This window comes from Aedes albopictus, chromosome 3 (assembly GCF_035046485.1).
Source record: "Aedes albopictus strain Foshan chromosome 3, AalbF5, whole genome shotgun sequence".
In the NCBI taxonomy this organism is placed as follows: Eukaryota; Metazoa; Arthropoda; class Insecta; order Diptera; family Culicidae; genus Aedes; species Aedes albopictus.
This window is the reverse complement of record NC_085138.1, coordinates 56,583,238-56,871,595: the sequence shown is the minus strand read 5'-3', so window position 1 is coordinate 56,871,595 and position 288,358 is coordinate 56,583,238. Positions and strand designations below refer to the sequence as shown.

The 288,358-nt window shown below is 39.3% G+C and overlaps 2 protein-coding genes across 2 annotated transcripts; one reads left to right on the top strand and one right to left on the bottom strand.

Annotated features, from left to right (window-relative positions):
- Nucleotides 1–61,845: 61,845 nt before the first annotated feature.
- LOC109411339 (uncharacterized) lies at nucleotides 61,846–257,499 on the bottom strand. The gene is made up of 4 exons (XM_062856543.1): nucleotides 256,723–257,499; nucleotides 64,588–65,112; nucleotides 64,100–64,528; nucleotides 61,846–64,041 (listed from the first exon to the last, which is right to left on the bottom strand). Exons 1-4 carry the CDS (start codon nucleotides 256,723–256,725, stop codon nucleotides 62,914–62,916), a joined length of 2,085 nt encoding a protein of 694 aa, XP_062712527.1. The 5' UTR covers nucleotides 256,726–257,499; the 3' UTR covers nucleotides 61,846–62,913.
- On the top strand, nucleotides 143,983–187,957 carry LOC134284165 (uncharacterized). The gene is made up of 3 exons (XM_062842540.1): nucleotides 143,983–146,934; nucleotides 146,978–150,664; nucleotides 187,655–187,957. Exons 1-3 carry the CDS (start codon nucleotides 144,814–144,816, stop codon nucleotides 187,955–187,957), a joined length of 6,111 nt encoding a protein of 2,036 aa, XP_062698524.1. The 5' UTR covers nucleotides 143,983–144,813.
- Nucleotides 257,500–288,358: the final 30,859 nt, after the last annotated feature.

The window sequence follows — 288,358 nt, the reverse complement described above, 5'->3', positions numbered from 1 at the left end:
AGGAATTCCTCTGGAATCCTTCCAGGAATTCCTCTGGAATCCTTCCAGGAATTCCTCTGGAATCCTTCCAGGAATTCCTCTGGAATCCTTCCAGGAATTCCTCTGGAATCCTTCCAGGAATTCCTCTGGAATCCTTCCAGGAATTCCTCTGGAATCCTTCCAGGAATTCCTCTGGAATCCTTCCAGGAATTCCTCTGGAATCCTTCCAGGAATTCCTCTGGAATCCTTCCAGGAATTCCTCTGGAATCCTTCCAGGAATTCCTCTGGAATCCTTCCAGGAATTCCTCTGGAATCCTTCCAGGAATTCCTCTGGAATCCTTCCAGGAATTCCTCTGGAATCCTTCCAGGAATTCCTCTGGAATCCTTCCAGGAATTCCTCTGGAATCCTTCCAGGAATTCCTCTGGAATCCTTCCAGGAATTCCTCTGGAATCCTTCCAGGAATTCCTCTGGAATCCTTCCAGGAATTCCTCTGGAATCCTTCCAGGAATTCCTCTGGAATCCTTCCAGGAATTCCTCTGGAATCCTTCCAGGAATTCCTCTGGAATCCTTCCAGGAATTCCTCTGGAATCCTTCCAGGAATTCCTCTGGAATCCTTCCAGGAATTCCTCTGGAATCCTTCCAGGAATTCCTCTGGAATCCTTCCAGGAATTCCTCTGGAATCCTTCCAGGAATTCCTCTGGAATCCTTCCAGGAATTCCTCTGGAATCCTTCCAGGAATTCCTCTGGAATCCTTCCAGGAATTCCTCTGGAATCCTTCCAGGAATTCCTCTGGAATCCTTCCAGGAATTCCTCTGGAATCCTTCCAGGAATTCCTCTGGAATCCTTCCAGGAATTCCTCTGGAATCCTTCCAGGAATTCCTCTGGAATCCTTCCAGGAATTCCTCTGGAATCCTTCCAGGAATTCCTCTGGAATCCTTCCAGGAATTCCTCTGGAATCCTTCCAGGAATTCCTCTGGAATCCTTCCAGGAATTCCTCTGGAATCCTTCCAGGAATTCCTCTGGAATCCTTCCAGGAATTCCTCTGGAATCCTTCCAGGAATTCCTCTGGAATCCTTCCAGGAATTCCTCTGGAATCCTTCCAGGAATTCCTCTGGAATCCTTCCAGGAATTCCTCTGGAATCCTTCCAGGAATTCCTCTGGAATCCTTCCAGGAATTCCTCTGGAATCCTTCCAGGAATTCCTCTGGAATCCTTCCAGGAATTCCTCTGGAATCCTTCCAGGAATTCCTCTGGAATCCTTCCAGGAATTCCTCTGGAATCCTTCCAGGAATTCCTCTGGAATCCTTCCAGGAATTCCTCTGGAATCCTTCCAGGAATTCCTCTGGAATCCTTCCAGGAATTCCTCTGGAATCCTTCCAGGAATTCCTCTGGAATCCTTCCAGGAATTCCTCTGGAATCCTTCCAGGAATTCCTCTGGAATCCTTCCAGGAATTCCTCTGGAATCCTTCCAGGAATTCCTCTGGAATCCTTCCAGGAATTCCTCTGGAATCCTTCCAGGAATTCCTCTGGAATCCTTCCAGGAATTCCTCTGGAATCCTTCCAGGAATTCCTCTGGAATCCTTCCAGGAATTCCTCTGGAATCCTTCCAGGAATTCCTCTGGAATCCTTCCAGGAATTCCTCTGGAATCCTTCCAGGAATTCCTCTGGAATCCTTCCAGGAATTCCTCTGGAATCCTTCCAGGAATTCCTCTGGAATCCTTCCAGGAATTCCTCTGGAATCCTTCCAGGAATTCCTCTGGAATCCTTCCAGGAATTCCTCTGGAATCCTTCCAGGAATTCCTCTGGAATCCTTCCAGGAATTCCTCTGGAATCCTTCCAGGAATTCCTCTGGAATCCTTCCAGGAATTCCTCTGGAATCCTTCCAGGAATTCCTCTGGAATCCTTCCAGGAATTCCTCTGGAATCCTTCCAGGAATTCCTCTGGAATCCTTCCAGGAATTCCTCTGGAATCCTTCCAGGAATTCCTCTGGAATCCTTCCAGGAATTCCTCTGGAATCCTTCCAGGAATTCCTCTGGAATCCTTCCAGGAATTCCTCTGGAATCCTTCCAGGAATTCCTCTGGAATCCTTCCAGGAATTCCTCTGGAATCCTTCCAGGAATTCCTCTGGAATCCTTCCAGGAATTCCTCTGGAATCCTTCCAGGAATTCCTCTGGAATCCTTCCAGGAATTCCTCTGGAATCCTTCCAGGAATTCCTCTGGAATCCTTCCAGGAATTCCTCTGGAATCCTTCCAGGAATTCCTCTGGAATCCTTCCAGGAATTCCTCTGGAATCCTTCCAGGAATTCCTCTGGAATCCTTCCAGGAATTCCTCTGGAATCCTTCCAGGAATTCCTCTGGAATCCTTCCAGGAATTCCTCTGGAATCCTTCCAGGAATTCCTCTGGAATCCTTCCAGGAATTCCTCTGGAATCCTTCCAGGAATTCCTCTGGAATCCTTCCAGGAATTCCTCTGGAATCCTTCCAGGAATTCCTCTGGAATCCTTCCAGGAATTCCTCTGGAATCCTTCCAGGAATTCCTCTGGAATCCTTCCAGGAATTCCTCTGGAATCCTTCCAGGAATTCCTCTGGAATCCTTCCAGGAATTCCTCTGGAATCCTTCCAGGAATTCCTCTGGAATCCTTCCAGGAATTCCTCTGGAATCCTTCCAGGAATTCCTCTGGAATCCTTCCAGGAATTCCTCTGGAATCCTTCCAGGAATTCCTCTGGAATCCTTCCAGGAATTCCTCTGGAATCCTTCCAGGAATTCCTCTGGAATCCTTCCAGGAATTCCTCTGGAATCCTTCCAGGAATTCCTCTGGAATCCTTCCAGGAATTCCTCTGGAATCCTTCCAGGAATTCCTCTGGAATCCTTCCAGGAATTCCTCTGGAATCCTTCCAGGAATTCCTCTGGAATCCTTCCAGGAATTCCTCTGGAATCCTTCCAGGAATTCCTCTGGAATCCTTCAGGAATTCCTCTGGAATCCTTCAGGAATTCCTCTGGAATCCTTTCAGGAATTCCTCTGGAATCCTTCAGGAATTCCTCTGGAATCCTTCCAGGAATTCCTCTGGAATCCTTCCAGGAATTCCTCTGGAATCCTTCCAGGAATTCCTCTGGAATCCTTCCAGGAATTCCTCTGGAATCCTTCCAGGAATTCCTCTGGAATCCTTCAGGAATTCCTCTGGAATCCTTCCAGGAATTCCTCTGGAATCCTTCCAGGAATTCCTCTGGAATCCTTCCAGGAATTCCTCTGGAATCCTTCCAGGAATTCCTCTGGAATCCTTCCAGGAATTCCTCTGGAATCCTTCCAGGAATTCCTCTGGAATCCTTCCAGGAATTCCTCTGGAATCCTTCCAGGAATTCCTCTGGAATCCTTCCAGGAATTCCTCTGGAATCCTTCCAGGAATTCCTCTGGAATCCTTCCAGGAATTCCTCTGGAATCCTTCCAGGAATTCCTCTGGAATCCTTCCAGGAATTCCTCTGGAATCCTTCCAGGAATTCCTCTGGAATCCTTCCAGGAATTCCTCTGGAATCCTTCCAGGAATTCCTCTGGAATCCTTCCAGGAATTCCTCTGGAATCCTTCCAGGAATTCCTCTGGAATCCTTCCAGGAATTCCTCTGGAATCCTTCCAGGAATTCCTCTGGAATCCTTCCAGGAATTCCTCTGGAATCCTTCCAGGAATTCCTCTGGAATCCTTCCAGGAATTCCTCTGGAATCCTTCCAGGAATTCCTCTGGAATCCTTCCAGGAATTCCTCTGGAATCCTTCCAGGAATTCCTCTGGAATCCTTCCAGGAATTCCTCTGGAATCCTTCCAGGAATTCCTCTGGAATCCTTCCAGGAATTCCTCTGGAATCCTTCCAGGAATTCCTCTGGAATCCTTCCAGGAATTCCTCTGGAATCCTTCCAGGAATTCCTCTGGAATCCTTCCAGGAATTCCTCTGGAATCCTTCCAGGAATTCCTCTGGAATCCTTCCAGGAATTCCTCTGGAATCCTTCCAGGAATTCCTCTGGAATCCTTCCAGGAATTCCTCTGGAATCCTTCCAGGAATTCCTCTGGAATCCTTCCAGGAATTCCTCTGGAATCCTTCCAGGAATTCCTCTGGAATCCTTCCAGGAATTCCTCTGGAATCCTTCCAGGAATTCCTCTGGAATCCTTCCAGGAATTCCTCTGGAATCCTTCCAGGAATTCCTCTGGAATCCTTCCAGGAATTCCTCTGGAATCCTTCCAGGAATTCCTCTGGAATCCTTCCAGGAATTCCTCTGGAATCCTTCCAGGAATTCCTCTGGAATCCTTCCAGGAATTCCTCTGGAATCCTTCCAGGAATTCCTCTGGAATCCTTCCAGGAATTCCTCTGGAATCCTTCCAGGAATTCCTCTGGAATCCTTCCAGGAATTCCTCTGGAATCCTTCCAGGAATTCCTCTGGAATCCTTCCAGGAATTCCTCTGGAATCCTTCCAGGAATTCCTCTGGAATCCTTCCAGGAGTTCCTCTGGAATCCTTCCAGGAATTCCTCTGGAATCCTTCCAGGAATTCCTCTGGAATCCTTCCAGGAATTCCTCTGGAATCCTTCCAGGAATTCCTCTGGAATCCTTCCAGGAATTCCTCTGGAATCCTTCCAGGAATTCCTCTGGAATCCTTCCAGGAATTCCTCTGGAATCCTTCCAGGAATTCCTCTGGAATCCTTCCAGGAATTCCTCTGGAATCCTTCCAGGAATTCCTCTGGAATCCTTCCAGGAATTCCTCTGGAATCCTTCCAGGAATTCCTCTGGAATCCTTCCAGGAATTCCTCTGGAATCCTTCCAGGAATTCCTCTGGAATCCTTCCAGGAATTCCTCTGGAATCCTTCCAGGAATTCCTCTGGAATCCTTCCAGGAATTCCTCTGGAATCCTTCCAGGAATTCCTCTGGAATCCTTCCAGGAATTGCTCTGGAATCCTTCCAGGAATTGCTGTGGAATCCTTCCAGGAATTCCTCTGGAATCCTTCCAGGAATTGCTCTGGAATCCTTCCAGGAATTCTTCTGGAATCCTTCCAGGAATTCTTCTGGAATCCTTCTAGGAATTCTTCTGGAATCCTTCCAGGAATTCCTCTGGAATCCTTCCAGGAATTCCTCTGGAATCCTTCCAGGAATTCCTCTGGAATCCTTCCAGGAATTCCTCTGGAATCCTTCCAGGAATTCCTCTTGAATGCTTCCAGGAATTCCTCTGGAATCCCTCCAAGATTTCTGCTGGATTTTTTCTGAGTATTCCGTTTGGAATCTCTCTAAGTATTCTTTTTGGAATTCCTCCAAGAATTTCTTTTTTATTTCCTCCAGAAGTTCCACTGGACTTTTTCCAGAAAATCCTCTGGAATTTTTTCAAGATATTCTCTGGAATTCTTCCATGATTTGCTCTGGAAATCTTCCAAGAGGCCGGGGCCCGTGGCGTAGTGGCTACACGTTTGCTTCATAAGCAGATGGTCATGGGTTCGATCCCAGCCCCGGCACTTTCGTCAGTTGCTCTTTCCCCCTGAGAGCAGCTGACACTGACCCTCTTCTGAGCCCATGGCTCAAATGAACCCGGATACTTGGACATCGGCAAACGGCAACTCATGATGGACCCCCCATCGGACTGGAAATAGGAACAACCAACAGCCACACATCAACATCCTCGAGCTCATCATTCTACCATGATAGGGTAGACAGTGAAAGCAGCGCAACGGCTACCAGTTCGATGCAGTACAATTAGAAATAGAATACATTTAGGCGCTGTACAAAGTGTATATACAGCTTCCAGTTAGAATCGCTCACGCATTGCCCTAGTGGACAATAGAGCTGTACATTAGGTTAAGTGATTGAAGAATAAAAAAAAAATCTTCCAAGAATTCCTCTAGTATTCTTCAAGAAATTCCTTTGGAATAATCCTGGAGGTATTTCCACATGAATTTCTAGAAGAATTCCGGAGGAATTCTTGGAGGATTTTCAGAGCAAATCACGAAAGAATTCCAGAGAATATCCTGAATGAATTTCAAAGGAATTTCTGGAAAAAATACAGAGAAACTTTGAGAATTCTTCCATGAATTACAAAAGAATAACAACGTCACTTCAACGAGAAAAAAATCATTCCTGGCATCCCTGTGTGCATCACAAGCCACAGTTTTCCAGGTCGTGTATGCACTTTGGGCGAAGTAGAGTGCCCTCAAACGTGATGCGCCGGAGGGTGTGGTAGCTCTGGAAAAGGATCAACGGTTCCGTCTAATGAACTTGGAGGTATTGCCGTTTGCAGCACGGCGGCAGCAGGAGACGAATTCTTCAAAATATGTGTACTGTGTACGTACCGAACTGATACGCAAGCAACACACGATCGTCAGCATTCCGTCAAACATCATTCCTCGCTCTACGGCGCGGCGGTGTGTGACGACGTTGCCGTTGGTTGCCGAAGGATTTTACGACCTGGGCGCTTCAGTTTGGTGCATTGTGCAATGTGCATGCGTCGTCTCAGGACGAACTCTGCTTTGGCGCCCCACAATGGAAGTTTATCGTCAGCGATACTTGACTTGAGCTTTGTTGGGTTTGGCTTGAAGTACTTTCTGTTTTTGTTGGTGATATGAAGAAAAATAAACAAGATGTCGGCGGATAGGGTTTTGAAGTGGTTAGGAACTATGAATAGGTTCCTGAAGAGCGGTGAGCGGTGAGACGTCTGACTCCTCTTATGCGTTTCTCATTCATTTTGTTCCATGAACCGTGTAATGAGGAGCACTACTTCAATTCTTGGGAGAAGATTGTCCTGATTAAGTTCGGGCCGAGGTAAAGCGTATTTGATGAGTCTGACAAGATGATGCTTGAAAATGTATTTCGCTAAAAGGAAGCTGCCTGTGTTAAAGAGTGGTTTGATAGAAGTCACGAAGGCTGTTCAATTGCACATGGAATTGTTAGGGATATTTTTTCATTTCTTTGTGTTTGTGAATTTTATCTACAGCCAATTCTTCACACTTTGCATAATGACTGTTAATATGTTTTCGAAAGATATTTGAAGCTCATTTTTAGATTTATTAAGTCCCTAAAAGCTTATTGAATAGCTATTGTTAGAATCCCTAGTGGGATCTGAAGAAATTGTCGAATTCTCCTGAATAATTTCTAGTTCAATAGCTGGAGATGTCATTAATGTAATGGCAAAATCTCTCTCTTAAAAAAAATGTGCATTTCTGGACCATTCATTGGATGTATGTATCTCTGAAAGCAAAACACAAAACAACTCCAATTTTATCTGATCTTCAAAATCGCAATCATAAAAAAGAATCCCATTGAACAAAAACTCAAGCTACATTTCTTCCAAACCCACAATTTTCTCTTACTTCCAAATGAATTGAGTTCCTTTCAACGCAGTTTCACGGTTACCGAGAAAATACAACATCCATAACATCTCCACAGGTAGGGTACCTAATCCGGTAACTCCTCACACAACCCCCACCAACCATCTTAAAAAGAAATCGAAAAACTTTTGTGCGTAAGGGCCACTTCAGTGAAATAAATGATTTAACAGCCTCCCACCCGCGCCGCGCGCTCTCCAGAAAGAACATGATTGTTATTGCCGCGTGTTTGCGGCGCCCTTTGAACCCTGACCAAGTTCACGACCCTCCCGAATCCCGATGAATGGGGCTGGGTGGTAGGGAGAAACAGCATCGAATCTGTTCGTAGGTGGAAAAACAGCCTCAGGCCAACAGGAAAACATATACCTCCCAGTTCACAAACAGAGCCGTTCCTTTGTCCTCCGGTAGAAGATTTTCTCCTTTTTACGATTATTAGCTGCGTGAGGAAACATTATTTTTAATGATGATAAAAAGAGCCGTAGAAAAGACTTCTGGAGAACTGGATGGAGGTAGAAGAGATGGTGGTTTGGACATCTAATGATAGAAGCTGTCTGCCGTGTCTGTTAGGAAGTAAAAAGGTCCAAATGAAAGCGAGCGTGAAGGATCTAAGTCGACCTTTCTGGGGCTTGGAGTTCTTTGAACGAGGGAACGTATTGTGTCGTCGTCGGGGGTGAAACCGAAGTTTGCGGTTGAATGGTTCGAATGGCATTGCAGTGTAAATGGGAAATTGATACATCAACTAATTGGACAATATGCACTGGGTGAATAAGGGGTAATAATGTTTCTATTGTTGATTGTGGTATTTAAAATCAAGCCTAGAGTCGTAAAGAATGACCATTCCCAGGTAACAATCTTTGCTATTACCTTGGCTATAACTCAGTCATTTTTCACACCAATTGACACCAAACGATCATTACAGTGCAGTGTGTTTTGAGTGTACCGAAGAAAAAACAAAGCTTAATAGGAAGATGGTGAAGTCATACCAAGCGTCATACGGTTTCATCAATAGAACAAAAAATCGATTTTTTTTATTTGTTTATCTTAAAGTATGGCTTCCTAAAAGTGTTCTATAAAATTTCATAGAGATCCAAGCAGTAAAAGCAAAGATATAGCGTTTTGCACCTCGCTCTCTTACGGGCGCGTAGTGCAAACCTGAAACTTTAAACGCGATTATTTCGGAAGTATGTTTTCCAAAAACGTCGATGCGGTGACTACGATTACGAGAACGGTTCTAGCTTCGCGAAATACTAAGGCACTGTCCATAAACTACGTAGACTCACTTTTGGCCATCTCAGAGCCCCCCTCTGTAGCATACCATTTCAACATTGTAGCAAACTACTTAGTAACGAAGCATGCTATGCTATGCCAAGACCACCCCGCTTTCTGGGAACCATGCAATCATTACCTACAGACCAAATAACCGTTAAGGCTCAAGCACTGCCCATATTCGCATAGTTGACATAAGCGCTACCGTAGTTTTCAACACACTTTTGAAATTTTAACAATAAATAATGGACATTTTATGATAATTTTCACGTTGACATCCAGCTAGTGATTAGATCTTGTGCTCTGTCGAATAAAACTAGTCACAATTATGCACATGTGATAGCTATTAGCTTGTGAATGCTGACATTGTCAATGGTGGTTACGTCAACTATGCGATCATGGGCAGAGCATTCGTCATCATTTTTCGGAAAATAAAAAACAGTTTTCTCGGTGTAAATCAAAGCATCGACCATGAAAGTATATTCACTGCATTCTATTCCGTATGTGGAGTACAGTGAATATATTTTCATAGCAAGGACTTTTGTTTTGAACGAAAGAAACTGCTTTAAAATGTTTGATGATGACGATGATTTCAATGACGAATTGTTCAACGTTATCGATAACTTTCAAAGCCATTGAACTCTTAGCCAACGACCCGAGGCATATACAGTCGAGTCTCTTACTAAACGAATTCCTATTAAACGGACTCCTATTAAGGACAGACTTGTTAGAATCCCAACATGGCCACCACAATGGCCGACTTTGGCATTTACTCACGATTTTGAGGGCACAAATCTCTTCGTAAACCAGAGGTTCCCAAACTTTTTGCTACCGCGGCGCCTTTTGAAATTTTAAAAATTGTCGCGGCGCACCAACAACTTTATACAAAGAATTTTGATAATTTCACACCTTCAGCTCTAAATTTCAAATATAAATCGTAAAAGCCTTCAATGTCATGCTTTCTTATGATAAAAAAAAGATACATTGCTTAAACGCTGAACTAAACACAAATTTTAGATTTCTGGAGGATTGCATTGCAAAGTTTTCAAATTTGTTAAATAAAGTACGTAGATTACCAAATTTTAGGTGAAAATAAATATAAAAATGGATTGTTCAGAAGTTGTCAGGACGGCTGACAGTGACTGTGAGAGATCATGATTTTGTATTCAACTCAAATCAACTCAACAACCCAAAAAAGCCGGTTTTCAGAATCATAGAGCTGGAAATCTCAATTATTGAGACAAATAAAGTTATGATAGTGATGTAAGCAAGGATCGGTATATTCGCCTCACTCCATTAATATTCACTCCTCTTTGCTGAAGCGAATCGAGAAAGATGCAGCAAACGGATAGTCGTGATCAAACACGCAAACCCATCACCAGTGGGGAGCGATGCGCAGGTTGGTTGACATGGATATTCGTTGACGTTCGTCGCAGTTTGGATCGCACGCGAATGAATGAATGGCGAATAGTGAAGAATGCTGGTGAACGATCGAAGCGGCTATTATCATAACTGGAAGAGAATTTTTGTATGTAATGCATACATTTTTAGTGTATTGTTGTTGAAATGCCAGATTAGCAAAGAAAATAATAAACATTTTTTGAAAACATCAAAACATCGTATGCACAAAATCACTCATGAATCGCATCGCCGCTCGATCGCTTGCGATGCGAATGTGGACGAATGAGTTATTTCCAAGTATGGCTTCCCACCGTTCACCGGAGTTTGCTGTCGTCGCTGACAAGCAAACACACAAAATAAAGCGACAGCCGTTCGCTGCTGACTGTCTTCGAATGTGGAAGAAGATGAAAAGTGGAAATCAGGAACCCTGGATGTAAGTAAAAATATCGTCCCGAAACGTTTGAGACAGCACGAAGACCTAGAAATTGACAGTAATTATAGATAACAGCACAGAGAACAGACATCCAAGTCCAATCTGAATTTTGTGTAAGGAGTATTTCATTGGCAACACAAGTGGCAACAGCGTGGCGCTGCAATCGGTTAGTTTCCCATACAAATGTAATTCGCCACTTAAAATATATCAATTCACCACTGACTATGGCAATATGGCGTCCACATTCAAGTAAGGATTCAAATCCTTACACAACTCCCTGAATGAAATTTGTTGTAGCCTGGGTGTATGTTCTCTGTGATGACAATATTATGGAAATATCTTCAAAAAAAATTCTTGAAATATTTACTTTGAATTATAAGCTATTGATAAAATCGACAACTAAGCATAAAATGTCCAAATAACAATTTGATAGTCTTTACAAAAAAATTCAAAATTCCGAAAATTTTAAAAAAAATGTAAAAGTCTAATGTTTCATGAGGATATTAAAAATTCAGGAAAACATTCGTCGACTTTGCAATATTTACTTTTAAGTTGAACATTTAGAAGAGAGAAAGCCCCTTTGAATGACTTTCTTTTGAAGTCTTTCTCAAAAAGTCAAGACATTGGTGTAGCATACAACAAAGGGTTTGAGGTGACACTAGTTTTACTAAACAATACAAAAACAACTAAAAATATATTCTGCCTTCATTAATAAGAGTTTGTGCTTTGTGTTTTGGCTCAAGAGCCTGCGGCGCACCTGAGAGATGTTCACGGCGCACCAGGGCGCCGCGGCGCACAGTTTGGGAAGCACTGTCGTAAACAAAACCAGCGCACCTGAGCTTCTCATTTTAAGCAAATTATAAGTGAGCAAAATCAGAATAATAAATTGCATTGTTGTTTAAAGCTTGCGTCTTGAGATTTGTGCGTCTGAAGTTCTGATGCACTGTTGAAGCGGAATTTCAAGACGTTTGTTATAGGAGACTAAGAGCTTATGGGATTTCGGCTTTTTGGGGGTGTGGCCTATTATCTCGGGTGTGTTAAGAGTTAGCGCAATACTTTCTTCGGCAAAGTTTTAGGGCTTGATAAGATCTACCATTTAGAACAGTGATCCTCAGCTTAACTGCTTTTGCGGGCCAAAATTGAATTTTGGAAAGAGACTGCGGGCCGCAAGTCATTCAAGAGTTTATTTTTAAAATTTTACACAAAATCCATTTGTTTGATGTTTTTAAAATATTGAACAAAATCAAAGTTTTTATTGCGTAATTTCTTAGGAAGTATTTGTAGCCGATTAAAAATGAATATTTCAAGAGGAATTCTCAAAAGTATTACTAGGGGCATAAAGAGCATCTTGCCCAATCTCTTAATTTTTTAGGGAAATTCCAAAAGTTTTGACATCACTTCCTTTCAAAAGAAATTGTAGGCAAAAATCCTGAAAATTTTTTTTGAAATATTTTCGTAGAATTAAACAAATTAATAATGACGAGTTCTGCCACAAGTCCAAACTCCATGGCAGAGAACCTATAAAATTTAGCCTTAACTCATTTTTTAGCGGAACACACCGTTCTTAACAACAGTTTCGAATTTTTTGGAACAAAAAAAAACAAAAGTCTTACTTCTTTTGAAAAACTCTCCATGACATTGTCAAAATTTCAGTAGTTCATATTCATTCTCATGAAAAATTTAAAATGTGGTAAAATTTCTGATTTAAATTATGGAATCTATAAGTGGGCCACTTTCTAATATATTTTAAAATCAGTTCGCGGGCCGCACAAAACCTGGTCGAGGGCCGCATGCGGCCCGCGGGCCGCAGTTTGGTGATCACTGATTTAGAACTTTGATTCATATGATTAGTTGGCAACTTGGCCGCTAGAGGGACCATCAACAATTTGATGCTAAATTGCACTACAGGAACTATACCAGGTTGTCAAGCAAACGTTACGATATGCGACAGCTCAACCTGTCTGTGCTGTGTATTGTGCATAAACCGGCGGATGCCAGCGATAAACCTGACTAAACTGAACAGCGATAAACGGAGACTGAATATTTCGCTAACGGACTCAGCCGTCGCTGGGAGCGCAACGACCTTCTTCTCTTCCAGTATAGCAGGATCGAAATCCTCTTCTGGAGCCCTGGACGGCCAGATGCTCACGTCCTGACGAAGCTACAGCGGTCCCTCGAACCACAGCCTTTCGTACTGGAGCTGTGCCGGTTTCATTTCTCGAGAGATGATGTCGGCGGGATTTTCTTCACCGGCTACGTGGTTCCATGGGCATCCTTTCGTCGTTGGATTTCCAACACACGAATCGCAACAAACATCTGCCACTGTGACGGCAGCGACGACAGCCAGCCAGTACATCACGATCGTCAAATCAGTCCAAAAGAAGGCGGTGTGATGAATTACTGTGCTGGAGACGAACTTTTCGTATAGGTGACTGAGCAACAATGCTCCGGAGAGCCGGGGAGTGGTCTGAACCCTTTTCTTCCGCTTCAAATCTTCAAGTGGGGCGACCTTGGACTTGGCTGTGATTAGGCGCACTTCTACGGAACCGCCGTAGGTAGTACTGCGGAAGTAGAGACATGCTCCATATGCCTTGTTGGAAGCATCGCAGAAGCCTTGAACCTAAACGGAAGCCAGATCCGTACTGAATGCCACCCACCGAGGAATCGATAACGACAAAAGGGCGGAGAGATTTCTCCTATACTCGATCGGTTAGTCCCAATCGCACTTCTGCTTCCACAGGTCTTGAACGAATATCTTCGCTGTGACCATTTTCGCAAAGTGATACCACCGGAGTTGCTTCTTCGAGCATGGTTAGCTGCGTAGCGGCTTCAATGTTATCGGCTTCACCGCTCAGCATATCGTCGACATAGTATTCCTCCCTTATTGCCTTCGCCGCCACAAGGGTCCACAAGGGTATCTCTCGGTATCACGTTCTGCCAGCCGTTGCAAACACTTGGTCGCCAATTATAGAGCACAAGCTGTCCCGAGTGTCCCATACGTGGTCTGTGGCTATCTGATACATGCGGATAGGTTCGTTCGGAGTATCCCTCCACAGGATGCACTGGAGCCGTTAATCTCACGGATAGATGAGGATCATCCGATACATTTTCTCCACAGCTGTGACGACGGCTATTCGATGGAGACGGAAACGCAGTTGAATCCCTAGCAGGTCATCCCAAACGACGGGTCTGACCATCAAGGCATCGTTTAACGAGACTCCTGTGGAAGTTTTGCAGGATGCGTCGAATACTACCCACAGCTTCGTCCTGATACTGTCTGGCTTCAACACTGCGTGATGCGGAAGGAAGTAGATGGGAAAGCCTGGATCTTCGCTGTCCACCTGCTTCATATGGCCAAGCTGCTCATATTCACGGATGAACTGATGGTACTGAGTTTTCAGCTCGGGGTTCCCGGGCAGAGGTCAAGTACTGACGATCAAAACGTGCTATTGGTTTGATTGATATAGGAGGTAAAAGTACTAAAAATAATAGCAAAACAATAGCAAAATTTGCTATTTGAAGATCAACCGAATAGCTCGCTGCTATTGGTTAGCTCTCAAAAGAGCTAAATTTGTTATGATGCTGTTGGTCGAGGAGTAAATTTTAGCTATTATTTCCAGTACTTTTACCTCTTATATCTAACAAACCAATATCACTTTTTGATCTCCATATCAAAATATGCTTTTGTTGATTTTTTTTTCTTCTGCTCGGGTTGGCTTCTAGTCCAATGCTAAGAAACGTTTAGTGGCAATCGTTTCACATTCGCCAAGCTGCTGCATTACAAACTCCGTCTTCGCCAACAACACCATGAATCTGCCACTGCTATCCCGAGTTGTTGTCTCGTCGAAGATGGTCTCGCACGTTGATTCTTCTACCGACTGGATGCTACTGGACTTGCAGGACTCCACCTCCCAGAAGCGTGCTAGCTGGTCCTGGATGTCCACTAGCGTGCACGAAAACTATACTGCTTGTGTTGGAGTCGTTGGCTGAGCAGGATTACGCCCTGAGACGATGCAGCCGAAGACAGTATTCTGCAGAGTTGGTCCCTCCTCGCTAATCTTTCTTCGTCATTCGGTGAGAAGATCATAGAAATACTCCACCACCGATTCGAAGGACTACAAAATGTTCTCACAGGATCATGCTTCGACCGGATCTCGGATTTCGGCACCGATGATGATGTCGATCTGCCCAGGCTCACAGAACTGTGGATCGGCCAAAACAATGTTGGCCGACGCCAACTCTTTGGACTATCAGAGTGGCTGTCAACTCCGGTAGAACGTAAAACGTCATATTCTCGTTGTAGGACGAAATATAACCAACCCGGGGAAGGATCCGAGTGTTCACTCGTCTACTGGATGCTGAATTGGAACCTTCGATTCCTTGAACAGTCAAGTGATCGGAAAATCCACGGAGTTTTAGTATTGCTGTGTGCATTCAAGATGCAAATACCAAATGCGGGAGCATCAAATGCGGTAAGATTTTCTAACAAGTAACCCGATGTCAGTGGGAGCTTTTGAATCCTAGGTTGGCGATGGTTTTGACTATGGTTGCTAAGTTACCTTTGGTAACACTGTGTTACCGCATTTGGAGCGCAGTTGGGCACCATTTGCATCTTGAACGCACACAGCAATATTTGACTGAAATTGGTGGTCATAAAACAGAACTGCGAGCACGAATCAAGCAAAGCTCTGGCTAATCGTGTCGCACCGTACTGATCCTTGACAGAGACCACGGCAGTGGCGAGAAGGACCTTTCCAATATGGTTGCTCACTGAGAGGAAAGCGGAGTTCTGGCTTGTGCATGTCTGATTCGTGGTGTGCTGTGGTTGATTTTTTGGCGAGTTAGTAGCAGGGAGAGCGCTTGTGGACGGGTAATGGTCTGAGCTGGTATGGCATGGCTACTGGTGTGTGGATGTGTTTGCTGTTGCTGCTGGTTTGACATAGGAGGTTTCTTCTGCGACGGGACGGAGGATTTGACAGGTTGGGGTGACTACTGGCTTGAATCAGTGTGCAACAGGGAATGATGTTTCTGCTGTTAGTGATGACTGAAGCCCTTCGTGCACGACTTCGCATAATGTCCGGCAGTTAAACAGTTCAGGCATAATTTACTCCGCCGAGCCACGTCGAGACGTTCTGGAACCTTAATCTTCAGAAACTTGGAGCAACGAAACGCTGAATGGAATGCTTCTCCACACAAGACGTACTTATTCCATGACTGAACTGCAGAGTTTCTCACATTAAGCTTCGACCGCTTCTCTTGAACAGGAATTGATTTGCTCGGCGCAATTGACTGGAGTACGGAACAATACTCACGAAGAAACTGGATCAAATTCGTGAACGTCGGGACCGCGTTTATGGTGTGCTTCCCATTGTCTGAGAGTGACCGGATCGAATCTGCTCCAATTCGCCATGTTCTCTCCTATCTAGTCCAGCATCAAAAGGTTCTTCTCAAAGTCATCGATCAGCTTGCTCAGTGACTCGTAGCTCTCCTTTTTCATCACTTCGACCGAGAACAGCGAATCCAAATGGGCATTGACGATCAGCTTCTTGTTTTCGTACCTGCGCTCCAATAATGCTACTCAGGCTACGTCGTAGTTCGCTTCGGTCATCTCCACCGTTAACGACGATCGCATTGCCGGGGCCCGTGGCGCAGTGGCTACACGTTCGCTTCATAAGCGGATGGTCATGGGTTCGATCTAAGCCCCGGCACTTCGTCAGTTGCTCTTCCCCCCGAGAGCGGCTAGCACTAGACCCTCTTTTGCGGTCTCATAGCTCAAACGGACCCGGATATTTGGATATCGGCGAATGGCAACCCATAATGGACGACCCCCAATCGGACTGGAAAAGGAACAACAGCCACACATCATTTCATCATCGTGCTCATCATTCTACAAAGAACAGGGTAGAAAAGTGAAAGCAGCACAAGAGCGCTGTGCAAAGTGTAAGTGCAGCTGCCAGTAGGAATCGCTCACGTAGTGCCCTAGTGGGCAAAAGAGCTGTAAAATAGGTAAAGAGGTTAAGAATAAAAAAACGACGATCGCAGGTATGGGGCTGTCCATAAACCACGTGGTCATTTTTTTGGGACTTCTCAACACCCCCCCCCCCCCCGTGTGGTCATTAGTCCATACAAAAATTTTTATTCGTCCATACAAAATGGTCATTGGCCGAACCCCCCCCCCCTCATGACCACGTGGTTTATGGACAGCCCCTATGTCAATTTGTCCATAGCTGACAACGGTTGGTTGTTGTGTATCAGACTACGGAACGACTTACGGAAGGTGACTCTCTCAGCTGTCCACCGAAGCTCGGCAGTCGGATTTCTTCGTCGCTCTTGAAACAAGTAGAGCGGCTGCTGATATGGATTGACCACCGGATACAGCAGCAACGGGGGTCGACTTGGGTGGCAATCGGGTGAGGACAGCCATGATTTTGCAGTAGACGTTCTCGATCTTCATCATGGTCTTAACGTTCGCTTCTTCCTTCGCTTGAATCACGCCGGCAATACGAGCCTTTCGCTGTTCCTTGGTTTCCTTCTGGTCCACTTCTTCTTCTTCTTCTTCTTCTTCTTCTTCTTCTTCTTCTTCTTCTTCTTCTTCTTCTTCTCCTTCTTCTTCTTCTTCTTCTTCTTCTTCGAGAAACACATCTTCAGTGAGCAGCTCTATCTTCCGACGGACAGCATGGAATTCTTGGAACACCTCCTCCAATCGCTGTAGACGGATCGCTACTTGATCCACTTGGTCAGGATCGTAGTGCTCGACGAAGTACTGCATCCCTTCCGACGTCTTCCGGATGTTGCGATCCTGCTTCTCCAGCTCACGAAGATCGTTCGTCATGGTTACTGATCACGAATTCACCACTGCACTGAATAATAAAGGAAACAAACACTACACTGCCACTGATACTGATTCACTTCCACTGTGTACTGATTTTTCGAAAACACCTACAACCGACCCACCCGGGAGGATAATTGCATTAACTGCAGGGGCTCAATCCCACTCAAAACAAACTCGCATAGGCTCAATTCGACTATATTACCATTCATTTACATTCAATCACATGCAATATTCGGTAGTGTACCATGCAAGCCACCTCAATGAGGCAGAACATGCAATTTATTCCTTCTTAAAATGTGTAGGTTGCGGTAGGACGGTCGACGGTGTGTGCGCACGGTCGAATGCGAGGTTACTGATTTTACTTACAATCTATGGAGTGCATTTACATCAGCTGTGTTCAGGCTGATAAAGAGCAAAAAGATGGATAGAGATATTCTCTCATGTGGAACGTATTCTCCCTAGGGTGTTTACAATTTATTTACGTTTAAACACCTCAGTTATTCTACAAACCTCTTATCCGTGGTCTTATTTATAAAGAATCGATAGTTATCCCGATTTATTATCGCTACTGTATTTTACTCTAATGTTTATCATATCTGTATGTATAAAACTATTTTAAAATTATTTCCATTGCTATTCTCAAATTGCGCGAAATCCGAAACCTGCTCATCAATAACTTTGCTTACACACAATTAGGGGCTGTCCATAAACCACGTGGTCATGAGGGGGGGGGGGGTTTCAGCCAATGACCATTTTGTATGGACAAATAAAAAATTTTGTATGGACCAATGACCACGCGGGGGGGGGGGGGGTGTTTAAAAGTCCAAAAAAAATGACCACGTGGTTTATGGACAGCCCCTTACCTTTCTCCACGCATTCACGGAAAAGTCAACCTACTCAACATTCCAGCCAAATGATGCGTTACTTTTTGTTCCGTTTTGCACTGACGCCATTCTCTCCTGTTGCACACTAGTGTGCGCAGTTCTTTCCCGCATTACTGTGCCAACGCCACCGTTTGTTGAGCAGAAACGGCTGAAACGCATTCAAGACAGCCGCGCACAAGCTGGACCAGTCAAAGAGTCCCCTTGGTAATCACTTTGCAATTCGCGGCACAATCAGTTATGCTCATAGGTAGGTACTTACGTAACTTACCTGAAGAGGCACTGTAGGAACGAAATTGGCTGTCCTTTTGAAGGTCTGTTTTGAATGCAATTTAAGCCCGGCGCACGGCTTCCTCCAGTGTCTCTTTTATTAAAATACCAGTCGGCAGAGTATGATCCCTACCGCGTGGCCAGAGGTATCGACAACCCAACGGGGATGCAACCACATCAGACAGAAACGAATGGAAGAGATACCTACCTTTCTTCCTACTTTTCCCCCCGTTGTTGAAGGCAACTTCTCGCAACCGTCTCGCCATCGTCGTGTCGGATGCCATAGTCCCATGTGTTGTACCGATGGCCTTTCGGCATTCAGAGGTTGAGCGAGCAAAGTTTAGCATTGGCCTTATCGAGAACTTTCACTTTCCTTGGGCCGGATCGGAATATGCACCACCGCACCGCATCGCGTCACCGGGTGGAGAGGAGCATTCGCGCGCTCCCCCGCAAAGGTTGCAATATGCATTTTTCGTCGGAGTCTTCTTCGTCAACCGGATCGCGGCGGTGCAGCGGAGGCGTCGTCGATGACGGTGCATTGCATTTTCTCGGAACTCGGATGCGGTTTCGATGATGCAACAGGTAACTGGATGTTGGATGCAGTTTTTTTTTTGTATCTCCGGTTCTCACGAAACTTTGGAGAGGAACAACTTTTAGTCAACTCTGTTTTTGTCGATGAGCAAACCAACGCGGGAGAGGTTCGTGAAAGTCGGTAACCTTTGTTGACGGTTTGGTAGTTGGGTTGTTGAGATATGTAGAAGTGCTCTCAGAGAAGGTTTATCTAGTTGATTTCTGCTTGTCTACAATAAACTTCATTCTAATAAAATGTGACTTATTCAAAATGAGCAATATGTAAAGGATCATTTTCTTCAATTTTTCATGAATCAATAGTTGATTATAACTTACAGATGAATCATTTCAAACGAGTTTATAATCATGAATTTTAGATCATCAATTAATTATGTGTAGGACTCATGGTTATGTCAGATAGAGACCTTATAGACCTTGTTGTCAAAGTAGTAATTGCACGAGTACTCAGCAAGATTATGCAAAGGATGAGAGCTTCAATTCGCGCTCCGTTAAGGAACGTTTTGTTATGGACATATCCTTGACTTTCTTGAGCATATGGTATCTTCGTGCTTGGGACACGATATACGCATGCAAAATGTTCATTGTCAGAGGAAGTTCTTAGTTAATAGCTTTGGGAATGCTCATAGAACACTGATCGGAGAAGAAGTCTTTGTCCCAGTGGGCACGTAACTCCAATAAAACGAAAAATAATAAGAAGAAAAATATTCTTCGTGTAGAAGTAGTTAATATTTAAGTCTATTTTAATGAACCAAACTTTACTTTCAGAAGCACGCTGATTTTTTTTCACTTTCCGGAGCCAAAAGTACCTACATACGTGATCCTGTGCACTGTGTAACTTATATAAAATCTAAAAACGATCATTGATTCAAATATATTGGTAGTAAATTATCTGTGGTATTCACTCCCATCCATATTGATAACCTTTTGAAATGTTTTATGTCAACCATCTGCGCCTTACTCTTCTTATCGTAATTAAACATCGGCTTTCCAAACCTTGTTTAAATCATCACTCTTCCTCTTTCCACACTCGTAACCGCATGTTTCTTGCGAATCAAAGGTCTAGTGCAGCGCATGCTTCCGTGGCCTTTCGACTTCCTTGCTTCAATCCGGTTCATCTTTCCTGCCTGTTCCTGGGAGGAGCGCGTCCAGCATCAGCAATGGAACGTGATGACGGCGAAGCTTACGTAACACACTCCCGGCGAATGCCAATCCGGTTACCCGAGTGAGAGTCTCCTTTCTTAGACTTGTCTAACGAATAACCTTTCTAGCTTTATGCTGAATGATGGGTTTGGTGTAAAACGTACTGACATATTCCAACAAAAGTTATGTTTATAATTTTCTTCAATTTGTGTTTCTAATACGACCGAATCAAGCATTTAATTTGTTTTCTATTTACATATTTTTGAAAAAAATATAATACGTCACTTATTGAAAATATTACTTTTGAAAATATTACTTTTCAATAGTGAGTATAATTTTATTTATTTGTTTTCATATATTTTTTTGATTTCCTTCAATTACCTTCAAAATTTACCATAAAGCCTTGAATGTTCAAAAGATTCTAAATATTGTTTTTTTTTCAATTTCTTATCGTAATAAGCTGTTTTACCTCAAGCAAATCTGACAGGAAATGGCCTGGCCAAGTAACAATTCAAAATAATGAATAAGCATGTCAGTTGATTAAATGTGCTACAAAGGCGCCGACAGTTGTGCAAGAGTATATGCTGAACAAAATGGCGAATACATGTTGAAGACCAAACTAACTTCTTGCAGCAGCTCCAAATATCACAGTTTTCACACTTTTAAAAACATTCTGCCTCACCTTTTACATTACACGCTCCAACGACAACAAAAACAGCAGAAAATGCAGCTTAAGTGGATCCTGGGCGGCTCTTCTTTTTGGTATTCACAATCTACTCTATCCACTTTGGTGCCACCGGCCAAACCGGGCTCAGCTTCCTTATGTTCATATCTTATAGCTGCCTGGAGATACACACAAGTTTTACAGTGTAAAATTTACTCACTCTCCTCCCGGCACAAAACAGGAGCAGTGAAAATAAATAAAGTTCACTTGTTTTGACGTTGAAATAAAAAAAAAGTTCGAAGCGATACCAATCTCACAAAACAACACCGTGAATTACTGACAGACAAGCAAAATAATTAGCGTGCATGCCTTATGATTAAACGTTGCGGTTACAATTATTCAAACATTGATCAACTTTAATGTTTATGAAGACAATCAATTGAATAAAATATTTAAACAATGTTGAGGCAACATATGTACGGTAATGTATTCGACTCAGGGATTGAATATTTACATACTGCTTTAAATCTGCCGATTCATGAAATTCGGATTGAAGCAGAGCGGATGCAGACGAGTGTGAACCCAATGGTCCAGAGCTCGAGTCTTCCCATTGATGTGATTTGTCCCATAAAATGTAATAAAATGAAGATATTGGGGGTACATAATCAGAGAGAGATATTCCAGACACAAATGCAGAAATGTAGAAAGTTAAATAATTACAATGATATTGAAGAAACGTTTAAGAATCGTTTTAGTAGCAATTATAAAACCATTTCTATAAATAGAAATAAATTTCGTAAGTTATATCACGGCTCCAGCATGTTTTGATTGTATTATGGTGGAATAAATATCGAAGAAAGCTTGTTATTATGCACTATGCTTCTAGTGCATAATAATGGTTTCTAAAACCATTATTAAATGATTGAACAAATAGAGTCATACAACATTGTTTAATAAACGATGAAGAAAAGTGTATTATGTTCGTGTAAATTTCTGATGGTTCTAACGTTGAACAAGCGGCTATATACTACACCTTAGAGTACATTCACACTCTTCCACCTGAGCACTACTTCATTTTTACCGACAGTCTAAGTTCTCTGGAGGCTGTTCGGTCAATGAAACGGATGAAGCACTCAGCGTACTTCCTGAATGGAATACGCCAAGTATTGAGTGCTTTGACCAAACGCTCATACACCATCACCATAGCTTAGGTCCCTTCACATTGCTCGATTCCGGGCAATGAGAAAGCGGACTCACTGGCTAAGGTGGGCGCTAGCGAAGGCGATATTTACGAGCGTCAAATCGCCTTCGACGAATTTTTTGCATTGGCCCGTCAGGAGACCTTGATCAGCTGGCAACAAAAATGGAGAGATGGAGAGATGGGTAGATGGTTGCACTCCATCATTCCACAGGTGTCGAAGAAGCCATGGTTCAAAGGGTTGGATTTAGGCCGCGATTTCATTCGTGTGATGTGTCGGCTGATGTCCAACCACTATTTGTTGAATGCACATACCTTCCGTATTGGGCTCTCAGAAAGCAATCTCTGTGTCTGTGGCGTGGCTTATCAGGATATCGAACATGTCGTGTGGGGATGCAATGAGTATCATGAGGTCAAATCTGAGCTGCATGAAATTCTCCGGGTCCGAGGAAAACAACATAAACCCGTTAGAGAAGTGTTGGCAGGACTTGATTTGGAATACATGAACCTGATTTACCAGTTTTTGAAATGTCTTGATGTCAGAGTTTGATGTAGTACGTTTCTTGTTTTCGTTGTCCGCCTGTAGGTTTTGTTGTTCGTCCCTGTCTGTCGTCGCCCCCTTCCGTTTGTCCTCTTCTTGTCGTTTACTACCGGTAAAGTCCTTTCTTTTTGGATGGACAATTTATCCCATCAATAATAAATTGTAAAATGTAAAATCAATGTAAAAACAAAATATTTCGGCTCAGTTATGCCCATGTGGCGCCCGAGCCTTTCAATCAAACGAATGAGCAAAAAAATAACCTGAAATTCTTTCGGCACTCTCTCCAAGACTTCTTTTGGGAAATTCCGGTGGCGATTTCTTTGCAAATTCATCCAGGAAGCATGATAGTTAGCGTTCGACCATCAATTTTGTATCGTAGTACATGCATGATTCAACAACAAACGTTTTAAAAATTTCTACACTACTTCGGGAATTATTCTAAAGATTTCTTCGAAAGATTTTTTTGATTTATTTCTCAAGAATTTCTTCAAAGAAATCCTTTGGTTGTTTATCCAAGAGTTTTCCATCCAGATATTCCTTCGGCATTTCCTAAAGGGTTTTTGATTTTTTCTTTAGAATTTATTTGGAAGTATTCCTTCGGGAATTGGTTTTGATGATCGGTAGTGTTTGTCCAATCATTTTAGCACTTCAATATTTCCAAGATTCAACTACCTTATTGGTGAACGATAACATTTCATCTCGTTCTCCCTCAAAAGATACTCTGGACGAACTCCCGGCTTTCGTGCCCTTTCAATCCGATGAAGTGAAGCGGGTATGTGTGGCATTAAAAATTCAAACATTTCCACGCCTTCATGTACTAGGTACTGCTGGCTAGGTTAGCATCATCAACAAACTAAGACGCCCGGCGACGGTAGGAATTGCTCGATTTGTACTTCTAGCTTGTTGCAACGTGTGACTGTAATGGCAGGCGAGGAAAAGTGTCGACAACAGCTACTCGGAACTCGTAAGGTTGCGCCACAGATTATTTTCCGGCAAATCCAGTTCTTCCCAGTTGTATGCCAATCTGGAAGCCACGCCCCCCTCAACAGCCATATCGGAAATTTTCGTTCTTATAAGAGTATGATTCAGTAAACGTTACATACGCGTGAAAGGAAATTTCCTTGGTTAAGCTTTCAAATCAAGGGGTGAGTACACCGTTAATCATAATTTATTCACGTTCAAATACATAAAGTAGGCTTGGGTTTGTATTCTCGAGACTTAAATCTTCATAGGTTAGGGTAAGGGAGGTATTTTGGACCGCTTTAGGAAGTGGATGAACAATTCAGCGAAAAAAGAAGGTCCCCACTTCTGAACATGGATCATTCCAGTAGGCATTATGTAGAGCAACATGTTTTCTGTCGAAAAAGGCCAAACAGAACTCAAAATTATTGTAGTAAATACAAGAAATATCAAAACTCCTGAAGGATCTCGGGCTTCTATTTTGGACCACCTGACTTTATTTTGGACCACCAAGTGCACATATTTTGGCCCACCAAATAAAACTTCAATTGATTGATGAAATGAAAGCCACCTCAGCAAAAATTTAAACATAGTTAAAACTACGTGAAGATTACATCTTTTCTATTCATTTTTTGAGGCAGGGAACGTTTAAAAATTACGTAACGGTAAAAAAAGATGCAATTTTGTTGCTATTGCCATTTTTACGCATTGTAGTATGATGTTTCATAAAAAAAATGTTACGCAAAACGTGTATTTATTAACTATTGCATGACATAAGTCACCATGTATAAATTACGTAACGCTTCATAGGAAGTGTGAAAGTCTAGATTTTGCTAAATATAAAGGCGTTCCACACATATTGTAATGAGTGGAAAGGACATCAAAAATAAAGTAATTTTAATGATACGTAATTTGTCAAACATACATTAGATAACACAGTGTCTCAGTCATCAACTAATTGCCGAGAAGGACAACTTTTCTAAACTGGATGACTGAACACCTGAAAACTTCAACTTGTCGAAAAGTTGTTAGGGCACAAATCGAATCGAAACGAAACAACTTGGCGAAAATTTGTTAGAACAAATCGAACCCACAACAATCTCATTGTGAAATAAACGTATAACAACTCAGATCACGGGAGGTCCCAACATATTCTATTCATCTGTTTTCAGAGTACGTTACATTGGCATGATTGTTTTCTCCCTTTAGAAGGAACTGGAGAGATGGATCTGGCAGGTGGTCCAAAATATGTACACATCTGATTATGTTGAACATATTTTGGCCATACCTCAAACCACCATTTAATTGAATATTATCGCTCCACCGAGGTTAAGAACAATTTATTTTGAGTTCTTACATGGCCCTAACAACATTCACATGAAATAAATATTTATTTGTGAAATTTAATACCTCTTCGAAGCCGACTACAAATTTGTCACCTCTTTTGTTTTTGGTGCTTTTCCGTGCGTTTCATTGGAAGTGAAAACATTTTCTCTATTTTTGATACTGAACAGCATATTTAACTGACATCCAAAATAAAGGTCATCACACAGTGGAATACTTTTCGTGTTCCAATACAAATTTACCAAGATTTAGTAGAGATTATGTGATAAATATCATAAAACTCCCTAGGTGGGCCAAAATACCTGCCCGGTCCAAAATACCTCCACTACCCTATTTATTATTTAAAGTGATTTTTAGTGAGATCATAAAATCATAAAACGATGAATATTAACTTTGAAATGACGTTAATATGCTCGAATGACTGGATTCTTTCGGGCTGTAAAAGTAAGGTTTTCATACGAAGGCTAAATTTTATGCGGTATTCATCAAAACCAAATTCCATAAGCGGCCCAATTCAATCTGGCATTGTTCCTTCGCCACATTTTTCATTGTTTGAAACCAATTCCCCGGCAATAGTCATGCCTATTTTTATATCGTCAAAAATGCAAAGCATTCAGCCTTACATTGTAAACTGTTTTGCATGGAATCCTGGAAATTCATCCTGTAGCCTCTGCTGTAGAACATGCAAAACTTTTCGTACCATTCTTCCACTCGATTATACGTCAAAATTCAGAATTTTACACCGCATCCCATCCGTGACTAAAGCCATTTTTCGCATCATTTTTTTCCCTAGAGTTTCATTCCCTATTACACCAGTAGGGCTTCCATCGAGCAAGAAGGATACCTCCAGAGGTAACAACACCTATTACCGCTTGCCTGTGGATCGGATAGTTTCACAATTTTACATCATACAAGCTTTGCGAGACTTCGCCGAGACTTATAAAAAAAACATTTATTCAAAAACACTAAACCTAGATTCTACAATTCACACTTAAAACTAAAGTCATTTCACTGTGCCCTAGCCTTTTTATCACTTCGTATACCTAGCGTCAGCGTTTGCCATCCGGTCCGTTGGTGCGTCGTCGGTCACGTTGTCTCCGTTTCGATTCTGCTGCGTTGACGATTGCGTATCGATCGGTGTCACTGCCGGTCGATCAGCCAAAATCCAACCTGTTGGTTGTTGCTAAGCGGTGCATGCCTATGATGATGAATGTGTGGCACCGCCTGGGTTGTACGATCGGTGCGGGTTGTTTATGTTGATGGACGAGGAGCGCCGCCTGGGTGTAAGGGGCGGTGCGGTAGCCTATGTTGGTGGAAGTGGGCGCCGTCCGGGTGTAACGTCTCCCCCCTTAGATTCAAGCGTCCTCGGTTGAAGTTTTCGGCATGCCGATCCTTGGAATTGGGATGAATTTCTGGTTCGCCTTCTCGGGTTTGCTTTCGGTTGGCCAGATGTCCTCGTGGATGTCCTTTGTTTGTATCACTGTGCGAAGCTCCGGTAAAGTTCCCAAAGCTTTATCTTCCATTCTCGATGTTGCTTTCTTGTAGAAGAAAAATAATGTAAAGAAACAAAGAATGGTTAATGCGAGGAGTGATCCTCCTCCGATGGTTAGCCGTCGCTTGAAGTTGTCCAGAGAAAGTTGAACTTCGTTAAGATCCTCGAGATTTTGAAACTGTAATCTATCATCTTCGGTGTCAATCTCTGATAAGTTTCCGTTTTGGAGAGGTTTGCTGTATATTGGGATGAGGTACTCTTTCTGGTGAGTTACGTCAGATTTTCCGTTGAATGTTAAGTTACGAATTTTGATGCTACAATTCGTGGTTTCAATTATTATAGCCTCTCTTACCATTCTGGAGTTTCCGCAGGAGTCCTTTATTTCTACGGTTTCGGTAGGGTCGATTAAAATGACTCCTTGAGTGATTTCCTTGACTGTTGTTGTTTGCTTTGTCTTCATCATTTTGCATGTGGGTGTTTGTTGTGTCAGTATGTTGTAAATGCAATCGTCCTCGATCAAGTTGCTGTTGTCGCAGATGTTGCATCTAGATTGTTGATAGTAGACTGTATTCCCGTGTTTTGCGACCAAATTGATATACGTGTCGATACGCGTATTGTTAACTCTCAGGGTGTGGAGTTCTAGGAGATCGAACGCTCTTGGGTCCAGGATTGGGGTTTTCACTAGTAGTGTTGCTTGGGTTTTGCTGATGCCAACGCTCGCTGAGGTATACTGAAATAGCTCATCCAAATAATAAAGATTCAAGTTTTGCCTCCTAAGTTTATCAAATAAAAACTGCTTTTCTTCTAAAGAGAGAATGTTTTTGTTTATAAGGCCCAATCTTGCAAATTCGATCTGTTCTTCGATATCTTCTAGTATGTGAATTATTTTATCAACGTTCCAAATGAGGTTGATGAATTCTAAATCCGCTTTCAAATCTTCTACCGTGTTATACTGTTTAGAAATCCTTGAGCTGATCATATTTAATGAATTCGAAATGTTATTAAGTTTGTTGGCGAAAAGTTCGTTGATACGGATTTGTTTCAGTTGGTTGGTTACAAGCTTATTTCCCTGCGTTTTTAGTATTCCTAAGCTACGGTGCAAGATCTCAAGGTCATTATTATCTGGGTTACCCGCGATGAATTTTATTGCTGTGCCTAATGCGTCTACTAGACCTCTTTTTGTTCTGTGTGGTATAAGGCTATAAAGTTTATCTTTAGCAATTTTGATTTTATCCCAAAGTGTTTGTTCTAGGTGTTCTATCGTCCTAAATGATGTGATAATATTCTCTATGTTTTGTAGATGGGTTTCCAAGGATGTGAGATTAATCGTATGCAGTGTCCGTTCGTATCCGATTTGGACTTTTACTGTTTGTAATTTAAATGCTACCAATCCATTGCTGTTTGGTATTTCTTTGTAGTTGGTGGCGATTACTGTTTTGATGATGATTAATCTGTAAGAAAGATGATTTGATTTATATGGCATTATTATTATTATTATTATTAATGTTTAGCGTTTTGTTTTATTTTTTTACGCGGTTTTTGTGGATTTTTATATCATTGACATCTTTGAATGTCAGTTCGTTGTTTTGTTTAACTGATGTTAATTTATATGGGTTTTTATCTTTAGTTAAACGTTGTGAAATTTTTATGTACTTAGTGTCGCCGGTTTTGAATTCTATGGGTTTTTCGTTATCTTCGTTTTGTTTCTCGTATTTACTTTTTCTTTTGTTTAGTTCGACTTTTACTGCGGATTGAAGATTTTTCGATTTTTCCGCGATTTCCTCTACGTTTGTACATCCCGAATTATTGAATACTACATTTCGCGGTTGGTTTTTAATAGCGGAGTGAAAACTGTTGTTGTAAATGTCTACCGCGACGTTAACTTGATCCGAGATTGGTAAATCATTAAATTTTGCATTATTTGTCCGAAAAATTTCGATAAGTGTGGAATGGAATCGTTCCACGATACCGTTTGAATTTGAACTACTCGCGAAATGTATTTCGATTCCTAAGTCGTTGAGAAAACCGATGAAGTCTATCGATCTGAAAGCAGGTTCTTGGTCACTCACAATAGTTTGCGGTCTTCCGAATTGTCTAATGTGTTCGGTTATCGCTTTTTTGATGTCGACTATCGTTCTACTTTCCAAAAAGATTGCGTTTGCAAACTTCGAGAACGAGTCAACTATGGTAAGCCACTTTGAACCTTTTAAGAAGAAAATATCAATATGAACTCGATCGAACGGTTTGTTTCCAAAAGTGCTTTTTCTTATCAAATTTGGTGGCTTCCTGTTATATTTGGCTTTTTTGCAAATATCGCAGGAGTCAATGAAAATTTTGATTTTTCGTTCGAGTTGGGGAAAATAATGTTTTTGTATTATTTGATTTTTGTTTTCTTTGATCCCTCTGTGTCCGTAGTTATGCGTGTTTCTAACAATTTCGTCCTGTTCCTCGTCTACGCGTACATCATCTAGAAGGATTTCTGAAATGAAAACTTTATAGGATCGATTAGAAGAGAAGTGTTTCTTGTATACTTCTTGTACCAGTTGGATAAGCGATATGGGGACTCTAAGGCAATTTACGCCTCTTGGGTTTAGAGTACGTTTGAGATATTCGACGATTTCTTCCTCGGTGTAAAGATTTTTAGTTATTGTATGCCGGTGATATTTTGGAAATATTTGTTCGTATGCTGTTAGATCAATGTTCCCGATCTTGAAAATAATCTGAGTTCTAAAAGTATTTATCGGCTTTTCGGTACAAGGGATAAAATAGTCGTCGCTTGTATCTGCTGAGTGTACTGTCATACCATCGCTTTCGTCGTCTGATGCATCATCTTCATGTTCGGAGGGTTCAACGTCAAGTGATGATTGAGAATTTGCGTTAGCATCTAGTTCTCTTACTCGAGATAAAGCGTCGGCAACTACGTTTTGCTTTCCGGGTTTATAAATTAATTCGTAATCAAATTCTTCAAGTTTCAGTTTACCCCTGATGATACGGTGATTAGCGTTGGTAAAGGAAAAAGTCAATGGTTGATGATCTGTAAACATCTTGAATTTTCTTCCGTAGAGGTACGGTCTGAAATGATTCACCGCCCAAACAATCGCAAGAAATTCTTTCTCTGTCGCTGAGTACCTTTCCTCTGTTTTACTCAATGTCCGCGAAGCGTAAGCAATTGGCCTATCTTTGCCTACAGGGCCTTGGGATAATACTGCGCCGATAGCAAAATCGCTTGCGTCGGTTGTCAAGATGAACTCTTTGGTGAAATCAGGGTATATCAACACTGGATCGAGAGTCAAAAGTTGCTTGCATTTTTGAAAGCATGCTTCGGTTTCAGGTGTAATTTCGAAATCACAATCTTGTCTTAAAAGTTTTGTCAATGGTTTCACTATTTTGGCGAAATCTTTTATAAAGCGCCTATAGTAACCCAAAAGTCCTAAAAATTGACGAATTTCTTTTTCCGAACGAGGTGTTGGCCATTGTTGAATGATTTTAATTTTGTCATTGTTTGGTCGAACCCCTTCTTCCGAAACCGTATGTCCTAAGAACTGAGTTTCCTTTCTAAAAAACTCACATTTGTCAAGTTGTATTTTCAACCTAGCATCTCGAAGTCTTTTGAGAACCTGAGCTAAGTTGTACGCGTGTTCCTGAAGTGAGCTGGAATAAATTATAATATCGTCCATGTAGACGAAGCAACACACCCCAATCAAATCTCTTAGAATGCAATCCATGACTCTTTGAAAAGTAGCCGGTGCATTTTTTAAACCGAATGGCATACGCGTGAATTCATATTTGCCACCGTTTACTGAAAACGCCGTTTTTTCCATATCGTTTTCCTCCAATTGAATCTGGTGGAACCCAGAGACTAAATCAATGGTTGAAAAATATTTGGCTTTTCCCAATTTGTCTAAAATATCCGTGATTTCCGGGATAGGATATTTGTCGTTAATTGTTTTCTCATTTAGCTTTCGGTAATCGATAACTAAACGAAATTTTTTCTTTCCTGATGCGTCCGATTTCTTCGGAACTACCCACACAGGTGAAGTGTAGGGCGAAATCGACTCCTTTACAATTCCATCTGCTAGCATTTTCCGAATTTGTTCTTGTACTTCTCTTTCATACACATAAGGGTATTTGTATGACTTGCAATGAATCGGAATGTTGTCAACAGTTCGAATGTTATGTTTGATTTTATGTGTGAACGTAAGTTTGTCCGTTTCCACATATAAAACTTCCTTGTGTTCTTTGATCACTTTCTTGAGGGCACTTTTTTCTTCCTCGTTCATGTGTTCATCTCGAAATGCATAATTTGTGAGGTCGACGTGGTTCGGTAATTCGGCCAAGTCGAACGGGTCATCTTCCATATTTTGTTTTCGCTGACTAAGCGCATCAACTCTGTTGTATGAATCGTTTCCAATTTCAATCTCGTTGGAATTAATTTCTATCGGTGCATTCGCGTGGTTATGCACTGCTATGAAAGCTGTGTTGTTTGAACTTCTATATAGGCCTGGTAACATTGTAAAACGATCATATGGTTTTTCTTCACTTATGCAAAAATCGCCGTTTAGCTGTGTTCTGATTTTCACCATTTGAAATCCTTGCTCTGTTAGATTGATTTTATGGTTCTCCGGAAATTTTTTTAGCATATGAAATGTTTTCTTGCCAATTTTCAATGAATTTTTGCTGATATCAATTTTGGCGTTCAAGTCTCTTAGGGACTCGTAACCAATTAGCCCATCAAAAAACTTGTGGAATTTGAAAATGTAGAACTTTAACTTTTTATTGATTTGGAATGGGTCGAAAGAAGCTGATTTAGATATTGTATGGGTGCCACTGATGTTTGTAACCTTAATCCCTGTTTCCGTTTTGCAATTTTGGATATTAACATGTTCCGGAGAGATATAGTTTTTATTCGCTCCAGTGTCGATTAAAAACTTCATTTCCCCTTTCGTTGTATTTATCGAAACGTACGGAATAAAATTATTATCTTTTACCTTTTTATTGCCTCTGCCGCGCCCACCAGAAAATTTAGTTCATCATCGACGAGAACGTCGTCGTCGTCCGAATCTAGTATTGCATCATTCAGCTGCCCGCGGGTGTCATGTTCCCGTTCGTTCGCCTTAGTGCAACGGCATTCTGTTTCAGGGTCGTCGTTGTGGTTATTTACCTCCGTTCTAGACTTAGCGGTACGCATTGAGACGTCGTCGTCCGCGTTTGGTTTTGAATTTCTGAATTTGCCTGAGCCGCTAGGTTTGTTGGTATATGGAGGATTGAACTTGGTTTTCTCCATCTGGTTGTTTTTAATTTCTGGATATTTGCCAGCTGAAGGGCCTTTATCCATTCTTTGCCTAAAAGCGGCGTTGGAATGCTGTATTGAAATGTCTTGCGCTTCTTCTAGTGTTTTAGGCCTGTAACTTCTCACGTACATGGAGAGTTGTTCCCCGTTCAAGCCGTCTATATAACGCGTTAAAGTCATGAGACTGATCAATTTGTTAACAGCCTCAATGGATGATTTGTAATCCGTCATCTGAGCGGCGGATGTTTTAATCGCGGTATCGATTGATTTTAGTTTATGATAATATTCGTGTAGTGTTAATTTGCCTTGGCGGATGTAAAATAGACTTTGTATGTGTGAAGTTATATCTCTTTTGTCGCCAAATGAGTTCAGTAATATTTCTTTAATGTCCTCCCACTCTTTTGGGTTGCCGGAAGCTATCAAAACTTCTCTGGCATCCCCGGTTATTTTTGATTTTATGACGCGGATGATTTGTTTCCATTTAGGGAAATCATCCTCGTATTCTAATAGGTCTTCCAAGGTTTGGTCGACATCCTCAACCCATGCGAGGGTTTCTTTCCTGTTTCCAGAAAAGGTCGGAATAATTTTGATTTGGTCAGGAATGCTGAAAGTTTCCGACCGTCTACTATTTAGAGAATTGATCGTGTCGATCAATGAATTTTGATTTTCGGTTAATTTCTTAACCTGGTATATTAGTTGCTCCTTGGTGATTTCACCTGAGACTTCACCGCTTGACTTGACGTCCGGGTTCATTTTTTAATTTAACTTTTTTTGTAATTAATTTCAGACGTTAAAATATTGCTTTTCCTAAGAGGTTTTAAAAGATATCCTCTCTTTTTAAAACTTTAGGTGTGGCGAATATTGACGACTTTAGTATTTAGACAAATGTAAAAACTTTGTCTGTTTGTGTGTGTGTGTGTTTTTTTTTTATTATTTTACCCTATTCCGAGGGTCACTTTTGTTCACTTTTTGTTCACTTTTATTCACTTGAGTGGAGAAAAAAGTTTTCTACTTACAGTAGGATATTCTGCATCCTCCTGGAGTTTAAGGTATCCTGTAGAATCCTGGGGGTTGGTTCGTCAAGTGGGTCCTTCTTCGTTCCTGATGCTCGCAACTCGGTGGTTTTCTTTCTCCGATGGTTTCCCGGGGCACCAGCTGTTCACTATGAACTTAACTCGGTTGGGTTTGATGCACTACGAATCACTTTTCGCGACACTACTTCCACTTTTTTTCCAGACTGCGCCAGCTTTGCGAGACTTCGCCGAGACTTATAAAAAAAACATTTATTCAAAAACACTAAACCTAGATTCTACAATTCACACTTAAAACTAAAGTCATTTCACTGTGCCCTAGCCTTTTTATCACTTCGTATACCTAGCGTCAGCGTTTGCCATCCGGTCCGTTGGTGCGTCGTCGGTCACGTTGTCTCCGTTTCGATTCTGCTGCGTTGACGATTGCGTATCGATCGGTGTCACTGCCGGTCGATCAGCCAAAATCCAACCTGTTGGTTGTTGCTAAGCGGTGCATGCCTATGATGATGAATGTGTGGCACCGCCTGGGTTGTACGATCGGTGCGGGTTGTTTATGTTGATGGACGAGGAGCGCCGCCTGGGTGTAAGGGGCGGTGCGGTAGCCTATGTTGGTGGAAGTGGGCGCCGTCCGGGTGTAACGTACATATGCATAAAAGTGAGCTGCTGCTGCTGTTGCTGCTGCAGCATCCATGGAGAACGACCTGGCAAAAGAACCATCCTCTGATTCTTGAACAGTTTCCAGTCTTCTGGCCCAAGCACAAGCCCGATGACGACGCCAGCAACCAACCACACGCCATGAACTATAAAGCACACGGTCTAGTGATGGTGCGATGATGCTTGATGTGATGTGCTCTCGGATGGGCATTCAACCGGTTGCTATAGTTATTGCAAGCCAGCTTCGTAGAAGAATTCTACTAGAGCCAGTCAGCCAGCCAGCCAGCCAGGTGAAGCACCGGTCTACACATACCACCACAGGAGAGGGCACTGACTGGAGGACGTCGGTAGAAGCGAATGGACTGAGTTTCGTTCGTTTATGCAAAATTTCGAAGAATATTTCAACTATTTGGATACTCTAAATTTGATTCACCGAGGCATGCTGTGGCATGGAAGCATTAAAGAGCAGCACCACACATGATGGTGTCTGGCAGTTAAAGTAAGAATGGAATGAACTCTGGCAGAATTTGAATTCGATTAAGGTGAAAATGGTAATAACTTTAATAGAGTTTATGAATACCACTTTTGGGAAACATGCAGTGACGGTAATTAGTTCCCAGTTGTTTTTGAGTACGACTTCATGGTATAGCAGTGATTGTAAGAACGAATTGCAAAAAAAATGCAGTAAGAATAGACAAGACATAGAGTACCTTTCATATGTGATTACAAGTCTCGTTGTTTTCATTTTTGGTTTGCTCCAAGTGATCTTACATTTGCTTGTAATTTTCCATATAGGACATTCTTCAGGAAACTTCCTTCCCGGGAAGAATGGACATCTGGTTATCTGGAGAGAAGTATTTCAGACGGCATCGTATGTTACACTGATGGTTCTCGAAAGTCGAGCAGGTGCTGGCGTCTACTCTCGTGAGTTAAGGCTATATCAGCCTAACTCACTTGGTAGACACTGCACCGTTTTTTTCAAAATAGAACCCCTGCCGAGATGGTTCCACTTCCCTACTCATGATGTTTCCGTTGACGTCAGCCGATGTATTCCTGATTCCTGAGAATAGGTTATTCAGAAAAACTAGAATATTTTCGAAGTCACCACTGCATTGACTGAAAATTTATTGATGGCACTTCTTCCGAAGTTAGTTTGACGTATAGACAGACCTGAGAAATATTAGACCTTTCAGTTTACTGCTAGAATACCTGCACTATCACTAGAGGCTGATCAATATCAAGACGATAATAACAAGCTGGGATATAACTTTCAGAATCGAGAACTCTTTGCGGACATCGACAAAATATTTTCTGCACACTGACTATATTGTATTATCATTGGTTGCAAGATTCGGGACACTACCGGTATAATCTGAGACTATTATTCTTACCAACCGTTCATAAGGTTATCTAAAAAAACTCTTATCTGATGTGCCGCATGCACGGTGTGTCTGGTAGAACAAAATTAATTTAAAAAAATCGGTATCGCTAAAACACCCACCAAACGAAAGCTGAAGGTCCCCTCTTTCATTTGAGACTAAAAGGAGAAAGTTCTATCGGCGGGTCTAGAACATTTTTTTTTTTTAAATATTTCTATCTTTGAGGCTTGTGTTTTTTTCTCAACCTTGATTGTAGCCAAATGGGCTTGTATGAGGTCGCCCATTAGTAACGTGTGTAGTAAAAGAGTAAACGGGTCAAATCAAAAATCAAAAATTTTCCTTACAAAATATTGCTTAGACATAAAGTGCAAAAAAAAAAAAAATTAAGGCAGTTGAATAGAATTTCAGCAGAATCTGGGCATATATACAAATAAACTTCGCCTTTTATGTGGAAGTAGTTATTGCGGCTGCAATTTTCTTATTTTTTATTGACAGTGTCCTATGATTTAACAGTTTTACGATCAAAGTAGGCCGAGTAATGTCAACAAAAATAGAACATACATCAAAGTAGCTCGGATAACGGGGCACAACATTTGGAAGGTAATCCATTTTGGAAAACTGAAAGTTTTTTGATGATGCAATTTAAATCGTTCAAATGAATAAAACGATCTAGAACTCCACACCAATTTTATCAATGTGATGGTCTGTCTTATATCCTTGTATGCCGTGGCTCGGATACAATTATCACATGCCGGTATTTGTTCAATTTGTGCACCTTTATGGTATCTAAGACTTAAACATTTTTAGTTAATTTAGACTATTGCAGTTAGGTATAGCTCCTTACTTTTAAAGAAACAACTACGACAAGAACCCCCTAAGTGACGAGGAAAAGTAAACCAAAGAGTACGTTTTGTGTTTGAAGAAGTGTTTTTCCGCCACAATAATCATCGAAAGCAGTTAATATTCACTGTTTTAGATTTGTTTAGTAAAATTGTCTAATAACGGGTAATTAGACATAAAAAATATTGGTAACAGTATATCTTTGTGAACAGGTAGCCTTACTCAGCTGACAAAAACAGAATAATTAATGCTACATGTCTAACGGTATATGTAGTAAGAACAATGTGCTAATCTGTCGGTGGTTATCAATAGTTTGATCTTTTGCTATTTTTTTTTAATCTGTATTAACGAGATTTTTAGCCCTTGGCTAGTTCATCTCGGGACCCACGCTTCACTTCCCCATCGAAGGAAGAACTCACATTTTGCGAGTTTGTCGGGAGTGGGACTCGATCCCAGGTCCTCGGCGTGATAGTCAAGTGTTCTAACCATCACACCAGGTCCGCTCCACATCTTATGCTAGCATCATGGCATTATAGATGAGTTAACAACTGTTCATTCAATTCTACAGCTTTATTGACATATACACATGTTTTACATTAAAGTACATATGTCTGAGCACATACATATTAATCAGAACAGATTGAAAATGTCTTAACTTGTTCTTGTTTCTACTTGCAGGTTGTTGATATTATGAAAACTTTTTTCTGAAAGATATCAGAGATAGTAGTTAGTACTACCCCACAAAAAAGTTCGGACTTGCTCATTTAAATTTATCTCATTCAATGATGGCGAATATACCCATTAGATTTACTCTCTATGAGCTTACATATTATTTGAAACCTTCTACATGGAATTGCGGCCCTTGTTTGTGAAATATGTAGTTCTGCAAGAACTACAACTTCTCATAAAGGGCAAACGTGGCTGATCTAGGGCTACTACCGATGACGCAGAAAGAAATTGCTCGTTGCAGTTGTGTTCTAGATGCTACAGGAAGATGATCAAAGGCAAGCAGCATGTTTGCACTAAAGCTGAAGTACATTGAAACTTGTTGAACATCATTCAGACTTCTCATAAAGTTGCTGAGGTTGCTGAATATTTGCGGGCAAAACCCAGAGATCAGGCTGATCAGATGAAGCTCTCAAATATTGATGAACTACCATCCAGATGGAAACCGGCGTCAACGAGTGACCAGAACAGTAAACCGATTTTGTTCACCGACGATTTGTTTTTGATAACGAAAAGTGCCCATAAAGCCACAGCTGCAAAGGCGTGAGTACCCAGCACAACCATGCTGAGGATGACGGGTTCGATTCCCGGTCAATCCAGGACCTTTTCGTGAAGGAAATTTCCTCGACTTAAATGAGCATGCAGTATTTTCGTGCAAGTCACACGCTATACACATGCAAAATAGTAATTGGCAAAAGAAGTTTCTAGTTAAAAACTGTGAAAGTGCTTGTAGGAGATAAAATAAGAAAATTTCAAACAAATCAAATAATTTCATTTATTCTTATAACATCTCCTACAGTGCTCATAGAACAAGCTAAGAAGCATGCTTTGTCCCTGTAGGGACGTTTCGCCAAGAAGAAGAAGAATACGGATGAAAACATGTGTCTTAAGTACCAGACGCGCATTAAAGTTGAGAAGCTGTTTGAGAAGAATATATGACGAAGTCACACCCCGAAATTTCAAGAGCACAAATCTGAAGAACCAAATGACGGTATATGCTGTAAAGGTGGTCGATTGGTGACCTGCTGGTGCCAGTCAAATACGAGACCCTAAAGACGTATACGCATATGTCATAGGATGCAAACACATTATTGGAATCTAGATTGGATTTCAAAGGAACAGCATATAACTCGATTTTATACTCACTGTACTTTCATCACACTGTCCATAAACACAAAACTGTCATCTGCTGGATTTCCCATTCACATGGGACTATTGTGCTTTTATGTCAAGAATAATAAACATAATATACAAAATATATCGTCGGAAAATCATGCTTGCAATGGAAAAACAGTGTTTTGTCATAAATGTGTTCTTCGAAAAAAATGAAAAAATATCATATTTTTTCAAAAAAAAAAAAAAATGTTCTAGACCCGCCGATAGAACTTTCTCCTTTAAGTCTCAAATGAAAGGGGGGACCCTTAGCTTTCGCTTGGTGGGTGTCTTAGCGATACCGATTTTTTTAAATTAATGTTCTCCACCAGACACACCGTGCATGTATGAGTTTTGCTCACTTTCATATGGGTTTGGTTCTCATTCATGTATGGCCAATTCTGGCGGGACACCTGGAACTGGTACCGGACCACTACCAGTTGCCTCATGTATGGTATGAAACATTTCTCTTCATAACCCTTCATTAGGTCACCTAAAGAGCTGTGATTTGATGAGTCGCATGCATGGTTCACTTTAATATTTGACCACTTGCGGTGGGACACCCGGAGCCGGTTTCGGAGCACTACAGGTACAGATATAGTCTGAGACTATTTTCCTGCTTACCGTTCAACAGGTTTTAAAAAATGCCACAGTTTGATGTGCCGCATGCATGAGTTTTGTTCAGTTTGCACCTTCCTGGGGTACCGGTCCGGAATGCCTAAATGGCCATAACTCTGGAACGACTGGACCGGTCCGATCCATTTTCAATAGGAAACAATGGGACCAGATTCTGTGTTGAATGAACCGTTGGTCATTGAAATTGGGGTTTACTGCTAAAAAGCTACGTGAGTTTATTTTTGTACACACACACACACACAGAGATATCACCTCAATTTATCGAGCTGAGTTCACACTCAGTTGAGCTTGGCTAATTTTCATTCTTTCGGATCTCGGCAGCACAGCCGAGCGCTCGGCAATCGCAATTTAACTGAGATATCAGCAAAAACTCAAGTTTATTCATAGCAGCACCCGTCGGTGCCGCTATCATCAAACATCAAACGTCGAGCGTTTAGCCAATATTTCAGCCAATGAACTTTAACCGAGATTCGCACAACCAATCTCGGCATTCTGTTTTAAGTGTGTTGATTGGTATATGTGACTTAACCCTCTGGGCCTTCCATGAAAAAGTCATTTTTGGAGTGAACATATAGCATTTCCAGTACATTTGGTGTACGAGAAAGGAAAAAAAATGTTGAAAATTTTAGAAGAGTTTCTAAAGGTATCTTAAAGTACCTGTAGAATTGAAAAAATCCTAGGGAAATTAGTAAAATTATGAGAAGTTTCCAATGGAACTGCGGTTGAAATTCCTCGGAAGCACTTCTGTGGATTTTTTTAAACCATGGAAAAATCGTTGCGGTCCTTGAAGGAAATGCTAGCGGAATTTCTGGGAAAATATAAGGATGAACACTACAAATACAAATTTCTGCAGGAATCTGTGGAGAAATTACTGTTAGAATCACTGAAAGTAATAATGCAAGAATCTATGGAGTAATTCTCGCTGGATTCTCTGGATGATTCCCTGGAGTAATAAAAAAAACTGAAAACATTCCTGCGAATATTTTGAATGAAATCCTTGAAGACACTTCCGAGGTAATATGTGGAGGACTTTGTGAAAGCTGTATGAATTTCTGAAGAAATATTTTCTGAAAAAAAAACGCTGCTGGGAGAATTTCTGAAACGATCTTTAAAAGAATGAAGAATGCAGAGATGAAATAGACTAGAGCCTAGAAAATCTCAACAATGAAGAAAAATGCATCTTCCAAAAAAAAATTTGATTTCTTCAAAAGGATTTTAGAAGAATTTCTTAAGTAACCCCAGACAAAGTTCCAGTAGAAATCATTGAAAAACTTCCAAAATGAGTTCTTGGAGAAACTTCTAAAGAAATTCTTAGTGGAATATCCGAAGGAATTCCCGAAGAAATGTTTTAAATATTCTCTGGAAGAGTTTTTGAATTCTTGGAAGATTTTATGAATGGATTCTTAGAGTAATATTTGAAGACATCCGCAGTGTTATTTCGGAAGTAATCAATAGAAGATTTTCAAAAAGAGAATTTTTTGAAGAAATCTCTGGAAGAATTTCCAAAATAATTTCTACATTTCTTGGTGAATCATGAAATAAGGGATTATCTTAGAAGTATTTCTGATATTATTTTAAAAAGAAGCTTTAAAGGATGTGCTAAAAAAATCCTTAGCGACATTTCTGACGGAATATCGAACTTTTTCTTTTCTACATAAAAGAAATTGCTGGATATTTTTTTTTTCAAAGAATCCGTGGATGTTTTTTCAAAAGAAACTCAGGATAATTTTCTAAGGAAACTCTTGGAACGCTGGAGGAATTTCTGTGGCAAACTATGGATGATTTACAAAAACCATGGAAAACTTGCTGGGTGAATCCGTGCAAGATTTTTGAAGCAAATTCCTAAATAGTTTCTAAAGAATTTCATGTAAGGATTAATCAAAGACTTCAGAGAAATTTATCAATTAATCTATGAATTTTCTCAGGAGTTCTGTAAAAATTTATTGAGGAATTTCTGAAGCAATCCTGCAATATTTTCCAAAATACACCTTTGAGATTTTTTCCAGAGGTATTTTTGGAGAAAATTTTTGGGTTTCCTGAAGGAATTCCTGGGGGAATGACTCCTCCAAGAATTCCTGGAAGAGTTCCGTGATAAATTGCTATCTGGAGGAATCCGCCCAAGTAACCAAAAGTTCCGCTTCCCATGACAAAATGCACTTTCAAGTTCCGTGAAGTACAGATAAAGTTCCAAACGGAACTTTCTGGCTGCTTAAGAGGCTAACGATGAGCCTTGCTGGAACTTCGGTCACAAGTTTCGGCAAGGCTAATTGTTAGCCTCTTAAGCAGCCAGAAAGTTCCGTTTGGAACTTTATCTGAACTTCGGAACTTTATCTGAACTTCGCGGAACTTTAAAGCTGATTAAGATGCTATGTCGGAACTTTGTCGGAACTTTCAAGTTCATAGAAGTTCAGTTCAGTAGCATTGTGTTTCAATGAAGAATAAATTTATTTCTTTTACAGAAAACAACTGTTTAAGCGTACACGAATAAAAGACAAATATGAATTTATCAAATCAATGAATACTAGGCTTGAGCAAAAAAAAAATTGCCGCCCATCGGATTCGAACCGACAGCCGCTGCGTGAGAGCCCTACGCTCTACCACAGTACTACAGCTGCGAATAAGTGGACCACAGGTAAAGTCTGACTTGAATCGATTTTCTGTCGGCAGCTAGTTTTGCACATTTGTACAGTACTTAGTGAAGTTAGCTTGACTTTGTCAAGTGTATTCAGCAGCGCAGCGGTAAGTCGGCAGACTAACACGCAGGAGGATCCAGTTCAAATCTACATAGCAGCGACATATGTGAAAATATAATCATCAGTAGCAATTTCCAGACGTGAATCACAAACCCCCACCAACAGGGTGTGATTCTGAAAAACACATTTTTGTTTCTGCATGAATTTTGACAAAGTTCTGTCAGAAGCTGCTTAGAAGGCTATTCAGCGTGCTTATGTGAACTTTCAAGTTCCAAAATTACTTAAAAATGAAGCTGCTTAGAAGGCTAATGAGCGACCTCGAACAAGCTGCTTAGCTTATAAAGTACCCTTTTGTCTGAACTTTTGGTTACTTGGGCGTGGACTATTTTTTTGAGAAATTCCTGGAAAAATTCTTTCTTAAGAAAATCCTGCAGGAATCCATGGAGGTATTCCATGGAGGAATTCTTGGAAGAGTTCCGGGAGACATTCCTTTAGAATTCTGTGGAGGAATCCTGGTGGACATTCCTAGAGGAATTCCTGGAGGTATTTCTGGGAAAATTCCTGAAGGAATTTATCGAGGAATTTATGGAGGAATTCCTGCAGGAAATAATGCAGAAATTCCTGGTGGAATTTCTGGAGGAATCCCTGGATAAATTCTTGGAGGATTTTTTGGAGAATTTCCAGCAGAAGTTTCTTTAGAAATGTTTTTAGGTTTCCCGGATGAAGAATCCTGGAGGAATTTTTGGATGATTTTTTGAGAATTTTCTGAAGAAATTCATGGATGAAAAATTCCTTGAGAATACTCTCGAGGAATCCATCGGGGAATTTCGGGGAATTCCAGGAGGATTTTCTGGAAGAATTCCGTGAGGAAATTCTTTAAAATGTTCTGGAGGATTCCTTGGAACAATTCCTGGAGGAATCCCTGGAGCAAATTATTCTGGCAGACATTCCTAGCACGCTATGTCTGAAGCAGCAGATTATAAAAAAAGTAATGTACATCGGGTTTCCTTCCACCCAACATCAGTATTCAAGCTATATTTTCATTTGCAGAAGGTTTCAAAATATTCTATCGGTGAAAATTTTTCCATACATTTAGTATGGGAGAGAATTTGCTCGAAAATAAGCATTTCATGTAAATTTGTATGGAAATCAGCTAAAAAGACAAAAAAACAAAATTTCCCCGATGAATTATTTTAAAAGTTTCTGCATCTGATAATATAGAATGAATTCTGATATTCTTTTGAAAGAAACCCGTTATACATTCAATTTTCATAATCTGCTAGTTAACACATAGAGTGTAGAGGATTTTTCTTAGAAGAAATTTCAGGAGGATTCTCTTGAAGAATTTCTGGAGGAATTTCTTGGGAAATTTCTGGAGTTTTTATTGGAGGATTTCCTGGAGGAATTATTTGGAAATTCCTGGAGAAATACTCGAGACTTTCTGGAGAAATTTCTGGAGGAATGTCTGAAACTCTTTTCTGAAGGAATTCCTAAAGCAGTTTCTGGAGGAATTTTCTGAGGAATTCTTGAAGAAATTTATTACCCAAGCAACGCACATGCTATATAAGAGTTACGGCAGCGCAAGTTTTGGTTGTTTAAAACCTGCGCTGCCGCAACTCTTATATGACATGTGTGTTGCTTGGGTAATGAAACCCTGCAGGAATTCCTGAAGAAATTCCTGGAAAAATCCTGGAGAAATCCCTGGAGGAATCCGTGGAGGATTCCCTGGAGGAATTCCAGGAAGAGTTCTGAGAGAAATTCTTATAGGATTTTCTGAAGGAATCCCTGGAGGAATTCCTGGAAGAAATTCCTGGATGCATCTTGGAGGAATTTCTGGAGGAATTCCTGAAAGAATTTCTGGGGGAATTCCTGCAGGAATTCATTCACGAATCCTTGGAGGAATCTTGGAGAACCTCTGTAGATTACAACAAAGATTTCGATCAAAATTGTATATCTAGGAATTCTGACTCAATGTATGGAGTCTCCTCTAACGCTAGCATCACTAATTGTCCAAGATTGAAATTCTATCACGACATTTTTTTTTTGAATAATTGGTAATTTTATCGATTTTTCCATTATAGGTATATGATACATTTCTTAAATTATATAAGAGTCGAGATAATGACTTTATATTGATGTTTTTCTTTGCCTTGAAATCATCACCATTCGAAGCCTTCTACAGAATCCCAATATGAAGTACTTGGCGATTCTAGCACCACAACATGTTGAAACCCCTTCTTGGGAATTCATATTGCGTGTAACTCCAGGATTCTATTTTGCACCATGATCATATGTTGTACCATCATTGTAGTGCCCCCGTAAGCAAGAACCCTGTGCACGCTAGTGCCCTCAATATCAGGATCCCGGCTCCGCTAGTGATCAAGTTCAAGAAGAAGCGAATATTGAGAAACGTATAAAATACAAAAGACTTCATTGATCATCTAATAAAAACGTCAGAAGAGGTCAGCGAGCTCTTAGGCGGTCGCAAGCACACTCGCTGCAAGCGATTGAACAAGGCCTGAGAAGCTAAAAGAACATCACCCATGACCGACGTAGAAAGAACTCTACTGTATATTCGGCACTAGAGTAAAAGTAAGCTGTAGCCATCAAGGTTTTTTATCTTTTAACAATCAATCGCGGAATCACCGAGTCGAAAACTTGAAGTACATTGACTTAGATTCTAATTTAAATAATAAAGCGATGATTTTGTTACATTATTCAAAATACATGTGATGAGCTTTAAAGTATAGGTGTAAGCGAGGCTGTTTTTAGTATCGGCAATGCAATCTTGTCAGTCACAAAATAATTTTTATTATTCAACCCGGCGTTTCGGCGCAGGTATAGCGTCTTCTTCAGGGGAAACTAAATTTATAATTATTTTCATTACAACATTTTAAGTATACCTACATACTAAACATTCTTTGCCTAAATAAAGTATTCGTTATTGGCTTGTTTTTATGGCGAACTGTAACTGTCGGGGTTTTAGAATTTTGATACATGATATTTAGTAAAAATAAATAAACAAGATAAACCGTACACCAGACTCAGAGCATCCATAGATAACTAGTTAACCTCCTGCATTTCTCCACTCCGAAATTACCTATGTGCCGCCAAGCAACAAACGAGTTCGAATTTATGGTTCCAATGTGTTGTTGAAGATGAAGCCATAACTCTCTGTTTCAATAAAGCTCACTCACAGTATCATTAAACCTTCAAGACCATCGTTACCAGTACAGTGAATAGTTGTAAACCGTGTGCTTTACGACAATTCAGCCCGAATAAATCAGCCAGCTTCATTCATTCATGGGCGAATCCGCGCATCGCTGCTGTCCAGAGCACATTTCCTATCGATAGGAGGAACCTTTGTATATGTAGGTAGGTACGTTCGTTTTGGGCAGGAAGTCGATTCCAAACCAAGCATACACAACATCCGCTCAAACAGCCAGTCAATTTTGTGCACTTCCAATGTTCTCCTCCGCAGCCGGAGGCGGGAACAAATCCAATGTGATTTGCAATTTATGAGCACCGCTGTTGCCCTCCTCTCGCGTACACAAACGCTTCTGTCTGAGTGCAAGTTCAGACCGATCGATTGATCACCGATATCGCACATCAAACTGTAATGACGACGACGACGGTGGCGGTGGTGCGATAATGCCAAACAGTAAAACGTTAATGCATAAATTAGCATAATGTCCCCCGGAGGGATTGGGGCGGAAAGCTTTGTGTTTCGACAGCTGCACTGCGTGCACTCTCTTTTTTTTTTTATCTAGTTCATTTATTTGAGGCTCAATCGCGTATAACGCTTTACGGAGCCGAAGATCTCTTTTTGCACTTAATAATATACTATGTACAAGATAATAACTTTTCAATCATGTTTGTTAGTGATGGGTGGAGGCCAGGGTACTCGTGGCAGCTCGAGGTTAGAAGGTCACATTTTGAAGGATGGACAGGGTGAGGACTGGACCAAAGGTTTCACTGCAGCTCATCCGGGTGCTAATCGCATTGTTCTAACGTGTTCGGTGTCTTGTGGTGATGGTACCAGCTTGTTGAAGGGCTTGGTCTTCCGGATGGCCAGGAGCAGCTCGGTAACACGAGGAGGACAAAACAGAGAAAAAAACTGGAGAAGAAAACACAAGCGAATTAAACTTTTATATCAGATGAGCGGAGGACAACACGAGGAGGACAAAACAGAGAAAAAAAATGGAGAAGCAAACACAAGCGAATTAAAGCGCGTGCACTCTCCTCATACAGTGTAACTGACAAGCTCTCGAAGCTCCATTATTTACTTACATACCCACCCACGCGTGATGCAGGCAGGAGGAGCAAAACGGGCGGTCGCTGTTTCGGAAGTGTTTCTACAGGAAATTTTGACACCGAGTTGTTTGTGGGCGGAGATCGAGTTGCAGTTAACTGGTGGTGGACTTTATGATTCAAGACGTTTTGAGAGGATCCAAGTTTAATAGTTTTGGTTTGCTTTGGTGTCGATGAAGCGACTTAAGTTTCATTCTTGTGTTGGAACAAGAGTAATTTCCGGGGAAATTGTGTCACCATTACACCTACTTGCCAACATTCTCTTATTTTGAGCTTTAAAACACTTCTGAAGAATAGGGTTACCATATCATTACATGTCATGACCAGAAGGAATATAGTTTTACTGAATCGTGTAAATTTCTGCGATATATCGCAGGTAGAGTTTTCAAGGGCCCGTGGCGCAGTAGTCATACGTTCGCTTTAGATGCGGATGGTCATGGTTTCGATTATCAGCCGCGGCGCTTGTAATTTACACTGCTAGACAAAATTTCACAAAATTTGGTGTTATGGGATAAGAAAAAAAAAATAACAGGGGTTTGGGACCCCAGAAGTGCCATAGTGAAAGAATTTTTGAAAAATATTGGACCGATCCTTCACAGTTCAAGACCGAAGTTTGTATGGAGAACTTGGGGTGTTCAATTGATACGCGCGTAAGAAACTATGGTGCATATATTCAGGCGTTTTCGGTATTCAGGTTTGTTTCGTTATTGTCTAACACCTAAACATATGCACAGCCCGTTCTAACGCGCATATCAATTGAACACCCCAAGTTCTCCATACAAACTTCGGTCTTAAACTGTGAAGGCCCGGTCGCAGCTTATGTCAGAGTGACTGAAAATGATTCTCTTCTAAGCCCACAGTTCTATCCAGAAAAACAAGAAAATACAGCATGGGCGAGAATGCAAAGGCTTATGAAACAAGCCGGTTTGTGCTGAGACAATCACGTGAATCTTCTCACGAACGAGCGTGAGGTGGTCTAGAGGTGGTGACAGCACTGTGATGAGCACCTCAATGGCGACGTGACGACGTTGCAAGCACCAAAAGTGACGAGGTATCTGATCTAGGATACGTGCAGAGGATGATATACTTCCGGCCCTGAACTCCAAGAGATTGAGGAGGAGGTTGTCCGGTTGAAACACAACAAAGCAACTGCAGCTGATCAACTACCAAGCGAGCTTCCTAAATACGGTGTAGGGGCACTGGTGAGAGAACTTCACTGGCCTTTACCAAGATTTGGGAGAAATGGATGGAGGGTATCGTGTGTCTCATTTACAAAAAGGATGACAAGCTGGATTGCGGGAGCTACCGTACGATCACACTACTGAGCGTTACCTACAAGGCACTCTGTGTAAGGGCAGTAGAGATTACAGTCTCGGGGCCTGACGAACCCCCAACCCCCGCTTACAAGTCAGCCACATAATCGCCGACTAAGAATAAGACCATTTATTCTTTTATTTAGTATTACATAATAAACCAAGATAAAACTGAACCAACAATATTTCTCCATAATACACGCTCCGTAGCTGCCGCTCTCTTTACTCGGTCACGCCCAATGCTCGCCAAGTCACGCTCCACCTGGTTCGCTCATCGTGCTCTCTGCGCTGCAAGTTATTGTCCGGCATTCTTGCAATATGCCCTGCCCATCGTATCCTTCCGGCTTTCACCACCTTATGGATGCTGGGTTCGCCGTAAAGTGCAGCGAGCTCGTGGTATTTATAACCTTCTCCACCACACATCGTTCTCCTGCACACCGCCGAAGATCGTCCTTAGCACGCGTCGCTCGGAAACTCCGAGTGCTTGCAGGCCCTCCTCGAGCATGGTCCATGCCTCGTGTCCGTAGAGGACCACCAATATTATTAGCGTTTTGTACATGGTACATTTGGTGCGTGGGTGAATCTTTTTCGACCGCAGTTTCTTCTGGAGGCCCGTAGTAGGCCCGACTTCCGCTGATGATGTGCCCCTGAATTTCACGGCCCACGTTGTTGTCAGCCGTGGAAAGTATCCTCTTCTATCGTTACATTACTACCCAGACGGATCCGGTCGTGTTCGGTTCCGCCTGCCAGCATGTGCTTTGTTTTTGACGCATTCACCAACAGTCCTCCCTACCTTTGCTGCTTCGCATTTCAGGCGGGTGTACACGTACAGTACAGTTCCGCCATCGTTTCAAATGTTCTGTCGATAATGTCCATGTCGTCCGCTTAGCACACAAGTTGTCCAGATTTTGTGGAAATCGAACCCCGGCTGTTGAGCCCGGCTCGTCGCATTACACCTTCCAGAGCGATGGTGAAAATTAGGCATGAGAGTCCGTCATCTTGTATTCGAATGAAGTGGATGGTTTACCTGAAGCCCTTACGCAGTTTTTCACACCGTCCTTCGTTGCTTTAATCAGTCTAATCAGCTTCCTAGGAATGCCGTTTTCGTCTATGATTTTCCATAGCTCTGTGCGGTCGACACTGTCGTATGCTGCTTTAAAGTCGATGAACTGGTGAAGTGTTGGGACCTGGTATTCAAGACATTTCTGGAGGATTTGCCGTTCGGTGAAGATCTGGTCCGTTGTGGACAGGCCGTCAATGTAGCCAGCACATTGTAGGCAGCATCCAAAATAGTGATCGCTCTGAAGTTCTCACATTCAAAATGGTCGCCTTTTTTGTGAATGGGGCAGATTACCCCTTCCTTCCACGCCTACGGTAGGTGTTCGGTATCCCAGATCCGGACAACTAACCGGTACAGACAAGTTGCCAACTTTTCTGGGCACAACTTGATGAGTTCAGCTGCGATACCATCCTTACCAGCTGCTTTGTTGGTCTTGAGCTGGTGGATGGCATCCTTAACTTCCCTCAGCGTGGGAGTAGGCTCATTTCCGTCCTCTGCTGCATTGGCCAAGTCGTTCCCTCCGTTGTCGTGTTCTCCCATGTCTACGTCCTCAACGCCACTCAAGTGCTCGTCAAAGTGCTGCTTCCACCTTACGTACACCTCACATCCGTCCGTCAAGACCCAAGTAACATTTTATAGTCAAAGAGAACTATCATAAAACCAAAATAAAAGGTACTAGGTTTTATTACGGTTGTGAAAACCTCTACAAGACTAATAGGCCATCAAAATGTTACTTAGGGAGGCATCCCTCCTTATACATGCATAGTTCGACTCGCGGAACGAAGCCTTTGCGGGATTCGTTGAGCTTCTTGTGGAATATAAGTGTTTCGTGGGAACGGCTCAGCAGTTCTATTTCATCGCACTACGCTTATTCCAGGTTGCATTTTTTTCCTCCGAAAGAGGCGGGTTTGCTGTTTCCGCTTTTATTTGTAACGTTCCACGTTTTGTCGGGTTAATTGCTGCAGAATTGCCGCCCGTGCTGCGTACTTCTCCTCTAAAATCGCTCTGCACTCCTCGTCGAACCATTCGTTTCGGCGACTCCTGTCTACGTACGGGATGGTGCTCTCGGCTGCGATGTTGATGGTTGCTTTTACTGTTCTGCAACAGTCCTCACAAATATAGGAGCAGTCGTCTCAGAACAGGACTAACTTACCTTACCGGTCAGACTGAGGCCTGAACGTCCTCTGTTGTACGTAGGAGTCGTCTCCGTGGAAGAGGAGGCAAGCGAGTGTTCGGCAATCGATAGTTAACTGAGATATCAGCAAAAAGTCAAGTTCAAGCAGAGATGCCAGATACACAGATTTTTCTGTATTATACAGATTTTTGACATTCTATGCAGACAAGATACAGAGTACAGAAGAATACAGATTTTTGAAATGTGATACAGATATCTCCAGAAAGCATAAAGTTTGAAGTAATTTTCAATAAATTCAATGGAAACTTTTTAAATTCTAGACGAACATTTGAAAAGGGCCTATCTGCTTTGCGTAAACAAACATGGTTTTGTCTCTGTGGGGCCCATTTGCATCCACCCACGCACATCAACACCCTTATCAGAAAGAGTGTTCTTCAAGCTATCTGTTAAGGGTGTTGATGTGCGTGGGTGGATGCAGATGGGCCCTACAGAGACAGAAACATGTTTGTTTACAAAAATCAGATAGGCCCTTTTCAAATGTTCATCTAGAATTGTTGCTTAAACTTGGAGTAATTTATGAAAATTTATGCATTCTCACACATGTTTTATAAAATAAATACCATTTAAAATTAAACACCGTCAAAAAGTAGAACATTTTCATTAGTTTCTATTGAAATCTAGTACACTCGGTGTCAGCTATACCCTCAAATAAGGCGATGCAGAAAAATCTGTATTTATACAGATTTTTGATAAAAATAATCTGGCATCTCTGAGTTCAAGTTCATAGCAGCACCCATGGGTGCCGCTGCCATCAAACATTAAACGTCAAACATTTTGCCGAGATTTCAGCAAATGAATTATAACCGAGATTCACATAGCCGATCTCGGAATTCTGTTCCAAGTGTGTGAAGCAATGTAAAACAGCAAGCACGGAAGACCATCACCTTGCCGTAGCCCTCTGCGAGATGCGAAGGAACTCGAGAGTGTCCCTGACACTCGAACTACGCACATCACTCGATCCACCGTCGCCTTGATCAATCGTATCAGTTTATCCGGAAATCCGTTTTCGTGTATAATCTACCATAGCTGATTTCGATCGATTGTATCATACGTCGATTTAAAATCGATGAACAAGTTGTATACGGGCACGTTGTATTCGCGGCATTTCTACAACATCTGGCTGATTGCGAACATCGTATCAGATTTTCACTGTACGGCAAATCCACTTTTTAAACCCTACAATGTCTTCCGTTAGAAAATCTTCCAGGGGTTTGTTTCAGAAAATATTCCACGGATTCCTTCAAAAATTCTCCATGGTTTTTTTTCCAGAAATGTCTCCTGAGATTTTTCAGAAAATTCTTCAAGAGATTTCTTCAATAAAATCAAATAGTTTGGATTCCGTCAAAACTTTCGCAAAGGATTTCTTTCGAACATCTTCCAAAGTTTCCTTTAAAAAATCTTTCAGGGATTTCTTAAGATAATGCTTAAAGAACGCCTTAAGATAATCTTCCAAGGACTCACACAAAAAATCATCAAAGTGTTTTAGTCATTCTTCCAAGGAATTTCTAAAAAAATCGGCAGATATTCTTTTGGAACATCTTCTTTGATATTTTTCCAAAATTGCATTATGGATATGTTCAGAAATTACACCCGGAAAGCATTCATAGCACTTTTTCTTTTGGAAGAATTCTTTCAGGGAATCTTTAACAAATTCCTCAAGATAGGCCCGTGCACAGAAAAAGCGACAAGGGAGGGGTTTTTCCTCTTTAAAAAAGGGTGGAGCCCAAGTAACAATCAGCATGCCTTGAAGGTTTATTCATGTTTTATCCTGGTTTTATACGAGCATGTCAAAAAGCTAGTTGTTCTAAATTAGTTTTATGTGGTAGGTTTTTACTTTGAACCTTTGGCGTTCCATAAAACTATCATATAACTTCTGCTATAAACATCTTCAATTAAAGACTTGCAAGTAGACATGAATTGGTTTTACCACTTATTATATACCATTTCAATAAAACTTGTATTTGCGGTTGTTGTCGGAGAGATTTTTTTGTAAACAAATACACAAAACTGTGAGGCAATGCATAAAACCAACAAAAGATTTCGTGGCCGTAACATAAACCAAAACATGCTGTGATAAAACCGCTAGTTCTATCATGAGCACAGTTATGACTACCTCAGGAGGGTTAGCCCTATTGGAGGAATCATCACGAACACAGAGTTTTATCAGAAAAATATGTCGCCTAGCCGGGATAATTCATGTAAATACAGAAAAATTATTACTCAATTTTATGATTTCACGTACAGCTTAAGATCAAATTAAACCATACTACTCGTTTCCGTCATTTTATTTTGTCAGAAAAATTACATAATGTCTTTTAAACTCCGCTGTGTTGAAACAATCTTTTTTGCACCCAATTACGCCGAGTAAATTGAATGCATTTAACTTCCAAATTATGAATAGTTTGTGTGGCGCACTTAGTTTTTGTCATTATCACAGTCATATTCACTACAAACTTTCCGTGGCATGTCTCCTGACACATCTTAAATAGGAAAACAAATCTGAATTCCATATCTGCATCTTTCCAATTGATGGCTGGATAAACAACCAAGCATAATTTATTCTGACGATCGAACATTGAGAGTGAAAAATAATCAAAACAATTATTTGACAAGTCAGAAGACGGTTTTATTTAGAAGATTGATAAAACTATGATACAACCCGAAATCCTAAGCCGGTTTGCATACGAAGTCCTGTAGACCCTAATAAGACTGGGCCAACTAGCCAGAACGTGAGCTTATTGAGGCATACAAGAACTCGAGAGCATTTTCAAGTCGGCATCAATGGTTTTATGTTTAGGATTTTTGAATCGTTAAAAAACTTTGATAAAATTAAAATTGTTACTTGGGAGGGGCGCCTAGTGTATGGAGCATCGGTAGTAGGAGGGGTTTAACCCTCAATACCCCTCCCATGTGCACAGGCTTGCCTCCAGGGCTTCCGCCAGATATACCTTCGGAAATATCTTCAGAAAATTTACCAAGAATTCGTTAAGGGTGTTTTCCATGGATTCTATTTAGAACTTCCCCTGGCATTCCTTCACATATTTTTCTTGAATGCCCTATAGAAAATCCTTCTGTGGGAATCAGAAGTTTCCCTAAGATTTTTTTTCGTTTTTCCCTGGGATCCAAAACTATCATACCTATCCGTAATAAGAAGTTTTCTATGAAGATTGATTTTTTCCAAAAATTATTCCGATAGTTCTTTTAGGAATTCGAACAGGTATTTCTGCAAGACTCCTTTCAGAGTTTTTCTCGGTAATTCATCCAGGGATTCATTTGGAAATATTTGTAGGAATGATACCAGGATTTACTTCAGTAATCCAGCAAATCTAGAAAGAACTGCTCTCGAGATTATTTGATTATTAATTAAAGTGGGTTCTAACAGGAATTCTTCCAGACAATGGTGAAATTCACACAGAGGTTCTTCCAAGAGTTCCAGTTATGTTCCTCCGTGAATTTTCATACAAAATCCTATTGCATTTCTGCCAAAGATACCTATTGGATTTATTTCCACTGATTTAGAATTTTTTCTTGGAAATTTCTTCAGTCATTCCATTGGGAACTTCTCAAATGATTGTTTCGATTCCTCCAGGATTGTTAAAGGAAGAATACCTATTGAAGGATTTCTCCAGAAGTTCTTCTAAAGCTAGTCAATACATTTTCTTGAAATTTCACCAAACGTTTCCCAAGAAGTTTCTCCTGGTTGTCTTCGGGAATTTCTATAGAAAGTCCTCCTGATATTCCTTCAGGAACTTTCGAAGAATTCCTTAAAAAAAACATCAGGGATTTCAACAGGACTCTATGAAAGTTCCCCGAATTCTATTACCCCGAATGACCCATTACCCCGAATATTTTTTTGCTAAGTCATAAATTTACTATTTCTTAAAACGAAGGAAAGTGATGCCGTTTATCCGGGAATGAACTGTCTTAGTTGTACCAACATATTTAGTGGAAAATAGAGGTTTTTTTTGCTGTGAGAATATCTAAGTATATCAAGCTCTGGGACCCTTTGAAAAAAAAAAATTTCAGTATGATTAAAAGAACGGGCAATTGTCAAAAGAAGGAAAAATCTCTATCGAACTCTCTATTGGTTTTGGAACATTTGATCGAAAAAAAATGAACTAATGCGGTCATGTCTTCCATATAACAGCATAACTAGAAAGAATAGCCTATGATTAAAAGAAGGAAAAATCTCTGATAAAAATATTAACAGTTGCGACGCCAACAAATTTCTTAAATAATAACTAGTAAGAACAGCCTTTTTTTAAGAAGAATACATATCTGATGATCATTTAAGCAGTTAAGAGTGCTAAAAAGTTCCTCAGTAGTAAGGTCAGAAAGAACAACATATGCTCAAAGAAGAAAGTTTTGGTTGAAAATGTAGTGAACTACTTGGTCCACCGTTAATTACCCAAAGCTGGTCTCCAGTTAGGCTTGTGGATAAATCTTTCGGGTTATAAGTCATTCGGGGTAATGGATCATTCGGGGAAATGGAATTCGGGGAAATGTCCTAAAGCCTTCCAACAGGCATAAGACTGAAACTTTCTTCAAAAATTCCTTCGGGAATTATTTTAGTAATTCCATGAATTCCTTCCGAATTTTTTTAAAGATTTTCTCAGAAAAATATCTCGACGACTAGGGGCGGGATAGTGCCTAATACCGTCACTAATACCGCCTAATAAATATTAGTTCCCTTATCTTTACCCTTCATCGAAACATTTTTTGCGTAGTAGGTCATGACTTCTCATACAACAACCAACTGTCACGAAAACGAGAAGTCTTAGGAAATACGGTTTGTCTGTGGGTTTCCTTTAATTTACCAATTTAAGTAAACATTTTAATTTCTGTTGGTTATTTTAGCTGCGAAAATAGAGTGATCTCAAGAGTGATCTTCAAATAGACTATCGGGCAGATGACTTTTGGAAGCATATTGCTGTGTGCGTTCAAGATGCAAACGGTGCCCAAATGCGCTTCAAACGCGGTAACACATGTTACCAAAGGCAACGTAGCAACCATAGCCAATATCACCGCCTTCCTAGGATTCGAAAGCTCCCACTGACATCGGGTTACTTGTTAGAAAATCTTACCGCATTTGGTGCTCCCGCATTTGATATTTGCATTTTGAATGCACACAGCAATATGTCGTTGAACGAAAACCACAAATCAAAAAGGTGGATGATTGGATGCAGTTTCAATACTGGTCGCAAAGGAACGCCTAGAACTGGAAAACTATGATTCCAAATACAGATATACGTATTGAATAAATATTAAAGACAAATTAAATTGAATTGTAAACTGCATAGTGAAACTTCCATTGGGCATATGAAAGTGCGTTGTTTAATGTTTGCCAATCAAGCTCACGCAAAAGATTTCCCTGAGACAGCGTGAGCCGATTAAAATCCAGAATGGAAAATAATAGGCATTAACAGACAGGGAACATATTGCACTCCAATGCCGATTTCATCTTGGATACCATTGCCAGATCGTTGGACTGTACTAGTTGAGGCTGTCCATGATTTACGTAGTCTTTTTCTGGACCGACCCCCCACCCCCCTCTCTCACTCTCTCTCGCGTGGTTCATAGGCAGATAGATCAAGAGAAAGATTCTTGATAATGCATCAGTTGGAGTGATTTGTGTGATGTAAAGATCATAGGTTCAAACTATAAAGTAGTTGCAATGCACCACAGTGTGATGCTTGTGTCCACCTGCGATATGTCCGGAATCGATGCGACGGAAGTGAGAAACACGAAAAATTAAATGATATGTAGACGAATTCCATTTATTTTGGTGACGATGCTCATTCATACAGATTAAACAACAGATCAATGAAATTACGCATTTCCTAATTTTGACATTTGGAATCAATCCAATTCATGGATTACTTCGTTCGAAAATTGATTCTCTCTGGGATTAATATTTCTAATACTGCCTAATACCGCTAATCAATATTAGAGCTGTCCCGCCCCTAGCTCGACGAACTCTTTCAGTATTTTAAAGATTTCTGAAGAAATTTCAGCAACGAATTTCTTGAAAAGATCTTCCATGGATTGTTTTCCCCTTTCAAAAATCCTGCGGAAAGGTTCATTCCGAAGCTGCTGCAGAAATTCCTATAGAAAATATGGTTGAAACTGGCCCTGCGATTCCACCAGAAATATCTCCTTGGATTGCTTGAAAGGTTCCTCCTTAAATTTTTTGTTAGCAGTTCTACCTGATTTCGCACAACAATTACTAAAGTGATTTTTGAATTCCTGAAGGTATCACAGAAAGAATTTCTGAAAAAACTCCAGCACATATCTCTGGAGCTTCCTAGTAGAAAATTTTGAATAATTTCTAGAAAGATTCCTGGACTAAAATTGCTGAAGCAATTGTTAAAGTAATCTCTGTAGGAGTTTATGGCAGGGATGCCATATATACAGATTTATCTGTATTATCTGTATTATTGAGCATCTGTTCAGATTGCGTTTATATGAAATACAGATTTTTCATTTGTATGGAATACAGATTTTTCACCTAAATTTTGTATGGGATACAGATTTTTGAATGAGTGGTTGAACGAGTGGTTATGATGCAATCCTTAGGGATTTAGGAATTCTCTGGGATATCTCTGAAGAAATTCCTTAAACAATTATTCTATTCTATTCTATTCTAGTGCTTGCACAGCCAGTATTGAAAAGCATCCTGGAAATATCAAAATTTATTTTGATATTTTCTTGTCAGCATTAATGTTTGCAGCATGTCAGAGACATGACACAAATATTAAAATGACCAGGCCCACTGTGCAGACTAATGGGTTGGAAGATAATTCAAAAAAATAAGGCAATCAGATTATTCACTTATGAATAACATGATTGACAAACCTTTTTGAATTGAATGAAGGAAGAAACGGAGACAACCGTACCAACCGTTTCGTTTTAGGGGAATGGGGTTTGAACATAAAATCGTTGGGAGTGGTGTTGCTAAGAAGGATAATTCACACTCCATTATAGTTGGCGTCTCTTCCTGGGATGGGGCACAGGCATTTCTCCATGTGTCCTGGCTTCAAAGCCTAGGCTTAAGCGCCATTACTCGCTCTCTGAAACGAGAAGAAAAGTATAATGATCCCTTCCCCGAATGTACAATAAAACCATATAGTAAGTACAAACTATAGTGTGGAAATTACTACGAATTTGCCATTCTATCAGAAAAATTGGAAATGATAGTTTAAATAAAGTCTTATCAAGTTTGCTTGAATGAATTTTATCTACAACCTATGAGGGATCTGATGATTATCGCAACGATTGCAACATAAACCCGATTTTTCGAACCAAACAATTATTATTGAATAAATATATAAAACTAGCTGTCCCGCCAAACATCGGTAAGCAATCGATGTTGTAAATATATAAAAAAAAATATTGATCCAAACACAAATTTATATTTAGAGGATCATAGTTATCAAACAATTATATGCAAAAAAACAGCCTGTCCTCGTTTAGTTTCGTGATGACCAATGCGCTCGCCAAGAAATCCCCTTCGAAACTTTTCGCAATGCCGAATGCGATCAATTGTGCTGCGAATCTCACCCAGCATAGCGATGCATTCACGGCAAGAAACAACATTATTTGAGTATTGGAGAGAACAGCGAATTGCAAATGTGCCAAAATCGGAGAACTAAAAAACATCATCCAAACTTATATCCAATTATTTTAAACTCGCATCACAGTACAGTATAAAAGCGCTTGCTGTATGCAGCAAAGCAATGCGCTATAGACTGAATTGCGTTACCTGCAGATAGAATAGCGAGATAGCCACCTCACCCACACATTCACACACTACTACTACTACTGACTACTTATCTGACTCCTAGAAAGTTGCTCCAGGGGGCACCGCACGACGGTGAAAAGCATCTAAGGATCCAGTGGTTATCAGCCAGCCCATGGACGTTGGATAATTGGTTCCGCACTGCACTCAGGAAATTCAACTCGTAGGCTCCATACAGGAAATTCAGAAGGATCACTTGCGTAATAGTATTTTCTGGACGACGCGACCGATATACGGGAAATAAAAACTGTTCTAATTTTCCAAAATTTGAGAAAAAAAACCCACAGGAAAGAAACTTGACAGCGGTGAAAATTTGCGACCGTTCTCAATCACAGGCCACTACGATCCACATTCGAAGAAATTCCTTAAACAATTATATTGAGAAACGTATTCCGAATATAACTCCAAAGAAAAAGTAACAAAGGAATTTCTAAACAAATTTTTGAAAACATTTCTGGAGTAGTTCCCGAGGAAATCCCTGCAGATATTTCCAATGGATACCCTCAATAAACAAGTACGTACCAGTATAGAGGGCGCTGAAATTTGGAAACCCCATGAGTAACCAGCTTTGTTTTAACCATGACCGCACTGCTCCTTGGATGCATTTACAGTAAGGTGGCCCACACTTATATGAAAATCAAAAATTTCGAAAAAATCCAAGTCTTACCTCCCAAATTAGTTGTTTTGGACTCTCAGAAACTACGTTTGAAATTTGAGCAAAATCGGTTGAGCCTGAGGGGGCGCTTAAATCGCTTGAAGTTTGTATGGGAAAACGTGGCCAAATGTATGCAGAAATTTGAGGTTTTCAAATTTTGCCGCTAGGTGGCGCTATAAGCATTCAATAATCAAACCCTTTGATATTATTGTAGGTTACTATATGCCAAACAACTTTGTCGAAGACTGCGAAGTGATCCAACGTCTGTGAAAAAAGTTATACCATAGGAAAGTGAGGATGAACTTTATTGTTGATTTTCCAATACATGTACCCAAGTAACAATTTTATTGCTGATTGGTTTTCTTTGATTTTTATAAGGGTTTTATTACAGCGATAATTAAAACTCACAGTTTTATGACTACTTTTATGAAAACCATTGATAAAATGTTTTATAGTATACCTGAAGATATCCATAAAGACAGATTTTAAGAGTAAACAAAACTTTCCGATATGTAAACCTTCTGGCAATCATTTTTATCACAATAAAACTGTTGAAACTCTCAACAGATGGCGATCCGTTCGATTAGTTACGACATCTGTTGATGGAAAAGCAGAACTACGACACTGCTAGGTTTATTGCGGTCATCATAAAAGTAAACTTGCTTTCGTTTTATTTTCGCTGATTATGGTTGTCGCCATATTGAAGAATTAGCTAACGTGAATGGAAAATAGTTCATTTTGCTCAAATTTGCAATGAATTGATAGTTTGCCACCATTTCCATAACATGCTCACATAAATAAACTCTCTCTGCTGAGTTTTCTTGTGATTCGACATAGTTTTACTAAATTCACAAATTGATTTTTCTCATTCCAATTATCATCTTGGAATGAGAAAAATCAATTTCTATTTTCGAAGCGCATTAATTTTATGATTCTGCAACCCCAATATTCACGGTAAATTCGAATGCGCATAAGGCTACCAGCACAATAACTACTAAAATATTGCTATGAAATAATCGCTTTACTTTACTTACGAATGATGTTTCCTCCTGAACTTTTCGTGTCATCGAAGAAGCTTCTCTGCATCTTGAGCTGTCATAGTTTTTGTTGAAAAAAAAAAACAACAACAATCAAGAATGTTTCAACTAGGTTTTAAAACTGGTTTATTGCTACTCTTAATGCGGTTTGCAAAACCTCTCCGAGAGTGGTCCACTTAGCCGGAAGATGCTCTTAAAGAGGTTATCAAGAGGTTTTGATGTATGATTCAGTTTTATTGCAAGTTTTATAAAATTGGTCATGAAGATCTCTTGTAGAGCCGAACAAAACTTAAAATGTTACTTGGGATGCCTTCTTGGCAGGGCCGTGCACAGAGAAGGCGGAAAGGGAGGGTTTTTTGGCATTTTCGGTAAAAGGCGGAGGAACGCGTAGTATACACGCCAAGATAAAGTTGCTCTGAAATGAGTTAGATTCACACAAAACTGAGCTAAACTGGAACAGCTCAAAAAATGAGTTAATTGCATTTCCAGCAATAGCGCTGGCCCAAGTGCAAAAATCCAAACAGTTTAAGCCGTATAATATTCTTCACATCAGCAAGAATGTTATACAACTTAAACTGATGAGATTTTCGACCTTGGGCGCTATCGCTGGAAATAAAATTTACTCATTTTTGAGTTGTCCCACTTTAGCTCCAAAATGAGTGAATTTTCAGACCGTGTATGAAACAAAAGTAAAAGGGAGGGGGGCGGTTAAAACGGCTTTAGGACATTTTCCCCGAATTCCATTACCCCAAATTCCATTACCCTGAATTCCATTACCCCGAATTCCATTACCCCGAATGGTCAATCATCCCGAATGATCCATTACTCCGAATGACCCATTACCCCGAATGATTTATCCGCAAGCCTATCTGGAGACCTGGTCTGGGTAATTAATGGTGCTCGAAGTTGATGGACATATTTTCAACAAAGATTTTTTTCTTTGCGCATATGTTGTTCTTTCTAGTAATACTACTGAGGAACTTTTTTTCATTCCAACTGCTAATGTGATCATATGTATCATTCTTTCAAGCATAGGCTATTCTTTCAAGTTATTCTTTCAAGGAATTTGTTGGCGTTTCAACTGGTGATACTTCTTCAGATTTTTCCTTCTTTTAATCATAGGCTTCTTTCAAGGTGTACTGTCATATCGAATAGTGACATGACCACTAGTCTAAGAATCTATTATTCTTATTATTTATCATTATTCTTCGATCATATGATATGAAACCAATAGTTAAATAATGATATTTTCCTTCTTGTGGCTTTTGGTAGTTCTTTGGTGTTCCAGGATTTGAATATAAGGAGTGTATCGGAAAGTAGTTGAAAATGTTCAGAATGCTCTATCTCGAAGCTGGGTTGGTCTTTTCATTTCGGTTCTTCTATGAAATCTTCGCAATATAGTTAAGTTTAGAATACATTGAAAAAATTTGGAAAATGTTAAGTATTATTGAAAATATGGTTAAATGAATACGCCTCACAAAATAAAAATCTGCACAAAATGCAATTTTGTTAAGATTTTTCAACATTTCAAAAATCTGTAGCGAGTAAAATTTGTACGATAAAAAATATGGAAAATATTGATGCTTGTTAACAGTTATGTACGGCTCCGTGGTCGTGCGGCTAGGGTCACCAAGCTCTTAGTCGCATCGTGCTGAGGAGCGCGGGTTCGATTCCCGCCGCAGCTGTCAGGAAAAGTTTTCGGCTGTGCCACTGGGCGTTGCATGCTAGTCCGTTGTCTAGTGTCGTGCTTCCTTAAAAGAGCGAAAAGCTCACTGGAAGCATTGAACGTGTCCGCGTCTTTTAAAAACATATCATGCAACACCGACTTTTAAAAATCATATTTTTGATAAAAAAATCTCCTATATTTACAAAATGGTCCACTCCAAAAAACGTTTATTTTGTGGTCAAACTTTGAAGTTCTGCTTTTAATATCTTAAAAGGTTATAAAATTCTATTTTTTGCTCTAACTTACTCGTCCATAAATTAAAAAACATACCCTATTTAAAAAATGCGAATTTTTCATTTAATGTATTTTTTATTTGCGTAAACATGATTTGGATGAGCATAGAAAAAAGGGGTTCCTCAAAAATGGCCTTTTTTCATTTTAAAGAATTGCGCTTAAATGCAGTCGAGATTTTTCTTTGAAAAAATAATTTGCCTATATCATGAGGATTCTGGAGCTTATTATGTTTGCACAAAAAAGTTAACAATTTTCGAACATTATCGAACTTTTTTTGCAATTTCAATTTTTTAAAAGGTGTGCAAAAATTTAAAAACATGCGTTCAGTAATCTAGGTTTAAAACCCAGTTAAAAGAACATTTTTAGAAAATCATAAAAGCCATTTCTTTTTTCAAGGATTTATACAGTATCTCCAAAAATTAAATTACTTAAAAGTTGTATTAAACTATTTTTGAGGCTATTTTAAACATTTTCAACTACTTTACGATACACTCCTTACTCTCCTCTAAGTGATTCAGCTCTCTAAAAGGCAGAATGAAATATTATCAACCAAGCCAGTTCATTCCGGGGTCAACGGCATGGCTTTCCTTCATTTCAGCAAATAGAAAATTAAAAATAGAGAAAAAAAAATATTCGGGGTAATGGGTCGTTCAGGGTAATGGAATTCGGGGAAATGTCATAGAGTTAAAACTCAAACCACCCCTCCCCCCTTGCGCAAGGGCTTGGTTCTTGGTGATCCCGGATAGACGTGGAATTTGGCGACAATGGGAATGCGTTCAGTAGGTCGGGGTGTAGCTCCGCCTACTACTTTGCCTGCAGAAGGTGGCCTTTAACCCCACACGACCTGGGCCACCCGTTCAGGTGAACTGTTTTTCCCCCATTTGCACGTATATTACATCCTTATTCCCACCCAATAGGATTGTTTGCAGCCAACATCAATTGGGTTCCTCCATTTGAGTTCCCTAAACATTGGTAATAGATGCGGGAATCGAAAACATGACGTCATCGCACCTTGGTGCCCATTTGTTAATGAAAAAATAGTGAATCTGACGTAACAGTCGGTAACTGTTAACTTAGGCACATGAAATCAGCAAAAAGATTTACAAAACCAGTTTACGTGATTTTTCACATAAATTGGACATGAAGATTATTGAAAACATACAAAGTTTGGTAACCCTACCCTATTGAAGTCACAGGTAACGAGCATGAAATCTACCTATTTACTGCTTGTTTGCAGAGTGACTGACCACTAGGATGGCTTGCAAAACGTTTCTGACCAAGTCAGAAACTGTAAGCATACAGCAGATGGCAGCAGCTGTCCAGTTGGCAGCTTTCGCAAACACAAAGGCATCCTGCAGAAAAGTGGCCCTTTTTCTGTTGGATTGTTGGTCGACATCCGTCCGGTGCTCTTACAACGCTTACCGGTGCGGTGTCTTCCAGAGCCAAAGGGAACGACCTGTTGGTGCTGTTTGGCTCAAACTACGTAGAGTTGAAATGCTTTGACTTGGTTTCAGTTTGTCGCAGCTGATGCTCACATTAGCAGGTTTGGAATTACGGTGCCAATGATGGTAATAGTGCCATTGAAAAGAGTGCTTGATCGGAAGGTCAAGGTATGGTTGACTGCGTCTTTTTCTTTTATATTCCTGTTTTCTAGCTGTACGTTTTGGGTTAAATTTCGTTGAAACTTTCAATGGTAATTATAAAAGTAAGAATACCTAGAACGAACATTGAGGGCGTCATCAAATTAAACACGCGAAGGTATTTAATAAAGTTTTTTTATTCAATTAATCTCCGAACTTTTCGTTGCTCAATTCTACACTATTCAGCAAGTACATCTATAATACACTTAAATTCGCATGCCATTCCTGGCATAAAATTACTCATTTTGCTTTCACACATTTGCATTTAAATAATAAATACCCACTTGTACGATAAACATCCATTTTCTCTCTCACAAGCATCGCATTCAAACGGCTCATGTCACTCCAATTTCAACCGTATCATGTTGCTGCTGCTGCTCCGTATTCACCTCGCGGCCTTCAAACTGCGAACGTGCTCGCCTTTGAATGAACATAAAAATACTCAATTATAACCCACTGACTGTACACTCCGCAGCATCACTAATAGGTATCCATCAAACTCATGCTCGCTCATGGTAACTCTGCACTCCCTTATGATGATGATGTTATGGTAACTTTTTCTTCATGTATCCTTTGACGCGAACGAGTCACCGCACCACCGAGTGGAACGGAACGGCGCGCGGTGGCGATGGGACGACAATCTCGACATCTTAATTCATGTCTGCGCTATAGACGATAGACAGCTTTTGCAGCACGTGGCCCGTTCGAATCTGCTCTTTTCACGTCCAAAGCATATTGCGGTAACTCCGACTGACCACCGTTCGCCGCGCGCGGTAGATGGCGACATGATAACAGTGTGCTTAATTGATAATTTGTGCCACAAGGTGTAATCCGAGGGGTGACAACTTGTTCCACGAATGCGGAAACATCCGAAATGGTTCAGCCCGGTGGACGACTCTGAGAGATGTTTTGTCCATCAAAGCGCTCACTGTTGTGCAGATCGGTTCCGCTCACATTCTCACTCACTCATTTAACAACAAACATTCACTCGCCATGCATCGGAAAAGGGAGGATAATAATAAATTAAAATTGGCGAATGCCGCTTACTCTGCGCGTCTCGCAGTACTGTGATTCTCACTACCGTACCGTACCGTACTCTACAGAAATTGTTAAAACAACTATGTACGTATTCCCGAGGATCACTCATCATACCACTCTCGGACACTCACTCGAAATGGTTGACTATTGCCCTCCGGATATGGCCACTTATCGTCGCTTGTGAATGGATTCGGAGGGTGCGCTTGGGTGGTCGGCCAAGGTTTTCTGGCCTTCGGGACTCTTCAAGAACACGGACACCTCGCTGTGGTCGATGTTCGGGTCGTACGAGGATGACTCCTGTTGGAAGTTTGATTGAGGTTGTTCGATGGCGGATAGGATAGATTGGAGGAGTCCTTCGGTGAGGATTTGTTCGTGGGGGGCTCCGCCGGATGCGCCATGGCCTACGGGGTCTGCGGCTTGAAACTGGAGCTGGTAGGATCCCAGCTGGCCTTGTACCGGGATGGTAAGGCTGTGCGATTTCTGTGCGGAGACTAGTTCGAGACCACCGAGTCCGCCGGTTAGGCCAGGCAGGCTGGATGCGGAGACGGATTCACTTCCAGACAATTGATGGGCGGTACGGAATTCACCGATAGCAGCTCCTGAAGGTGGTGGACCGTAGCTGGAGTCGATGCTATTGGATTCTTCGCTGATGTAGGCTTGAGCTCCCGATGCTCCAAAGTACGATTGGTCGTTTCCGTGTCCCGAAAGTTCTGGGCCGTGTCCCGAAAGTTCCGGACCGTGACCGCAGTCGGTGGAAGAGATTGGAAGGACGTTGAGGTCGGGATGGCGCGGTTGCTGGACCTGAGCGAGGGCTTCCGGGAACTGATGCTGCGTCAAGAAAGGCTTTGGTGGTTGTTCGGATGGGAGAGCGTGCAGTTCAAGGCTGGCGACCGGAGCAGTTGGGATGTCGCTGGTTGGCGGTGGGAGGTAAACATCTCCGGAGTAGTGAGGCTTGCTTCCGAAGTTATCCAGCTGTTCGACGGTATGTCCAATGGATTCAATGAGCCCGGATGGTACGGGTGGGCGGTAGGCGATTGGCTGACGTGGTGGGGCAATTGGTCCGGACCATGGTTTCAAGTTACCGCTGATGGATCCGTGGGAGATGGCGAGACCGTGCTGGTAAGGGGCTGGCCGGTGAGGAACTCCATAGACTGGTGATGGTGGGAACTGAAGTTTTGGTGGCGATGGTGGTGGCGGAGGAGGCAGTGGCTTCACGAACGATGGCTTGTAGGTACCTGGGGCGTACGAATCGAGCGGTGGTGCTCCATAAGAGTCAGAGATGAAGTTCGAATGAATCTGAAAACGAAAGAAAATGGTTGAAGGTTCAATTGACCCCAGAGTGTCCAACACCTACTTCAAAGCTGTTTCCCTTGTGCTGTTCTAATCCGCCGTGCAGGTTGAGCTCGCTGTTGAACGCTGGGCCCGGTTCCAAACGAGGCAGCTGAAGGCCAAGGTCACCACCGGAGATTTGCAGATGGCCGCCACCGAGGAAGTCACCGCTGGGAGGAGGTCCGTACGAGGATTCCGGAGCGTGGATTTCTACCTGGCTGGGTGGACCCTGGACAACTGGGCCGGCAATTGGTTTCCATCCGTCGCACTTGATTTCTGGTGGGGTTGGGGGAACGTGAGCCGAAGAGTGATGTCCGAAGGTCTGCTGAGCGGTGAAGATCGGTTTTGGTGGTCCGTAGACGGGTTTCGGTGCGGCGTAGATGGGCTTCGGAGGTCCATAGACTGGCTTCGGAGGGGCAGGTTGGCTGAATGTCGGAACTCCGTAGGTAGGTTTCTGTGAATTGGTAGGCAGATTATTTTTTTTGCAAATTAAACTATGATTAACTGAGATACCGGTGGTCCATAGACTGGCTTCGGTGGAGGACCATAGTGTGGCTGAGGTTGATGGTGATGGTGCTGGTGACGCTCCTCTTCGCCTCCGAATCCGAATGTCGAGAAAAGAGATTCAAGGAAGGATGACTGCTTCTTCGGTGGATGATGGGGCAGTGCGTGGTGTTGTTGTGATGGCGGTGGACCATAGACGGGTTTCGGTGGGTAATAGATGGGTTTTGGGGCTGGAGCTGGTGGTCCGTACTCGATGTTGATATTGGGCGGTCCGAAGTTTTGTACCGGTACGCCGTACTCTTTGTGCGGCACGATTGGGGGTGGGATGTCCGGTGGAGGTGCTGGATACTGTGCTACTGCTGGTGCTCCATAGACTGGAGCCGGTAGTTCCAGCGAAGAGGCACCAGAAGACGAGGGTGGCAGTCCATAGGTATCGGCGATGGGTGCCTCACGACGTTGGGCTTCGATATTGACGACTGCTTGTGTCGCCGTCGTGAGCACCAGTGCACAAATTAGTAATGCTGACGGTCGCAGCTGATCGGATGAAACGAAAAGCAAAAGAAAACAGAAATTGAACGGTTAATCTTGGCCGCTGTTGTGCTGGGTCTGATTGGGGGCTTGCGCCCGATGTGTGGTGTAGGTCGGTAATTGGAATCAGTGAAGGCCACACCTTCGCAGCAGACAGAGAGCGATTCGACACATTTATCATTCAGTTCCGTCTTGGTCTGGCTGTTTATGCTGGATGGTGGCGTCTGGCACGGATGAAAATTGTATATCGGAATGAGGATTGTTAGCGATCGTTTTGGAACAAATTGATCTTGGCAAAGAGGTTTGGCGTGTCATATTTTTAAACGCTCTTCCGGAGTGAATGGAGAAATGCGCCGTAATAGGTATGATACGTACTCAGTCTGTTTCAGCATTTGTTATGTAACCCGTATTTATGTTATTATGCCACGACATCACCCACATGCTTATACGATTGTTGGCAGTCCAGCTATTGCATTCAAAATTCATTCACGATTAGGTTTGAAAGAGTTTTTTTTTAGATTTTGATTTTGAATTCAGGAGGATCTTCTGGAGGTATTTCTCAAACTTCCCAACGAGAATTCCCTGTGGGACTCCTGGTGGAATCCCTGGAGGAACCCTTGGAGAAATGGCTCTACCCCATTTGTCATAATGCCATTTGGCATAACGACGTTTGGCATAATGCCATTTGACATAAAATCCATTTGGCATAACGGCCATTTGGCTTAATGCCGTTTGGCATAACACGAAGAACAGCCTTCTTGATAAGAATGTGCATAATATTTGTTATGCCAAACGGCATTATGCCAAATGGCGTTATGCCAAATGGAGTAGAGCCTGGAGATATTCCTGAAGTTATCACTGGAACAACCTTTAGGAAATTCCACACAAAAATCTGGAAGTATTCCCGATGTATCTCTGCAAAAAAAATCGGAGGAAATCTCTGGTGGCATTCCCAGAGGATTCCCTGAAGGAGTTCTGGGTGCAATTTCAATATGAATTGTTTGAGGAATCCCTGGAAATATTCCTGGAATCCTTGGGAATCCCTGGAGGAATTCTTGGTGGAATGTCCGAAGAAAACCCTACAGAAATTTCTGAAGCAGTTTCTCAAGGAGTTGCCAGCAGAATTTCCGGAGGAATCCTTAGAAGAAATCTCAGAAGAATTCCTGGTGAATTTGCTGTGATTCCCGGAACAAGCTCTGCAAATATCCTTGGAAAAACTTATAGATGATTCTCAGGCGCATTTCATGAAGAAATTCCTGATGGAATTCCTGGAGAATCAGAATCTGGAAGAGTTCCCAGAAAAATCCCAAGGAAAAATCCTTGAGAATTTCTAGGAAGAATTTATGGGGTAATCCCTTCGGGATTTTGTGGGGGTTCCTCAAAATTTGGAACATTCCTACTAAAAACACCATCGAATATCGTTTACAAACGGCAGCCCACGGTGCGTAGGTTGATCCAAACCGGAAGTGACACCACACCAACGAGACGAGTAAGTGAGCCTGCTACTTTGTATCATCGCTGCATCGGGTACATAATCCGTCGTCGACTAATTAATTGACAACCGAAATGAGATCATCCATCATCATTGTGTTGTCAACAACCAGCAGCAGCCAGCGACGGCCAAGGAGTCCAACCGTTGTCCCATTCAGCGCGCTACCATCGGAGTGCGTCGCCGTGTGCAATGAATCGTTCAAAACCGAGCGCTGAAATCTGTTTAATATTCAACGGGATCGGTGTGCCATTTGCATAAAACGATAATACATCATCATCGGAGGGAGGGGTCTTCCCATGGGTAACTGGAGGCGATAAAAGGCCTCCGGCAACGTCGTTCGTCCTCTGACGCTCGGGGCCTATAAAGTGCGTTTTTCGCGTCCATTGTTCGCCCTGTTAATTCTCCCCGGTCAAGAGCTGATTGGCAACCAGCAGAGACGCGGTTGCCTTTGGAAGTGTGCTTCGTCCGTACCTACTCTGGACAACACCAGCCAGCCAGCGCAGCGCCAGTGGTCAAGGGGGAAATGATTGAATCTGATGGGGAATTTGCTGATGAATGCAAAAAGGCAAACAAAAACAAATTAATTAAAATGCGAACGAGAGCGGCGACGACGACGACGACAACACTGTCGGACGCAGTAACATAAACGCAACGAGACAAGGAGAGGTTATATAACCCAATTTCTGGTAAAATCAAACAGCATCGGTAGAATTAAAATCACATCAGGTTCTGTCCATAAATCACGTGCTCGTCGTGGCCTTAGCCCGAACCTCCTCGAGATCGGAACAGGAAAAACATTCAGTTCGAAAAAAATATGGTCAACTAGCTGTAACTTTTCGAGAAGTGCATCTAAAACGCTCAAATTTAAACTATAATTTTATCAACTTTGAAAAAAAAGTGCTTTGTTTAAAGAATATCAACTTCGAATTTCGCACAGCCATAGGCGCCAACATAGGGGGGCAAGCATAGGTTTGCCACCCCCCATAGGGGAGGATTTTTTAATTTTCCCATACAAAAATCGGAAAAACAGGCTTTTCCCCCCAATAATTTGACCAAGTTGGCACGTCTGCACACAGCTATCAGCAGAAACGACCCGTGTCAAAGTTACTACTGGGTTGCTTGATGATCAAGTGATTTTTTTTCCAGATGGCTTTTTAAGAAAAAGCATTAATAAATATCACAATATCAAAGTTTTGGTGAAATAACAAAAAAAAATGTTTGAAATTTGTACGGGATTTTAAACCGCATATCTTAAAAACATCTCTTGTCAAATTCGTGGATATTATAGAATAAATATTTAAAGATTTTTTAATGACAATCAAGACGAAATGCTAGAAAATATCCCAAAAATACTTTTGAAATTGATAGTTAGTTTCAAAAAATAAAATGTATAAGTTTTGAAGACATTTTTGACAAAATTTCAAAACTTATTTTCAGATGGACTACTGCTCGCTTGAAAAATAGGACTTCTTCTGAATAATTCAAGTATTATTCATAAAAATGCATGGCACGTCTCGATAAACCAAATTTCTGCAGATATTCAACATAAAATTGCTGACAGTTTTGACAACTAGCAGTGTTTCGGAATATTTTTTTTGAATAAAATTTTAGAAAAGTTTTTTTCATTGCTAGAGAAATTTCTAAAAAAAAGGTTGAAGTTTCTTAAAAAGTATATAGAAATTTCGTGAACTTTTCCTGAAATCAGAAATTTTACTGAGTAGAATTCTAGAAAGTATTTCTAGAAAATTAATAAAATAAATTTCTAATCATACTCATTCTGTTTTTTTTTTTTTTTTTGAGAACAGTGAGAATTATTGTTGAAGAGTAAGGCAGGAAATCTCAACCACAAGATTCGAGTTACCTTGCATCACCCTGTATTTGTTATTTCTGATTCGCTCTCACCAGAATAGACCGAATCCCGCATACGTCATGAGTTTTGTGTATTTTTAGTGATTAAGTCATTCCAGATAAAATTTAATATGGGATCGGGGTAGAAAAATTCATTTTATCGATAAATTTACCAAAATGATGACAAAACTGATGGGGAACTGGTATTTCCTTTTCAAACTTCAAAATTTTCACGACATAACCTCTACTTTTAATCGCCAATTGTGATGCTAAAAGCTTTGTGTTCGTTCTTTTAATAAAAAACAATTTTAAAATGAATCAAAAGCATTTTGCAACATTTAAGAATTTTCTCAAGGGATTTTTTTCAGAAAATTCTTTACATATTCTTCCAGAAATTCCCCCAAAAATATAATTTATAAAATTTTTCCCAATTTTATTTTTCAGAAATATGTACCTTCAAAAAAATAAGAAGATTCCTTCACAAAATTTCCGAAAGATTTTTTATAAATAATGGATTTCTTCAGAAACTCCTCGTAAGTTTCTCCAATGAGTTTCCCTAGATATTCCTTTTTATTATTTTTTTTCATAAATTCCCATGAGGATATCAGAAAATCAAAGTTTCAAAATTTCTCTAAGGATTTTTTTGGAATGTCTTCTAATGATTCTTTTTGGAATTTCTCTAAAATTTCCCCGAAATTTATTCCATGAATTCATTACAAAAATGCTCTAGGATTTTATTAGAAATTCTTTCAAACCTTCCAAGGGTACGTTTGGAAGATTCCATCGGATTCATTGCTAAAAAGCTACACTATTTTTTTTTTAATTCTCCTGGATTCAGAAAAAAATCAAGGAATTCTTCAAAAAGGACTCTAACAATTCTTTCAATAACCCTCCTTTGTCATTAGAGTCATTTTTTGACCCAAACCCCGTACACTACGTCAGGGAGCTGCTGCCTACGTGATGCAAAAGGAAGGTTAAGTTCAATTATAATTCTTTTCGAAATATCTCCAGTTATTCAATCAGAAATTAATCCTGGGATTCTTTGAGGTATTCCTTCAGAAACATCTTCAAGAAATAAGAAATTCAGAAATTCCAACATACATTCCTCAAGCTAGTTTTCTAATATTTCCTTCAGAAAAACACCACGGATTCTTAGTAGGATTTGTTCTAGGGATTTCTTCAGAAATATCTTCGAAACAGCTTTCAGCAAGTTTCTTCAAGATTTCTCCAAGAATTAGAAAATCTCCTATAGCTTTCTTAAGAATTTTCTCCAAGATGCTCTCAGAAAATCTTACAGGATTTTCTTTAGATACATATATTTCTTCCAGGGTACATTCAGAAACTCCTCTAGGAATTTCTTAAATCACTTCTAGAATGATTCAATTAGAAACTCTCCTCTGACTGCTCTTTAATGATTGTTTTTCAGAAAATCTCCCAACGTTCGTTCAGAAATTCTTCTTCACATTCATCCAATGCTTGACCCAAGGATTCATTCTGCAGTTCTTTCAAAAATTTCCTAAATAATTCCTCCATGAGTTTCTTTGGGAAATTCTCCAGTGGTTCCATCAGAAATCCCTCCAAGGGCTCTTTCATAAAAAATCTTACACAATTCCCTCTAGTATTTTTTTTTATGAAACTCTTCGAAGTATCACTACATACTTTCCTCCCGAATTTTTCAGGATTTCTTTTAGAAAGCCTGTACATGGATTCCTTTTGAAACTGCTTCATGAATGCATTTTAAAAATCTGCCGAAATTCTACAGCAATTTTTCCAGATTTTTTTTAGAAAATTTCTTCAGACAAATTAATAGACTTACTCTCACCGAAATTGCCTTGGAGCTTCCTGCACATTTTTTTTTCAAGAACTCCTCTTAAAAACTTCCCAAGAAATTCCTCTGAGGATTCTCCAGGTTAATCTTCCACTGATTTCTTTAGAAAATCAGAAATGTAGAATTTATCAAGAAATATCAACGATTTCAGCAAATATTTCGAGAATTTCTTTAGAAATACTTTCAAAAGTTCTCTAACAAATTCTGCCAAGTATTCCAGAGATTCAATAAAAAACAAAACTCCTGCAAAATTTTCTTAAAAAAAATTTTCCAGGGATCCCTTAAAAAATATCTGTAGAGATTCCACAAGACATTTGCTCAAAAACTTATTTCAGAAAATCTTCCTTAGATTCATTTCACAAATTCCTAAAAGGTTCCGTTAAAAATTCCTCCAGAAGCTCTTTCAGAAAATCTTCCAGTGATTTCTACAGAAATAAATCATAGAATCCTCTAAAAACAAATCCGAAGTGTTTTCAATGGTTCCCACAGAAAATCTTCCAGAGATTCTTTTAGATAGTTTTTCGGGAAGTTCGTGTGATATTCTTCAGAGAAATTTCCTAGATGCAAGACTTCCTTTAGAATGTCTTCCATGAATTCCTTCATAAATTTCTCCAGTGGTTCCTTCATGAAATTTTCTCAAGATTACTTTAGACTTTCCTCCAAGATTCCACTAGTGGATAACTGACACTGAGGAAGATTACAAGTGGTAGTCGAAATACGCGTATCTGTCAAAGGATAAGCAACATAGGGCGGAATTAAAGGGTACGAAACTGATTATACTTTCCTCCAAGGATTCTCCTGAAACTTTTTCAATGTTTTTTTTAGGAATCCCTTCAACGTTTTTTTTTTCAGAAATTCTTCCAAGGATTCCAAGGAATTTGTACATATATTTCTTCAGGAATTTCTCCAGAAATTCTTGTAGTTAATCAACCAGGAAATGTTCTAAATGTTTATCTTGGTATTAAATTATTATTTCTGTAATTTTTGTGCGAAATTAATTCAATAATTGCTTATGTACTTATGTATACATGTTTTTTTTTTATTTTTTCATGTATTTCTTCAAACATTTTTGCAGGAATTCTCCAGAATCTGCTTTAGATTTCGCCGACTTTTTTTTCAATATGTGTCTCAGAATATTCTTCTAGGACTTTCTCCGGAGGTTTCTTAAAAGATGCAAATCTAAGAGCATTTTTTTTCACAAAGATTCGAAAAATCTCTCTGAAATTCCGTTAGGGTTTTCCATTCGATATTCAGATTTTTCCCCAGAAACTATTTAAAAAAATATTGCCAGAATTTCTCCAGAGGTTGCTTCAGGTGTTGCTCCATTGCTTGGGAATTTTCTTGGGCATTAGTTTGGGAATGCCTCTGGATACCTTCTCAAGATTTTTTTTGGATGTTCCTCCAAGGGTTCTCCAATAGTTCTATCAGGTACTCTTCCATTGCTTTGTATTTATTCATTTGATTACGATTGTTTTTTCCAAATATTCTCCCAACAATTCCAGCAAAAATTACTCCAGAATCAATTCTAGAAAACCTACAGAAGGTTCTTTTGTTCTTCTAGGTATAATATCAAAGATTCCTTCAAAAAAAAAATTTTTTTTTTCTTTTATTTTATTTCTGCAGGACTTTCTTCAAAAATATGTGCAGGTGGAAGTTTGAAGATTTTTTGTGTACAAGTTCTTTCATAAACTGTATAAGATTTTTTCTGAGAATTCTTTCAGAAAATCCTCCAGGGATCCCTACAAATTTAATTGTAATTGTAATTGTAATTTTATTAATGGATTTCTTCAATAACTCCACCAGCACCTTTGTCTGCGATTTCTACAGACATTTATCAAGAGATTCCATAAGATTTTTGCTACGGATTTTTCTAAACTCAAACATTTTCTTTTTTCTTTTTTTTTTTATTGGAATTACTTGTAGATTTTCTAAAATTGTCTCAAATGATATTTCTAGAGTTTAATAGATGTATCATAGGGTGTCTTCAGGTATTATGCTGGATATTATCCTAGTCATTGAACCGATAATTGCTTAATAACTTCAGCAATTGCTTCAGAGTTTTTTGTCCTGCTTAAAAAAATCAAGGGTGTTTCCTTGAGTTTCCAAAGATTGTTAAAGGATTTCTCGGGACAACCCTCCAAGCAGAAATTTCTCAAGGAGTTCCGCAAAATTATTCTTAGAAATATCTGTACAAATTCCACAGAGATCTCTAAAGACATCCTAGGAAATATTTCCAATTGAACCACAAGAGCAATTAAAGAAAAAATCTTGCAAGCATTAGTGTAGAAATCTTTGAAGGAATTTCTAAAAAAAATTGGAGAAATTCTGGGAAGAACTTCTTAAAAAATCCCTGCAGGATTTGTAAAAAAAAAAACATTTTAGAATAATTTCTGGAAAACTTTATAAAAGAACTTTTGAAGTAATCTTCGCTGAAGTTCCTGAAGAAATCCCTAAGGCTCTGAAGAAGTCTCTGGAGATAAAAATATCTCCCAAAGGAATTTCAGAAGAAAAACCAGCAAGATTTGTTTTGAGAGATCCTGAAGAGTTCCATGGTCTGGCAGACGGACTCTTCTCTAAGTTGTCAGCTGTTACTCACGATCTTATACATATAAGTACATGTTAGTGAACATTCGAGTAAATACAAGGATTTTTAGTAGTGAAGAAATCTTCGGTAGAATCCCTGAATAAATCTTGGAAAGTAACTTTGAGCAAATCTCTGCAAAGAAAAGAGATCCCTGGAAAATTCTTAAAGGAATTCCTGGAGGAATTTCTCAAAAAACTTCGTGGGGAACTTTTCGATAAATCCTTTGCAAAATTCCTAGAAAAAGAATGAGGAAATGATAAGGAAGCAATGAGGAATTTATAAGAAAATTCCTGTAGAAATACTTTATTCAAATTCTTGAAGGACTGCCTGAAAGTTTTCTTGGAGAAATCTGTGGATGTACTTCTGTTAAAAAAAGAGCCCTGAATACCTGGAAAAACGCATAGTTAGGCGTCTATAAAAATCCATGAGAAAAACTCTTCAGAAATTCCTAGGAAATATTTTTTATTTTTTTTTAAAGAATTTGTGGAGAAATTATTTAAATAATCCTTTAAAAAATGCTGCAAAAATTTCTAGGGAACTATCTGGAATATCTGATGGAAATCCTTAAGGAATCTCTGTATGAGCTACCTGAAGAAAACTGTTCTAGTACGGATTCCTGAAATAATCTATGGGGGATTTTTTTAAGGAAACCCATGGAAGCTTTCCTACAGCAATTTTCAGAGATGGAGGATCCTCTACTAAAAATTCAAAAGGAAACTCTAGAGAAATTCTTGAGTGATGCATAAAAAATGTTCTCTAGAACATTAAAAAAAAAAATCTGTGGAAGACTTTCCGAAAGAAATTCCCGCGGAATTTTCTAAAAAAAAATACATGGCTCAATATTAGAAATAATCCAGGAAAGGTTTTATGAAAAGTTCCTAAATTAATTTCAAGGGAAATTTCTGGAAATCTTTGGAGAAAATTCAAATGGAGAATAATTTTCTAAAGTAATCAATTAAAGAACTTCTGAATGATTTCTCAGAGAAATCTCTGAAGATATGGCAAAATTAATTTAGAAGTCGATGGGAGATTTTCTGAAGAAACTCGTTGGAGAAATTTCTGAAGAAATACTTGGAGGATTTTTGGATGAATTTCAGAAGGTATGAGAAATTGAAGAAAATTTTCTGAATGAAAATTTCATAAATTTTTTTTATGCGGCTTTAGAGGAAGTTCTGGGGTAAACATTCAATAAAGTTCTGAAAATATCCCGCGACAAATTTCTGAAAGAATATCCGAAATATTTCTTTTATGTGTATGGATTCCTGAAGAAATCCGTGGAAGAGAACTCCAAATCACAGAGTTTTTTTTGGCAGAATTCGTAAACAGTATCTTATATTTAGGAGGAGAAATTTCCAGCAAGTTTGGAGACAAATAGTGATTATATTATGTTTGGGAGGGTGGAATAAAAACTTCTTTGCGTGAAAAAGTTGTCTATCCTTTCAAATAGGGGTAGAATTTTCCGCGATACTCTCCTATAATTAACATAAAAATACCATAAATATTCTTGAAAAGTTCTGCTTCAATTTCTTTACAAGAATTATGCTTTCAACGTTTCTCCAGTTAGTCCGCCAATCAAAAGAACTCAAAAGCTACATATATGGTGGATCCAGGTGTTGTAAAAAACATTTTCGTACGTTCTACTGTTCATCACATGAAATTTTGAAGGTGATATGAACACATCATCTACGGCGGAGTGCAGATGGAAGACGGGACTTGGAGAAGGAGAATGAACAATTAACCATGCATCAGCTGCTGAGAAAGCCAACCATCGTCCACACCGCGAAAATCGGGAGGCTCCGGTGGGTGGTTTATGTCATCAGGATGTCGGATAGAACCCGACTGAAATGGTTCTCGAGAGTCATCCGACCGGTACAAGAAGACGTGGAGCGCAGCGGTGGGTCGACCAAGTGGAGGACGATATGCGGACCCTACGCAGAGTGCAGAACTGGAGACAAACAGTCATGGACCGAGTGGAATGGAGACTGCTACTATGTACAGCAGAGGCCACTCAGGCCTTAGCCGGACCGGTAAGGTAAGGTATGAACACATCATAAGATGCTCCAAGGCCAAATTTGAGCAATTTCAATGTAAGCATTTCAGAGTGCAAATCCATATTTCTGTGTCTTGAATATTGTGGATACATACAATATGCAACCATTTCGTTTCGTTTCATAAAGTGCCAAATGAATCTGTCGTTGGGGCTGAGAATGTGTCAAAAATGCATACTTCCACCCAAATTCATTGTTCAAAAACTTATGCTTATTTGCCTGAAAAATTCATTTGAAATGAATAATTGGAAATCCATGTACAAATGTTGGAATAATAATTGGAGTTCGTAAATTTTCCTTGAAGCTACAAGTGCATGAAAATTAATGGTGAGAATGGGTCAAGGGAACTGAATTTGTTCCGCATTGACAACAAAGCCAGTTGGTAAAGTTCTGGCCAACTTTATTACTATTTACTCATATTTAATTATATGATAAATATGCGTTTGAGATTCTAAAAAGTTTCAACCACCTAAAAGTGTGATGTTTCATCGAGCCTTAAAAGTGACATTTTAAGAAGGCCTTATTTTCAAGCTTTTCTAGATGATTGATCAAAAGCTCACTAATTGTTCTAGAAACCTCATTTTTTTTGACAGGAATTGTTTGCATCTACGAGGATGACACCATTAAATTTGTGATTCGATATTCGCAATATTTAAGGAGATATTTCAGACAATGTTTTGACCCAATCTCGCTCCTCTGACCCATTGTCACACCCAACGTTGAGGGTCGTTATTAGGAGGAACGAATAATACGTGTCATACGTCGTCAAAGTTAAAAACACATTTATTATTACCACAAAATTGATTCTACTACTCCTCCGTGCATTTTTAAAGGGTGTGCGTTGACAGTGCTTTCTATTGTGCATTTTGTTAAGTTTGAAACTAGTGAAATTTTAATTACTGCAGTTTGCGAGTGTTGTGTGGTCCCATTCAATTGATATCCTACTTAGAACACCCAATTGGTGGTTTGTCCAAATCAAGCATTCAAGTTGAGCTTCTCACGTAGCCATTGGGTCTAACACAATACAGAGCAGCGAACCACCATGCACGTCGATGCAGCTCGAATGCCACTACCAATCACCCTGCTTAAGCAAATTGACTTCAAGCTGCACAAACGGTCCTGGTGATTTCTGTGGTTTGCATCCAACATTCGACTGAGGTGTATCCGGGTAGGCATGAACATTTCCACCGCATAAAAACCCCAAACCTCGGAACTTCATACGCAGCAGACACATATCGAACATTATCGACCGAGTAATGAGCACTGCTCTTCAGACCGCCCGGGCCGCCACCGAAGGGGTTCGAGTGCCACCGTACGAGGAAAAACTTTAAATATTGATTTTACGACACATAACACCGGTGGCGGCGCACGTACGCACAGACCGTGCTGGTTCGATGTCGCGGGATCCTCACTGAACTCAAGTCGAAAGTGAGAAAACATGCAAATAAAATTGTTTCAGTTACGGCCATTACCCGACGCCAAGGGAGAGGAGATCCGCACGACCCAGTGTCAATTCCAGAGGGGTGGTAGGGTGAGATGTGGTACTTTGACATGGTTATCGTACAGTAGCGATCGAAAATTTAACTGTGGTCTGGTAGAGTTTTTAAATACTTTTTCTATATAAATCTTTACATTTGATATTAAACATGTTTTAGTCTCTTAATCTCAACAAGAAGATTTCCGCCTCTGTCTCTATCTGCTACCAATATCATGCATTTCCTTTAAAAATACTTGGCGATCAAACTTACCATTCATCAGTTCTTTCGGAAATCTATGACAGAAGACCGTTAAACAGAAAGACGAAATAACAGAAGGTCGAAAGGATAAAAAGCTGAAGTGTAAAATTTGGAGGGATCAACATTCAAAAACTTATTTTTAGAGAAGATCGAAATTCTATGGAGTAAATAATTCTATACATTTTGCCCTATTGGTCTTTCGTCTTTTAGATCTTTTGTAAATTATAGTAAGGAAGACCATCCTCACTTCTCTTCTCTTTTCAGCTTAACGTCCCAACTGGAGCAAATCCTGCTTCTCAGGTTAGTGTTCTTCTATAGTTCCTTTTAGTTCTGAGCTTCCTGTGCCAATGACCATTTTGCATGTGTATATTATGTACGAGGTAAGAAGATATTCTATGTCCAAGAAAGTAAAGGAGATTTTCATTGCGAAAACTTTTTGGGCCGACCGGGAATCAAACTTGTTATGACTAAGGAACCCAAAGAAGAACAAATAGATAAATGCTTAAAACGTTGTAAATTTTGTGAATTTTTTTCTGCCCTCCACTATACCAGATCACAATAAATGGTTAAAGATTCTTTTTTTTTTGCTACAATGTATATCGAATGCCTCACCATGGCCAACCGCCCCTTTAGTGCAAAATAATCGAACCCTTTCGATGCCGATCGATACGATGGACAGTCAGTAGGTAGAGGTGGTGGGTGGCCCGAAAATGATTGCAATCGGATCCGCCCCCCTGTGACCACATGGGCGTGATTCCGGTTCATTCGCCAGAGGCATAATTTTAAATGATTTTTTTATCCCATTTCATTTCTGTGCGGGTCGATCGACCGGGGAGCAGCAAACCGATTTGCTACCGGAACTCGGTTTGGGTCGGGGATGTTCAACGGCGGTAATAGTGGCTGGGATTGGTAATTTTTGGATGGAACCCGAAGGCGGTGACGGGTCGGTCTTGCTGTTTTGATTTGGAATGTCAGTGTTGTGATTTGTATCGACTTGAAATACGATACAAAATATGGAAGGTTTGTTGGCTTTGACCTTTGGCACATAGCATAGGAAAAGCCAGTTGAGGCTGGGTAACGCCGTTTAAGGGTGTTTACCTCAAAGTTATACCAAGTTATACCTATCCTGAAAGCCTTAGTCCAAGCGCCAGTGAAGAGGACTTTTAGTTCAACTGTGTACTTTAGTCCTTCGGAAACTTATGGAGCTATCCTTGAATAAAGCCTTTCCAGTACTTGAACTTCTACAGGCATTCCTGGATGAATTTCAGGAGGAACTCATGAAGACATTGCTGAAGCAATTCGTGCAGGGTGTCTACTCATAAGACAAAATAAAGTTACCTGAGTTTCCTAGGTTTTTTCCAGGGGGGGAATTGACGAACCAGCCAAGGGCTAAAAGTCTCTTTAATAAAGACAAATCAATCAATCAATCAATCAATTCCATACACAATTTTGAACAAGATTATAAGAACTTGGATAATTATGTGCTAGTGGTGTAGTAATATTGAAATTTTGAAATTCTCTCCATGATTCTTCCTTCAAATCCTTCTCTCAGAGTTTTCCCTGAAATTAGGGAAGTGGAACAATCTTGGCAGGGCTTCTTATTTGGGCACTTTTCGGTTATAACCTTGGTTATAACTAAGCCAATTTGAAATCAATTGAAAGAATTTTTGAATCACGCCACTGTAGCATTGTGTGTTTGACATAACTTGACTGCTGTCACAATGTATATCCAGAGGGTTTTACGCATTTGCTTCCATAAATAGTTCCTTCTAAGATTATTCACGATTTTAAGTTTTTCGAGGTTTATCAAGGGGTCCTTGCTAGAGTATGTATGTATACCTCCCGAACTTTCATTAAGAGTTTCTCACTGGATTCATCCCGGAGATCTTTCCAAAATTTTTCGGAGCTCTTTCAGGTATTTCTCTTAGTGGTTTCGGGATAGATTTCTAACAGTATATTTGCAGAAGTTCTAGGATTTTCTTACAGAGACAGATATGTCTCATGGATTTTCTTGCAGGATTTCTCACGTAGTTCCACCCGGTATTCCTTTTAGAGGTTTTCAGAGTTCCTTCTTAAATGTCCTAATATTTCATCCTGGGGTTAGTCCCAGAAGTTCCTTTCTGGATTTCTCCAATAAGTCTTTGCGGAGATTTTCGCAAAATTTGGGATTCTTCCAGATATTTCTCCTGGAATTTCTTACAGGAAATCTCGTAAATTATCCAAGATTTTTTTTTTGAAAAATCCTGCAATAATTCCGGGAGCATTTTTAAAAGAAATCCCAAAAAGGAGCATCCAGAATCTCGAGAGAATTTGTGGTAGTGATTGCGGGAAGAGCTCTGGGAATAATCCCGAGAAAATCTGCAAGAAAATAATCGTAGATGAGCCTCTGCAATAAATTTGATAATCAACTAAACAGAAAACCCTTAAAAATATCTGGAAAAAAATCGCGGGACGAGCTCCATGAGAAATGCCAGCAGTTGCTCCTGCACAAATCCCACTCTCCAAAAAAATTTAGGAGAAAGTCCAGGATAAATTCCGAAAAACTCTGAGGGACATCTCAGGATCAACACCGGAAGGAAACTTCTGAGAGAAGTTCCGGGAGAAACTCCAAGAGAAATTGAAAAAGAAATCCAGCGAGAACTTTTCGGAAGTATATCAGCTGACAATTCTGCAGAAATTAAAGAAGAAACTCTAGAAGAAAGCTATCGGAAATTTACAGAAGAAACTTCGGAAGAAATCCCGCAAGGAATTCCTGTAGAAAATTTGTGAAAAACTCCTTAAAACCCTTGGAGGAGCTTTTGTAGAAATCTTAGAAGTATCTCCTTTAAGAGAAACTATTAGAAATTCCGCGACAACATATGCGGTATACCATGAGAGAAACTCTCTTGGAAATGTCGGGATAAATCCTGATAGAAACCCACAGGAGCTCTAAGAGCAATATTGGGAAAACCTCTAGAGAAATTATGTATCATATGAAAATTCCAGAAAAAAATCGAAAGGAATTCCGGAAGATATTCAAGGAAGAAGGAATCCTGAAAAGAAATGTTCGAATCATAGAAAATTGCTGGTAGGAGTCCGGAAGAATCTCCGCAAGGAATTCAAAAAGGAATACCAAGACATGTCGTGAAAAATATGAAGGGAATCTTGTAAATAATCCTGGAAAGAATTTCAAGAGGTATTTCCTAAAAGATTCTAGAAAGAACGGAATTTCTTGAAAATCGTTGTAGCCAAGTTTCTAGAAGCATACACTATCGCTACATAATCGATATTTTTTTATTCATATCCACAAGGTATCAAAATCTATGGACTCTATTTCTGAGAAGATTAACAAGTAATAAAATTCCCTTCTTCTTACATACGACCCAATGTGTTGTTTTATTTTTATCGGGGCAAATTTTCCCTGAGTATTGACGGTATTCAGTTAGTATCTTAGGTTTTTCCCTGTTAAATGAAATTCCCTAAGGGTTCTTGGTTTTCCACGTTTTCTCAGGTAGAAGACACCCTGTCGTGTAGAATTTTTTGGAGAAATTTCTGGAGAGATTTCTAGAGAAATTCCTGGGGGAATTCTTGGCGGAATATTTGAAGGAATTTATGGTTGAATTTTTGGAGGAATTTTGGAAGAAAGTTCTGAAGTAACTCTTTCAGAAATTCTCTGAGGGATTTCCGCAGAAATATGTTCAGGAATTCAAAGGGGAGTTTTTACAGGAATTAATGCAAGAATCACTGGAGAAATTTCTGGTAGAATTCCTTGAAAATTCTTTGGAATAATTTTTTTTTGAACTTTTGGAGAAATGCCTGGAGAACTTCCTGGAAGAATTTATGGAGAATTTTTTAGAAAAAGTTCTTAAGGAATTCCTAAAAAATTCCTTGAGGAATATCTGTAGAATCTTTTGCCAGAATTCCTAGAAAAAAAAATATAAAGAAATTGTGGGTGGATTTTTTGCAGAAATTTGTTGAGAAATTTCTGAAGGAGTCTCCGGAGGAATTTCTGCAGTTATTTCTGAAGAAACTCCTGTAGAATTCATGGAGAAAGTTCTGAAGTAATTTCTGTAGAAAGTTCTGAAGGAGTATCTGGAGAAATTTGTAGATTAATTCCTGGAAGAATTTTTGGAGCAATTTCTACAGGAATTCCTAAAGAAATTCTAAAAATGGTTTCCTAGAATTCTTAGAAGGATTTTCTAAAGCAATTCCTGAAGGAATTTCTGAAGGAATCACTGGAAAAATTTTTGGAAGGATCCCTGGATTCTTGTGGTTCGGACAAATCGTTGAAGAACCACTTGAGAAATTCTAAGAAGAATCAATGAATGTACTCCAGGAGGATTTTTTGAAGCAATCCCTGGAGAAACTTGTGGAGGAATTTTTGGCGGATTTTTTGAGAAATTTATGGTTAAATTCCTGAGGGAGCTTCTGGAGTAATTTCTAGAACAATTCCTGAAGTTATTTCTGGAGGAATTCCTGGAAAAAAATCTTATCAATTATTGGTTAAATTTTCCAGGTGATCTTCCTGAAGGAATTCATGGATGTTTTTTGAAGGAAGACTCTGAAGTAATTTCTGGAGGAATTCCAGGAGGAATCAATGGTATTTTTTTTTGGAAAAATACTTGGAGTAGACGTGTGCGCCTCCGCGCAGCACCGCCGTCGCCGACGTTTTTTTTTTCACGCCGTTGCCGCCAGCGATGACCCAGCGCGCCACTGTTCATATTTTTCAACGCTGCCAACCAAATTTTTCCACGTTGATGAGAAAACGGCCAAGATTTTTTTGTTCGCTAGAACCTTACAGGTGGTTCTGTTCAGATCAGATAGCAATAATAGTCATAATTTCTAAATTATTTGTAGGCACGTTTTTTTGTTTGATAATTTTTGACGTATTTTCTTTAGATCCTACTTGATATTCTACTCATAAATGGTTATGGTCACTTCTTCCAAAAATATGGCCATACGTAGCACCTTTTTTCAACAAAGACTCCCTTATCGTTACACCTGGAGATCACCACAGCATACGAAATAGCAAATCGAATAAGTTCCGATTAACGGACGGCACTTCTCCGACAATATCGACGTCAGGACCTATCGTGGCGCCAACATCGACTCCGACCACTACCCAGAGATGGTCAAACTGCGCCTAAATCTCTCCGTCATCAACAATGTACGGTATCGGCGACCGCCACGGTTCAGCATACGCGCAGAATCTCGAGGCCGCGTTGACAGACAAGGGCATGCTCGATGGGGCTCCTCTAGAGGACTGCTGGAATACATTGAAAGCAGTCCTCAACGACGCAACCGAGAGCACCGTCGGGTACGTGGAACGGAATCGATGGAACGAATGGTTTGACGAAGAGAGCAGAACGGTTTTGAAGGGGGAAAACGTAACGCGGGCGGTAATACTGCGACAATGGACCCGACAGAACGTGGAACGTTATAAACAGAAGCGGAAACAGCAGACCCGCCTCTTTCAGGAGGAAAAGGGCTGCCTGGAAGAAGCGGAGTGCGAATAAATGGAACTGCTGTGCCGTTTCCCAAGAAAAACGGAAATTCTACCAGAAGCTCAATGCATCACGCAACGGCTACGTGCCACGAGTCGAAATATGCAGGGATTAGAATGGAGGCCTCTTGACGGACGGTCGTGAGATTATCGAAAGGTGGAAGCAGCACTTCGATCAGCACCCGAATGGCTTGGAGATTATATGCACGGGAGACCACGGCAACGGAGGAAATGAAGACTATTTGGGATATGAGAACTTCAGGGCAATCACTATTTTGAATGCTGCCTACAAAGTGCTATCCCAGATCATCTTCCGTCGTCTGTCACCTAAAAAGAATGATTTCGTGGGAAGTTATCAAGCCGGCTTTATTGACGGCCGGTCGACACCGTACGGCAAATCCTTTACAAACGCCGTGAAGACCAGGTCCCAACGCATATCCTGTTCATCGGCATCAAAGCGGCATACGACAGTATCGACCGCGCGGAGCTCAGGACGAAAAAGGCTTTCCGGGGAAGCTGACTAGACTGATTAAAGCAACGATGGACGGTGTGCAAAACTGCGTAAGGGTTTCGAGTGAACTATCCAGTTCATTCAAATCCCGCCTCGGACTGCGACAAGGTGATTGACTCTCATGCCTACTCTTCAACATCGCTCTGGAAGGTGTGATGCGACGAGCCGGGCTCAACAGCCGGGGAACGATTTTCACAAAATCCGGTCAATTTGTGTGCTTTGCGGACGACATGGACATTATCGCTAGAACATTTGGAACGGTGGCAGAGCAGTACACCCGCCTGAAACGCGAAGCAGCAAAGGTCGGACTGGTGGTGAATGCCTCAAAAACAAAGTACATGCTGGTAGGCTAATGGCACAAATTTCCCAAATGGAGGAGAACGTGCCTCTGGAGCCGACCTACTGATACCTGCTGATAGGCGGAATTGAACACGACCGCGTTCGTCTAGGTAGTTCTGTGGCGATATACGGGGATACCTTCGAGGTGGTGGGGGAATTCGTCTACCTCGGATCCTTACTGACGGCTGACAACAACGTGAGGACCTGCAAGCACTCGGAGTTTTCGAGCGACGCGTGCTAAGGACGATCTTCGGCAATGTGCAGGAGAAGGGTATGTGGCGAAGAAGGATGAACCACGAGCTCGCTGTACTTTACGGTGAACCCAGCATCCAGAAGGTAGCCAAAGTTGGAAGGATACGATGGGCAGGGCATGTTGCAAGAATGCCGGACAACAAACCCTGCAAAGTTGGTGTTCGCGACAGATCCGGTTGGCAGAAGAATGCGTGGAGCACAGATAGCACGATGGGCAGATCAGGTTGAGCGTGACTTTGCGAGCTTCGGGCGTGACCGAGGATGGAGAACGGCAGCCACGAAGCGTGTATTATGAAGAAATATTGTTGATTAAGTTTTATCTTGAATTTGATGTAATACGGAATAAATGAATGATGAGACTAGATATATTTTACCTAAATTACAGTGTAGCTTTTTGGATTCCAAAATTATGCATTCAGTATGTAAGATTTTGGAATTCACATCTTTGCTTTTGTGTATCGATGGGTCACAAAAGTGAACAATGAACATTCCTTCTGGCTACAAAACAAAAATGTAGACAGACAATCTTACGCAATTGTTCAAAACGTACTTTACGGTAATTTCTTCTGGCTACTTCAAAATTACCGTTGACCCCAATGAGCATGCACACCAAAATGGACTGCCTTTGACTCAAAATCATTACGCAACACTTAGTTGGTCTGTACCCTCAAGTGGAGCTCATTATTTCCTCAACTCGGTTCGCGCCGTACTAACCGTATCCCAAATTCGGATGATTACTTACGCCCAATCGACGCGGTCATCACTCAAGTCAACAGCCATTATTCGGTGTCGTAATATTGTAAACTGTATACAGAGAACTGGGTAACATTGCTCATGCTCTTTCCAATGGCCACCGTCGTCATTCGTCAAACCGAACTTTGACAGACTCGTAATTAACTGCACTCCCAGTTCCCAAAGCCCCCCACTTTTTTCGGTAACCAGTTTCACTTCGCAGAATCCTTCCCATCCTTCGTACGCACATGTCCGTCTACATATGGTACGGATGACGGTACCCAGACAAGTTTTGCTGTTACGAAATCACCACCTAGCACCGGTAGTAACAGGATTATGATCTCACCGCAGCACACACAATACAGGTCCCCGTATCCAAATTGTTTTGCATGGTTCACCTACCCACCGCATAGGTACGTGGTGTGCTATCTTGCGCACATATTACGCACGCTGGAAGTATGACAGCAGCTTACTTATTTCATCCGACCAACCGATTCGAATTCGTGTATGGCCTTTACAACAAACAACAGCTGCGCGCGCGCGTCCGCAACTTTGGGTGAAAGTGATCTCCCAGAAACGAGTCACGAAGCAGAAGCAGGAACAGGCGTAGCGATTACCTTACCGACGTGAGGCGTCATGCAGGTTGGGCGACGAGACGCGAAGCGGGGATCTCGGATCTGCCTTGTTTTGGGTGAGAGTCAAAATTCCATGCGCGCTTCACTATAATGAAGGGAAGTGGAGTAAAATGCGCTACCAACAGCGAATTTCCAATCCCAGATACGCTCAGCTTCATTTCACACCGAGTCCCCTACCGGTGGTGATCGGTGACACGAAGGCCCTCCAGGTGGTAACAATCGAATCATGAGTCGCAACACGCACACGGTGCTGGTGCTTCCGATGCACGGATCGCGGTTTGATGGGGTGCACAGTGCACCTCTCCAGCGGAGGTGATAGTAAAATGATGTCTCGAGATATGGCAATTTACGACTACGTGTCGGGTGGTGGCAGCGGGCGATGGTGATGGTGGTGGAGGCAGCGCGTAAATTTGATCGTGGGCTTCTTTGATTGCTGTTTTGTGTCTGTCGTTTTCGTGGAATTGATCTGTCGAATGAGCTTTCACGCCTTCGAACGCCTGGGTGTCGGTTGAAAGGTTGATATGGATTGATCGTTTGAATTGATTGTTGACGCTTGGAATTTGGTGCATGTTATTGGGTGATTGGTTTCGAGAAACGGATTTATTGAAGGGTTGTGATCTTTTCAAGATTAATTTAGGTTTTATTTTGGTTGGGTTACTTTTTAGAGACTTTTTACGCAAACCACCATACAGTATTTTAATATATGACAAAAGGTCGAAAGCTCTGAAAGAGTTATTGAAGGGATCCCTAAAGGAATTCATGGACGAAACGCTGGAGGAATTACTTGAAAAATTCCTGAAGGAATCCTTGGAGTGATTCTAAGAGCATTTTCTTGGTGAATTCTTGGAAGAATTTCTCAAGCAATCTCTGGAGGAATTCTTGGGGAAATCCCTCAAGAAATTCCTAGAGGAATCCCTGAGGAAATTCCCGAAGGAATCCTTGATGAAATTCCTGAAAGAAACGCTTGAAGAAATTCCTAAAGAAATCCCTAGAGGTATTTCTGAAGGAATCATTGAAGAAATACCTGTAGGTATTCCTGGAGGAATCCCTGACAGAATATATGAAGGAATCCCAAATGGAATTCCTGTATGAATCCCTTGAGAAATCATTGAAGGAATACCTGGAAGTGTTCTTGAAGGAAAAGCAGCAGGAATTCCTGAAGAAATCCGTAAAGAATTTCCTGAAGGAATACTTTGAGGAATTCCTAAAAAAAATGCTGAAAAAATTCCTGAAGGAATCACTAGAGAAATTCCTGAACGAATTCCTGGAGAAATTCCTGAAGAAATCCCTGAAGGAATCCCTGAAGATTTCCTGAAGAAGTTCCTAAAGGAATCTCTTGAGGAATTCCTGAAGGAATCTCTTGAGGAATTTCTGGAGGAATCTCTCGAGGAATTTCTGAAGGAATTTCTTGAGGAATTTCTAAAGGAATCTCTTGAGGAATTTCTGGAGGAATCTCTTGAGGAATTTCTGAAGAAATCTCTTGAGGAATCCTTGAAGGAATCTCTGGAGAAATTTCTGAAGGAATCTCTGGAGGAATTCCTGAAGGAATCTCTGAAGGAATTCTTGAAGGAATCTTTTGAGGAATTTCTGAAGGAATCTCTGGAGCAATTCCTGAAGGAATCTCTAGAAGAATTGTGAAGGAATCTCTAGAGAAATTTATGAAGGAACCTCTGGAGAAAATCCTGAAGGATTCTCTGGAGGAATTCTTGAAGGAATCTCTGGAGGAATTTCTGAAGAAATCTCGTAAGGATTTCCTGAAGAAAACCCTGGAAAAATTCCTGAGAAAATCTCTGGAGGAATTCCTGAATAAATCTCTGGAGGAATTCCTGAAGGAATCCCTGGAGGAATTACTGAAGGAATCTCTTAAGGAATTCCTGAAGGAATTTCTTGAGGAATTCCTGAAGGAATTTCTTGAGGAATTCCTGAAGGAATTTCTTGAGGAATTCCTGAAGGAATTTCTTGAGGAATTTCTGAAGGAATTTCTTGAGGAATTCCTGACGGAATTTCTTGAGAAATTTCTGGAGGAATTGCTGAAGGCATCTCTGTAGTAATTTCTGAAGGTATCCCTGGAGGAATTCTTGAAGGAATCTCTGGAGTAACACCTGAAGGAATCTGTGGCGCAATTCCTAAAGGAATCCCTGGAGGAATTCCTGAAGGAATTCCTGAAAAAAATCCTGAAATCTCTAGAGGAATTTCTAAAGGAATCTCTTGAGGAATTCCTGAAGCAATCTCTCGAGAAATTTCTAGAGAAATTTCTGGAGAAATTCCTGAAGAAATCTTTTGGAGAATTTTTGTAGGAATCTCTGGAGGAATTCCTGGAGGATTCTCTAGGGGAATTTCTGTAGGAATCTCTGGAGGAATTCCTGGAGGAATTCCTGGAGGAAGCTCTGGACGAATCTCTGAGAGAATGTCTGAAGGAATCTCTAGAGGAATCCCTGAAGGAATCTGTGGAGCAATTCCTGAAGAAATCTCTGGAGGAATTCCTGAAGGATTCTTTGGAGGAATTTGTAAAGATATCTCTAGGAGAATTCCTGAAGGAATCTATGTAGGAATAATCGAAGGAATCTCTGGAGGAATGTCTAAAGGAATCTCTAGAGGAATATCTGAAGGAATCTCTGGAGGAATTCCTGAAGTAATCCCTAGAGCGATTCCTGAAGGTATCTCTGGAAGAATTTTTGAAGGAATCTCTGGAAGAATTTCTGATAGAATCTGTGGAACAATTCCTGAAGAAATCTCTGGAAGTATTCCAAAAGGAATCTCTTGAGCAATTCTTAAAGATATCTCTTGAAGAATTTCTGAAGGAATCTCTTGAGGAATTCCTGTAGGAATCTCTGGAGGAATTCCTGATCGAATCACTGAAGAAATTATTGAAAAAAATATATAAAAGAATTCCTGAAGGAATCCCTGGAGAAATTCCAGAAGCAATCTTTCGAGGAATTCCTGCAGGATTTTTTTAGGAATTTCTGGAGGAAATGCTGAAAGAATCTCTGAAGGCATTCCTTCAAGAATCAGCGGAGCAATTCCTGAAGGAATCTCGGGAGGAATCTCTGAAGGAATTCCTGAAGGAATTCCTGAAGGAATTCCTGAAGGAATCTCTGGAGGAATTACTGAAAGAATTTATGGAGGGATTCCTGAAGGAATTTCTTAAGAAATTCCTGCAGGAATCTCGTGGAAATTTCTGGAGGAATCTCTGGAGGAATGTTTGAAGATATCCCTGGAGGAATATCTAAAGGAATTTCTGAAGGAATCTCTAAAGTAATTCTTGAAGGAATCTCGGGAGGAATTTCTGAAGAAATCTCTGGAGTAATTCCTGAACGAATCTCTGGAGGAATTTCTGAGGGAATCTCTAAAGAGATTCCTGAAGGAATCTCTGGAGGAATTCCTGAAGGTATCTCTTAAGGAATTCCTGAAGGAATCTCTAGAGGAATTCCTGAAGGTATCTCTTAAGGAATTCGTAAAGGAATCTCTTGAGGAATGTCTGATGGAATCTGTGGAGCAATTCCTGAAGAAATCTTTGCGGAAATTCCTGAAGAAATCCCTGGAGGAATTCCCGAAGGAATCTTTCGAGGAATTGCTAAAGGAATTTCTGGAGGAATGGCTGAAGAAATCTATGAAGTAATTCCCAAAGGGACCTCTGGGGGAATTCCTGAAGGAATCTCTGTAGTAATTTCTGAAGGAATCTGCGGAGCAATTCCTGGAGGAATGTCTGAAGTTATTCCTGAAGAAATCTTTGAAGCTATTCCTGAAGGATTCTTGGGAGGAATTTCTGAAGATATCTCTGGGGGAATTCCTGCAGGAATCACTGGAGGAATACTTGGAGGAATCTCTGGAGGAATGTCTGAAGGAATCTCTAGAGGATTCTTTGAAGGAATCTCTGGAGGAATTCCTGGAGGAATCTCTGTAGGAGTTTCTGAGGGAAGCTCTGGAGGAATTCCTGATGGAATCCATGGAGCAATTCCTGAAGAAATCTCTGGAAGTATTTCTGAAGGAATCTCTTAAGGGATTCTTAAAGATATCGCTTGAGGAATTCCCGAAGAAATCTGTGGAGCTATTCCTGGAGAAATCTGTGGAGTTATTCCTGAAGAAATCCCTGGAGATTATTCCTGAAGGAATCTCTGGAGGAATTCCAGAAGGAATCTTTCGAGGAATTTCTGAAGGATTTTTTTTTTCAGGAATTGCTGGAGGAAATTCTGAAGGAATCTATGCAGAAATCGCTGAAGGAATCTCTGGAGAAATTCCTGAAGGAATCTCTGGAGGAATTCCTGAAGGAACCTCTGGAGGAATTCCTGAAGAAAACTCTGAAGGAGTTACTGAAGGAATTTCTGGAGGAATTCGTGAAGGCAATTCTTGAGAAATTCCTGAAGGAATCTCGGGGAAATTTCTGGAGGATTCTCTGGAGTAATTCTTGAAGGAATCTCTGTAGGAATTTCTGAAGGAATCTTTGGAGCAATTCCTGAAGGAATCTCTGGAGGAATTTTTGATGGAATCTATGGAGCAATTCATGATTTCTGGAAGTATTCCCGAAGGAATCTCTTGAAGAATTGCTGAAGGAATGTCTTGAGGAATTCCTGACGAAATCTGTGGAGCTATTCTTGAAGAAATCTGTGGAGTTATTCCTGAAGAAATCTCTGGAGGAATTCCTGAAGGAATCCCTGGAGGAATTCCAGAAGGAATCTTTCGAAGAATTTCTAAAGGATTTTTTTCAGGAATTTCTGGAGGAAATGCTGAAGGAATCTCTGGAGAAATCGTTGATGGAATCTCTGGAAAAATTCCTGAAGGAATCTCTGGAGGAATTCTTGAAGCATCCTCTGGAGGAATTCCTGAAGGAATCTCTGGAGGAGTTACTGAAGGAATTTCTAGAGGAATTCGTGAAGGCAATTCTTGAGAAATTCCTGAAGGAATCTCTGGGAAATTTCTGGAGGATTCTCTGGAGTAATTCTTCAAGGAATCTCTGTAGGAATTTCTGAAGTAATCTTTTGAGTAATTCCTGAAGGAATCTCTGGAGGAATTTCTGATGGATTCTATGGAGCAATTCATGATTTCTGAAAGTATTCCCGAAGGAATCTCTTGAGGAATTGCTGAAGGAATGTCTTAAGGAATTCCTGACGAAATCTGTGGAGTTATTCTTGAAGAAATCTGTAGAGTTATTCCTGAAGAAATCTCTGGAGGAATTCCTGAAGGAATCCCTGGAGGAATTCCAGAAGGAATCTTTCGAAGAATTTCTAAAGGATTTTTTTCAGGAATTTCTGGAGGAAATGCTGAAGGAATATCTAGAGAAATCGTTGAAGGAATTTCTGGAGAAATTCCTGAAGGAATCTCTGGAGGAATTCTTGAAGGATCCTCTGGAGGAATTCCTGAAGGAATCTCTGGAGGAGTTACTGAAGGAATTTCTGGAGGAATTCGTGAAGGAATTTCTTGAGAAATTCCTGAAGGAATCTTGGGGAAATTGCTGGAGGAATCCCTAGAGTAATTCTTGAAGGAATCTCTGGAGAAATTCCTGAAGGAATCTCTGGATGAATTTCTGAGGGAATCTCTGGAGTAATTCCTGAAGGAATCTCTGGAGGAATTCCTGATGGAATCCCTGGAGAAATTCCAGAAGGAATCTTTCGAGGAATTTCTAAAGGATTTTTTTTCAGGAATTTCTGGAGGAAATGCTGAAGGAATATCTGAAGAAATCGTTGAAGGAATCTCTGGAAGATTTCGTGAGGTAATCTCTGGAGTAATTCCTGAAAGAATCAGTGGAGCAATTCCTGAAGGAATCTCTGGGGGAATGTCTGATTTGAGAAATTGCTGAAGGAATTTAAGGGAAATTTCTGGAGGAATTTAAGGGAAATTTCTGGAAGAATCACTGGAGGAATTTATGGGGGAATCTCTGGAGGAATTTCTGAAGAAATCTCTAGAGTTATTCTTGAAGGAATCTCTGGAGGAATTTCTGAAGGAATCTCTGGAGGAATTCCTGAAGGAACCTCTGGAGGGATTTCTGAAGGTATCTCTTGAGGAATTCCTGAAGGAATCTCTTGAGGAATGTCTGATGGAATCTGTGGAGCAATTCCTGAAGAAATCTTTGCAGAAATTCCTGAAAGAATCCCTGGAGGAATTCCTGAAGGAACCTTTGGAGGAATTTCTGAAGGAATTTCTTGAGGAATATCTGGAGGAATTGCTGAAGAAATCTCTGAAGTTATTCCTAAAGGGATCTCTGGAGGAATTTCTGAAGGAATCTCTGTAGTTATTTCTAAAGGAATTTGTGGATAAATTGCTGAAGGAATCTCTAGAGGAATCTCTGAAAGAATCAGTGGAGCAATTTCTGAAGGAATCTCTGGGGAAATGTCTGAAGGAATCTCTAGAGGAATTTCTTAAGGAATCTCTGGAGGAATTCCTGAAGGAATCTTTGGAGGAATTCCTGAAAGAATTTCTGGAGGAATTTGTGAAAGAATATTGGGAGGAATTCATGGAAGAATCCCTAAGAAAATTCCTGGAGAAATCCCTTCAAGCATTTCTTCTTCAATCATTGGAAGAACTTCTGAAGAAATCTCAAGAGATATTTCTGTAGGAATTTCTGGCAGAATTCATGGAGGTATTTTTGAGGGAATTCGAAATATCCACGCATTTGCCGCTTTGGCTACATGGGCATCCTATTTCATGTTATATTTTAAATGACATTCAATGATGATATTTAAACCTCTACAGCTTCGCCAGAAACCAATCGCACGTGTTCTTTTCTTGTTAACCTTGCAACAGTTTACTGAACAATCATTCATTTTAGCAAAACCGCAAACTTTTATCGTATTTGCCATAGCTTGCCCTCGAATCGAAACCGCAAACCTTTTCTATGTTGTTAGCAATCACTTCACCCTGCAATCAGCTCCTCTCCTATTTCCATCCACCCCACCATCCGGCTGCCACCATGTTGCAGCTTCCAAACAAACAAACATATTTTCAAGCACACGAAAAATTACTGCTACATACTTACTGTTTACCTCAACTTACACCACCGAAATGACGAAGAAAAAAAGGAAAAGGTAAGGGGAAGTTAGGACGCGGAAAAATCAGTAATTTCATTAAAACTTTGACAACCTATCGACAAAAAAAAAGCAACTGCGAAGGAGTTTCGCCGGCAATGCATAAGCAATTCACCGAGTTTCTGCTGCTGATTTCCCGGTTTCTTCTTGGACGGTGATGGTGGTGTTGAAGACATCGTGTCCCGGCACACCGCGACGGTTAAGGTTGGTTAGGAGAGTTTTGTACTTCCACGCCTCCACCCAACCTCACTGAACTCGGGCGTTCTGTGACATCGTCGCGCCGTCGGATCCCATCATTATAAGCATCGTTGAACGCAATATCATGACACGATTGTTGGCGCGGTTAGCTGGGGAGATTGGGGATTTGGAATTGGTTGGGTGGGTGGAAAATGTCGGTATCAAACGGCTATGGAATAAACTTAAGTGGTCGGGTACGATTTTGAGGTTTTGTCGAGCCCTTCTTTCCACATAAAACTGGTGTCATGTGTGCGAATTGGAGTGTCACAGGCGGTAAACGTGCAGCTTTTAAGAGAGACCAAGCTGAGGGTGTATAAGTTCCATTTCCGGAACGGTCCGTGATTTTCTTTCCCCTGAAATTAAAGTATGTATTTCCACGCCAGGTTCGAAATGTACTAATGTAAACATCATCAATTTACGAATAAAGTTAATTGAAAGAATGCGGAAGACATATTTGGACCACATTCAATCTGAGAAGTAGGCTCCGTCCCAAAGATCAAACTAGGATGGGGTTGGAAGACACGTGTTTGTACGTGTATAACTAGTAAAGTACTGCATTAGAGAGCCACTTAAATTTTCAATCTCTTTTTGTTGTACAGAGGTAAAAAATGAAATCTTCGATAAATCGTGTCTATTCAGGATTTCTGTATTTTATAAGTTGCTTACCGAGGTTATGAATTTGACAAAAAATGTCTGTTTCATTATTCAGTGAAAGGGATCAGTGTTTCGGCAGTTAGACAAAAAATTACCTGAAAGAAAAAGAAAGAAAAAATAATATTAATATATTTATATAATACCTTGAACGTACGTTTTCATCACAAATTCTGTTTCGAAAAATCCATAAGTCAGCTCAAGAGGCAGGTTCAAGCCTGCAGAATACACATGCCTTAAACGTTGAATTCAGATTTGAATTCAGAACACAAGTCTTCGATAAAGATTTGGAGAATCCGCCGTTTAGGCTATCGCAGTATGTACACTAAAGTCTCTTTTTTTGCAGGTTATTTTTATGCACTTAAATTTATGTATCTTTTCTTATGCCATACATAAAAAAGTGATGGCTATTGATAACCAATATGGTGCCTGTGAGAATTTGATAATGGCAGTAACTATGGGGGCCTGGCCAAGCAGCACTTATGTCACAAAAAAGTGTCGACAGCGTAGGTTGCACAGGAGCTGCATTTATGTAATTCCAACTCAAAGGCATAATAACTTAAAAATTACTCCTGTACAACAAAAATTCTGCGCTGACGACACTTCTTTGTGACATGTGTGCTGCTTGGGTGTCCTCTAGGCCGTCCCTTACTTTGAAAAAAAAAAACCCTAATTAATCCACCTTGCGGTGATGGTGCCTTTCTCGTGCCTTCAAAAACACATTTCAACACAACTCAAGTGACATGTTGATGAATATCGCGTATGAAACGTTTAACGTATGAAACATTTAACAGTAATCCATTTCATGGCATCAGAGATCATATCATTTATCTGGTTTTTGATTTTTGAGCCTTGAACTCTTAAAAAACAGCTGCAATCTTGAATTTTGAGCCGCGCCATTTGGGATCTATGTCCAACAGCTTGGAAATTCTGGTCGCTATTTTTGGACTCCAGACTTCTTCCCCATATCAGATACACCCATATAGAATGGTTTTAGAGCCCAAAACTCCATTAAACAGCCGCCATTTTGAATGTTGAGACGCCTTCTTGGATATTTTGGTAGCTATTTTTGAACTCCGGTTGTCTTCTCCATACCAAATATACCCATATTGAACGGTTTTAGAGCGTAAACCTCCATTAAGCAGCTGCCATCTTGAAGTTTATGCCGCCATCATGAATTTTAAGAAGCCATATATCCATATAGTGAACATATAGCCTTTCAGTACACTTCGGTGTACGAGTAAGGCAAAACAATATTTTCGAGCTTAAATGCTGTAGAAGACTAAAATATTTAACTAAACCAACAGATTGAAAGATCTGATTTTGATACACACTAAAAAATTCTGAAATTTGCACGAGACAGAAACATCAATGAACGTAAACATTTTTAAGACTGAATCACAAATTGGACTCAATTGTACGCGCATCATGTAAGTCCTGGTTAGTTGCGTTAGATGTCAACAAATCCACTTTACCAGAAACGTAGAATTATTATCACATTCATCTGCCACCTTCCAACTCGGTGAAATAGCCGAGAGGTAAGAGATATGGCTCACAATCAGCAGATCCTGAGTTCGAATCCAGGCATGTTAATATTATACTTGTATATGTTTCTATTATGTTAATATTATACTATAGATCGGTTCTAGCGATTGCTAGACGCTAAGAAAATATAAGTCCAAGGAGACATAAATTTACATGTTTTGATTTCTAAATTTGTGTCTTTGAAGACGCTTGTATATGTCAAGTTCAAGACACCTAAAATTACATGTTTTTTTCTTGGTGTGTAGAAAATTCAATAAACTTTCGAATGAGGGTTAAAAAGCTGCAATAAGTTTGACCATTTTCAAGTTATAGCCAGTTTGAGGCAAACAAAGTCAAAAACATGTAAAGTTCAATTACTATGTAACGGTCGAGATTTGACAAACTTCTTAAAAAGTTTGCATTCACCCATCGGGACCCCCCGGAACCGGTTAAGGAACACTACCGGTTCAGATATGGTCCGATACTGTTTTCCTGCTAACCGTTCTTCAGGTTATCGAAAATGCCGCCGTTTGTTGTGTCACATGAATGAGTTATGTTCAATTTTATATTTGGTCACTTCCGGCGGAACACCCAGAACCGGTTTTGGAACACTACTGTTTCCCTGATAACCGTTCATCACGTTATCGAAAATGCCGCTGTTTGATGTGTCGCATGCATGGGTTTGATTCTCTTTTATATTTGGCCACTTCCGGCGGGACATCCGGAACCGGTTCTGGAACACTACCGGTTCTGATATGGTTTGAGACTATTTTCCTGCTTACCGTTCATCAGATTATCGAAAATTCTGTGGTTTGATGTGTCGCATGCTGGGTATGGTTCTCTTTTGTGTATGGCCACTTCCGGCGGGACATCTGGAACCGGTTCCGGAACACTACCGGTTCAGATATGGTCTGAGACTATTTTCCTGCTTACCGTTCATCAGGTTATCAAATATGCCACGGTTTGATGTGCCGCATGCATGGGTTTGGTTCTCTTTTATATTTGGTCACTTCCGGCGGGACATCCGGAACCGGTTCCGGAACGCTACCGGTTCAGATATGATCTGATACTATTTTCCTGCTAACTGTTCATCAGGTTACCGAAAATGCTGCTGTTTGAAGTGTCGCATGAATGATTTATGTTCAATTTTATATTTGGCCACTTCCGGCGGGACATCCGGAACCGGTTCCGGACCACTTTTGGTTCAGATATGGTCTGAGACTATTTTCCTGCTTTCCATTTATCACATGATCAAAAATGCCATGGTTTGATATGTCGCATGCATGGGTTTGTTGCATTTTCATGTCTGGCTCCTCCCAGATGTACCGATCCGGAACACCTAAATGGCCATAACTCCGGAATGGCTGAACCGATCCGAACCATTTTCAATAGGAAACAATGGGACCAGATTCCGCGTCGAATGAACCGTCGGTCATTAAAATTGGTTGAGGTTTACTGCCAAAAAGTGATGTGAGTTTATTTTGTACACACACATACTCACACACACACATACACACACACACACATACATACACACACACAGACATCACCTCAATTCGTCGAGCTGAGTTGATTGGTATATGTGACTCGACCCTCCGGGCCTTCTATCAGAAAGTCATTTTTGGAGTGAACATATAGCCTTTCCAGTACACTTAGTGTACGAGAAAGGCAAAAATGAAAATGTTTTAAGTTCGCTATTGGAAATGATCGTTTTAGCTCCGAAATAATCGTGTCAAAATTTGAAGTCCGTATCTCAAGGCTAAGTGGTCCCTCAAGGGGCCTAAAGTTGTCAAAAATTGTATGGGACTAAAAAAATGATTTTTTTTCGACGAAAAAAATAGCGTAATTTTTTCGTCGATAAAAAAACTTCATGTTTTTTAGTCCCATACAATTTTTGACAACTTTAGGCCCCTTGAGGGACCACTTAGCCTTGAGATACGGACTTCAAATTTTGACACAATCATTTCTGAGCTGAAACAAACTTATAACATTTCCAATTTTCGCAAAATAAGGGACGACCTAGTGTCCATGAACTACTTAAGACTCTTAGTGGGAAGAGAAGAGTCTGGTCCAAACTCTATGCTTTATACAAAATTCGAAAATTTTGTATGGACATAAGTCTACGAGGGGTAGGGGGGTCTGAGTGCATCTGCGTTGCAGTTGTAGTGCTCTACACACGCACAAGCAAAGATCTCTAACTACATAGCAATTGCTTGCAACCCAGTAATAACTGGTCCACTGAACCTGGAAAATTTTCGGGGCTTATGAACTCCATTGTACCGAACTGCAAGATGACGTCTCGTGGCTTTAACTGATTACTTGACGCATAGTAATTGATTGGCTAGATGCGAACGGAAAACAGGACATGCCACATAAGTACAATTTATTGTTCATAATAATATATTAATTTCCCCCAATAGCAGGGAATTATAAAAAGGGGTCTTAGGAAATTTCAAGGGGTTCCAGGAGGCTCCAGGGTGTTTTTTTTTTTAAAGACAATTACACCGTCTTCGACCTTACGGCCTCTACAGACTGAACAGTACAAACATTCGACAACGGACAACACATATAACACCCAGTGGCCCAGTGGAGAATTTTCCGTTTGACGAAAAGTTTTCCCCGACTGGAGCGGGAATCGAACCCACTCTCCGAGGCTTACGAGACACCTAAACGACTGACGTCGCTAACCGCTCGGCCACGAAGCCCACAGTGTTTCAGGGGCACTTAAAGAGTTCCAGGGGAATTTGGGAGGGTCTCATGGGCGTTTCAGGTACGAGGAGATCACAGGGGCTTTTCAAAAGGCTCCCAAGGGGTATTAAAGGGCACTAGGAGGTCTCAGGCACGTTTAGCTCTCTAACACAGTTTAAGCATTTTTGAATTTTTTGTTTCCAGGGCAATCAAAACCTTAATATTTTTGGCTGATATTTAGGACTGTTATGTGTATCTCAAAATGGTTTTTGATGTCTTTCAAAGTGTAGAGTGAACGCACTAGTCTTCGCCCCTGAAAGTTTTTTTTTTCTAATCTTTGCCACTCCATGCATACAAATGAAATTTGTATAGAAGGGGCGAAGACTACAGCAGTGGCGAATATGAGCGCTTTCGTCTTTTCCATTAGAAAATAATTGAACAAAACTTTGGGGACTTTTCAGATGTGAATGTTTTTTTGTATTGAGTCGAAACAATTGATATATTTTAAGATTTTCCTCAATTATTCTATAATAGTGAAAGAGTTTGGAAGAGATGAATACACTCCTAAATTATTTTCCGGAAAATAAAATTGACCATGAAAAAAAAATCTAATAGAAATATTTTAACAACCACCGTGAAATCTCAAAATGTTTTCATCTTGAAAAATTCGCGTCCCATATAGGCTTTCAGAGAAAATACAAAAGTTAAGGGATGTGAAAAAAATGAAAATCATAAACTAAAATTCGTGATATCACGAACGAAAAATAATCACCTTTCAAACATGTTTAAATCGGTTTCAGGTGACGAAAAATGATATTTAGATCAAAATAAAAATTATGTATTGAAAGAGTCTCAAAAGTGTCTCAAAAGGTCCCTGGGCTCTCAGAGGCGCTTGAGGGCCACTTGATGGGTGTTTCAGGGGATTCCTGGGGCGTTCCAGGAATCTCAAAGGCGATTTCAAGGGGTCACAGGATATTTTAGTAGGTCTTAGGGACACAAAGGGGTGTTTAGGAGTTCTCAGATGATTTCAAAGGAGTTTCAGCGGATACCTAGAGGTCTCAGGAGCATTTCTGGGGGTCTCAGGGGGTACCTGGAGTTCTCAGGAACATTTCAGGAGGTCTTTGGGGCGTTATGGAGGGTCTTAGAGGCTTTCAGGGGTTATTTGTTGATCTCAGGGGGTTCACGGGGTACCTAGTGGTCTCAGGAGCGTTTCAAGAGATCCCTGGGGAATTCAGGAAGTATTTTGAGGTCTCAGGTACGTTTCAGAGAATCTCAGGGAGTACCTGAAGGTCTCATGAACGTTTTAGAGGGTACTATGTGATCTTAGGGGAGTTCCGGCTGGGCCGCATGGGCGCTTCAAGGGGTCTCAATGGAGTTTCAGGGATCTTAGGAGTATTTCAGGGGGTTTCAGGAGGGTATCTGAAGGTCTCAGGAGTGTTTTAGAGGGTCAGGGGTTGTTCCAGGGAATCTCAAGGAGTTTCAAGGGGTTTTAGGAATCTTTGGAGGATTCATACTGTTTGAAACGCCCCTGGAATCTACGTAATCACTTTGAAATATCTCTGAAATCTCTGAAACTCCTTGATATCACACAGTAAGATAGACTCTTGAAACATCTTGAAACGCTCCTGACTTGCCTTGAACGCCCCTAAAACCTCCATAATCCATTGAAATCCCCGTTATCAGTTTGAAATATCTCTGAAACCCCTAGGACCGCCTTTCCAAAGGCTCCAGCACCCTCTGAAATGCAACTTAAAACCTCTGGAAGCGTCCCTGAAATGCAATCGAACGCCGCTAAAATCTCTCCTAACGCTCTTAAAAGGTTTCTGAAACTTCCTGTAACCCACCCTTAAAAATCCTTGAAATGTTCCGGAAACATACGTAATACAATTCAAACATCCCTGAAATCTACGTTATGATATTTGTTAGCGTCCCTGTTAAACGTAAATAGAAATTAGTCTGATTATGAGAAAAAGAAGCCTGAACTTGAAGAAATTTGACATTTTCAAAAATTATTTACTGGATTCGATTACTGGAAGTATTCCTGAAGAAATTATTGACTGATTATACGAAGTGATTCTTGGAGGTACTTCTAAAATGTATCAAAAAAAAATCCAGAAATCGTATGTAAATTTTTGAGTGAAAATTATAATAGAATTCTTTTGAAAACTTCTAATGGGGTACATTTTAGAAAAAAAATGTGATGAAACTCAAAAGTACCTGATATAAAATTTTGCTGAATTAGTTTTCGAAATTTTGCGCATTTCAAGTAGATATTTTTTAACAACTGAAAACATGTTTTTCTTGCGGTGGACGTAGGATCAAACGAACTTCTAAATTCCGAGTGAGAAAGAAATGTAAAGTTGTTGATTTCGATACGAAACAGCAATGTCGCTCATAAAAAAAATACTTACGGAAGACTCTCCGAAAATTGCTTGATGAATTTTGACTATTATGATGTAATGCTATACATTTCTATTTGAAAATGTGCCTAAATATTCGATTCAAATGCATTTCTCAATTTTTTGTTTTTTTTTTGAATTTTTATCAAATAACACCGAAGAAGGATCGCGGTATCATCTTACTTTATTTCCTAATAGATTTTTTTAAATGTTGTTCCCATTTTTATTAGGAAACTTTGTTTAAAAAGGTTTTTGTTAAAAGGGAAAAAAATATCTACGAAAAAAATCAGGAGATTTAATAAAAATCAAAACCTACAAAAAGAGGTTATGCATCGAGTTTTGCTTAAAACAATTTCTCCATTTTTTTACCAAAACCTGGGATTTTCGAGAGGATTTCATGAAATTATCTCATTATATTTTTAAAACATTCACCACAAATGTTAAGCCCGATATTATTCCAAAGAATGTCATCTTTGAGGTTGAAAAACTTCTGACAAAAAGCAAAATGTAAGAAGAATTGGAAGTCGAAGTGAAGGTTCATAATGGAAATATAAAAACTTTCTTGTTACGTTATAGTTACGTGTTGAATTTTTTTAGGAACCTTCAACGAAAATTCGAAATGGATAAAGATATTCGGAAAACACTTTGATGGAATTCCAAACACAATTGCTGGAACATTTTATTAGAAATTTCAGAAGAAATTTGTTGGCATTCTTTCATAGAATTGATCTCATTGAAAAAAAAAATCTGAGAAATTTTACCGGAATTAATTTTATTCACTTTGTAGCTGAATTCCCAAGAAGCTGTTAACTAAGAATTTAAGGGAAAGCATTTATAAAGAAGAAATGGAAAAACATCAAATTTTATTTAGGGTCACTACTTAAGCTAGGCGCACAATGACCCACGAGCGTTAAATTGTTTTTCCTTAATTTTTTAATCTTTCACAGATTTTTTTAAAGAAGATGGCTCAAAGTATCCAAAAGCTTCTATGAAGTTTATTTTTCTTTTTTTTTAAATTAAATAATGGAGTAATATTTTCAAGAACAGTTTCCATACACAGTTGGGTTAAGTATTGATTATTTTTAATCTGGTGGAAAATGCTTATGAATTTCACGAAACCATTTACAAACAAAATTAAATAAAAAATAATTTCTGGGAAACTGATAAGCATTTTCCAACAAGATATAAAAAGACATCTCGATCTTGCCCTAAATGTATGTATGGAAACTGATCCTGGAAACATTGCTCCGTTATTGAAAAAAAAAACAAAAACCAAAAATAAGAAAATGCATCCAGTTTCAGAAGGATGAAAAAAAAAGGTTGTAAAAAGGTATTAAATATGTATTTTTTTGAAACTTTCCAATAATTCTTGCCAAAAATTTCAGAAGACAATTCCTCAAAAGATACTAATCGAAACCAGACGCGCCAACTTGGTCAAATTTCTGAATTTGTGTATTGGAAAATCGAAAAATCATCAAATATTGGGGGGAGGGGTTTAAAATCATGCTAGCCCCCCTAAGTTGGCGCCTATGATCGAAATTGTTTACGAAGTTCATCAAAAACAATCCAAAAATCAAAAAATCACATAATGAAGCTTCGCTAGGAGTACAATTGTAACCGTTCGTCGAATAGGCACAAGAGAATCTTAAAACACGGTGGCTTTTGCGCCACTCTCGCGAACGAGAGACCACCGGTTCATTCTAAAGTTTGCCCGACTTGAACGACTCTTATCTCAAGGGCTTTCTCGAACGGTCGCTGGCCAAAATTAAACCCCTAAACTTATCAAATCGAATACGCAAATAACTGAAGCACGTTGGGCGCCAATGTAACCGTTCGTCGTATTAGCACGAGATATTCTTAAAACGCGATAGCTTTCGCGCCACTCTCGCGAACGAGAGACCACCGGTTCATATTTAGGTTTGCCCGACCGAGACGACTCTACTCTCAAGGGCTTTCTCGAACGGCCGTGGCTCGACTGAAATCTCCAAACGTACTAGAACTTATACACAAACATTCAAACTAAATCAATGACGGAAATCTACTCAATAAGATCATAAAACTGAATGAAAAACAAGAACAGATAGAGGTCGCTGAAGTGAGTTTATTAAAACAGACTAAGGAAAACTTAAGGAACAACAAACAATAGAATTCGTTTGAAATGTATATTATTTTCACAAAAGCTCGTCAAGTGTGTGTATGTGTGTTGTGTGTGTGTGTGTATGATCATGGTCATGAATAACGTACCTGCGCAGGTTTTGTTTCGACGGTGCTTTCTCCTGGCCAATCGTCGACGTCGAAGCTCTTTCATCCTTTCGCCGGATTAACGGTGTGGATGTGTCGGCGGTCCGGTACTCTGCCCGATCGTGCTTAAACCGCACGCGGGTAGGCCGGATGTCATCCCTTCTCTCCGTTTGACTGCCCGTTTTAGCGGGCGAGGAGCAGCGGAAAATGGCTTGAAGCCGAAATAAAAAGCGTCTTTGGACGCTTTTGAAAAACAAACAAATGCTCAGGGAACAGAGTGTCTGCCCCAGGCGACTAAATCCACAATTTAAATAACTTAAAAAACTACAAACTGGGAGAAGGTCGCCGAAGCTCACTTCTGCTCTCCAGCCGACTTAACTATAAAGTCATGGAGTCAAGTCAATTTCTCTAGTCAAGTAAATTTCCTGCTATTGAAGCAGTCGTCTATTGAATCTACAAACTATGATATACAAGTGCGCCAAATTCAAATCGCACATGGCCGTAAAAAACTATTTAACGCCATCGAAAAAGTCCTATAAGATACGTAACATGAATCGTCATTAGCTTAGCCTAGACACAAACCATATATGAAACGGAAAATCTATACTAAATGAAACGGTTCAAACTCCAAGCAAATTCAACGAATCCAATTTAATTAGGATTTTACTTAAAAAGATAAAAACGTCAAAAGCTACAAATTAACTAAAATAATCATGAAAACTAATAATGTATCACAAATACAAAACTTATTCTAAAATCAAAATCATAATATTCAAAAAATATAACAATTTAATCTAATTGAATTCAAACTTTATTTTACTTAAATAGAATAAAAATGTCAAAACGTTACACAATTAGCAATATTTCCTACGAGAAAGTTTTGCCAATGATTCCACACAGATTTCAGTGAGAGAATTTGCACCAAAATTCGGAAATGTGTCGAAGAGTTTTCAAAAATTTTGATAAAAAAATCGTTACAGTCGAGTCAAGTACGAGGCACTGAAGATGACCTTACAGAAAAAAAAAATCGTATATGACATCGGCTGCAAACACGAATTAAATGGAACCGTATTCAACTTGTTTTTTTTTTTAACTTGTTTCTACCTATCACTTTAACTGTTAATAACTGAGAGCTTCCTTCTCCAATGACCATTTTGCATGTGTATGCCGTGTGTCAGGCACGAATATGCTCTAGTCCAGGAAGAATGATCTTGCTGAATACCCGCGTGTTTACTGCCGTGGCTATATGGGTCCTATCGGCCATTGTAATGGATGCTTTTATATTAACTTTTTTGTTGCGAGCTGCTCTGAGAATTTTCAGAAAATCTAATATTTTAAATTATTTGATCAAATTTCTTCTTGCCACACTTTTTCTTGCTCTTTCAAAACACACATCTTTCTCTATCGGATGAAATAACAATCGCAATTCACAACCGTCGTCGTCAGTTATCTTCCAGAGAAATCATCGACTTTTATGACCCACTTCCACAACCGCTGGTTAACAGCTTTTATTTTTATCCGCAACGACCGACGACGACGGTGACGCCGCAACCGTTGGAGATAAGCTTCGCCGATAAAGGACACACTTGTATCGGAAGGAGAACGTAACGCCATGAAGAACAACTGCAGCCAGCAGCAGCCAACAGAAATTGTGTCCTTCGAATACGACGACGACGACGGATGTATCCGTTCTCTAGTGGACTGGAAAGCAATGCTATTCTCACGCGTCCAGACCCAGAATGTCTTTTAGAGGAGGGGGTGGTGTCCGGCCGGAGGAAGAAACATCCCACATTCCGGGATACTTTTTATTACTTTTCAACCCACCATTCGTGGGGTTACGCAGGGCGGGCGATGTGAAAAGGGGTGAAAAATGAAAGATGTTTATCGTAAACGACACGTCGTCGTCGTCGTTGTAGTCGGTTTGATGCATCGCACACCCAGCACAGCCAGCGTACCACAGTGTCATCATCATCCAGAAGGACCTCTACAAGAGGGTGGGTGAGGGCTGCAACCAGGCATGGGAATGAGACTTTTTTCTGTTCATCGTTCATCGATACTGGCAGTAAAATAAACACAAAACAACGGCAGCACCAATACCATCAGATGCCGTGCCGACGGCAATCGAGCAGACGCTTGACGGTTTTCGCTTCCCCACGAAATTTTTTATGAGCATTCATGCTGAGGCGGGTGATTGCGAAAAATATCAAATATTTTCAACTGCTAATAACTCACTTGTTTTAATAAATAACTTAATTCGATTTGCACAAATAGCTAGAGCACACTCCTAGCTTTGTGATGCATGTAAAGAAGTTTGTCTAGAAGCGGTTTGAAACGCAGAAAAATGCGAAAATGGGAGAGACAGAAATATCTGTCGTCGTTGTGCTCGAATACTGGCGCTCTCGCATTTGGAAACCGTTTCGAGGAAGAAGGCTGCAGGAAAAAAAATGTTATGACATTTAATTTTCGAACAGTTTGAGTTTGGCTGGGCCTGTGATGTTCGTGTGGAAAAATGTCAAATGTACAGCCGGTAACCGTTTTTTCCAGTACATTTCTCATCCCTGGCTGCAACATTTGTATGGGTGTCAGAGGAGAAACGTGTGTAGCTGCCCAGAGATGGATGGTAAAAGAGCCACAACTGAATCAGCCAATGTTTGCTTTGCGGCGTTTTTACAACATTCTATTTGTTGAATGAAATTCTTTTGAATCATCCAGCTAGAGGAGACATGTCCTTTCTCTGGACGTGCGGTACGGTTATGCAGATCAGGTTTTACTTTATAATGACTATAACGATTTCACCATGTATCTAACAGAGGATAGACAAAGTTATCAGGACAGTCCAAATTTTTAATTTTCCTAAAATATGACCAATTAGATTAGGCTGCAAAATGGTGAGTAGGGCGTATTTCATGCTTCCATGGGTTAATCGAGAAACAGCACAAACAGCGTCTTTTCTGGCATCCAGCGGCTGAGTATGAAATGCTCCTCCACCGGACGTTATACCTAAGGTGGCAGCCCAACAACGGTGGATAGGGAACCTTAGGTTTGCAACCTACTTTTACCGTTACAGAAACCAAAAATGAAATTTTACGAACTGATTCAACGACAACGACTTTTAGCGCAAAACAACGGACAAGAATAATTGGAACTTGGAATGCATTAACCCTAGCCCAGCAGGGTAAACTGGCACAACTAGCCAATGAGGCATGCCGTATGAAGCTTGGAATCCTAGGACTGAGCGAAGTCCGTATGCCGAACTTTGGAGAACACAGATTGGCGTCAGGTCAAATTCGGCTATACTCTAGCCTACGAGGTGAACACGCTCATAGCCGCCGTGGAGTTGCTTTCCTGCTCAGCGCTCACGCCCACGCAGCGCTCACGAAGTGGGAACCTATTAATGAGAGAACAATTGTAGCCAGATTCAGAACACGAGTTCGAAACCTTACCATGATCCAATATTACGCGCCAACCGATTGCACGACAGAGAGAACTTTTACAGTCAACTGATTTTTTTTATTATAGAGGTTTTAAGCCACCTGGTTCATTCGCCTCTGTGCAGTCAACTGAATGTTGTCGTGGATAAGAATCAAAAAGGTGATGTCAAGATCCTCATGAGCGACTTTAACGCGAAGGTTGATTCCGATAATTCTCACTATGAGCACATCATGGGACGCCATGTTTTCAAAAAAATGAGCGAGAACGGTGAGCTGTTTACAGAGTTTTGTGGCTCACTCTTTTCCCATCGACCAGTGCACAAAGTGATATGGGTTTTCCGTGTTGGCGTCACGGAAAATCAAGTCTACCACATCTGCTTCAGCCGGAAATGGAGACGGAGCATCCTCAATGTGCGGAACAAACATTACGCCGACATTGCGTCCAACCATCATCTCCTAATTGGCGAGTTCCGGCTGCGCATTGCGAGGATCCATCGACAGGAGAAGATAATCGGGGGTCGGTTCAACACACGCCGACTGGAAGACGCTGCGGTGAAAAGGTCCTTCGTCGATGAGCTAGAGAACCGTGCTGCGGATATTCCGGAAGGTGGAAGCGTAGAAGACCAATGGAGCGCCATTAAGAACGCCTTCATTGCCACCGGCGAGAATAATCTGGGTGAGTCACGCACCCAGAGAAATCAGTGGATCACAGATGAAACCAGGAGGAAGATAGAGGAACGAAGGAACGCAAAAGCCGCGATAGAGCGAGCGAAAACACGAGGAGCCAAAGCCGTAGTCTATTTGTTTATGGGTGCAATATATAGGCTGCCTGCGATAATTGGTGAGCTATCATGTTACTGGGCATCGTCCTGAAAGTCCTGGCAAAGTGATCCTCAACCGGATACAGAAGAAGATTGATACAGCTCTCCGGCGACAGCAAGCATGATTCCGTGCCGGACGATCCTGTATAGACCATATTGTCACGCTCCGTATAATCTAGGAGCAAATCAATGAATTCCAAGAATCTGTCTATCTGGCGCTTTCGACCGTCTCAATCATGAAAACATGTGAAATCATCGGCCTCATTGAAGCACAGCATAAGGCATTTTCGTTCAGAGTACTGCACAACGGTGTCTTGTCCGATCTCTTCTTCTTCTTCTTTTGTACGGCTCTACATTCCCACTGGAACTTGGTCTGCCTTTCTCCAACTTAGTGTTCTTTGAGCACTTCCACAGTTATTAATTGGAGGGCTTCCTTTGCCTGCCATTGCATGAATTAGTATATTGTGAGACAAGCACAATGATACACTATGCCCAGGGAGTCGAGTATTTTTTCCGCCGTTTCCGGATTGGTGATCCAAAGCCTTAACCACTAGGCTAACTGGAGACCACGGGTCATTGCTGAAGTGTAGCAAGGATCACACTAAGATTAAATAACAGATTTCTGTGAAACAATTCACCGAATCCAAACTGTGAAATACATTTTAACAGATATTTCGGTAAAATTTAAAGTTTTCCATTCCAACTGTCAAAACTTCGCTGAAATTTTGGTAAAGACAAACAAATTACCGAATTCTGTGAAATGTTAACATTATGATTCGGTAAACATAAAAAAAATTACCGTGTTCTGCGATTTCACCGAATTTCTGTGAAACCAGTAGTCGGTCGGAACTGTGTCTAGCACAAGCTGTCAAAACAAATCACCGTGTTGTTGTTCCGTGAAAATTAAACCGGTGAGCAAGTGAAAACCAGAAAATTGACGAGAACTTGAAGGCCATGTCCAACAGCAGGACGAGATGCTGGTTGGTAGTTTCCGTGAGTACTAAATGCACCTTTATAATGAATGTTTTTTTTTTGTAGACGCTCCCCTGCTGTTTCTGCCGGGTTGGAGTGCCCAGATCACCGAGTTGACACCGAAATGCATCGCCATGATCGATCATGTTAAATACAATCACTTTCGTCCCAGTGAAATGCTCTGATTCAACGACGAATGAACAGCTGCAAATAAAAACAATATCTGGACTGCGAATTGTTATTACTAATTAATGATTTATCATTAATTACAAAAATCTGAAAAGAATGTTTTCACAAGAAAACTGCAAAAATTCACCGAATAGTTCGGCGAACCGCAAAAATATTCAAAAGAAAAATCACCGTAAATTTGTAGCAGAATCACCGAAAGTTTTGTGAAACCTACAAAAACAAACAATGGTTTCACCGAAAATCTAAAAAAATTTCACCGAACTCTTCGGTGCATTTGACAGATGAGCATTTTCAATCTTTACAGATTGTTCGGTGAAATAAAAAATCACCGAACAGTTTACCGAAAAATCTGCTGTTTTCGGTGAAATTTCACAGAATTCTGTGATTTATTCTTAGTGTGATGATTCCTATCACCGTTACTGTTCTTCATCGAGATCCTGGTAGGTGCGATCAGTTACGCGAAGCACTAGCGTAGAAGTTTCAAAAAAGCTGATAAACACCAAACTTGTATCACCCTGTCTCTGTAGTTTCTGATTGGCTCTCTCTACAGTCGCTAACACCAGAAAAGACAGAACCCCATACACGTCACCCGGTCATCCTCGTTTTGTTCAAGTCACCAAAAAGCTAATGCATCCTGACTTGGATATGATTCATGTGAGTGTCATGACTCTCTCCGTCACCTCAATGCACGCGCGATTGTCACGGATGCACGCGCAACAGCATGTAAAACTTTGCATGTGGATTAGCACAAGCACGGTTATTAGCCTGGTACATGGTTTATATGAAAAAAAAAATATGAAAAATGGAAAAACTGCAACTCCTGTATTCTTTTTGAGTTCCATTTTGGTCCCATATCAACTGTGCAAAATTTCAGATTGATCGAAGAAACTAAACTTTAGCGCCAGCCATTCTTAGTTTTTCGTACGATTTACTATGGGGAAAATTTACTTCTTCAAAGAAAAATCGCTTGAGGTCACCCATTGATCCCTAAAAATAAGCCGTTAAATGATTTCTGTAGAAAACTTCACGAGGAATCAGACCTCCGAAGACCACAAACCGATGCGACATTCGTGGAAAAAGTTATTAAGCTTTACCCGATCGATAAAATGACGAGATTTTATTATTTATTGTTATTCCTTACGTGTTAAAAAGCGTTTGCATGCCATTCGGTTTTTAGTCAATAACTTTTTCCACGTGCCTTTGATCGCTTTGCGCTGTTCCTCGTAAAATTTCCAACAGAAATCATTCATCGATATATTTTTAGAGGTTAAGGGGCAACCTGGGGCGATTTTTCTTTGAAAAAGTGATTTTCCCCATAGTAAATCGTATGAAAACTTGAAACGGCTGGCGTAAAATATAGTTTCTCCGATCGAGCTGAAATTTTGCACAGTTGCTAAGGGGCCAAAATTGAACACAAAAAGTGTACAGGAGTAAAATGTCTTAAAGTGTCCCACGCTAACGGTTATACGTCACAAATCCTATTCGTTTTGCATAGCTCAGTTTAAACGCACACATTGAGCGCACCATGCAGTTCGCCCTGTATACGGCAAACGCTCTCACTTCGCTCGCAATGCATCGTTGCTCGCAACCCGCCTGAAGCATACTCAGCAACTACTATCGCTGCAAAGCTGTGAAGGGTGGAACCCAGCACATGTTTGTCATTCCAGGCGTGGCATGCTAGCTGGTTCGTATCACCTTGGGAAGGGTGATTCCAGAAAGCGGTTCAAGTGATTGTCTCGTGATGGCTACGATTATTCGCAGGTCTGAATGCGATTGATCGTAAATCAAATCGTGATTTGCTGTGACAGGCCATTACCATGAAGCACATCAATGACTTCAAACTGGCTGATAACGTTGCTCTCTTATCTTAGCTCAACGGCGCTATGATATGCAGAGCAAGCTCGAGGATCTAGCCAATCGCTTCTAGACGGTAGATCTTCTAAACAACGTCAACAAGACCAAATCGTTGAATGCAAATACAGTAGCATTGCGCAAATCTGTCTGAGACATCGATTTTTGTGAATCTAGTCGAATCTGATCAGCAGAATCGATTCACCGATTTAATTGAATGCTTTGAATCGATGTTTTTACATCGATTCGATGTTGTAAAGTAAAACAAAACTATGAGAGAAACTCCCCCAGAATCTCTAAAGAGACTCCTCCAGAATTTTGAAAGGAGTTTTATGAGAGATTTTTTAAGAATGTTGAAAATGATCACACCAGAATCCTGAGCGACATCACCTAGAAAAGAATGCAAGAGTCTTCCGGTATCTTGGTAGGAATTCTCTCTGAATTCCATTGAGAATTTCCCTAGAATCCTGAGAGAGATTACTCCAAATCTATGAGACTGATTGTCTCAGAGTCCTGAGAGGGTTTCTTCCAGAATGTTTTGGAATCCTAAGAGAAGTTCTCCCTTGGGATTCTCCCAAAATGTTCAAGAATCCTAAGAGGGGATATCCCAGAGTCCTGACTACGATTATCCCAGAATCCTAAGATGAATTCTCCCAGAATCCTGAGAGGAATTCCAAGTGCAGTTTTTCCACATTATTGAGATAAAATCATGTAGAATACTGAGAGAGATTCACACAAAAAAAAGGTTTTCGGAATTCTTAGATGAATTCCACAAGAAACTCAAAAGAATTGACCCATAAGGATTACTCCAGAATTCTGAGAAAGGTTCCCTCAAAATATCTGGCGGTTCTGCCACAGGAACCTGAGATATACTCTCATATAATTCTGGAAGATAGGATCCTGAGAAGATTTCCTCCAGAATCATGAGAGGGATCATAAGAGGGGTTCTTCCAGATTCTTAACCTAGGCGGGTTATTTTCCGAAAATCTTAGAAGGATTTTACCTGGAAGGGATTACGAAAACTTCTAGAATGTATTTAGCATCCTGAGAAGGATTCCCTGGAATTCTAAGAGATATTCCCACATAAAACAGAAAAAATACCGCAGATTCCAGAAAGACATTCCCTCAGAATCTCCTGAAAGGGGTTGTCACAGAACTCTGAGAGTTATTCCTCTAGAATACTTTAAAAAATTACATCAGAACTTCAAGAGAATCTTCTCATAATCTTGTCAGGGATTTTCCCTGATTACTAAGAGGGATTTTCCCAGAATCCTGAAAGGGATTTTTGCGAGCAACTGCTCCAGAATACAGAAAACAGAATTCTACTGAGATTCTCATATAATGCTGAGAAGTATTTCTTTCGAACCCTAAGAGAATCACAAAATGTATGCGAGGGATTCTCCAAAATCCAAATTTATCTAAAAAATGCTGCCCACAATCTCGTGAGAGATTCTTCAATAATTAATAATTCTGAAAGACAGTGCCCTAGAATCTTGAAAAATATTGTTCCAGAACCCCAAGGATTTCTCCAGAACCATGGTCTCAAAATCCTGACGGGAATTTCTTTCCACAGAAAGCCGAATCTTACGCAGAATCCTGTGTGGAATTCCCCCAGAATCCTTAGAAATATTTCCCCAGAATTCCATGAGAAATTTCGCCACAATTCTGAGCATGATGAGCTGAGTATGATTATCCAAGAAGTCTGAGAGGAGTTCATGATAATGCTGAGAAAGATTTCCTCAGAATTCTGAGTGGGATCCTAAGTGAGGGTTTTCCAGAATCCTTAGAATCCTTAGATCATCCAGAAATTTCTTAGAATCTTCAAAGGAATTTCACCCTTGTTAGGGAACCCTGGTAGGTAGAACGCTAAAAGGGACTTTCTCGACCATAAAAAGGATTTCTCCAGAATCCTGAGAAAGATTCACTTAGACTTCTGGGAGGGGTTTCCCAAGAAACCTGAGATATATAGGTATACCTTGATTTAGTGGACCCTAGATTATATAGACCTTCAATTTTATGAACTAGAATTTTTTAATGGTACGGTGGTTGGAGGTGGATGGTTTTCTACGGTACATTCTAAAAAAAAGAAAATTAATATTTTTGAATCGAATGAAAAATCGAATGTAAAAAAATCGATTCGGTCGATTTCGTGTAGCCCCACAGTGGGGACGTTACGTCAAATACAAACTTATATTTGTTTTGGCCAAGATTATCTTTAATTCAGACCCGTGCACAGGAATGACGCCATGAAAGGGGTTTTTCCTAATTTCTGCAAAAGGCGAAGGGGCGCCTAGTTTACGGAACATAGTAAATGGGGGGGAGGTTTAACCCCTAAACTATCCTCCCTTGAACACGGGCTTGCTTCAATTCAACAAGAGCTTGGAGAAGTCTGCGGTCTAAAAAAGGTCACATGTTCTAAATTTCACAATCACATCACTAACAAATACAAATAAACTTCCCAAACCACCAGTCGTCGGTCGACCACCAACTCCTAATTCGGACTCTGTTTGTGTCTGTCTCTAGTCGATTCGCAAAGACGCTAGACTCGTAGACGTACTGCTGCTGCTCCACATAAATCAGCACTCGTGTATATATGAGGGCCCATATAGCCGAGGCGGTAAACGCACGGGTATTCAGCATGACCATGCTGAGGGTGACGGGTTCGATTCCCGGTCGGTCCAGGATCTTTTCGTAAAGGAAATTTCCTTGACTTCCTTGGGCATAGAGTATCTTCGTGCCTGCCACACGATATACGCATGCAAAATGGTCATTGGCAGAGGAAGCTCTCAGTTAATAACTGTGGAAGTGCTCATAGAACACTAAGCTGAGAAGCAGGCTTTGTCCCAGTGAGGACGTTACGCCAAGAAGAGGAGAGAGAGAGAGAGGAGGTATATATGCTCTCTTGCATCGTGTATCTCTACTAAACGAAGTATGATGAGGACGATTGTGGGTGATGGTGTCAGGTTTAGCCTTCTTCAGGCTTCCTCCACGATGCAAGACAAAATCCTGGCGTAACATTTCAAAAGAACTTAAAATCATCTTGTCGATGTTCAACTGCCGTTGTTTGATCTACTTTCGAATATTTAAAAATTTTGACAATCGAATTCTCGATGGTGGAATTTCAAAATTACCAGATTTTTGAAACGTCACTTGCTTTTCGATCCTGCTGCTTCCACTCTCGCAGTGCACCGCTCGGAAACTGAGGCAATCGAAATATATCGTTAACGTTTTACTGGCTGCCAGGATGTATCAGCTGACAGACATTTTCCGGTCAAAGTCTCGTATTTCTTCCTCCCCCAGTCCCCATCGCTCGCTCCTCTTTCCCGAGAAGTCAGAACCACACCGTGTGCAAGATGACGCTCCAGGCGAAACCAGAAACACCAGAAAGGAAACTGAACGTTTCCTGGATGGGTGGGCGGACAGGTTTGTGGGGGGAAAACTTTAGCTTTAAGATTTGTGATAAGCTTGATCCTTGTCGGTCGGTGATGACATTTTTTTTTCTTGCTATCGGCCAAACATGACGACCGAAACAGAGGACCTAATAATGAAATGTCAATCTACTCGATAAGCCGGTGCGGTGTGTGACTCTGTGGTCATTGAGGTACCTATTGCCAACAGGGCACCAAATTGACATAAACAGACGTACCAATCAAGTTGAGATGATAGATATGATAAAGGTTTATTTGGATTCGATATATGTCCTGGGATGATAAGAAATGCATAAGTTCAAATTGTATTCAATTATATGTATTTATTTCTATTAAGGATTCCCCTTCAGTCCTGTTGAGCATGCTTTTGAAAACTGATGAGGATTTCTCTGAAAACCAGTCGAGGAATCTCCAGGAAAGCCATCGAGGATTGCCCTGAGATCCTGTCAAGGGTTCCACTGGAGTCCTTTTGAGGATTCTCTGGAATCCTGCTGAATGTTCCCAAAGAGTCATGTCGGAGATTTCTCTGAAATCATACTGAGGATTCCCCTTGAATGCTGCTGATGATTTCCCTGGATTGCTGCTGAGGATTTCCCTGGATTACTGCTCAGCATTCTCCAGTAATCCTGTTGAGGATTCCCCAGGAATCCTGTCGAGGATTCCCCAGGAATCCTGTCGAGGATTCCCCAGGAATCCTGTCGAGGATTCCCCAGGAATCCTGTCGAGGATTCCCCAGGAATCCTGTCGAGGATTCCCCAGGAATCCTGTCGGGATTCCCCAGGAATCCTGTCGGGATTCCCCAGGAATCCTGTCGGGATTCCCCAGGAATCCTGTCGAGGATTCCCCAGGAATCCTGTCGAGGATTCCCCAGGAATCCTGTCGAGGATTCCCCAGGAATCCTGTCGAGGATTCCCCAGGAATCCTGTCGGGATTCCCCAGGAATCCTGTCGGGATTCCCCAGGAATCCTGTCGAGGATTCCCCAGGAATCCTGTCGAGGATTCCCCAGGAATCCTGTCGGGATTCCCCAGGAATCCTGTCGAGGATTCCCCAGGAATCCTGTCGAGGATTCCCCAGGAATCCTGTCGAGGATTCCCCAGGAATCCTGTCGAGGATTCCCCAGGAATCCTGTCAAGGATTCCCCTGAAGTCTTCCATGCATTTGGAATTTTATTCTACAGATTTGCATACAGTTTGCTGATTCGAAGATAAGTGAACTGATTGTTCTCATTAACCAGTTCTTCCAACTCGCTATAAACGGGACAACAGTCCCGCAAACCCAACGAGCAAGAGACATCCAAGAGATTTCCATCTAATTAAACGGGTGAATCCACGCTGCTCCGTCCGAAAAAGCGACCGAACTTTACCCGCTCCAAAAGTTAATTAAATCGAACGAACGAACCAACCAACCAATCGATTCCAGCCGAAACCTGATTCGAGAACACCCCCCAGGGGAAATCCCGTCTAATTGAACATGGCAATCTGTAACCGGGTCGGGTGGAGGAGTGAGGGCGCCGGGTTGGGAGTAGAGGGTCTTGCCCGGGATTTCCCGGGACAAAAATCCCGGGATATCCCGGGATCTGAAAAATCCCGAATCCCGGGATATTTTTCCGAAATTCCCGGGATTTCCCGAAAATTAAAAAATAGGAATAATTTGTTCTACTAAAACCTAACTTTTTATTTTAAATATTTTTTATCAATGTTGCCTTTTTTCATTAATTTCTGCGCTATCCGGCAGGTATAATTTACTTTATTTCAAGTTTTTGATGAAATTCCTTCTGATTGTTTAAAGCATTTTTGGCAGAGTTTATGTGATTCATTTTTCAATTATGTAGCGTTACTTTACAATTATAATAAAATGGAACAACTGGCAGAATATCGGAATGCGAAATAAAATTAGTTATTTCAAGCTATTGCTAGGTTGTCCTGGTAGTATTTCTTAAATTGATGTCCATGTTCAACATTTATAGTAGCAGATTTTACATACATTTTTTCCAGCTTCTGCAAAGTTTTCTTTAAAAAATAATCTATTGTTATATAATATTCTACTGCCCTGAGCAATTGCTGGACACATTAAATTATGAGGAAAATTCGCATAATTATCAGAGGCAAACGGATAAATAATTCCTAACTTCTGTGGGACTTTAATAATCCATGGAATATTTTAGGACGATTTCGTAAACATATTTCCGATGAAATTCGTTGAGACATTTTCTTCTTAAGCCTAGGTGAAATTTCCTGCGGAACTCATTTTCATATTCAGAGCAAGAATCGCGAAAGATAATTCCAGTGATAATTTTGACGAAATTTCTGAAGAAATTTCTTCGAAGGTAAAAGCTCAGCCTGGCAAGCAGGCCAGATTTTTTTTTTGGGCTGAAGTTTTAGAGCATCTTAGCGAAACATAAAATATTGAATTGCAAAAAAATAAATGAAGCGAATCGTTCAATAAAATCGAAAAATTTAATGTTATAGGAATAATAAAGATGTGGAAACTGTTTAAAAAACATCTGAAGAAATTTCTAAAGGTTGTAATCTTGGCAAATAAATCGAAAAAATGATCAATGGAGTTTCAGGATAGAAATGTTGGGAAAGACATCATTTTTTTTATTCTGAAGATATTTATACAAATTTTACTAAAAGTTTTTGAGGAGAGGGTCTGCCTTGAATTACTCTGGTTTTTTTTCACAGTTTTTTTCGATAAATCTAATCGGAATTCCGAAATTTTAACATGAATTTATTTTCAATTATTGTTGAATTGCTTCATATATTTTCTTGTAGAAAAAAACAAAATGTTGACAAAAAAAAAAGTCTTAAGAATTTGCCGTTTGAAATTTTCAAATCACCATTCTAACCTTTCTCCATCCAAACTTCGTCATAAAAATATATAATTATTTGTTTCCAAAAATAACGTAATAGACCCCATGAGTTCATTTAATAATTGCTGCAGAAATTCTATTAAATTTTTATTCAATAATTCCGTTAGGAATGTAAATGCAGTTTTCTTGGAATTCCACACAGACCTTATTCACGTATCAGGGTAAATTATAATCGATCGGATCAATATGGCAGAATAGCCCAAGTTGACCTACTCCGGAAGAAGATGAGTACTTTATTTGGAAATTTTTAAATATCTTTGAATGTCTCCAACTGTCTTTATACAATCAAACGTAATGAAGTATGTATTTTATTTCGAATATAATAATTATTAGTTGATCGAATTGGATTAAAAGTGTTTAAAAAATCACTCTATTACTTTTTTCATCGTTTTTAGGAAAATTTTGATTTTTTCCCGGGATCCCGGGAAATCCCGGGATTTGGAAAACAAAAATCCCGAATCCCGGGATTTTTTTCAGTCCGGGAAACAAGACCCTCTAGTTGGGAGCGATAGGAAAATTAGGGTCATAGATATCGGTAAATTACTGCCTTACCGGTGTGCCTTTGGCTGGGCGCTTCTCACACTAAAGTACACCACTTTAAAGCGCACATCATCCTAGTGGAATAATTGAACTAACCCGCGCCATGCAATTATATCAACTGCCATAGTGGACGGAATCATTGCTACTGCTGGTATGACTTTTGTCAGTTCTAGGTTCAAGTTTTGTCACATTCTCTTTGGTGCGGTGCTACCAGCCCTAGCAAGCAGCCCTGGAGGGAAAGGGCAGTTGCTCATGAAAATTTAATGAGAGTTTGAAAATGGGAGCGAAGACTTGCTTTTGTTCAATTGTCAAACCCAATGGAAAGGAAAAGGTCGTTCTTGAATTTTGAGTCTCTTGATTGCAGAGCTATTATGTGATGGTATTCAAATCATTACCCAGGGTGTTGACGACTTGCCAAATTAAACATGCAAAGTACAGCAAACTAGTATTTCAGAAAGATGTCCTTGATAAACTTTTTGGTAGAACATTTCTGAAGCAAGTATGTATATGAATAAAATTTTTGATCGAAATTTCAGTAGAAAATTCTAAAAAAAACTTTATTAAAGAATTCCGAATAAAATGACTGTAAGTAGGTATCAAAGAAAACTCCTTGGTACAGTGCATTAAAAAAAATAAATAGTTTTTTTTTACCTTTCTCGTTCACTAAGTGTATTGGAAAGGCTGTATGTTCACACAAGTCGCATATACAAATCAACTAAGTTCGATGATTTGAGATGATGTCTGTATGTGTGTATGTATGTGTGTATGTATGTGTATATGTATGTGTGTATGTATGTATGTCTGTGCACAAAATAAGTTCACTTAATTTTATGGCACTTCCCATTGGCCGATTTTGCAGATTATAGCTCGAATCGAGCCAGAATTTTACCACATTGTTTGCTATTAAAAATGGTCCAGATCGGTCAAGGCGTTCCGGAGTTTTAGCCATTTCATTGATCTGGACCAGCATCGGTAAAACTGGCCTTATAAAAAACTGAACCTAGCCCCATGATGATTTTTGAAACCTTCAGCATGGTTGACGATTTTTGTGCGGAAATGATCACTGGAGGTCACAAATTCCGCGATGTCAGCCCAAAATTCAAGATGGCAGCCTAATATTGAAGATGGCGACTCCAAATTCAAGATGGTGGCTGTTTAATGGTGTTTTAGGCTCTAAAATCATGCAATATTGGTATATTTGGTCCCCATAATGAGGAAGATGTCCTGTGTCCAGAAATACGACCAGAATATCAAAGATGGCGGTACAAAATTCAAGATGGCGGCTCCAAATTCAAGATGGTGGCTGTTTAATGGAGTTTTAGGCTCTTAAACCATGCAAAATGGGCATATTTGGTATGCGGAAGATGTCCAGTGTCCAAAAATACGATCGAAATATCCAAGATAGCGGTATAAAATCCGAGATGGCGGCTCCGAATTCCAGATGGCAGCTATTTAATGATGTTTTAGGCTCTTAAACTATCAAATATGGGTATTTTTGGTATGGGGAAGATGTCTGGAGTTCAAAAATGACGAACAAAATATCCAAGATGGCGGTATAAAATCCAATATGGCGGCTCAAATTCAGGATGGTGTCTGTTTAATGGTGTTTTAGGTTCCTAAACCATGCAATATGCGGATATTTGATATGAGGACGATGTCTGGAGTCCAAAAATGACGAACAGAATATCCAAGATGGTGGTATGTATAAATCTAAGATGGGGGTCTGAAATCCAAGGTGGCGGCTTTAAATTCAAGGTGTTGGCTGTTGTGTGATGTTTAAGGCTCTTAAACCATGCAATATGAGTATATTTGATGTGGAAAAGATGTCTGGAGTCCAAAAATTACAACCAAAATATCCAAGATGGTGGTATAAAATCCAAGATGGTGGCTCCAAATTGAGGATGGCGATTGTTGAATGGTGTTTAGGCTCTAAAACAGTACAATAGGGGTATGTTTGGTATGCGGAAGATATCTGGAGTTCAATAATAGCGACCAGAATATACAAGATGGCAGTCTAAATACAAGAAGTGGTTCCGAATTCAAGATAGCGGCTGTTTAAAGATGTTTTAGGCTCTAAAACTATGCAATATGGGGGTATATTTAGTAGGAAGATGTCTGGAGTCCAGAAGTGGTGAACAGAATATCCAAAATGGCGGAATAAATTCCAAGATTGCGCCTCAAAATTCAGATGGCAGCTGTTTAATGGTGGTTTAGGCCCTAAAACCCTGCAATATGGGTATATTTGGTATTTAGAAGATGTCCGGAGTCATAAAGTGGCGCCCAGAATATCTAAGATGGCGGTCTAAAATACAAGATGGCTGCTCCAAATTCCAGATGGCGGCAGTTTAATGATGTTTTAGATCCTAGAACCATACAATATTGGTATATTTGGAAAAGGGAAGAAGTCTGGATTCCAAAAATGGCGACCAGAACATCCAATATGACGTCACAAAATTCAAGATGGCGGCTGGCAAAGGCTCCAAAAATCATGAAATATTTATATATTTGATATCCCGAGCAGAAGAAAATAACAAGAGAATAACATATCAAGGTATTTATCTTAAATACTACCAAACCTTGATATGTCCTTCATTAGGTGGTAATAAGAGGCAAAATAACAAAAAACGAATACCAAAATTTTGTATAAGTAACACCTAGAAAATAACAAGTCTTGTTATTTCAATAATGAATGCATACCTAAAATTTCAATTACTGTATTTGTTATCGCAAAGTTATTGAATAACAAACTAATAACATTTCTTGTTATAAAATGTTCCATTTGTTCGATTACTTTATGATGTAATAGCAAATCTTGTTCCTCGGTTATTTTCACTGCTAAACCAAAAAATACTACATCAATACCAAACTCTGCTCAAATACCTTCAACTGTTATTGTGATGTTCTCATAACATTTCGTAGAATAACACAGCAATAACAATTATAGGTATAAGAGCACATGTTGCTCTTCGCATGGTATTTGTAAGGTATGCCCTTCTGCTCGGGATAAAACAGATGCTCGGTCCGGAGTCCAAAAATTACGACCAAAATATCCAAGATGGATGGAGATCTAAAATCAAAGATGGCGGCTTCAAGCTCAAGATGGCAGGTTGTTTACTGGATTTTCAGGCTCTAAAAACATACAGTATGGATATATTTGGTATGGGGAAAAATCTAGGCTCTAAAAATGACGACCAGAATATCCAAAATTGCGGACTTAAATCCAAAATATCGGCTCAAAATTCTGGTGCCATGCAATGGATTTTTGTTAATCGTATGAAAGTGGGATATTCATCAACATGTCACTTGAGTTTTGTTGAAATGGGTTTCGAAGGCACGAGAAAGGCGCCATCACCGCTAGGTGGAATTATTAGGGTTTTTTGGTAGATATATAGTTTTAAAAAACATTTTCAGAGAATCTTATACACCAATCTGAAATGTATTGCTGAAAATATTACTAAAGCTAATCCTTGCTTTATAGTTTCAAGGGTTTATCCATAAACTTCTTAAAAATAGAAAAAAAATCGTTTGAAGCAAAAATATATGGAAGGATTCAAGGACGAAGTTTTTGAAGAAATTGGACAGAAATGCTTAGCCTTCGTCGTGAATTAGGGTCATTATGACCCAAAACACGATTTCAAGCATTATTATCTCTTTTGTTTATTAACTAATTGTAAATGAAACTTTTTGATTTTTTGTATTTTGCAGAAACGAAGAATTTAACAATTTTCCTTTTTCTTGAGGTGAAACCAAAATGGCGCCACAAAAAAGTTACGAATAATGCATTATTGGGGCCTAAACGTCGTATATCTCGCATTCTGGAACACTTTCAATGAACTGTCTTTGGTAAAGTTGCTCAGTAGAAAACAATTGAATTCGAAAAATCTGGACCAGTTAGAAGAATATTGTCTTCGGCAAACTTTCTCAAAAAACTAAGGTCTTTTACAAAAAAAAAAACAATTCAGTTCGAGAATCCCTCACTGCGTGGCGCTAGTTTTCTAATGTATGTATATCTCGCGTTCTGGACCATTTAGAAGGGTACTGTTTCGACAAAGTTGCTCAGAAGATTGAAGCTTTCACATAGAAAGTATTCTAGTTCGAGAATCACTCACTACGTGGCCCTAGTGTTCTTAAGTGCTTCCAGTTTTCGTCAGTGTCCAGTTGTGTCAGTGGAGAACAAAAACGTTCACAAAGAGTACGTTTTGATTCGAAATTCGTTTTCCATTTGTTCTCCTGGGAAATGAGCTTTTTTGTCAAATCATCTTGCCACGGATAATCGGGTACCCGCTTTATTGAATACCTGGATGATTGATTCCGACCGAAGTCCTACCTTATCTGTTTTCAGCTGACTGGTTGAAAAGAGCAAAAGCGTAAACAATGAAAACAATTTAGTTTCAAATTCGCTTACTATAAGGTGCTACTGATCTTAGATTCTAAAATCTTGATATAATCGTTGTATATCGAGCGTTCTACACCATGTGGTACTATGTTTGTAAAAGCTTCACAGAAGAAAAAAAGCTTCCAAATTCAATGGACCCAAGTTCGGATTTCTTTCACAACGTGACACGTATTCTTCAGAGCTGTCAGTTTGATCTAAGCATCAAGTATCTTCTCTGTGGTTTCTTCGGAAATTCCTTTTTTTCAGTAATTTCTTTGAAAATCGGATTGAAAATTATTCTGAAAGTTCCTTCGACAATTTCTTTGGAAATTCCTTTTACATATTTTTTTCTTTATCATTATTTTTAGTAATTTTTTTTGGCATTTTTTCAAAAACTGTCTCAGTTATTGTGTCGCATTTTTTTTGTGAAGATTTTTACTTCCTTAGAAATTTCTTTAACAATATATCTGGCATTTTCTTGAGACATTTTTAAGGCGATTCTTATGGAAACTTCAATCTTTGTAGCATATGGATTCGTAAAATAATTTAGAAATTTCTTGTGCGGAAGTTTCTTCGGGAATTACATTAACAATCTACAATAAGTCTACAATCCGTTTGGAAAATCCTAAGGTTCTTACTTTGGGAATTCTTTCAACGTTTTTCTGGCAACAACTTTGCCAATTCCTTCTGGATTCTATCTGACATTTCTTTGGGTATTCTCTTCTGAAATTGATTCGGAAAATTTCTCACAAGTTATTGTGTGAAAGTGTTTCAAATTTCCTTGTGGAAATAAAACTTTCCATAAGGTTATTTTTTGGGGTTTTCATGGCTATTTTTTTAATCTCTTTCTTATTCTTATTTTTATTCTTATGTTCATTCTGTACAGTCTCTGGCTGAAGACGGCGGTAAGCACTTGCTTTAAAAATGTATCAGGCAACTCTTACGGGATTTCCCTCATCAATTTGGGAGTTTCACTGGCAATTCGTTTTCAAATTTTCCCAGTCAATTACTTTTGTAATTCTTTCAATAGCCCCTTGCGAAATATTTTTATTTTGAAAATTTCTCCGGTAATTCCTCTGGAAACTGTTTTGATAATTCCTTACATAATGCCGTCTGTTATTACTTTGGATGCTCTATAAGATACTCTTTTATGGATTAAACAAATACAATGGAATGGCCGGAGAAAATCTCAAAGGAATTACCTAAGAAATTATAAAATCGAGGTGATTGCCAAAGAAGTTTCCAAAAAAAAAATCGCCGGAAACGCGCATTTCGAAAAAGCAATTCGTTCGAATTGAGAAATAACTGAAGGCACTGCGAAAGAATAACCGTAAAACTTTCCAAAGGATTTCCTACTAAAATAACAAAAAGGAATCCCGAAGTAATTTCCATTGCAGAAGAAATTTCCACATCGATATGGCACTCCCGTTGGTTGGATCACTTGCAAGACAGAGTGTTCGTGATCTGGCAGAAAAAGACCAACTTGTCATCCAACAACTGCTCTCGACCCGCTTCCATCGATCAACTGCTGTATACACCGTCGGCTCAAAATCCGAAGACACAGTTGACTACAATATGTGTCTTCTCCGCGGAAGCCAATTTTATAGACGGCGGTATCGATCTCGATCATAAGAAATGAATTGGTTATTCTCACGGATTCGGCAAGCTGCCTATTAGCTAAAGTGATGATTTCTGCTATTGCCAATATCGAAGTTAAGTCTGCAAGGTATCCATATAAAAGATACATATCGCCGTGATCTGTCCAAGGAAGACGAAGGAGAACCTCGGAAGGAAAAGATAATAACGTAAAACACTTGGAAATCAACAACATGGCGTATAGTGACCCTTATTTCGTGAGTACCAATGTGAATGGAAGGAATACAAAGTTTGAGGTGGAGGTATAGTTATTTATGTAACGAGTTGCAAAAAGTTGATTTTTTCAGCACGAGTCGTACATTTATCCAACGAGGCTTGCCGAGTTGGATAAATACGAAGAGTGCTGAAAAATCGAGTTTTGCAACGCGTTCCATACAAAATTTTATGCAATGATTTTTTTCATAATGCAACTCATTTGAGTTGCATAATATTCATAATGCAACTCAAATGAGTTGCATTATGAACATTATACAACTAGTTTTCATTATGCAACTCATTTCAGTTGCATAATGAACCAGTTCGGAAAAAATGGCCATTATGGTACTGAAATGAGTTAAATAAAATTGAATTTATGATACTTAATTACATAAAAAACTTTAAGGTAAAGTAAATTGAATTGAAAAACTGAGAGATAAATTTGTGAAAATAATACCACTTTTTTCGGTGACATTCGAACCCATGACTCTCTATCGCGAGTCCGGCGCTTTAACCAACAGCACATGTTACGATCCTGCGGAATAGAAAGTCAAACTGAATTCGAAGCACCATCCTGACCGGGTCCAACTTTGACAACTTTATCTCTCCTTCGGCTCTAAAATGTTAATATCTCGCACTCTCGTGGCGGCTTACGCACAACAAGTGTGAGCGTATTGTTTTTAGAATGCTGATATTAAAGTTCGACTGACACATACTTCGTCACCGATCATCTGATCGGTGCAAACTTAGTATGTGTTTCAGGTGTACACTGGATTACAAATTACCGTTTTCTCGGATGAATTGTATAGGGGGCTGTCCATAAACCACGTGGTCATGATGGGGGGGAGGGGGTTCGGCCAATGACCATTTTGTATGAACAAATAAAAAAAATTGTATGGACTAATGACCACGCGGGGGGGGATGAGATGTCCCAAAAAAATGACCACGTGGTTTATGGACAGCCCCTAGGTGCCTGTTCGGGAAATTTCCCCTACGCCCGTTTCAAGGAAAGCTGGTCCAAGTTACACCAAGAGGAGAATTCGATGCAGTATTCAATTATCAAGGCGTACAAGCGATCACTAACCATAAGTGTAACTTTTTGGACGAAAAGGCATTCCGGATATGGTGTTCGGTTAATGCTTGGCCGTGTTCATAAAATCTCTGTTGCAACGATGACCATTTCTATTTAAGTTGCAGGTGCTACTTGAGTGGTAGGTACAGGAGTTGCTAGACAGTGCCCAATAACATCAATGGGATTTGAATTACGTAAAATACCCAGCCTTTACCGCGCCTGAGCAAAATATTGTGTATAAATAGGACTTTACACAAAAAATCTTCATCACTGCAATTTAGGTTCATCAACAGCCAGCCACATCATCAGACGTCCTCCACTCATTAATTTACCACACTTCTTGACAACTCAAGCGCTGGCTTCAGACATCAAAATTTCTCGATGACTGAACCGAGCAAGACCTCTAATGACAAATCAAGGGCAGGCAGTTCCGCAATTGTGCTTCTCGTCCGGCGATGGTTAAGGTGGTTGGTTTTTGGGGCTACCGACTACCTAGATATATTTGGTTAACCACGTCAAACCGCACGGACTGTTTACTTGTTGTGTGTGTGTCGGCCAGTCGGCCTAAGGACAGAATGGTTTTTGTTGTTATTACATAGGGTATGTGTGCCATCAGTAATCTCACGCTCCCATATTCATCCTACTCGAAAACAAGCAATTACAGCACCGATTGATTTCGTTCTTTTTGTTTCCATTGGTGCTCACGTCTAACAAAAAATACAAAAATAAGAAACAAAACAAACAGCGCATCAATCCTTTGTTTTTCGTAGGATGAAAATGGGAGCTACATGCTTTTTTTTTTATGTCTTTATTTATGAGATTTTCAGCCCGAGGCTGGTTCATCTCAGACGAGCTACATGCTTAATAAGGGAACCAATACCCTATATTACATAGCTTCAACCATCATGTTCGTTAGTCGACATCGCATCGTCGTCGTCATGGATGCTGCTGCACGTAATGTGTAACCACAATAATAATGATTACCCTCGCGATGATGATGATGATGCTAGTTGACCTGGTTGGTTGGCTGGCCGACGACTGGCTTGTTGGAAAATTGGGGACCTATCGTTGAGAAATCTCCCAAACAACATCAGCCGAATAGTAAGAAGAAGAAAATAATAAATTTTAAGTTAAATTTAAATTGAACATTTGAAAACGTTAAAACCATAGCCTTTTTAATCAACAGTCAACTTTTTCTCTCAAATATTCTCTCCCAATAATGTAAACAACATTTTAATGACGATGATCCTGGTCTTGTTAGGGGAATATCTGTAAGTAAATATAAAATCGTGTGAGGTACTGTTCCTTTGAATTCCACTAAGAATTTGATAAATATTTCGACCTCAACTGTAAGGTCGTCTTCAGTCGAACAGTACTTAACACGATTTTCGTTTTACTTATTTAATATTTTAATGTTAATTGGAATTTCAATAATACTATTTCATTACTACTAGAGTTTCAGCCTATTTATCTGCTAAACAATAAATAATATTCCATTTTTTCAACAATTTTTGTTACAGCAGCAACAATTCGACAATTATGACCTGTCCCTTTGTGTTGTTCCATTTTTGTATTCAGTTAAAAAGGAAATTCCTGAACGACTCTTTTTAAGAATCTCTTAAATAATTTTTGGATAAGCACTTGGAAGTTCTAGGGGAACATTTCGATAAATCCCAGGAGTCATAACAAAGTAATTTGATAAACATAAAAGGAGTTTTTGACGGAATCCTTAGAGAAATGAATAGAGGAATTTTAGAAAAAAATATTGCAAACATTTCTGGTGAAAGTCCTGTAAATTTTTGGAGGAATTCTTGTAAAATCCAGGAGGAATATTCGACGTAACTCTTCAATCCAGGGAAAAATCGGAGGAATTAAAACAATCTTTCCAGGAAAATTGTAATAATCTGTACAATATTACCAATATCCAAAAAAATATCTGCATAACTGTTGAGCATTCTAAAAATTCTTCACTTTCTATGCTGAAAAAAAACAAAGGTGTGACCTGTGCTCCGAAAACAATTAAAGTATAACAGTTTATAAATTACAGGTGGAAATCGAAGCTCGTCGTATTTGATAATATAGAAATTACTAAAGTTCGATTATCTTGCGACTTCAAATCTCTTAGAATGAACTAAAAGCTGAATATAGTATTTTTCGATCATTTGAAAATATTTCTTACTTCAGAGTGATGAACCTCATGTTATTAGGGGGTTTGTGAGACAAAGCGAATAATTTTATATAATAAAAGTATTATAACTTATTTAGTAACGAGTTTGATATCATAGCAAATTCTGCTCTCCGATTATTATCAATAACATATTAATATCAAAATTTGTTATTGAAATATTTTCCGAATTCACTGTTATTAAGTTGTTATTGAAACTAACAAAACAAGTAATTGAAATGGTTTTCCAGGAACATTTTTTGTTATGGAATTTGTTATTTTGCCGCTTATGACAGACAAATTTATAACACAATATGTTATGGTAATAACTTAAAAATATAAAAATAATAGATTTTATTATTCAGTTATTTTGCCCAAATAACACAGCTCCTTATGCTGTTGTTATTCCCTTCTTCTCGGGTAGAAAACCTTCTTGACGGGAGCATTCAAGAAAAGGCGTGTGTCATACAAAAATGTGTCAAATTAGTGCAATGTACTCAACATATATTGATCCCAGCATCAGGCATTGAATTCCGTTTTCAGTGCTACGAATCAGTTCAACGCAGAGAATTTCCGCTTTTACCAGTTGTGCAGCCTGCAGGAAAAGAGCCTTTGCCGAACTTTGCGGACACCCATAAAGAGTGGCGGCCGGCGGTGCACACGTGTGGGCCACTTAATTTTAATCAGCTTTTATTTTCGCTCGTTTGTTATTTTAACGGTGCAGTAGTGGTAGCTGTACAACAGCGAGTGACTCCTTTCGTGCTGCACTCAGGCTGCAGTAGGGTATATGCACGATTTTCCGGTAGACCACATTCGAGGTGTCGAGGTTTGGTTTTATGGTGGAAACGTATTTTGCGGAAGGACACCGGGCTGAAGCTGGCCGAAAAACGGAGGGGGGGGGGGGTCTGTGGGGCTGGAACTGACGAATCACCATTGTTTCTTTGTGATAGATCTTTTTTTTTTGTCTGTATTAACGAGATTTTTAACCCTAGGCTAGTTCATCTCGGGACCCACGTTTTACTTCCCTTCCGAAGGAAGAACCCACATTTAGTGAGTATGTCGGGAGTGGGATTCGATCCCAGGTCCTCGGCGTGATAGTCAAGTGTTCTAACCACCACACCAGGTCCGCTCCACGAGTGTGATAGATCTTTTTAGGAAGCAATAAGAATACTTGGACAATTTATGTATGAAATGTGTAATTCATAGCTTCATTGAAAAGTTTTATTTATTTTATTTATTCCTGCTTGAGGTTTATATGAATCCCTTCAGAATATTTATTAGATTTCTTTCGAATATGTCCTTAAATAGTTTCCCAACCATTTCTCCTGTATCACCTCCAGAAGTTGTTTTAGGATTCCTTCGAAAGTTCTTGCAGGAATGCTGCAGACTTTTCCCGGGAATATCTATAGAAGTTTCTTAGGGGACGTAGCCAGGCATTTCGGTATGGATTTTTCCAATCATTACTTTCCCCGTGGACCCAATTTGCAATTTCTCTAGGCATTTTCCTAGGAATTTCGTCGTACTATAGCTTCTTTTATTGGAAATCCATAGATTTGGGCTCTCTTGGGATTTCTCCAGGATTTCCTCGTCAAGGTATTCCTACAGGGATATCTCTTGAAATTGCTTAAGAAATTTCTGTTTTGGTTTACTCCTGAAATATTGCAGAGATTTTTCCAGAGCTTTAATGAATAAACATAATTTTAATCATGATTAAAAATAGTGATTAATCGTAAGTTCCATTGATATACTGTGAACTTTTGGATACTTTTATTACTAGACATTATGTTTTACTATGTAATCCCTTGCATCCAATTGCATACTTACAGGCGATACATGTATACTTTATAGGCGTTTAATCATAAGAAAAAGTTCAATCAATGAATAATCAGTGATTATACGCTTTTCGAATGATTAAATGAGTTAAAAATAAATTAGAGAGGCCTAATAGTATTCAATGAACGAGTTAAATACTAAACCAAGATTGTGATTAAAGCAAATTCACCAAAAAGTTTACTATTTATTAATAAAAAGTTCGATTAATCACTATTTTTAATCTAGAATCTATGATTAAAATTGATCGCTTTAGGTTTTTCTACAATTTCTGGCTGATAATTATTCTTGGATTCATGCCAAAACTTCTCAATTAATTTATGCTGCGATTCCTCCAAGAATTGCTCAAGATATTCTTTGAGAATTTTGGTCAGCAATTAGAAATAGCTCCGGGGATTTCTTCGGAAACTGCAATAAGGGTTCCTTCACAAATAAGTCAAGGAACATATACTGAATTATCTTGAGGGATTCCCAATGGGGATTCCTTTATTTACTAAACTTTTCTTATTCTAGGGACTCTTCAAAAGATTTTTCCAGGGATTTCTTGAAGAATTGTGTTTTCGTTCTGATAAGCTTGCCCCGCTTCTTGCGTAACCACTCCAAGTATTAAATGTGTGCCATGGACAGGGATGCCAAATGTGCAGATTTATCTGTATCATATAGATCCCAGCATCCATACAGATTGTACAATGCAGATGTATGCAATGCAGATTTTTGGGGCCACAGTTCCCGTAACGTGGGTAGATCACTTTAGAATGGTGCGTTGTGGCATAAGATCTACCAAATCAAATTTTGATCTTGAAATTTTCCTGCCTAAAGTAATCAGGCAATAGTTTACAAATACTACAATATACTGTCGATAAACGTTCAAAATTTCATTCGATTCGGTTTACTGGTTTCGGAGATATGACAGTTCAAAAATTGGTAGTCTAAAAAATACAGTGATAGACATTTGTTTAGCCAAGGCCAAAAAATTTTCAAAAAAGTGTCAGGAAACTCATACAAAAGATTTTATGATAAAACAATTTTATCGTAGTGATAGTATATCTAGTGCTGTTTAAAAAAATGTGATACATCACACTTACATATACACTGAAACAAAAACGAGGGTGAAAACCCTTCATATGTAATTTTTTGCCTAGACATTCGTTTAGCCGAATTGTACAATTTTCAGAATTCCATAATAAAAAAAACTAACAAATTTCGAAAAATATAAAAAAAAATCATTTTGTATGGTGACCTGCATTATAGATCGACTTGTTAATCATGAATTAGATCGAGGGTCTCCAGTTAGCCTAGTGGTTAAGGCTATGGATCGCCAATCCGGAGACGGCGGGTTCGATTCCCGTTCCGGTCGGGGAAATTTTCTCGACTCCCTGGGCATAGTGTATCATTGTACTTGCCTCACAATATACAAATTCATGCGATGGCAGGCAAAGAAAGCCCTTCAATTAATAACTGTGGAAGTGCTCAAAGAACACTAAATTGAAGCGAGGCAGGCCAAGTCCCACTGGGGACGTCGAGCCATAAAGAAGAAGAAGAAGATCGTTTTTGGAAGTGTTGCCATATTGATTTTGCATGCATCATAAATATGTCATAATACTGTAATTGTTTCCAAATTGAGATTTGATGTAGTTATTTTTATCGGAAGTATTTCAAAAGGATCTAATGAAAGTTTCATGACCAAAGCAGGTTGAAAATTTACGAAAAACAATACTTTTAACAGAGAAAAACAACCCTTTTAACTCTCAAAGGTCACTTGATGATGGTTTAGTGTTATTTTAGGTAATCCAATCTTTCATTAAAAGGGCCCATATAGCCGAGGCGGTAAACGCACGGGTATTCAGCATGACCATGCTGAGGGTGACGGGTTCGATTCCCGGTCGGTCCAGGATCTTTTCGTAAAGGAAATTTCCTTGACTTCCTTGGGCATAGAGTATCTTCGTGCCTGCTACACGATATACGCATGCAAAATGGTCATTGGCAGAGGAAGCTCTCAGTTAATAACTGTGGAAGTGCTCATAGAACACTAAGCTGAGAAGCAGGCTTTGTCCCAATGACGACGTTACGCCAAGAAGAGAGAGAGAACCTGGATAGATGACAAAACGTCAAAAGACAAAACGTCGAATGTCAAAACGTCGAAAGGACAAAACGTGGAAACGACAAAACGTCGGAAAGTTAAATCTAATATTCTGCCCGACCACAACTTAGCAGCACGAGACTTGGACGTAGTCACAGGATCGGCGTGCTACCAGGCAACCGGAGGGGCTTCGCGGGATCAAAAACGGCTCTAAATCGTTCAAACAAATCATAATCATATGAGCGGTTCAATTTTCACAATTTATATGGCCAAACCGTTATTGTTTTGTTCACTCTATCGCACAACTCCGGCAGCATGGTCACTCCCATAGACGCTGTAGTGATCAGCAAGATGGGCCCGATACCGATGAATGGGGATTTGAGGACAATGGCGGTTTTCGGTGGACTGGAATGGCGATCCTCAGCGATGTGGAGTTAGCTTCGATGAATAGGCGCTTCCTTTGGACGAAACCGATCGGCGACGGCAAGGCCGCTCTATTGTCGAGCCGTTTAGGAAATTCTTCTTGATATTTAGGGCCACGACCCGAGAGCATTCCTCTTCGACGTGAATGGTCTCCGGCCAGTGGTTTTGGGGTCCTTGACTATTAGCCCGAGCAGAGGAGAATATGAATTTAATAACTACGAAATCACATAACCTGTTTTTATATCTTGTTTTGTTATTATTTAATTATCAAGGCATAGCTTTTCCATAACAAATTTTGTTGGACTATCTCATTTAGTTATAATCAAGCTATTGCTATACATTCACTCAATTACATTTCAATAACATGTTTTGTTGAAGTACAAGTTTTGTTATTGTTGTACTATTGATCAACTTATCAACAATAGCACAACAGTAACAAGTATTGAAATCAAAGCGACAATTCGATAATAATGATCTGTCCTTGTTTTGTTCCACTTTTGTATTCAGTTAGAAAATTTTCGAACGAATCCTCTGAAAAATTCCTTAAATAATATTTGGGAAAACATTTGGAAGTTCTAGAGGAACCCTTCGATACCCTGGAGAAGTCTTCAAAAGAACTCCTGGCAAAATCTTCTTAGAAATTCCAAAGTAATACTTCTTAGCAATTATTAGAATTCTTGGCAAAATCTTTTGAAAAATTCCAGGTGAATTCTTCGGAATAAAACTCCTGGTGAAATTCACAAAGAAATTTTCAGAGAAATCTCAAGATGAAATTCGGGACAAATAATCACGGGGAATTCTGAAGAAATCCGTGAAGGGATTCTGTTCACAATTCTGAAGGAATTTCTAGAGAAGTTTTTGAAAATCTGTGAATGATTTCGTGGAAGAACTCTCGAATAAATTTCTGGAAGTAGTATTTTTCGATCATTTACATTAGTATTGTTACTCATGTTGTTTGTAGGTTCGTGAGACAAAGTGAATAATTTTATATAATAAGAATCATAATTTACTCAGTTATGATTTTGATATAATAACAAATTTTGCTTTCCGTTTATGTATTATCAATAACAAATTAATATTAAAATTTGTTATTGGAATATTTTCCAAATGCACAGTTATTAAGTTGTTATTGATACTAGCAAAACAAGTTAGTAGAATGGTTTTCCAAGAACATTTTTGCCTTTCTCGTACACTAAGTGTACTGGAAAGGCTATATTTTCACTCCAAAAATGACTTTTTGATAGAAGGCCCGGAGGGTCGAGTCACATATACCAATCAACTCAGCTCGACGAATTGAGGTGATGTCTGTGTGTATGTATGTGTGTATGTGTGTATGTGTGTGTACAAAAAACTCACATCACTTTTTGGCAGTAAACCTCAACCGATTTTAATGACCGACAGTTCATTCGACGCGGAATCTGGTCCTATTGTTTCCTATTGAAAATGGTTCGGATCGGTCCAGCCGTTCCGGAGTTATGGCCATTTAGGTGTTCCGGACCGGTACCCCAGGAAGGGGCCAGATATGAAAATGCTACAACCCTATGCATGCGACACATAAAACCGCGGCATTTTCCATAACTTGATGAACGGTATGCAGGAAAATACTCTCAAACCATATCTGAACCGGTAGTGTTCCAGAACTGGTTCCGGGTGTCCCGCCGGAAGTGGCCAAATAAAAAAGTGAACCAAATTCATGCATGCGACACATCAAATAGCGGCTTTTTCGATAACCTGATTAACGGTATGCAGGAAAATAGTCTCAGACCATATCTGAACCGGTAGTATTCCAGAACCGGTTCCTGGTATCCCACCGGAAGTGGCCAAATATCAAAGCGGAGCAAAACCTATGCACGCGACACATCAAATCTCGGCTTTCTCGATAACCTGATAAACGGTTAGCAAGAAAATAGGCTCACACCACATTAGAAACTACAGGTAATGTTCCGGAACCGGTTCCGAGTGTCGCGCCGGAAGTGGCCAAATACATAAGTGAACCAAAGTAATGCATACAACACATCAAATTGCGGCTTTTTCGAAAACCCGATGAACGATTAGCAAGAACCAGACTACATTATAAACTACCGGTAGTGTTCCGGAATCGGTTGCATTTGTCCCGCCGGAAGTGGTCAAATGTAAAAGAGAACCAAACCCATGCAAGTGACACATCAAATCGCAGCTTTTGAGGTAATCTGATAAACGGTTAACAAAAAAAAGTCTCAGACCGCATTAGGGAAAATCAGTAGTGTACCAGAACCGATTCCGGGTGTCCCGCCGAAAGTGGACGAATGTGGAAGGAAACCAAACACATGCGTGCGGCTCATAAAATACCGGCTTTTTCGATAACCTGAAGAACGATCAGCAAGAAAATAGTCTCAGATCACATTGGAGACTACCGGTAGTGTTCCAGAACCGGTTCCGAGTGTCTTGCTGGAATTGGTTAAATGTAAAAATGATCTAAACCCATGCATGTGACACATCAATTCGTGGCTTTCTAGGAAATCGAGTGAACAGTTAGAGGAAACTAGTTTCATGCCATATTTGGGACAATTGGTACTGTCCTGGTTCCAGATGTCTCGCCGTAAGTGGTAAAATGTAAAATTGAACCAAACTCATGCATTCGGTGCATCAAATCACGGCCTTTTCGATTACCTGATGAACGGTTAGTAAGAAAATAGGCACAGACTACATAAGTTACTACCGGTAGTGTTTGTGGTTCCGGGTGTCCCGCCGGAAGTGGCCATATACAAAAGTAAACCAAACTAATGCATGCCACACGTCAAATCGCGACTTTTTTGATAACCTGATTACCGGTTAGCAAGAAAATTGGCTCTAACCACATTAGAGACTACCAGCAGTATTACAGAACCAACTTTGGGTGCTTTGCCGGAACTACGAAAGTGAGCAAAATCATAGCAAGCGATAGATATGTATGTGTAATTGTTCTCTTCATCATGACAAAACTAAAGTGTTCTCAGAACTCATCAAATCACACCATTTCAGATTCCTACTCATCCTTACAGTCAACGTTGTATGGGAAAATTAAAATTTAATCGCAACAACCCTGAACATTTTTTTTTTCAATCTCCTTTTGCGTCTAAAGGTACTACACAAAATTCTGATGTGACTGGTTGCGCCCGCGCTCTGTAATGTGGATGAAATTTTATTGGGATTTAGTTTGGGAAATTTCACTTGCTTGCATTTTTTTTTTTTGTTCAATTTTACATGGATCTTGTAATCAGCGATAATAAAATATAGCCTGAAGTGTACAGAAAAAACTTTGTAGACGACCCCAAAGTGATCTGTGGTTGTGAAAAAGGTTATATCTTAGCTTGTAATCATCGTCTTCATATTGATTGGCCTCCAATGACAGTGAAGGTGGTCAAGCAGTCAACTGAGAGCTCTGATATTTTTAAGCTCTGCCTATACGTTGAACATAACGTCGGAATATGCGGCATCCATAAGTTTTTCTATTCGATAATGGCTTTGATAAAATTCTTTATTAAATAGCTGTATTTGATTTTTGTCAAGACTGGAAGAGCCATTTTCAAGCTTTCTCAATAAAGTATTCTGAGGATTCGGCTTACGTCGACATCATGAGTACATATTCGACGAGAAAGGCGCTATCACCACTAGGTGGATTAATCAGGGTTTTTTCATGGAAATTTCAATCAAAACCATGAAGTTTAAGATGAATTTTAGAATGCTTTTCGGATGAAAATACACCAATATATTCCTGAGTTGTTCTTCTTGCATAAAATATATGTTTGTAATTGTTTTTCAATTTCCCACCAGTTTATTTTAATACTTGTGACTTGGGTGGAATACTAGTAAACATGTTAATGGTTTAGTTTACATATTTGTATGATGGAGAAAAAGAAAAAAAGGTATTCATCACAAATTTGTATTTTTGTTGTTGTTGACACATTCCAACCATGGTAGCAATAATTTCATACTAGCAGATGACTTACAATAAGTGATGTATAGATTCGAACAACGATGTGAATTCCGGGCCTCTTGCACGGCACCACTTTTGGTGCCACACAATGCACAACAACAACGCTCCCGCCACAAGTCTCGCACCGTGTCATGCTAATTTTTATTCATTTCATGCCATTCACTTTGAACTCTCTATTTTCAACTTGGCAATATAGCCAATAGAGATGACGCGCAGTTCTCAATCAAAGGATCTAAGTTCGATTCCCACTGAACACCAATTTGCTTTTTTTATTTGAAAATCTTGAGTCGTATATTGGTACTCGCAATCGTAATAAGATCGTGCATAATCGTATATTTAGATGGACAAAATCGGCGAAATCGTACAAATTTTTCGAGAAATCGTAAATTATGTTGGATGAAATCGCAGTAACCGTATATATATTTCGATATGGCCTCCATTTTAGTATGTATATGCCTGTTTCGTGCATTGAATACGATTTCTTTGGTGCTATATATGTGTGACTATTTCAGTTGCAATTTCGATATAGCAACCAAATTGCTGGCTGGGCTAGTCTAACGACCTAGGATAAGGACTTCAGCCACGAACCGAGTGTTTTGGTTTCATTTAGTTGCATTATAACAGTTTTATTATAACAGTTATATTTTATATTATATTATTTGGATGGTAATGTTGCGTAACTCAAAACAGCAAAAATAGAATTTATAGGGCTATCGACTTTATGTTAATATATTGCAGGACAGTGTCTCCGATTTTGAATGTCCCGAAACTATGGCATAGTCTCTGATTGTAACTCTATCTAGCCAAAACCGAAACTTAAAATGCTGTAGACGCTTGATTTTGAACATCATAATAGTTTGGATGACCCCAGCTGATCTGATGATGTCCATTGAACATTCAGAAGATTTACGGGACATGATAGATCACATATCGTAGCTTTGTGCATGTATAACATGTATAATGAAAAAAGTTACCGTTATACCCGTAGACTTGAGTATGCAATCTCAAGAACGGTTTGTATAACCTGGGATATCCCAACAGATCTGGTACTTTCTATTGAACTTTCAGAAGACTTACTGGACATGATAGAATACAAATCGTAGCTTTGTATAATGAAAGAAGTTACCGTTACACTCGTAGTCATTAGGATTTAAACTCAAGAACGGTTCGGATGACCTAGGGTATAAAAACAAGTATGCAGCATCATATTCTACCCTTTCTATGCTGTTTAGCTCCAACACCACAGAAATACGTGGAAAAAACTCTAAAAACTCTTGGAAAAAATCCGGCTTCAAAGGGGTTAATGAGAAAAATAAGAATATTGTAAAGCGGTTGAAAATTGAGAAAGTTATGACACTACAAATCAAAGCATCTTTTTATTACGAAGCTTCAAATCGATTGAAAGTTTATAAAGTTATAACACTTACAGTCAAAGCTTCTTTTTGTATTTCTTGAAAATTCAACATTGAGGCGTTTGTCTCTTTATCTCGAAAGATTTGGCTCAAACCCAGAGGTTCCTTTTTTATGTGATTTTAATCTCGAAGAGCATAAGAATTCAAGAAGTTTCAATAACTGTTGAATAATAAGCCGCACTCTAGGGGCTATGGCTACCGTAAGCATGCCAAAAATCAGCTCTCCTAAAATTTATTCAAGAGATATGCGGATATTACTAGGCTGCGTGGAGAACAGCAAGCTTGGAGGGCCGACCAAGTCAAAAGAAATCTGGCGAGAGTACGCCATTCTCGAGGATGGAGTTGATAACTCAGGCTTATCTACTCAACGATGTTGACTCTAATTTTACACGACTTCTCACATAATTTTACTTACAGTTATGATTGCTAGATTTGCCCGCACATGATAACAAGTTTGTCTAAATACGTACCTGTAAAAAAAAAAAACAAGAAAAACAGAATCGTTATTGTTATTTTAAATAGAGAAAATGCAAATACTGAAATAAAATTAAGGAAAAAAAATTGAAAAGATGGTCGGTTAATTGATAAAAAAATATTACTAATGATAACAAGTAAGCGAAAGTGAAAATCGTATCTTTTCAAAAATCGAGGAATCATACATTACCCAATCATTAAACTAGAGATACTGTATATGTAAAATACCTGTATTAAAAACGGATTTACATTCGGTCAGAAACGGACAAATCCAAAATTAACATAATTTACGCACCGCAAAACATTTCCCAACTTATACAATCATTACAGCCTCATTTTTGGCCTAATGTTGGCTTCCGAGTTATTCCCACACAAAAGTGTCGTGGGATAAACGGTCACCATCGACTCGGCGATGACGGCGATAATTCACAACCGATTACTATCTGCTCAACCAACCGATCAACTAACCAACCATCCGCAGCTAGAGCCACTAGTGCCATGCCGACGCGTGATGGAACCGGTAATTTGATTAACGTGCCCTGGCACCTGAATTACGGTAATTTATCGAATCGCGTCAGTGCCAAGCCAAGCCAAGTGACAGTAGCAAGCAGCCTCTCATCAAGCGGAAAATGTGATTTAACACCCACTTTAAAGTGATTCGTGGATTTGCTTTGAGAAACTCTTGTTGTGGTGTCGTCGTGGCCGTAGTCATCAGCTGTTTCCAGGAGGGTGCCATTTCATAAGATGTTCAAATTACGGACTATGGTCTATACGATGCGATGCGACGACGACGACGATTGCAGCATATCTATCTGGTGAAGTAACTTGATCCACCTGCTGAATGGTGGAGCGGCTTCTGTTCCCTCTCAATTGGTCGCTCTCGGGAAAACTCATTACGTTTCTTTTGAGTGACATATTATTACGCACACCCTTCACCCGCTGCGCTCTTGGTTGGGGTATTAGGAATGAAGTGGTAGTTATAGCTCTGTGATAGTACCGTAATCTGGGGGTAAATTGATCAACGGTTTTGAAGATTCAAAAATGGCCCGTAGTTGCTATTTCAGTATCGCCAAATGAGCTTCACTTACACATCGAAGCAATTAGATAACAGCTTGAGACTAACAGATATGTGTCTATTTCAGGCCAAACATTTCAATAGGTCCTATCTACATTTGAGAGGCTCTCTTTGTTCACTTTCTCTTTCAACTATTGCAATGTAATGGTACACTTTTCAACTACTTTTGCAGTACAAATCGAAAGACGATTGTTTTGACCATCGTTCAATGCAAGGACACAATCATAATACAAATAAACAGCTGAGAATACACGAAAGAGAGGAAACCCCAAGGGAGTCTCTCTTCTGCAGATAGGACCTTTAGACATTCTTGGCCTGATTTCTATTCTAGGCGAAAATGGCCACGTCAGATTGCAGATCAAAGTGGGAAGGAGGAAGAAGTGATGATGCACTTGCCTACGGAAGACCGTTTATATCCCTAAGTTTGCACAAGTTCATGCAGATGTCAAAGTGTGTGAGGAATGGATGTTTGGCAGAGGTTCACGTTGGTGCGTGGATGCCGATTTGTAGGCATAATGTGATAGATTGACTATAGCTGTGCTGTAAATTTTGAAGCAAGAAAATGAACTTCTCAACCCGATTCTGGTTTTAGTAATACCTGTGAGGATATAAGTTATGTGTTGTATATGTGCAGAATCCAGAGGAAGATGGTAGTGGTACAGAGGAAAGGGATGGTCTAGGAATTACAATATTTGCAATACTTAAGGAATAATGAATAAAGTGTTTTTGACAAAACACATGTAAGCTTCGTGTAAAACTCCCAGAAAAAGTTCTTAAAAAAGCAATTTACCCTCGCTTCACAGTACCCGTACTAACCAGCCACAAACTCGGGAGATTGCCCGTGAAAGTGGATTATCTCATCCGGCAAATCGCCAGGCCTGCTGGAACCACGTCGCTAGCTGGCCGCTCGGTTTACCTCACCAATGGTTCGTGTGAACTTTTTTCCGTTTTTGTTTTGGTCGGCAGCTTCAGTTTTTTCTTTCGCTCAGTGACCGAACGAGAAGACGAAACTGACGACATGGCTTTGACTGGGAGCATTAGGAAGAGCTTTGTTTTTCATTATCTCATGCCCGCTTGTTTGACTGCGCGCGTCTGCTGCTTTTCTGGTCGTTCGTCGTCGTCGTGACTACTGGGCTTCCGAGATGTTCGTCCATTAAGCACGCGGCGGGATAGGACGACGAAAGATCGAAATTATACTTAACCGACTTGTCTTGGAGAACGACAGACGGCTTCTCCTCGGCTTTAACAGGGGGACGAAAGTAGGTAAGTATACTCATTCGCCATCATTACCGGGGTTGATTGTTTTTCGGAGTAATGATTGCTTTTCGTTTGCACCGAGAAGAAGGTTGGATCCGATGAACAGATTTTTGGTAATTTGTTGGTGGGTTGGGCATGGAAATTTGCGTGAAATGAGAAGAGTACCTACTGGAAAACCTACAAATGAGATGGTTCATTGCACAATTTGTTGGTTCTCTAGCAAAAAAAAATAGATGCATGATGTGCCCATCTGAGCGTTACATGCACTCTTTGATGAACAAATGAAGGGATTATCCTTGGAAGAAGAATGCAATGACATTCCGAACAGTCAATATGAAATGCAAATTACCTATATGTTACTTTTCGCATGAGAGCATTTCCAGCTCAACGAACGAATCGCGTATACGCGACGTTTTCCAATCCAAATGATTAGTATGTATATTTTAACTAACTTGCTTATTCTACAATTGAAATTTTCTTCATGAATGAGCGAGCATCAATTTGAAAATATTGTTCATGTCATTTGTTTTACAATATTCTTAACCTAACTTTTAAAAAGGGCGTATGACAAAAAGCCTCATTTTCTTCTGTAAAAAAAATTAAACTCGAAGACGATTTAATGGCTTGAAATGATACACTGAGAGTAATATTCATAGCGGATCTGCTAGATGTAATATATATTCAATTTTCTATAAATGTTACCCTTCGATTTTATTTTATTTGTTTAGTAGCTGACTTCCAGCCTCAAAATTTACCAGGTAGCCCAGGATCGTCAAATGAGTTCATTCAATTTTTTCTCAAATTTTTTTTTTCATTAATTTCCAAATTTTTTGGAAAATCGAGCCAAGTTTTCGAAAATATGCAATTCACTCAAATTCAAGTATCTTGCGTTGCAGTCAACCTACTTTCAATCCTTTTTCCATGAATTGAAAGCAGACCACTATATGTTTCGATTATCTGAATTCAATTTTTTGCGTTTAATTATGGAATTCGTACAATTGGGACAATAACCTTAAAAAATTGGGACAATTGGGCAATAACCTTAAAAAATAAATTTAAAATTACATTTCAAATATCACATGTGACAACCTTCTCAAAAATATTTTTTTGAATATTTTCCACGAGTATGGGCATTGTTTTTCCGGCTTTACTTTACAAATTTTCTCAACTGTAAAAAATGTTGTGAAAAACTTTTTCCAGCTCGTATTTTTTTTGAATTTCTTAGAAAATTTGCTTTCTTTTCCTAAAAAACTTTGTTTCTATGATTCTTCGTTCTTGAGTTATGATTTTTTTTTAATAAGTAGTGTCAGGGGAAAACAAAGATTTTCCACCTAATTTTTCTAGAAAAATAGGCGACCCAGAATTTTTCTCACTTTTTTTTTTGTTCATATATCCATGAGCCCTGACTGTGGAAAAAGTTTCATGATAATCTGGGACCATTCGATCCAATCCCGTATGGTAATAAAAAAAAAAATGCTCCTGGGATGCTTTCGAAAATTCTTTGAGAATTTTTTAAGAAATTGGGCCAAGAATACCTGCAGAGATATCTTCGAGAAATCGTGCAGGAATTCTTCCCAGGATTCCTTCACAAAATTCATAGAAAACTTTAGACTGTTCTCTATAGTTTTTCTTAGAAATTACCCTAGAAATTATATTCAGAACTTATTTAAACAACCCCCTTTGTATTCCTTCCGAAATTGCTCCATGGATTCCTTTGGAAAATTCTCCAGGTATTCCATTCGAATAAATCTCCACAGATTCCTTTTGAAACTTATTTCAACACATATTCCATGAATCGCTACAGAAATTTTTCTAGAATTTTCTTCAAAATGTTGGAGAGACGAAGGGCCAGCCAAGGGCTGAAAGTCTCTTAAATAATGACAAAACAATCAATCAAATCAAAATGTTCTCGAAGCGGTCCTTTTTAAATTTCTCCACGAATATCTCTTATAAAGCTTCCAAGGGTTAAATTAGAAATTTCTCAATACCTTCGGAAATCCATGCTAGAATTACTTCAGGAAATCATCCATGGATTCATTCAAAATTCTTACAATAATTCCTTAAGAAAATCAAAAGTTCAGAATTTTTCCAAGGATTTCTTCAGAAAAATAATACTTCCAAATATTTATCAAGAAACTTTTCCAGGGATTCCTTTAGACATTTCCCTGGGGATTCCTTCAAAAACTCTTTATGAGATCTCTGCATAAATTTGTCCAAGGATTTACGAAATCTTCTATGGATTCCTTCCAAATTTTTTCCAAGAATACCATAAGAAATTACTTCAGGAATTCGGTCTTTAATATACCAAGGCTTCTTTAAAAATCATATTGTCAGAGTTTGATTCAGGTATTCCTTTATGAGCTACCCCAATAACTCTTTTTTAGTATCCTCTTTCGGATTTTGTTCAGGGATTCTTTCAAAGATTCATTCAAAAATTCTTTCATAATTTTTTCTTGCGATTTGATTCTTACAAAAATTTGTACACATTTTCTTTAAGAAGTCTAAGAATCTGTTGAGAAATTGCTCTAAACATTCCGTTGAAAATTCTCATATGAATGTGCCCAGGAATTTGTTCTGGGATTCCGGAAAATTCCGAGTTCATACAGAGATTCCCTTAGCATAACTTCCAAATATTTTCCGACACTCCCTCTAAGGAATGCTCTAAGACATATTTCCTAAGAATTCCTTATGGAATTCATTTGGGAATATCTCAAGAGTCCTTTGGCGGATCGACTGAGGATTTTAATCAAGGACTTAAATGGCTACACAGTCTTTTAATATCGGAAAACGAGGTTTATTATTTAATCCTAGTTTCGACACTGGGGTTTTTGTGTTTTCTTCCCCTGAATTAATCACCACTGAAGGTGACACAAAACCCCAGTGTCGAAAAGTCAGGCAAATAATAAACTTCGTTTTCCCATATTAAAAGACAGCGTTACTGTTTTAATCATAGATATTTATTTATTTATTTATAATCATAGATATTTCCAAAGTTCTTTTTTTACAAGAGATCTTTAAATCTAGAAGCTTATCTAGGCGGTTTCTCCAGGTATTCGTAGAGGAATTCTCTCAGAAATAAATTCAGGAATACTTTCAAAAAATCCGCCATGAATATTTAGTGCTTCTTCGAGGTTTCGAGGATTTCTTTTTTAGAAGTCCCTTTAGAAATTGCCAAAACAATTATTGAAAGAATTAATAAAACAATCCCTGAAGAGTTTTCTAAACTGATAGCTAATCGACTGTATGGTGGAATTAACTATGTTTGGCTACGCAGTCATTAATTGAACAAAGACGTTCTTTATTTGCCCGACGTTTTGACATGGGGTTTGTGTCTTCTTCAGGGGGTACTCTAATTTTACACATACTCTATTTATGTCAAATTGTTTGAACTCACAATATTTGTACCTCTATTTGTCTTAGGTTTGGTCTAATTGCATTTGTCGGGTTTAGCTGTTTTAGGAACATGCTGTGAAGTTCAAGAGTCTGCATTGAGTTCGGTTCGCGCGCTGTCGTTTGGGATAGTTGGAGGGGAAAATGCTTTTTTTTCGGGATCGACTGAGATGCCAGCAGTGGCAAGGGAGAAATTGCGGTTTGGTCGGATAGCAGCGCAGTATACTGCCCAGTTACAATGTTATATTTACGGCAATGAATGGTCATCATGATGACAGTTGACTTGTAACGCTGATGCGGATGCATATTCTCCGATGGACACAATGGGTGAGCTCGTTCCATATTATTGTTAAAAGTACATGTTCAACTCTAATTTGAAACAAATAGATGGCCTGTGTTTACTAATACTTTACTTCATTTTTTACACAGAATAGTATTCTTGTATTTGATTGATTTTATTATTTTCCTGTGTTTTTGTACAGTCCGCAAATTAAAGGTGCTGGTTAAATTATTTTTATAACTTTGTTGTAGTAGTTGTTTTGTTTTTATTTGCACAGTCCTTCATCGTCGATGTCGGCACAGGATCTCGTCCTAATATATCGATTTCATGGTATTACAATTGATAAACAATTAATATTTATATTGGTTCACCAGTCTTCTTAATTGCGAGGTGACGCAAGACCTCGGTCTATCTATAAGGCATACTCCGAGATTCAATATAGAGTTTCCAAGGTTTTTCCAAGGTTTCACCATTCTTCCGAATTGTGAGGTGACGCAATTGTGAATATATGTGTTTTGTGTATGTTTCCGGTTGCGTAGATCGCATTGCTTACCAAAGTGAATCCTGATCTATGTGACTTTCTATCTCTCCCTACTAACAAAAAACTCCTTCCCGTGACAACTGTGCACAACCGTGCACAGTAGTATATACAATCTCTAGTAGCAACAGTTAATCGGGGCCCATATAGCCGAGGCGGTAAACGCACGGGTATTCAGCATGACCATGCTGAGGGTGACGGGTTCGATTCCCGGTCGGTCCAGGATCTTTTCGTAAAGGAAATTTCTTTGACTTCCTTGGACATAGAGTATCTTCGTGCCTGCCACACGATATACACATGCGAAATGGTCATTGGCAGAGGAAGCTCTCAGTTAATAACTGTGGTAGTGCTCATAGAACACTAAGCTGAGAAGCAGGCTTTGTCCCAGTGAGGACGTTACGCCAAGGAGAGAGAGAGTAGCAACAGTTTTCGGACTAACATTCCTTTCCTTCCCTGGTTGACCGTAAGGACGTGGCCGGCGCCGTTATTGACCCAATAAAGATTGAGCTCTCGGAACGTGTACATTGAGGATGCTGTGCTAATCCTAAGCCCAATCTGTTGGTTCTATGTACAATTCCGCTAGCTCTGGTCAATCACGGAGTAGCAACTACGAAGTGTACGGTCACCAATGCTCATGCTCATGCCCATGCTCATCTAGGAACATGCTGTGAAGTTCAAGTTTGTTCTAAAGTAGGAAAATTATAAATGAGTTCACTTTTAAAAAAAACTTACACTTTGAACTTTCTAATTTTTCACTCACATTTGTTCACAAACAGTTAGAATATATTTAACATTATAGTACCCTCTGAGGAAGACACGATCCCCGTGTCGAAACGTCGGGCAAACAAAGAACGCCATTTGTTCAATTGATGACTGCGTAGTCAAACATAGGAAATTTTTAAACAAATCCTTGGAGGATTGCTTGGAAAAGATTCCTAGAAAAAACTCGTAATAATTGTCTGGAGGAATGTCTGAACAAAAATTTCTGAAGTTCTAAAGTTATCTCTGGAGGAATTTCTGAACAAGTACTTGAAGAAACTGCTTGAAAGGTATTTCTCCATTCACAGAAAAAAAAATCATGAGAAATATCTGGAGGAGCTCTGAAATTAATTCAAAAGGAAAAATTGAAAAACTTCTGAAGGGATTCCTGGAGAAATCCACGGAGGAACTTCAATAAGAAACTCTTTAAAATGTCCGCAGAAATATAATAAGGACTGTTCATTAAAGAAAGTGGACATCTGTTTACCAATAGTTTAGAGTTAAAACTAAACAAAAAAAAATGTGAATTTTTGCTCAGTGTGTAAAAACATTGTTCACCTCGGCAACACATTAAAAGAAAACGAAAAAAGAGAGAAATTTTGAGCGATGGGTTGGATTAGCTTAGCGACTACCAGATAAATTCTGCACAAATGGTGTTCCAAAAAGTTGTTGATTTGAGAATTGGCATACTAGGGTGCCTGTACCAATTATGGCACTACCTAAGGAAAACTATTTGTACAAAAATAACGAGAAGACCAACGAATGTCACCAATATGTTAAAAGATAGTTTAGTGTCCACACTTTGCAGGAAAAATATAAAAACGGAGCCAAAACTACTTTTAGTATTTATTACAGCGTGTGCCAATGATAGGAACCCTGTACCAGTTATGGCTACATTTTTTAACTTCGGTTACTTTTCGCACTATTTGCATGCATTTCTTATGGGATTAGCCATAATTGGTACACTATGGCGATAAAGGGTGCAAGGAAGCCGAAATTTTAAGGAAAATGATTTATTTCTACCATAATTTGAGCAAAATGTGTACTTTAAATGAGTGCAACCATCTTTTGTGAACGTGATCTGTTGTTCACATTTTTTTTATTGTTGATATATATCGTAAAAGGGTACACTTCCGGTACCGCAATTTTTCAACACTGAGCAGGGGACAGATGTGCTGGATGATGTAGGGTACATCAGAACCGAAAAATTAGGAAAAAAGTTTTAGGTGTGGCAAGCCAGTTGTTCATGCGGCTTAAACAGTTCTTCATATTTCACAACAGGAACAATCAACGGTGAAAATAACATAAAGGAATGCATCAAAAAACGACTTCTACCCATCTATCGAAAACATACGGATCCTCCATTGTTTTGGACGGATCTGGCATCCGCTCATTACGTTTCTTCTACACTAGAGATGCTCAAGACGAAAAAAGTCGATTTTGTAGAAAAAATGGCAAAATCCACCAAACTTCCCTGAACTGCGTCCTGTGAAAATATACTGGACAATAATTAAGCGGCATCTCAAGAAAGATGGAAGAGAAGCAAGCTCTGTTGATTGCTTCAAGAAAATTTGATCTGCGGCACCACGAAATGTTACGGCGAAAGTTGTGCAGAATCTAATGGGAGGTATCAAGAGGAAAGTCCGAGCGTTCTTCAGAAATGCAAAGTAAATGTCCAAACTCTCGTTAATTCGGCCACATGAATGTTGATTGTAATAAATAAAAAATAAACTTTTGAATTTGTTCGAAAATGAATATTTTCTATTGAAAAACAGGTGTCCACTTTCTTTAATGAACAGTCAGTCCTTAGCAAATGAACAAGTAGGATTCATGTGCCGACAACCCCCTTCGTTGCGGCAACGTTGCCGATTGTAGTCATACCCATGGTTCGTCGGTGACAATCGTTTGAGTGAAGCAATGGAGATTGTCACTGATCATGAGTTGGCAAAAACTAGATGATTGATCAAGCACCATAGTTATCTACTCCATAACGTGAATATTGTTACTAAATCTCTTGTTTGAATTCCCCTAATGGTAAAATATATTATACTTATAAAATGAGATATTTCTAACATAGCATATTTACAGTTATAAATCTAACAGTAATCTACTGGAAGTGTACTTGAATAACATTTCTAAACAGATCGTTGTCGGTAAGATTCAGTAGTGCAGATTCATGTATGGAAATAATGAACTATGTTGAATTATAGAAACGGGAATTAATTCGGGAAGATCACGTCGTCGTCCTTCAGTACGTTGATTTGAGTCACCAAATTTGTAAGTAGCGTAATTGTAGCATCTTGAAAAAATGTGTTAAAATAAATTTATTGATTCTAGCTTAAAGCACACAGAAATCAAACAGTGTTGCTAAATAGAGTGGTGACAAATTCCACATTCTTTAAGAAATTTGTGGTAACTAGGATGGATAATCGTGTACCCCAGCCCCTCACGACCCCTCGGAACTGCCAATCCTGTGACCGGCCCGATGCAGCAGAGAGCGAAATGGTCCAGTGCGGTGTCTGCCGACGGTGGGAGCACTTCGGATGCGCTGGAGTTGGCGGTGAGGTGAAACAACCGAACGTCAGGTATGTCTGTAAGCAGTGTTCGGCCAAGCAGGGAACGTCCGGCGGAGGTGCCCTTCTCGCTCCGGGCGAGGAAAAGCGTAAATCTAAAGGTTCGAAGGCGAGTTCTAAAGCGCATTCGAAAAAAGGTAAAGTGGTTCCTGACCCGCCGAAAAGTGTGAGCTCCAGCGTTCGGGCAAAGTTATTGGAGGAAGAATTGAAGCTGGTTGAGGAAGAACAGCGCTTGATGGAGATGGAGCTTCAGGAGCAGGAGGAGATCAAGAAGCGACAGTTACTTGAAGAAGAGCGTAAGCTTGCGGAAAGACGTCGCCTTGCAGAGGAGGAAAGTTTCCTCCGTGACCGGAAGCTGCAGGAGGAGCTGGAAATGAAACGGAAGCAGATGCAGGTTCGCAAGGAGTCCTTGGAGAAACGTCAAGCCATCATCCGACATGCAGCGTCGATGAGCAGCAGAAGCGGTTCAATTCCGGATTCAAACGACAAGGTAAACAAGTGGCTAAGTTCGCAGAAGAATGTTGGAGGATTGCAAGGACCACCGGAGGGCGACGACAACGACGAAATACAGTCTGTCGATCAGGACCCACTGGGTGCACCAGTCAACCCAACATCTCAGATTCCCGATCTCAGCGCGCTTTCAATTTCGCCGAATTCTCCGCGATTCTTGCATGCAGCAGCTCCAGAGATGCGAAATGGTTCCGATCCAGCGACTACACATAATCCGCATACACTCTCACAAGTTCAAATTGCCGCGCGGCAGGTTCTTGGTAAGGATCTTCCTACATTCGGAGGAAATCCTGAGGATTGGCCGATTTTTATCACCAACTTCGAACAGTCCACTGCCACCTGTGGCTATTCGGATGCGGAGAATCTGGTCCGCCTGCAGCGGTGTTTGAAGGGTAACGCCTTGGAGTCGGTACGCAGCCGGCTGCTGCTACCAGCAAGTGTGCCGCACGTCATCAAGACCCTGCGCATACTTTATGGAAGACCAGAGCTTCTTATCCGGTCGCTACTAAACAAGATTCAGCAAGTGCCTGCGCCCAGACATGATCGACTGGAGACGCTGATCCAGTTTGGACTCTCGGTACAGAATCTGGTGGATCACCTGAAGGCCGCCGAGCAGTTGAATCATCTTTCAAACCCGGCATTGATGCAGGAGCTCGTGGAAAAGCTGCCTGGATCCCTGCGATTGGATTGGGCCATCTACAAGAACAAGAACCAACTAGCAACGTTGGAAACTTTTGCGGATTTCATGTCGGGATTAGTGACGGCAGCGAGCGAAGTGTCATTCGAGCTTCCGACACTGGGAGCTACATCGAGAGGCGATAAGCGTAAATCCAGAGACATCGGGATCGTTTATACCCATGCTACTGAACGAAACCCTGCAGCTTCTGGCGGGCCATCCGTCGGCACCAGCGCTAGGAATAGCAAGCCCTGCGTAGCGTGCGGCCGGACTGGGCATCGAGTTGCAGAATGTCACCAGTTCAAGAGTGCGACAGTGGACGAACGCTGGAAACTCGTTCAGCAGGAGGGGCTGTGTCGCACATGCCTGAACAGCCACGGCAAGTGGCCGTGCCGCTCTTGGAATGGGTGTGGCATTGAAGGGTGTCGCCAAAGGCACAATACTCTTCTCCACACCTCCTCTCCGTTGCCCGAAAATGTAGGAATGTCTGCGAGCCACGTGTCGTCAGAGGATTGCAAGTGGCCGCTCTTCCGCATCGTTCCAGTCGTTCTCTTCAGCGACGGTTTCTCTAAAACAATTTTCGCCTTCATCGATGAGGGTTCTTCCTACACTCTACTGGAGGAGTCCGTTGCGAAGCAGCTTGGGGCCAATGGTCAGCTAGAACCACTAACCCTTCAGTGGACCGGGAACGTGAAGCGAAAAGAACCCACATCACAGCGCGTACAGCTTGAGATCTGCGGCAAAGGTAGTACCGCCCGGCATAAGTTGATTGATGCTCGCACGGTCAGTCAGCTTGTCCTACCCTCACAATCGCTCAAATATGGAGATTTGGCGAAACGATTTCCTCACCTGCGAGGGTCTTCCGCTAGAAGACTACGAGCTCGTCCAACCCAAGTTGTTGATAGGGCTGGACAATCTACGGTTGTGTGTTCCGTTGAAGCTGCGTGAAGGGGGACCAAGAGATCCAATCGGTGCAAAGTGTAGGCTGGGTTGGAGCATCTATGGCTGCATTCCTGGTCAACCATTTCGTACGGCCATCGTTAGCTTCCATGTCGGTGCAGTTTCGGACGCTGATCGCGAGCTAAACGAGCAGCTTCGTGATTATTTCACCTTGGAGAATGTGGGCGTATCGGGGACAAGTAGTATTCCGGAATCCGAGGAAGAGAAGCGAGCCCAAAAGCTCCTGACGGATACGACACGACGGGTGCCGGTCGGATCCGGCTATGAAACCGGACTGTTGTGGAGAACCGATAACCCCAGTTTTCCTGACAGCTACCCCATGGCCGTACGTCGTTTGGAAGCGCTGGAGCGGAAACTTGTCAGCAAACCGGAGCTGGAGCGTCGTGTGCGAGAACAAATCGTGGAATATGTGCATAAGGGGTACGCGCACAAAGCTAGTCTATCCGAATTGACTTCAGTCGATGCAGAACGGGTGTGGTACCTACCCCTAGGAGCTGTTACTACCCCGAGGAAGCCTGGGAAAGTACGTCTTATCTGGGATGCTGCGGCGAAGGTGGGCAACGTGTCCTTCAACTCCAAGTTACTCAAGGGTCCCGACTTGCTAACGCCTCTTCCGAAGGTTCTTAGCCAGTTTCGCCAATTCCCCATCGCCGTTTGTGGGGACATAATGGAGATGTTCCATCAAATAAGGATACGCACTCCCGACAACCAGTCCCAACGATTCCTATTCCGCAACAGCCCAGCGGATCACCCTGATGTGTACGTGATGGACGTCGCAACATTTGGCTCCACGTGCTCTCCGGCCTCTGCACAGTACATAAAGAACCTCAACGCCGAGGAACATTCTGGGGAGTATCCGCGAGCAGCAGCTGCAGTCATGAACAAACACTATGTGGACGACTACTTGGATAGCTTTGAGACCGTCCAGGAAGCGATTTCGGTAGTCAACGAGGTGAAGCTTGTGCATTCCAAGGGTGGATTTACACTGCGGCACTTCTCATCCAACGAAGCGAAAGTTCTGGAGGGAATCGGAGCAAGTTCGGACTGCGAGCCAAAAAGTTTGGACTTGGAGCGAGGAGAGAAGTCAGAATCAGTGCTGGGCATGCAGTGGATTCCTCACGAAGATGTGTTTGTGTACGCTTTAGGCCTGCGAGAAGACCTGCAGTACATACTCGCCGAAAACCACGTTCCCACCAAACGTGAAATTGCAAGAGTGGTGATGAGCTTGTTCGATCCCCTCGGGTTCATCTCGTTTTTTCTCGTGCACGGTAAAATCTTGCTGCAGGATGTGTGGGCGAAAGGAACGGAGTGGGATCAACAGATTCCCGACGACATTACAGGCCGGTGGCAGCGATGGTCGAGTCTCTTTAATCAACTGGTCCAAATTCGCATTCCTCGGTGCTATTTTCCCGCGCCCTTTCCACCAAGTCTTGACAGGCTTCAGCTTCACCTGTTCGTCGATGCTAGCGAGTCGGCATACGCCTCTGTTGCGTATTTCCGATTAGAAACTGAAAGCGGCGTACAAGTGGCACTTGTCGGCGCAAAGACCAAAGTAGCTCCCGTGAAAACAATCTCGATCCCTAGACTCGAACTGAAGGCGGCCATCCTAGGAGTACGCCTGCTGGAGACCATACAGAACCAGCACGAGTTTTCAATTCATCGTCGATATTGCTGGACCGATTCTGGAACAGTCCTTGCGTGGATTCGCTCCAAGGATCACAGGCGTTTCCACAAATTCGTCGCTGTCCGTGTCGGCGAAATCCTAAGTTCAACGGAGCAAACTGAATGGAAATGGGTGCCGACGAAGCTTAACGTAGCCGACTTAGCTACCAAGTGGGGTGCCGGACCACACTTAGCAATGGATAGTCCTTGGTTTCAAGGACCAAACTTTCTTCGCGATACCGAAGATAGCTGGCCGAAACAACGGCAGATTACGCCAACGTCAGAAGAACTGCGGACTGTCCACTTTAACTTCGCTCACTTCGATCCAATCTTTGATTTTTCTCGCTTCAATTCATGGGCAAAACTACACCGCTCAGTGGCCTACACACTACGGTTTCCTGACAACGTCAAGCGGAAGAAGAGTGGTTATACTCTAGAGCTCGGAGTACTAACTAGTGCCGAACTGCAGCGCGCCGAAGAACTTCTCTGGAAAACCGCACAAACCGAAGCATACCCTAATGAAGTTGCAACTCTTATGAAATCGCACGGTCCCCCCGAACTCCGTCACAACGTAGTAGAGAAGTCCAGCGGTATCTACACCAAGTGGCCATACATTGATGAGAGAGGAGTCTTGCGCAGTCGTGGCCGAATCGGAGCCGCACCGTACACACCGTTGGAAGCAAAATATCCAGTAATTCTACCAAAACAGCACATAATCACGTTTCTGATTGTCGATTGGTACCATCGTCGATTTCGTCACGCCAATCGAGAGACAATCGTGAATGAAATTCGCCAACGCTTTGACATCCCGACATTGAGACGACTGGTCGATCAAGTTGCGAAGAACTGCGCATGGTGTCGCATTGCAAAGGCGGCCCCAAAACCACCAGCGATGGCACCGCTCCCAGAAATACGGTTGACTGCCTTCGTTCAACCGTTCGCGTCCACCGGGCTAGACTACTTCGGCCCAGTTCTGGTCAAGGTAGGCCGAAGCAATGTTAAACGTTGGGTGGCACTGTTTACCTGCCTGACCACCAGGGCTATTCACTTGGAAGTGGTGTACTCTTTGAGCACAGAGTCCTGTATCATGGCGGTACAACGTTTCGTCTCTCGTCGTGGTCTTCCGAGAGAATTCTGGACCGACAATGCCACGTGTTTCCAAGGAACAAGTAACGAACTACAGAGACTCTCCGAGACAACGAGGAAGGCCATGGTAGAGAAGTTTACAACACCGCAGACAGTGTGGAAGTTCATCCCTCCTGCAACGCCGCACATGGGTGGGGTGTGGGAGAGACTCGTTCGATCAGTCAAGGTGGCAATCGGAGCGATAATAGAAGGACCACGTAGACCGGACGAAGAAACGCTGGAAACGATTCTGCTAGAAGTGGAAGCAATGATTAACTCCAGACCGCTAACCTACGTTCCGCTCGAATCTGCAGACGATGAGGCTCTGACGCCCAATCATTTTCTGCTGGGTAACTCGTCTGGTTCCAAATTCCTTCCTTTAGAAGCAGTAGATTGTCGCTCAACACTTCGAAGCAGCTGGAAGCTAGCCAGATACATTACCCACGAATTCTGGAACCGATGGCTAAAAGAGTACCTTCCTGTCATCACGCGAAGATGCAAATGGTTTCAGGACGTGAAGGACATCGAGGTTGGAGACTTAGTATTTGTCGTCAACGGGAAGCTGAAAAACCAGTGGGTTCGAGGACGAGTCACGGAAGTCTACGCTGGGCGAGATGGTAGAGTACGACAGGCGTTAGTGCAAACGTCTACGGGGGTCATCCGAAGAGCAGTCGTCAATCTAGCTGTACTGGATGTCTTGGACAAGGGTAAACCTAGATCAGATACGCCTAGAGTTCCGGATCCACAACTAGGTTTACGGGGAGGGGTATGTGCCGACAACCCCCTTCGTTGCGGCAACGTTGCCGATTGTAGTCATACCCATGGTTCGTCGGTGACAATCGTTTGAGTGAAGCAATGGAGATTGTCACTGATCATGAGTTGGCAAAAACTAGATGATTGATCAAGCACCATAGTTATCTACTCCATAACGTGAATATTGTTACTAAATCTCTTGTTTGAATTCCCCTAATGGTAAAATATATTATACTTATAAAATGAGATATTTCTAACATAGCATATTTACAGTTATAAATCTAACAGTAATCTACTGGAAGTGTACTTGAATAACATTTCTAAACAGATCGTTGTCGGTAAGATTCAGTAGTGCAGATTCATGTATGGAAATAATGAACTATGTTGAATTATAGAAACGGGAATTAATTCGGGAAGATCACGTCGTCGTCCTTCAGTACGTTGATTTGAGTCACCAAATTTGTAAGTAGCGTAATTGTAGCATCTTGAAAAAATGTGTTAAAATAAATTTATTGATTCTAGCTTAAAGCACACAGAAATCAAACAGTGTTGCTAAATAGAGTGGTGACAAATTCCACAATTCATGAAGACATTAATCTTCAAATTTACAATCCCTGAAGGTTCCTAAAAGGTATCCAAGGACTGAAAAAATCCTAAGCAATTCCTGGTGCATCACCCGGAAAGACTTCTGGATAAACTTCCAAAAACACCTCTTGGGAGTTCTCTGGGGGAATGCATGCATATTAGCGTGGGACACGAAAAGACATTTTACTCCTGTATACGTTTTGAGTTCCATTTTGGCCCCATATCAACTGTGCAAAATTTCAGCTCGATCGGAGAAACTATATTTTAGCGCCAGCCGTTTTAAATTTTCATAGGATTTACTATGGGGAAAATCACCTTTTCAAAGAAAATTCGCCACAGGTTGCCCCTTAACCTCTAAAAATATGTCGATGAATGATTTCTATTGGAAATTTTACGAGAAACAAACCCTCTGAAGACCGCAAAGCGATCTAAGGCACGGAGAAAAAGTTATTGACTGAAAACCGAATGGTATGCCAACGCTGTTTAACATGTAAGGAATAACAATAAATAATAAAATCTCGTCATTTTATCGATCGGGTAAGGCTTAATAACTTTTTCCATGAATGTCGCATCGCTTTGCGGTCTTCGGAGGTCTGATTCCTCGTGAAGTAATCTACAGAAATCATTCAACGATTTATTTTTAGGGATCAATGGGTGATCACAAGCGATTTTTCTTTGAAGAAGTAAAATTTCCCCATAGTAAATCGTATGAAAAACTAAGAATAACGGGCGCTAAAATATAGTTTCTTCGATCGATCTGAAATTTTGCACAGTTGATATGGGACCAAAATGGTACTCAAAAAGTATACAGGAGTTGGAGTTTTTCCATTTTTTATATTTTCCCATATAAACCGTGTACCAGGCTAATGCATATAGAGTAAGGTGGGGCAAAAGTTCGACCCTAGTTAAAAATTCAACGTATTTCAAAAAATCGAAGCAGATAAAAATAAATAAATACCGTATGGTGATTCTACCATCCATGAGCTAAAATTTTACTGAACAAAGTTACGCCAAATGTCTTCTCAATTTTGAGTTACAACACTATTTGTATGTGTGTGTTTTATTCGAACTCTTGCTCCACCACTGGGGCAAAAGTTCGAATCTAGTGTTTGTAGAATTTCGCTAACCGTAGCACACTATGTTGACACTTTGGTGATAGAAATACCTGAAACCACTTAATATTTTATGTTAGAACTGGAATACACTTTAAATTTCGATCAGGAATTTACCCAAATCAGGATTAAATTTACTACACCAAAAATTAGTAGTTTTCCGCCAAATTCAGATAAAGCAACTTTTTTTTTTCAACTTTAATCAAATTTTCTCACTAATTCCATCAGTCTTAGAGATTATATGAACATTTTGCAGAATTTTAGGTTTATACCTAAAGTTGCCACATGACTCGAACTTTTGCCCCACAATTCGAACTTTTGCCCCACTATGTGTAAAATATGATTTCCAAATATTTTTTGCAAAAAGTTATACATGCTAAAGCATCTTCAAAATGTACCTAGTTACGCCCCAAAATAAAATATCGAATTCGATTTCATTACAATTCCATTTCATGCGTTGGAAGGACCATCGCACATTACAATTTTTTGATAAAAAACCATCATTTTGTCATAACTTTTGGAAATATTGATCAATTTTTAATTTTTTTTTTCAATTTTTTAATTTTTGGAGTGAAAGACTCTTTTTCGAAAAGGCTTCGAACAACCTTGACACCCGAATGAAATAATTTGAATTGAGCTCAAAAGCTTCAAAAGAAACTCTTGCCCCACACGAACTTTTGCCTTACTTTACTCCATAGATACCTGAAGGAGCCTTTGGAGAAACAATAACAAACATTTTTGAAAGAGTTCCTGAGAATGTTGCGGGTTTCTTAAAAAAAAACATAGTGGAATGTCTCGAAAAAACTCTGGACTAGTCTCAGAATCTCTGTGAAAAAAAAAAACATCCTTGCATGGCATCTTTTGAAAATAATCTTTAGAGAAATTGCTGGAGAATTAACTAGAGAAGTACCTAGAAAAGAAAAATACCTGGATCAATTCCGTCAGTATTGTTTATTGAAATATATGCACGAACTTGTGTGGCAATCATTGAGGAAGATTCCTGAAGAATCTCTGAAGGAATCTTTGGAGAAATTTGTAAAAAAAATACCTTGCTATTACTCTATAACAACGAGTTATCTGGGACACTGCAGACAAGGCAGATGATGATGTGTTATTATTGGATCCAGATATTTTGAGTCCACTCTTATCCGTACTGTAGCCATACCGGGTGCGTCAAGTAGTAGTGTCGTCAGCTGACATTATTTTTAAAGAATTTAATCCGTGAGTAAAACCACAGCGCATTGCTGTTCCCATTTATGGGTTTTCCCGAGCTCCCAATGACCGTCATGGTTTTGCGATGTAAAAATATTCGTAGTAACTTTCTCTTCAGCAGTGCATCAGCAGAGCCCAATCAAATCAGCAACGATACCTTTCTATCCTATGAGCAAATAATGTTCCCACTAATATTTGATAAGGCTCAAACAAATGGTGCTACAATGTGCTACTGTGGAAATGCTCATAGAACACTAAGGACCGATTTCTTCACCCTGGCTTAAGCGTTAAACCATGTTTAATTATATGGGTAAGCCTGCCTTACCGGTTGAGCCGAGGTGAAGAAATCGGTGAAGAAGTTGAGAAGCAGGCTATTTCCTAGAGGGGACGTTAGCCAAGAAGAAGAAGATAATTTAAAGTGTTCTATCGGAGCCTTCCAAAAACTTCAGTTGTTTATTGCAATGGTCCACCCAATCTAGTTAGAAAAATAGCAACTACATAACTACTACCTTCACCACTTTATCGGAACCGCTCCATTTCGCTTATGTAAACAGAGAGAGGAAAGAAAAAACAAGAAACACAATCTCTCCGTTCGTTCCACTACCGACTGGGGGGCTTGATAACACAGTTCGACTGACCTAGACAAGACCTCTGCCGCCACGCTCTGCGTAAACTTCCCATCCAATTCCCACGCCGACGCCCGCGACAACCCGCCAGTACCGGCTGGCAGTGCTGTGCTGCTGGTTGGCTTATGTCACAAAGCATGATGTTCCGGTATTCATTGTTTGTAGGCTACCCTTAGCATCACCATCATCATCACCGTCATCATCATGGGTTATCATAACTTACCGACACTCGACTACATTCCCCTGCACATAGAAGAGCCGGCTCGTCGTCGTGAGCGAGCCATCCAATTTCCCAACCATCCATCACTGAACCGATCTTCCGAACTAGCGCTGGCGCTGGCGCTAGTCTAGTTGATAGGTAAGGTAGGTAGAATTGCTTTTTGCTGCCGCACCACCGGACCCAAAGTCGGGGAGCAATCGAGCCAAGAGACGGAAAAATAATTACAGTTTTCAACCGTTTCGTACCTTCTCATTAATCTTGGCGATGCGATGGCGGCGCGGCAGTGGCCCGTGGTGGATGAGTAGGTTGTACGAGTTGGTGCCAACTTTTTTGGAGCCATACCAGCAACAACCAACCAACGGCAGAAATTCGGGGGCGTCCCGATTCAGGAGAGGTGACAACATTTTTGGGGAAGATGTTTCAAAGAGACAAACAAAAACGATTAGAAACCAGCTGGAAAGTTTTTATTCTGCCCTTCTAAATTTTATAACATTGCCGAACTTCAGAAATTCTTCCAGGGATTCCTTTTGAAATTTCTCCAAGCAATACTCTAGAAATTCGCACAGAAATTCAATCACGGATTCTTTTGAAAAATCTTTCAAAAAACATTCCGGGATTTTTTTTTTCAGGGGTTGCCTTAGACATTAATGGAAGGAGATTTTTTCAAAAGGGTTTTCTTTTTCAGAAATTCGCCCAGGTAAAGGAAAACTATCAGAGAATTCTTAGGAAACATTACAAAAACTACCTTAGAAAATCCTCTTTGGAATCTTTTTGAAATTTCTCAAGAGGATCCTTTAAATTTGAGTGACTGCTTACGACTGTTATTGACGCGTATAAGCTGCAGACGCAAAGGGCGATTTTCTAGCTCCATAAAGACTGACAGAGCCGTAAAATTAGCAAAATACTAATTCCTTGAGAATTTTTCCGAAGTTTTATTTGAAAATTCTTTCAGGGGTTCCTTAGGAAATTCTTCACAGAATGCTTCTGAAATTCCATCGAAAACTTTTCATTTCGAAAATAATCTATGAATTGTTGTGTGGTTTTCATAAAAGATTCCTTCAGATTCTCCTTTAAATCTTCCATGTTTTTTTTTTCAAGAACTCTTCAGTGGTAACTGCAGAAATTCTTCATGCTACTTTTTGAGAATTTCCCACAAGGATTCCTTTAAAGAGTTTGGCTTGGTTCGTCGTTGCATCGCGTCGTCGTTCTGTGTGTGTGCTTTTGGAGGAAAAAACTAGTTTTCGTGCGAGTCGGTCGTGTGATGCCAGCAGCGGATGACATTTCAGTTTGGCTTGGTTCGTCGTTGCATCGCGTTGTCGTCCTGCGTGCGTGCTCGTCTTCGTACGGGGCGGTTAAGTGTGTTTTTGGAGGCAAAGTGGAAGTGCCGCTTTTTTCATTCGGATCGGCCGCGTCGTCGTCGACAATTTGAATGTGCACATCGTCGTACCCGTGTGTTGTTGTAGCGGTTCAGTGTGATTTTGAGGCCAGTTTGTGGAAGATGCTGCAGCACATACGCACTGGACACTTCGAAGGATGTTTATTGGTGGGCTCGTTCCATTTTATCACAATAATTAATGCTATAGGATGTATAAAATTCTGCACTGGGTTTTGTGTATTTATCTAACAAATATTGAAAAGTTCGTCACGTCATGTGTCGGCGCTAGTTCCAAATGCACATTTAGTTGGTAATAAATATTTTTCTTTAATTTTTTGCATGTACACAAAAATTTGAATGGTTCGTCATCTTCGGTGTCGACATTTGTAATATTTTAGCCCAAATGAATAAATGTTTTGACTCAAATAAACGTTGCATGAATTTCTGGAAAAAAGAGAGGGTCGGTAAAAGATAGACGGCGAACCATGCGGTAAGATCTTTCTGATTTATTTTTCCCGTGTTATTTTGTTAATACTTGTGAATCGATCGCGTTCAGCATTGTCTCGCGCGGAAACGCAAACTACAGATGCGTCGGTGTTTAGCATTGTGTTCTCCTTAGTTGCGAATGAATAACTTATGTAGGGTGAGTTTTGAGGCACAATAGATCGCGTTCGTCGTCCAAGGTTTAGAAGGGTATTTCTTCGCGAGCACATTATTAATCACGAATCAAAACATTACATTCGTTTACCACGTCGAAATCCTCAACACATCTCCATTTCCCTTGTCCAAACTCCTAGTGATTTCTCGTAGTAACGCAGAGAATTCGTCGGTTATTGGCCTAAGCGAGAATCACGTCATCATTTCCTTCCCTATCCTCAATTGACCTGCATTCGGACGCGGCCGGCGCTGGTATTGCTTATTGAAAAGTATTGGGATTGCAGCATTTACACAATGAAGAGAAAGCTAATCCCAAGCATCATCTGTTGGATCTTTGTGTAAATGCAGTTGTCCTTGCAATAACAGAGGAGCAACCGCGGGCGGTCAATCATGCTCATGCTCATGCTCATTTCCCACAAGGATTCCTTTAAAGTTTTGTTTTTATATTTTTTCCAAGGATACTTTAAATCATTCTTTGGTGAATTCCTTCAGAAAATTCTAATGAAAATGTTCTGGAAATTCTAAAATCCTCTAACGTCTCCTTCAGAAATTTCTTCAAGAATTTTTTCAGAGATTTTACTAATTATTATTTTTTTTTATATCTAGCGATTTCTTCCAGTTGTTTTTTTTTTTTGAGAAATTCATACAGAACATTACGAACTCTACCAGGAGCTTCTTAAACACTTCTTCATTTTTATCTGGTATTCACTCATCAATTTCTAAAAAAAATCAGAGTTTTTTTAGATTTTTAGATTTTTTTTCGCAATATTTACAGATGTTCATTCAACTTCTTTAAGCATTCTTTCAGAAATTCCCGAAGTAATTCTTACCCTTACTCTTTTGCAAAATTTTACTAATACACATTCGGAAATTTTCTTCAGGGATTGGAGGAAGGATTTCTTCAGAAGTTTCACAAAAAAATGTGTTTTAAAATATTGCACGGAATGCTTTATGAATTCATTAATGATTTTTTTCTGAAGGATTTTTTTTTTCAGAAATTCGCCCAGGGATTCCCTCAGTAAAACTGGCAGAAAATTCTCCAGAAATATATTCGAGAATTTCAAAAATCCTACCAAAATTTCCTGCAGTAATTCCCCCAGGATTTCTTTCCTGGAGGATTTCTGAGAAGTTTTCTGAAAAAAACGGAGATTTTCGAATAATTTTGCAAGGATTCCTTCAGAAATCAAGTTCAGGGGTTGCTCAAGAAATTTCTCCAGGAATTCTTTTCAAAATTCAACTGGGGGGATTCCTACAGAAATTCCATGAAGAATTCTTTAGGAATATTCAGGGTTTTTCCGAAATTGTTTCGGAGCCTCTCTCTTGAAGTCTTTCGTAGATTTTTATTCAGAAAATTACTCAAATCATTTCTCTAGAAATTTCTCATAAACCTTATTACCAAATCTTGCATTCTTACAGTTTTTTTCAGGGATCTCTTCAGAATATCCTTCAGGAATTCTTTCAAAATATCTTTTAGGGATTCATTCAGAAACCTTTTTCAGAAATTTCGTAGGAATGCCTTCAGAAAAAATCGAGGATTTTTTTTATTTTTCATGCTTTAGAGTTTTTAACAAATACTCCAAGATTTTTTTCAGAGTTTTCTTTAGAAATTTTTCTGAAAATTTTTAAAGAAATTCCTTTGTTCATGTTTAAAAAAATCCCATAAATTTCTTCAGAAATCTTTTGCCAGGTCTTCTTGTCTTTCACTTATTCTTTCACCAATTTATCTACCGATTCTTTTTTCAATAAGCGCTTCTTGAGATTCATTTAGAAAACTCTGTAACGAATTTTCATAAAATTTTCTAGGGGTTTTTATAGAAATTTCTTCAAGAACTCCTTTTCAAATTCCATGAAGGCTTGCAAAATTACTTTTGAACGTTGAACCATCCTTTTGCAATAGGGTTAATTTTGACCCAAACCGTACACTACATTAGCGAGCTGCTGCCAATAGGAAGCAAAAGAAAGGTTAAAAATTCTTTCGCGAATTTCATCCTAAATTTCGTCAGAATTCTCCAAGTTTTTCACTTGAAAACATTACAAGTATTTCACTTACAATATTACATAGACTTTTTAGAAATCCTTGCGAAGATTCTTTATGAAAGGCATCGACGGATTTTTTTCAGAAATTTCACCTAGCACTTCTCCAAAGATTCGTTTGAAAAACTTTTATGAATTTAGTTTTAATTAATTTCCTTCTTCTTCTTCTTCTTCTTTGTGGCTCTACGTCCCCACTGGGACTTGGTCTGCCTCGCTTCAACGTAGTGTTCTTTGAGTCCTTCCACAGTTATTAGTTGAAGGGCTTTCTTTGTCTGCATTAATTTGTATATTGTGAGGCAAGTACAATGATACATTATGCCCAGGTAGTAGAGAAAATTTTCCCGACTGGAACAGGAATTGAACCCGCCGTCTTCGGATTGGCGATCCAAAGCCTTAACCACTAGGCTAACTGGAGACTTCGGTTTCCATTAAAACATCTGATTAAAAGCTACCAATTTTTTTTATAATTCTTTCAGCTGTTACCAAAGAAATTTTTAATGGGATTATTTAATAAATTCTTCCAGGGGTTCCTTTGCGGATCTTTTTTACAATTTTCCCAAAAATATATACAATTTATCAGTGGATTTCTTCAGCAGTTTCTCTAGCGATTCGTTCTGAAAAGTTTCTAAGGATTCGTTAATAAGATCCTTGAGGGACGTCTATGGAAATTTCCCAAGCATTTCTTTGGAAATACACCTGTCGGTTGCCCCAGCAATTCTTCGGGACAATGCTTAAATGAATTCCAGAAAGATATATGAGGGAATCCTGCACGAATTCCAGGAGGACTTGCATCGAGAGCCCCTGAAAGAAATCAAGTAGGGATCTCTTCCTGGAGACATTCCATTGGAAATTTTTCCGGAGAAATACCTTCACCCTTCAGGACGCGTGCCGTTATCAAAAGTACAATACTACCCAAAAAAGCGAAGTTTTTGCTCGTCGTATACAGCGTTAGCACAGTGCAGTGTTAGAATCAAACAGACACACCACCCCAAGGGTTAAGGTAATTCCTCAGAAAAAATCCTGAAAGAATGTCTCCAGAAAGAGAAACATATCCAATGTTTCATCAAAGGATTCTTTCAGGAATTAATTTATAAACTTTCCCAAAAATGCAATAATTCTTCACATTTTTTAAATATTTTTTGCATGGAATATTTACAGATGTTTATCTTTTTGTGTCCCCAGATATTTTTCTAGGGATTTCGTTGTGGATTTTTCCAAAAAGATTTATTTGAAACTTTTAGCAAGGTTTTGCTTTGGAAATTCCCCGAGACAGGAATTGCTCAAAAATTTTACAATTTTTTTTTTCGAAAATCTTGCATGTATTTCTTCAGTAATTTCATCAAGATTTTTTTAAATTCGCTCTGGGTCTCTATACAAAATCCTACAGAATTTTCTTCAGAAGCATTTCGACAGGATTTAAAAATAAATATATTTGGAAATATATTGTTTTCTGTTGGATTCTTTTCTTTAAAGTTTTTCGTGGGTTTATTCAGAAATCAGTCATACTATTCCTCCATAAATTTCCCCAAGAGTTCCATTACAATATATTCCATGAATTCCTTAAAAGAAATGTGTAACAGAAAACTTACAGAACATTTCTCATTGATTCCCTCAGAAATTGAAAAAAAAAAAATCGGAAATTTTTTCAAAGAATTCCTTCAAAAAATATTTAAGGAGCTGCTTCCGAAACTATTAGTTGCTAAAGAATCAGTTGTTAAAAATTCACTCATTTTTTTCTAAGAATTTCTTTGTTATGGAATTCCTTTAAGGATTTCACCAAAAATTTCTCCATGCCTTTAGAAAATCCACCAAAAAATCCTTCAGAATTCCATCGAAAGGTACTTGGAGAAAATGTTGCACTCATCCATTCCTAAATTCAATTGGTTTAAAAAAATCTTGTGATTTTTTAAGAAACTTTTAAACGGATGTTTTGTTTAAAAAAACTTAAATAGATCCCCTTACTTCTCCTTCCAAAGTTTTCCTACGAAATTGTGCGTTAAATTTTATAGATATTTTTTTTTAGAAATATCACCAAGAAATTTTTGCATAATATTCTATGGATACCCTTAGTAAAACTTTCGGGGATTGCTTTCTGCAAATCTTCTACGCAGGGCCGGATTTAAGGGGGGGCCAGGGGGGCCATGGCCCCGGGCCCCCACATTTCAGGGGCCCCACAAAATGTAACTTCAAATGGGAACCGAAAAAAAGTAGTGCTAGAAACATCTTGATTTGAGTACTTCTACTTTCAAGATGTGTGTGAAATATTGTTTGAATTAGAAAGAAGCAGATAGTCTTAACAAATCCATAGGATCCTTATGTAAATTGCAGTAGATATTTGTGGAGAAATTCTTGAAAGATCCTGAAATATTTAAAGTTTTCCAAACATTTTTTTGTTTAAATTGGCTAAAAATCCGTCCGCCAAAGATTATCATGAAATTTTACTTATAATTCTATTCAAAGTAAAACAGAAATTCCATCAGGAACTCATTATGGATTTCCGATGAAATTTCTTTAGCAGCTTTTAGAAGAATTTCCGCTAAAAATATCACTATGGATTTTTTGCCTCTTGAAGTTTCACAAGGAATTCTTAACAATTATTCTGCGCGTTCACCAGCAACTCCTCTCAAAGTCGCGTTAGGAATATTTATGTTTGAGTTTCACAAAAAAAGAAACCTGGAAATCGGTCAGCAACTCTATAGATTTCATGAATGATTCCGCAAGAAATTCTATTTGGAGGTTTGGCAATAACGGCCCCAAAGATGGTTATAACACCTAAAATTTACCTGGTTATTTTACCCGAAATTTATCGAAAATGTCTCCTATGAAATCTATTTTTGATCAATGAAATCTAATACTATGAACACTCTCGGATAAAGCGTTATTTACTTGATAAAATTTCTTTTGCAATTGTCTTCAGACTAGATTTTCATATCTGGATCTCTGTTATGCTTAGTTTATAGTGGATGCCTTTTTGCCTTTCTCGTACATTAAGTGTACTGGAAAGGCTATATGTTCACTCCAAAAATGACTTTTCGATAAAAGTCCCGGAGGGTCGAGTCACATATACCAATCAACTCAGCTCGAAGAATTGAGGTGATGTCTGTGTGTATGTATGTGTGTGTGTATGTATGTGTGTGTGTATGTGTGTATGTGTGTGTACAAAAAAAACTCACATCACTTTTTGGCAGTAAACCTTAACCGATTTTAATGACCGACGGTTCATTCGACGGGGAATCTGGTCCCATTGTTTCCTATTGAAAATGGTTTGGATCGGTCCAGCCTTTCCGGAGTTATGGCCATTTAGGTGTTCCGGACCGGTACCACAGGAAGGGGCCAGATATGAAAATGCATTGAACACATGCATGCGACACATCAAACCACGGGTTTTTCGATAACCTGATGAACGGTAAGCAGGAAAATAGTCTCAGACCATATCTGAACCAGTAGTGTTCCGGAACCGGTTCCGGGTGTCCAGCCGGAAGTGGCCAAACATAAAAGTGGACTAAACCCATGCATGCGACATATCAAACTGCGGCTTTTTCGATAACCTGATAAATAGTTAGCAGGAAAACATTCTCAGACCATATTGGAACCGGTCGTGTTCCGGAACCGGTTGCAGATGTCCCGCCGGAGGTGGCCAAGTATAAAAGTTAACCAAATCCATGCATGCGACATATCAAATAGTGGCTTTTTTGATATCCTGATGAGCAGTAAGCAGGAAAATATTCTCAGACCATATCTCAACCGGTTGTGTTTCAGAACCGGTTCCGGGTGTCCGCCGGAAGTGGCCAAATATAAAATTGAACCAAAACCATGCATGCGACATATCAAACCGTGGCTTTTTAGATAATCTGATGAACAGTAAGCAAGAAAGCATTCTTTAATCACATCGGAACCGGTAGTGTTCCGAAACCGGTTCCAGATGTCCCGTCGGAGATGGCCAAGTATAACCCATGCATGCGACATATCAAATAGTCGCTTTTTTGTTATTTTGATGAACAGTAAGGAGGAAAATATTTTCCGAACATATCTGAACCGGTATTGTCCGGAACCGGTTCTGGGTGTCCCGCTGGACATGGCCAAATATAAAAGTGAACCAAGCCCAGGCATGCAACACATCAAATCGCGGATTTTCAGGTATCTCGAGTTGCCTAAAAAAAAATTCCGGACATATTTGGGATAACTGATAGTGTTCCGCCACCGATTACGGGTGCGCCATGACTTTTTAGGTAACCTAATGAACGGTTAACATGAAAAAAAAATCATAGGCCATACTTTGGAATACCAATAGTGTACCGAAACCGGTTTCAGGTGCCCCAACGAAAGTGGTCAAATGTAGAACGGAACCACGAAAAGTATACACAGCATATTAAATAACGGCTTCTTCGATAACGCGAAGAACGGTCAGCAAGAAAATAGTCTCAGGCCACATTTAACACAACGTTACGAGAGACGAACCAGCCAAGGGCTGAAAGTCTCTTCAATAAAGACAAATCAATCAATCAACTAACGTTAGTGTTCCGGAATCAGTTTCGAGTGTCTCGCAGGAACCGGCGATATGTACAAATGAACCACACCCATTCATGCAGTACATCAATTCGCGACTTTTTTAGGAAAACTGATTAACCATTTGCATGAAACTAGTCTAAGACCGCATCAGGGACAATCGGTAAGTGATTAAATGTGAACCGAAATGGCGTTGGAAAGTGGTAAAATGTGAAATTGAAGCAAACCTATGCGTGTGGTGCCATAAAACCACGCTAATTCGACAATGATTGCTGTCAGATTACCTGGGTGAACTTTTAATTCGATAAACTAACTATATTTTAGTTTTTGTGTAGATTGTAGGATTGGTTTTTGAATACAAATCCTACGGATATTGTGGTGGTACGAGTTGATAGCTTGTTCCTTTTACGATTGTTGGCTTCCGCAGTTCACTGAAGTTGGTCACAAAACGGATCAGGTGTAGGAAAGCACCAAATTTGAACTTTCGGTACTAGCAGTTGCACGAGAAACCGCTACGGGTGTGAGTAACAGCACAATATCGAATTATTCGTATTTACAGTGTATTACATTGTGACATTGTCGAATTAAAAAATGTCGATGATGATTAACCTGGGCTTGTTAGGGGAATATCTGTAAATAAAAAGAAAATCGCGTTAAGTACTGTTCCTTTGAATTCCACTAAGAATTTGCATCCTTTGACAGATACGTATTTCGACCTCAACTGAAAGGTCGGCTTCAGTGTCTTGTACTTGACTCGACTAAAAAATGACGTATTAAAGAGTGATGAATGCGCAGGGTTTGACAGTACATGATATAGCAGCTTATTTGATAACACAATGATCGATTTGTAAGAACTTAGCCTCAGATCATATTTTAGACAACCGGTAGTGTCCCGAAACCAGTTCTGGGTGTCCCACTGGAAGTGGTCAAATGTATTAGATAAAGCTAATCGTGTTTTTTGGGTAACCTAATGCTCGTAAGCAATGAAATAGTCTCAGACTATATTTGGGAGACCCGGTAGTGCGGGAACCTGTTCCGGTACCGCATCGAAAGTAATCAAATGTACCATGCGACACATTACATCACGGCTTTTTTAATAACCTGAGGAACGGTTAACTAGAAAATAGGCTCATATCACATTAGAGACTGCCGGTACAGTTGCACAACCAGCGTTTGGTACTTCGCCGGAACTACGAAAGTAAATAAATTCCATGCAAGCGATAAATATATGTAAGAGAACAAATTCTTTACAAACTAAACCCACATACAAACAGACGTCTCACTATAATTACTATCTATCGTTCTTGTTTTCAACGGTCAATAAAATATAGCCTAAAATATGCAGAAAAAACTTTGTCGAAGACCGCAAAGTGATCTGTAATTGTGTAAAAACTTATATCTTAGCTTGTTAGTATCGTCTTGATATTGATCAGCCTCCAGAGTTGGTAAAGGTGCTCAAGCAGTAAACTGAGAAGTCTGATATTTCAGCTCTGCATATACGTTGAACATAACGTCGGACCATGTGCCATTAATAAGCTTTAAGTCAATTCAATGATGGCTTTGATAAAATGCTTGCTTTTCTATAAAAAAAAATATCAGGGTTTAGGAACACTTTCACTTACGTCGACGGAAAGATTGTGAGAACATATTCGACGAGAAAGGCACTATCACCACTAGGTGGATTAATTTGGGTTTTTCTAGTTGCGCTTATTAAGCTAGATTATAATTTCTTCAATAACAACCCTAATTTTTGGAAGAATTTTCCATATTTTCTGGATTTTGCTTCAATAAAAAAAAAACCTCTAAAAAGAGGGCCCCCACAACACTGTGGCCCCGGGCCCCCACATTTGTAAATCCGGCCCTGCTTCTACGGATTATTTCTAAAATTTTCTCGAGAAATTCTTTATGAAAATATTGCATTGACTGTTTCTTCCAAAACTTCACCAGAGTTCCAGGCATTTCAATTATAGCATTTCACTAGAAATTCTAGGGATTCTTACAGGAATTGTTTCGAGGATTTTCTCGAAAAAATTTCATTAGATTCCCTCTGAAATTTCACGAATGATTCTCCTTAAAAAATCAGTAATTCCTCCAAAGTTTTCTTTATAAATTCTCTAAGAGGTTCCTTCCGAAAATTCCCAAGGATTGCTTCAAAAATTCTACCAGAAAGTTCTCGTTTGAAAAATCATTGTTTCGTGGTTTTCATTATTTCGAGAATTCGCCATCAAATCTTCCAAGATTTTTTTTTTCAAAAATTCCTTCAGTGGTTACTAAAGATATTCTTCAAGGGATTCTTTAATAAATTTCTCCAAGGATTTCTTTAAAGGTTTTTTTTACAATTGTTCAAGGATTTTTTGAAAAAGTCTTCAGTAGATTTCTTAAGCAATTGCTTAAGATTGCTTGCAAGGATTGCTTCAAAAATTCTACCAGAAAGTTCTCGTTTGAAAAATCATTGTTTCGTGGTTTTCATTATTTCGAGAATTCGCCATCAAATCTTCCAAGATTTTTTTTTCAAAAATTCCTTCAGTGGTTACTAAAGATATTCTTCAAGGGATTCTTTAATAAATTTCTCCGAGGATTTCTTTAAAGGTTTTTTTTTACAATTGTTCAAGGATTTTTTGAAAAAGTCTTCAGCAGGGGCGTACAATTTCGTTTCAATGATACACTTTCATGCAACATTTGAATGAGTCACTTCAAGTGTTTCATACATTTTTCTAATGACTCGGTCGTTAAAAAAAACTTTTCCACTCATCGTAGCACTCGGTAGTCTCCCACCCGGTCGCATTGCTTGTGCTTCACCCGTCAGAGCATTAGTGTCTCACTGGTGCGCGCTAGTCTCTCAATGGTTACGGGCGCCAGTTAATTGGATTTAAGTGGTCGAATTTGTCATCCTCTTTCATAAAACATAATTATCATTCTATTGGCGTGCACCACTATTCAAAAATGTGGTTTAAATAGTGTTTTTAGCATGTTGAAGTATTTCAATGACTCATAAATGAAACGAAAATCCAAGTGTATCATCCCATGTTTCATACACACTTGTTTCTGTAGCAGCAACGAACGAGTGTGTTGCTGGGTGAGAGATGAAGTATCACAGCAGTCCGTTCGCATGGGAAACGATTTGCTACAGTCGTCGTACGTCATGTTTTCCTTTCGAAATTGCACGACCCTGGTCTTCAGTAGATTTCTTAAGCAATTATCCCAGCGATTGGTTCTTAAAATATTATTGAGATTCGATAAAAAAAACCTTTCAGAGACGCCTTCAAAAGGCCAGAGGAATGTCTCCTAGAAGAGATACTGGCATGACTTCTTTCAGTAGTTCAAGAAACAAATCCAACAGGAATCGGTGCAGAAATTCATACTGAGATTCTCTCATTCATGAATTCCTCTGATAGTCCTCTATGTCATTTCATTTTCCATTTATTTAGTTAACATCAAATTCATGATAATACTGCAGCTGCTGCAACTCTCCAACGTCGGTCACGCCCAACACTCTGGTGAGTCATCTATATATTTTCCCAAAAATATCCAGGGTTTCCCACAAGGATACATTTGGGAGATTCTCTTTGGATTGTTTTAGGAATTCATTCCTAAATTTCTTCAGAAAATAAGAATTTCTCTGTTTTTTAGGATTTTTTTCTCGAAATATTTACAGAGGTTTATTAATTTGTTTCTCCACATATTTCTCCATTGATTGCTTAAAGGATTTTTTGTAGGAATTCTTCCAAAAAAAAAACAAAAAAAATCTACAGTGAGTGTTTCAGCGAATCTACCAGGGATGAAATGGAGAAATGAGTTTCACTGAACGGTTTTTTTTTATTTCTTCCCCTAAGTATTGATCGTCTAGACAAGGAATTCCGAAAGAATTTCCAGAGAAAATCCTAAAGGATTTCCTGAGGGAAAATACCGGAAGGAATCTGAAGAAAAATACCGGAAGGAATCCTTAATTGAGTTCAATAATTTCTTCTTGTGTTCCTCACAGGTATCTTTTTTTTGAATTTTTGCAGGGATTACTTGAGAAAATTCCTAAGACATTTTCTTAAAAACTGAAAAAAATCTCAGTGACTTTTTGTAGAATTTCATAAAGAACTGCTGAAGCAATCACTGAAAGAGTTTTTGAAGGAATAACAGGAGATATTTTCGACGTAGTCGCAGAAGCAATTTCAAAAAGAACCTTTGTATTAATTTCAGAAGGAATCTCTAAAAGAATTCCCGGACGAAGTCTTCGTGGAATTTCCGCAGGAATTTTCAAGGAGGATTTTTATAAATGAACTGTCAAAAAATCCTTTCTTTTGGTTCCAAAAAAAAATTCCTTAAACTCTGAGAGGTTCCCTGAAAATATTTCTGAATAAATCCCTGAAGAAATTTAAGAATTAATGGAGGAATTGCCAAAAAAAACCCCGGAAAGAATTCATGAAATCTCTTGTCTGATTCGGTTTTTATTAAAATCTCTGAAGATATTTTTGAAGAAATCTTAGGAAGTCCGTTTAGAAATCTCAAGCGGAAATTCTGAAGAAATTCCTGGAGAAAAACCAGAGGAAAATACTTGGGAATCTTTTGGTGTAACTCCAAGAGAATTTTTTGAGAAATTTCAGAAGAGTTCCTGTAGAAATCCTCCAATAGAGTTCTTGGAGGAATTTGTCTTGAGAAATTTCCAATGAAAATGCTGTATAATTTCCTATTGTTTCCATGAAACAATTTTGAAAAGAGTACCTAGTATTTTTAGTTCTTAGATTATGAATCAATCATCAAAACCATCATATTTTTTTGCTGATATTTAGGATGGTTCTGTTGTTTCAAAATAGGTTTTGGTATCTCTTAAAGCATCTTTATATTTTTTTTAAAATCAATAATAAATTGATGTTTTGGTAATCTTTCATATGTTATTGTTTATTTTGTAATGAACCATAACGATTAACATTGTATATTAAACATTTTTTCAATCATTATTTTTAAATAAAAAGAAAATCGCGTTAAGTACTGTTCTTTTGAATTCCACTAAGAATTTGCATCCTTTGGGGCTGTCCATAAACCACGTGGTCATTTTTTTGGGACTTCTCAACCCCCCCCCCCCCCCGTGTGGTCATTAGTCCATGCAAAATTTTTTATTCGTCCATACAAAATGGTCATTGGCCGAACCCCCCCCCCCCCCCCCCTCATGACCACGTGGTTTATGGACAGCCCCTTTGACAGATACGTATTTTGACCTCAACTGTAAGGTCGTCTTCAGTGTCTTGTACTTGACTACAGATATTCCCCTTACAAGCCCAGGTTAATCATCATCATTATTTTTTATGTAAAAGAGTTTAGGGGAGTTGAATTTTAACAAAAATAAAATAACATGAAAATAAAATTGTCCATGAAAAAAAAACATATTTTAACAATAATCATAAAATTAATCTTGAAAATTCGATATCCCAAATAGGCTTCCAGCAAAAATATGAAAGTGTAGGGATGCACAAAAACAATAATTGGAAATATTGAACCAAAATTCACAAAATCACTAATTAAAAAGAGTTATCTTCCAAAATAGTTTAAATTGATTGTAGATGAAAAATGATAAGAGGTTTAACCATCATATTGATTTGATGCAACCAAAATTCCACCATAACCATGAAAAATCTCCTCAGTCGGGATGTACTTGGTGGCAGTTAGTTTTTTCTTTCCTTTCGATGTAACACTACCTACTGCCTGACCTAGGTTAGGTTAGGTTTAGAGGTACCTAACGTCGTTGCGATGGGATGGGGGCCATTTGGGGCGCTAACATTGTTAGCTAATGGGATAATCACTAGATGTCGAAAAATTTGGAATGGAACTGAGCCGAGCTAGCAGCTAGCTGCTTATGGTGGTAGTAAGTACGACGAGTTGGAGCGGAAAACAGGTGCCAACCGAGCAAAAAGGGGTTTCTAAGTGCCAATTCAATCCAAAAGTAGTTTCCAACTGTAGTATTACGGCACGGCGGGCGCGTCGTTTAGCAGCGGAAAAAAGTAAATGGAGGAAGGATGTTTTAGAGTTGCGAAGCGATGCGATGGAAGGATTCCGGAACGAAGTCATTAAAAAGTGTAACAGCTTATTACAGGCGAAGTAGTTTAGGAGAAACACCTGGTTGGTTTTTTCAGTTCAGCCTGTTGGATAGCAATTAACAATGTTTCTAGGAATTCAAAGCTAAATTCAATCTACATCGAAACCGTATCAAATCCAATCCAAATCTAACTCAAATCCAGTTCAGATAATGCTAACCACCAAGTGTTGATCTGCTTTTTACTCAAAAACTATTAACCGACCATCGATGAGCTCTAACGACCTTGCTCGAAAAGAACCAAGCATCAAAAAACCATCATTAACAGCATAAACCACTTAATTTCAGGAAACAGATCCCACCTTGCATGCATTATCCAATCACATTAAAACGCCCCAAAACGACTCTTCCATCTATCCATCCATTCGAGTCTACCACGCGTTTGAACCATTCATCCGCCCGAACATGAGGAGGGTTGGTTGCATTCGTCATAATGATAGTTCTATTATACGACCGCGCGCCGTTGAATACCACGCAAGCTCCTTTATCGGTTACTTAATAACCATCATCATCATCATCGTCGTCGTCGTCGACGACGACGTCATGATCGTTCCCAGCTTACTATTGTGGTTTAAAAAGAGGCGACCGCTTAGCTCCCCTTCGAGTAAACCTAAAAAACTTGGGAGAGTAACATTTTGAACCTTCTTTTTTCGTGTTCCGAAGAGGTGAAAGAGAGCGAACAGAAAACAGCTGAATGTTTGTACAAACAGAAGTTGCCCATCATGGAAGAAAGGGGGAGCCCAACCTTCCTCCATTCCTTCCGATGATGGGGCTATCGCGGATGGTTGGATCGACGCGACGAGGTCGAACGGGTTTGGCCATGGTGTAGGTCATTCGTGTAACCCTCTTCTCATAGTTATTATCCAACAAAGAGGAAAATGAGATGGCCAGGCTAGTCGCCAGTCAGTGGAGCGACTGATGATGGTGCATGAATCGGTAATAAAGTTAGTTAATTTGGATGAAAGTGAAATTGTTATCGCACACTTAGAAGTAAACCCTGAATGAAGGAAGGAAGAAAGGTACGGTTATTTGAATGGATTAAGACTGTACGTCTTATACGGGAGGCGAAAAAAATAATCGTCATCGGTCGGTAGGATTAAAGTTGTTGTAGAATAATGTATGTAGGTAAAACTTCTTGTTTATTTTTTTGTTTCGGAGGTCGTGCATAATTGGATACGTATTTTTTATGGTTTCACCTTACATGTAAATGTTCAATTTCAAGAAATAATTATTTTTTTCTAAGGCATTCTGTCTCGATATTTTACCGATTTTATCCATATTTCAATATTGTGGCATTAGATCTTCTGTCTCTGAACCCTTTGAAGTTTTGTAGGTTTCTTACATTCTCTGGGACTTCACCTGAAATTCAATCTATTATCTGCCCAAAATCACATCGGACCTTCCATTCTTATTAGATCATGCTTGCATTTTGACAAAAACAGCCATATTTTTTTCGAGGTTACTCTAAAAAACTCTACAATGCTGTTTTTTTTTTCTTTTGGAGCAGAAGTTCAGTTGCTTATTAACGACACTTTGTCAGTCAAACTGGTATGGTAGAGCAACAAGCATGTGAAATGTAGATATAATGATGAAATTTGGCTGATTTAAATGCTTATTGGTTACCTGAATATAGATAAACTATAAAAGCCCTTAGTTCTATCAAATGGTAGCTATTCCATGTGACGTACCTGTAAGGGAGAAAACAAAAACAAAAATTAGTATATTATTTTAATTGAAAAACTACGGTATTATCATACTGGGTTCCGTACAGTGCTGTCATGGTAAAATCAGAGCTGGTTATTCAAGATTTCCAAATCTCAGCACTCCCTATTCTGGTAAGCCCCCATAGGAATTACGTCAATATTACAACGTGTTAATAGAATAATTCCGGGAAAACCACTCCATGAAATTTTTTTTCACAATTTTTGTCTGGAATTATTGCAGGAATTCTGTGAGATCAGCAAGACTTCTTCGAAAAAATCTTTTAGAATTCATTCCTTTTCCTGTACTGTTCAAGAATATTTCTTAACTTTAAGGTATACCGCCAGCAATTCCTTTAGGGATTCTTTCAAGATTTATCAAAATGTTTCCCTATTTTTTATAGAAAGAAGATTCTTGAAGAATTTTTTTATCTGTATTAACGAGATTTTTAGCTCTAGGCTAGTTCATCTCGGGACCCACGCTTTACTTCCCTTCCGAAGGATTTCCTAGAATGATTTAAATGAGAATTCCCGCAAAGACTACTCCAGTATCCCTATAAAATACATTCCTGCCCATGCATTTCTTGAAAAAAATCTCCAGGATTTCCTTACACGTTCAAAATTTCATTCAATTCGGTTCACTGGTTTCCGAGATATGACAGCTCAAAATGAGTTGGCTAAAAAATAGTGTTTTACCCGAACGGTTCTAACTTTGCGAAACATTAATCAATCGAGCCCAAATTTGTACCAATGATGCACATATAATAGGTTGACAAACAGTCAAAATTTGAGATTTTTTGATGCACTCTATGAAAAGTTATAGCGTGTTGATTTTTTTTGTGAGATAAAAAAGTTGCCTATCCCAAACATTTTGGCCACCCCCTGTATATCTGTTGTTGTTGATTTTTTTTCAGCATTCTCTTAAGGTATTATTTTATACATTCAGAGATTCCCTCAGGCATTTATTTAGAATTTTCGCTGAAAAAAAATTCAATAGATCCCGAATTTTTTTTTCAGAAGTTTCTTCAGGGATTGCTATTAATTCAAACCTTACTTCAAAGATCCTTTCATATTATTTTTCGGTGATGCTTCAGATTCGTCTCCAAAGGTTCTCATGGCAATTCCTGTAAAAAAAAATGGACCTGGGATCGTATCCCACTCCCGACATACTCACAAAATGTGGGTTCTTCCTTCGGAAGGGAAGTAAAAAGTGGGTCCCGAGATGAACTAGCCTAGGGTTAAAAATCTCGTTAATACAGACAAAAAAAAAGTTCCTGTAAAAATTACTCCAGAATCTATTCTTCGGCATTTTTCAAAGAATTTATATCTGGAAATCTTGCTATGAATACCTGCATAAGGTTCTCATACCCTTCCAGGTATTCTTTAAAAATTTAAGAAATTTATTCAGAAGTTCTCTAAAACATTGTCCCATGATGTTTTTGGTTTCTGCAAGGTTTCCTCTAGCAATGTTTTCTTCAGAAATTTTCTCCAGGGGTTTTTATGTATTTAACCCTGATGGAATTGTTTGAAAAAATATTCTTTCTATATTCAGGACTTCTTCTAAAAATGTCTTCTTTTCTCAAAAATTCATTGACGGATTTATACAAGAAGTCCACCAGTATTTTTGTCTGGAATTTCTGCAAGGATTTTGGCAGACATTTTTAAGACATTCTTCCGAAAATTTCTCTAGGGATTTCTACACAATGCCTTCAATAAATATCTCAAGAAAAATTTCTTTGAATTCACTTTAACAGTTCTCTAAGTTTTTTTCCGTTTTTATTCCTAGGAATTAAGAATTTAGTTGTAGCAGTTTCTTCAGGTACTTCTCCAGGAATTTTTGTCAGCGAATTGTTCCAGAATACGTTCAAGAACTTCTCCTAAGAAACTCCATAGTTATGATAAAGGGTTTTCTTAAAAAGGGATTTCTTCAAAAATTCTTCCAGGTATATTTTTTATTGAATTTCTTTCAGAAATCCTTTCAAGAATCCTTTAAGTCATTTTTCATGAAATTTCTGAAAAAAAACTTCTGAAAAAAATCCTTGTTGAGATATTTGAAATAATTCTAACTTTAATTTTTGAAGGAAATTCGGGTACTATTTCTGGCAACTTCCAAATAAAAATCGTGTAGGAAATTCTGCATTCCGAATGAACCTACAGAAGAAATCCTGAAAGAATCTCAGTAGGATTTATTAAAGAAATGTTTCGATGAATTACTGTAATATGTACTCCATGAAAGAACTGTTGAAGACATTCCGCAGTGAAATTTCTAAAAAAATCCCTTAAACTGTGAAAGTAGATGAAGATATTTTTGAAAAATAATCCCTGACACAACACAATAAAAGAAATTTTAGCGAGAATTTCTGAAAGAATCTCTGAAGCAGTTTTTTATGAAATCTCCAGTAATAGTTAGAAATCACAAAAAATATTTTTGAACGAATCTTTAGAAGAATAGAGTAAGGTGGGGCAAAAGTTCGACCCTAGTTGAAAATTCAATATTTTTCAAAAAACAAAAGCAGATAAAAATAAATGAATACCGTTTGGTGATTTCACCATCCATAAGCTAAAACTTTGCAGAACAAAGTTATGCCAAAAGTCTTTTCAATTTCAAGTTACAACATGTTTTGTAAGTGTGCGTCCAATTCGAACTCTTGCCCCACCACTGGGGCAAAAATTCGAATCTAGTGTTTGTGGAATTTCGCTAACCGTAGCAGACTATCTTGACACTTCGGCACCAACATTACAAAAGGGCGTAACTGCATTTACAACCAATGCCTTCTCACAAAGCTGTGGAGCGTATCCCATCCCTCTCGAGCAATCCACTAGCACAAATAGAAAGATAAAATCCTCCTCTTTCGATTAATGGATGTGAATTGCGTGAGATGAATGAAATACGACCCACAGTTCTGTGAGAAGGCATTGGTTGCAAAAGCAGTTACGCCCTTTTGAAATGTTGGTGCCGACTTTTGTAATAGGAATACCTAAAAACATTCAATATTTGATGTTGGAACTGGAATACACTTTAATGTTCGATCTGGTTTTTACCCAAATCAGGGTTTAATGTACTACACCAAAAATTAGTAGTTTTCCGAAAAAAAAATAAAGAAAAAACAATATTTTTTCCAACTTTCATCGAATTTTCTCACTGATTCCAAAATTTTTACGCCCCAAAATAAAAGACTGAATTCGATTTTATTACATTTTCAATCCATGTGTTGAAAGGACCATCGCAAATTACAATTTTTTGATCAAAAACCAACATTTTGTCATAACTTTTCGAAATATTGATCAATTTTCATAATTTTTGGAGTGAAAGACTCTTTCTCAAAAAGGCTTCAAACAACCTTGACACACGAAAGAATTAATTTGAATTGAGCTCAAAAACTTCAAAAGAAACTCTTGCCCACTCGAACTTTTTCCCAACTTTACTCTATCTGAAAAAAAGAAAAACCTGGGAAAAACTTCCTAGCAAAATACCTGTAGGAATTCCTCGAAAAAAACTCGAAAAACTTTGGGCGGAATTCCAAGAAAAGTTGGAGAGACGAACCAGTCTTTAATAAAGACAAATCAATCAATCCCAGAAAAGTTTATTAAGTAATCTTCAAAGAAATTTCTGAAGAATGCTTTAAAAATCGGTGGAAGCATTTCTGAAAGTTCTAAAAAAATATCTGTAGTGTCTTGAAAAATAAACTCCTGAGAAATTTCTAAAGGAATTCATGTAGACATTTCTTTGAAACATTTCTGAGTACACTTCTCAAAGAATTCGAGGAGAAATTCTTAAAGTTATCCTTAAAGGAAATGCCAGCAGAAATCATTGAAGGACTTCTGAAAAAAATCATGGAAGAATTTCTGAAGCAATATATGCATTATTTTCTAAAATAATCTTTTGAGAAATTTCGGAGAAATAGCCAATGAAATATCTGAATTAAATCCTGTAAGAAACTCAAGGGCCCATATAGCCGAGGCGGTAAACGCACGGGTATTCAGCATGACCATGCTGAGGGTGACGGGTTCGATTCCCGGTCGGTCCAGGATCTTTTCGTAAAGGAAATTTCCTTGGCATCCTTGGGCATAGAGTATCTTTGTGCCTGCCACACGATATACGCATGCAACATGATCATTGGCAGAGGAAGCTCTCAGTTAATAACTGTGGAAGTGCTCATAGAACACTAAGCTGAGAAGCAGGCTTTGTCCCAATGAGGACGTTACGTCAAGAAGAGAGAGAGAAGAAACTCTAGAAATCTCTGAAAAAAAAAATAGGTATTAATATTTTGATAGATAAAGTAAAGTTTTTTTTCCGGGGAATTTTATAGAGTAATCCTTGAGTGCTCATATTGGTAGGAAGTTATTTTTTTTATCTCAAAATAATGAGCTCAATGAGTAACTTGGAGTATCCTCGATAACATCATTGGTTACGTACAAAAGGCTGAAATTTCTCAAGGCTGAATGCATCGAAAGGCTGAAAACATAAGGCTGAAACAGTGATTCGTTTAGTTTTCATCGGCATCAGCGGAAAGGAATATTGCTAAAACCACAACTAACAACTGAGATAAACTGACGTAACAGTTTCACGAATGTTTCCCGGAATTACAATCACATACTGGGTAATTCTCGCTGAAACCACCTCACAATTTACATAAAGTCTGGTATTTAAAATATTTCTTGCTTATTCGCTAGAAAATGGGATAATGGGAGGTTCGCTCACGTTTCCATCGATATCTCATTGTTGCGGTTAATGCACACCTAAATATTTGAATACTTGAAAAGCATAGACTCTCAGCTTTCTAATGACGAGTTCAGAATTAAAATCGATGGTTTGGATTTAATGATAAAATTCAAAATGGCGGCCAAATTAACCGTTATGTGTCCAACAAACTTTTTGCTTTTTTCTACACCGTGTATTTTAAATGGGTGCTGGGTACCCGGGTACCCTATTGGCCACATAAGGGTTAAAGATGACTGCCAAAACAATTGCAACTTCAAAGGTGTATACTTTCTCTTTATAGAATGTGAAGTTTTGTACATGTTACAACATGAATTTTTAAGATACAAGCCCGTTGGCAAGCAAGGAGTCCATCATCCTTCTTTATAATTTTCTAGCAAATAAGCAAGAAAAAAAAATAAATCCCAGACTTTATGTAAATTGTGGCCTGGTTTCAGCGAGAATTACCCCTATATGGTTTCGCAACAAAGGGATTTACAAAGTGTACTCTGTGTACCTTCACCTTTGGCGTTTTGCAATTGATAACGGTCTGCAATTGATACTGATCCAACATTAGCCAATCTGGTAAGGCCACTGCGACTGTTTTACACAAGGTTGTTTACGATATTAACCCTTCAGCGCGCGCGCTGTTGTAAAAAGTACAACGCTACCAAAAAATCTCGCTTTTCGTATACCTACAGTGCGAGCGCGGTGCAGTTCCGGTTGCTTGATGGCGCGCGTCCTGAAAGGTTAAGAAAGGATTCACTTAAAAGCAATCTTTTTTGGGAGTTTCATTAGAGGGTGCCTTTGACAACGTGCCATATTGGAAGCCGCACGAAGCCATGGTATTTCTCCAACAAGTTCCAGATGGATTTACCACTTGTTGTGTTTGTGGATGCCCTCGAGGGGGAGTCTTGTCTTCACTTTTGTGAAATCCCGTAGCAGATACGCTATTGAGGCAAAAACTAAAGGTTTTTCTATATATAGTTTTGCCGACGACTACCTAACATTGTTAGTCAGTCCGTATGTGCATCAGTACCCTTTTCGACCTGTTGCAAAGCACTCTGCTGTTGTCGTCAATATGGCCTTTTTGGAAAATCTGAGTAAAACATCTATTGTTCTTTTCACGGAAAAGCGAAACCGTAATGGTGTTCGACCTTTACGTCTCTTTGATTCTGAAATCAATGTGACTGAACAGGTAAAGTACTTTGAAGTCATTCTTGATTCCAAGCTTTCCTTGGCACCTCACATTGAGTTCAGAATCAACAAAGATTGTATGGCTTTCGGGCAATGCCGGCGAGCCTTTGGTACAACTTGGGGTCTTAAACCCAAGAATATCAAATGGATCTACACTTGGATCTATACAACTGTTGTTCGGCCAATATTGGCCTAAGGATGTCTTGTGTGGTGGCAAAAGGGCGAAATGAGAACGATCCAATCAAAGTTAGGCCATCTGCAAAGGATGTGCTTAATGGAGATGTCTGAAGCGTTCTCTTCAACTCCCACGGCAGCGCTCGAAGTTCTCTTTGACGCTGCCCCACTACACATTGATCTCAAACAAGAAGCGTTTTTTTTGCTCTTATCGCCTATGGGTACTCGGTTTACTAGAGGAAACTCCTGTGAACTGCAGTTCGGCACACACTTTTGGTCAATTGGGATAGTTGTCTTTGCTCCAAGTGATCTTTCAATTGCTTGTAATTTCCATATGGGATATTTTCCTCAAAATTCCCTTCCCGGTAAGAGTGGACATCTGGATATCTGGAAAAAAGAATTTCAGATGGCATCGTTTGTTACACTCATGGCTCCCTTCTCGAAGGTCGAGCTGGTGCTTGTGTTTAGTCTCGTATGCTTAGACTGCATCGTCTTACTCACTTGGAAGACACTGCACCGTTTTTCAGTAATAAGCTTATGTTCAGATAGCCAGGCTGTTATTAAAGCACTTGCTTCGGCAAACTCTAGATCAAAGTTAGGTATCGCTCGTCGAACTCAAATCGAGCTGAAATGCTGTTCACCTTATATGGGTACCTGGCCATTCTTACATCGCTGGATATGAAATGGCTGTTGAGTTAGCTCGCATTGGAGCATCACATGACTTCATTGGTTCTGAGCCAGCTATTCCTATATCGAAGTGTTGGGTAAAACCTCAGATTGACACTTGCTACGCGACTTCTCCGAAATTATCGACATCAGGAATTATCAAGGCGACCAAACCTCTCCACCTTCAACAATGTATGGTACCAGCGATCGCTTTTTCGACCACGTTCTTAAAGAAAAATCTTGAAGCATTCTAAAATAATTCAAAGCTTAACTTGATATATCATTTATTTTTAAAATTCTCAACAACTGGTCACTGGAACGGGTCTGAATATAAAGAAGCAAGAAACAAAATGTATTTTAAATTGAATAAATGATTTCTCGAAACTTAACTTTTCTGTCATCAGGCCGTGCAGTTCTGAGAATATTTGTACAAAATTACCTTCTATAGAACAAGTCATAGCCTCAACGCTACGATTTGCGAACTCGAAGCAAAACCAAACCCATTGACGCGTGACAAAACTACAGGGGATGGCCAAAATGTTTGGGATAGGCAACTTTTTTTCTCCCACAAAAAAATTCAACATGCTATAACTTTTCATAGAGTGCATCAAAAAATCTCAAATTTTGAATGTTTGTCAACCTATTATATGTGCATCAGTGGTACAAATTTGGGCTCGATTGATTAATGTTTCGCAAAGTTAGAACCGTTCGGGTAAAACACTATTTTTTAGACAACTCATTTTTGAGCTGTCATATCTCGGAAACCAGTGAATCGAATTGAATGAATTTTTTACCGTTTATCAACAATATATTGATACTTAATACGACGTTATAAAATGTAATATTTTCTCACGGAGAATTAAGTTATACCGGGTTGAAATTTTTACCCATATAGAGGAAAATAAGTCAAATTTACAATACCACACAAAAATTACTGAATATGTTCTTCCTTCAATCTAAATAGGCTCTAATATATCTGATTAGAGATAACTTGAGAACAGAAGTGGAAAATCTTTGGATATCAACACTAAAATTTATTGACATTGATGTAAAAAAATACATTTTTTCGAGAAAAATCCAAAAAGTGTCAACCCATGATAACTTTCTTCAACGTTTAAATAGTGCCTATGTTTTAATTGATTGTGAAGCATTTACATATTGTTGGTGTATGTTCAAAATTCCATTTAATTCGGTTCTCTGGTTTCCGAGATATGACAGCTCAAAAATGAGTTGTCTAAAAAATAGTGTTTTACCCGAACGGTTCTAACTTTGCGAAACATTTATCAGTCGAGCCCAAATTTGTACCAATGATGCACATATAATAGGTTGACAAACAGTCAAAATTTGAGATTTTTTGATGCACTCTATGAAAAGTTACAGCATGTTGAATTTGTTTGTGGGAGAAAAAAAGTTGTCTATCCCAAACATTTTGGCCACCCACTGTACATCTAAATCAATGATTCCCATTTCCAATCAGGTAAAGCTCGTTTCCTCTAAAACGCAATATCTGACCATCGACATCCGCACATTTCTCCCGAACACAGCACAGAAATACTCCCAACGAGAACTTCCCACCCCAGCAGCAGATATGTATACCGAGAAGTGGTCAGTATGGAACTCGGTGACCTGAGCAGTGACTCGTGATATTGAATTTCCTGCTGGAATCCAACAGAGCTGAAGTATGCGTAGTGGGTCCTGTAGCGCCGCACCACCGACCGGTATCTATCCCGAACCCTTTTCCATCGAGTCTCACTTCCAAACTTCAGCCGGTCTGAGTCGGGGCATCGCATCGCATCGCCGGTGACAACCAGAAGTGCTGCTCTCGGTGAAAAATGCCATAAAGCAAAAGTCATCCGGGTGGAAAAAGTAAACCTTGCTCACTTCTCCGGCCGCTGCTGGCGGCTGGTTGGTTGAGAAAATCTTATACCGGCCTCTGTGCTCTGTATACAGGCGGGAGCGAGGGTGTTGTGCAAAGGTAGCTATGGAATATGATACGACCAAGACTAGCGTGAGAAAGATTAGCATAACAAGATGTGGGTCGGTGAGTTCAGTTATGCCGTGATTTTGTTTTCTTCCTTTTTATTTTGAATTCGTTGAAGGTTGATGCGGAAAATGAGATTGTTGCGATGATAAGAGGGACTTTTGAGTGGGTTTGAGAGCGAAAGGGATTGAGAACTTTCGGTTTCGGTTAAAGGGTTGAAAGTTGTTATACAAATTGCAGAAAGGTAGAAGGATGGAATTGAGGAGGATTTCAAACAGATTTTGACTGAAATGATGTATGTTTAAGATAAATTGGCACAAATTGAAGTGAAGTGGGAACATAATGTCAAAATGAGAAGAACAAGAAAAAGTAGGAATATGATCCTTAGCAATGATAAAACTAAAGTACAGATGTTTGAATGAACATATTACGTCCACTTAACCTAAATCACGAAACAAACAATCCAAAATGACCTTTCCCAGAGATAGCCACAGTCGCAATCATTAAACAAAGTCGCAACTCATAAAATCAACAATTAACCTCAATCTGCAGTACATATCTGCACCAGCATCGCTCACGACTGCAAGAGGGAAAACCTCCATCTATCCACGATTGCTGCTGCGCTGCAGTGATGCGTGCGTGCCCCAAATGCCCCATTATGATTTGATTCGGTACCAATCTGAGATTTAGGTATCTCCACAAACGTCAAGCACGTTGCGTTGGTGGGACGCTGGCGCTCACGACTGCGCTCGATTGTGCCCAAGGACATCCACGGTCACGGACATTGCTAGATCTAAAGTTTGAGGAAAAGAGCTCTCCATTTGACTAAACGCAGGTTCGTAGACAAATGCACGCACATGATGTCCATTAGATAGTGACCGCTCACTTGTCGATCGTCAATTCGTCATGATCTCTCTTCTCGGTGGTTGGTCATCTCCGGTGCCCCGAGTGTGTGTGTAAAGTGAGCCGATAATCACAAAACAACGCGCACAAGAGTGGTTCTATTTTCGGGGGGTTACTTAGAGAGGAACATTAAATAATGCTCGTATTATAAGTGCATTTGCGGAATGACCTTTCATCCGCCATCTGTTGGCATGTGTTAGGTACACTAAATCGTTTGCTTCGGATCAGCCGTAATTCTTAAAGTTCAAATGAGAAATAGTAATGTGTTATTTGGGTAATAAAACATTTGCTTTTGGTACTGGAAGAACAATAGGGCAAATAGCCTGTGGTACTGGCTCTTAAGAGCTCATTATCGCTCAATTAAAAAAAAAAAAGAAGGAGAAGACGAAGAAGGAAGAAGAACAATAAATTGTCATTCCTAGGGTCTTATCCCATTTGGTCAAGTGTTCCTATTTTGGGCACTTGCCGCTATAGCCAAGTTATTTTTTGGTATTGTCAAAAAATCGTTAAATGATTACGAAGTCATATACCAAAAACGATAAAAAGAGACGGTTAAGGGTCCCTCAGGATTTCCTTTACATTTTCTTCATAAGTGAAGCGAACGTGGTGTGATGGATAAAACACGTAACTACCACGCCGAGGTCTGGGATCGATTTCCACTCTAGAAAAACTCGCAAAATGTGAGTTCTTCCTTCGGAAGCGAAGTAAAGAGTGGGTCCCACGATGAACTAGGTAAAAAAGAAGAAAAAAGTCTATAGAAATCTATGAGGCAACCAATCGGAAATTTTCTTTAAAAACCCATTTGATACTCCTCCAAAAATTTCAAAAAAAAAAACAGTTTAGAAAAAGTCGCAGGACTACTCCAGAAACTTCTCCATGTATTTCATCACAAATTCCTTCGGAAATTCTTTGAGGGATTCTTCCAGAAATTTCCCGAAATATTTATTTGGATAGCCATTCGGGAAAAACTTGAAGATTTTCTCCATGAATATCTGCAGAGAAGTCTCCAGGGATGTCTACAGAAATTTTTCCATTCTACCATGAAACCTCTGAAAAATTTTGTAAGGAATCCCTTCTAAGATTTCTCTGAGAATTCCTTGAAAATATATTCCAGAGATTTTTTTAGCAAATCCATTATGAATTCCTTTGAAATTCACTACAGATTAGTTCAGAACTAAGTACACTTTGATACATGCTACCATGGGTTCTTTCCATAGTTTCCATTGATTCTCGTAGAAAACCCCCAGGGATTTATTTAGGAAAATCATTATCCGTTTCCCTTAGAAAGTTCTCCAGGAACTCTTTTTTAAAATCATCAGTCAATTGATCTTTTTGTTTTTACAATCCTCTTTTGAAATTCTTTCGGAATATTCTTCCAGAGTTTTGTTTTAGAAAATCAAAAATTCTGAATTCCTTCAGAAATTTTGCAAAGCATCTTCCAAGGCTTTTTTTTATTTCCTTCAAATTCCCAGATAGTCTTGAATCTTTCAGGGATATTTGAAAAAAAAAATCGGAAGAGTTTCCTTTAGAAATTATTACAAAAACTCCTCAGAGATTTCTCCAGAGATTTCTCCAGAGATTCCTTCGGATTTTTTTTCCAAAATTGCGCTCAGGACATCTTTACAAATTACTCTAGAAAATAATTTATAAAATCTCTCAAGAAATATTTCGAAACTTCTTACATGGAATCTTGTAAACTTTTCCAGCGCTTCCATCAGATATACACTGCAGAATTTCTTCAGAAATTTCACCTAGAATTTGTTTAGAAAATCATCTCCGCATCCAAAGGTTGTTTTAGAAGTTTTTTCAGTCAGCGTTTTATTTTAGAAAATATTCCGCTGGTTCCTATAGAAATTCGTACAGGTATTTTTACACGAACTTTTCCAAAGATTTCCTCGCGATTTTCTCCAGGGACTCTTTCAGTGTTTTGGGTTTTTATTTTGGAATTTAATCAACGAATTTCTTCACTTTTTTTCATGAATTTCCTCTTAAAAAAATTCTGCTGGAATTCACCCAAAAGCTCTTTCGAAAATTTTTTGAGAAATTCCTACAGGGATTCCTGCAGAAATTTTCACAAAGGTTATTTTGGAAACTGCTGCTGCGACTCCGTCAGAAATATTTCATTTAAAATTCCTCTAGAGATTTTTCCAGCAATTTTTACAAAAATTATACCAAAAACAAAATTTAAAAAACTTCCTAAGAAAACCCTTTAGAATTGTCTAAAGAAATGTCTGGTTTAAGTCCAGAAGATACTTGTGCTAGATTAGAAGAAGAAAATCTTTAAAAATATCTGGAGTTAGTTTTTTCAAGTTATATCTGGAGGAATAAATTTAAAAAAAATACCTGAGATATCTCTGAAGGAATTCCTAAAAGAATTTTATGAGAAGTTTGCGGAAAAAAATCTGACAATGATTCCAAGGAAAACTACCGCAGGAATTCCTGAAGAAATTTCTTATCGAATTTTTGGAGTAGTATCCAAGAAAATCCCTAAGCTTTCAAAAGGACACCCTTGAATAGTTTCTGAAAAAAAAACCCTGGTGAAATTTTCTTAACCATCCCCGAAAGATTTCCTTGAAATAACTGAGGAGAAATGCTTGAAAGATGTTCTTGTGCAATTTCCCATGCTATGAAATGAAATATTTCTGACATTTTTGAAGGAAATGATTTTTTGAGGAATCTGGAAAGGAATAATTATGAGAACTGAAGCAACCGATCCAGCCCCAAGTAACATTTTTAGTCAAATATACCAGTTCTTAGAATCTCTAGAGCCATTTAAAACCAAAATAAAAAGTGTTTGGTTTCATGACGGTTTTCAAAACCTCTTTAAGACTAATTGGTATTCCAAGTGTTACGTGGGAAGTATTCCTAGAAATATTTCAGGAAAACATGCCTGAAGAATCAACGGTTAAATGTCTGAAAGAACTTCTGGAAAAAAGGTCCGAATAAATCCTCAAATAAGTTTTTGAAGCAACTCCAGGAGGAATACCTGCAGTAACTTTTGGAGAAATTCCTGGAGGAATTCTAGAAGAATTCTTGACAGATTTCTAGAGAGATTCCTGTAGAAATGCCGAAGAATAATTCGTGGAAGAATTTTCTATAAAAAATGTGCATTTTAGAGGACATCTGTGGAGTAATTTGTTATGTTATCTAAGAAAAATATATGGAGGAATATCTAAAAAAACCCTCAGGACAAGCTCCAGTAATAATTTCTGAAAGAATTCCTGGAAAAAATATGAAGGCATCCATAAACGATGATCTGCGAAGGAAATCATGGTAGAATTTCGAGATTTAATCTTGACGCTTTAAAGTTTTGATCATTAGGGTAAACAGGTATAATATGGCCCCCTTAAGCAGAAATGGCAATATATCTAAAATTGGTGCTTTATTCCATCTATTGTCCACTGCAAATCGTTGTTTCTAAAGTCAGTGAAGTGTTGCATGAGAACTTTGCTTTTGAAGGAGCGGCTATGGAAGCTTCGAAACGTTTTCCGAAAACGTTCCAAAATTTACCTTATCAAAACAAACGGGGCAATACGCCCCATCAAAAGAAAAACGTCCAGCCCCGTGATAAAACTGTGCCAGGGGATAATTCCACCACATGCTTATCCTAGGAGGGCCTTTTAACAAGTGTTTAACTGTATAAAAGTTGCAAAATAACATAAGCGAACAGAACTAGCTTCGTTCACAATGAAGTCAGCTTACAAGAGAGAAAATATTACACCAAAAGCCTCGATTTCAGACTTTTTGATATTTTTATTGCTTTTCTGTACCAATCAACTAACGGATCAGCTTGATGGCAATTATTCATCAATAGTTAAGATTTCCAATCGATCACGCATGCAAAAAGCGCTTGAATCGCTAGAAAATGAAGGGGGGCGTTTTGCCCCGGTGGGGCGTATTATACCCTTTTACCGGAGCGGACCTGGTGTGATGGTTAGAACACTTGACTATCACGCCGAGGACCTGGGATCGAATCCCACTCCCGACAAACTCACAAAAATGTGAGTTCTTCCTTCGGAAGGGAAGTAAAGTGTGGGTCCCGAGATGAACTAGCCTAGGGCTAAAAATCTCGTTAATACAGATAAAACAAACAAACAACCCTTTTACCCTACGTTGGATGCTAGATTTAAAGCAAGACCTTCAACATATTTGTTCTGACTACAGTCTATCTAAATCCTGAAACAACTTTTGACCCCCGGAGTCGATCGCACCGGTCTAAAAGGGGACGTGCCTAGGTCTCAAGCTGCTGGTCTAGCCAACGGCAGCTTCCGGGGTAGGCTAGCAAGGCCCTTTTTGACTCCCGGGTCCCAGCTGTCGATTCCCCCTTTTCAAAGCTGTCATCTCCTTTCGCGAGCGGGAAGCTCTCACTGTATCCGCCCCATTGACGCTACCTTCACTACAGTGAGGGCTGCATCTCTCGTTTGCCAATGCGATTCAACGCCTCAGCTACCGAATTAATTGTTTGAAGTACGCTTTTACTATTTTCACAATAAATATCCCTACTACACGCACACCTAACAAAGTAAGATACCTTACGGTAATAACCCACCCAAGAGGAAACTGGACTATCTCAGGGCTAGGTAATTGCAGTAAGGGGCTGTCCATAAACCACGTGGTCATTTTTTTGGGACTTTTCAACCACCCCCCCGCGTGGTCATTGGTCCATACAAAAAAAAATTGTCCATACAAAATGGTCATTGGCCGAACCCCCCCCCCCCATGATCACGTGGTTTATGGACAGCCCCTAACCCTGTTTTTGGCAGCTATGAATAGTGTTTTGGGGAATTTCCCACGGTATTTCCTGTAGCAGTATTCGTTCTACAAAGTGTATTATTTGGGCTAGTGTATAGAGTAACGCCCTGCAGTTGCTTTGACCTAAGCATCCCTTTGTCTAGGAGATTCAGGAATTACTAGATCACTGCTGAGATATGTGTACCAGAAAACCGCAGCATCAAGGTTAAGGTGAACATGCGTGCTGACAACCTTGCTTCTCTGGGTCGTGAAGCAATACCCAAGTAACAATCATAGCTGAATAACAGCTTATTCAGCCGAAAGGGATTTTAGGGGGATTGAAAGAGGTTTCTGGGTATATCTGGAGGCGTCATGGAAGCTTCAGGAATTATTACCAGAGATTTCAGGGCGTCTGAAGAGGCTTAGGGGAGTTTAAAGTGGGTTTTATTTGGGGTGTCAAGGCGTTTTTAGAAGGATTTTCATGGGAGTTTCGCGATTAAATCGGATAAAGCATATATTTATGAGTCTTATGTGTGTATAATACATAATATAACGAAAGATCCGCTAGCTACGCTTGTAGATCCGATGACCTTATTACTAAAGAAAGTTTTTTGAATATTCGTGAAGAATTACCGCCAAGTTAAAATTCCCATAAATAAAGTAGTTTTTGAGGACTCTTGGACAGTTCAATAAGATTCAATTTCTTTTCATAATTTAGACCATTTATTTAGAATTATTTCCAGCTTTCCCATATCAACATACAATGATGCCCTCTTGCAGGCCCGCTAACCAAACGGGATTAACAAGAATTTCCCATTTCATTCCACCGGAAACTGACTGTTCCATGTTCGTTCAATTCCAGGACAGATCATTATCTAACAGTCTCCCTCGCGAAATTTCGAAATGTGCTGCTCGCGGGCGCTTCCAAATTAAACTGTTTCGCATCGACGAACAGCTGGAAGCTGAAGTGGCTTTTCCGCGCCACGCATTGTTGGAATCGTGCGGGAATTCCGATGAGAACGATGGGAATGTGCCCAATGCGTTTCGGAGGTAGGTAGTTTTCGTTGCCTTATTAAAAATAAACTAGATGACATGAGGGTGCTGCTGTTGAATAAGCTTGTCGTGAAAAGTGTAACAACTGTGAGATATGTGGAATGGTGAATAATTGTTTCCTTATGATAACAAGGAGAATAATAAAAAAATAAAGGGTCTAAAAATTGTCAACTGTTAACTGATGAGTGTTTTCCAAGCTCCGCATGCTCTCATGAGCATTGCTTCACATTTTTCAAATTGCTCTGAGTTTCTGCATTATGCCCTGACACTTCATTACAAAACTTGGAAATTACTTCATTCCAGCACATTTCTCAACGCTCAGAAAACTAAATTGATCTACACGACTAGTCATAAACCATCCATCGTGTAAGGACTGTAACGCGCAAGCCAATGGGTAAAATATTATACCCACAGCATAAGCCCTACAATTGCCAACAAAGAGTCACTTCTGGCAGCAACCAACCATCCAGCAGCAGTTCGCTTGTCCCTATACACACGAGATCACTCTACTCACATCACGGTAGAGTGGATGACCGACTTCGCAGCTCAAGGGGGCGCGAGCAAGTATCATTCCGTCACATCGGCGTTGTTTCGCGATTGAGCCTTCTCAATCTACGGTAAAAGGTTTTTGCGACTATACAAAGGCTGTAACTGGAAAATTGATCAGAAATCTGAACTACATCTCTTGGAACCTGATCACGATTACTGAGATTTCTGTGGCAGAAGAAAAGGACCCAGAAGGGGCCGCGGTAATCCTTTGTCCCAACTTGTACAGATCTTTCTTGTGGGGTATTTTTTTAGATTCGTCGATTGTATTCCTCTGCATTCTTTAAGCGCGTTTTGTGGCTGCCTCGACTACCGAAGGGGCCATTCAGAATGGCACTTGGTAGCCAATAAACACAACAACGACCGATAGAAGACGGCACCATCGAGAGGCGCCTCGTTCCTTTTTTGCGTTACATCATACGCGAAGCGTTATGATTAACTGCCACTCGCACATTCGCGAGCCGTCCATAGCATAGCATAGATAGATTGTTGTCGTTCGCGCTTCTTTCCGCAGTCCTCAGGCGGGTATTTCGCTGACTGGCACCAGCCAGCAGAGGTTCAGTATGCTGCGGGTTGACTAAGTGATGCTGTAGCAGGTGGGATCATGCAAAATTGCGCGTTCACCGGTGCTGGTCGGATCGCGATTTGCGGGGCCACTTGTAGTGTAGGCTCGTGCCAATGAACCTCCATTGGTGCAAAATGATGTTTGATTTAGTGCAGTGATTTTGCAAATCACTGATCTGTGTGGAATTCTGGAGGGGAGTGGTGGACTGTTGAACAGATGTTCTCAATTTGCTGGAGATTCGCAAATACGAAAATTTTCTAAGTACAACAAGTTCGGCAAGTACGACACAAATACGACAAGTACGATACAGAATTACGACAAATACGACACAAGTACGAAAAGTACGCCACAAGTACGACAAGTACGATAAGTACAACATAAGTACGAGAAGTACGACACAAGTACGATACACAATTACGACAAGCACGACACAAGTACGACAAGTGCGACACAGGATGACAAATTCGACACAAGTACGACACAAGTACGACACAAGTACGACTCAAGTAAGACACGAGTACGACAAGTACGACATAATTACGACAAGTACGACACAATTACGACAAGTACGACTCAAGTAAGACAAGTACGACAAGTACGACACAAGTACGACAAGTACGACACGAGTACGACACGAGTACGACACAAGTACGACACAAGTGTGGCTCCATGGTCGTGTGGCTAGAGTCACCAAGCTCTTAGTCGCATCGTGCTGAGGAGCGCGGGTTCGATTCCCGCCGCAGCTGTCAGGAAAAGTTTTCGGCTGTGCCACTGGGCGTTGCATGCTAGTCCATTGTCTAGTATCGTGCTTTCTTCAAAGAGCGAAAAGCTCACTGGAAGCATTGAACGTGTCCGTGTCCGTTAAGTAAGACACAAGTACGACAATTACGACACAAGTATGACTAGTACGACACAAATACGACACAAGTACGACAAATACGACACAAATACGACAAGTACGACACAAGTACGACAAGTACGACACAAGTACAATACAAGTACGACAAGAACGATACAAGTACTACACAATTAAGACAAGTACGACAAGTACGACACAAGTACGACAAGTACGACAAGTACGACAAGTACGACAAGTACGACAAGTACGACACAAGTACAACAAGTACGACACAAGTACGACAAGTACGACACAAGTACGCAAGTACGATACAAGTACGACAAGTACGACACAAGTCCGACGAGCACGACAAGTACGACACAAGTAGGACAAGTACGCAACAAGTGCGACAAGTACGATACAAATACGACACAAGTACGACAAGTACGACACAAGTACGACAAGTACGACACAAGTACGACACAAGTACGACGAGCACGACACAAGTACGGCACAAGTACGGCACAAGTACGGCAAGTACAACAAAAGTACGACAAATACGACACTAGTACGACAAGTACGATAAGTACGACAGATAAACCCCAGGAAAAGTGTCTGAAAGAATCCTGAAAGAAATTCTAGAGGAAATCCCAGAAGCAATCACTGAAAGATTCCCAGGAAAAATCCGAGCTAGGAACCCCGGTAGGAATTCTTGATAGAATATCAAGAGAAATCACGGAAGGAGTCCCTCAAGTAATATCGTGAAAATATCAAGTTGGAATTTGCAGACAAATTTAGTGACAAATCAATGGAATAACCTTGGAAAGACTCCCGTTAGGAATCTCTTTATTGATTGATTGATTTGTCTTTATTATAGAGACTTTCAGCGCTGGAATCTCTTTAGGATTCCCTGGAGAAATTGCTTTGGCAATACCGGTAGGAATCATTAACCTTCCAGGACGCGCGCCATCAAGCAACCAAAACTGCACCACGCGTGCCCTGTATACGAAAAGCGAGTTTTTTGGTAGTGTTGTACTTTTTACAACAGCGCGCGCGCTGAAGGGTTAAAGAAATCCCGGCAGGAATCCCTGAAGAAATTTTGGAAAAAAATCTCTGAAGAAATATCTGAAAGAATCTCGGGTGAAATTTTTGAAGAAATTTTGAAGTGATTTGTGAGGAACCTCTGGAAAAAAAACCGGAAGAAATATCTGGAGAAACGACGAGAGGAATTGTTGTGGAAATACCTGATGAAATCTCTGATAGTATCACTCAGTGACGTCTGGGACTCTTAGGAAATACTGGAAAATGTCCCTGGAAGTATCCCGGGAGAAATATTATAAATAATTCCGAGATTAATTTCTTAAGGAATCTCTAAAGGAATCCTGGAAGCATTCCCTGAAGAAATTCCAGGTGAAATTTCCGAAGCAATCCTAGGAGGAAAGAGCAGGGATCTGGAAAAGCCATCCGGAAAGAAATTCAGAAGGAGGTATCAAGAAACCGAGTGAGAATATCTGAAGAAATTATAGGAGAAATTCCTGAAAAAACCACGGGAAGAAATTCCAGGAGAAATCCTGAGTAGAAATCACAATGCAAATTCTGGTAAAAATCCTGTTAGAATCCGTGGCAGAGGATCCTTGAGGAATCCCTTTAAGAAACTCTTTGAGAAATCCTTCAAGGAATCCCCAATAGAATCTCTGGAAGAATTTCTGACAGAACCCTTGAAGGAATCCCTTTGTAAACACCGACAGAATACCACTGTAAAAATGTCGGGAGAAATTCTTGAAACAATTCCAACAGGATACCCTGGATGCACTCCATGATTTACATGGTGGCTCCTGGGAGGAGTTCTAGGAAGAATTCCGGAAAGATGCCAGGATGAATCCCCAAAGAAATCCTGGGAGGAAATCGTGGAAAAAAAATTGGAGGTAATCCCTGAAAGTAACCCGGAAGGAACACGTAGAAGAATACTGGGTGGAAACTCTGAAAAAGTCCATGAAAATGGCAGAAGGTATCGCACTCAAAATTTTTGGAAGAAAAAATTCTGATGGAAGCTCTGACTCCTGGGCGATACCCCTTTAGGAAAACTAGAAAAAAATCACTGATAGAATTCCAGTAGTTCTTTTTAAATCCAGGCAACTTCTAGGAGGAATTACAGAATAAATCCTTAAATGAATCATGAAAGGAATCCCGGATGAAATTCCAGGAAAAATTCCGTTTAAATCACTATTTAATACTCGGGGAGAAATCTCTTTTAGGATTCCCCGAAGGAATTCTTTCAAGAACATCGTGAAAAAATCCTTCAAGGAATCCCGGGAAGAATCTCTGCAGGAATCTCTAAAAGACTCCTTTTGTAAACACCGAAAATATTACATTGAAAGTACCCCAGCAGGAATACCTAAAGGAATCCTGAAAGGAATTCTTAAAACAGTTCCGGTAGTTATCCCTGGAGACACCCTAGAGGAACCTCAGGATAGAGCTGGGTGGAATCGTGGGAAAATTTGCATGGTGGTTCCTTGGAGGAATTCTAAGAAGAATCCCGGAAAGATGTCAAGAAAAATCATCTAAGAAACTCCAGGAAGAAAAACAGAAAAAAATATGATTTCCCTCAAAGAGACCCGGAAAGAATACTTGGAGGAGTTCCGGAAAGAATCTCTGAAAGAATATCAGAAGGAATCGCCTTGTGATCGAATCTCTGAAAACAAGTCGGAAGATATCACAAAAAATGGTAGAAGGGTCCGTTCTCGAAATTTTAGGAAAAAAATTCTGATGGAATCTGATGGGATTTCTCAGTGACTCCTGGGAGAAACCCTGGAAAATACTAGAAAAACTCCCTTACAAAATTGCGGGAGTTATTCTTCAAGAAATCTTTGATAGAATTCTGAACAACTAAAGGAATCCCTTAAGAAGTCCCGGGAAGAAATCCTCTAAACATCCGGAAGGATTTCTAGAGGATCCAGTGAGAAAAAAGCAAAAATCGATAAAAGAATCACGAGAGGAATCCCGGAAAAAATTCCAAGAGAAATCCACGGTTGAAATCACTATGCGAGTTCTGGGAGAAATCCCTTGCCGAAATTTTTTTAATCCTTCAGAATTTTATGAAAGAATACCTTTGAGATCATCGAGAGGAATCCCTCAAAGAATCTCTAAAAGAATCGCAGGAAAAATCCCTTTTGAAACACCGAAAGAATATCACTCACAGAATCCCAGTAGAAATGGCCGACAAGGAATTCTTGAAACAATTCCATCAGGATTTCCTGGGGACACCCTGTGAGGAACTCGAGATAAAACTGGGGGAAGTCATGGTTTACATGGATGATTTACATGGTGGCTCCTGGGAGTTTTTCTTGGAAGAATCTCAAAAAGATGTCAGGAAAAATCCCCTAAGAAAACCCAACAGGAAACCCTGAAAACAATGTGAGAATCCCTGAAAGAAACCCGGAAGACCTGGAAGAATTCCAGGAGGGAATCTCTGAGGATATCTGGAATCTCTGAAAGCACTTCATGAGGAATTTCTGGAAAATATCCGAAAGAAATGGCCAAAGGAATCCCACTCGAAGTATTTGGAGGAAAAACCCCTAATTGAATCTCCGATAGAATCTCACACTGACTCCTGGGAGAAATCCCTTTGGAAACACTGAAAAATCTCTGACAGAAGTCTGGGGATTATTGATAAATCTTGGGAAGAATTCTGGGATTAATATCTGGATGAAACTCTAAGATAGTCCCGTAAGAAATTCCTGAAGAAATCTCAGAAGAATCCCAGAAAGAATCCAGGAAGGAATTTCTCGAGAAATCCGGAAGAAATCCCTCAAAGAACCCAAGGAGAATGTATGAATAAAATACAGGAGAAATTCCTAAGAGATCCACGGGAGGAATTCCGGAAAGAATCCCAGCAGAAATCCCGGGTTGAAATCCCTTGGAGTTGGAGGAACTACCTATAGAAAATCCTTTAATTCTTTAGAGGAAGAAATCGCTTCAGAAAAAGAACAAAATAATTCCGGAAAGAATCTCTGAAGGAAATACCGAAGGAACCCCTGAAGAGTTTTGGAAGAAATCCCAGGAGGAAATATGGAAAGAATACTTGATGAAATATCTGACGGAATCTGATAGAATCCCTCAGTGAAACCTGGACTTCTTTGAAAATACTGAAACAAAGTCCCTGACAGACTTTCGTAAATTAAGTTTTTAGAAATGTTTGGAAGAATTCCAGGATAAATATTTTAAAGAATTCTGGGGGCAATACATGAAGAAAATCCGGAAGGAATACCTAAACGAATCCTTGAAGAAATTTTTGAAGAAAACAATTTGAAGGCATCACAGGATAAATTCCCGCGAGTCCAAGAGAGAAATCCCGGAAAAAATCCAGGAGAAATCCCAGACTGAAACCACTACCCAAGCAACACACATGTTATATAATAGTTACGACCGCGTAAATTTTGGTTGTATAGAAGTTTATTCGACGTTATTCCAACATAATGTTAGAATTACGTCAAATTAACTTCTATACAACCAAAACCTGCGCTCTCGTAACTCTAATATAACATGTGTGTTGCTTGGGTAAGGAAGTGTTGGGATAAGTCCCTGAAAGAATTTCGGTAGGAATCTTTCAAGGAATTGCTAAAATAATCCCTGAAAGAATCTCTGAAGAAACTCCTACAAAAAATTTTTGAAATTCTCGAGGAATTTTCGAAACAAATCCGGCAAAAAACTCTAGATGCGCATTATAAGGGATAGAACTGGGTTAAACCGTGAGATGATTTACATGGTGGCTCCTGGGAGGACCTCTAGGAAGAATCGTGGAAAGATGTTCTTGGATGAATCCCAGGAATCCCTTGCAAATATTGAGAAGAAGCTTTCATTGGATCCCTAAAAAAATCCTGGAAAGAATTCTTGAGGAAGTCTTGAATTGATTCTGACAGAAATCTCTGGAGGCACACTAGAGCTAGATGATATTGTGGTTTGATTTACATGGTGGCTCCTGGGAGGACTTCTATGAGGAATTCCGCAAAGAAGTCAGGAGAAATATCCAAAAATCCCGGGAGGAAAGCCTGAATATCTGAAGGAACCTCCGAAGGTTCCTCATAAGGAATCTCTGCAAGAATTTCTGAAGAAACCCTTGAGGAAATGCCGGATTTTTAATTTAAATTCTGGGGAAAGTCCTTTCGAAATACTGGAAGAAATTCCTGAAACAATCCCACAAGCAATTTCCTAATGAATCCCCAGAGGAATATTTGAAGGAATTCCTGAAGGATTTTCAAAAAATCCCCAAGGGAATTCCAGAAGAAATTTTTGAAGTAATCACGAGAGAAAGCCTGAGAGGAATTCCATTGGAAATTTCGATATAAATCCGGCAGGAATCCCTGGAGGAGCTCCGGGAATAATGTCGAGGGCAAAACTAATAGAATTGAAATAAGGCGAACATATTTCAAATTTATCCTAATCATCCAATAAGAAAAAATAAACAAAACATCATCTTAATTGATGGGAATCTCTGATCTGTACAAAGAAGCACACGACGTTCTAAAAACGCAATCAACGGTGAATGGCTCTCGAAGCGGCGCTTCTTTGTTGAAGTAGCGTACTATGTACCTAGATTTATGAGATGTGACTTGGATGCTTATTTTTTCCCTCCCTCTATAAACTACCTCGTCTCGTTAAAGGACCGCTAAATGCACAACGTTGCTGGTTGCTCTCTAGGAGCCAGCGACCAACCGAGAAGTGAATGGATCAAACAGCCTCAAGTTTAAATCGCCGAAGATTACCGGTTTATGGTGCCATTGACAAATAGCACCCGAGCATGCACGTAGTACACACACGGTCGGTGCGGTGTCAGCTAATGTTTCAATTAATGTGTCTTGTGCTCTACCGCAGCGCTCTGGTGGCCTCCCCCGCAATCTAGATGCTTCTAATGCTTGGAAGTGAGAGGCGCCGGTAGTAGGTCGCCCGCACCTAAGGATATATATGGCAGTTCGAATTTTGAAGAGCAATTTCAAGCTTTTTGCGATACGAAGCATCGCAAAAGTTACTTTATTGGGCCCGGAGGACCACTTCTCGGAATGGTATAAAGGGGACCCGTTAAGGTTTCAATTTTAGTGCTCGAATGTTACGACGAAACATTCATAACTTTGGCCTCGGCTAGTAAGCGGGCCGGCTAAATAGTTGTGGCAGGGACGGTGGCTGTGGTTCGAGATATGGGCAATAATTTGAATAGAGCGGTGAGTTGGCTGTGTGCGGTGGAACTGTGTAGGGGCAATTTGTCCAATTATCCTCTCTCTCGTTGAAGAAGAATTATGCGGAATAAGTAATATAATTGAAGGGAGCATTCCAACTGTCTTACTAGCAAGCTCGGTTGTCTTGAAGCCTTGAAAGTTATGTTGAAACGTACCTGCAAATAGAAGAATCAAAAATTCAAGTTAGATTGTTGATATTTTAATTATAAATCATTGAGACATTAGAATAAGTTAAGATTAAATTATGTACACTGTTCCTGTTCAATTCCTGTTCAGTTCCTGTTCAGTTCCTGTTCAGTTCCTGTTCAGTTCCTGTTCAGTTCCTGTTCAGATCCTGTTCAGCTCCAATTCAGTTCCTGTTCAGCTCTTGCGCAGTTCCTGTTCAGTTCCTGTTCAGTTCCTGTTCAGTTCCTGTTCAGTTCCTGTTCAGTTCCTGTTCAGTTCCTGTTCAGTTCCTGTTCAGTTCCTGTTCAGTTCCTGTTCAGTTCCTGTTCAGTTCCTGTTCAGTTCCTGTTCAGTTCCTGTTCAGTTCCTGTTCAGTTCCTGTTCAGTTCCTGTTCAGTTCCTGTTCAGTTCCTGTTCAGTTCCTGTTCAGTTCCTGTTCAGTTCCTGTTCAGTTCCTGTTCAGTTCCTGTTCAGTTCCTGTTCAGTTCCTGTTCAGTTCATGTTCAGTTCCTGTTCAGTTCCTGTTCAGTACCTGTTCGGTTCCAGTTCAGTTCCTGTTCAGTTCCTGTTCAGTTCCTGTTCAGTTCCTGTTCAGTTCCTGTTCAGTACCTGTTCGGTTCTAGTTCAGTTCCTGTTCAGTTCCAGTTCAGTTCCTGTTCAGTTCCTGTTCAGTTCCTGTTCAGTTCCTGTTCAGTTACTGTTCAGTTCCTGTTCAGTACCTGTTCGGTTCCAGTTCAGTTCCTGTTCAGTTCCTGTTCAGTTCCTGTTCAGTTCCTGTTCAGTTCCTGTTCAGTTCCTGTTCAGTTCCTGTTCAGTTACTGTTCAGTTCCTGTTCAGTACCTGTTCGGTTCCAGTTCAGTTCCTGTTCAGTTCCTGTTCAGTTCCTGTTCAGTTCCTGTTCAGTTCCTGTTCAGTTCCTGTTCAGTTCCTGTTCAGTTCCTGTTCAGTTCCTGTTCAGTTCCTGTTCAGTTCCTGTTCAGTTCCTGTTCAGTTCCTGTTCAGTTCCTGTTCAGTTCCTGTTCAGTTCCTGTTCAGTTCCTGTTCAGTTCCTGTTCAGTTCCTGTTCAGTTCCTGTTCAGTTCCTGTTCAGTTCCTGTTCAGTTCATGTTCAGTTCCTGTTCAGTTCCTGTTCAGTACCTGTTCGGTTCCAGTTCAGTTCCTGTTCAGTTCCTGTTCAGTTCCTGTTCAGTTCCTGTTCAGTTCCTGTTCAGTTCCTGTTCAGTTCCTGTTCAGTTGCTGTTCAAATCAAGTCTTATTCATGAAAAACAGTCCCAAACACTGTTTTTCGTCGAACATTCGTGGTTGAAAAGCCTCTTAATGTAACACCAATTAAAATTTATTTCATTTGACTTTGTTAAACGTTCACCAAGTCCATTTTTTGCGTTAGTTAACATTGTTGTCCGACTACCACTGATACTTATTGCGAACACCACATTGTCGCTTTCCTACTCCCAATCACCAAAAGGAAGCAAACAACGCAATCGATTGAACACAGCAAACTACTCACAGCCTCAATCTTTCCTGTTCCCTAGTTCCGACCACATCAAGACAACAGGAGAAAGGCGTGCCACACATATTTAAATCCCATTTAAAACCTCTCGCCGACGACGCCGACAGTCAGTTGTTGCACGCGCCTTAGGCATCCGCGTCGCTTCTAGAGGGGCACTGCTGGAGGCAACCCATAACGTAATCCACACAATCAGCCTAGCAACAACAACAACCAACCAACCAACCGGACTGGACCGGACAGCAGAGCAGAGATGAGATGAAAGTAAAAGTGAAAGATTATGTTTGGAGGGACCCGCCGTTGCCGCCGCTCGCTCTCGCGAAACTGGCGGAAAGGATTAGCTCGGGTCTCTGTCGGAGGGTTTAGTGTTATTGTCGACCGGAGTAGACGCGGGGTCGCGGAACGATTATGTCATTAGAGCGCAGGGGCCATTGTTTAACGAGCTATAGCCAAATCGCTGTTGGCACCTGCTCGCGACCAAAAGTGGATGCGCGATTGTTGATGTTATTTTTGCTTCTGGAGCTTTCGGGGGTAGATGGTGTTTGTTGTGCGGTTTAAGTTCGCTACGTTCCTGAATTCTTCGGAAGGATTAGAGGGGTGTCGATTGACTTTAAATCGATGTTAAGCGATGGATGAAGTCGACTTTCCGGAAACGGTTGATTGGATTATCTGCCTACTGGATCAGGGTGGAAAATGCTATAATATACTAGCTCGAATGATTAAATGTCTGTGCGCACGCAGTGGGAGTAGTTCTCATTTATGTACCTATACCAAATTATTCGATGTTCTAGGACATCCGTTATTTCATTTTTTTATTATTCTATAAATCTGTAACTCAACACGATTCCTTCAGAAAAAAATTCAAAGAACTTATAAAAGTGCCCTCGGGAAATTTCTTTGGATTCCTTCTGGAATTGCTCCAATCCATGGAGAATCCATAAGAAAATATTAAAAACAAAATCCTTCCAGTAACTCTTCTACAGATTTCATTCAAAAGTTGTTTTAGAACATATGCCATGAATTTCTGCAGAAGTTACCTATAGAGGATCCTTAAAAAAAATCTTCAAGAACTTCTCTATAAAACCTTCCATGGGTTCAGAAATTCCCGCTTCAATTCCTTCCTAATTCCGTTCGAGAAATCTCTCAGGAAATCGTTCTCGGATTTTTTCAGAAAAACTTTCAGCGATTCCTTCAGAAAATCACAAGATCAAAATTCTTCCAAAAATTTCCCCACGGATTTCTCTAGAAAAACTTTCACAGACTCCTATAGGAATTCTTCAAAAGTTTTCTTAAGAAATTCTTCCAGGGATTCCTTAAAAAATTTCTTCCCCTAAAGATTTCTTCAGAAATTCTGTATGAGATACTTTCATAAATTTGTCCAAGAATTTGATCACGAAATCTTCCATGGATTGCTTTAAAAATTACTCCATGAATTTTTTCACAGGTTTCCTTCAGAAATTCCCTGGAGAATTTCTTCAGCCATTTATCCAGGAATTCTCTTACGTAGGTTTCCATGAGTTCCACCTGAAATTACGCCAGGTGGAACTTCTTGAGAAATATGTCCACGAATTGCTTCAAGAATTCTTTTAGAACTACTTTCAGAAGCTGCTTCATCAAATCAAAAGTTTAAAATTGTTCCGGAAATTTCTCCATGCATTTCTCTAGAAAAATTTTTACAGGCTCATTTAAGAATTTTATTCAAGAATTTCTTCGGGATTTTTCTTAAAGATTACTAAAAACAAACTTTACTACGAATTCCGCCCAAAGCTTTTCCGATGAATTTCTCCAGATATATCTCTAGCAAGTTCTTCAACACTTCCTGTTGGGATATTTTTCAAAAATTTTCCCAGGTTTTTTTTTTCAGATATTCCTCTTTGTAAGTACTTCCTGAGATTTTTACAGAAATTCTACTGAAGACTTCCTCAAAAACTCCTTTAAAGATTCTTCTGAAATTCCCGGATTCCTTCTGCTGTTCCGTCAGGAATTCATTCAACTATCTTCAGATACTTCTTCAGAGTTTAACAGATTTCTCCGACAGTTCTTTCATGGAGTTTTACAGAAATTCATCTATTTTTTTTATTCCAACAGAGTTTTTTTCGGAAAGTTATCTAAGGGTTCTTCCTAGAAATCAATGATAATTTCCGGAGAAAGAAATGACTGAAGGATTTTTTTTAAAAATCCTAAATAATGAAGCAATCCGTCCTAAAAAAAACTCCTTGTAATAACTTTGAAGATTCTTAGAAGTTATTCATGAAAATTTTCTGGAGCGATTCTCTCACAAAAAGTCCTGTGTTTACTGATTAAAATGCCCTGGGATAACTACCTTGAGATACTTCTTTAGATTCTAGGATTCCTTCATTCCTGAAGAATCTCCTTAAGGTACCTTCTTAATTTCTAGAAAATAATCATGAGGAACCAGACGCGCCAACTTGGTCAAATTATTGGGGGGCAAAGCCTAATTTTTCTGATTTTTTGTATGGGAAAATCGAAAAATCGTCGAATATTGCGGGGGCAAAACCATGCTTGAACCCCCCCCCCCCTTCTAAGTTGGCGCCTATGTGAGGAACTTTTTAAGATCTCTGAAAGCTATAGCAAGAGAACAGTGCTTGAGAAATGTCTGATAGGAATCTTGCAGATATCCGTAGAAAAGTTTCTGAAAAAAGCTCTTAAAATGTCAAAATTTCTGCAGAAATTGCAGACAAAGGTACTTGTGGTATTATTATATAAATCCTTCAATAGATTTCTTCTAGTGGAATTCCTAAAGGAATCCTTACTCTTGGAGATATCTTATTCATAGAATAAATTTTTATACAATTTCTTCAGGGACAACTACATAAAATTCCCTGAATTAAAATCCTTGAGGGAAAAAAATTTGAATGAATTCCTGCAGAAGCATAAAACATCCAGGAAGTTTTATGTAGAGAACTCCGGAATAAATTTTTGAAAAACCGATTTTTTGAAACAATCTTTAAAATAATACCTGGAAGAACAGGTGAAGCTTTGCAGGTATTCACAGAAAGATTTATTGATAACTCTTTTGAAAACACCCAAGGAAAAGATTCTGGAGTAATTTCTGTATGAATTGATGAGAGAATCTTTGGATAAATTTTAAAAGTATCACCAGAAAAATACGTTGTACTTCCACGAATTTTTCTGGCTGGAGGAACTTTTGGAGAAATTTCTAACGGAATTTTCAGAATCTTTTGAGAACTTTCTAGTGAAAGTTACAAATAAATGCCTGAGGGAAACCGTCAATATTTGGAATAAGACCTGGAGAAATTTCAACATTGATTCCTGAAAGAGTTCCTGGAAAAAAACAATGAATTTTTGAATGACTCTCTGAAAGAATCTTCGATTCTCTATATTTTTTTCTCCTGGAATTGCATCTTTCGAAGAAATCTTTGGATGAAAACCTTGAGAAACCGATGGGAATATTTTTTGGAACGATGTAAATAATTGGTAGGTATAAATATTTGGTGAAGAAGCGTTCGCTGCAGAGGATGTAAGAATTACTCCAAGAACTGCTGGAGGAGTTTCCGAAGGGACTCCGGAAGCATTCCCATAAGAATCTCCTGAAACTTTTCCAGAAGGAGCTCCTGGAGGATTCATAGAAAAAAATATCTGGAAGATTCTTGAAAGAAACTCTGAAAAAATCGCAAGGAACTCCTTGAGAATTTCAGAAGGATCTGCTGGAGAATTTGCAGCAGGAACTCCTACAGGATTCTCAGAAAGAACCTCTGGAGTAGCTTGGGGTATCACAAGGAGCTCAAGAATTATTTTCAGGAGGAACTCTTAGAGGATTCTCAAAAGAAGCTCCTGGAGGAATTCAAATGAAACTCATGAAATATTCCCTTAACCCTGTGGTGACGGCATTTTCACCTATCTAGATGCAACCTCGCTAGTCTAGAACACGTTTGTGATGGTCGATTTTCTCGGCTGGGCACATAGGACCCATCCGTTCCCAAAGGGTTTTAAAGAACTTCTGTAAGATTTCCCACAACGAGCTTCTGGAGGATTACTGAGAAGACGAGTACTTCAAAAGACGGGCTTGGTGGTCTAGTGGCTACCGCTTCTGATTGATATGCAGAAGCTCATGGGTTCAAACCCTGGGCCGTCCCTTTCCTTCTACTACTTTCCTTTCCTTTCTATCTACTTTCTCTATACTCTCCTCTCTAGACATATACAACTCATGTATTTAATATGTTCAAAGCCATCGCTAGAACCAGAAACGGTTGAAAAACCATTTACCTGCTTCCAACTTTTACAGCACAGTGTAAATCTATAAGATAACGACTACAAGTTATGGAATCAAGTGAACTGTGCCGCTTTAGCTTATGTAATAATCACACAAATCTATCACCATACGCCTGGCATCCACATACCAATGAGTGAACATTCTGCCAACTACATCCCACCAACACTCCGACATCCGACATCAAGCTCAAGCTTAAAGACCTCTACGAGTACTACCGAAAGAAACATCTTGAGGATACCCAGAAGGTACTCTTGGGGGAATCCCAGTACGAAATACGGGATTACTTTTCAATCTTCAGCAGAATAGATGAATCCAAAACGAATTCATACATTAATTTCAAAAGACACCCCAGTAAAATTTCCCGGGTGAATGTCAAAATTATTTGTTACTTTTTTGATCCTGTCCCGAGCAGAAGGGAATAACAACAGCATAAGAAAATGTGTTATTTTGGCAAAATAACTGAATAATGAAATAAGTTATTTTCATGTTATTAACATAACAAATTATGTTATAAACTTAGCTGTCATAAGCGGCAAAATAACAAAAATCATAACAAAAAAATGTTCGTGGAAGACCAATTCAATAACATGTTTTGTTAGTTCGATAACAACATAATAACAATGCATTTGGGAAATATTTCAATAACAAATGTTGTTATTTTAAAGTTATTGATAACAATCCGAAAGCAACATTAGTTATGATTAGTTTGATGTCACACAGTAAAAGTACGGACAGCGGCACGCGTGTAAATCAAAGGGATACCGCTGTCCGATCATTTTTGCACATTTTTCAACGCCTTGTCACGCCCAGGCCTGTGAACGAAAACATTTTGTACTTTGTACACGTAAAATTCTGCATATTGGTAGTTCCGTGTCAAAAATTCAGCTCAATCCATCAAAGCAAACCGTAGTTACAGCATCTCAAACATGGTCTTTTTGTATGAAAATCGGCGTTCGTCCGATCAATTATGCACTACAGTGTACGTAACTAAATACAAAAACCCGATTTAATCCACCTATGGTGAACAGAACCCTTCTTACACTTATTAAAAATATTGTTGTATTATGCGTATTAAGCAAATTTATTTTGTGTAATTGACCAAAAGTTCTAGAAAATATTGTGGATTTGACATCTAGTGAATTGGTTCCCAAAATAGCATCAGACCATGGACTTACCAGAAATGCCAGACACCTCCTAGAATCTTATATGGAATGTTAAAAAAATAGCTTTCATATTCCGGAATATTGTATCTTTTGTTAACTGCCAAATAATCTTGAATCGATTAAAAAAAGGATAAGAAAATCAGCGAGATGCACTTTGTCTAATATCTCTTAATCAGTCGAATAAATTAGCTCCGAAGTACTTGGTATTCATGGTTATGATGTAAAAAGGACAAAAATGATATATCTACTAAGTTTATCAGTTTTGGCATTAACTAGTTATTTTGGCTGTCCGGTTCTTGCATTTTTCCCACAATATATAAATTCAAAGTTTTCATTTAACATATTGTTAGTTTTCATAAAATTCCTGTGTATTTGTAGTTTGTTAATTATAATTTTGTTGAAAACAATAACCTGCTAGCATACACTTTGTATGAGATCAGCATAATTTATTGAAAAATAATTTCCCATAGACTGGTGAAAAACTAATGCAAGATAACAAGTGAATATAATAATAAATAAAAAAGAATTTATTGAAATACTCTTCGTAAGATATCTCAGTAATCAAATGTCGAATCAAAATAAAATTTCAGGGCCTTATACAAGGATATTGTAGCTTTCATTTGGTGCTTAGAGAACCCAAATCGGTTGACAGATGGCTGAGATATTTATTATGGTACCCTTGGTCCAAAATCTCTCAAAAAGTTAACCTGTATTACTTCCAAGTACTCTTTGAAAGATGTCTCGGTAATCAAATGTCCAATCCTAATGATATTGTATAGGGTTCTACTAGAATGTTGTAGCTTTCATTTGGTGCCAGGATAGCCGAGATCGGTTGACAGACGGCTAAGATATTTATTGTTATACAATTGGTCAAAAATCTCAAAAAGTTTAGTTGTATAAATCCTAAGTACTCTTCGAAAGATATCTCTGTAATCAAATGTCCAATCGAAATAAAATTTCTGGGTGATCTACTAGGATGTTGTAGCTTTCATTTGGTGCCAAGAGAACTTAAATCGATTGACAAACGGCCGAATTATTTATTATGATACACTTGGTCAAAAATCTTAAAAAGTTTAGAAGTATGACTCATAAGTACTCTTTGAGAGATATCTCGGTAACCAAACGTCCAATCGAAAAAAAATTCAATAGCGTTCTACTAGGATGTAGTAGCTTTCATTTGCTTCCAAGAGAACTCAAATCGGTTGACAGACGGCTGAGAAACGTGCGTGACTTTTTTTTGTAACGCACATACACACACACACACATACACACATACACACATACACACACACACACATACAGACATTTGCTCAGTTTGTCGAGCTGAGTTCATTGGTATATGAGACTCGGCCCTCCGGGCCTCGGATCGAAAGTCGGTTTTTCGAGCGATATTTATACCCTTCTTATGGGTGTAAGAAGGGTAAAAAGGAACATAAACAGGTCATAATTATCGAAGTGTTTATAAAATAACAAACTGAAATGCTCGTTCAGTCCTAATTAGAGGAACTAATTAGATCATACACATGGTATGCTGTAAACAATGGGTTGTAAACAAAATCTTGAATGATGTAGTTTCAATTTCAAAACTTGTTATTGTTGTGCTATTGTTTATTAAATATTTGTACACTCTCAATAGTATAATATTAAAAGTTGTTCCATAACAAAACATATGATTAAAATATTATTTTATGGGTGTATATCAATAGCTTGATCATAACAAAACAAGATTGTCAAACAAAACATGTTATGGAAAACTTATGCCTTGATAAGTTAATAATAACAAAACAAGATATAAAAACAGATTATGTGATTTGATAGTTATTAGTTTGATATTCCCCTCTGCTCGGGGTCCGGTGCGAAATTCTAGATAAAATTTCTAAAAAAACGGAAAGAACTCGTGGAAATATCCTGTAAGGAATTTCTGAAGAACTCTTGGAGGGATTCTCCTAGATACTTCTGTAGGATCCATAGGAAAAAAAACATCAAGAAGATTTCTTATAAAATGCATTAGGAACTCCTAGAGGACTCCCAAAAGTAACTTTAAAAGCTCATAAACAAGGAACTTTTTGACTCTTGGAATTCTGGAGAATTCCCAGCAGCAGCTCCTGGATATTTTAGTAGGATTTTGTTAAGAATTTCATGCAAGAACTCTTAGAAGATTTTTAGCAGAAACTTCTGGATTATTTTCAGGAGAAGCTCTAGGAGGATTTACATGAAAAAAAACATCGAAATATTTCCACAAGAAACTTATAGAAGATTCCTAAGACAAAACCCACCTGTATGATTCGTAGAGGAATCCCACATTATGCTTTTTAAGGAATTCTACAAAAATAAAGAAACATCTGGAAGATTCTCATATGCATTCCCGCAAAGACCTTCTGGAGTATTTCCAGCAGGAAATCCAAGAGAATTCCCAGAAGAAACTCTTGGGGAATTACCCAGGAGGACATTCTGGAGAACTGCTGAGGGCGATTCCAAAGGGAATCCAGCAGAAGTTTTTGGAGGAATCCGAAAACGAATTTATGGAAGAATTAAAAAAAAAAACTCGTGAAGAAATTCCCGAACAAATCTCAAAAGCAAGCCCGAGTAAAAAGGGGGGGGGGGTGTTTGGGGTGAGTGCATTTCAGAAAGAATTCCTGGAGGAACTTTAAGATAATCTCTGAGTTATATTTGGAATGATTTTTTTTCTTAAGAACTCCAATCCTGAAGGAATAACCGCGGAAACTCAAAGAGAAATTAAAAAAAAATGGACATTTGGTTGATTTCCAGGAGCTACCAGGGTGGCTCTTAGATATCCTTAAAAAAATGTTTCGTATGGAATTCCAAAAGATAACCACGTTGAATCGTACGAGTGTACCTGGAGAAATCACTTAAATGTTCTTGCAAGAATTCCTGAAAGAAAGGCAGCCAAAAATTAAAAAAAAAAAACAAAAATAATTCTTAAATTGACAATAAGAAAATGGAGGTGGATTAAAAATATTGAACATAAGAAGTTATATATGGGTAATTCTCGCTGAGACCGGCCCACTATTTACACCTTGTCTTCAAAAATGTTCAAGGTGCTGATTTTCTGAAAGCTCTCGCTAAAAAAGTAAGAAAAATGCATTTGGTTACTCAAATTGATGGACCCCCCGTTAGTTTGAGCCACAACAATTTTTGCAGACTCCTCGATTTTGGTCAAATGGTTGGTCACTTAAACCGTTATAACTCGAAAGTTTCTCCAAAAACCACCTGAAAACGAAATGTTATTGAAAAGAGGAAAGATAGAGCTACTATTTACAATAATAAAAAGTTAGGTCGGCCATATTGATTTTGGCCGCCATCTTGGATTTTTATACCAAAACATTTTTTTCACCATGAGGGCAACCACCGATTTTCAAATTTTTTGCATCAATTGAAAGCTGAGGCATTCATACATAACATATAAACAAATTAGAAATCGGTGGTTGCCCTCATGGTGAAAAAAATGTTTTGGTATAAAAATCCAAGATGGCGGCCAAAATCAATATGGCCGACCTAACTTTTTATTATTGTAAATAGTAGCTCTATCTTTCCTCTTTTCAACAACAATTCGTTTTGAGGTGGTTGTAGGAGAAACTTTCGAGTTATAACGGTTTAAGTGACCAACCATTTGACCAAAATCGAGGGGTCTGCAAAAATTGTTGTGGCTCAAACTAACGGGGGGTCCATCAATTTGAGTAACCAAATGCATTTTTCTTACTTTTTAGCGAGAGCTTTCAGAAAATCGGCACCTTGAACATTTTTGAAGACAAGGTGTAAAAAGTGGGCCGATCTCAGCGAGAATTACCCATATACAAACAAACAAGTTCATACAAAATCAAAATTGCTCATAAATTACACTAGTTTACAAAATAAAACGAAAGTCGCGAACTTCTGCCAACGACCGAAATTTTTCGCTGATTTCGAAACCGTGCTTCAAAAAATTTTAAGCAGAACCGTTTTTGAGTTTTAGCTTAATATCGAGTTTTACAACTACTTAAAAAATGTAATTTATCAAAATACAAATATCTTGCGTTTTAAATCTTTTTTCCGTAAATGAAAAGCTGAATATAATACCATTCAATAATCTGAAGGCATGTTTTGCGTCAGATTGATGAAATTTAGAGAGTTCCTTCAGCATTCCTTCAGGAATGTATCCATTTGTTGTTTTTGTTTTTTAACCCTGTAATACCCAATCCCGCCTTTAGACGGGGTATAGTTTGAACATTTTTGTAATTTTTGTTTCGTGGAAAATCATGTTTTTTTATATTTTTGGCTGATATTTAGGACTGTTCTGTATATCTCAAAATGGTTTTTTTGTGTATTTTCAAGCGTTTCATTTTTAACATTTTTAAAAATCATTGAAAAATTGATGTTTTAGTCACCTTTTAGAAGTCATTGTTTATTTTGTATTGAATCGCTACAAATAACATATTTTAAATGTTTCCCAAATCATTTTATCCTTGTTTAATAGTTTGAGGGAATCGAATACACTCCAAAATTATTTTCCTTAAAATAACACGGAAAATAAAATTTTCTGTGAACAAAATTTAAAATAACAATATTTCAACAATAATCATGAAATCTTAAAATGTTTTCATCTAAAAAAATACGTTCCCCAAATTGGCTTCCAGGAAAAATATAAAAGTGTGGGGATGTTCAAAAATAAAAATTAGAAAAATCAAAAACTGAAATTCACGAAATCGAGAATTAAAAAGAATTATCTTCCAAAACATGTTTAAATCGATTTTAGATGACGAAAAATGACAATTAGATCAAAATTAAAAATTTGGGTATTAGATGGTTAATAGGGTGGCACACTTATATGAAAAACCAAAAATTCGACAAATAGCAAGTCTTACCTCCTAAATCAGTTGTTTTGGACTCCCAAAAGCTACGTTCAAAATTTGAGCAAAATCAGTTGAGCCTAAGGGGGCGCTCAAAACGCTTGAAGTTTGTATGGGAAAACTTGGCCAGATGTATGCAGAAATTTTAGGTTTTCGAATTTTGCCGCTAGGTGGCGCTGTAAGCGTTCAATAATCAAACCCTTTGGTAATATTGTAGGTGACTATATGCCAGAGAACTTAGTCGAAGACCGCGAAGTCATGCGACGGCTGTGAAAAAAGTTATACCCTAGGCAAAGTGAGGCAAAGTATTGAGTTTATTCTCACTTTTCCTAGGGTATAACTTTTTTCACAGACGTTGAATCACTTTGCGGTCTTCGACAAAGTTGTTTGGTATATAGTCTCCTACAATAATACCAAAGGGTTTGATTATTGAACGCTTACAGCGCCACCTAGCGGTAAAATTCGAAAACTAAAAATTTCTGCATACATTTGGCCAAGTTTTCCCATACGAATTTCAAGCGTTTTGAGCGCCCCCTTAGGCTCAACCGATTTTGCTCAAATTTTGAATGTAGCTTCTGGGAGTCCAAAACAACTAGTTGAGGAGGTAAGACTTAGCGTTTTTCGAAATTTTTGTTTTTCATATAAGTGTGGGCCACCTTAATGGTTAAGTTATCCTTTCTTCAGGTAGTTCTTCTGATATTCCTTAAAAAATCTTTCTGAGATTTCTCATTAATATTTCCACATATCAAAATATCGTTACGCAAAATTTAGCAAATTGTAATAACAATAAAAAAACAGAAATTACAAAATAACTGTCACTATTCTTACTATTTCTTTTGCTATTCCTAGTATATTTTCCGTTGAAAGCTTTTTCGGGAGTTTCAGGAAAATTCAAAATGATACTACGAGGTTGTACAGACTCAAAAAGCACTAGCATTAGGCAACGAACAGAACATATAACAAGTTTCCATTTGACGAAAAGTTTTCTCTGACTAGAGCGGAAATCGAACTCACACTCCAAGGCTTACAAAACGTCTGGACGACTGACGTCGATCGCTGCAATTCAACAAAATTCTTAATTTTATCCTGAAGGGATATTATAATTCATTTCAAAGTTTCTTGTGGAATTTCTCCCAGTTTTTGCCTTTCTCGCACACTACGTGTACTGGAAAGGCTATATGTTCACAGCAAAAATGACTTTTTGATAGAAGGCTCGGAGGGTTGAGTCACATATACCAATCTACTCAGCTCGACGAATTGAGGTGATGTCTGTGTGTATGTATGTGTGTGTGTATGTGTGTGTGTATGTGTGTGTATGTGTGTGTGTATGTGTACAAAAAAAACTCACATCACTTTTTGGCAGTAAACCTCATCCGATTTCAATGACCGACGGTTCATTAGACGCGGAATCTGGTCCCATTGTTTCCTATTGAAAATGGTTCGGGTCGGTTCAGCCGTTCCGGAGATATGGCCATTTAGGTGTTCCGGAACGGTACCCCAGGGAGGGACCAGATATGAAAATGCATCAAACCTAGGCATGCGACACATCAAACCACGGCATTTTCGATAACCTGATGAGCGGTAAGCAGAAAAATAGTCTAAGACCATATCTGAAGCGGTAGTGTTCCGGAACCGGTTCCTAGTGTCCCGCCGGAAGTGGCAAATATCAAAGTGAACCAAACCCATGCATGAGACACATCAAACCACGGCATTTTCGATAACCTGATGAGCGGTAAGCAGGAAAATAGTCTCAGACCATATCTGAACCGGTAGTGTTCCCGAACCGGTTCTGGGTGTCCCGCTGGAAGTGGCCAAATATACAATTGTACCAAACCCATGCATGCGACACATCAAACCACGGCATTTTAGATGACCTGATGGACAATGAGCAGGAAAATCATCTCAGACCATATCTGAACCGGTAGTGTTCCGGAACCGGTTCTAGGCGTTCCACTGGAAGTGGTCAAAAATACAATTGAACCAAACCCATGCATGCGACACATCAAACCACGGCATTTTCGATGACCTGATGGACAATGAGCAAGAAACCCATACCAGACCATATCTGAACCGGTAGTGTTCCGGAACCGGTTCTAGTCGTCCCGCTGGAAGTGGCCAAATATGCAATTGAACCAAACCCATGCATGCGACACATCAAACCACGGAATTTTCAATAACTTGATGAGCGGTAAGCCAAAAAAAAATAAAATCATATCTGAATCGGTAGTGTTCCGAAACCGGTTCTAGGTGTCCCGCTGGAAGTGGCCAAATATACAATTGAACCAAACCCATGCATGTGGCACATCAAATCACGGCATTTTCGATGACCTGATGGACAATGAACAGGAAAACCATCTCAGACCATATCTAAACCAGTAGTGTTTCGGAACCCGTTCCGGGGTTCCCGCCGAAGTGGTTAAATCTGACAGAGAAACAAACCCGTACATGCGTCACATCAAATAGCGGCTTTTTAGATTACCTAATGAACGGCCAGCAAGTGTTTCGGAATCGGTTTTGAGTGGCCGGAAGAGGCCAAATGTAAAAGCAAATCCAGGCATGTGACACATCAAATCGTGGCTTTTGCGATAACCTAATGAACAGTTAGCTAGAAAATAGCATTACGTCACACTAAAGACAACTGGTAGTGTTCCGGAATTGGTTCCGAGAGTCCTGCCGAAATTGTCAAACCCTGCATGTGACACCTCCAATTTGCAGCGTTTTTGGTTAACCGATGAGCAGTTAACAAGACAATAATGTTAGACCATATTTGGTTCAGCCGGTAGTTACCCGGAATCCGATCCGGGTAGTAAAATGTAAAATTTAACCAAACCCATGGATGCGGTACATCAAATCACGACCAGTCTTGTATACATTCGACACTTTTTACTACCTTCATTTCTTTGCCGCAGTCGGGTGTCAGTCGGCTTTGTTACATTCGTGCGCTATCGTTACCTCTTACCTAAACACAACACGAGCAGTAGAACGAAGATCAATAAACATAAGAAAGGGTCAAATCAATGTCATCTGACACGATGACTGTGTCTAATTCTAGCTTTACGCATAGATTTTCAGCCAACTCCGATTATGAATGTTAATATTAGTTTATTATTGCATGTTGTATTGAATACGACACACAGATGGGGAACATAGCTCTTATTATGGAAGAAGACGGGAATAACAAAAGCCGAACCGTCTCCCGAAGACGCTACCGTGGTGAAGTGCATTCGTTTGATATTTTTGTTTCGAACAGTAGTTTGATTGCTTGTGTTGCGAATGTCGGAGACAAAGAAGGCCGAATATCGACGAAAAGGTTCAAATGACTGTGATCTCTAACAAGACTGATCACGACTTATCGACAACCTGATGGCAAAATAGGGTCAGACCACATTAGATTCCCGATAGTGTTGCGAGTTCAGCTGTGGCTTCGAAAGTGAAGCAAACCCATTCATGCGATATATCAAATCGCGGTGATTAGGTAAAGGTGAATAAATAGCAATAAAATATTCTCAGACCATAATTGGGACAACCGGTAGTGTCATGGTCCGTGACTCATTGAATCAGATCCGGCTATCCCACCGGAAATTACCAAATATAAAAATGAACCAAACCCATACATACGACACATTAGATCGCAGATTTTTTTTATAATCTAATGAACGGTTAGCAAGAAAATAGCCTTAGATTACATTAGAGACTAGCTTTTGTGTAGCAGAACCAACGTTCATGTGAAAAATTAAATCATGGCTTTGTTTAATGGCCTGATAAACATTAGGTATGAACAATAGTGACGAATAGGTCTGAGTTCTCATATATAAGAACAAAATAAAGACAAAACTAAAGCGATCTCATCAAATCGTACCATTTCAGATTCCTAAGGTGTAAATTTATAGCAGGATGGGTCAACGTTGAATAAAAAAATAAGAATTTGATCGCGTCGACAGAAGATGGTGGCTGTTTTAAGGAATTTTGAGCTCCAAAACTATGTAAAATAAGTGTATTTGGTATGGGAAATATGTTCGGAGTCCACCAGAGTATCCAAGATAGTGGTCCAAAGTCCAAGGTAATGGCCCAGTATTCAAGTTAGTGCCTATTTTATACGATTTTTAATTCTTGCATTATGGGCATATTTTGTATGAAAATATGTCCAGAATTCAAAATTTGTAATCAGAAAACCCAAGCTGTCTGCTGTCTCACAAGGTCTGCAATATGACTATAGTTTGAATGGGGAAGAATGCCGGTCTTCGTCCAAAACTGGTAACCAGGAAATCATAAACGACATGCCAAAATTCAATACGGCGACTATTTTATGTAATTTTAGGTGCAGAGTCCAAAAATGAATACCAGAACATCCAAGATGGTGTCTCGATGTTCAAGATGGCGGTTAGTTTAGTTGGGGTAGATATCCGGAGTCATAAAATGATGACCGGAAAATCTAAAATGACGTTTCAAAATTTTGCGGCTTCATGACACTTGTTTGGTTTGAGTTTTGGATCGTTGTCTTATATTTTCTGAATATTGGATGTTATGCTAATTTAAAATGTATCCATATTGAGTAGATTTAGCAAGCAGTTTACATTTTGTATTTATGTCAATGTCATCAACATGTCGCTCGAGTTTTGTTGAAAGGATATTTTAAAGCACGAGAAAGGCACCATCGCCGCTAGGTGGATTAATTAGGGTTTTTTTTTCTTCTGAAGGGATTCTAGATGATTTCCGGGTTAAAACTTAAAAAGAAATCTTTGAGTAATCTCAGAACGATCTTCTGTAGCAATCGCAAAAGCAATTTTTTGCAGGAATGCTAGATGTATTTATAAAAAAAAATCAAAAGGATCTTCGAAGATTTTTCTTGGAAGTCCTTCTGGAATTCCATCTTTGGATCTTTGTAGATTTGGTGCACGAATTTATTCTGATATTCCTCTAAATATTTGTTATGGGATTTTTCTAAAAGGTCTTCTGAGATTTCTCAAGGTGTTCTTTCTGGGATTTTCCAGGAATGTTTTTGTTCTACTTCCTGTGATTTTTTTTAGGAATTACTTCATAGATCCTGAGATTCCTTCAAACATTTTTTCTGGGAATTTCCAAGAAGTTCCGCCTCAGATTCCTCAATGATTTCCTTCTGGGGTTCCTCCAGGAGTTTTTTTCTGGGATTTCTTCCAAAGATTCTTTTGAAATTTTCTCCATTTGTGCGTTCTTGTAATTCTCAACACGCTACTTTTGTAAACTTAGAAGTAGAATCAACAGAAACATACGCATAATCTACTGGATAAATTCCAGAAGAAAACCTAGTAGAAAGTCCAAAACGATAAATACATAAATTCCTCCAGGGAGAAGTGAAGAAAATCTCAAATTCACCATGAGAAATTCCCGCGATAACTCATTAAGAAATACCCTCAGAAAGCTAGATGGGATTTCTGATAAATAAATACCGAAGCAACATCAAGAAGAATATCAAAATGAACTAATGAAGAAATTTCAAATGCAACTCCCAGTGGAGTCCAAGTGGAGAAGAAACTTCTTCATGGAACTTCTTCTACTTGCTTTCACTTTTTTTCCTTTACCAAAAATTTTTATTTTTGTGGAAAAAAAAGGTATATGGATCAAATATTGTACAAAAAAAAAACAACCACTGCATTCAATGAATGAATTTTCAGATTATGTAATATCAGGCATAGCTATTCCAATGATTATGAGAATACCAGAGCGTTCATGATTAACGAAAAATTTAATTATGATTAATCATTGATGATTAAAATTGCAGTTTCTGTGTTTAATGATTAAGATTAATGATTATTTTGAGTTTTTGGATTATTAATGATTAAGATTGATGATTAAATTTTCTTCTATCTGTGATTAGTGATTATGATTGATGATTAAAAATGGATAATTGATTAAAAATCATGATTAGTCATAATTAATCAATCACAAACATGTGCAAATGATTAATGAAAAATTATACTGTATTAGTACGACTGGTGAGTTTGTTATTCCGAAAAAAAAAACTGGCTTTCTCAGTCTTGGAATTTTCAAAACGGCTCGTTTTGCTTTGCTCGATGTGTCGGCTCTTTTATTGGGCCTTTTTCAAGGGGATACTAAAAATATAGAACATTTTAAAAGACTAACCGCACAACATATAACACAGATAACATTTTTACGCTATGATCCGTTCCTCGTTACATAAAAATTTTTCGAATTTGTGGGAGAGAGCTTCTTATATACCTATGAATTTACATTTATAAAGTGAAAATATAGAAATTTCTCTAACTTGTCTGGACTAACAATTTTGAACATAAATTTAACAATTTTGGGACACTGAGACACTATTGCAATTATCAACGACATGCACTACATTTGTAGTATCCCCTTGAAAAAGGCCCAATAAAAGAGCCGAAACGTCAGGCAAAGCAAAACGAGCCGTTTTGAAAAGTCCAAGACTGAGAAAGCCAGTTTTTTTTTCGGAATGAAAAATTAAATCTGAATTATTCAGAATATGTTTGAAATTTCAAATGAATAGTTTCCTGTTCCCAAGTAGAGCGCTAAAGTAGAATTCCTCTTTTTTTCGCAAGTATTTTTGACAACCGAAGCATTACTTTTCCTTACGGAATAATAGACAGAATAATGGACGTCTCGCAGACGGACTGATACGGACGAAGAAAATCGACACCCATGTCTGGTGTCGAGTCTAAGCGAAATGGAATTGAAATCGAATTGACATTCCTCGATAGAGAAATGCCTTCAAAAAAGTGCAAGTGATAGCGAGATTTCTCCTCTTCCACTCCAGGAAAAGCATTTAGTAAACCTAGATGTAGATTTTCTACATCTCTTTTAGAGGAGAAAAAAGCTTGTTCAGTCGGAAAGGCTAGTCCCCCGTTCGACCGTCTCCTCGCCGTTTGGAATAAAATTTTCCGATTGCCCGATGCGATGGTTTGGGCAGATTCTTGTTAGAACGGATCGTCATTCTCGGTCGGTCTCACACCGACCGGAAAGCCGGCCGGCCGGCTCAGGAGAACTGCCTCGCCCGTGTGCTTGGAACTTTGCCATCCGATGCGATGCGATGCCGAAACGAAATGGAATTCAACTTTTGATGGCCCTCCGGGGGTTGATTTGATTTTAAAGACTTTATTTTTGAGTTTTGGCCAGATCCTTGGCGGAATGGGAAAGTATCAGTCGAAATATGTATGCCGTTTGGAGGTCGGAAATTGTTTTAAGGAGTAATTCGATGAGTTATTTTTTTCTGAGTGGGGATTTGATAGAGTTTTTGATGTTTGTCTTGTTAACACGGTATGATGTTTTAATGTGAATTCACTTTAGATATACTTCGCAGAGATAGAATATGTCTGGTAGGTTAATGCTCTAGCTGCTCTCAATATGGACAAAATTTGTGCTGTAATGGCTACCGTGTCTATTTTGCATGCAGAATGCATTAGGTTTAATACCTGATCTCCTGCCTTTCGGCTGTTTTTGCCTGTCAATATAATCTTTGGAAAATGACATGGTAATGTCATGAAAACGTGTTCATGCCATTTTCCAGTTTGAGCATCTTCAGTGAGAATTTCCGTCCATGAGCATCAATCAACAAACATTTCCTGCCAAGGGGTAGTTAAGTTGGAAGGTGTCCGGCCATTTGGTCAAATGTCCCTTGACCGAACGCCATTTGGCCGAATGCCATCTGGCCGAATGGGTCGTTTGGCCGAATATCGTTTGGCCGAATTATGATCAAAAGAATTCAGAGGAAGTTTTTGACATTCTAACTATTAATATGATCATCAGAAATATTTCCTACTTTTATTCATAGGCTATTCTTTCTAGTTTTGACATTCTGGAATTAATTAGCGTTGAATAAAAATGTCAATATTTTATCATAGATTTTTCCTTCTCTGATTCATAGGCTGTTTTTTTTTCGAGTTATACTGAAGCGGGGAACAGTAACATGGTCACTTAAGTTCATCATTCATGTTTCGGCCAAATGGCATTCGGCCGAATGACCCAAGTTGGGAAATTACTTACCTAATGTCATCATTACGACATTTTTCATCTCTGGTAATACCGTAAGGGTGGGTCAATGTTGTATGGGAAAATTTGAAATTGATCTGATGCCAGCAGATCAAAGTCTTTTTAGGTGCTATTTAAGGTTTGATAATTTACCGGTACATTTTCAATAAAGTATGGAACGTTTTCAATTACTTATGGGTAATACAGCACATTATCATGGAACATATGTTACTTTTTTAGGGAGCGCTTTTTGATTTTCTACGGAGCATTTGCACTTTGTATTTTTTTAATTCAACCTGTTTAGGTGTCTAGTTCTTCTGTGCAAAACAAAATAATCAACAAAAACAAACCAATCTGCTTTAGCACACTACCTTTCTCAACAATGAGGGACGCGGAGGAAACAAAATAGACTAGACAATCGAACGAGAGCACCCCACCTTGGTTCTCCGAAACGTTCGGTCGCACTCATTAAGGACCCGTCGCGCCAGCTAAAGAAGATCCACTCTCCAAAACGCTTCGTCGAACAAGAAATTGAGCAGCAGTAGCATACCCATTAACAGCATAATTGATTCGAAATTCGTTTTTCAATTATCATGTTTTTCTAGTGTTCCTACATCCACATCAAGGTGACTGGCTAATATGCCCCTCGTTGTGTTCTCTACCGATCCGAGAAAGTGAAGTGATGAGTTCCTTCGTCGGTGGGAATCGGATCGCCAGAATTTTTCCCTTCCAAAGTCTGGTGGGTTGGGAAAGTTCTTCTTTCGCGGAAGCGGGTGGGACGGAGGGAGTGGTTTAGCGGAACGAAAACGAAAGATAATTAAAACATCGGAATTTTATTACAGACCAGCCAGCCATCCGAGTAAGGTAAGGTAACATACAAAGCGAATAGTCGGAAAAAAGGAAAGAATGCACCAACAACAGCAGCAGTAGCTGACTGTGGATGCAAAGGGGAATGGAAATGGCGGTGCTAATTACATCGTTTTCTTGCGAGCGTTTGTTCTCAGTGTTGCTGCCAGCCAACCGGTGAGTCGAGGCAAAATGTGTTGTGTTTGTGGATGTTTGTTCTCCAGTTGGCATTTTTATGGTAGTGCTAAGTGAATGTTACTGGGTGTAGAAAGTGCAGATCGAAATCTGAACTATTGAAAGAAGTATGCTGATGTGCTTGATCTTTCATCGTCTACTGTACATAATTTCTTGGAGGGGAAACAGTGAATTTAAATAAACTTGTAATGACTTGAATTCAGGGAAGGAAAACTTTTACTTGTAAATAGTAGCATTTGCTTGAATCTCACATCTCAAACATTCGTATGGTAAACAATATCTAGAAATGTAAGACATGAGAGCGGAATGATCGATTCTATGCGATACATTTGCAATTCGAGATAGTTGTAACTGCACTTGAAGTGTTCCCGTCTTTTGAACTAGAGGAACATTACAAACTACCAACGAATATATAGGTATATCATATCTTGAGGCTAGAGTAAAAAAATTGTAACCACCATGGTGTCAAGAAACCTTATAGTTTCTGCTGAATAATTTTTTCTTTTGATTTAAATGTTCCTCAATCTTCTTCCTAAATGACACTCTAGGTACTTACGAAACGAGTTAAGGTATGGGCCAGGGATTAAACTCAGGTTCTTCGATGAACCTTTTGATGACTCACCTATGAAGAAAAAAAAATGGGGAAACATAAATTTAAAATGTTTTCGATACAAAACTAACAAATGAGTGTTTTTTTTATTAATCCATGATTTCCCCCAAAATTGTCCATATAAGACTGCATCAGAAGATAGAAGGTAGAAGGTAGAAAGTAGAAGATAAACATACTTTTCAGTTCAAAATTTAATGTCCAATATGAGCCGTAGAGGTACGCTACCAACAAAAAGCATAGACAGCAATATGTGGGACAAGACTAACACACACAGCAACAAAATGCAGCCTCTGTAAGTCACATAAAGCTCTCATCAACATTTAAAACAAAATCTCTAATAAGATACACAAAATTGTAGAATTCCCAGAAGAAGTTCACCTTCACACACCGAAACGTAGGACAGCAGATTTAAAAGGCGTTTTATCTGCTTAAAAGTAGCATAAAAAGTAAAAGCTATATTTGATGAACAACTCTTTTGGTAATTTTTACTTTGTTACTGTTAACATTTTTGAAAACCAAAATCCATTTCCGTGAGCGATGAAAAAATGCTTTTTTGTTTTTTTAAGTGTATTCCGAAATTTGTTTCAGAGATTCAATTTCTTAGGTTTAAACTATTCTAATTTGTGTTGAGATTGTTTTATAAAAAAAAAAAAAAAACTTTTAAGGGAGCATCTGGGGTCTGGGGTTGTGTGACGAGCCATGTATTAGGTATGGGAAAAAAATTCGAGGAGGGAGGGTGAAGTAAAAAATCTGCAAAAAAGGCTACGTCATCAATGGATGCTCCCTTAAATTAATTTTAAAACTATCTACAGGAAATCTTATACAAGCTCAGCAAACCTACCATATATTTTGCAAAAGTGCCTTTTTTACAAAAAACAATATTTTGAAACTTCGACAAACTTTCTGGCATCAGTACAGTACAGAACTGCTTGGTACATTCCTTGCTCTTTAGATGCTTTATTTTATCTGAAAGTGTGCTCAAAGTCATTGAAGTATTCTGGAATTATCTAAATACATAGTCTATTATTTATGTTACGAATTCCAGTTAACGCTCGGACATCGATACGATCAGACGTGCGCGGACTACTGTCGAAGGCGACTATCTCGAAGCCTTTCTTTCAGATAGGTTTTCAATCGTCTAAACGGATTATACTATAAAAAGCCAAAATGGAAGCTACCAGGAAGAATACGTTGAAAATTGTTTTCGGATCATCGGCAAAAGCTCCAAAGAATCTGGATGTCTTACGGTTCGTGGGTGGCAGGCTGGGAATCCTAGCTGAAAGTGTGCATTCGATTTACAAAGACGAAAACGACCATGCGTTTTACATCAAATTTCTCGATGAAAATGAGTTCAACTGCTTCGGTACTGGCTTGGAAGAGCAGTACACCTTTGACTACGAGGATGGATCCCAGGTGCAAGTACGACTCGAAATCGCTAGCAGACTGTTCCGGTACGTGCGAATATTCAACTTACCACCTGAAATAGATGACAGGGATATTGCTGCAGTTTTGAATCAGTTCGGAAGCATCAGACAACATGTACGTGAAAGGTATCCAGCCGATTTCGGTTACAGTGTATACAGCGGGGTCAGAGGAGTCCACATGGAGATTTCAAAGGAACTTCCAGCAAATCTGTATATAGGTCATTTCAAAGCTCGTATCTACTACGAGGGTTTGAAAAATCGGTGTTTTTATTGTAAAAATGATGGACATCTGAAGGTCAACTGCCCAAAGTTGGCCAGTCTAAGAGCGGCACAAAATGGCGTCCAATACAGTCACGTACTCGCCAACGCGGTGATCGGAGCGAATACAACATCACCAGGAACATTGAACATGACCACTATTCCAGTACCATCGACAAGCAGACCAGTTAGCGATGTGTTGGAGAAATCCACCACCACTACTAACACGGTAAGGCCAGCGGTAGTAGTGACCAAAGAAGCGGGAGAAAGTTCAATGGGAGAGCCATCAAATATCAGGAGTAACAAGGACTCAGTGGACAGTGGGAGTGTTGACCGCAAAAATCCACTGAAACGAGTGCCGGACTCACCGTTGGACAACGACTCGTCGGAGTCTGATGGGATACAGCAGGTTAATGAGAAAATCAAACCTAGAAAGAAACAGCAGATACTGGAGTCCAGTATAACGGTTAGCCCAATCGATGTAATTAGTACCCGGGAAAGCCGATCGAAGAACCGATCACGAAGTGGAACTCAAGGGCGCTGATGTGACAGTGAGCGCCGATGGTATGTATGGCTACAGAGGCTTGATTTATTTCGCGATTTATGGATTTGTGAGTGACCGTTGAGTTTTAATTTTATTTTGAAGCCATGCCATTGATTCGACGTATCGCAACCGTAAATTTAAATGCAATTAGTTGCACAGTTAAAAAGTTTTTATTGAGAGATTTCATCTGGAACAACGATTTAGACGTGGTATTTCTGCAAGAGGTTGCCTTTGAAAATTTTTCTTTCATAAGGTCACACAAAGCGATAGTTAATATTAGCGAAGATGGCAAAGGAACAGGGGTTTTGTTGCGAACTAACATCGATTATTCCAATTGCGTGTTGAACAGTAACGGAAGAATTACTTCAGTTTGTATAGATAACATAAACCTCATCAACATTTACGCACACTCGGGAAGCAAATTCAAAAAGGAACGAGACCTTCTTTTCACGCAGGATATTTTGATTCATTTAGCGATAGGCAAGAAGAACCTTTTACTGGGTGATTTTAATTGTATAGTTAATCCTGATGATTCAAATAGCACTGTCAAAAATATCTCGATTGGTTTGAAAAGTTTGATATCTTCTTTGAACTTATTAGATGTGGACAAAAAAATTCACGGAAAAAATGCAAGATTCACGTTTTACCGAAGTGGATCGAAATCACGTTTGGACAGGATTTATTCTTCAGACACTTTTATGAGATGCATCTCAAATGTCACTACAATGCCATTAGCTTTTTCAGATCATCATGGTGTTACACTCACCTATAATGTCGATAATAGACTTCTTTTTAACTTCCTTGGCCGCGGTTATTGGAAACTTAATTCTTTTTTGTTGAACAATGATGATATCAATAATCGATTCGTTTCGATGTACAATAATTTAAAAACTCGAAATTCAGCATTGGATTTAAACTATTGGTGGAACAACGACTTTAAAAATAGCGCTAAACGATTTTATAAAACGGAAAGTTTCAAAATCAATCAACAGTCAACGCGGGAAAAAAGTTTTTACTATCAGTGTTTGAAGGAATTGTTTGATAAGCAGCAAAATGGGGAGGAAACTTTTTCTGAGATGGCAGTCGTTAAATCCAAGCTGATGCAGCTAGAAAACACTAGAATGAATGCAATTTCATATAAATTCAAACCAAACACTTTACTATCTGAAGAAAAACTAGGATTGTTTCAAATTTCGACAAGTATCAATCGATGTTCGGCAACTAATATTTTAAAACTAAGAGTTAATGGCAACCTGACTTCGGAAACTTCGATTTTAAAAGAAACCTTATTCAAACATTTTAAGCAAAAATTTGAAAAATCACCTGATACCGACACTGATTACGAAAACGTATTAAGTTACCTTAGAAACAAGCTTGATCAAAACGATCAACAATCCCTTATGGATCCAATTTCAGTAGACGAATTGAAAACTGCTTTAATCCATGCTTCAAAGAGGAGTTCTCCGGGACTTAATGGTTTCTGCTACGAATTCTATTCTGTACACTTCGATTTGCTAAAAGACGATTTAGTTAACTTGTTCAATTCATACCTGATTGGCGGGAACTATCCACCAGCGTCGTTTTCAGCAGGGGTAATAACTTTAATCCCAAAAAAAGGCGATTCTTATGATCTAGATAATCGACGACCGATCAGTATGCTCAATTCCGATTATAAACTTTTTGCAAAAATTTTATGGAACCGTTTACAGCCAATGATGGTCAAGTTGGTGGGTAGTGGCCAATCTGCGTGTATAACAAATCAGTCTTGTGTTGAAAATCTAAGAACTCTTCGTAATGTGTTGATCAAAGGAAACACCTCCAAGCACTTTAAAGCTATGATCCTGAGTCTTGATTTGGAAAAAGCATTTGATCGTGTAGATCATGATTTTCTTTGGGCTGTTCTGGAAAAGTTTGCTTTTCCAGCTCAAATCATCGGATGCCTGAAAAGACTATACAAAAACGCAAACTCGAAAATTTTATTCAATGGTTTTTGTACTTCCAGTTTTGCGATTCGCAGCTCAGTTCGGCAAGGATGCCCTTTGAGCATGGCTTTATTTGTGCTCTACATTGAACCGCTTATTAGAATGTTAAACGAAAACATTTCAGGTTGTCTCATAGACAATAGTTTCGTGAAACTCATAGTTTATGCAGACGATATTAATATTTTGATACGAAATAACCATGAATTTGATACCGTGCTAGAGATAGTAGGGTATTTCAGTATCTATTCTAAAATCAAACTCAATGTTTCCAAATCTCAATATTTAAGAATAAATTCTTGTCCTTCAGGTCCACATCTTATCAAAGAAGTAGATACACTGCATATTCTTGGCCTTCACATTAATCCGAATTTTGAAAAATTAACTACATTAAACTACAATAAGTACATAAACGAAATCAAACATCTTTTGTCCTTGCACAACCGAAGAAATTTGAACTTATTTCAAAAGGTTTGGATTCTGAATACTTATATTTTTTCTAAACTGTGGTACATTTGTCAAGTTTTCCCGCCAAATAATAAGCAAATAGCAACATTGAAATCGATTTCAGGCCGCTTTTTATGGCAAGGATATATATTCAAAGTTCCCAGGAATGAATTATATTTGCCTGTTTATAAAGGAGGTCTCGGTCTAGTTGATATTGAATCTAAATCTAAAGCGCTATTCGTTAAAAATATTATTTTTTCTCCAAAAAATAACCGTTTAAACAATGATACTTTTATGCTAAATCAACATAACAACCACCGTTTAACTCGAAACATGAAAGAATGGATCACGTTGGCGAACGAAATCAAATCGAATGCCTCTCTCGATACGAGTAAAAAAATTTATGATTTTATAATTGAAGGATTGAATATTTCATGTAAAACTCAAGAAGACCTACCGCAGTTACCATGGGATAGTTTATTGAATAATCTAAACAGCAACTTTATAACATCGAGAGGAAAAAACAATTATTTTTTGTCTAATGAAAGATATTGTTCCTTATAAGAAAAAAATGTTTGTTAATAATATAAGAGGTACTAGTTCAAGTAACTGTGGAGTATGTAATAATGAGGAAACTTTGAGGCACATTATTAAACAGTGTATATTGTCATGTAAAATATGGACATGGCTCAAACATGTGTTGACTAGTAAAATGAAGTTGAAAATATCGGATCCAGATGAAATATTATGTAGAAACATTACTAATAGAAACTACAAAAACAAAGCAGCTCTATGGTTAGTAATAGAAACTATATCATTTAATATAGAAACAAAAGGGCTTGGAAGTTTAGAAGAACTACAACAACGAATTAGAATAGCTCGATTCAATAGTAAAGGATCTTTTAGAAGACAGTTTAGAAATTTCCTGGACATATTTTGAAATTATTGTAACGTTTTTCAAATTAAAGAAATAAATAAACTTTGGAAAAAAAAAAAAAAAAAAAAAAAAAAATCTGTCAACTGAAAATTGCGCCGTCAAAGTAACGCTCATGCAGTTAACGCAGAATTCTAGAAAAAACAAAATGAATTCTTTTGAGTCACAAAAGCAGTGTTTGAGACAGAGCTCAAAAACGACCTCTTTTCATAAAAAAAATTAATGCAAAATTCCAGAAAAGTGAAAATTCAGCTTGGCCTTGGTTGAAAAACATAGCTGTTAAGGCGTGGGTATTCCGCATGACCATGCTGTGGACGACAAAATAGCCGATGATTATTTCGGGTTTTGGAGTGCGATTTTTGCCTCGAGAATCTCTCTTTGTATGGAACTCCCGAGTGCTTTTTGAGTGTGAGTGGACGTGAGAAACACAACAAGCAATGATGAGTGTTGGACGAACTCCTCGCAGTGCGGCTAGCTCGCGCTTGGTGCTGTTGAGGATTTGCGTTGTGATTTCTGAGTTTTAATTGCACTCCTCAGAAAATCGCCGAAATCGCTTTCTCATTTTCTCGCGAGGGAGTTTCTGTCAAGCCTGGTTAGAACACTTGACGATCACGCCGAGGACCTTGGATCGAATCCCACTCCCAACAAACTCACAAAATGTGGGTTCTTCCTTCTGAAGGGAAGTAAAGCGTGGGTCGAGATGAACTAGCCTAGGGCTAAAAATCTCGTTAATACAGATAAAAAACTTTATATACTAGTTTCGGGTTCAAGCGCAAAATAATATGTAATTCAATTTCTTTTTATTTTGAGTTTGCTTTCTCAAGCAGCCACCTATTTGTAAAGTAAAGTAAAGTAAAGTAAAATTACAAATAGATCACATTATGATATACTGTTTACGTAATATAAAGTGTTACAACAGAAAACGATTCACAAACCATTGATCCTAATGTAAAATCAGAATGTTCAACTATTCATTGCAAATACATAAAAAATACGATATATTTGATTCCACATATCGGTAACCTTTGCTGTACTAACATACTTTTTGGCACATCATTTTTACCTTCAATTTGCTCTAACTTAGTAAAATCTTAACCGATTTTAATCTTCTTGGCTCGGTTGGATCGGGATTTTTCCCTAGTTTTGACGGTCCAAGGATCGATTGGATTGGCCAAGTGGTTCCGGAGATATTCCGGATTCCGTTGGGGTAATAGATTATCTTGGACCAGAGAACTCTAGAATTTGTCATCAGCTTGATGGTTTTCGCATTATTTCTAGGCTATTCATCCTACAAAAACTCGGTAAAATGTTTCGACAATATCCGGAAGCATTCATGAACTCTCTGGGAACCACCTGGCCACGTTACAGATTCCACGCCCCCAGAAAAGTGGCCAATTACCTACCTGAGCCAAACCCTAACGTGCGACCTATCAAACTTCATGAATTTTCAGTGCCAGCTCGTTGGTGATCATTACAAGGATGACCCTTCTTTGTGGAACCACTTAGCCATGTTCCGGACTGAACGCCACGCCCCCATGGAAGTGGCCACTTACCGACATGAAACAAACCCTTGCATGCGACCTATCAAAGTTCTTGAATTTTCAGTGCCAGCTCGTTGGTGACCATTACAAGGATGATCGTTCTTTGTGGAACAATTTGGCCATGTTCCGAACTAGAGGCCATGCCCCCGGGGAAGTGGCCACTCCCCTATATGAAACAAACCCTAGTATGCGACCTAACAAACTTCTAGAATTTTCAGCGCCAGCTTGTCGGTGACTATTACAAGTACAACTTTTCTATGTGAAACCACTTGGCCATGTTCCTGAAGTTCCTTTAGGAATTCTTTTTGATGTTCCTTCAGAAATTCCACTGGGGTTCGTTCCCGAAATCCTCTGAAATTTCTTTCAAAAATTTCACTGGAGGCCTCTTCAGTAATTCCTTTGGATGCTGCTCCTGGAATTTCTCTGGAAGTTGTTTTAGTAATTCTTCTGGAAGTTCCTTCAAGAATTACTGAAGAACTTCCAGAGGAATTCCTGAAGAGACTCCCAGTGAAATTCCTGAAGGAACTTTCACAGAAATCATGAGGAATTCCTAAAGAAATTTCATGATCAATTCCTGAAGGGGTTTTTAGTGAAATACAAGAAGGTACATCCGTAGAAACTTCCTGAAGAATTCCTGAAGGAACTTTCAAAGAAAGAAAAGAAAATCTATGAGAACTCCCGAAGAAACTCCCTGAATAGTTTATGAAGGAATTCTCAAAAGAATTCCCGAAGAAAATTCCCGAAGGAAATTCCAGAGGAATTCCCGAAGGAAATTCCAGAGGAATTCCCGAAGGAAATTCCAGAGGAATTCCCGAAGGAAATTCCAGAGGAATTCCCGAAGGAAATTCCAGAGGAATTCCCGAAGGAAATTCCAGAGGAATTCCCGAAGGAAATTCCAGAGGAATTCCCGAAGGAAATTCCAGAGGAATTCCCGAAGGAAATTTCTGGAATTTCCTTCGGGAATTCCTCTGGAATTTCCTTCGGGAATTCCTCTGGAATTTCCTTCGGGAATTCCTCTGGAATTTCCTTCGGGAATTCCTCTGGAATTTCCTTCGGGAATTCCTCTGGAATTTCCTTCGGGAATTCCTCTGGAATTTCCTTCGGGAATTCCTCTGGAATTTCCTTCGGGAATTCCTCTGGAATTTCCTTCGGGAATTCCTCTGGAATTTCCTTCGGGAATTCCTCTGGAATTTCCTTCGGGAATTCCTCTGGAATTTCCTTCGGGAATTCCTCTGGAATTTCCTTCGGGAATTCCTCTGGAATTTCCTTCGGGAATTCCTCTGGAATTTCCTTCGGGAATTCCTCTGGAATTTCCTTCGGGAATTCCTCTGGAATTTCCTTCGGGAATTCCTCTGGAATTTCCTTCGGGAATTCCTCTGGAATTTCCTTCGGGAATTCCTCTGGAATTTCCTTCGGGAATTCCTCTGGAATTTCCTTCGGGAATTCCTCTGGAATTTCCTTCGGGAATTCCTCTGGAATTTCCTTCGGGAATTCCTCTGGAATTTCCTTCGGGAATTCCTCTGGAATTTACTTCGGGAATTCTTCTGGAATTTACTTCGGGAATTCCTCTGGAATTCCCTTGGGGAATTCTTTTGAGAATTCCTTCATAAACTATTCAGGGAGTTTCTTCGGGAGTTCTCATAGATTTTATTTTCTTTTCTTTGAAAGTTCCTTCAGGAATTCTTCAGGAAGTTTCTACGGATGTACCTTCTTGTATTTCACTAAAAACCCCTTCAGGAATTGATCATGAAATTTCTTTAGGAATTCCTCATAATTTCTGTGGAAGTTCCTTCAGGAATTTCACTGGGAGTCTCTTCAGGAATTCCTCTGGAAGTTCTTCAGTAATTCTTGAAGGAACTTCCAGAAGAATTACTAAAACAACTTCCAGAGAAATTCCAGGAGCAGCATCCAAAGGAATTACTGAAGAGGCCTCCAGTGAAATTTTTGAAAGAAATTTCAGAGGATTTCGGGAACGAACCCCAGTGGAATTTCTGAAGGAACATCCAAAAGAATTCCTAAAGGAACTTCAGGAACATGGCCAACTGGTTTCACATAGAAAAGTTGTACTTGTAATAGTCACCGACAAGCTGGCGCTGAAAATTCTAGTAGTTTGTTAGGTCGCATACTAGGGGTTGTTTCATATAGGGGAGTGGCCACTTCCCTGAAGGCATGGCCCCTAGTCCGGAACATGGTCAAGTGGTTCCGAAAAGAAAAGTCATCCTTGTAACGATCACCAACGAGCTGGCACTGAAAATTCATGAAGTTTGGCTCAGGTCAGTTAGTAGCCACTTCCCTGAGGGCATGGCCTCTAGTCGGAAACATGACCAAATGGTTCCACCAAAAAAGGTCAACTTTGTAATGGTTACCAAAGAGCTGGCACTGAAAATTCAAGAACTTTGATAGGTCGCATGCAAGGGTTTGTTTCATGTCAGTAAGTGGCCACTTCCCCGGGGGCGTGGCCTTCAGTCTGGAACATGGCTAAGTGATTCCACAAAGAAGGGTCATTCTTGTAATGATCACCAACGAGCTGGCACTGAAAATTCATGAAGTTTGATAGGTCGCACCTGTAGGGCCCATATAGCCGAGGCGGTAAACGCACGGGTATTCAGCATGACCATGCTGAGGGTGACGGGTTCGATTCCCGGTCGGTCCAGGATCTTTTCGTAAAGGAAATTTCCTTGACTTCCTTGGGCATAGAGTATCTTCGTGCCTGCCACACGATATACACATGCAAAATGGTCATTGGCAGAGGAAGCTCTCAGTTAATAACTGTGGAAGTGCTCATAGAACACTAAGCTGAGAAGCAGGCTTTGTCCCAGTGAGGACGTTACGCCAAGAAGAGGAGGAGGATAGGTCGCACCTAAGGGTTTGGCTCAGGTCTGTAATTGGTCACTTCCCCGGGGACGTGGCCTTCAGTCCGGAACATGGCCAAGTGGTTCCACAAACAAGGGTCACCCTTGTAATGATCACCAACGAGCTGGCACTGAACATTCATGAAGTTTGATAGGTCGCACCTTAGGGTTTGGCTCAGGTCTGTAATTGGGCACTTCCCCGGAGACGTGGCCTTCAGTCCGGAACATGGCCAAGTGGTTCCACAAACAAGGGTCATCCTTGTAATGATCACCAACGAGCTGGCACTGAAAATTCATGAAGTTTGATAGGTCGCACGTTAGGGTTTGGCTCAGGTAGGTAATTGGTCACTTCCCTGGGGGCGTGGAATCTGTAACGTGGCCAGGTGGTTCCCAGAGAGTTCATGAATGCTTCCGGATATTGTCGAAACATGTTACCGAGTTTTTGTAGGATAAATAGCCTAGAAATAATGCGAAAACCATCAAGCTGATGACAAATTCTACAGTTCTCTGGTCCAAGATAATCTATTACCCCAACGGAATCCGGTATATCTCCGGAACCACTTGGCCAATCCAATCCATCCTTGGACCGTCAAAACTAGGGAAAAATCCCGATCCAACCGAGCCAAGAAAATTAAAATCGGTTAAGATTTGACTAAGTTAGAGCAAATTGAAGGTAAAAATGATGTGCCAAAAAGTATGTTAGTATAGCAAAGGTTTTGGTATTGTATTGTTTCAATACTTAACAAGCTACAGGGGAGACTGAGGAAACTTGATTCCTGGGGAGACTTGTTCCCCCCATATTTTCACGGAATCAAAATCAGTTTTCTTCTAGCATATTTTTTTTCAAAACTACTTTTGGATATAAGACTATGTTTAAGCTACAAGTGATTTTATTTGTGCATTGCAATATTTTATAACGGCTGATGGTTGGTTTTCAGTCCGTCAGAAATCTTAAATGCGATTCCGAAAATTCGTGATAAATTTGTGAAAATTTAACCACATTATGTCAAAATTTCACAATTCATAGCTTAAATGAAAAACTGTCAAACATGTAATCAATGCAGCTTTATGTACACTACAGTGACATGGAGAGATTTGATCCCTCGAGGATTACACATACATCACATGTACGAAAAATAAAATTCCATCCGGAAGCTTCTATTAGCTTGGAGTTCTATTACAATCATTGATAAAATGCGCCAAATAATTATTATTTCAATACACACCATGAAAAGGGGGATAGAGTCTCCCCATTTTCATAATACAACATTTTCCTACAAAAAAAAAAAAGGAAATTTTACAATTTGAAATACACTACATTCATCAAAAGTACAAGACAACTTGAACAGAAAATTGATAAGGAGCCTTTGAAGTTTTTTTTTCTTTAAATGAGTCATGTGTTCAAAAATCCCAAGTGTGACCCATTTTTGTAAAATAAATCATAAGACATGCCTATAATTTAAATGCAATTTTAAAAGCTTTAACAATAATGTTAAGTTTTTCTGTTGTGTATGAACTTGTAATAAATTGATGCTTACCTGCTATTCCAAGCGAAAATAAGATCTTATTTAATAAACGTTCGTTAAAGTTTCCGTTAAGGTGAAGATATGACGAAGCCACACCTCGAATTTTAAAGAGCACAAATCTGATAAACTAAATGACGGATTACACTGAAAAGTTGATCGATTGGTAACGATTGGCTGATCAATCGATCATTTTTTCCGCGCTTTTCGATGTTTGGTTCTTCAGATATGTGCTTTTGAAAATTCAAGGTGTAGCTTTGTTCTATATTCACCTTAAAGTAAGAAAAAGGGATCAAGTCCACCCAGTGTCCCCTACAATTCAAAGTGAAATGCTCATTCACATTTGATTCTATTGTTAGATCGTTTGTTTAATTGTTTTTGTATTGTTATTTTCACATTCAATTCTATTGTAAGAGCATGATTTTCAATGGTACTGTTTCATTAGTAGTTTCTAATGTTTTTTTATTCGGGTTCAGTCATCGTATTTCCACGAAGATCTGTAAGAATTGAAGAATTTCTTCGTCAAGAAATGCAAGCAATGTCTTTATATATTCTATCTAAATTTCTTAAGAAAATATAAACAGTCTAGCTCAAACGAATTCGCCTTGATGACATTGTAAACCAATATAATTTCAATAAAACATTTTTTTATAGCCAATTCTTCAGGCAATTTCAGGATTTTTCGCGATAAATGAAATTTCTGGAATTTTTCAAGTTTTCCAGATTTTTCCTGATGCTAGACGCTCTGATGATTTTCTCGTATTTAGCTTCATTATGATTTAAAAAAAATCTTTTAAGTTCAATTTTGGCCCGCAAACACGGTTGAGCAGCGGATCACTGATGCAGATAAATCCATAAGATAACAAAATAACTTTTTGTGTGTTTGACTAATTTGATCAGGAAAAAAACCATAAAATTAACTTTCAAGTCATTTACAAGCATGTTACAATAAGATGAAAATCTTTAAAAAAAATGTTGGGAATTGATCTGATAGAGTATCAATATTACTGAAATTTAGTGAAAGAAGAAATCTTCCAAGAAAAAAAAATAAGAGCGTGGTTTTAGCATTAGAAATTGGTGACTTCGTTCAAGCAGGTTATGAAAAAACTTTGGCAGTATTTAACACATTTTATGAAATAAGGAGTACAGATTATGTTAACAAATCATAGAAAAAAGCTGTTTACAGCTTATTTCGATGGAAATTCCGCGGTTATGCACTCTAGATTTTTTTCAAGCACCATTATCGTTTTTTCTTCATTTTCCTACCCGTGTTTATGTTTATGCAAAGCTTTGACGATCAAAAAATCATACGTTTTGGTGTGGACATTGATGATCTGAAAATACTTTTTGCTTCCATTGGATAGGTTTAAATTTTGCTAAGGCATGCCCAAAATAAACTTTTTATCATTTTGATTCTAGCATTATTTTAAAAAGAGTCTATAGGGTAAGTGTGCCAATTATGGCAATAGTACCTATTATTCACCATAGTTAATTTTCATCCTTTAACGATGCAAATCAGCAAGAAAAAAAATGTGAACAACAGATCACGATAACAAAAGAAGGTTGCACTCCACATTTTGCTCAAAAAATGGTAGAAATAAATCATTTTCCTTAAAATTTCGGCTTCCTTGCACCCTTTTTTGCCATTGTGTACCAATTATAGAAGAAATACATGCAAATAGTGAGAAAAGGAACCGAAGTTAAAAAATGTAGGCATAACTGGTACAGGGATCCTACCATTGCCACACGCTGTAATAAATACTAAAAGTAGTTTTGGCTCCGTTTCTATATTTTTCCTGGTAAGCATAGAAACTAAGCTATCTTTTAACATATTGATGACATTCGTTGGCCTTCTTGTTATTTTTGCACAAATAGTTTTCCTTGAGTAGTGTCATAATTGTTACAGGCACTCTACGCAAATTGATTATGTTTTTTTTAAGAATAGGTCACAACTAACAGATGTGTTTTTTTTTTTTAGTTTTTATTTTTGTGTATTTTAACTTAAATGCTAATTCAACACTCTAACAGATGTGATGTAGATTCACTCATAGAACAGACAAATTTTACTTGTATTATGTTTAACATTTAGAGAAACATAAATATGTACTTGAATGAAAAGGAATACTATAAATGTTTTTAAATAAAACATAAATGTCCTGTGTTTGTCTTTTAAAACTGAAAAGTTAAAGTGAAGATCAAATCCATTACTGCAATTTGCAGCAAGCCACTATTTGTGAGTTATTTTAAGCACAATGACATGTACAATTGTAGTTATTTCCAGCTATTGGAGTATGTACAGGGGATAGACAAAATGATCGGGACATGCAAAATGTTCACTTTTCAAAAAATGTTCAACAAGCTGTAACTTTTTGAAAAGTTCATCAAATATTTTCAAATTTTGTGTCAGTGGTAAAAATTTGGAAAAGGATGGGCTATTCACCACGAAATTAAAAAAGATTATAATCATCCGAAATTAAAAAATAGTATAATCATCCGATAGCCAACTTCGAGCTTATATCTCCGGATTTAATAAATCGAATGCAATGAAATTTTGACCCCTTATGACTCACATAATGAGCTTTGAAAAACCTCTGACTCAACTTAAAATTTCTAAAAATCGTGAAATAAACTAAATCGCTATAACTTTTTCTCTTGTTAAGAACTTCAAGTGAATGAGTGTAATCAGTTTCGTACCTTTTAATTCCGCCCTACGTCCTAGGTACGAAACTGATTACACTCATTCGAAGAGGGTATTCTGCTTAGAGGGTTCGAAAAGTCGGTACAAGAGACTTCAAGTGAAGTCAAATGTTTTTTAGAGTTTTTTATATGAGTCATAAATGGTTAAAATTTCATTGCAATCGGTTCATTGAATCCAGAGATACAACAGCTCAAAGTTGGCCATCGGATAATTACGCCTTTTTCAACAATCTTTATAACGTCGTGCAGAATAGCCCGATCTTTCCCAAATTTTTACCACTGATGCACAAATAGTTGATCAACTTACAGTAAAAATTTTAGAAAATTGCATGCACTTTTCGAAAAGTTACAGCTAGTTGAACAGTTTTTGAAGAGTGAAATTTTTGCCTTTCCCGATCATTTTGTCTATCCCTTGTATATCCTAAAGTTTATTTATCTCAAAAATAATATGGACATTCCGAGCCCTTTTATGTTTTTTTAATAACATATAGTCATTTTGTACTGTGTACAAGAGAGTACCCTCGATATAGCGTTCCCTCGATAAAGTGAATCCAATATAAAGTATATTTTGGTTGAACAGTTGAAATGGTTCCAACAACTACGACATTATTCGTGAATAGTTACGACAAAGTTTTTTTTTCGCGAAAATCATGTTTAATTTTGTTAATTTCACCAAAATATTATTTGTGGTTGCACGTAAAATTAATAGTGGGATTCACCTAACAGCGTAAACTGATTAAACTGATTAAACGTCGCGATCACCAAGGCAATCTTCGATTATTTCATGCGCAAAATCATGAAACATTTCAAATAAGCAGAAAATCATGGCTTACGCAGCAATTTAATCTGTTTAGTGAGTACCCCTAATAAAAAAATGAATATATTTCTGCTTCGATACAACGTACAACAGTTGTACTTTATATCGAATAGTACCTGTATTCTCATTTAAGCAGACTTTCATATATGAATATTTTCCAATGATTTGTGCAAAATATTCATTTACGGACCATTGCGACAACATCAATCTTTGATCTATAACCAATCACTCATCTTCCCGACGTGACAAAGCTACCGTCTCCAAACTAGTCGGAAACGATGTCACTGTCAGCCTCTCGAATCCGATAACTAAATTTCCAAACTTCTTTCCCGAGTCGAACCAAGCCGAGGCTTCCCCCTATACTTACACCTAATAGAGGTGTGATAAACAATCCATCCATCATTTTCACTTTCACACCGCGTCTGACTCACGGCCGGCCGCCGCGACTTCTTGTTCGGCATAAACATTCGGCGCCCCCGGCTCCGGTGAGAGTGCGACGCGCTTCACTTTGACGTGCTAATTTGACCTTCACGTTGTTTCCTTCCCATAACTTTGAAGGAAAAATGGCCACAGTGGTGGATAAAACTATACAAGAACGTCAAATTAGTGACACTGCGTAGAATGACAGAATCGAATACAAGTTGAGTTGGCAATGTTTTCTTCTCTTGAAAATTCGAATTAACTTTCCGTTAGTCTTCGAAAATAACATGCTCAACTATCAAGCAATATCTGTGCTCTTCTTTCCTAACCATTTATCTCTTAAACTTTTTAGTTCATTAACAAGAAAAATTATACTTTATATTGAACTGAAATTTTGTCCATCACTGTATGTGGGAAGAAATTTCGAGCCCAGGTTTGAACAATCGTTATCAATATGTTTCACAGAAAAACCTACCAAATGACACCTAGGGTAGTGGAGGTATTTTGGACCGGGCAGGTATTTTGGCCCACCTAGGGAGTTTTATGATATTTATCACATAATCTCTACTAAATCTTGGTAAATTTTTATTGGAACACGAAAAGTATTCAACTATGTGATGGCCTTTATTTTGGATGTCAGTTAAATATGCCGTTCAGTATCAAAAATAGAGAAAATGTTTTCACTTCCAATGAAACGCACGGAAAAGCACCAAAAACAGAGAAGGTGACAAATTTATAGTCGGCTTCGAAGAGGTATTAAATTTTAAAAATAAATATTTATTTCATGTGAATGTAGTTAGGGCCTTGTAAGAACTCAAAATAAACTGTTCTTAACCTCGGTGAAGCGATCTTATTTACTAAAATGGTGGTTTGAGGTATGGCCAAAATATGTTCAACATAATCAGATGTGAATATATTTTGGACCACCTGTCAGATCCATCTCTCCAGTTCCTTCTAAAGGGAGAAAATATTCATGCCAATGTAATGTACTCTAGAAACAGATAAATAGATTAAGTTTGGACCTCCCGTGATCTGGGTTGTTATACGTTTATTTTACAATGTTGTGGGTTCGATTTGTTCTAACAACTTTTCGCCTAGTTAAAAATTTCGATTCGATTGACAACTTTTCGACAAGTTGAAATTTTCAGGTATTCAGTCATCCAGTTTAGAAAAGTTGTCCTTCTCGGCAATCAGTTGATGACTGAGACAATGTCAGTGACAATTTACGTATCATTCAAATTTCTTTATTTTTGATGGCCCTTCCACTCATTACAATATGTGTGGAACGCCTTTATATTTAGCAAAATCTCTAGACTTTCACACTTATGTGAAGCGTTACGTAATTTATGCATGGTGACTGACGTCATGCAATAGTTAATAAATATACGTTTTGCGTAACTTTTTTTATGAAACATCATACTACAATGCGTAAAAACTGGCAATTGCAACAAAATGTCATCTTTTTTTACCGTTACGTAATTTTTAAACGTTCCCTGCCTCAAAAAATTAATAGAAAAGATGTAAACTTTACGTAGTTTTAACTATGTTTAAATTTTTGCTGAGGTGGCTTTCATTTCATCATTCAATTGAAGTTTAATTTGGTGGGCCAAAATATGTGCACTTGGTGGTCCAAAATAAAATCAGGTGGTCCAAAATAGAAGCCCGAGATCCTTCAGGAGTTTTGATATTTCTTGTATTTACTACAACAATTTTGAGTTCTGTTTGGCCTTTTTCGACAGAAAACATGTTGCTCTACGTGATGCCTACTGAAATTATCCATATTTTGAAGTGGGAACTTTCTTTTTTCGCTGAATTGTTCATCCACTTCCTAAAGGGGTCCAAAATACCTCCCTTACCCTAGTCGTGACTTTTCCGATCGTGGGTTCCAGAATTCAGTTTCCCGATTTTATCAGATCTTAACTCAAAGATAGAAAGTTACATCACGATTACGATAAACTTCCCTTTGAAATCGATTGATCTCACACTGCTGTTTGAACGGAAACGTTAAATCATCACCGCGGCGACACGTCGAAAATGTGCTCCAATTCTCCAGATGGCGAAAACCTTTCACCTCAAACATTTCACACACATCACACACATGCGGAGGGGCCGGCGGCGTTGCATCACGACGAAATGTGTGCCAAAATCCCATCATCACCCCTTGCACCGGGTCAGGTGCGGGGTGATGGATGGAAGCTGCCAGCCAGCTACCTCATGACATAATTTACTACACCCGCTCGAATTCTTCAAGCACGCTCGTCATGCAACCCTTTTTTTCACACCGAACGAACACATTACCGTGAACAAATCATCATGGGCGAAACAAAACAAACCCCGATTTCCCGTTTACTTCTGCTGTTGCTACTACTGACTGCTAGTACCTCTCTAAGCTCTATGGGTCTGATGAGATCCCCTCTTGCCGCCTTTCCGACGCGGAGGTCTCCAAAGCGTGCGCAATGAAAGGAAACCACGAAGGTGTTACTAAATCATGCAGCAGCATCATCAGCAGCAGCAGCCGAGCATTCGTTTCTCGTTCGTTGGTGTTTTCCTCAATCGATCATCATCTTTGCTTTACGATGGTGAAGCGTTTTTTTCCCGCTTTCAAATTTCAATCTTCATCAAAGATTTTTTCTGGTTTGTTCTTCTCCGCGTTGTGCTTCTCTCTATCACCGAGATGGAATCGAGTAGGGGAGGTGTGGGATTGTTTTGCCTACGTTAGTTTAACCAAATCAAACTATGTTCAAGGCACTACTGAGGGTATGCGTTGTAAAGTCAGCAAATTTGTTCCTTATTGTTGTTTTATTTATTAACAACCTTTATTAACAACCTTAATCATAATCGCAGGTTTTGGATAGAGGCCAATTTCTCTCGCAGTTAAGGGTCCCACACAAAATATCACTTCACGAGTGTTTCAAAATGTAACAAACATCTCTTGAATTTAATTGTTATCATAGAGCATTTCGTGTAGGCGCCACCTTTTTCATGTATGAGCTTCTTACTGAAAAAGTTCACCATGTTATTTGTTTTGCAATATTCTTCATCTTACTATTAAAAAGGGGGTATGAGAAGTTCCTAATTTTCATCGTTAAAAAAATATTACTCGATAACGGTTAGTTGGATTTAAATAGTGCTTTGCAGATGTTTGAGGATAATTGAAGAACTTTTAGAAAAACACTGAGAGTAATATTCTTCGGAGATCTATGATATCATATAATTTCAATTTTCTAAAAACCTTATCCTTAATTCTTTATTATTATGTTTTTGTAGAAAGCTGACTTCTAGTTTTGAAGTTTGTAATATAGCCCAGGATGGTCATATATGAGAGGAACAATTGTTGTTGCTTTTTGGACTACCCTAACGAAAATCTAATTCTGAAAGGAACTGCTTTAATTGTACAATAGCTTGAAACTAGTTTAATTAAGTCAAACAACCAAATGGAATGAACAAATTTACGTATTTTTAAATGTGTTATTTCTATTTTTAACTTACATTTTATAGTTTTCAGTTATACCCTGCTTTTCCCACAGGTATGGCGGCTCACGCATTAGCACTTTCACGCATCCCGAACTGCCCAAATAAAACACTCTTAAATTCACGCATTTTTCTATCGCAAGTCGCCCTTACCTCGAATTGTACATTGGAAAAATCTGTATTTCATATAAAACGAAATCTGTACGGATGCTCAAAAATCTGTATAATACAGATTAATCTGTATATATGGCATCCCTGTTTGGAACAACTAATCAGAGATGCCAGATTTACTGATTTTTCTGTATTATACAGATTTTTGACCCTATACAGACAAGATACAGAGTACAAAAAACATAAATTTTCGAAATGTGATACAGATTTCTACAGAAAGCAAATGAAATAGACGAAAAAATTCAAACTTTTTTTTGAAGACACAATATGTGTTTAATTGAAAAATTGAGAGATAAATTTGTGAAAAAAATACCACTTGTTTTGGTGGGATTAGAATCCACGACTCCATATAGCTAGTCCGGTGCTTTAACCAACTAAGCCACAGAATAAGTTACTATTCTGTGAAATAGAAAGTCAAACTGCATTCCAAACACCACTCTAACCGGGTCCGCATTTCACAACTTTATCTCTCTTTCGGCTTAGATGCCAAACCATCCTGGGCTACTTGATAAATTTGGAGGCAGGAAGTCAGCTATGATATGATATGATATGATATGAAGCCACCACCAGTGCAGGACTTGCCATGTCGTACGGTTCCTCTTAATAGCAAGATCAAGATGCTGAGTAATAAAATATTTCAAAACCTTTGAATAGAGGTCCAAACTAGGAAGTCAGTTCCTAAGTACTAGATCTATATACAATCCACTACAAGCAGTGAAACTCCTACAAACTTAAGTTCATATCTTACCCCTCAGCTACTTGCATGCATATTAAGATTTCCGTCTGGTGGTTTGTGACAAAAGTGTTATTCTATAGGGTGCGTCAAGCTTATAGCAGACTGCTAGAAGACATCATCGACTATGATCAAGATTCTTAGAATTTTAAACATAGAAGCGATCACCTCCGTAATTTGGGCCTGGTTTCCACGACTCCCGCATCCAGCCTGCTATTAGTTTGATACCCTCCCTTTTTAGACCCCATATGGTTTCAATAATGTTGAAATGTAGATCCATATATTTGAGAGTATGATTCAACTTACCAGCTTTTCGAGACCTACGATGAGAAGAACCAATGTTGTATGAACCCTTTCGTTTATTTGACCTGTGAAAAACACTTAAAAGCTATCCTGCCTAAAGTCCATTTTTTGACTCTACTGGATTTTTTTTTAAATTTATTAATGACATTTTACACTATAATAGTGCATTCGTGTCACCTCTACAGGATTGGTTGAGTTATTTCTGAAATGTGTAGCTAAAATATTGAAGTGACCACTAACCGATATAGAGAAATTTTATGGTTGGCGTACATACATTCAGTGGACATGAAGTTCTTTTGAGTAATTGCATGTAATTATTATAGGACATTGCCACCCTAAACACTTTATTATTCTTGATTTTTGTTTGGTAATGATGTCCTGATATCTAATTAATGATAACTATTTCTTTCCTTGCCATTATTTATTTAATTGATCATTTGTTCATTCATGCTTACGTTTATTATTATTTTTTCTTTATTATTGAGACTTTCGCCTGTGGCACTGAATAAATAAATACGTTAAATATAAACAATTTAATGCATAAATAAATAAATATATACATAAATAAATAAATAAATGAATAAATAAATAAATAAATAAATAAATAAATAAATAAATAATTAAATAAATAAATCAATAAATAAATAAATAAATAAATAAATAAATAAATATCAAGTTCTTGTCAATGTATTATTAATGTATTATTAATGCTTTTTTTATAATATTACAAAAACATAAAACAAAATTTACTTATAATCTCCTTCAATGGATGAACAAATGAACAATTAACTCACCAAAACAATCACTTTGACCAAATAATTATTGAATAGCTACCACATTTTTCGAATAACTAATACAACTTTGCTAAAAAATACCTCTATTTGCATTTAAAATGTTTTTTTTTCTTTCTTAGTCCATTTAATTTTATTCTTCCTCTCCATCCGAAATCTCACTCTCTTCCTGCTTGTAGATTTCTTCCGCTTTTTGTTTCAATTTAACTTTATCTTTCGCAAAAGCTTTCCACTCATCTTTGCTTATGCCCCTGTATCTACCCATATCCCTATTCAGCGAATCCTTCCAAGTAAAACTTGGCCTTCCTGGAGGCAGGAAGTCAGCTATCTACAAAAAAAAAATCGAAGGGTAAGGTACTTGAAAATAAAAATAATATGGCATCTAACTTAGGTCTGTGAAAAATATTACTGTATTTTTCAGAAAGTTCTTTAAATGTCATCAAACATTTTCGAAGACATTTCAGTTAACGAGTTCTATTTTTTTTTCTAGCTGATTGTTTTTTTTTCACATGCGATTTTTTTTTCTTCAAAAATAAGGTAAAATATTGCAAAACATATAACATGAAAAACATGTTCAGATACAAGCTCGTAAATGAGCAAAATTTAATTCAAATTGCAAATTGAGCGTTGAGCTGGAGGTTCTACATATTTCTGACTTGAAGCCTGACTCCGCAATAATCGGGACACAGAAGTACGGCTGTAGCTCTGTGATGAATCGGTTAAATTAGCCAAATAATTGACTGTGAACTCTTTGGTGTATGTTTATTATCTGTGCCAAATTTCATAAAAATCGATGCATTACTGTGGATGAAAAACAAACAAACGTGGTTTAAACATTTTGTACAATGATGACCAATTTTCATTCACATAACAGATGGTTTTTTACGCTACAGTTCAAAGTTCTGTGATGATAATAATGAAATTTCGTTAGCAGTTATGAAACTTATAGAGACACTTTCTTGCAAAATTTCATCAACTTTTATCCATTGGTTTGAAAGCTACTGATGTTGATAGGGGTGAGTGCTAGTGAAAAAGTTTCGTGTTTTTCGTGTGCGATATTTGCCTTTTCATAACTTTTACATTTCTCTGCCAATTTTCACGAAATTTTCACAGATGATAATTGATTATGTGTATATTATGTCTGCAAAAATTGATTATTGGTATAGTACTTCCAATTGTACAATCGAAACAATGAGAGGTGCTGACTAATTGCTATCTGAGGGACTAAAATCACGTTCAGTCCCAATATATGTTTCGACTATAAAATTGTTGATAATGCATCGATTTTTTTTTTTGAAATTTTGCCTATGCAACGAAGGTAGATTGAGAGGTTTTTGTTAAAAATTTCAGCCGTTTCCTTTCCTAAATTCAAAAGTCGCAGCGCTGGCAAGCAAAACTAGGGGCTGTACAAAATTGTTATTGTTATTGCTACAATAAAAAATACTGCTTCGAATCACATGAAATTTTGTAGGCGAAATGAACTCATCGTATGATGTTATTAGGCCAAATTTGAGCAATTTTAATATATTGTAGTAGGCCGCGTTGTCTTTAGTAAGTTTATTGTCAGAGTAAAGAATGTCCAAGTCGAAACCGAACGCATTTCAATAACTCTCCCTACAATATCTTTTGCAGATTTACTGTTGCATTTCAGTGTCCCGATTATTGTGGATACAGGCTTTAAGTTGCACAGACAAAATAATAAAATACGAAATTCTGATAACTGCTTGCGAATGTTTTTAACAATTTCTGTATTTTTTTTTTGTTTTGCAATATATAAACATTTTTAAACTTTCAAGTTCCTTTTCAACGTCTTGTACAATCACTGGTGGATCCTGTGCAGAAGGCTGCGGCTTACTTTTGAAAAGTTGTTGAAACCTGGAATTCGTAAACTCTTCTGGGATCAAATGGCATAGAAAGAGAAACCTCTTAATTTGAGCTAAATATATTGAGATTAGGTGGCGCAATCGCCTCAAAACTGAATTTTCGAGTTATAAAAAGGTGTTTTCACTTAAAATGCCATAACTTCTTCAGTTATCAACCGGTTTTCAATATTTTTTTGATGAATTTCTCACAAATCAAATTTTGAATAAACTTGTAGAACATCAAATTTTTCCAAAGTCTCGCAAACAATGAGTTTTTAAAGATTTAATAGAAACCAGTCTCGGGCTGAAAATCTCTTAATTTATTTATTTCGTCTTTTTACAGAAAAAAAAAATATCTTTAGGGTCTGATAATATTTTAACTACTTGACCAATTTAAAATCTTTGACGTGCTCTTGAAAAATGGCCCTCTCCATTTTGGAGATGGGTTGATTTAAAATTTTGGAAAACAAAAATAAAATGATCGATCGCCATTTTGACAGAATGTACGATATCAGAAAAAGAAAGATGACTTTTTTGATATTCCAAAAATTGTGCTGTTTGGGCAAGTTTTTGGATGTTTTGATGTGTTCCTTCGGGGAATTTCTCCAGCAATGCGTATGAAAACTTTTTGGACAACATATCTGGGATTGAATCGCTGCAACATTATTTGATTGTCAATGATTCCTTTGGAAATAACTTTGGTAACTTTTTCATGAATTATTTTCAGCATTGCATAGTAAATGTATCCAGTGATGCCTTTACAATTGGTTCATCAATTCCTTTGTAAATTAATTCGGAAATTTAATCGGCAATGCATTTAGAACTCCTTTATCACCCTTTTTTGATAATGCATTTGGAATCTAGATCTTGGATATTACTTACTTGCTTAGAAACTAATAGCAATTCCTTTAAAATTCCCTCCGAACTTTATTTGTTTTTTTTAGTGAATATTTTTAGAAATTCTGTCAGCAATTTCGTTGAGAATTTCTTCGGCAATCTGTTGGGAAATTCTTTGAATAATTCCTACATCGAGTTCTTTGAAAAGCCTTTTCTTAATATGTATGTATTGCCCGAATTTTCCTCAAAAATGTTAAACGAAGTATTTTTGGCAATCCCTTTGGATTTTTATTTTCGATCATGTATTTGGAAATTTCTCAGGCAACTATTTTTAGAACTTCTTTGGTTATTCCTTCTGTATATTCTTTGGAAGTTTCTTCGGCCATTTTTTTTTATTTTCGTAGACAAATGTTTCAGAAACACAAAAATTCCCAATTGAATTTTTTGAAGACATTTGCAAGAGAATTACAGACAAAAATCCCAAAAGAAATGCAAAAAGTTCGATTACCAATGAACAGCCAAATTTATTTGAGAATCAAATTGCTGAATCACCGTCCTAAAGAATGCTCTAAAAAATCGGAAATGATGTTTCCATAAAAAATAGCCTAAAAATTTATCAAAGGCATTCCAAAAAGAGTTGCCGCAGAAATATTCAAATTAATTATCCAAAGGAATTCTTCAAGAATTATGCAAACATTTCCAAAGGAACAGGCTACATAAATTCTCAAAAAAAATGCTGAAAAAAATTCCAAAACAGTTGAAGGCGCCGAAGAAATTTCAAATATTGCGCATTTAGTTCACCACTGGACTGTGCACTAAGTCCTCATAAGTACGAATACGTTAATAAAAGTGCGCGATTGCATCTAATCCAGTTGGTGTTCTCGACACACTATTTCATTGATTTGTGCTGAATAAGTGCTCTGAACACACCGAGTTGATTTGTTGCAATCTCGCATTTTCATTCATGTTTTCGCACTCTTGAAAGCTCATGCGATAGTCCATTGGTGAACAAAATGCTCTATAATATAACGAAGGGATTTCGGAAAGATTTTCCACAGACAATTCCAAGGAAATCCGGAAAGGGATTGCTGTAGAAAATTTCAAAATTAAACTATCAATATAATTGCAAAAGAAATTTTAAAATAAACTGTCTGATAACTGGAATTATCGATTGCCAATGAAATTGCTGAAGAAAATTCAAAAACAAACTAACAAAATAATTTCGGAGTGCATTTTCAAAGAAATTGCTTAAGAAATTTCCAGGGGAATTACCGTAATAACTGAAGAAGTTTCAAAAAGAATTGCCAGAAAAAAATGATAGGAATTGCCAAGAGAAATTTGCAAAAGAAATGCTAAAGAAACTTTCAAATAAGTTGCCTAAGGACCTCTCAAAGAAATTTTAAGAGGAATTCCGAAAGACATTGATAAATAAATTAAATAAAAAAATAACGTTGAAATTCTCAAAGAAATGCCGGAGGATTTCCCGAAGAAATTTTCTGAAGAAATGTACTGAGAATTAAACAGAGTCATTCCATTAGAAATTCTCAAAAATGATAAAGTTTCTGAATTGCCTAATAATATATGCAGTTTCTAAAGTAGCTACCAATTGAAGTTTCGAAACATTTTGCTTAACATATTTTCAAGAAATGTCGAGACGTATTGCTGTAGAAACTCTTAAAGCAATTGATGTAAGGTACCCAAAGGTGTAGCCGAAAAAAAAATAAAATATATTTCCAAAGGAACTCCCAAAGTCATAGCAGCTTAATTTCAAATAGAATTTACCAAAATGATTGCCGGAGGAAACTTTCAAACATATTTCCGAGAAAACTCCCAGGGGAACAACCAAAATATTATCTTAAGGAATCGGCGAAAAAATGTCGAAAAGCAATGGTGATCGTACTCGGGTTAGGTACTAAATTCCGGAGTGCTAACTTTAAACCGAGTTTTGTTTCCGATAGGGCATCTGATTTGACTGCAATTGTGTGGGAAAACTCGATCCATACGACAGTCACAGGTTCTGCCGAATCACAGTGGACGACAACACTGTAACTTTTGAGTCCCTGAAGAAGGTCCCAAACGGACAGAAACGTCGGACAAAAAAAATAACAGCGTTTTGATTTTGTGAAGACTGAGAAGCAACAAAATATCAGTTCCCAACTACAGTCAAGCACACCAACGATACAAAAAAAAATCCTGACAAAATTGCTAGAGAAAAATAATTGATGAAGAAATGCTAAAAAACTACAAAAGAAATTATCTCAAAAATAATTTTGTGTTTTTTTGAGAAAATTTGAGAATTTTTATTGTTTTTTGAATCAGTGATTGGCGCGCAGTACATATGATTGCATTCAGTCAATAGTAGTTTTGCAATAAATACACTAGTTTACAAAATAAAACGAAAGTCGTGAACTTCTGTCAACGACCAAAATTTTTGAAGCATAAGTTAGCGCTGATTTCGAAACCGTGCTTCAAAAATTTTAAAGTAGGACAGTTTTTGAATTTTAGCTCAATATTGAGTCTTTCAACTTTTTAAAATATGGAATTTACCTAAATTCAAATATCTTGCGTTTTGTTCAACCAATTTTAAATCTTTTTCCATAAATAAAAAGCTGAATACAATACCATTCGACCACCTGAATGCAGGTTTTGCGACAGATTGATGAAATTCAAGATATTGGCGAATTTTGGGGACGATCTCCTTAAAATTTAGCAAAATTTCCAAAAATATATAAAGAAATGATTTTTTTTTTCAATAAGAATAACTCAATTAAAAAATTCTTTCTCAACGTTTATTTGACATATCATATGTAGACGAGTTACATTAAAAAATTCAGCTCAATCGTATCGTTGATTACGAAGAATGAGATGTGTAAAGTGAGCGACTTTGCTTAAAAATAGAACAACAATCGATTGCTAATCGTCAACCTTGTATGGGAAGTCGAAAAAAAATCCACTCTACTGTAATTGTGTTCCTTTGCGTTTTCGAACTCAGGGCATGATTCTACACCAAAAATGATCATCAGCTTACCGAGTTCAAAAATGCTGTAAACTAGTGATATCGATCAAAAAAACAAAAACTTCTTTACACTGAAACTTCTTTTTATGCGATTGGTTGGGACTGCATAATTTAGAAAAGGCATAAAATGAAGGATATTCGTGCATAAATTAAGTAAAGGCTTTAGTGAGGGAATCTAGTTCACGAGAACAGGCCTTGCTCCAGGGCATTTGAGGTGGGGCTAAGGGGGTTTCCAGAAAGTTCCCAGAGAGCCCAAAAAAGGGAATTCCAAGGGGTTTCAAGAGAGTTTAAGTAGCCTTTAGGGGCGTTCTTTTGTTGGGATTACGGGGAATTCAAGGGCATTCCAATAGTATTGAGGGAATTTCAGAGCCGTTTCAAGGGGCTTTAAGGGCAATTCAGGGGGTCTCAGGAGTTTTAAAAGGACACTACAAGGGGTTTCTGGGGCGTTCAAGGCATTTCAAAGTCATTCAAGAGAGTTTCAGGGGATTTCAGGAACATTTTAAGGACGTTTTTATATGTTTTAGGAGCGTTTTGAAAGCTATCAGGGTCATTTCAAAAGCTTTTCAGCTGCGTTTCAGGGGGTTTCTGAAGCCTATTGAAGGTATTCCAATAGGTTTCAGATACTTCAATTGCTTATAATGATTTCAAGGACGTTTATATGGAATTACGGAGGTTTCAGGGGCGTTTAGAGGCATTTCAAATCAGGGTCATACCAGGGGTTTCAAGAACACTCTATAATCAAAGTGTATTTCAGGGGCGTTTAAGAAGTTTTTGTGATGAGGTCTCTGAAGATCATCTGAACTTCATCATATGCTTCAAAACTCCCCCTAAAACCCCCTCGGACCCCATGTAACGCACCTGAGACCCTCCGAAACCTCCTAAAATGGCATCTGTAACGCCTTTGAATCCCTCCGAAAATGCTCTGATTCCAAAAATGCCTCCAAAACCCCCAATAAAACACTCGGGCTTTCTGTAACGCACTTTAGATCCTTAGAAAATGTATCAGTAACGCCATCTGCAGTGCTTTCGAAAACGCCTCTTGACCCCCGAATATCCCTTGAGATCACCTGGTACCTCGCTGAAACCCCTTGGGACCCCCTGAAACACCCCTGCAACCTCCATTAGCTCATTCTTATAAACATCTCCACGCCGTTGCATTATTTACCGCATATTGCAAATCGCATACATGTAAAAATAAAAGCAGTAAGAATTCAATGAGACGAGATTTTGACAAATTTATGATTTTTTATCGACTTTTCGGGATGAATATCTTCTTAGGGGCAAAAAGATGCAAATGATTATACCCTTATCAGAAAGTACACCTAAAGAGCTTTCAAATAAGCAATAGTTTGTCTATCCACGATTGTCTGCCGAGGAGATGCTACCATAATGAAAAGTGTCCATACTACGATTTAACTACATTCAAATCTACTTTGACAGAAAAATCCTGCATTCTGTAGCAGTGAAATCCAACTTTAAAGTGTCACAGAGCTTCTGTAGGGTTTGAATTGAAGGTTGGTTCAAAAGGTGAATCTGGCGAAGTGAAAATTGAATGGTGATCAAGAACAATTCGGCTAGCTGCTGCTTTGGTGTGGTTGCCTCTTCATCGTTCGCAAAACGAGAAAATTTTTCAACTCGCAAGTGGACTGAAATTGAAACATGAAATTTCCCGTAGTTATTCGATTTTCAGTGCTATGGGTGCTGGTTATTGATAGTCTACATCTATTTGCTTTAATCTGATGATCCATTGGTTATTTTCCGTCTGGATATAACGCATATGACGAAGTAGATTTCTATCCTATATTAAAACAACAATATCGCATACCCTTACATCCAACATCGCAACACCGAACTGACCAGGTTCATCATCAGTGTATCACCAACACGATGTCGGTCTATTTAAGAAACCATTTTTTGCGGGTTCGTCGCCTGGGATTTCAATTTTGGCTCTTGAGAGCCCTTAGTCCGTCGGGTTGTCCGTCCACCAGTCAAAGTGGGTTGGAAGGTGCATTATCTACGAATCTCCTCTGCAGCCACACGCTGCTGGCTGTTATGCTGTTATGTAATGTTGGGACGGTTTGCAATCCATTTCTCATCACCAGAGTGGAGTGGTAGCGGAAAGGAGCCAACCCCTGCCAAGACGGGGGTCTCTATTTCCGAAGAAAATCAATTCGAAATGATGTTCTGCAGGAAAATTGAGGAGATTTCTTGGACGGCGATGACGATGTCGAATGCTTCGGACAACGACGGCGATGACCAACCAACCAACCAACCGTCGTCGGTTGGAGAAAGGGATCGACTATGGCACAAAGGGTCAATCCCATTTCATAATGAACGACGAACGGAGGGACAAGAAGTTCGGCATTGAGAGATTTCACTTTTCATCCAGCCGGGTAGGTTTCTTATGAGTGGGTGTAGGTTCGAATGCTGGTGGTGGTGAGTGTGGTGATGACGGGAATATACGGAATAGATGATGATTTGCAAATATTTGGAAGCATCGATGATGAAACCGATCTGGGGCTCAAATGGGAGAAAGATGATTGAGGAACTCGATATTAGATGAATCAAATGATTGGAAATATATCTTGAAGGTCTATTCTTCACTTAATCTAGTGTTCAAAGAAGGTGACTTTTATTCTAGATTCGATCTTGAATTTATTCTAATTAAAACTATTCTTCTTTTAAACCGATAGCTAGACACAACGGTTAAGTTAAGAAACTTTGATGACTCTTCTTGTAACTAAAATTACCGGTTCCATAATCTCATAACATCAACTTGCAATCCTTAATGTGTTGCATAAGTTATTTATCTTAATTCATCCAATTTCCAATCATACATTCGTACAAATTTCAGTCCCAATTTAATATAATCACAGTTTTCACCGCAAAAATAAAAGCCGAACACGCATCGCACAAATCACATCTCGTTTAGTATTCTACTCAGCCCGGCAGCACAATCTGCATTTCACTCTTATTCAATCCAGTCAGCCACCACCATCAGGTGAAATCAAATCCTCACGAATCGCAATCAAACCCGGTGCGCCCCGGTATCACCGAAAACGGAATAAAATATTCAAATCCAGTGCGCTTCGCGCGCGGCGAAATCCAAAATGCCAAAGAAAATATCCAAAAACTATACACCTCAACTGAACCTCACCGGCATCGGCATTCGACGGCGCAGTCACCAACAATTTGATTGGGTTGCATCGCGGCGTTCGTTGGCTCGCTGGTGGTTTGAGCCATTCATTGAGCTGCAGCAGCTGTAGTCGTCGTCGTTGTCATTCGTTCGTTGGTGACAGTCATAGAAAAACGATTTATATGCTAAGCAGATGCGGGGCTGGCTCTGTGCTGTGTTGTGGGATTGCGGTGTGTTGTGTGTTGTGTGAGGCGCCAACAGTAGTGTTACGCTAACTTTCTTCCTCTTGGGTAGGTGCTGCTGCTGCTGACATCGTCCATTAGTCAGTTCAGGCCTAATGAGCACACGAAGATCTTTTCCGTCTTTGGTGGCGTGGCGACAGATTTCTCTTCGGAGATGCGATGAGTGTTTTTCCCCATTTCCGTGTTTGAGTTGAAAAGGTTGCTATCGATTTACACATATTATAATATACATATTTTAGCAATGTCTATACAGCTGAAGTTTTTTAAGCGCGCGAAATCAGCAAGCTGGTGAATGGTTTCCAAGCGATCTATGATCTTTTTATAATGAAAACCTCGACTTTCTTGGGCATAGAGTATCATTGTGTATGCTACATGATATACGAATGTAAAATAGTTATTTGCAAGGAAAGTTCTTAGCTAAAATCTAAAATCTATGGAAATTCTAAATGGACCAATAGGCTGAAAAACAAGCTCTCAGGCACAGTTAGAATGTCTCAAACAAAAACGCACTCACCTTGATGTCAAAGTAATTTTGTTCTGAATTCTAACTAAATAACGCATAGGACATCTACGATATTCTTACCTGTAATAGAAAATAAAATAAAATCTTTAGAATGTTTGTATATAAAGCTCAATTTGCATTATTGAAGAAAGTTCTTTATGGATTCCGACGATTTTTTGGGCCGTAATTACTTATATGAGGGACCAGGACCACCTAAACTTGCAAATACTTTTTTTTTTCTAGATATTTGTGTACCGGCAGGCATGTGTTACACTTCACGAAGCCTATCCTATATGTTTAAAACAAAATAACTCCAGTTATTTAGTATATACAGGACTTCCTTCTAGATCTCCTCTGGAAGCTACTTCTTAAATTCTTTATTATTATTATTGACTTTTCATTTCATTCTATCTGGAGTTCGTTCAGAAATTCATTAGAAGTTCTCTTAAAGGAATCTTCACAGATATCTAAGGGGTTTCCTTTGGTATTCTGCCAAAAGTACGTTTTGGAATTCCTCCAGGAACTCCTTAAAAGGTATTCCCTAAGAAATTTTACTCGAGATTTCTTTAGGAATGTTTTCCAGAAATTCCTTACGAAATTCCTCAATAATACTTTTGAGATTTCTCTGGAAAATGCTTCTGGCATTCCATTTTGGGATTCGCAAGGGATTCCTCAAAGAGTGTCTTCCAGAACTCTTCCATTTGATTTCTCCAGTATTTTTTATTGATTGACAACAAGTTCAATGAGTTCATGCAGTCATTTCTCTAGAAGTCTCCTCTGGGACTCCCCAAAAAGTTCCTTCTGGGAGTCCTCCTTTTGGGGATTCCTTTTTCTGAGATTCCTTGAGGAGCTCTTTCTGGATTTCCTTTAGAAGTTCCTTCTTGGACTTCGAGAACACGACGAGGTATTCATAGAGGTAGACACCCAGAAGTCTTTCAGAGGGGACTCTTTGAGAAATTTCGGAAAGAATCTTTGGAAAAAGCTCTCAAGGAGTTCCAGGAGGCATCTCGAATGGAACATCATAAGAAATCGTAGAGAAAACTCCAGGAAGAATCCCACAAACAACTCCGTAAGAGCTCACGCGCGCGTTAAAAAGTGTGCTGATTCATGACTTGCAGGTGGGACTCTTCCAGGAGACTCTGCCAGAGTTCTGCAGAGATTCTTTTAGAAATTTCTCAATGAAATCCTTCTGAGATTCTTCCAGTAGTTCTTTCAGGGTTTCTTCAAAAACTATTTGAGGATCTCAGATGCAAATGAATATAAGTTACCATTAATTCCACGATTCCTTCACGGATTCCTCTCAGATTTTCTGCTACTTTTCCTTCGGTTACTTTTGAAATGTCATCAGAAGTTTTTTCCAGGGTTCCCAGAAGAGCTTCCTGGAGGAACCTAATCCCAGAAAGAACTATTGAAAGATACCCAAAAAGAACTCTTGAAATAATTGCCTAAGAAAATGCTAGAAGATTTCAGAAATGCCTGTAAGAATTCAATATGAATGGAGTATTTCCATAAGGACTTTCAAAAAATCTCCTGCAGGAATGCCGAAATAAACTCCTGCAGAATTTCCAAGAACATCTCAGATACAAAATGTCCTCCCGAAAAAAAATCCAAAAGGGGCTACAAGAATCCTGTAGGAATCCCAGAAGAAGTTCCCAGAGAAATCTCAGTAAAAGTTTTAGGAGGAATCTCTGAAGCAGTTATCGAAGGAATCCCGAAAGGAGTAGGACTTTCCGAAGGGTTCCCGGGAGTAGTTCCCGAAGGAATTCTAACAGAAGAATTCCGCACAGTGACACTGGGGGGCAATTTCTGGAGAAATTGCTTTAAGAAAAGAAAAATACGCTGACACCATCTTCAGCCAGAGGCTGTACAGTCTGAATGAAACTTAACACTAGACAGTGCCTGGAGGAATCCCGTAAAGATTTTCTGGGTGAATCTCAGAAAGAATTCCTGGAAAAGTTTGGGATGGAATTCCTGAAAGAATTCCAGTATGAATTCCTAAACGAATTTCGGAATGATTTACATGAGGGACCCCGGAAGGAACGCCTTCGGAAGAAACTTTTAAAGAAATCCTGTAAGGAACTTCTGCAGAACTTCCGTTATAAATTCCGGTTGATTTTCCTAACAGGAATCACAAGAAACTTCTCGCATGATTTAAGCAAAAAAGAAAAAAAACTGGAGAAAACACTGAAGGAATATTTGTAGGAATCTGTGAAGAAACCTGTGAGGGAATTCAAGAAGAAACTGTTGAATCGAATTCAACAGAAACTCCTTGTTAACCTCATAAAAAATCAGGAGATTTCCTCTCATTTCGATTTCATTATGACGATAAACTCATTTATCGATAAACATGATGGCTCAGAATTAGCAATACTGGAATGCATACGGAATGATTGAAGATAATAGGCACAAATTATGGTCTAAATCAAAGATGCCAGATTTACAGATTTGTCTGTATTATACAGATTTTCAACCTTCTATACAGACAAGATACAGAATACAGAAAAAAAAGACACTACCTACATCGTCTTCAGCCAGAGGCTGCACAGACTGAACATTACACATGCACGAGACAACGGACAACACACATATAACACCCAGTGGCCCAATGGAGAATTTTCCGTTCGACGAAAAGTTTTCCCCGACTGGAGCGGGAATCGAACCCGCACTCCGAGGCTTACGAAACGCCTAGACGACTGACGCCGCTAACCGCACGGCCACGAAGCCCACGAACACAGATTTTTTAAATTTGATGTCTCCAAGAAGCATTTAGTATTGATACAGATTTTTGATAAAATAATTTGGCATCTCTGGTCTAAAAGTCAAATTGAGCGGAAAAATTGCGAACATCCACGGGCGATCAATCAAGCTCAAGATCAAGCGTAAGAGATAAATGATCAAAAATAATATCAAAACCCATGTGCATTTGTGGAATCGAGTTCGGATCTGCATCTCCAGGGCACCTAGATGGACAAGTAGCTCCGTAGCTTGGAGGAAGGAAACGCCCGTCTAGCGAATTAGGAGTCTTGGGTTCGATTCCCATTGGAGCACGTGGAATTCTTTTCACAATTCAAATCTCAATTTGTTCATCAAACACGTGTTTCTGTTGTGTGCATGAATGTCAAAGCATTTTATATTGTAAATTTCACTTGGCTTGGTTAGCCTAAAATTCCTTAAAATCAAGAAATTGACATCAAAAATCAGTGTGGAGAAGAAACAAGACCATTCTGATATCTTCGAGTATCTGAGCTTGATAATATCAAACCAGGGGTCTCCAGTTAGTCTAGTGGTTAAGGCTATGGATCGCCAAACCGGAGACGGCGGGTTCGATTCCCGTTGCGGTCGGGAAATTTTTCTCGACTCCCTGGGCATAGTGTATCATTGTACTTGCCTCACAATATACAAATTCATGCAATGGCAGGCAAAGAAAGCCCTTCAATTAATAACTGTGGAAGTGCTCAAAGAACACTAAGTTGAAGTGAGGCAGGCCAAGTCCCAGTGAGGACGTCGAGCCATAAATAAGAAGAAGAATATCAAACTAATATCGAAATGTGATTTGACAGATTGGCAGCGAATAAAAAAGACAACCAGAACAGAACCCCCGTACTGTGGCATTGATCCCTGGATTGGTCCAGACATCTTTCATATGGCTCATTGCTGGAAATTGAAGGGAAGGGTGTTTCCGAATGAGTGTGTGTTTTTCTGGCAAAAAACAGTTGTGCAATAAATTTGCCTTCTGAAAGTTGATTGATTGCGGAATATGGAGAATTGATCTGGAAAGAAAGATCTACAGGTTTGGCACACCGTACACAATGTTACAAATATTTTCAAGAAGTCTAACGTTTAATATTGAACTCTATAAATAATAAAAAAAAATATAACAATTATCAAGGAAGTAACTATGAGTAATCCATCTGAATTCTGCTCCTGATCTTGATAGGAGCTCCATAAGAACATCTAAAACTCCCCTCTAGATTCTATCTAATAGATCTAATAGTGACAAATCATGCTATAAATTTGTTTACTGTTTCAATGGCAATGCCACGAATTCATCAACTAAGGGGCTGTCCATTAATTACGTAAGGGTTTTTAGGGGGAGGGGGGGTTTGAGAAATCTTACGCGCCATACAATTTTTTTTTGGGTTCTCATACAAAATATCTTACAAGGGGGGGAGGGGTGTCGGAAAATCTCAAAAAATCCTTTACGTAATTAATGGGCAGCCCCTAATGTGTTGTATGTGCAGTTTACGATCGAAAGTATATGAAAAGAATTAGAATTAGTGAGGATAAATAAAATAAATTCTTATTTTATTCACAAACAGAACGATAGAATACAGGCAACAATTTGCATTGAGCATTTTATTTCTTCACAAATCTTTCGACGTAACACTTTCATTTATTTTCTCCTTAAATATGTTCATATTCATTCCATAGGTCAAGTTCTCATCTTTTACGCACTGTGCTACTAAACCACTTGCCATTTACCGTTTCAACGGAGATCGAGTACTTGGGATTCCAAATTCGTCTGGACAAACATTCCGGCTCAACCGCAAAATTTGACAATCGAACTAACATGGCTGAGAAATTTGCATCAGGTATAAGTAAAGTACCCTTACCTCACAATTTGAAATATTGTTATGCAAAACATTACATTTCTGCATGACTTTGACATTTGCATTTTCAGTACCTACTGTTAATCATCTCTGATATACGTGCATGAAATTGGCAGCTTATTATTCAACGGAATAATGAAAAAAGTTTGAACGCTAGGTATGAAAAAGTTCAGTAGTACGGCAACCCCAGAAGCATTCTAACTACTACTGTGGCTTCCGTCTATACCAGTGGTGCTCAGGCTGGAGGATACTGCGGGCCAAATTTGCAATTCGGGATCGACCTGCGGGCCGCATAAAACATCGATGCACAAAAATAACAAAAAGAACAATTCTAAAGCATATTTATTAAAAATATTAACTGTGGAGCGGAGCTGGTGTGATGGTTAGAACACTTGACTATCATGCCGAGGACCTGGGATCGAATCCCACTCCCGACAAACTCACTAAAATGTGAGTTCTTCCTTCGGAAAGGAAGTAAAGCGTGGGTCCCGAGATGAACTAGCCTAGGGCTAAAAATCTCGTTAATACAGATAAAAAAAATCTGAACTGTTCAATTTAGATTCATAAGCTTGGTTGAGAAAAACGTTTGAGCTTTAAATTGAAATTTAAACAAACAATTCAGAAGTTGCCCCTAGAATTGCCTTGAAGCCACTTCAAGTACTTTTAAAGCAGCTTTTACAAGAATTTCTTTTGAATCGCTCCAAAAAGGATTGCTGGATTTTCTCCTGAAATTTCTTGTGTAGTTGCTCCAGCAGTCTCTTCTAATGTTGATGCAATACTTCATCATTAAATTTCTTCAAAAATTAGATTTTTAACAATTGTTTTCGGAAGTTTCTTCAACATTCATTATCTTCTAAAGTTGCTGCATAAGTTGCTTCAAATTTATTGTTCAAATTTTCCTCAGGTGTTCTAGGCATCTTTTGTGTCTTGATGCAGTTGGTTCTGGAATCTTGTTTGTAGTTACTCCTGAAAATTCTCTTTTTGTTTCTCGAGGAATTTATTCTAAAGTTGTTTAAGAAATTTCTGTTAGAGTGGCACCAATACATTTTTCTAGGATGCTCCTATAATTTCCATGCAGTATCGCCACAACTTTCTCATTGAGTTTCTCCATATATTCTCATTGAGTTTCTCCATATATTTCACTTAGAGTTGCTTGAAATTTTTCTCCTGGAGTTTCTCCAAAAATGTATCCAAAAGTTTCTCCAAAAGGGCACAGGAGACGCTTTATGAATCTCAGCTGATTTTTTTTTCTTTAAGCTCGTGCAGGAATTCGCTTGGACAATTCAAATTGGATTCGTAAGTTTTGTTTCGAAAAATGTGTGAGTCTTATAATAGAAATTAAAACAAACAGTGAAAATGAAACAATATTGACAACCAAGTTGAGATTTGTTGAGAATTTTGTCAAAAACTTCGTGCTTTGTGTTTGTATGTTCTTCGGAAAGGCGAAATGTGAAATATTTGCTCAGCGTTGCATTGACTGCACTTAAAAACTGCAACTAATTTTTAAATGATTCAAGATTACATTTTTAACAAATTTTTATTTGATTCGTACCACTTATAAATAACTATTCATAAGCTGAACTGACTTAGCTGAAATACCGAAATATTTCGGAGTTGCGATTTCGAATCTTACCAGAACGGATTGTTCTTTTTGTTTATTTATCATTTAATTTGTGTTCAACACTGTGAAATTGATCAGCATTTTTTTTTTTGTTTGATTTCTTAATGAATTTAACGAGTTATTTCAAATAATCGTTCAAAAATTTCGATTCGTCTTAAAGTACTCCGCGGGCCGCATCTTAAGGCTTGGAGGGCCGCATGCGGCCCGCGGGCGGGAGGATGAGCACCACTGGTCTATACTGTCACCTATTACCACCTATTCCTGTTATACGGCAGTTGTATAGTAGGATTCCCAGAGTTTAAGAGACTGCGCCTAATTGGGGGTATGAGCGAATATCTCAGGCGTATTACAAGATAACACCATACTAAAAATGCGTTTGGTTACTCAAATTGATAGACCCCCCGTTAGTTTGAGCCACAACAATTTTTGCAGACCCCTCGATTTTGGTCAAATGGTGGCTCAATTGAACCGTTATAACTCAAAAGTTTCTCCAAAAACCACCTCAAAACGAACTGTTGTTGAAAAGAGGAAAGATAGAGCTACTTTTTAAAATAATAAAAAGTTTGGACGGCCATATTGATTTTGGCCGCCATCTTGGAATTTAATACTAACACATTTTTTTCACCATGAGGGCAACCACCGATTTTCAAAATTTTTGCATCAATTGAAAGCTGAGACATTTATACATAACATATAAAAAAATTAGAGATGTATTTTTCTTCTTTCAAAATTCTGCCATTTTGTAAATCATGCCACTTTTGCGCACTGGGCCCGATGCCGGCCGTTTACATAAATGCAACGATAATTCACAGTGTTTACGAACACGAATTTAAATTCTGAGTCCACTAATGGAAAGCTGAAGGTTTAAGCTTTTCAAAACGCTATAAAAGTTATGAAAACAATGCCCGCATCATTGAGAAACAGTCAAAAACGGAAACGAACCTCCGATTTGGCCAAATTTTGCGGCAGGCACCTTTGTGTATACATGCAGGCGTAAACTCGGATGCTGTTGCATGTCGTTGCCGGTGCGCATGGAAATGTATGGAGAAAACGTGGCTTAATTATCAAAACTGCAGATAACTTTTGATAGGAAAAAAGGCATCTCTAATTTTTTGATATGTTATGTATAAATGTCTCAGCTTTCAATTGATGTAAAAATTTTGGAAATCGGTGGTTGCCCTCATGGTGAAAAAAAAAATGTTTTGGTATAAAAATCCAAGATGGCGGCCAAAATCAATATGGCCGACCCAACTTTTTATTAATGTAAAAAGTAGCTCTTTCTTTCCTCTTTTCAACAACAATTCGTTTTGAGGTGCTTTTTGAACAAGTTTTCGAGTTATAACGTTTTAAATGAGCCACCATTTGACCGAAATCGTGGGGTCTGCAAAAATGGTTGTAGCTCTAACTAACGGGGGGTCCATCAATTTGAGTAACCAAACGCATTTTTCTTACTTTTTAGCGAGGGCTTTCAGAAAATCGCCACCTTAAACATTTTTGAAGACAAGGTGTAAATAGTGGGCCGGTCTCAGCGAGAATAACCCATATGAAAAATCTGTAAAATTCATTAGGAAAAACTGAATGCAACTGACTCTAGTAACCCAAAAGACAGTTTTTCCTTAAAAGAAAGCCAAAAGATCTGTATAAAACTGATTAATTTACATATTTCCCTTTCGTGACGAACCAGCACATTTGTGCTGTTGGGCAATAACAGTTTTACATATTTTTTTTCATCTGTTTAGCCTTTATTTTATGTGATGTAAACTGTTGAGATAATTGAGCCATTACTTATACTTGTATGTGCGTAAATTATCTTTTGTTTACATTGCATGTGAGATTTACCATAGCAAGTTAAACAAAAAGTGGACAAACATCGTTAAACATGAAAAAGTTTTATCTGTCTTATATTTTTTTTATTTCCGATATATCTAGCTAGCCCAAACTAGAAATCAAAAGATAAAGAGTAGTTCTTCCAAACGAGGGACAGGAAATATAAGAGTAATGGAGAGCTAATAAAGTTGAGCAATTTGTATGGAGATTTCACTTTATGCGCTTAAGAAATTCCAGCATTATTTTACGATAAATTTCAGCAGAAATTCCTAAAGAATCCCCGAACAAATCCCAGGAAAATCCCTTTGATTAGCTCCTGGGTAAATCCACGGAGTTATTCAAGAAGATATTACTGGAGAAATCCCTACATTTTTTTGGAAATATCCCTTGAGAAGTTTCTATTGAAATGTCTGGAAAAAATTAAAACAAAAATAGTTAAAATGAAAATCAACAAGAGTTCCAGCAGGAGTACCTTAGATTAGACCCCAGCAGAGGCAGACCCAGAGGCTCATTTTGGCGCAGCATCAATAATAAAATAAAGCATGTCAATAGTAATTTTACCTAGCCACAGGTCAAGGCGATGGCTGGCAATCGTCCAGGATGGAGATCTTTCAATTCGGTCCTCTGCACCACCGTGGGTGCTTAGGACTAAAAGTAAGTAAGTTCCTGAAGCAATCCCAAGAAAAACACTGGAAATCGCAGGAGAAATTCTTGGAACAACTCTTAGAGAAATATTTGTGTGGTGAAATATATAGAAATCCCCGGAATAATTCCAGAAGAAACACCAGCCAGAAACTCTATGAAGATACCAGCAGAGATTCCTGGAGAAATCGCATCAAAAATTTCCCACCACTAATTGCTGAAATTTTTTCAATGGAAACTCTTTGAGAATGAACTTATGGTGGAATCTTGACAACGGGAGATATTCCTGAAGGAAACTTGGAAGAATCCCGGCAGCAACTTTCGAAGAAATCATAGCAGTAAGTCTACCGAATAAATCTCAGCATAAACTACTATAACATTTCTAGTAAGTAATACTGTAAGCTGAAAATGTATTGTAAATCCCTTATACGACTCCGCAAGTTACAATTCACATGTCTGTGGCTTAATTGATGAGCTACTGCAGTTATTTACGAACAATTATTAATGGACTTTGTTGAAAAATGTTTGCAAGTTTCGTGGCTGAATTTTCGACTGAATCATACTTTTCTAAGAAAATTGAAGAGATTCTATTGAAATTTCTGGAGGATTTTTGACGGGAATCGTGAAATGGTTTCTAATGGACTTTAGAAGTTTTTATATGAGTTTTTGGAAATCTTTATGAACATAAGTGCTACTAATTTCCATGGCACAATAAAAAAGATCACAAAGAATATTGTATAAAATTTTATAAATAGTGCCGTTGGAGCAAATCGTTACATTATTTCCACTAATTTCTGAAATCTCATAATGTTTCCTGAAGTTTTATCGAAAATGTCGATGGTCTCCATAAATCCCATCAAAGACTACCTCTGCAAAAAACATCTCCAAAACGGTTAACTGCCATTTCGAATGCATAGGTCGCTTCCGCAGTATCTTTATCGAATGAGCGAAACAAATCGTCAAACATAGTGTCATGTTGAGTCCACAATAGATAATGACTTTTCTTCTTGCCCCTGGATGGGTTTTCCCAGTATTTCGGTTTTCATATTCGGGTAAAGGACTTTTCATCTTCTATTCGGGGTTACGTCTCAAATGTAACAGAACCTACTTTACAGCACAGGGTTCTATGAGTAATTTCACAGTTCATAAGTGAGAGCTTTATATCCATGGAAGGCCACTCTTTTCATTAAATCGTACACGATAAATCATGTTTTAATTTCATCCATTCTTTCACTAATCAACTTCAGTACATGTCACGTAGAAATAAATGAACTGTATCTATGGAGATTCCACACAATGTTCTGAAATCTACAGTCCTTTCGTTCGCAAACAATATTGTCCATACTTTGACGCCCCTGCACAATTCCACACGAAAAATTCAGATCGTTAAATAGCAATAAATTTCACACTTCGAAGCACAACTAACATCACTTTCTTCAGTCAGAAAAAAACTCACAGTTCTATCGGTCTTTATCACACCCCATGTCACCACTCTCTCACCCACCCAAATCACAGATTGCCAGCCTTCGCAGAATCGTTTACCGGAAATAAGCAAACAATCCACACCCCCGGCACACATTTTCCTCCGAATACTTTTTCACTTACCATTTCGATTTGCAAAATTTATCCTTGCGACGAGTGTCTCCTTTTTCTCTTGTATCTCCGAGCCTCCTTCTCCAACGGTGCGCGGGAAATCCTCAGCCGCCCTAATGTATATGCTCTTTCACTTTACTCGCACACTTTTCCGATAAATTCTCGCTTGTTCAAAATCCCACTTCGAGGTTTGGTTGGGTTCCCTTCGGGATCCGTGGGAATCGTTAAAGGCACTTTCACACAATCCCACAATCGTCGTTTTCTTCGTTCTGCCGCCTATGCTCGACTCAAGAGCCCAAGCAAAAACAACAACAGGTAATCGTTTTAAATTCCACCGATCCTTTCTACTTTTTCACGGATTTCGTATTCCATGCACGCACCGATTCCACTTTATATCCTTGGGTCTTCTTCCTGTTCGGAAGGATTTCCACGCTTTTTTTTCCTAGTTCACCACCAACCAGCTTGTTCACAGGTACCAGAATGCCGTCGAACCGAGAGAACCGGCTTTCACCGAAAAGCGACCGAGCAATCGAAAAAAATAAAAAAAGAACGAAATGACACTTCCAAAAGTGAAACGCGCTATCCGAAAACCACCTGACGGGTTCGACGTTAATTTGCTAAATGCCTTCAAAATTTAACCCGCACAACGCTATTATACAGATCAAGTTTGGGATCTTTCCCGTCGACGATCCGCAGAGAGACAAAAACCCACCAGCCAGCCGCAGAAGAAACAGAAGCCCTCGTCTGACGGCGAGGTGACCGGACCACAGAGAGAGGATCCCACTCCGCCGAAACTTTGCTGGGTGCGCACACACGGTTGAAAGGGTTCGTCGCTTGGTGCTACATCAGCCGCGCACGCGGGAATTTGAGCACCAACGAGAGTGAGAGTGAAATGTGCCTGCGCATCGAAAAACGTGATCAGCATCCGCGTGCGCTTCCACAACAGCAGGCGCGCAGGGTGTTCATTCCGTATGGGATCGTCGGCGCGACGCCGTGCCGTTGCCATCGTCGTCGCGTCGGAGAGTTGAAGTGGTGAAAAAGCAACGAACTCACCACCGCTGCGCACGGAAGAGAAGTTCATCCGAGAGCGTCGCAACGTGCGTCGCGTCGCCGCCAGTGATCGCACGTGAGATGGCCGGTCGGTAATAAAACGGCGCGGACCATCGGAGCTCTCGGAATGACCTGTAGGCGGTGCATGAAAGCACTTAATTAGGATTAAATTAACCCGCGACTCTGCGAGAACATAAAATGCGCTCGAACCGAGTGGCGCGACGTTCGCCGGAGAGTTGCCGACTTGTTATGGTGGTTATGTAACGGAGGAGACCGATTGAATGTCATGCGGAGCACATCCGGGTGGGTGTTCTTTTTGGAGGAATGCTTGAGTTGAAGTATGTAGTTCGGTTGCTAACAGGAAATTGGTCGATGTTCGATTGGGGAAGACAAGTTTGAAGTTCAAATGATTTCTTAGACAAATAAGGCATTCTAACCAATCATTTGAAAAACATTGAAACTGTAGGTAAGTACACCTTAGAAAAGCTACTAAAGGAAACGGGTTGTTAACGTTTGAAAATTAGATGTCTACGATCGAATTTGAAACGACAGACAAAGAAGCGGACAACTATTCCGAGTCTTGTTAACATACCACTGAATAAAGAATTCCCAGAGGAAATCCACGAGCTGATTGCCTATAAACAGCGGTACATAAAAACGAATCATTGCAGATAATGATGGGTACTACAAGCCTCTGAGCATAGGATAAAACGGCGAGTAGCTACGACAACGTCGCCTTTAATGATTTTTTAGATTTCCTGTCAGAATTCTGAAGGTATTTGTCACCAATATCACAGAGAACAGACATCCAAGTCCAGTTCCGAAACTGTGTAAGGAATTTAACGGCCATTTGAAATCGGCAACACAAGTGGCAATAGCGTGGCGCTGCAATAGGTTAATTTCCCATACTAATTTAATTCACCACTTGAAATGTTTCAATTCACCACTGACTGTGGCAATATGGTGTTTGGTGGCGTTAGTGTTGTCATCGTGTATTGGTTTGCAACCTTACTCAAGTAAAGATTCAAATCCTTACACAACTTTCCGAATGAAATTTGTTCTAGCCTGGATGTCTGTTCTCTGTGCCACAGAGAACAGACATCCAAGTCCAGTTCCGAAACTGTGTAAGGAATTTAACGGCCATTTGAAATCGGCAACACAAGTGGCAATAGCGTGGCGCTGCAATAGGTTAATTTCCCATACTAATTTAATTCACCACTTGAAATGTTTCAATTCACCACTGACTGTGGCAATATGGTGTTTGGTGGCGTTAGTGTTGTCATCGTGTATTGGTTTGCAACCTTACTCAAGTAAAGATTCAAATCCTTACACAACTTTCCGAATGAAATTTGTTCTAGCCTGGATGTCTGTTCTCTGTGTCTGTGCCAATATACAACAGTAGTACAATTTATTTGGTCAAGTTAATGTGGTCATTCCCACACATCCTCAGAAGAAGCCGTTCCTGGTAGTATCCAAAACTATGTAATATTGTAACAACTCCCAGGGATTCTATAAAAAATCCACAGAAGGGATTCTTATAGAAAATCGTCCTGTGATGTCTTCGGAAATTCTTCTAGAATTCTTTTAAAATTCAGTTATTCCTCCGAAGATTCCTTCAACATTTCTTTTACCATTTTCCAGGAATTATTTTACATATTCTTTCATAGAAAAATCTATTCGAACGAAAATTTCTGGATAATTTTCTTCGGAAATTCGATAAGATATTCCAGAATAGAAGAAACACAACTAGGTACCTTAATAATAGTTTCTTAAGCTAAAGTTTGCTTCACAGTTGTTTGTTCTACTCTTGTACAGCAAAATTCTTTGATAGGTTCTTCAAAAAAAAAATTCTCATTGGTTCATTTAAGAAAATCTTGCAGGATTGCTTCAGAATTTTCATTATTTTTATCAGCAAACCCTTAGATTTTTTTTCAGAAATTATTCGAGAGATTCCTCCAGAAATTTCTTGAAGGATTTATTTAGAAAACCATTCAAGAATTTAAAAAAAATCCATCATATGTTTGTTTGGAACATTTCCCAGGGATTTTTCAGAATTTCTTTCAGTAATTCCTTTAGAAATTCTTCCAAATTTGAATAGATTTCTTCTAGAGATTTCTTTAGAAAATCCACAGAATCATTCATAATTTCCCTTGAATTTCTCTAAAGATTCATCCAGAATCTAATACTTTTTTTATGATTTTTTCCATAATTCCGAATTTGTTCTATGGATTCCTTTGGAAAGTCTTCCGGGATTGTATTCAGGAAATCTTCCAAGGATTCCTTCAGGAAGTTACCAAAGGTATGCCAGTCTTGGTATAATGGTATGAACCATCAACCAAGCCGATCTACTCCAGGTCGTACGGCAAAAGCTTTACGCACTCAATGCATTTGTTAGATACATGGTCTTCATGCCTAATTTCACCTTCTATAAATTTCCACACTTGTTCGCATCCTAGTGAATACTATCATATCTATCATTTCATTATCCTCTTCTATCTCTACTCCGTAACACTCTGTGAGTAGGAAATGACCAGTTAAGCCATAAAATTATTAAGTTGTGAATAAATCCAGTCGATAAAGCAGAATATATGTTACCCAGGGATGCTTTTATAAAATCATCCATGCATTACTTACAGAAAGGATTCCGGATGTCCATGAGTAACCTTAGAAATTAATCCATGGTTTGTTTCAGTCATCTTTTTTGAGATTCTTTAGGAAAATACTTCCAGCGAATTGTTTTGGAAAATCAAAAGCTCTAGATTCCTTCAGAAACTTCGCAAACAGTTTCTTTTGAACATCTTCTAAAATTGCTTTTAATTTATTTTCATGGATTACTTAGGACAATCTATAGGATATTTCTGAAAAAAAAAATCCAGAGATTTATTTAAAGAAGAAAATTTCAATGTTTTCTTTAAAAATTATTCAGAAATTAGAAGTTTTTTCAGGGATACTTGCAAATTTATCTCTAATGATCCAGAAGTTGTAGCCAGAAGTAGGGTCATCTCCGCATTCAGGTTTTTTTAAGATTATTTCGGAAACACTTTCAGGTAGAAATTGCTTTCAGAAAAATATACCGGTGTTTAAGGGATTCATACAGGTACTTCTTCACGAACACCTCTAGAGATTTCCTCGAGAATTTCTCCAAAGATTCAATTGTAATATCCGCAGGAATGTCTCCACCAATTACTACAATTATTTCGAAGACTCCTGCAAGTGTTCTGGCACTATTAAAAAAGCTCCAGAATTTCTCCCAAGATTACCTCTAGGAAATGATCTAAGTATTAAAAAAAATAATCCAGAAATAGCAATTCTATTGGGAACTTCTCAAGAGATTTTATGAATTCCACCTGATATTTTTGAAGAAATTGCTCCAGGATATTTATGGTTTTGCCTTTTTCGTACACTAAGTGAACTGGGAAGACTATATGTTCATTCCAAAAATGACTTTTTGATAGAAGGCCTGGAGAGTCCAGTAACATCAACTTAGCTCGACGAATTGAGGTGATGCCTGTGTGTGTATGTGTGTATGTTATTATTATTACTATTTATTAACGACACTTTACCATTATTGTGGCATTCGTGTAATGACCTGGCCTGACCAGGGGTATACCAAAAAACTTTGCCGAAGACCACAAAGTGATCCAACACTTGTGAAAAAAGTTATTAGCTTGGTAACTTAGGCCAAAAGTTGAAATTTTATTATTGATGTTATTCCTTTACATGTTAAAAGTTAGGCACCACCAGACAATCTGAACGTTATAACTTTTTTCACAAGCGTCGGATCACTTTGCGGTCTTCGGCAAATGCTAGGCTATACTTTAACGTCTAATTAGTTAGATCGTTTTAGACAAAATATTTCAATTTATGAGAAAAATGCAAAAAAGCACGTTTGCCCATACTGGATCCCATACAAATTTTACTTTCAATGCGGAATACGGGGGTGCAACCAAACGCTCCCAAATTTTGCACAATTGTTTTGAACGCTAAAAGAAATCGAAAAAGCTTTTTTTCCAAAAAAACGACTTTGTTGACCCATCCTAGGCTGTGTATGTGTGTATGTGTGTGGACAAAAAAAACTCACATCACTTTTTGGCTGTAAACCTCATCCGATTTCAATGATCGATGATTCATTCGACGTGGAATCTGCTCCCATTGTATCCTATTAATAATTGATCGGATCGGTCCAGCCGTGCCGGAGTTATGGCCATTTAGATGTTCCGACCCGGTACATCTGAAAGGGGCTAGACATGAAAATGCAACAAACTCATACATGCGACACATCAAACTGCGGCATTTTCAATAACCTGATGAAAGGCTAGCTCGAAAATAGTCTCAGACCATATCTGACCCGCTAGTGCTCTGGAACCGGTTCCAGGTGTCCCTCCGGAAGTGGCCAAATATAAAAGTGAACCAAACCGACGTCACACTATCAGAGCATATTTTCACATCTAAAAAAATCAATAGTGATATTAGATTTTCAATCGAACGAATTGTATAAACATCATGGACGAACCGTACTTCCACTTCGCGTCTTCATGACAGTTGCTTGTTGCATGAAAAGTCATGACATACTACCCAAAAAATGTATAAGTGGATGGTGAAGATTAGGACATTAATGATTATTAGTCAGTATTAGAGACGGTATTAGAAGCTGTCCCGCCCTAGGTCCCGCCCCTAGTCCGGAACCTGTTCCGGGTGTCTCGCTGGAAGTGGCCAAATATAAAAGTAAAACAAACCTATGCATGCGACACATCAAATAACAGATTTTTCGATAACCTGATGAACGTTAAGCAAGCAAATAGTCTAAGACCATTTCTGAATCGGTGGTGTTCCTGAACCGGTCCCGTCGGAAATGTACAAATACAAAAGTGCACCAACCTCATGCGTGCGACACATTAAATAGCGGCTTTTTTGATAACCTGATGAACAGTAAGCAGGAAAATAGGCTCACTAGGTGCAATAGGACCACATCTACGACCGGTAATGGTTCGGAATTGGTTCCGGGTGTCTCGCCGAAAGTGGCAGAATATAAAAGTGAACCAAGTGCGACATATCAAATCGCGGCTCTTTTGGTAACCTGATGTATGATAAGCAAGAAAATAGTTGCAGACCATATTTGGGAAAACTTGTCCCGGAACCGATTCCGGGTGTCCCACCGGAAGTGGTCAAATGCAAAAGAGAATTAAACCCATGCATGCGACACATCAAATTGCGACTTTTCGATGACCTGATGAACGGTTTGCGAGCCTCAGATCACATTCGAAACAATTAATAGTATTTTATTACCGATTCTGAATATCCCGCCAGAAAAAATATAAAAATATAACAGATGGCTCTTTGTGGAAGTAAAATCGACTTTTCTCAGTGAAGAAGGCATGCTGTTTACATGAAATAAACATTGAGTAAACACAAACCTAGCCAAACTATTCTTGATTTATATTTACTTACGTTCCACCAGAGTTTCCCTTTTTTCAATAATTAACGTTTTTTGCATACGATTTGACAGTTTTTCTACCATGCTTCCAGCACACTGGCAGTACACAGCTTTTTCTGAAACCTGATGAACAGTTGGAAACTAGTCTTAGACCATATTTGAGAGAATACGTACTAGTCTAGTCTAGTCTAGTCTAGTCTAGTCTATACATACTCATATTTGAGATAATACGTACTGCCCTGAAACTCGGGGCATCCTACAGGAAGTGATAAAATGTGAAATGGAACCAAACCCATGCATTCGGCACATCAAATAGTGTTTTCTCGATAACCAAATGAACGGTTAGTAAGAATACAGTCTTGGTCCATATTTGAAACAACTGGTAATGTTCCAGAACCAGTTCCAGCATCAAATCGGAACTTTTTTGATAACCTGATGGATGGTTAGAAAGAAAATCGGCTCAGACGACTAGACAAAAATGCGGATTTTTTTTTTGTCAAAAACTGCAAAAAAAAAGTTGCATTTTAGCTTGTTCTAATGCTTCTCAAACATATATCTGGAGAACAGAATGCTCTATAAAGCTGAAATTTTGACATTTTGTTAAACCAATATTGTCAATATTTAAGCTTCTCACAACATTCCGTTTGCGAGATATTATTTTGGGAAACGCCAGCACCCGACTCCGGATAATCGAGTCCGACCTGTATTATCGTCTTGATATTGATCGGCCTCCAGTAGTGATAGATAAGGTGGTCAAGCAGTCATCTAAAAAGTCTGATATTTTTCAGCTCTTGATACGTTGAACATAACGTCGGAATATGTGTCATCAATAACTTTCTTCGTTTCGATGATGGCTAGGATAAAATTCTTGCTTTTATAAATAAAGTATTCACTGGATTCAGGAACTTTTCGACGGAAAAATCATGAGTGCATATTCGGCGAGATCACCACTAGGTGGATTAATCCGGTTTTTTTTTTTCAAGAACTCTACTAAAGTTTCTCAAAAAACTCTCATGGAATTCCACCAAGCACCCCCCAAGAAGTTTTCACCGGTATCCCTACAGAATTTTTTTCAGATTTTTTTCAGAAATTCCTTCAGGAATCTCACTGGATTTCTTTAAAAAATACCTTCAGGGATTTTTAATCGTTCTTGAGCCCCAGTTAGGAAGCATAACATGTGGTGTTGCAGGTTTAAAGCTTTTACCACCATTGATGACGTCATACCCGACATTAACCTATCATTCACCTGTTTTTATTTTGGCCACCAAACCCAACTCAGACCCAACAGTTGTTCGATGTTGGTCCAACAATGGCTCAACATACGATAAAAATTGACCCGACTTTGACCCGACATCCAATATTTTTCCAGAATTTTTCAGGTTTATTTTTGTGTTCCGTGCCCAGCTAGTCATTTGAATAACAATTCTCACCTGAGACCCTCCAAAACCCCCAAAAACGCCCCTGAAGCCCCTCCCCTCCTGAAACTCCACTGAAAATTCTCTGAAACTCCGTATGACCCTCTTTAAATCTCCTATTCAGGTCACTCTCCCTAATTAAACTTCTTTGTAACCTTGTACTCCATTTAGGTAATAAACTGAATCCATTTAGGTAATGAATCCATTTAGGTAAAAATTCTATTTAGGCAGTCCCGACCTGTTACCTAAATGGAGGTTTTGGTGTAAGTTCGTTAGTGGAAAATGATCGTTTTTGCTAAAAAATGATCGTGTCAAAATTTAAAGTCCGTACCTCAACGCAAAGGGGCTGTCCATAAACCACGTGGTAATTTTTTTTTGGGACTTTTCAACCCCCCAGCCCCCCCCCCCCGCGTGGTCATTAATCCATACAATTTTTTTTATTTGTCCATACAAAATGGCCATTGGCCGAACCCCCCCCCCCCCCCCCTCATGACCACGTGGTTTATGGACAGCCCCAAAGTGGTCCCTCAAGGGGCCTAAAGTTGTCAAAAATTGTATGGGACCGAAAAAACATGATTTTTTTTTGAAAAAACAAATACGCTATTCCACTAAAACCGGTGATTTTAGGACCCATAAGGGCCAAAAATGTGCTTAGATTTGCGATATCTCTACTCGTTTCCAAGATATTGACAAAAAACAACTGAAAAATCAGCATTTTTGACCATTTTTTTTAGATTCCAAAGAAAACGTACCCTATTTTGTTCAACAACTCAAAAACGAGTAGAGATATCGCAAATCTAAGCACATTTTTGGCCCTTAAGGGTCCTAAAATCACCGGTTTTAGTAGAGAAGCGTATTTTTTTGTCGAAAAAAAATTTCAAGTTTTTTTTGGTCCCATACAATTTTTGACAACTTTAGGCCCCTTGAGGGACCACTTTGCCTTGAGATACGAGCTTCAGATTTTGACACGATCATTTTTTAGCTAAAACGATCATTTTCCACTAACGAACTTATAACATTTCCAATTTTTGCAAAATAAGGGACGGCCTAATCATCAAGAAACATGCTGCCATTTTGTCTGTTAACAGGCCGGTTGCTCCCCAGATCCTGCCGGAAATACCACGTAAACCTGTGGCTTCCGTACGGCCTCAACCAGCTAAATAAACCGCCTGATCGGCATGGCTAACAACCCAATTTTGCAGCAGTATACCGCATATAATAGCCCGTACTTTCAAAGTCAACTCACATACATGCACGGTAACTGGAAGTTTTCCAGATATTACGGGTAACATCAAATACTTTTGATAAATCTGGAACGTTTTTGGTTGCTATCTCCCATCTGGCTATGCCGACCGTAAACGTTCTACATCAACCCCATCTAGTATCGAGCGAAGTTAATTGTATGTCATTCAGACACGGAGACAGACTGAACGAAACTTAACGCTAGACAACGGACACGACACGCATTTCAAGCACCAATAGATACGAGGAAAAAACATTTCTTGTGATTCATCACTCGGAGTAGGAGTCAAACCTCCACTCCATGACATGGTAAGGTTATACTGACTGACCAAACGGCCACAAGGCTCCACCATTTAAAGGTGCTTCAAGTGGTTTTAGGAACATTTCAAATTGATTATGGGGATTTAAAGGGCGTTTCAATGAGATCATTGAGGTTTCAGGAGCCGAGTCAATTCCTGAGCGTTTCATTGGGATTTTAGGAATCTTTATGGATTTTCCAAGGGGTTTCATGGAACATGGATTGCGGAGATTTCAAGAGCGTGTAAATGGTATAATGGAAGTTTCAGCGCCATTTTAAAGCAGTTCAGGCGCGTTTCAACGTTATTAGAGGGATCTTTGGAGCCTGAGATCCCCTAAAGCGCTCCTGAGACTCCCTGTAAGCCCCTGAAACGCCCCACAGACCTCATGAAACGCGCCTGAGACCCCCTGGAACTCTCCTGAGAACCCCTGAAGTGCTATTTGTACCCTTGAAACGCACCTGAGAAACCCTAAATCACCCCGTGACACGCGTGTGGTGGCCAAGGATCAACCGTGAGATCGCTGTACTCTACGGTAAGGCCAGCCAGCATCCAGAAGGTTATCAAAGCCGGAAGGATGCTGTGGACAGGGCGTGTTGCAAGAATGCCGAATAACAATCATGCAATGTTTTTGTTCGCGTCAAATCATGATTCCTAATGATACAAGATGACGTTGAGAACACCAGATAAGGAGGTTGATTTGACGAGCGTATAGTTTATCATTGTTTTTAGTGATTCCCAATCAAGCAGTGAGTTGACTGTTTTAAAGTAGAATTAATATGCAGTTAAAGAATTATAATTTGATTTATCAATGCAATTCTCAGTACAAGCAGATTCAGACTACCGCCTGCCCACTGGTGTATTACTGCAAATGGAAGAAAAGCCATTCGATTACAATGTTTGGCACTGGGTAATTCCTTCCTTACATCATCCTAATCTGCTCACATGAAGTCATAAAAATGCATCTCAGCACGCTCATCAACTACCACGCAATGCAAGAAATGCAGCTGCACTTAGTAGTTCCACCTTCCATTTACCTACAACGCAGCAGAAATGGCCCATGGCCCAGCTACTGCGTGACTTCAGCGTTCGCGCACTAAAACCACGCATTCCTCACCCGTATTATTCGGTAACAGCGAGTGAACAGCTCACACACCGCACCCGCTCGCCACCAAAACCGTAGCTCTGTGTGTCATAAAAAAGCCGGTTCCTGTCCTAGATCGTGCGTTCGATCGAGCGAGCGAACGAGTCACCCCCTGGAGTTCATCGCTTACCCGCGCCGCATCGTAATCTTTGTCACGAGCAAAGTCTCCTCGTTGTCGTCGTAAACCCCCTGGTGGGTAGCTGCTGGAATGGGGATCGAGTAGTGAGAGCGAAAGTCATCATAACCATACGACCGCGGTCGCGCGGGTGAAGGTTGAAACGGAAAGCGAAAGTGGTGAGTTTTCTCCGCGCGAAGGCACCTGGGAGAGACGGACTGTGACTATCTCACGTGAGCAAACAACCGACGCGTCATCCCAGGTGACGCAGAGAGCGAGAGAGTTTGTTATATTGGGTGTTTTAAGACCGATTAAACGGCACTGGGGAGCGATCAAAGAAGACTGCGTTGGATTGACGTTGGTGAACGCTCCGTGGTCCGTGTGAGGCTGACTGGGCGAAGAAAGGTTCAAAAGCGAACCAGAAAGAACTAGGCACTCGGCGCAGCGTTTTCGAGCAAGAGCTGTTCGCATTATTCATGAGCCGTAGCGCAACCTTTTGATTTTGCGCTTTATATCTACATCGACTACAAATTAATTGTACGGTGTTAGGGTCTAATTGCGAGAGTACGCAAGTTCCTCTAAGAAAGAGCCGGGGGATGGGCTGAGTGCAATATTTAAATTATTATTGGAGTCATGTTTATGCAGCAGAAGAGGACGACGCCGACGGGGACCAGCCAACGATGGCCTAGATCGCTATCGAACACGCTGGATCGCACGTGGTATGCAGATAAATACGAGCAAGTCAACACCTTACGATCGGCGTAGTCTGTAGAGGATCACACGTCGAGCAAGAAATGTGCAAGCGTAACTGGTATTGCAGAATTGAAGAAGTAATGCACTCATTTTACAGTGTAAACATGTCGCCCTGCACAAGTTATGAAGTCTTCTGCATACAAAGTAATAACCAAGCGGCAAACGGTAGCTCGTATCAGCCTGCTGGAAAGTATTTGTTTTTTGTCGCACAGCTCGGCTGATCTGCACAGCCAAAGAATGAATTTATGGATCCACAAGCCGTTAGCAGCTTCAATGTTTACTCAGTTTCAACGCGTTGTAACCATTTTCTCCGTTCAGAGGGGAGCCGCGAGGTAGGGTGAACTTCGTGCCAGAGTCAACCACAAGTCAATTAAGTGTTATGCCGTTGCACATTTTTTCTTCACACATTTGCACGCATGATGATGTTTGCCGATGATGACGGTCGGTGTCACATTGCGGATTTGGTTAGATGTGGCTTACTAATGCCTGCAGAGTAAAGCCACAAGAATGTTGTGCAAGGGCAACCGCATCGGCTGCGTTTTGTATCCTGGTTCGCGTTTGATGTTGTGTGCTAGAAAGAAGCTAGTTCATTAAATGTTCACAGTGTTTCGTTATTTATAGACACCTTTTCAATCAATATGTCAGAGCACGTACTCCAAACCGATAATTTAATTATTTGTAATTTTGACTCGCTTCCAGCTATCTTGTTCAGTTTTGTGGTCTTAATCTTTCTTGTCACCTTCTGGTCACGCCAGCATAGCATTAGCATAGCACCAAGCATCACTGATTTGAAAAGAAGGAACGTTAACTTATTTGTGATAAACGGTTTAGTTGACAACACGTTTGTTTTGCAAGTGGATGCTCATGAGTTTGATTATCAGGCCCGGGACTAGTAACTATTCATTCCATCGCTTTTCTCGATGAGAGTGACTAACAGTGACTCCCTTCGGAGCCCATGGAAATACAAATATGTGTATCGGCGAAGTTTTCTGACAATATCGTCTCAATGGTATTATTCATGTACTAGCTAAATGAATTTTGTGGACGTAATTCAATCGATGATATTCTATTTGCATCAAAAGAAGCAGCCTCGGCATTCTAGTTAGTGCGTCAGTGATAGCAAGTAAGGGCAGTCAATATCTCCGTTGAGAAGCTGAACGATGAACTTTTTTATTTTGCTCATTCTACACACCAAAATTTTTGAAATGCTTCCAGCACGCCAAAAATCAGCAAAAGAAATTGCTGAATTTCAGCAACATTTTTGCTGAATTTCAGCACAACTTTGCTGATCAACTGTCAAAATTGCTGAATGGTTCAGCAAGTTGAAAAATAATTGCTGATACTCAGTAATTTGTATTGCTGAATGCAATCAGCACGCCAAAAATCAGCAAAGTTTGCTGATTACCAGCAAAAATATTTGGCAGTGTATCAAGATTTTCACATCCAAACAGCTGACTGCAATCGGACAGATGTACCAGGCCACGCCAATCATGAAATATTCCTTAGAGCAAACCGTACCCATGTAAGATTTTGACGAACAATTAGTCTTATAGAGGTTGTGAGAACCGTCAGAAAACCATGTAGCTTTTTTTTTGGTTTTATGATGATTCTAAGTACCTCTCCTAATCTATTTGACTATAAAATGTGATTTGGGTATAAATGCTGTTGTGAACCCACTCAATACTCGGGTTGCAAGTTATGTAGTTTCGAGTTCAAACAACAGGAGCGTATTCTGAGATCGTGCTATTCTGCTCCCTGAGTAATAAGAGTGATATCAACTTGAAACGGCGAGTGGGCTAATGGTGCGTTTGTTTCGAACATTATTAAAAGAATATTTTAGAAACCTTGCATGGACTGCTTCGTGCGAAAATTTATTCATGCATCAATTCAGAAATCCTAGAGTATCAGAAAATCTCTGAGAGTTTTCTTAAAAAGTTTATCGAAGAATTCATTTAAAAAACCATTCTTGAATATCGTCAAAAATCATTTATAGAGTTCTTAGGAAATTCCGCCATCCCTATGAGAATTCTACCAGTTATTCTTCCAGGAATTCCAATAAAAAATTCACAGTTTCTTCAATTTTTTATCCAAAGTATTCTGAAGGTTATCCCAGAAATTGATTTTAAGAACTCCTTTGTAAAACCTTCCTTCACTTTGTTCCAAAATTTCTTGGATGATCAGCACATCAGTAGGTCGGCCCCAGAGGCACGTTCTCCTCTATTTGAGAAATTTGTTCCATTGATCAGTACATAGGAGAATCAGACAACTTAGAAAAATTTCGTCTACGACAAAGTCGATCAGGAGCCACTGGAGAAATCCTTACTCCTAGAGGAAAGTTATGGTAATTTTTCTGGAGGAATTCCTTCGAAAATGTTTGAGGAAAACATGACGTAAAACATGCATGAGCTTTTGTAGCACTCCTTAATGGAATTGTCTAAAGAATCTCTGAACGAATCCCCAGAGGAACTTTAAAAAAACCCGTGGCTTAGTTTTGATTTTTATTTTTTTTGAGAAATTTCTTGAGAAAATCCCGAAGAAGACGCAAAGGAAAAATCCTGGAAGGATTCTTGAAATAAAATCTGGAAATATATCTGGGGAAAATAAAATTAAAAAAAAACATAGAAAAGAATGCATTCTAAAGGGATACCTGAAAGAATCTTTGGATGAGTTCTGGTTGAAAACCATTCCAAAATACTTAAAGGAGTTTCTGGCCTGTCCCTGAAGGTAATCTTGGAGAAAATTTCTAAGAAGTGCGTACCTTACACATACATGCAAAGTACAATACATTCTGAAAGAATTCTCGGAGGATTCCTGAAAAGAAATCTTGCTGAATTCAATAAGGGAAATCTCGAAGGCATTTCTTTTTTCTGCGATTCTGCAAACTACACCACTACAGCTGAAAAGAAATAGAGCTTACCGGGAAAGCCATGGGCAACAAGGTTGAAGTTATGGCCTTGTATGAGGAAGCGACCACCTATGTAAAGACTTGGACGAGATTATACCGGAGGAAGGAGAAGGTTTAGCCATGAAGCTAAGAGCTAAGAGAAGTCCGTATAAGAAACGGACCTTCTGGCACGAAGGTGGATTCGATGCAGCCAATGAGGTACTACAATGTTGGCAAGATCAAAGTCCGTAGATATGTATGCCCGCTGAGTATTTCTCAACAATCGGAAATGTGATTCAAATGCTTCAAAGCCTCCTAATCGCCAGATCTACGTTAACACATACAACAGCAATCACCCGCCAGATGGTCGAAGATATCCGGCTTTCAAACAAGCGAGTGCACCAAAGTCCCAGTGAAAGTCATTCAAATCAACTTCAGCCACTAAGATACGATGCATTCCCAAGCAGCATACAAGTCACAAAGAAGTGTCGAAAGCGCAGCTTTTTGGTTGTACATGGGCTACATTTATGTAATTCTAACTAATAGGCAGGGAAACTACTCGTATCCAACCAAAAACCTGCGCTGTCGCACTCCTTTGTGACTTCTGTGCTGCTTGGGTTGCAGAACGAAAGTGCGAAGTTGTTATCATTTCGGAGCCATAACGAATCCTCGCCCTCCACCTCAAGCCACTCACCCCGAGAAGGAAACTAGACAGCACATAAGGCCACGATATGACATTAGCAATCTTAAGAGTAGGGACATACCCCGTTCAAGAAATAGTGTGATTGAGGCCTCGTCATCGCTAGACTCACGCGTTACCTTTGTATGGTTATGGGTTCAAATCCCATTCGCTCCCCCAGAAAACTATTCATCAAGCCGACTTAATCGTCGATTGACACTGATCCTCCTCTGAGGCTGAGCACATGTTTTACCAGAGTTCACCAGGAGTTTACTAGATATCGTGCCGAAACTGCCCAGCGGTGTACATTGGGCAAACACTCCGTAAGATCTAAACTCGTCCACACAACAACATGGTAGAACATGGAAGAACTTGTGATTCAAATGTGGCAATGCACACTACGACCCTAGGACATACTGCAGATTGGGAGCAAGCGAAACTGCTTAAACATGTCTGAAAAATCTTGCAAGGACGCAAGTCGTGCGTTCAGGAAACAATGTAGCTACTGCCGACCGCCCGTTAATGAATGAAGATGATGCACTAATTATGTTCTCTATTTTCCACTTGACCAAGCTGAGAATTTGGTAAAAACAAAGCTTCACGACGAATACTGCACATAGTAAGATTGTAGTATTAGTTATCTACGTAGTCGGCAGGAAGTCGTCCTGTCAATGGGCAACAACGAGCCCGAAACCGGTCGACTCAAAAAGGTATGTTTTTTTCTCCTTTTTGACGTTATAAGAATAATAAGTGTTGTGTCCTATCCCGCGTCTCGTCTTATTAGTGTAGTGTGCTCTAATGAACACAGAAAAATGAAAGATGAACGATGTCTACCGTCGACGAAGTTAATGCCAGCGGTTACCGAGGGTCGAGAGTTCATCATTGATGTAAGATCTGGTGTAATCTGATGAGATCAATAAACTGGAGAGTAAGTGTGGAATATACCCATCTCATAGCGACAGTCAAGCACTCCGATGCCATATTGGTGACAGGACATAGGCGGAATCAATTTAACGAGCGGAAGTAGAAAACAGTTCATTTCAATGAGCGTTCGTAGAAACGCTAAGAATGGAGGACAACCCTCTGATGCTTTGCACAGACCAGCTGATAACGAGTCTGTTCTGAGCGTGTTTCGCAAACATGCCAAAGATGGAAAGTCCAAGGAACAGTCGACGCTCTGTCTACTGATGGAATCCAACGATTGCTGATCTCCGTGCGCAGTGCTTCCGAGCTAGAAGTTGGATGCAAAGGGCCAGCAATAATGATGCAAGAGAGGAACGAAGATTGTCCTATTTGAGCAGCAGAAGCTGCAATCAGGCTCCGCAAGAAAGCCTGTCTTGCCGATGTCTTTCGCATGGCCATAGTGAATCCGTAGGGCAGCGCACACAAAGCAACCGTGTCGAAAATAAATGGTCCTGCTGAACCACCGAAGAAAAAGAAACACATCATCGAAGCACTGTTCTCAATGCATGAGTCAACGGACGAGCCGAGCCGCCAACACAGTACGTCGACCAGGGTGGTCATGATGAAAATATTAAGGCAACGAACGAAGAGCTAACAGCATATGCGATATACTATGCAGACTGAAACGCTCAGAAGCGAATTGAATTCCAAATATTACCTCGATTACGACGATCTTGACGAGAGCAGTTACCACGTCATCTGAAAACGGTAGAAGTTAGTGCTGCATCCACTACAGCCAGGTAAGCCTCTTGGCGACCCATCAACGTATAGGTTGATAAGTCGGTTGGATACTGCTTGATGTGCAACTAGAGTGAAAGTGGTCTAACAGAAATGCAGTTTGGACTGCAGATGCCATTGGGACGGTTTTGAGTGCTAGACGGCACAGAAGCAACAGAGAAGAGGAACGACGATCACCCTGGAGTTCAACTGGAAGGCAGTTATTGCCGATTCCTTGATTAAGGATGCGTGGGTATCTGTGTCAGATTCTTGTGCGGCTCCGAGGTCGTGCGGCCAGTGTCACCAAGCTGACCAAGCGTTGCATCGTGCTGATAAGCGTGGGTTCGATTCCCGCCGCAGCTGTTTGGGAAAGTTTTCAGCTGTGCCACTGGACGCTGCATGCTAGTCCGTTGTCTAGTGTCGTGAATTTTCATAGTGCGTAAAAATGCTCACTGGAAGCATTGAACGAGTCCGTGTCTTTTTATCCTCAGAATTACATCATGTTTTACGAAAACATAAAAACGGTGGAAAGAAGAGTGTGCGTGACCACATGCTTGCCACGGATGGTGGAGACACGACTCCGGACAATCTTGTCCAGCAGATGATGTGTAACGACGAGCTTGGATGGAATGCCGTTTCATCGGCTATCGCCCAAATCGTCTGAGAGCTACAGAGGAAGGGACACGTGCAATTCGGGGTTGGTTAGTGCAAGCGGTAATTAAGAGGGTAATCAAGGGTTTGGTTGGAGTTGGTTACGCAGATCATACCGTTGCCTTGCGGTTGAACTCGACGCTTCTATCGAATAAGTGAATTCTGAAGACAGTGTACAGAAATCTATCGCGAGAAATCCGCGGCGTTCAAAGAGTTTCGAAAACGCGGTTCGGTCGAAAACTTTAAGCGATACGCTTCCCTTGAAAGTGAGTTAAAAAACTTGGTCAAGGCGAAGAAAAGCGGTTACTGGCGTCAGTTCATCGAGGGTTTGTCGCGCAAGACTTCGATGAGAACTCTTTGGAACGTCGGAAGAAGAATGCGTAAAGCGTTATCGGTTAACGAGGATCGTGAAAGCTCTCATCGATGGATCCTCAAGTTCGCAAAAAAAGTTTGTCCAGATTCCGTACCCTTGGAACGAATAATTAGTGGTGTTTTCGAAGATAGGAACGACATGGCTTGGCCGTTTTCAATGGTTGAATTCTCACATGCTCTTCTTTCATGTAACAATCCCGCTCTAGGAATGGATCGAATCAAGTTTAACTTGCTTTGAGCCCTCTCCGACGTCGCTAAGAGGCACTTGTGGACTTGTTCAATCAGTTCCTGGATAACAACATCGTTCCGGATGATTGGATACAGGTGTTGGTGATAGCTGTTCAAAAACCCGGGAAACCGGCTTCGGATCATAATTCGTACCGTCCAATCTCGATGCCCAAGCAACACAGATGTTATATATTAGTTACGACAGCGCAAGTTTTGGTTGTATAGAAGTTTATTTGACGTTATTTCAACAACATGTTAGAATTGCGTAGAATTAACTTCTATACAACCAAAACGTGCGCTGTCGTAACTCTTATATAACATGTGTGTTGCTTGGGTGTTGTCTTGCCTACGGAAGTTGTTAGAAAAGATGATTCTCTTTCGACTGGACAAGTGGGTTGAATTGAATGGCATGTTGTCAGATACACAGTTTGGTTTCCGCAGAGACAAAGGAACGAACGACTGGCTTGCATTACTTTCATCAGAAATTCAGCTTGCCTTTGCAAATGGGTTCAGTGTTTTTGGATATTAAGGGGGCTTTTGATTCAGTTTGTGTCGATGTTATTTCCGACAAACTACACGACAGTGGCCTTTCATAATTTCTGAACAATTTTTTGTGTAATTTACTGTTTGAGAAGCAGATGAGTTTAGCTCATGGTGACTTGACAGTTTAACGAATTAAGCCCCTTCTTTACAACTTTTATGTTAGAGACATAGATGATTGTCTCATGGAAAATTGCACGTTAAGACAGCTTGTGGATGACTGTGCTGTTTTTGTGACGGGATCAATAGCAGTCGATCTGCAAGCATCACTACATGATACTTTGGACAATTTGTCTCAAGCTGGGTATCGAATTCTCTCCGGAGAAAATTGAGATGGTTGTCATTTCTAAAAAAAACACAAACCGGCCAAGTTTCCGCTCGTTCTGATGGGCAAGACAATCACTCATAGCACGACTTCACAATATCTCGGCGTCTGGTTCGACTCCAATTGCATCTGGGTGAGGCACATTGTGTATCTGATACAGAAGTGCCAAAAGCGAATCAACTTTATGTGAACTATTACCTGAACATGGTGGGGAGCGCATCCGGAGGATCTGATCAGGCTGTACCAAACAACCATTCTGTCTGTTTTAGAATACGGTAGTTTTTGTTTTCATTCCGCGGCTAAAACACGCAGCTTCAACGGGTTCAGTACCGTTGTCTTCGGATCGCGTTAGGTTGTATGAACTCAACTCACAGTATGAGTTTAGAGGTACTTGCTGGAGTATAGTTTCTGACAGACCGCTTTGCGGATTTGTCGTTCCGCTTCCTCATACGATGCGAGGTTGTGAATCCATTGGTCATAGAAAATTTCGAAAAGCTGCTCGAACAGAATCCTCAAACTCGTTTTAAGAGTGTGTTCTACTGGTACATGACGCTGAAGGTAAGCCCATCTCCGGTTAACACCAATTGTGACAACTTATTAGACTTCGACAGCTCCTCTGTGAAATTTAATCTCTTCATGAAAGATGAGATCACCGGTATTCCGGAATCTTTTCGTTCCGTAGGTATTCCACAGATTTTGCAAGTAAGTTCGGGCATGTTAGCGGGGACAGACAGTTCTTCACAGATGGTTCAAAATCAAATGATTCGACTGGTTTCGGTGTCTACAACGATTTTCATAACGCCACCTTCATGCTTCAAAAGTCCTGTTCTGTATACGTAGCTGAGCTAGCGGCTATATACTACACCTTAGAGTACATTCGCACTCTTCCACCTGAGCACTACTTTATTTTTACCGACAGTCTAAGTTCTTATGAGGCTGTTCGGTCAATGAAACTGATGAAGCACTCAGCGTACTTCCTGAATGGAATACGCCATGTTTTGAGTGCTTTGTCCAAAAGCTCATACACCATCACCATAGCTTGGGTCCCTTCACATTGTTTAATTCCGGGCAATGAGAATGCGGACTCACGCCCACCTTAGCGCTAGCGAAGGCGCCACAAGCGTCAAATCGCCTTCGACGATTTTTTTTGCATTGGCCCGTCAGGAGACATTGACCAGCTGGCAACACAAATGGAGAGATGGAGAGATGGAGAGATGGGTAGATGGTTGCACTCCACCTTTCCACTGGTGTCGAAGAAGCCATGGTTCAAAGGGATGGATTTAGGCCGCGATTTCATTCGTGTGATGTGTCGGCTGATGTCTAACCACTATTTGTTAAACGCACATCTCTTCCGTATTGGGCTCTCAGAAAGCAATCTCTGTGTCTGCGGCGAGGCTTACCAAGATATCGAACATGTCGTGTGGGGATGCGATGAGCATCGTAAGGTCAGATCTGGGATCAGAAAAATCATTCAACGCACAGTAAGTGTGAAAATCATTATCGAATCAAAAGTAACGTTTAGTTTGAAATTAGAGCTTAACCCGTAAACACCCGGGACGATCTACTTTTGGTAGAAATGCAATATCTTCTTTGTTTTAAAACATTTTACCCCGGAATTTTTTTTATAGTCAAGGGGAATAGTTGTGCTAAGAAATGCATGGTACCTCCCCCCTTTGCACCCTCCCCCCTTTTGCGGGGAGCCGAAAATACGTGGCTTTTTTTTGTATTTTTTATAAATTCTGCATGTTTTTGCTCAAATTTCATCGTTTTGCTAATCATCAATAGTTTTCACTGATCCTAGACATGTAATGTATTACTACCCAGTCAACCAGTGATCGTATAAGATGTTGAATAAGATGTTAAAGTGGAGGCAATATACGTACATTTTACATGCGCCTAAATGGAGGCATGCACGCATATGGCCTCCACTTTATCATCTTATGCAACATCTTATACGATAACTGGTTGTCTGGGTACCCATCATAGTCAGTTGAAGTTTTGATCCCAGAGCTATTCTAAGGCCTCCAAAATACTTTGAAGTTTGTGACACAAATCTAACATTCTCAACCAAATTTTATGCACGATGAATGATCACAGAACATAGTCTACGGTACTCAAAAAGCCTCAAAGCACCCCTAGAAAATTTGCGGTACATGACTTGGGTGATCTTGGTCATCCAAACTACTCTGGAATTTATTTTCTTAAGATCTAAAGCACCTACCATCGTTTGTGTTCACTCTGTTCAAGAAATTTAGTCACGTTGATGTCCATTAGACCTCGCTATGCTATGAGCAACTTGATATTGTGGTAGTTGGACATTCCGTGAAATACAAATGGCCTCCAATACACTTTGAAGTTTGGGTTACGATATCTACATACTGTATCATGCTTTAGTTGTGAAAAATATTCGTGGAATGTAGTCTATACTGATGATGGAACCTCAGTGCACATCTATAATGCTTTTGGTACACTCATGAGATATTCCAGGCTTTCCAAACTATTCTGGAGTTAGGAACTTCAAGGCCTACAGGCTCTACTCTTGTTTTTCTTCACTCTAACGGCATAATTCTTTCACGATTGTGTCTGCTGCACCTTATTATATTACGAGTATCTCTATTTGTTGCTATTTGGGTGTCTACTGGTATACAAATGGACCCAATGTATTTTGAAGTATGGGTCGCAATATCTGTAAATCTTAGGATATTTTTATTGTAGCGAATGCTCGCGGAATATAATCTACGCTACTCTATGAACCTCAGAGTGCAATTCTAATAACTTAGCAACATTCACTTGGTGATCTAGGTCATCCAAACTGTTCTGGAATTAAGACCTTCAAGCTCTACAAGCTCTACTCTTGTATCTCTTCACTTCATCGATGTAATTCTTCCACGATTACCTCTGTTGTAACTCATAATATGTTGAGTATTTCTTTGTGTTCCTTGTGCATTCACTGACATACAAATGATCTTTATGGTATTTGGAAGTGTCAAAAATTACCCAAGAACTCCTCTAGGTCTCTCTCTCTCTCTTCTTGGCGTAACGTCCTCACTGGGACAAAGCCTGCTTCTCAGCTTAGTGTTCTATGAGCACTTCCACAGTTATTAACTGAGAGCTTCCTCTGCCAATGACCATTTTGCATGTGTATATCGTGTGGCAGGCACGAAGATACTCTATGCCCAAGGAAGTCAAGGAAATTTCCTTTACGAAAAGATCCTGGACCGACCGGGAATCGAACCCGTCACCCTCAGCATGGTCATGCTGAATACCCGTGCGTTTACCGCCTCGGCTATATGGGCCCTTTTAACTCCTCTAGGTGTTCCTCGGAAATTCCTCCAGGAGTCCCTCAGAAGTTCATCGTGATGTTCTCCAAGAATACCTCTACGAGTTTCTAGGGAATGTCTCAAGACTTCTCGTGAAATTTTTCAGGAGATTCCCAGCAGTTTCTCAAAAATTTCATCAGGAGCTATGCTGGCATTCCTTCAGGAGTTCCTCAGGAATTACTTCAAGAACTTTTCGAAAAATCCTGCAGGAGTTCCTCGGGAATTCCTCCAGAAATTCCCCGAGGATTCCACGGGATTCCCCCAAAGATGTCGCCAGGCATTCCCTTAAAACTTCTCAAGGAAATTTTCTCAAGAGTTCTTCCAGAGATTTCTCCTGGGATTCCTCCAGGAAGTTTTTTTTTTCCACTAGCTTTATTTGGAAGGCTCAAATGTTTAATGAAAAACTCTGCAGAGCCAATAATCTCAATGAACAATTTTTAAATTAATAAAATAAAAAAATATCAGTAATTTGTTCGCCGGGCGCGCAACTTCTTAGGACGTGAATGCTCCTTGGATCCTGATCCTGACGACGCAAACTGGGCTTGCCGCTGACTTGCGTTCTGCTTATTGATTGCTTCTCCGAAGGCCTTCGCCACTTCAGTCAGTTGCTCTATGGCTGCTTTCCGTCGTAGTTCCTTCTCTGTAACAGGCTGCAACTCCTCTTCTTCCCTTGCTGTTCCTACTTGATCTTCCAACATGTCTTCTTCCAGGACCTCAATGACTTCATCAGACACTTCCGTTGATTCTTGCTCCACCGAAACGGGCCCCTGTCCGGAAACTATCGTTGCATACTGTGATATCTGGTCAATTCGGAATTTGATTAAAACGGTAAAGAATGGATTTTCCATTATTATTCTTTATATTCACCAACTGACACTTCATCGTGTCCTCGCAACACACTCTCTCTACGCCACTCATACTCATGGCCTCCTACGTCGTATCTCGATATCACACTCCCCTCTTACTTAATATTTTAATTTAACATGTAATGGTCGTAATGAATACCTAAATCTTTCTTATGTATTTTATACTTATGTGCGCATGTGACTAATACAACAAAACAAAACCAAATTATTCAGACTCGCACATTCACGATTTTTTTATAATTTCTTGCTCGACTACTCCCCTTCCTAATATAACATGTGCACCAGGACGGAATATATTGTGATACTTCATTTTGCTTTATCCAAAGCCGTCACCATTTCTTGCATCATATTAGACTGCACGTTCGTTAGTATCTTTGTTGGAAGCTAAGATCTAGTTGTAAGTTGTGTTTTTGAACTCTGCTCCCTCCAAATTAAATAAGGCAATATTTCTAATAAAACAATTCTTAGATATTACACATAGACTTTATACTCACATAGTCATAACACTCCGAGTAGCTACCAAAAAATCGTACCAACGTGTTTTTGTTTCGATGTTTGAGAATATTGTGCGTTTTGCGGCTGTAATTCGACTTAAATACTCAGATATCGGGAAGATGGTAATTTTGGGGTACTTCTGAAGTATTCTGGGTAGAATATCTGATTTTTCTTGAAAATGCCGTGATGAGTTCATTTCCTTAATTGGTGTGATCATTTCCTTACTCGATATATCCTAAGCTTTTTCAGTAGATGTAAATAGGAGACAACCTTCTATCACAAAATAATAGCCTGTAATGTTTTATTCTGAACTAGCTGTTTCGGTAAACGTCGTTCTGCTTACCTAGTGTGTTTTTTTAGGAATGCACTTATGTAGAAAAATGCCTCGCAAAATAGATTTTCAAACTTTCTTGTTATCGGTGCGTTCGTAGTCGATTTTCTCATTTTTTTGTTGTTGTACGAACCTGTCGGAGCCCTGCTTGAATGTAACACTGAAAGAATGGTGTAGATCCGTTGGACCGTTCTCGAACCTATTCGTGACATACAAACATCTTTCCAATTTAATTTATATTCTGAATATGACAACCAAATCTGCATTCGAAATCACACTCCCAGCGTTTATGTATTTTCACTTATAAATTTAAGTTTATCAAAAAAACTATAATTGTACCGCAATATTATCTGAACATTCTCATTTATTCCTCCTAGAACATTGTTGTCGAAAATTTGTGTTTTATTGTCTGAATAAACATAGACAATATATATTTTTTATCGACTTAGGAAACATATTATCTTTCTATCGATAAATCTGAATAATCTTATCTCTCGTGCATACTACCACGTCACTTTCAAAAACCTGCAGTATTGATTGGCGCTCCCTAATGAAAATATTAATAGTTACTATCAGCCTATTCCAAAACAGCTTAAGTCGAAAATTGATGTAACCTTTGATTTTGTGCAAATCTCTTAGCTTAAATAACGGATTGTGACTTGAGGGATTTTTTTGCAATTGTAATCATTTTTTTTTTTCAATCAACTCCTAAAAGTTTTTTTTTCAGTGAATCTCTTCTGTTTAAAATATCAATTTCATAACAACAATACATTATTTTCCTTTATGTATAAAGCTTTTTTTATTGTTTTGTGATACACTCATTCTCAAAATTAATCAACACCTATCGATGTTCCTTTCTTTCGTTAAAGTTTTTTTTTTAACTCTTTTTATTCATGAATTTTAACTTCACAGCTAGCTGTGCACACTTTGATGAAAAGTGTTTTATCTGTTATCGTATATGCATTATGAAAAAATTAAAATTGATACTTTTTTAACATTGCACCTTTTTATGAAAACAACGGAACCCGCCTAGCATTTATGTGTGAAATATGTTATGAAAATTTCCAAATAACTTTTTAATCAAGCTTCTATCGCAGATTCAAGATGTCTATCAATAAATCAGCTTATATTAAAAACAGTTGTAACAAACTCAAACTGATTATTCATGACGTTAATAGGCTTCTTGAAAATTTTGTTTTTTTTATACATGATAACAACTATTTGAATAGAACCATTAAATATATATGTACGTGTAGATTTCATCGTTTTTTAAGGGATTCGTGTTTGTTTTCTTATTAAAATAATGTCTTTAACCCTAACAGGGATACCTTCATGGTCCCAGTTTCGTCACCTCGCTGAGTGTGTTCCATCAAAGACTAGCTCTGAAAGGCGCCTGGGGTCCAATGGACCCCAGGTATCCCTTTTAGGGTTAATAATCCTGGCGGAACATCTTACCTCAATATTAGCTTTTCTAGTAATTGGAGCATAATTATTTTGAGAGCATAATGAAATCCACTTTTCCTTTTTTATCAATTAGTTCTTCCAATAAACAACGTAAGCAACTAAAGGACCTGTTTTTAAGTTTTAATGGGATCGCCTTTTTGACGAAAACTCACTCCTAAAAATGTTGTTGAAAAAACCGGTTTTACAATAATTTGATGGAATCCGACATAAAGTGTTGACCATTACCATTTCCTCAAAATATTACCGAATTTCGCTCCTTAAAGTATAATAAACTTAGCATTCCGACCTGGACGATATCGTCTCCAAATTGGAAAATTGTATGATTAGCGTATTGGTGGAAGTCGCATTTTCACAGTGTAGAAGAAAACCACATTTCCAAAGTAGTCATCATATTGCTTTCTAAAACTGTAGACAAAAATATTCTACTCAAAGTTTTAACGTAAATACATTTTCACAATGTTGACAAAACTTCTGAAAAGTAATGAGATAACCGCCTTCTTACAATGTTGACGAAAACCGCTGTCTGTAAGTTTTGTTGAAAACCGCCTTCTCAGTTTTGACGAAACCCGCCTTCCAATTGATTGGGCGAAAGTCGCTTTCTCAAATTTTTGACGAATCTCGCCTTCTTAGTGATTTGACGAAAGTGCCTTCTCATAGGTTTGACGAAAACCGCGATCTCATTGATTTGACGAAAATCGCCTTGACGAAATCGCTTTCTGAAAATATTGACGAAACCGCCATCTCATTGATTTGACGAAAACCGCCTTCTCACAGTTTTGACGAAACCGTCTTCTAAATGGTTTGACGAAAAAAGCCTTGGCGAAACCGCCTACTGAATATATTGACAAAACCGCCATCTCATTGGTTTGACGAAAACCGTCTTCTCACAGTTTTGGTGAAAACCAACTGTCAACTGACTTCGAACGGATTTGACGAAAACCGCCTTCGGACTGATTTGACGAAAACCGCCTTCTGAAAATATTGACGAGACCGCCTTCTCATAGTGTTGGCGAAAACCGCCTTCTTGACGCAAAACCGCCTACTGAAAATATTGACGAAACCGCCATCTCATTTGACGAAAACCGCCTTCTCACAGTTTTGACGAAAACCGCCTTCTAACTCATTTGACGAAAACCGCCTTCTGAGAATATTGACGAGACCGCCATCTAGTTAATTTGACGAAATCCGCCTTCTCACAGTTTTGACGAAAACCGCCTTCTTATTGATATGACGAAAACCGCATTCTCAGTTTTGACGAAAACCGCCTTCTCACAGTTTTGACGAAAACCGCCTTCGAATGGATTTGACGAAAACCGCCTTCGAATTGATTTGACGAAACCCGCCTTCTGAAAATATTGACGAAACCACCTTCTCATAGTGTTGACGAAAACCACCTTCTTGACGCAAAACCGCCTACTGAAAATATTGACGAAACCGCCATCTCATTTGACGAAAACCGCCTCCCACAGTTTTGACGAGAACCGCCTTCTAATTCATTTGACGAAAACCGCCTTCTGAAAATATTGACGAAACCGCCATTTCACTGATTTGACGAAAACCGCCTTCTCACAGTTTTGACGAAAACCGCCTTCTTACAATGTTGGGAAAATAAGTCCGGAATCGAAACTGCCATGTCCGAGTTAACGATTCAAAGCCATATTCATTAGTCTGACTGAGGACTTTCCTTTTTCTCTGTTAGTTTAAATGATGACTTAGGTATTCTAGGTCATATTTATCTCTTCTTTTTAAATAAAATAACAATTATTCTGGAAACTGAGTTTGCTGTTCTGTCTAATGATACACAATCAATTGAACCAGCAGCTTTATCTTCAAATCAAAAATATTGCAATAAGGTAATGAAGGCTCTTATTATTACCTCATTTACAAATGAAAATGTTTCTTACTGCGTAAAACGCATCATTTGACTAACAAAGTAATACGTCATTTTGAACGTTTTCTCGATTGACCAAACCGTATGAATTAACAAACGCCAAGATATTGTAACTAAATACTCAAATGATTATAATTAACATTGCCACAGTTCTCCTTTGACGGCCATCCAATTATGTCACTTGCACTTGGTAAACCGTTTGGTGCTAGTATCACAAAGCAATAAAAATCTCTTTCCGTACGCTGGTCATAGCAGGTCTTACGCGCAGCGCCAATCTTTGAAAACAATGCTTCTTATACATACCTCTGTGAAACTGATGATTTAATACAAGCATTATCAGCAATTTTCATAAATTGTCCGTTGATCCTTTGAGGCGATCTTCCAGCATACATTGCACACTTTCCCACCTTGAGAAATATATGTTAACGGAAATTTCCTCCCATACAACTGTTGTTTGCAGTACAGTTCACTTTCCACAATTTTCTTCCCTTCACATTTGAACTTCATAAAATCACACCACTTTTATGCACTTCAATTGTCTCTGTTTTATTCCTCGTCGCCAATGTGATATCTGGTCAATTCGGAATTTGATTAAAACGGTAAAGAATGGATTTTCCATTATTATTCTTTATATTCACCAACTGACACTTCATCGTGTCCTCGCAACACACTCTCTCTACGCCACTCATACTCATGGCCTCCTACGTCGTATCTCGATATCACACATACGACACCGTCTATATCGCTTTCTTTTTTCCTTCCACTTCGTTCCTGCGTCGCTGCGGACAGCAATTTTTGCGGTGCCCCACGCCATGGCACAAAAAGCAATCGTCTTTCAATCCGCCATAAAATACTTTACCCATCCGTTTTCCAACGTTGATTGTCGGGGGAATTTCCTTCTCGATGTCCATATATAGTTATGGACATCCCTAAGCTCTACCCACGATCTACGGTCTCTACCATCGTGGACTAGATGCTGACCAGGCACTTGGCAAACCGCCATGAACACCAACACTTGGCGACAACGAACATCAACCCTTGGCGACAACGAACTTTGGACGACGAGCATACAGTTGCTGACAACGCAGTCAGCAATCCACCATGAGGACCGACCGTTGGCAACATCGAAGCCCCGAGCGACGCGTGTCAATGCCCCTGGAACGGCAACGGTCACCAATACTTCGATCGACGCAATCCAGGCCAACATCATCCGATGGCCTTTCGCTGATGCCAGCAAGATTCTCATCGAGCCCCACCGGAGGGCGCAGGTGTGCCCTCAGCCCAGGTGGTCGAGGCCAGTCAGTAAGTAGGAAACCTTGAGTGCGAGCAGTTAGAAGTTCTAAGTGAAGTCTGATAGAAAAGTGTGGCCTTCAGCCGTAGGGAAGACTTATGTAGCAAGTGAAAAGTGAATGATTAATAAAATTCGGGACTTAGTGTTCATAAGTGAAGAAAAAGATTTCTTTTTAAAAAGTCAGATGTGAAGTCCCGTATATTTGTATATACACCCCTGACTCCTGTGTACATATGGTCGAGTTCCTGAGACATTCCCTAGAAACTCGTAGAGGTATTCTTGGAGAACATCACGATGAACTTCTGAGGGACTCCTGGAGGAATTTCCGAGGAACGCCTGGATGAGTTCTTGGGTAATTTCCGACACTTCCAAATACCATAAAGATCATTTGTATGTCAGTGGATGCACAAGGAACACAAAGAAATACTCAACATATTATGAGTTACAACAGAGGCAATCGTGGAAGAATTACATCGATGAAGTGAAGAGATACAAGAGTAGAGCTTGTAGAGCTTGAAGGTCTTAATTCCAGAACAGTTTGGATGACCTAGATCACCAAGTGAATGTTGCTAAGTTATTAGAATTGCACTCTGAGGTTCATAGAGTAGCGTAGATTATATTCCGCGAGCATTCGCTACAATAAAAATATCCTAAGATTTACAGATATTGCGACCCATACTTCAAAATACATTGGGTCCATTTGTATACCAGTAGACACCCAAATAGCAACAAATAGAGATACTCGTAATATAATAAGGTGCAGCAGACACAATCGTGAAAGAATTATGCCGTTAGAGTGAAGAAAAACAAGAGTAGAGCCTGTAGGCCTTGAAGTTTCTAACTCCAGAATAGTTTGGAAAGCCTGGAATATCTCATGAGTGTACCAAAAGCATTATAGATGTGCACTGAGGTTCCATCATCAGTATAGACTACATTCCACGAATATTTTTCACAACTAAAGCATGATACAGTATGTAGATATCGTAACCCAAACTTCAAAGTGTATTGGAGGCCATTTGTATTTCACGGAATGTCCAACTACCACAATATCAAGTTGCTCATAGCATAGCGAGGTCTAATGGACATCAACGTGACTAAATTTCTTGAACAGAGTGAACACAAACGATGGTAGATGCTTTAGATCTTAAGAAAATAAATTCCAGAGTAGTTTGGATGACCAAGATCACCCAAGTCATGTACCGCAAATTTTCTAGGGGTGCTTTGAGGCTTTTTGAGTACCGTAGACTATGTTCTGTGATCATTCATCGTGCATAAAATTTGGTTGAGAATGTTAGATTTGTGTCACAAACTTCAAAGTATTTTGGAGGCCTTAGAATAGCTCTGGGATCAAAACTTCAACTGACTATGATGGGTACCCAGACAACCAGTTATCGTATAAGATGTTGCATAAGATGATAAAGTGGAGGCCATATGCGTGCATGCCTCCATTTAGGCGCATGTAAAATGTACGTATATTGCCTCCACTTTAACATCTTATTCAACATCTTATACGATCACTGGTTGACTGGGTAGTAATACATTACATGTCTAGGATCAGTGAAAACTATTGATGATTAGCAAAACGATGAAATTTGAGCAAAAACATGCAGAATTTATAAAAAATACAAAAAAAGCCACGTATTTTCGGCTCCCCGCAAAAGGGGGGAGGGTGCAAAGGGGGGAGGTACCATGCATTTCTTAGCACAACTATTCCCCTTGACTATAAAAAAAATTCCGGGGTAAAATGTTTTAAAACAAAGAGATATTGCATTTCTACCAAAAGTAGATCGTCCCGGGTGTTTACGGGTTAATTGAATAATTGTTCAATTAATCGGTTAAATACTTAACCCCATCGGATCCATCAGCAGCCTATCTCATTTTCCGCTAATGGCAGAGTGCCCGTTTCGTCGTCGATCCGGTTGCAGCCATTAGCAATTCATCGAGAATTTATGACACGATGCGCAAACACGCATAATTTTCTGCCCCAGAGGCTTCTGTTCAGGAGGCTGCATCATCTGCGTTTTTTACCTTTTACTGGGCTTCGGCTGCAGATTGCGAGTGCCAACCATAAGCACCGGCGACGCCAGGCAGGCAGCCGTGGAGCCATCAACACCGATCGCGTCTTATTGAATTAAGCTCCTAACTGGTTGCACAGTGGGTATATCTCTACCTGTGTAGTTCCTCGTCTTGTTCCGGGGGGTGGGGTATCTATGGGTAAGCAACAAAATTGAAAAAAAGAGCTGCGCGGTGCACACGCCGGTGCTCATAAATAAAAATTACGGAACATGTAGGTAGGTAGGTTGGTTGGATAGATACAGCAGGTCACCCAACAGCGACAGCGAACACCTGATCGAAGCTTGTTTCGCAAGGAGACATCTCCCGGTGCATCCATAACAAACCGGCCCCCCTTCTTCGGACCTTCACCCGATGTGGTTTAGTAGGTAGTTGAAGCTGCTAGATTTCGCGCTGATGTAATAAGATGTCTCTCGCAGGTTGAGGGGTGATTTTTTGAAGAAGTACCCGGATGACGAAATCGCGGAATGCTGTGCGTGCACTGGCAGATCGAAATTGAGCACGCTGCTCGCGTGGAATGTTCGCATCGCAGATGGCTGATTGCAAGCGACGATACGGCGGCGATGCGATGGGAAGCTTCCTTTCACCTGGTTGGTCAACGCAGTGATTTAACTTTGGGTGAATTGCATTTGTTTAAAGATTGTTTTTGAGAAAATAAAATAGACCTTCTATTTTGATAAGTAAATGTCCAATGCTACATTTATTGGAGTGAACTGCTGTGCAGTGTTTTTCGGTAAAATCGCAACAGAAGCTACGTCAGGTGAATTATTAAACAAAACACAGTAAATCGATTTTCCAAATCCAAAAGTGCAAATCAAGGTTTTGTTGGTGTACGCAGTATCACTTGTTTACGTTTTTGCCTTTCTCGTACACCAAGTGTACTGGAAAGGCTATATGTTAGATATGGAATGCCCGGAGAGTCGAGTAACATATACCAATCAAAATAGTTTTAGACCATATTTGGGACAACCGGTAGTATTCCGGAACCAGTAGTTCCGGGTGTCCCACTGGAAGTGGTCAAATGTAAAAGAGAACCAAACCCATTCATGCGACACATCAAATAACTTGTTAGATAACCTGATGAACGGTTAACAAGAATAAATCTCAGA

Bases quoted from the DNA above. Each gene is read 5' to 3' on its own strand.
- LOC134284165 (XM_062842540.1), top strand. From the start codon at position 144,814: ATGGATAATCGTGTACCCCAGCCCCTCACGACCCCTCGGAACTGCCAA. The intron at 146,935-146,977 runs GTCAGTCAGCTT...TCAAATATGGAG, and splicing joins AGTTGATTGATGCTCGCACG to ATTTGGCGAAACGATTTCCT. The intron at 150,665-187,654 runs GTATGTGCCGAC...GTACAACATAAG, and splicing joins AACTAGGTTTACGGGGAGGG to TACGAGAAGTACGACACAAG.
- LOC109411339 (XM_062856543.1), bottom strand. The intron at 64,529-64,587 runs GTATCTCAGTTA...ACCAATTCACAG, and splicing joins AGCCAGTCTATGGACCACCG to AAACCTACCTACGGAGTTCC. The intron at 64,042-64,099 runs GTAGGTGTTGGA...TTTCGTTTTCAG, and splicing joins ACAAGGGAAACAGCTTTGAA to ATTCATTCGAACTTCATCTC.